Below are 288,358 nucleotides of genomic sequence, written 5' to 3'. Positions count from 1 at the left end.
AAGAAATGCCATCTCCATGGCATTCTGTATGCTGTTCCAGTGTATCAGTCCAAGAGTGAAGAAGACACTTCCAAAGCAACCATCATGGCAAGGATAGAAATCAGAAGCACCATGGGTGGAAGCGCCACAAATATTCACTGATTGCAAAATGCTTTCACAAACTATTATGCACACAGTGCCTTTAAGATATTTATCACAATCCAAAATTATCTCATTTATTTCGTTAGTTTTCTATCAGTCTTTCCCACTGGATTATAGGGACATGAGAGCCTTGTCTGTTTTGCTCACCACCATAGCCTCACTTCTAAGAATGATGCCTAGCACATAATAAGCAGTGCCCAGAAGACATTTGAGCAATGAATGAATGAGTGGGCAAGTGAGCGAGTGCGCATGGTCTCTCCTCAACTATCGTGAGACAGATACATTTCACCCAGCTTAACCGAGGACGAAAGGAAAGCATAGAGATGTCAGATTCACCCAGCCCATCAGTGGTTAGCCTGGGCCTTAAAACCAGAACTCCTGACCCCAATTCTCACACTTCCTGAAATGAAAAACACATAAAAATTGTCTTGATCACTTAATTTTCTCATACCCTTGGGTCATACAGATTGTTAGGACTCACAGGACAATCCCAGGGTTGGTGGCTTTGCTTTAATCAGCTCAGGTCTAAAATCAACAAGACATTTTATCAAACTGTGGGGATCTTTCTTGACACCATTCTCAAAAAGGCATGTCACAGTGAGCACAGGGACTGCCTGAGGAGTGACTCCATTTTGTCCTCAGCAACCATGCAACCCTCCCCCCATCCACAAAGAGGTTGCAGATGCCCATCCACGAGCTGACGCCCAGGGGGAGAGTCCTCTACATTCAGAATAGTGCTGCTCATTGACACTAAAGGAGGTAAATGAGATAATACTGAATTCTAAGAGGCCCAGAGGAGTAAAGTGACTCCTACAAGGTTACAAGCAAGCTGACTTAGATCAACTACCTGAATGTGTCATTACAGGGAAAGCGGAAGGAGGGAAGGAAGGACAGAGAGAGGGAAAGGGAGGAAGATGAGAGGGCAGGGGAGGAAGAAGGAGGAATGGAGGGAGGAAGGATCCCAGAGAGGAAAAAAAAACAAAAAGTACTTTTGGTGATTCAAGCATTTCACATTCATATATGAGAAAAGAAGCATTTAGGGACATTTAGGGACAAGGAGAACTTCCCAGAGCCTCTCCCACTACTGGCACCAGTGATCACTCCCCTGCCTTCCCCCAACCAGCTATGACTACTTGTCAATTGATCCCACTCCATCTCTTTTAAAAGCACCAAGGATTATGCTGATTTATCATCACAAAACTCAAGTCTCAGATATCACAAGGAGGCTGTACAAGAACAAGCTAAAAACAGAACAGAATTCTGTGTCTTCCCTCAAATTTCCTAAAATTGGGCAGACACACACACACACACACACACACACGTGAGATTTGCTCTCCCACCCTCATTCTTGCTATTGCCACCAGCAATTCTCAAAGCCCAGCCTAGAGACTCAACTGCAACCTAGAGACTCCCCAGGCTTACTGGGGATCAAGTCCAACCTGAGGCATCTTTAGCTGAGCCCCATGCTGCCCTGGGGCACCCAAGCAGACAGAGTGGTGAGGAAGGGCATCCCCTGTTCATGCCAGCTGTCCCAGGCCCTGGCCAGTGCTTTACAAACAGTATTTAATCTTCCCAGCAAGCATGCAAAGATCCCTTTTTTAACAGATGGGGAAATTAAGGTTTGGAAAGACAAGGCACTTTATTGAGAACACAGCTAAAATTCCGCCTCTGAAACTCTGCTCTTTTCATTAAACCAAACTCCTAACTCATTGCTAAATTATTTCAAGATGAAAACACACAGCTTTCAATTCTCCAAAACAAAGTTGACCATATTTACTCAAGGCTGGATAATGAAAACTTCAAAAATTTCATCACAGATAACACTAAAATTGCAAATCAAGGTGAAAAAGACTAGGGCAAATACTGACTTTAACCTCACTGGGAAGTGGACCCCCATGGACAGAAAACTGAGCACTTCCACATACTCAGGAAGAGCCAAAACAGTACTCTTCCCCAAATCCTGCAAAAGCCTGGCTCTCAGGCATCAGGTCCTCTGAGGTTTATAACGACAGTCTTCCCACAACAGGCTGTGGTTACAACAGGCAAAGCATAGCAAAAAGGACTTTGAGAGCCTCACAAAGCCTCTCATTACAAACTGGAGAGGAGTCAAGATTTCCTCCGTATGGAAAGCATTCTTAAGCTCCAATGTGCTGTTCTGAGTGGGGGAAGAAAAAGGCACAGAGAAGGGCAAGAGTTCTGCAGTTGGATATAATTCAGGGCACGTAAACAGGGTGGACTCATCCATCGGATGTCTCACTCACCAAAAAAGTTACCAGCCATTCGTCTAAGAGATTCCTAGGGAATAAGGGCAGGACCCAGTGGATTTTTCACTTACTAAATAGTGCCAGAGACTCACTATGGGGTTAGCAGGGCTGAAAGATGGTCTCATTTTACTGAAAAGCACCCAAGCCCGAGGCAGAATGCAAGTATATTAAGTTGTGAAGAGAAACTCAACCCCACATGGGCCCCCATCTCCTGTGTTGGCATGATCTGCACTTTTCACTCTCTGCTCCAGCTACTTGGTAAGCCAAACCCTAACCTGCGGCGACTTTTTTATTTGCCATGAGCCATCCACGTCACAAAGACCAGAAACGCTCAAAATCTCTTTGATCAGCACTTTCATTGTAGGAGACAGGTGTGAAACCAAATTGCAGCAGAAGATGGCCTGGTGAAGAGGGCATCAGAGCAAAGGTGATTGGATGAATCAAAAGTTTAATGGCCTCACCCTGGGAAGAGCCTGGTGCGGGCTGATCACTTAGAGATGTTTTGCCAAGGAGACCGCCAACCCCTCTCCCTCTCATTCCTGCAGCTCTACGGACGCCAGAAACAGTCTAAGGGAGTTTAGTGAAATTCCTTTCCCCTGTGCAAAGCAAGGGCCACATGACTGGCGTTTCTCTTCCACTACGGCTGGCCAATCCTGCTTCAAAGACTACTCTTTCCCCAGATGCTTGGGTCGTTTGTTCACATTACCATCAAGACCTAGAGGCCTGGCACCCTCTTGTCTCTCTGTAGTAGCTTGTTTATTCCACTCTCATTCAGGGTTCATGTTGGCCCCCCAGGTACTGACGAGTATTCTCACAAAGAAGAGAATCTGAAGCAAATTTTGAAAAATGCATTTGGGACTTGATCTGTCCAAATTATCAAAGCAAAGTTTCTATAGTTTACCACTTTGGCTAGGAAGTTTCTTTAATGAAATTCTTCAGTGATTCATTAATTAAGATACAGGTTTGGCTACTTCAGAAAAGACCCCAAACAATCATGGTTTAAACAAGATAGAATATAATTTCTTCTGACCTAACAATCTGAATGTATACAATCTAGGACTGACACCATGGCGCCATCTGGAACAAGTGCTTTTTATTTTGTTGCTCTGCCAGCCATAGTACAGTCTTTATCTGCATGACCTAGGATGTCTCCTGGTAATGTCCATGCTTCTGTCACGGGACAGGACAGTGGGTGGCAGAAGTTAAAAGTAAGCTTCCTCCATTCATTCATTCATTCATTCATTCATTCAAAGATTCATTCACTTATTTGGGGGGGAGGGGCCCAGGGAGAAGGAGAGAGAGAATCTCAAGCAGACACCCCCCGAGAGCGGAGCTCCACCTGGGGCTCCAACCCATGACCCTGAGATCATGACCTGAACTGAAATCAAGAGTTGGACGGGCAACTGACTGAGCCACCCAGGAACCCCAGCTTCCTCCCTTTAAAGGCATGACCTGGGAGTCACACACATCACTTCTGCTCACACTATTGCCAGAACTTAGTCTACATTCTAGCTGCTAGTCCTGTAGTAGTCTTTAGCTGGGGAGCCCGGTGCCCAGCTGCAAACTCTGTATGTCTATGTAAAAATGGGAGAATTATCTCCGCCCAGCTGCTATCATTTCTCCTTTCCACATCTCTACTTGCCTTTGAAAGTCCCACAACTCCTTAGTAAGAACTAGTACAGCCTACTGTATAAAATTAAATTACAAATATGCTACTTATGGAGAGCAAAGATGTCACATGGCTTCAGACATGATTTTAAGAAATCAAAATTCAGGGGCGCCTGGGTGGCTCAGTGAGCTAGGCCTCCGCCTTCGGCTCAGGTCATGACCTCAGGGATGTGGGATCAAGCCCCGCATCGGGCTCTCTGCTCAGCGGGGAGCCTGCTTCCCGCCCCCCCCCCGCCTCTCTGCCTACTTGTGATCTCTGTCAAATAAATAAATAAAATCTTTAAAAAAAAAAAAGAAATCAAAATTCAATGTCTGTACAGTATCATTCTAAAGTTCAAGACTAGGGGTGTTCTTCAATTAATACCTGGGTATGGGGGGCATGTTTGTTTGAGAGACAGCTTCATGTGAGGGAAGAGTAGTAAGCAGAAAAAGGAGTTTGGGGTTCCACTGGGGAGGGTTCTACGTGGGCAGACCAAGGAGACTGTTTCTCTCTTCACGCTGGATTTCAGTTTCGTGTGCATGTTCAGGTTTATAGAGCTTAATTATGTTCTCTATAAGTCACTGAACATATACAGCATTGGGATTTCATAGACAAAATCTTCAGATCATATTTGTTCCTGAATGAGAATCAGCTCTATGCTCGGCTATCATGGACCAAAGTCTCTAACTTGATTGCCGACTATAAGTCAGCTCCATCATCATACTTCCTCCACTCTCCCCTTATTATCAGTAAAATATCCTGTCCTGTTTTTAGCTGAAAAAGCAATCTCTGAGCTCTTGAAAAATAAATGAAATGAAAATGAGATATAATTATGTATGGTTGCAACCATAACCACAGGCTTGGTTGGTATAAATGTTGCAATATTTTATGGGTCAGCTTCTGATCCATCACATGAAACGTTTTGTTTTTTTTTTAATTTAAAACACTTCTCCCTACCTCTATTGACTGTATAATCATTCAAACTATTGTTCCCAATGGACCAGAGGGGGTGTGTGTGTGTGTGTGTGTGCGCGCGCGCGTGCGCGTGCATGCACACGTCTGTGTGCAGCATCCAGATAGAAGGGAGGCATTTAATTAACATATCATTGCCTTCTGTTGAGGAAGAGGGGGCATTTAGACCCAGCCACTTTCCTATTAGTTCCAGCTCATTTTTCTTGCCCAAAACACCTCACTTAATAATTAGCTCATCTCTCTCTGGGGCTTCATATATAAACATGCCACATTTCAAAGTACATGAAACAAGAGTAGTAAAGTGTCTGTGCTGTTTGAGGAAACTGAATTCCCAGATTTTATTCTCTGGGCCCAAATGGGTTCCATTAGCCTCAGGTGTTCTTCCAACAACAACAAAATTATCCCTCCCATTGTAAAAATCTGTCTAATAAAAATGGTTAACCAAAGAACAGAGAAAACAAGCTCTACCAAAAAGAAAAGAGAGAAAGAGAGAGGAAGGGAGGGAGCAAGGGAGGAAGAGATGAGAGATTCCCCACAAACACCAAGCTTGAAGCCTCTCCACATGAATGCAAAGGTCAGCCTCCCTCCCATAGTAGCTTCTGAAAATATCCACCTCTCTTTCAAATACTAATTGTGCAGCCTTTCTTTCAAAAAGTACTCCTCCACAAACAACCCATGTGCTTGGAATTGGTCAACAAAATTGATCATTTCTGGGTTGGTCAGCCCACATTTGAAGAATCTGCAGACTGGAAAGGCCCTGGCGGCCAAAGGGGGGTACTTCTACCCCAAGGAAAGATGGAATCCAAGCCAGATATTCTTGGCCCCTGTTTAATAACACATAGAAACCTCAGAGTGTTGGGAGGGAAAAGAAAACAAACATCAGAAAAATCAGCCTCTTCTTTGCCCCTCTTTAGGCTTTTTTGAGTCACAAAAAAATCTTCCAATGTTTTGCAAGGTCTTTAGATCTCTAAACATACCAATTAATAGTTCTATGAGCAAATCAACTTGCTTGTCCTACAGTAATACAGTCTTCTTTTTTTTAAGATTTTATTTATTTATTTGACAGACAGAGACCACAAGTAGGCAGAGAGGCAGGCGGGGGAGGGGGTAGGAAGCAGGCTCCCCGCTGAGCAGAGAGCCCAATGTGGGGCTCAACCCCAGGACCCCGAGATCATGACCTGAGCTGAAGGCAGAGGCCCAATCCACTGAGCCATCCAGGCGCCCCTAGTAATATAGTCTTAAACAATGACATTTTAACGCTGTAAACTCTAAGTTTATGTTGTACACATTCATATTTCCTTAAACTTTACACATCTGGCATACCTCACATCGTTTCTAGTTATGCAACAGTCATTCGATAAAAATGTATTGAGTTGCTGCTATGGGCCAGGTACCAAACTAGAGTCTGAGGATAGCACAGTGATCTGCCCACAAAGAGCTTACAGACAAACAGAAGAGACAGGCTTTGAGCAATTGCAGGACAAAGAATTCAGTTTCTTCTGCGACTGATCTCAAATCCCAAACCAATTTGAAACTACCTTCATAGAAACATGTCACAGCCGAGGGCTACCTCTCTCACTGAAGTGGCGCCTCTCGCCACCTGCAGGCAGCCAAGGTGTGTACTGAGTGTGTTCCGGCAAGCTGCAATGCCACACCCACTTTCCTTCTCCTTTGATTTCAGGGCAGCTGTCCAACCTCCATCTCTGCCTACAGGCTTTCTCTGCCTGCTGGAGCGTGCTCTACCAGATCATTAACACCCACCACTGCCACCAGCAGCGGCCCTCAATCCATGACGGCCAGAGGTCGTATCCAGATACCCTCAAGTCCTGGGAAGCACATGTAGAGGGTGTGTTTCCTGAATGAGAGCTAGCTCCCCCTACATAGTGGTCCGCATTCCAATAACTTGCTTGTTAAAGCGCCCTTTGTTGGCTGCCTTCCTCTCCTGTCTCACTTCCTCATTCTCCACAGTCATATCCTAGAATCATCTCCTACCTAAATAATGTACTTGCACTCAAATCCGTGCTCCAGGGCCACCACCCCCCTGCCATGCCATTGCAAAGAGCCTGCCTGATGCACACTTCTTTATGAAATCAGTCACCATTCAACAGCAGCTACTGAGCCTTGGCTGTTTCATTTTTCTGATTTAACTTATTAATTTTAAAGAAAGAAAGGTGGGGGGCGCCTGGGTGGCTCAGTGGGTTAAGTCTCTGCCTTTGGCTCAGGTCGTGATCTCGGGGTCCTGGGACTGAGCCCTTCATCAGACTCTCTGCTCAGCAGGGAGCCTGCTTCCCCCTCTCTGCCTGCCTCTCTGCCTACTTGTGATTTCTCTCTCTCTCTCTCTCTGTCAAATAAATAAATAAATCTTAAAAAATTAAATAAATAAATAAGAAAGAAAGAAGGGTGGGAGTGTCTCCTATGCATGGTGAGTTTTTTGAGTCAGGTGCACTGAATTACATGTCCTTGTTGCTCTGAGCCACCACGTTGTGAAGTTTGCCATCATGGCCACACAAAATCTCTTCTCTTTCCACTGACACCTATTTCCTAGTGTTCTGTCCCCTGGTGACAGAGGCCTAGAAGGGGGAAAAGGATGGGAATGGAGTGAAATAGGCCACTGGAGTGCCCTTTCCACAACAGGAAAGGGACAAATAAGTAAAAAAAATATTATTTTAGAATGATACGGGAACAAATGACTTTTCATGAAGGTCATGTGGACTCAGCGTTCTTCACTCCTCTTTGGAACTGGCAATCTCTAACTACATTTCTGTTGTTTGTCTCTACCAAGGGGCATCTACCAAGAACCCACCAAAGCTCTCTGCTGTTTATTTTAGAATGTCTAACTTAGCAAGAGTCAGAAGCAGTTTAATCAATTTAAGTAAGAGAGAGGGGTTTCAGAAGGATGCAGGGGAATCTCACAAAATAGCCAAAGGTGGGGAAGAACACTTGGGTGTCCTCAGACATTCAGCTGGCCGGTACCTACATGGCTTTACTGGCTGCTCACAGACACCTCCCTTCTGATTGGGGGAGTCCGTACCTGGCTGTACCACTTCCTAGGTATCCTGAAAAATCACCCTGATGAGCTCACAAAGTCATTGTGAGTGTGGAGAAACAGGCTTGACACTGAGCTTCCCAGAGAAAGACCTGACCTGATGTAGGAACTGCCACCAACTCCAGAGCCGCTTTGCGTCTCCCATCCATCAGTGCCATTGGAATGGAGCCTGCTCAGTCCACTGCTCCCTGATGTAATTCCCAAAGTCCCACACAGGATTCTCTAGTTGGGGTAATCCAGGCCCCCACTGTACACCTTTTCTGCAGAGGAAGCTGGGAAATTTAATTTGGTTTGTTTGATTGTGGTTTTTGGAACCTACCTTGAGGTGACAAAGATTCATAAAATAGGGTATATCAAAATGTGGAAATACTCACGAGATTTGGGCAGCCACACATGGCAGGTATCTATTATAACCCACAAGGCAGGGGGAAAAAAGGCCACAAATTATATAGCGTATAGCTTCAGTTGCTGAAGAAAGACTAACCTATCTCCATTCTAGTCTAAAAATCCCAAGAAACAGATCTTTGGCCAAAACCACCAACCACCCCCTGAGACAGTTATAGGGCCACAGAAGAACACGGTTCCTTCTGAGGGAACCATGTATATACTGGCAGTAGTGGGGAGACAGATGAGGTTACAGCTGCCTGAAAAATAGAGGTTTGAGGTCATTCAAAATAATAAGTAATCACAAGATTAGTTGAATACTATAGAAGGGATCACAGAAGGATTCATATTCAAAAATATTTCAGTAAACTGGGTGTCAACAGATATGAATCCCCCAGTTAAAGGTGAACACTGGGAAGTAGCAGTACAAATAAAAATAAACACATGCAAAGATGCTAACCATCATTAGTCATCAGGGAGAGTCAAATTAAAGCCACGAGAAGGTCCCACTACACATCCATCAAAATGGCTAAAATTAAAAACCCAAATATTGATGAGGATGTGGAATAACTGAAACTCTCATGCTTTGCTGGTGGGAGCACAGATACTTTAAAAAATAATATAGTGTCCAAACTTTCAGTTATAGAAAAAAAAAGTCACAAGGACGAAAAGTACAGTGTAGGGAATACAGTCAATAATACTGCCATAATTTTGTGTGATGATAGATGGTAGCGACACTTGCTATGGTGAGCATTTCATAATGTGTATAAATGTCAAATCACACTTAAACACCTAAAACTAACATAATACTATATGTCAACTCTACTTCAACTAAAAATATAAATTAAAAAATAAATTTTAAAAATGTAAAACAATAGGGCTATTTCATGTAAACTTAAATATACATCTACCATGTGGCCTCACAATTCCCCCCCAAGAGAAATGAAAGCCTATGTCCATACAAAAGCATACATGTGAATATGCATAGAGGCTAGACTCATAATAATCATAACTGGAGAGAGTCCAATGTCCATCATCTGGTAAGGTGATCAACTGTGGTATGCCCATACATTGGAACATTACCCAGCAATAGAAAGGATTGAACTACGGATACATACCACAACATGAACAAATCTCAAATGCATTGTGCCTCATGAAAGAAGCCAGTTTCAAAAGGCTACAAACTGCATTTCTTTTATATGAGATTCTTTTTAAAAGGCAAAACTATGGTGATAGTGGTGGTCAGGGGACAAGAGGTGAGGGAAGGGGATTAACTACAAATGGGAAAGAAGGAATTTTAGGGGATGATGGACATGTTCTATACCTTGGTTTTGACGGCAATTATGTAGGTGTGTATACATTTGTCAAAACTCATCAAACTGTGCACCTGAGAGGGGTCAATTTTATGTTATGTAAATTACACATCAATAAAGCTGACAAAAACAAAGAAAAACAAACAAAAAACCTCTGCTCACCTTTTCCTGCCCTTTCTGAAGTCCTCCTGTTCTTGCTTGCGTAATATATGCCGTATGAGGTATCCTCTTTGAGTTGTGTTTTTTCCAATTGTTATTCCAATTATGACTCTTTCTTGCTAAAATGCCAATTCTCTGAGGGAAGGGAGTTATTGAAAACTGACCTAAGCCAATTGGGTGACACACAACATTGCTGCTTCTTGGTAGAAACAGCAGCCACAGAAGAAGTTGGAGGATTTGCAGCCTCCTCACACCCTCCCCATCCCATTACATTGATGGAAAACCTCAAACCAAATTCTGCCACATATACACACATTTACTAAAAAACAACTTAACAAGTAAGCAGAAAACCACTTCTAAAGCCTGTTCTATCAGCCCTGAAAAGTCTAAGCTCTCTATCCTTGAAAATGCTTTGACCAACACCTCTTATGAAAAATTTATCTGAGAAAGACCAGACAACATTCCAGAAACAAGATTCTGTTACCTGCACAGGTGGCATTAGGTAACCAGACACTCCCCTAAACCAATGACTGGATAGAAGACCATTTAGGATCAAGTGCCTGTTGCCTGCCCTCAGGGTATAGGTTGTGGACTGTGCTAGACTCTTCTACCTGGTTTATGCAAGTGGCCCTGAAACATTTTAGCCCACCTACACACATCTCAAATATATTCAGTTCATCAAACTGAGGCTCACTTTTATTACGCAGGCTACTAGCTCTTACTTTCACCAGTGAAACCCTTTGTGATATTCACAATGCTAATTAGCGAAGCAGAAAGTACTGGGCAAGGTATGGATCTCATTAGCATTTGTAGCTGCTGCCTGAACTTCCTGATTAGAATGAAGTTGGCCATGCCCTGGACTGGGTGTTCCTGGCAAGAGCTGCTACCCTTGGAATTAGAACTTAAAACAAATAGCATAAACTTAAGATTCTCTGTCTATGCTGAACTTTCTGGAAGCAAATTATAGACATCGTTCCAAAAACATATCCTCTTCTTCTTTTAACTCTTCATAAAATGTTTTACTTCTAATAGATGCTTAGTAACTGGTAATGACTATAAGCCAAGCAAATTAAGAATGAAGGGTTTTTAAGCAGGCAGGCGGGCAGGCAAGAAGAAAGGAAAGAAGAGAAGGAGGAGGGAAGGAGGGAAAGAGAAAAGGAGGGAAGGAAGGAAGCCTCTGACCTCCAGATGTTCCTTCTCTTTGAAGGTGTAGATACTCAGCCGTGGGCTATGCCTCAGCTTCTGGTGTAGCTTTTTTGAGGAGCTTTGGGGGCTGGTGGGTTTTTTTAAATATCCAAAATAAGGAGATGATGTGGTCTGTCAAAAGGCTAAGTCACTCTGTGTAAATAAAACTGGGGAATTTCTGGAGTGAAAAATAATTGCCAGAGGCTAATTAGCAGCCTAAATTTAGTCAGATTAGTCTGCAGAAGCAAGTCTCCTCTAGGTCACTGAGTTTGCCATTTCAAGGAAGCTCTACTCCCCCACCCATCCCCGTCACCCTCCAAGTCCTTTTTTCTATATGACCAGTCCTAGGGGTCATGGAGTCAGAGCCACTGGGGGCCCAACTCAAAGGCAAGAAGTGACGGTGTGACTAAACAGGAAATCAGACCTCCAATCCCAAGTACCACCCTGCCACCCACCTTTCTGATCACTTCTAGCTGAACTTTTTATGGAAGCATGGCACAGGCTTTGGAATTCAAGTTGTGGCTTACCACTCTCTAGGTCTATGGTCTTAGGTGAATAACTTAGCCTCTATTAACCTCAGGTCCTTCATGTGTAAAAAATGAAAACAGGGGCACCTGGTGGCTCACTTGGGTAAGTGGCCAAATCTTGATTCTGGCTCAGGTCATGATCACGGGATCCTGGGATTGAGCTTTGTGTCAGGCTCTGCACTTAGCAAGGAGTCTGCTTAAGGATTCTCTCTCTCCCTCTCCCTCTGCCCCTCCTCCCTGTGTGCTCTCTCTAATAAATGAATAAATCTTTTTAAAAAATGAAAACAAAAAATAAGAAAAGCACCATACCTACTATAGTTGGCCACTCAACGCATGTCCTTGCTTGCTACCCCTCCCCCTGCCAGTAACAGCACCCATTAATCTTTAGTGGAACAGCTCCTTACTCCTCTTGGCCCGCATGGTTCTCATAAAGCCATGGAACCAACTGTCACAAGGCCAAGATCTCACCAATCAGCATATTCTATCCTGGCATCACAGTGAACTGTTCAGTTAAGAGTTCATTACCCACTGGGACTCAGTTCTGAGACTTATATTGGAACTACTGGACGTATATTCTCTCTCCCTTATGAACTTGAAGCTGATAATGATGTGAGTCTAGCAGTGCTCAGGTCACCATGTGGAAACAGACTGCCTGAGAATGAGCCGAGGCAAGAAAGAAGAGCACCAAATCCTGATGCTTAAGCATTTGAGAGCAGCTGGGCCTAAAGCAAGGCCCACCCAAGGACTGGTCAGTTACAGGAGAGAATAAATTCCATGTTTGGCTCAAACCAGTTTGAAGTAGGTTTTCTATCACCTAAAAACCAAAATACCATTAGGGTGCCTCGGTTGCTCAGTTAGTTGAGTGTACAACTCTTGATTTCAGCTTGAGTCGTGATCTTGGGGTCCTGAGATAAACCCCTGCATCTGGCTCCGCACTCAGCATGGAGTCTGCTTGTCCCTCTTCCTCTGTTCCTCTCCTTCCCCGTGTGCTCTCTTTCTTTTCTCTCAACTTAATTAATTTTTAAAAAACCAAAATATCATCGACTCTGAATCCTAATGTCTGAGTTTAAATTGTGGTTCTGTGACTCATTACCTACAGGAACTTGGGAAGTTTGCTTATTATCTCTGTGCCTCAGTTTCCTTACTAATAAATGGGATATCAATAGCATCAACATCAAAGGTTATCGTGAGGATAAAATGAGTGACTACACATAAGCATTCATAACAGTACCTGGCACACTGAGAATATACTATTTTACTATTATAATAATTACCAGCTATTGCTATTATATAGTAATAACTATTACTACTATTATTTTTTTTAATCTCATAGATTTATAGGGTTTGGGGAATATGGCCAATGAATTTGAGAGAAATTAAGAATTGTCCTGGTTGGGGCATCTGGCTACCCCTCCCCCTGTGTGTTGTGTGTCGGAGGAACACACAACTCTTGATCTCTGGGTTGTGAGTTCAAGCTCCATGTTGGGTATAGAGATTACTTTTAAAAGAGAGGAAGGGTGGGACACCTGGGTGGCTCAGTTGGTTAAGCGGCTGCCTTCGGCTCAGGTCATGATCCCAGGGTCCTGGGATCGAGTCCCACATCGGGCTCCTTGCTCAACAGGGAGCCTGCTTCTCCCTCTGCCCCTGCTTGCCTCTCTGTCTGCCTGTGCTCACTCTCTCTGACAAATAAATAAATAAAATCTTAAAAAAAAATAAAAAAATAAAAGAGAGGAAGGGGGAAGGGAGTGGAAGAAAATATTCTCCTGGTTAATGCTCACAGAAGGAAGGAGTCTTAAATTTTATCCAGCCCAATTTAAGGCCCATTTAGCCATATTGTCTTTATTGCTAGACTTAAATCACCAGTTAAGTGAGGTCTGCCATTGATGTATTTAGGATATATCTTAATAAAAGACAAACTTTTGTCAAGACCCTGATGATGTCCATTTGGATAAGATTAAGAGCTCTGGGTCAAGTTAGGCATCATATTTGACTAACCAATTAAACCTAACCTCAGTGAGAAGATTTGAGCAAAATTTGGAGGAATGGAGAGCATTAGTCTTGCAAATACCTACAGGAAGCTTCCTGGGGACAAGAACCAGTCAGTGCAAAGGTCCTGCCAGGCATTTTGAAGGAACCACTGGATTAGAGTGAGTGAGGTGGATGTTTGTGGGAGATGAGGGGGCAGAGAGGCAAAGGGGCCAGGTCATGTGGGAGACATATTTGCTCATTTTTTTACTCTGTGTGAGACAGGGACCCAAAGCAGGGTTTGAGGCAGAGAGGTGACATTTGACATTTGTTTTTAAAGATCACTCCAGTTCCTGCATGCAAAATAGACCTTTAGTGAGCACAGGTAGAAGCAGTGAGGGGAAAAGTTCAAACAGCTCTTCAGTATCCAGGTGAGAGATAATGCCCCTCTCAACATGTTGGCTTTATTCTCTCAGACCAGCTTTCTCCTGATGAAGAATCTATGTCTGCTGGTGGCTTCAAGGCTTACACCCCCACAGCTTATGACCAGAGAGCAAAGGCCTCCTTCCCTTTAATTCTTAATTTCCTTAAAAATGAATAAGTAGAACCAGAGAACAACATGCACCCACTCTACATTCCACTTTCCATCCTACCACAGGCCTAGTGCCTAGCTGGCCCTCACTGAATGCACTTTGGAAAATAAAGAAATAGCACAAAACACACAAACCTGCTACTTGACTGATTTTGTGGGATGGATCGTGATACACCACTTATATCCTTGTGTTGTTTCTACTTTATGACCAATGGTCCTATGTTCAAATTTACCAGATAAATTTAAGAGGGATGCCAATGGGTATAAGAAGCATTAGGTCATACACAGAAAACTGAATTCCTGGCCTTGTTAACATCATCTTCTCATTGAATCATTCTTTCCTACAGAATGAGAAGAACATATAGTTTGAATATATAGTTTGAATTAGGCAATATATTTTAAATCTCAGGCATTGTTTCCATAACAATGAAAATAGGGAGCCACTTTCAAATATTTTATCAACATTTTTATTCAAAAGAATAAGGACAGAATCATCAAGTAAAGCTTAGAAGAGAACAAGAAAGACATGGAGAAATATGGAGCATTTAAATCAGACCCTGGGGATGCCTGGGTGGCTCAGTAGGTTGAGCATCTGCCCTCTGCATGGGTCATGATCCCACAGTCCTGGGATCGAGCCCCGCATTGGGGTCCCCGCTTGGCGGGAGACCTGCCTTTCCCTCTCCCATTCCCCCTGCTTGTGTTCCCTCTCTCTCTCCCTATGTCAAATAAATAAATAAACAAACAAACAAACAAAATCTTTTTTAAATAAATAAATAATAAAAATAAATCAGACCCTGAAAACCAGCTACCCAATAACCTGATATGGATAGATAAATGGATAGATAGATAGGCAGACAGACAGACATGTATTTTATTTGGCCTGCACAGTACTGGCCCATTCACTGATTTTAATTTTTCAAATTAGTGGTTGATATGCAAAAATTGGCATATTTCACATGAAGTCAGATCTTACTCATTATAATATTAAACTATGTGGCAATGTTGAGCCACAGTTCTCTCAAGGTCCTGAACAGCCAGATTTCCTTTAGCAAAATTTCCATCACTCCCAAAATTGGAAGGGATCACACTAATTTGTGAAACCCAGTACTGAACTGAAACAAAACACAATTTTTTTTTCTAAATTGTGAACTCACCCAAAAAGATTTCTATGAAAACCAATAAAATTCAGTTAAACTAATATGAACTATAACCGAACCAAGGTTTTCTAAAACAGTTAAACCAGAACACTAGAATATTATCTGAACCAAACCAGTATTTTGTCTGTTTGTATCTCCTCTGGTAAGTTTCTTTAAAGGCCTTCATACTTTTTTCCTGGTTGCCTGTGCATATCAAAACTACAGGACACACATTTCAATCAGTTATGAACTCTTAATTCCAACAGACACTTCTAGTTGCCAACCAAATACCCATTCCATCCTATGTTTTTAAAAAAACCCAGATTTAGTCAAGAAGACAATCTATCCAACTTCCTTTTCCCAGCCTCTCTTGGAACCAAGGGTGACCCCATGTCTCAGTTTCAAACTATGAGAATTTAGGCAGATGTTGGAAGAAACTCGCAGGATACCTTGTTCCCATGGACCCATTCTACATTCTTCCATCCTGGAATTCAAGCGCAGAGCTAGAACACCAATCAAAAGATAAATTTCAAGATGGAAGCTACGCACAAAGATGACAAAACAGAAATCAGGACATGGAGACATTGTTGATATCCTACAGGTCCATTCCAACTCTAGACTTCTTTCACATGAGAGTTAAACAACAACCACCTGTATTGTGCACGAGCCATTGTTTCAAGGGTTTTCTGTTATACATAGCTAAATCTTACCTTAATTTATAAATTAAGTATGCCAGGGACGCCTGGGTGGCTCAGTTGGTTAAGCAGCTACCTTCGGCTCAGGTCATGATCCCAGCGTCCTGGGATCGAGTCCCGCATCGGGCTCCTTGCTCAGCAGGGAGCCTGCTTCTCCCTCTGCCTCTGCCTGCCACTCTGCCTGCCTGTGCTCGTTCGTTCTCTCTCCCTCTCTCTCTCTCTGACAAATAAATAAATAAAATCTTTAAAAAAAAAAAATAAAAAAAAAAAATAAATTAAGTATGCCAACATTACAGAAAGCAATATGTATACCTTTTTTATTCAACAAATATTCACTGGATACCTTCTATGTTTCAAGGATGCATGAAAGATACTGACATATTTCCTGCTCTCATGGAACACGGAAGAAGGAAAATTTGGCTAGATGATTAAATCTCAGACTCAGCCTCATTGTTAACTAGTAATGTCTTTGAACTTGGAGAAGCCACTTCACTTTTCATAAGCTTCAGTTTCTTCACGTGTAATATGATGAAGTTTGACCACATTTTTCTAGGCCCATTTCCAGCTCTCTGGTTGTATGATTCAGTTGGTTTCCACAGAAAGTCAGTCATTTTCTCACTCTCCATAGAAACCTATCTCACCCTGGGACCCAGAGGCCAGTAAATATGATCCTAATTGACCCGCCTTCAACCATAGTTAATAAGACCAAGGCTGGACAATCAGATTCTCCCTTCTGAAAATCTGAAATTGGAAGATTTTGACACTGAGTTAAGGTCATGTGGAACAGAGGTCAGAGTAGATGGCATGGCAAACCAGGATCATGTGTGAGTCAATATTTGGGGAGCAGAGGCACATGAGGAAGCAGAGAAAGTGGCCTGCATAATGAAGCAGGAAACTGGAAAGAAGAGCAGACATGAAAATCCAAAGGTACCAAACTGACAGTATGACAAGGCAGAACTAGTCTTTAGTTGGATCTTCATTTTCATATTTTTCTCACAACAACATTTTAAATAATTTGGGTTAGTTGTCAAGATTTTCAAAAGAGGTTACATGGAGCACGGGGTGTGGCGCATAAAGAATGAATTTTGGAACACTGAAAAAAAATAAAATTAAATTAAATTTTAGAAAGAGATTTTCAAAAGATGAAGTTCTGCATAAAATTCTGAATTTCCAGCTTCTCTGAATTAGTGGAAGAGCTGACGACACAAGGCCTTCTTATTGCATAGCCACAAAAGCAGAGCAGAGATGTCTAAAGGTCTCTGCTGTTCCATCTCAGCCTAAGTGGAAGTCTCTGTGAGCTGCTTTTAATCTGGTGAGTTATGTCAGCACCTTTCCACCCCCCTGTCTTGCACCAGTGCTGTGCATTTGTCTCCTTCATTTCCCCTCCTTGCGGGGCTCTAGTTGGTATGTGAGTGTGAGCCTCTGTTCCAGGCAATGCAGTCTCATGAGAAAATGACCAGCTCAGCCACAACGGTCCAATTTCAGTATTTCCTGTGTAGCCCCACCTCTGCTTCAATGACTCTCCTTGGATATTTATGAAATTTCAGAACCAGTAGTGAGGAAAGCCAAGAAATGGCACAATGACATCTCAGAATCCTCCCCCGCTCCAAAAGCCTCAGAAATTGTCAGAACCAGGTACTTCTGAAGTAGAAGGTTAAGATAGGACTCAAAGGAATAATGATTGAAAACCAGATTAAAAGCAGCTCACTGAAACTTCTACTTAGGCAGAGATGGAAGAATAGAGACCAGATTCAGCCTCCCACCAGACACAATTCATAAAAGAGACAAAATAGATAAAAACAATTGTTCTCAAGATGCTGGATATTAGGCAACAAAGTGCAGCCATCACTGAGAGAAGAAAATGAAGATATGCCCCGTGACTATCCCAACTTACTGTCTTGAGACTGTTTCTATTTTCACCCAAGATTCGTAGAACACACATTCTCTTTAATGTAAAATGATCATTTACTAGAAGGGTCCATATTCTGGGCCATAAAACAATCTCAATGAATTTAAAAGGACTTAAGTAAAACAAAGTATGTTCTATGACCAAAATGAAATTAAGATAGAAATCTTTAGGAAAACATACCTTAAAAATCCCAAATATTTGAAAACCAAATGGTACAATTCTTAACCTATGTGTCAAGGAAGAAATAAAAAGAGACATTAGGAAATATTTTGAACTGAAGGAAAATGAAAACACAGTATGTCAGAATTTGTGGAATACAACTGAAGCAGAACTTAGAGGGAAATCTATAGCATCAAATGCCTAAATTAGGAAAAATAAACAGAAGAAAGTCTCAAATCAACAACCTCAGTTGCCTTCCAACTTAAGAAACCAAAAAACAAAGAGCAAATGAAACCCAAAGTAAGCAGAAGAAGGGAAGTCATAATATCAAAACTTTAAAGAAATAATACTAATTCTACACACTCTTCCAAAAAGTTAAAGAGAAGGGAAGGAAACATAGGAAGCCAGCACTCTGTGATATCAAGCCAAAGGCGCTGTAAGAAAAGAAAACTACACACCAGTGTTCTGCATGAACATGGATGCAAATTTCTTAAAATTTTAGCAAATTGATTCCAATAATATATAGAAAGAATAATACATTATGACCAAGTAGGCTTTATCCCAGGATTGCAAGGTTGATTTAACATTTGTAGATCAATATATTTAACTCACAATATTAACACACTACAGAAGAAAAACCACGTGACCATCTCAACAGAGGCAAGAAAAGCATTTAACAAAATCTAACTTTCATTTCATTTCAAAGTAGGAATAGATGGGGACTTCTGCAACCTGATTAAAAAAAAAAAAAAACCTATGAAAAACCAACATCCATGGGATGCCTGGGTGGCTCAGTCAGCTAAGTGTCTGCGTTCAGCTCAGGTCATGATCCCAGGATGCTGGGATTGAGTCCCGCATTGGGCTCCTTGCTCAGCAGGGAGCCTGCTTCTCCCTCTCTCTCTGCCTGCCAGTCCCCCTGCTTGTGCTCTCTCTCTCTCTCTGTCAAATGAATAAATAAAGTCTTAAAATTAAAAAACAAAACAAACAAACAAACAAAAACGGGAACCTGGGTGACTCAGTGGGTTGAGCCTCTGCCTTCAGCTCAGGTCATGATCTCAGGGTCCTGGGATCGAGTCCCGCATGGGGCTCTCTGCTCGGCAGGGAATCTGCTTCCTCCGCTCTCTCTCTCTGCCTGCCTCTCTGCCTACTTGTAATCTCTGTCAAATAAATAAGTAAAATCTTTAAAAAAACAAAATAAAACAAAACAAAAAACACCAACAGCCAACATCATACTTAATGGTGAAAGACTGATTACCTTCCCCCTAACATCAGAACAAGGAAAGGATGTCTGCTTTCATCACTTATTCCGAACATTGAACTGGAGGTTCTAGCCAGTATAATAGGCAGGAAAAAGAAAAAAAAGGTTTCCAGATTGGAAAGAAAGAAATAAAACCATCTTTATTTACAGATGGCATGATTGTCTATGTAGAAAATCCTATGTAATCTACAAGAATAGCTACTAGAATTAATAATGAGTTTGGCAAAGTTTCCGTGCATAAGAGCAATGTAAAAAATCCAATTACATTACTACATACCAGCAACAATAGTGAGAAATAGAATTTAAAATATAATACAATACCACCTAAAAATATGAAATTCTTACGGATAAATAAGACAAAAGATGTGCAATGAAAACTACAAAACATCATGGGGATAAATGAAAGGATACTTAAATAGAGATATACTGTTTTCTTGCATTGGAATATTCAATATTGCTAAGATGTACATTTTCCCCCCATGATCTTTGGATCCAACACAATCCCCGTCAAAAAACCAGCAGGCTTTTTACATTATACATTATATTATACATATACATGTACACATTATACCTTTACATTTTATATTGTTAACTTTTATATTAACAATATAAATTTTTTTAGTTGACAAGCTGATTCTATAATTCATTTAGAAATGCAAAAGACAATATAACAGCCAATTTGACTTTGAAATGTGGAGGATTTATACTACCTAATTTCAAAATTTAGTATATGGTTATAAAAATCAAGACTATGTGGTATTAAATTCAAGATAGACAAGCAGAATAACAAAATAGAAGAGAGTATCCAAAAAAAAAACAAAACAATACTTGCAAAAGTACAAAGGCAATTTGATGGGGAAATCAAAGTCGTTTTGACAAATGGCCCTGGAAGAGCTGGATATCAATATACAGAAAACAGAACTTTGACCCACACTTCATACTACATAGAAAAAATTAACTCAAAATGGGTCACAGACCTAAATCTAAATAAAACCTAAAAGTATAAACTTTTAGGAGAAAATCTTTGTGACCCTGGGTTGAACAAAGATTTCTTAGGTGCAACACCAAAACAAAATCAATAAAAGAAAAAAAACTGATAAACTGGACTTCATCGAAATTAAGAACATCTGCTCTTTGAAATACATTGTTAAGAGAATTAAAAAGACAAGCCACAGACTGAGAGTAAATACATGTAAGTCACACATTTGATAAAGGATTTGTATCTAAAATATGTGAAGAAATCTTAAAACTCAATAAGAAAACAAAGTAATCAGATTTTTTAAGTGGGCAAGGGATTTGAACAGACCATTCACCAAAGAAGATACAGATGGCAAATAAGCACATGCAGAGATGCTCACCATCGTTAGCCATCAGAAAATGCAAATTAAACCACAATAAGATACTGTTATACACTTACTAGAGTGTTTAAAATTTAAATGACTGACCAAATCATGTGTTGGCAAAGATGCTGAATAATTAGAATGTTCTCATTCGTTGCCGGTGGGAATGCAAAACAGTGCAACCACTTTGGAAAACAGTATGACAGTTTCACTCAAAATCAAACATACACCAACCATGTGGCCCAGCCATTCCACTCCGAGGTGTTAACTGAAGAAAGATGAAAAACTCTGGGGGTGCCTGGTTGCTGCAATCTGTTTAAGCGCCCGGCTTTTGGTTTCAGATCAGGTCCTGATCTCAGGGTAGTGAGACTGAGCTCTGTGGGGGCTCTGTGTTCTGTAAGGAATGTGCTTGAAATTCTCTTTTCTTCTCCCTCTGCCCCTCCCTCTCCTGCTTTCATTCTCTCTAAAAGAAATAAAGCTTTAAAAAAAAAAATGAGAAACTATGTTGACACAACAACTTGTACATGAACATGCATAGCAGCTCTATTTATAATAACCCCAAATCGGACACAATCCAAATGTTCATCAACAAGTGAATGAATAAACAAATTGTGGCATGTCAACACAATAAGATACCACTTGGCAATAAAAAGAAATGAACTACTGATATGCTCAACAACATGGATGACTCTCAAAATAATTATACTGAGTGAAAAAAGCCAGAACCTCTCTCCACCAAAAAAAAAAAAAGAGAGAGAGAGAGAGAGCACGCGCGCACAAAATGTATGATTCAATTTATACAAAATTTGAATAGAAAATACAAAGTGATCTATAGTAACACACAGCAAATCAGTAGTTTTCTGGGGATGAAGATGAAAGAGTAGGAGTAGTTAATATGTTCATTATCTTGACTGTGATGATGATATCATGGGTATATACATAATTATAAAATTGTACATTACAAATAAGTGCTATATACTTTATGACAATTATATCTTAATAAAACAGTTTGGTCCTTAGGTTCCTAGCAGCTCTATACAAGTAGGCAACTGGTTTTCCATAAACCTGCCATTAGACTTAAGTTTCCTCTCTGAAGAAGTTAACAGAGGGTCTGGGGACTAGAGAACAGCAGGCCCAAAAGACGGGAAGGGAATTATAAAAAGAAACAAACAGCAAAGTCCGCATACTGAAGGTTGAGACTTACAGCCCTCTAGCCCCACTTGGCTCCTGGAATCCTGGCAACCAGGCCTTTCTCTTCCAGCCAAAAGACTGGAAAACTCTTCTCTAGGCAATCTTATTGGCCCAAGAAGAAAAACAAACATTCTGACATTGGGGGTTCCCTAAAAAACAATATAGCCAGATAACTCTACAATGAGTCTCATAACAAACCCGACCTGTGAAATGAGACCTTTTGATTGGCTTTTTAATATCCCACTCTTAAACATGAGCAGACAACTAATTGCTGTGGCAATTAAGAATTGTGTGATTCTTCTAATTATGTGCTTATGTAACTTTTGTAAAAACTGTGGGAAGAGGGGAGTGAAAGAAAATCAGTTAGAGATGAATAAAGCTCTTGAAAAGTTTTTGGCATTTTCTAATGACTTCTCCATAAAGAATAAGATAATTTCTCTATTTTCTTTCTTTTTTTTAAAGATTTTATTTATTTATTTGACAGACAGAGGTCACAAGTAGGCAGAGAAGCAGGCAGAGACAAAGAGAGGGGGAACCAGGCTCCCTGCTGAGCAGAGAGCCCAATGCGGGACTTGATCCCAGGACCCTGGGATCATGATCTGAGCCAAAGGCAGAGGCTTTAACCCACTGAGCCACCCAGATGCCCCATCTTCTGATAATGCTCCCTACCTCCCTGTTCAAGCAACTTTTCTATCCCTTCATGCTCTCAGATCAAATTCTAATTTTAGTTGTCTGCTCATGTTTAAGAGTGGGATATTAAACCCACTGATCAACCTTAACATCACCTTAGCATGAGACATGGTCCTCCTGTGGTCCAATAGGAAATACACAGTACCGCCTATAAAATATCCTTGCCAAAAAATAAAAACAGAAAAGAACTTGAATCTAATCAAGTATCTCACCTGGGTTTCTCAAAATTCACATCTTGGTACACATAGTTCTTTCTCATGTGTATACTTTGTTTAGCAATATCCCTGACCTCTACCCACCAGATGCTAAGAGCATCACCCAGTTGTGACAACCAAAAAAGTCTCCACATATTGCCAAATGTCCTTGAGGTGAACGGGGGTGGGGGATCTCCCCATGTCGAGAACCACTGCTCTACAGATAAATACCAATTCACAAGAAACGGGATGAAGAAATATGCTAAAAGATACCCCAGGACAAGATCAGCCAAATTCAAAATGTGGGAAACTCTAAAGGACAGATGACCCAGCTTTCTCAACAAAATAAAGCATGTGGGGTGTACTGAAAGAGACACTAAGACAGTTTAAAAGCCCCTTTTTAAAAATCAACAAATGCAACGTGTGGACTTGTTTGGCGCCTGATTTAAACCACGAAAAGGTATTTTTTTTTTTAAGATTTTATTTATTTGACAGACAGAGATCACAAGTAGGCAGAGAGGCAGGCAGAGAGAGAGGGGGGAAGCAGGCTCCCTGCTGAGCAGAGAGCCCGATGCGGGGCTCGATCTCAGGACCCTGGGATCATGACCTGAGCTGAAGGCAGAGGCTTTAACCCACTGAGCCACCCAGGCGCCCCCGAAAAGGTATTTTTGATGCAATTAGAGAAATTAAGGATATGTTAGGTATTATGACACCAAGAAATATTGTTAACTTTGTGAGTGTAATAATAGTACTGTGGTTATATTATTTTTTAAAGCTTTCTGTTGGAGATACTATTAATAGATAAAGGGGTATGAAGTCTGTCTGGTTGCAAAGGGAGTATATTGGGAATAGATCAAGCAAGAACATCAGAATGGGGCGCCTGGGTGGCTTAGTGGGTTAAGTATCTATCTTTGGCTCAGGTCATGATGCCAGGGTCCTGGGATGAGCCCCTAGTCCAGTCCAGCTCCCTGCTCTGCTTCTTCCTCTCCCTTTGCCTTTCCCTCCTGCTCACTCTCTACTCTCTCTCTCTCTTAAATAAATAAAATCTTAAAAAAAAAAAAAAAAGTCAGAACAAGGACAATTATAGAAATCCAGTAGTGGGCGCATGGGCATTCATGCATAGCAGTCCCCCCATTAAATAGCGGAAAATGTTTCAAGTCCCCCAGTGGATGCCTAAAACTGCAGATAGTACTGACCCTTAGTCATACACACCTATTATAAGACTTAATTTATAAAATAGGCACAGTAAGAGATTAACAATAAAATCTAATAAAATAGAATAATTACAACAATATATTATAATAAAAGTTATGTGAATGTGGTCTCTTTCTCTCTCAAAATATCTCACTATACCATACTCACCCTTCCGCTTCTGATGATGTGAGATGATAAAGTTACCACGTGATGGGATGGTGGGACCCCACGTGAATGACATCTGATGCTGGACGCGCTGACGTCATGACGTGAGTGGCGTATGTAACGTGAATGACGCATGTGACGTGATGACGTGTCATATATGTGTGGCGCGAACAATGCGTGTGACGTGATAACGTCCGAGACGTGAAATGAAAGACACGCTTGACGTGATGACGCATGAGGTGAATGACCCAGGCGCCTGAGGTAGCATTAAGCTACTACTAGGGACCTTCGGATGACTCGTCAGAAGTCTCCGCTTGCCTCTGTAGTTGACCCCAATAACTGAAATTGCTAAAGCAAAGTCGTGGTTGGTCACGGGACTACTGCACTGCGCTCTCTACTTTGTGTATGTTTGAAATTTTTCCTAACAAAAACTTGATTGGAAGAAATAAAATCCAAGAAATTAATAAAGTATGGCTTAATGGGAAGCACATGGACTGGGAGTCCTGAGTTTGGGGTTATATTCCCCGCAGCTCTGCTAACCAGTCTGGTCTTTTTTTTTTTTTTTCTTTTTTTTTAAGATTTTATTTATTTGAGAGAGAGGAGAAGAGGGGGAAGGGTCAGAGGGAGAAGCAGACTTCTGCAGAGAGCCAGATGCGGGACTCGATCCTCGATGCACGCTGAAGGCAGCCACTTAACCAACTGAGCCACCCAGGCGCCCGCAGTCTGGTTTTTTCTTTTCTTTTCTTTTCTTTTTTTTTTTTTTTTAAGATTTTATTTATTTATTTGACAGAGAGCGATCACAAGTAGGCAGAGAGGCAGGCAGAGAGAGACGGGGAAGGAGGCTCCCTGCTAAGCAGAGAGCCCAACGTGGGGCTCAATCCCAGGACCCTGAGATCATGACCTGAGCCTAAAGCAGAGTCTCAACCCACTGAGCCACCCTGGTGCCCCCAGTCCAGTCATTTTAAGCCGAGAAGTCATTTTTCTGGTCTGTAGAATAAAGTTCATGAGTTAACCAATTTCCATGAACCCTTCCAGGTGAATTGTCAACAATTCTGCGACATGACTTGAAAAAGTGAGCTGAACAACTGCCCTGAGGACTCGGGAGTTTTCAAAAGTCTGAATTTGTGGTGGAGACACTATAGTGGTAAGTTGTGACCCAGGATTCCCAGAGTCCCTCCCAGGCGCGGCAAGATGAACTGTATTGGAATGTTCTGGATTAGAAAGCCCCTGCTGAATGAGGCTTGCATCAAACCCCTCTTTAAGCAGCTGTGGCTGCAGTTTGAGTAACTTGTCAGGGAAGTGTGAATTACAAGTCTGTATTACAAAAGGGTTTATTTTCAGCCTTTCCAAAAAACAGTGAGAAAGAGGAAAGCATGCATAATAAAGCAGCTGGCATCTGAGGCAGAATCTGGCTTTTACTTGTCCTCTCCTTCCCTTTCTAATTCTTGAACTATAGGTGTGTGTCCTGCAAACCTGCGAGAAACTCTCTGTAGCTTTGGAAAGAAAGAGCAAACAGGAAGAGGGCAGGTGGAGAGGGCAGAGGGAACTACCACTGCTCCTGGGGTTGCCGAGCTCAAGTGGCAAAGGAAGAACTGACGTCCTCTTCTCCCTGCGACCCCCACCAGGCCCTGCTGCAGCAAAATGATTAGATTCACGTGGGACTGACTGCCCATTGCCACAAAGGAAACCCTTATTAGAGAGAGCTCCCTGAAATGCCCCTGGAAATAGCATCCCAAAGATCTCTCTGCCCTTGCTTTGAAGAATGCAGAAAGCTTGCCCTGCTGCCATTTGTAGAGCACCATCCATTGTGAAGGGAAGGGGGAACTCACACTAGTTCCCTCCCGTGCACCCCATCCTGGGCCCCAACTAAAACCTCAGCTTCTCTCCCTCAGCCTATCACAAGGGCCTTCCAACAGTCTTTGGGCTCCAGGGTGGCCTTCCACAAATGCAAACCTGAGCCTCCTCTTTAAGATATTTTCACAAACCCCATCGCTGTGGGGATAAAATCCAGGCTACAGGACCTCTATTAGAAGCAAAGAGTACTGGTGATTTAAAGCATCCTCAGGAATCTCAGGAGCAGCATGACTTCCCTGGATAAACCTAGAAGGAGCTTCTTTATAATACTCAGAGGCCATACCTAGGGGCAGAACACGGGAATCCCATCCAGTTAGGCCTAAACCTCTCCGCCTCTCCAACTCTGCATCTCTCCCGTCTTCACAGACCTCTTCTGTTACCCAGGGGCAGCACATCCCTCCCCTGCAGAGAATACTGTGGAAAGGCCAGCCCCAGAGAGTAGATTCCCCAGCCTGAGGCAGGGAGGAGCTAGAGCAACCCCAGGAGGGATGGGGGGGATATATTCTCAAAGTCTTGTCCACCTGAGTCCTCAGTCAAAACTGCTCAGCACGCAGTGCAGAGTCAGAGGCAAACAAGGATCCTGAAGGGTAGAGAGAACCTCAGGTAGCCCGCAGAAGGGGAACCAGGTCAATTCTGGAGATGAATGATAAGTGCCTGAGGTAGCTTTACCAAAAAAGGTTTAATTAACACAAGCAGCACAGGAATAAATTCTCCTGAGAAAATCCTTAAACTGTTTCATATTAAGCTACTGTATTATCTTGGATGTATTTAGTTGTAACAGAATGCTTGGCTAACAATGGTTTAAGTAGTAAAGACATTTTAATGTCTCAGGTAACAAGAAGCTTGAAGTAGAATACCGTCCGCCTTGGAACAGCAAGACGATGTCAGGATGCTGGACTGATGTTGCTATAGTTCTCCTGGCCTTTCTCTCGTGGTCGTAAGATGATTGTCATACTTCCAAGCATCATGTTTTCAAACACTATCACCCAAGGCAAACAGGAAGGGGAGAGACAGAACTCTTTGTCCACTGCACTCTGTTATTAGGGCCAAGAAATACTTCCTGTAAGTCACCAGCAGACTAAGTCCCATACCTACCTGTAGGCAAATTACAGGCAAAGAGGAGTGGTATAACTACACTTGGCTTAGATCATGATTCAATGCGGGACCTTCCTTCCCTGAGCAAATGCTGCCCTTTTATACTGAAACAAAATGTGATTTATTAGCATGGAAGAACTGGGAGGTAGGGTGGTGGGAAATGGCTGCTGTGAGGCAATGAACAGTGTCTACCACTACTGAGGTCCTCTTTGTCCCCCCCAGTTTGAATGTCCTCCCACCTCCCCAGTGTCTATCACTATCATTGTTCCAGACTTTAGGTGCATATACGTATGCATACACACAACACACCATATTAGACGAAAGAGCTGGGGTATTTAATAGACTTATGGTTGTGTGTGTGTGTGTGTGTGAGAGAGAGAGAGAGACACAAACATGACATCCTACTTAGGCATCTTTCTTTTATTTATTTATTTTACTGTTATTTTTTAGGCATCTTTCTGTAATTTGCTTCACCATTCAACAATATGTCTCAGTGATCCATCCATATCAATACTTATTGATCTATGCTATTTTTGCAACTGCTGTATAGTGTTCCCTAGTGTGGATGTGTCGCGGTTAATTCAGTACTTCCCTATTGACAGCCTCTTGGTTGTTTTTAGAGTAGCTTCTAAGTGCGTCTGTGGATAAATGCACTGGATATTCTCCATTTGCCCCTCCAGGTCCATCTTTCTCTGCTCTGTGTTCAGATTGCTGATCACTATAAAGAGCATGAGCTGGCTCTCATGCTCTCTGGCATCTGGTTGGCTGAAGCCTCTGTGAGTGGCAGAAAATCAGAGACTATCAGAGAGAAGTTGGAGAGTTATTCCCCTCATTCCCTTCCTGCCAAGCTGCAGGTTGGCAGAGACTGTTCCTCTAAGGAAGCCTCAGCTCCTGTCCTGGGGATGTCCTGCAGCTAAAGCTCTCAAGGGGTTCCAGTATCTGCTGTTGTCCCTCTGCTGCTTTAGGCCCAAGGCGGGTAGCATTTCTCCTTGCTGCTGACAATCCCTCTCCAGGTGCTGTTTCCCAGATTCTAACTGATTTAGCTAGTTACATTCATTTAAAAGAGCAAGAACCGTGAAGACCCAGACTTTTCCATGCATGGCACCATTTGTCCATAATTTGCCTCACTTTTCCTCCCAGCATCGCCCCTTTCCGGCTTCTACTTTTGTCTCCTCTTTATCATTTTGTCTCTATGTAAGCAGCATCCCAGATGACCCCCACTCTGATCCACTGGCTCCTGGTCTCTACTCTGCATGTTACCTTATTAGCACCCTGGGTCTTCAGACTTACTGAACTGTCCTCATGTGGGGAACCCACAAGATCTCTAATAGGTTGCTACTTAATGGGAGCCGGAAAACATTCTCCATTCTCATAAAGCAGGACCAAGAATATGCATGTGGTCCCCAACTACAGGAATGTTCCCCCAGGGACATGACAAGAGCTCACAGTCCATCTCTCACCTCTCTGAGCTCCTTATACTTCACCTCATGCTTCCTCCTTTTTTTTTTTTTAAGATTTTTTAATTTATATGAGGGGAGGGGAGGGACAGAGGTGAGAATCTTCCAGTAGACTCCCCACTAAGTGCAGAGCCCAACACAGGGCTCCATCTCATGACCCATGAGATCATTACCTGAGCCAAAACCAAGAGTTAGATGCTTAACCAACTGACACACCTAGGCAGCCCTTACCCCATCCTTCCTCCTAAACTCAACATGAAGTTCTTTATTTCAGGCCCTGAGGTGAGTTTAGAAACCAGTCAACAAATTTCCAGAGCTCCTACCAAAGCAGTTAAGAATATGGGCAGTGAAGTCCAATAAATCAAGGTTCAAATTCTGACTCTACCACCCAACAGCTGAGACAACTCATGCAAATTATTTAACTGCTCTTGCCTCCATTTCCTCATTGTAAAGTTGAAATTGTAGTATTACTTACCTCTTAGAATTGTTTTAAAGATATATTAGGTATATCTAATATATATCTCAAAGGTCTTAGCATAAAGCCTAGTCCAGAGAGAGCCCTCCATACACGGTCTAGATGTTATTCACTCAGTACTATATAAGTTGCTGTGGAGGTAAAAGCCATGGTCCTACCCTCAGGGAGCCCACAGTCTACACAGAAATTTGAGAAAGAACATTCTTGCAATAATGAACAACACAGGTGACCCTATATTTTTGAGGAGCAAGTTATATGGTGTAAGTTTCAGTGCAAAAGTATTGGGATGGTTCTTCACATATTTGACCTTTCATGTTGCCTGACAGGTTCTTGAGGGTAAGCACCAGGCATTAATGCCCCTTGCATGCCCAGGGCTTGGCACATAGTAGACATTCAAACAGTCTGTCTAAATAATCAAGGAATGCTTGGATCACATGTTAGAACAAGCACCTCATTCTTTACAAAGCACTTTGAAAGTGAAGCATCGTTTCATTCCTGTAACAACCCTATGAGATAATTAATGTTGTTACCATCTGAATTTTTCAAAATAAGGAAACTATGGCTCAAAAACTTAGCACTTTGTTTAAGTCCCACAGTCAGTTTATAGGAGGGATGGTCTGAGACCCAATGCTTTTGACCATAAATATGGAGCCTCCTCCTACAAGGACCACAGAAATTCATAAGCCAAAAAAAAGTCTATCCTCTGCTGAAAGTCTTTTTCTGCCTCCAATATGCTCTCTTTCTAAACCTTTCTCTGCTCTCTTTAGCTGATGCCGCTGGTTCCAGATTCTTCCTTTAGCCAAAGGGAATCCAATTCATCCGGATTTCTTTTCAGGGAGGCAGAGACTCTCCATTTTATCCAATCCCCTATCAGACATATAAATGCATAATAGAGTCATTAAACTCTGAAATACATGACACAGTAATAACCACACACAAGCTGTTAAAAAACTCATTACCTCCAGTGGGAGATAGTCACCATGCTTGCTTCTTTCTCCTCACAGGGCCAGGACAGAATGTTGGCTCTCTCGTTAGGGAAAATGTTTTATTTTTCCCAGGAATCCTTCTAAAAGCAGTTGTATTGCTGATAAATCCTAGCTTATTTGTATGCTTCTGAACGTATTGGAAGGCAATGTTTAAAAAATTTTTTCATCACAGAAAACACTGCACACCCTTTGGGGAAAAAAGTTAGGCAAAATGAAATGTGTAGAGGTGCCTGGGTGGCTCAGTTGGTTAAGTGTCTGACTCTTGATTCCAGCTTAGGTTGTGATTGCAGGGTCATGAGATAGAGTGCCCCATGTTGGGCTCTAAACTGGCCATGAAGCCTGCTTGAGATTTTCCCTCTCCCTTTCCCTTTGGCTCTCCAGCTGCCCCCTGCCCTTTACCCCAACTCATGCATATGAGTGTGCATACTCTCTCTCTCAAAAATAAATAAATAAATAAATAAATGTGTAAAGTAAAAATGCTAAAATGAAAATGCTCAAGAAAATGAGAAGATAAGCCACAGAGTGGGAGAAAAATTTTGTGAAAGTCATACCTAAAAAAGGACTATTCAAAATACTCAAAGAACTCTTACAACTCAACAATAAGAAAATGAACAACCTGACTTAAAAATGGGAAAAAAGACCTGAACAGACACCTCACTGGAAAATAAGCATATGTCATTAGGGAACTACAAACCAAAACAGTAATGAGATACCACTACACACCTATTAGAATGGTCAGATCCAAAATGCTAACAGCACCAAACACTGGCAGTGATCTGGAGCATTGGAAACTCTCATTTGTTGCTGGTAGGAATGCAAAATGCAAAGACTTTGGAAGACAGTTTGGCAGCTTCCTACAAAACTATACTCTTACCATACAACCCAGCAATTGTGCTCCTTGGTATTTACCCAAATGAGTTGAAAACATGTCCACACAAAAACCTGCAGATGGATGTTTATAGCAGCTTTATTCAAAACTTGGAAGCAAACCAAGATGTCCTTGCCAAAACTTGGAAGCAACCAAGATATCCTTCCAATGTGAGTTCATTGACTGTAACAAATGTAGCTCTCTGGTGGGAAATGTTGATAGTAGAGGAGCCTGGAGGGGAGAGGGATTGGGGATATATAGGAAATCTCTGCACCTTCCCTGCAGTTTTCTTGTTAACCTAAAACTGCTCTAAAATTAAAGTCTACTTTTTTCAAAGTAAAAGTTATTTTCCCTCAGCTTCCCATGCTCAAACCCACTCCCTATATGTATTTGTTGTCAAATGTTTATTGTATTTTCTTCTGGTCTTTTTTCTCACACACACATAATGTATATGAATTTGTAAAACTTTTTTTTTTTTTAAGATTTTATTTATTTGACAGAGAGATCACAAGTAGTCAGAGAGAGAGAGGAGGAAGCAGGCTCCCCACCAAGCAGAGAGCCAATGCGGGACTCGATCCCAGGACCCTGAGATCATGACCTGAGCCAAAGGCAGAGGCCCAACCCACTGAGCCACCCAGGTGCCCCTGTAAAACCTTTTTTAAAGGTCAGCACAAGCTCTGTATATTTGATAACAGTGTCTTATTATAATAGTGGAAATACTTCAAAGTACCTAGTTCAAAATAAGGAATAGTTAAGTAAACTATAACACACTGTTAACTGAGCACTGCATAATGGAAACTACTTTGCACTGTGAGGGCTCTAGAGGAGGAGGAGTGGTAGTGGTAACAGTAGTAGTGGTGGTGGTGGTGGCAGTGGTCGTAACAGAAGTAGTAACAGTAGTCATAGCTGTAGTAGCATCAGTAGTAAGAATAAAGCAGTAGTAATGGTGGTAGTAATAGTAAGAGTAAGTAGCAGTAAAATAGTAGTAGCAGCAGCAGCAGTAGTAACAGTGGTCATAAGGTTGTTGTAAAGTAGTAGTAGTAGTTGGAGTAAAGTAGTAGTAGTAGTAGAAGAATCAAACAGAACTGGATTTAAATTTCTGTCTTGCTATTTAAACAATTACTGAGCACTTGCCAAAGCTTGATTTCATCTGTACCACTTACCCAAAGTCACATTGAAAGGATATATGTAAAGTCTTCAGCAAAGTGTCAAGCACCTAATAGGTCCCCTATCAGCCACAGTCCCTTCTCAAGCATACACCCTTTTCTTGGTGACCAAGCCTGGCACAAAGTCAGCAGTAAAATAAATGCCGGCTGAGTTACACTGGAATAGAACATTATAACTCTTTTAAATCAATATTTAGAGACATGATATGAGGTTTGGGATTTCAAGCTGGACAAGATTTAACAGAGGGAATGTGAGGTTGACACAATGTTGAGTGGTCTTTGGGAGTTAAAGTCAGGGAAGCCTACACTCTCTGGCACACAGTGGAAGGACCGTCACAGGTGATCTCAGCTGATCTCAGAACCAAAGAGGTGATTCCCAAGAGGATGCCAGAAGCTGCGGCAACACTGCCCATCTGCTCTGGTAATGAGTTTTTCTCTATGACTCTGTTGACTCATTGAGAGAGAGAAACCAAACTGTGCAAAAAAAAAAAAAAAAAAAAATGCAGAAAAGTAAGTTCTGATGAAGGAGAAAGAAGGAGGGAGCTCATGGCTCAAGCTATAGAACATTTTTTTAGGGGCACCTGGGTGGCTCAGTTGGTTAAGCATCTGCCTCTGGCCCAGGTCATGATCTCCAGGTCCTGGGATTGAGCCCCACGTCCAGCTTCCTGCTCATTGGGGAGCCTGCTTTTCCCTTTCTGTCTCCATCTACCTCTCCCCCTGCTTACGATCACGTGTGCTCTCTCTCTCTCTCACTCTCTCTCAAATAAATTAAAAAAAAAAAAAAGGAACACTTTTTAAAACCAAAAACAGGGGTGTCTGGGGGGCTCAGTCAGTTAAAAGTCTGCCTTCAGCTCAGATCATGATCCCAGGGTCCTGGGATCAAGCCCTGTGTCAGGCTCCCTGATCAGTGGGGAGGTTTCTTCTCCCTCTGCCCCTCCCCCGCTGATGCTTGTGCTTGCTCTCTCTGAAATAAATAAACTATTTAAATAAATATACAATAAAATGAAAAACAACTTTTGTTTTATAATATAAATACATACCCATTGCTGAGGAGAAAATCATCTACAATCTCACCAGCAAGAGAAAGCTCCTGTTAAAACCTTGGTCTTATTTCCTTGTGAATCTTTTCCTATGCTGCATACCTATGTCATACATTTATCACATGTGTAAAGTATTATCTATGTATATGTGTGTTTTCTAGATATGATATCCTCTTATCATGTCAATAAACAGTCATCCATGACATCAGTTTTAATGGCTGAATAGAATTCCAGTGTCTGGCTAAACCATGCTTTATGTAACCAATCATCCATTGTCAGACACTTGGGTCATTTCCAAAATCTTGCTATTATAAACAGAGCTGCCAGAAACTTCCTTAGAGCCATGCAGTGAACTTCTGATCCTCTTTCACAGAAGGATGAAAGAGAACAATGGGCTATTTGCGAAAGTTGACTTCGACTCCAAACCACCATCCCCTTTTCCCCACCCCTGGTGATACCCAGTCCTCTGGAGTCCAGCTGGAGGAATCCACGGTCAGGACCTTAGATTCCTGAGGATTTGCCCCACTCCCAGAAAGAGTGTCTGAGCCTTTCTGAATGCATACAATTAGATGTGAGGGCTCTGAAACCAGGCCAGCTCTAGGCCAAACTGGGAAGCACATGAAAGAAGTCTTGGCTCACTTTCAACTCCCTTTTCACTGTTTCCTTTCCTAATACTGTCCAGTCCTCCCAAGAGGCGACTGACCAGCACCCCCAAACCCCTGGGTCCTCTCTCCCCATCTGATCGGCTAATTTCTACAGCTGTGACAGCAGTCAGGATGGAAAGGAACCATATTTTCTAGTAATGTATACTGTTCAAGAAGCTCCCTTTAACATCTTGAGCCAACCAACATGATTTGAACTAAATGCTGCAGGGAGGCGCAAATAGGTAAGACATTATCCCTGCCCTCCGGTAGCTTATAGTCTATAGTCTACTTCAGTTTCCTAGGGTTGCCATATCAAGTGACACAAACCAGGTGGCTTAAAACAACAGAAGTATATTGTCTCATAGTTGCGGAGGCTACCAGTCAGAAATCAAGGTGTCAGCAGGGCTTGCAGCCCACCTCTATGATCTCTGCCTCTGTCTACCCGTGGTCCCTGCATATCTGTGTCTCTGTGTCCAAATTCCCTTCTTCTTATAGGACACCAGTCATACTGGATTTAGGGCCTACCCTAATTCCATATGACCTCATCTTAACGAATTACATCTGCAAAGATCCTAATTCCAAATATGGTCACATTCTGAGGTCCTGGCTGGACATGGATTTTGGGGGGGCACCCTACTCACCCCACTTATGCTCTGAAAGAGAAAACGATGAATATAGAAAAATCAAAACTGCTGGCATCAAATTACAATTACAGCTTTTTTTTTTTTTTTTAAGAATTTTACTTATTTATTTATTTATTTGAGAGACAGTGAGCAAGAGAGAGAGAGCAGAGCAGGGGTCGGGACCAGGACAGAGGAAGAGGAAGCAGACTCTCTGCGGGGTGGGGAACCCAAAGTGGGGCTTGATCCCAAGACCCTGGGATCATGACCTGAGCTGAAGGCAGATGCTTAACTGAATGAGCCATCTAGGTTCCCCCACTATTACAGCTTTAAAAGGACCAAGAGGGCTAAAATATGGGAACATGGGATGGCTGGGGTACCTCCAAGTCACCCTGTCTTGTACCTCCTAGTCTAGGCTATGCCTTGAGCCAGCCTTGCTGTGAGCTCCCAAGGGACCCTCTACAACTGCCTGTGGAATAAGGAATACTTCTTGAATTCTCTCCAGCTCTGCTTGCAAGCCTGTTTGTTTGGGTTTTTTTTTTCCTTATTGGTATTTTTTTTTTCCTGACCGTAGTTCTGGAGACAATTGTGGCAGAGGGAAGATAGAACGTAATGAAGAACGTATAAAGCAAAACTGCAACATCTTTTTCCCTGAATTTGCTGTGCTTTTTGTACATCTGTCCTCTTTTCCTGTGCTATGTCAGGTTTAAAAAGTAGGAGGAGGTGTGTGAAGCAGCACTAGCCTCTTTGAATCCAGGAGCTTGCTCTGTCCTGCCCCTTCTGCATACTGCTAACACCGCAGGGCTGCAGACTCCTAGTGAGACAGTTAGCCAGGAGTCTTTCTCGCCAAGCCCTTGGGCAGCAGTCTCTGCATTTCCAGAGCCTTCCTTCAGATGTGCAAGGGCAGGGCACAGGCTGGGATTTGAAAGCCACCCATCACAACACACATCCCTGTATAGGCCACGGGGTTCTCTTCAGAGGCATTTGCTCCACAGCTAAATCCTCGCCTTAGACAAATTTAAGGGTGACTGTGTTTCTCCACCAGCTCATATGGATGATAGGAATCACTCATAGCAAGTGTTTTCATGATCCATACCCCACCGACCCCACACGTTGTCCAATGGAAACTCTGACCCCGTCCCCAGGCTGTCTTCTGTAGGCACATTTCATTCTTGGCCTGAGAATTTTGTGTGAATGTGCAGGAGAAATCAACCTTTGGAAGGAACCCTCAAGCAAAGAGTACCAGGAGATGGTGAAAAATGCTCCAAATTTCTTGCCTGTGGGAGGAAGGGGGATAACTCTGAGTTTTGCTTCCTGCTATCTCCCAGAGGTTCCAGCAGGACTGAGCACCAGTTGCCCATAGTGGTAACCTGCTCACTAAAGTATTGTGGACTATGTCTTCCTTCCCCACTCCCGTCCCTGGGCTTCCTGACATCTCTTCCCAAAAAAACTACTTGGACTCAAATCCATGTCTCAGGTTGGCTCCTGGGCCTCAAGACACACAGTTGCATTAGTCTGCATTTCTCTGTTGGGTAATGAGCTTCCCCACAGACAGGTACCAAATCTTATTCCCCTCAGCATTCACCATTTGGTCCCTGCCAAATGTTTTATATACATTATATCATCTCAATAGAGATCATTAATCTCTATTATTATTATTATTATTAATGATCATTATTATTAATGACCTCTGTTATTAATAATAGAGATCATTATTCCCATTTTAAAAACTAGGAAAATGAAGCTCAGAGAGCTTAAGTCACTTGTCCAGGGTCATGCAGCCTAGAAGAAAGAGCTGGGATTTGAACTAAGGTGGCCTCTCTCCTTAGACTACGCCATTAATGACTGCCATTAGCAGTGGTATTCAACAAATGTTTGCAGAAGAAACAAAGCTGCTAGCAAGCAAGCTGATAAGAATTGGTACAAAGTGCTAACGAATTGGATGCTAGAGATAGGGCTCAAGACCACCTAATTTCTTGAATGTATTTAAGACCCAGTGGAGATAGAGGCCATCAGAGTGTCCTTCCCCAAATCTTTCTGTTGATTTGAGAAGGATTTATTGATTCCTACTGTGTCCAAGATACTGGATAAGGTCCTGTACAGGCTACAGAGAAATGTAAAGTAAATTCAAGGAGCTTTTTTGTCCGACATCTTAGTGAGCTGGCAATGAGAGCAGCTGCTCTCTGAGCTTCACTATGCTGCAGGGACAACAAGAAAAAAGATCCTGGAAAGTCTCCCAAGAAAGACAAAGACCCAGTGAACAAATCTGGGGCCAAGTCCAAAAAGAAGAAGTGGTCCAAAGGCAAAGTTCAGGACAAGCTCAATGACCTGGTCTTGTTGGACAAAGTGACATATGCCAAACTCTGTAAGGAAGTTCCCAACTATAAGCTTATAGTCCCAGCTGTTCTCTCTTAGACACGAAGATTCGGGGTTCCCTGACCAGGGCAGCCTTTCAGGAGCTCCTTAGTAAAGGATTCACTGAACCAGTCTCAAGGCACAGAGCTCAAGTCATTTACACCAGAAACACCAAGGATGGAGAGGCCCCAGCTGCTGGTGCAGATGCATACACCCACCAATGGTACGTTTTGAAAAACAAAACTTTATTAAATAAAAATAAATATAATAAATAAAATAAAATAAAAATAAATAAAGCAAATTCAAGGAGCTTACAATCTACTGGGGGTGAGGGAGACAAAGGTAAGACAGAAGTAGCTGAAAAGATAAATTACAAGACTAGAGCTGCCATCGGGCAGAAGTGATGCATAGCCAAGGGAGCTGAACAAAAATGGGCTAGGTTTTCAAAGATGAGCTCTGGGGGCTGGAGCAGACAGACAGTCGGGAGGAGGTGGGGCTTCAAGGACAGGTACTAAATGGCTGGAAGCCAGGACAAGGAGGGAGAATAACAGGGCAAAGACAAGTGAGCTAAGCCACAAAGCAAGGGGATTCCAGACAATTTGCTTCATCATTCTGCCTTGCCCCCTCCTCCCAGTCAAAGGGAAAAGGTAATGTTTACCAGGAGCAAAACCAAGGTCTAAGAGACAACTGCTGAGGATTACAGATACATGGTCATTTCCAACTGCTTTTCAAGCTAAAAGCTTTTCAAGCATAAAGGAATACAAATCACATACTAAAGGGGTCACCTTTCCTTCAGGTCTGAGGGCTGATTGAGTAACTGTGACCTCCATGGCTCCCGCTCTGAAAACTTGGCACCAGAGGACACTGCATAACTGCCAGCTCTCTGTTGTGCTTGGATCACACCGCCTGGAGGCCAGGAGTCACAGATTTGGGGGATTGAAGATACTTCCCTGAAGGCTTGGCAACTGAGACCTCATTTACAGCTCCTGTTCTAGGAGAGGACTGCTTCTTTGCTCACCTTCAACTTCTCCCCAGTGAGGGAGTGGGCAGGCCAGATTGGCACACAGGAGAAACGGAAAGAGCCCAGCCAAACACTCTGCACAATTTGGTAGAGGTTGGGCATGGAAAGCCTTGAAGACTCTAGGCTACCATGGGCAGAACTGGCTCAAAAGGACCTCACTCTTGGTGAGGGTCCAGAGTCTATGTCCAGAGCTAAGAGCCCCCACTATCCTTCAACCAACCTCAAACTAACTCTGCAAACACAGCTTCAAGACCTACCACCAAGCCCCAACCATCAGCCGTGCCCCTGCCCCAGGCCTCTTCCAAATAGAAATTCTAGAGCCAGAGTTCTTGCCAGCTCACATGGGGCAACTAGAGTTTCACAGCCACGGCTATAGGAAGACAAAGGCTGGATCCAGGTCCTAGGAGTTTCCAGAGAGCCTTGCCGTTTACTCAGCAATAGTCTGACACCCAGCGAACACCAGCAGTTGCTGAAATGACACTGTGTAGCCAATGGACCCATGTGGGGATCATATCCATGGCTTTGTCCACACTCTGCCGCAGACCAGGCCAGTGCAGGGGTATGGGTGCCCATGGGGCTGCCCTCGCCCACTAGGGGCTGAGAGCAGAAGCATAGATGCTTCCTCATTTCCTCTTCCTCCCCTCCCAATGTCCCTGAGATGCATTTCATAAAGCTTCTCAGAAGGTGGCCAGTTCAGTAACACATCCTTTTATTGGCTCTTCCCCCTTGCCTCTTTCACTCTCAAATAAGATGACTCTCACAGAAGCATTCCTGTCAGGCCCTGCTTTCAGGAGAACACAGGCTCAAGCACTCAGAAACCTTAAAAGATACCATACTTGGCTTCTGAAAATGAGCCCAACAGAGCACAGCAGTGAGGGTTTTCTTGATCTTTGAGTATGCTTATGTTGACTTTGGGACCCAGGCAAGCCTTAACTCTGAGAGAGGTTCTCAGGTACATCCAGCCCAGAGAAGGAAAAAATGATCTTTCTTTCCTACATGAGAGAGGCATGGCAGGTGAATTTTTTTCATTAAGTCCTATTTCATTTTGTCAATTCACTAAAACCCATCTTGTGGGAGAGCCAGTGACTCACCATGTAAAAATGGGAAGAACAGTTTCATTGGAAGTGGGAGGTTTCACACACTGCTCACATGCACACCTTAGGACACAAGGTGAGGTAACGTGGCTTAGCTGCCGTCTAAGTACCCTCGACTTGATAGAGAGATTTTAACCAAATATAGCAAGGAGGCATCCATTTGAGAACCTATCTCCCTCTCCCAAAGCAGATGATGTTAGTGGAGGAGAATGGGATCAGAGTTCAAATAAACCTGAGAGAAAAGAGCCAACTTCTAAAGAGGAGGGAAGGAAAAACCTCCCTTGCACCTTCTCCTGTTCGCGTGCCAATCTGACTGTAATTGCTTTCAAAGTGCCACAGGAAACACCTAGTAATGTACACAACGTCAGGGGGAAAGGCTGAGTTTTATTTATTATTATAAGATTACAGGTTGTAAAAAGAGTAGTGTCTAATTTTTAGCACCTGTCACATTTAAAAAAATTATGTTTTAAGCTTAAAACTGTTAGGATTATAATATCATTTTTTTCTATATTAAAAATGTGAAGAGTAGAACAAAAACAATTCTGAGTTTTCTGAAAAGTTGAGACTCGAATATATATAAATGTTTTATATATATATATATACATATATATATATATATATTTTTTTTTTTTCCTTCATGGCCTCACCCCCAAAGGAGGGCCTGTGAGCACCTCTGAACGGCCAGCTGCTGAGCACCTTGGAGCCTGGTTAGGAGCATGAGCTGTATAAGCCCATTCCTCAATATTTACCCAAGAGAAATGAAGACTTTAGTTCACACAAATACCTGTACACAAAGGTTTATGCATACTTATTCATAATTGCCGCAGACTGAGCACTACCCAAATGCCCTTCAGTTAGCGAATGGAAACGAACTGTGGTACATCCATACAATGTAATAGGGCTCATCAGTTAAAAGGAACAAACAACAGATGGATGCAGCAACAGAAGAAGAAATCTCAAATGCATTTTGCTAAGTGAAAGGAGCCAGTCTCAAAAAGCTATATGATTCCATTTATAGGTCATTCAGGGAAAGGCAAATCAGAAAACAGATCCCTGGGTGCCCAGGACTGCTGGTGAATGGAAGGAGGGGATTGACTACAAAGAGGCACAAGGGAATTTTTGAGGATGGAACGGCTATATATGTTGATGTGGTGGTGGTCCTACAACTGTATGCATTTGTCAGTGCTCATAGAATGGTACACCACTAGAAAGGGTGAATTTTACTGTAGGTAAATTACACCTCAATTAAAAAAATAGATAAGAACCATGGAGTCCCCAGCCTGGGAAAGAGCTTCAGCTCTGCAACTTCCTTTTGTGAGAACTTGGAGGAGTTACTTAAGCTTTCTGAGCCTCAGTTACCTCATCTCTACAAGAGGATTTAAGAGTGCCTGTTAAAGTGTTATAAGGATTCAACAAGTAAGGCAGCACCTGACACCCTTCCAGCATTAGATCTTATTATAAAGATCTATATCCAGCCAAGAATCATGGTATCAGGCCCCTCCCCAGGTGGTCTTGATAGCTCTCTGCCCCGCACTCCACCACCCTGGGCCTCTGCCCAGCCTGGATTCCTGGGGAGAAATTGATGCCATTCCTTGAAAACTCTGGGAAGCGATCTCGGCTGGGTTAGAGTTTGGGGTTACTGAAAACTGGTTTTGAGTCCCAACCAATAAACTGGCATCTCTAGGAATTTTTAAATCTCTCTCCTGCAGCCACCAACGGTGCCCTTCAGCCAAGCCAGTAAGCTCATAAATGCCACTCCAGCTGAAAGATGTGTGTTCGCTCTCCCGTGCTCCTGTAGGGCTGTGATGTACCCATTCTTTATTTCCTGGCACATAGTAGACAGCCAATAAATAAATAGGATGTACCATCCCAAGGCAACTAGCTTCTGGGCATTTTATTGGACTGTGCTAAACAGTTTGATTGCAGGTTCTAATTCCTTTCTTTAGGCACATGCACACGCATCTATGTGTGCATATAATTCTCCTAGCTAACACTTTCTCATACATATTAATGAAAACCTACTGTCCAACTGAAGTGTTTTAAAGATCCCAAGCAGGACACCTGGGTGGCTCTGTGGGTTAAGCCTCTGCCTTCAGCTCAGGTCATGATCTCAGGGTCCTGGGATCGAGTCCAACATCGGACTCTCTGCTCTGCGAGGAGCCTGCTTCCTCTCTCTCTGCCTACTTGTGATCTGTCAAATAAATAAATAAATCTTTAAAGATCCCAAGCAGACTTTTCTATAGTTAGGAAGTTTTGTGAAACATTCATTCATTATATTAAGGAACAAGATAAATCCCTAACAGATTTCCATTGATTAGGCAGAAGTATGGGCACGAACCATACATGCACTGTGGGCAGGATTTAATGGCTCATCTGTTCATTAACAGAGGTAATCATGCAACAAGTGTTTACAGCGCCTCTCTCCTATGTTAGGGTCTAAGTTGGGGGTGCCGGGGTTCCTCCTTCCCAGCGTCTATACCTGAGTCTCCACAGTGTCACCACACAGACATCACACCTGTTGGGGCCTTAGTTTTCTCAATGGTAATGGTTAAGGCCATTTCAGACTCATTCCAGAACCAATAATCTATGGCTTTGAAGGTTGTATTGCAATTTCTGGTAGCAGAGACACATTTTGCTGGAACTGATAATGACGCAGCTGACCTGAAAAAGAGGGAGAAGTTAAAGGAATGTTTCAGAGGTCATAGCGAATTTATACATTTTTGTTTCTCTGTTTTAAAACTTCTTATGATGGAATGAAAGATGCACAGGCCCTCAAATGGGGTAGAGAAATGGAGAGCAAGCACACGAGGGCTTCAAATGATATTTGTAAAGTTTTATTCCTTAAAATTAAATAAAATTCAATAGGGCTAAATGTTAATTTGGGGTGTTAGGAGTTCATACCTGTGAATTACAATGTACTCTGCATTCTTTCCTGTGTTTAAATATTTCTCGATAATTTTTTTAGAAAAACACACTTCCTTCCTAAGTAAGGAAAACTGTGGTGCGACGCATTTTTTTAATCACAGAAAGCGTGTTCCTGTTCTTTTTTTTTTTTTTAAGATTTTATTTATTTATTTGACAGACAGAGATCGCAAGTAGGCAGAGAGAGAGGAAGCAGGCTCCCCGCGGAGCAGAGAGCCCGATGGAGGGTGCGATCCCAGGACCCGGGGATCATGACCTGAGCCGAAGGCAGAGGCTTGAACCCACTGAGCCACCCAGGCGCCCAGGGGTGTTCCTATTCTTACCCGAGTAATCAGTCCTTCCTTGGAAATAACGCCCTGCTGCCGACCCCTCTCTCTGTCTGTCTCCCCTCTGGCTGCTCTCCGGGATCCCGCCTATCCGCGCGAATGAACAAAGGGACTGACTCCTTAAATCATGACTGCTAAAAGCCGCGGGACTTCAGTTCCTCTAAACCCTTCCTACCGCGGTCAGGTCACCTGCGCCTCTGCACTCCTGCCCTCGGGCGGTGCGACTCCCTGATGGTGGGGCAGCTCTGAGCTCGCTTTCCACCAAGAGGGCGCGGGGCGGGAGAGAGCCAGGCACCCTAGCTGGCCCGGAGCAATAACGACTCTCCATTTCAAAGGAATGGGCGAGTAGAGGGGTGGATCCGCCTCGCCTCAAAGGCTAAAAATAATCCGGTTTTGTAGACTTCTGAGTAATCCGCAGGAGAAGAGGAGGACAGGTTAGGATCTTTGCATCCGTTCTGCTGAACTTGTGCTGGTCAGGAAAGAGTTAAGCTGGGACCCCTCCATCCTGGGTTCTCTCCCGAGTCAACTTATAACTAGAGCTTACCACTCATCTCTTCCATAATAAAAATGTGATTAGTAGAAGTCAGGTGGGTTCTGTCCCACTGCTAAGAGGCAAGCCCCAGCAAGCAGAGATGCAAGGCAGCCTCCCTGAGCCTGTCTTTTCGGCACACCTGAGCCTGGGCATTTGGCCTCTCTGGGCAGACACCACAATCTCTGGAAAGACTGTGGGGGGTGATTAAAAGCCCACCTCTTCCCCTAGATGGTTGCATAACAAAGGAGGCAATAGTGCCTTTAGCCTCCTTAAGAAAATCCAATTTGACATTCCTAGCTGCTTACATTTAGATGCAAGATACCTACCTCCTTTAGTCAAGACGTGATTGCTCTCTTCCCTGGGTTTCCTTTCCTCCAGAACTGCAAATTCTCTCAGTAAGACAAGGACTCCTTACTGCACAGGATGCTTCTCCTCCCCCACTCAGATCTGGGTGTTTGTAACCCTGTCTGAATTCTTTCAGCAGCAGTGACTTCCCAAAGGTTAGAGGCCCTCAGGAACCCCCCTTCGCTGGCTGGCACTGCGGAGCGTCAGCCCTATAGCCTTGACAGAGACTCTTTGCTGGGCCAAACTTCAGTCAGCCTCCTGAACCTTGTAGACCCGTCTGTCCACTTCTTGTAAAAACCTGTTTTAGTAAAACCGCTGCTAGCGGCGCCTGGGTGGCTCAGTGGGTTAAAGCCTCTGCCTTCAGCTCAGGTCACGATCCCGGAATCCTGGGATCGAGTCCCGCATCGGGCTCTCTGCTCAGCAGGGAGCCTGCTTCCTCCTCTCTCTCTCTCTCTCTCTGCCTGCCTCTCTCCCTACTTGTGATCTCTGTCTGTCAAATGAATAAATAAAATCTTAAAAAAAAAAAAAACCGCTGCTAAGTTGGTTTGACCAGAAATGCACCCCCCGTCCCCTGCAATATCTGTTCACCTCCCTCAGGTTCCTCATCCTCCACTGCCCCCAAGTGATGTCTGTCTCCCTGGCCTGCCTTCAGCAAGAATCTTGGGACCCGGGGTTAGCCAGATATCCCTTTATCCGCTATGTTTCCTCTTGGTAATTTTCCACCCACTGACCCCACCCCCGCCTTGGCTACAAATTCCCACTTGGCCACACTGGCCTCCGAGTTGAGCCCAATTCCCCCTACCGTAAAACCCCACGGCAGTCATCCTGAATAAAGTCTACCTTACCACTTTTAACAAGTGTCACTGAGTGGTTTTGCTTTTTCTTTAACAGGCTCCTCCTGGGTCCCTGGGCTGGGCATCCTTCTTGGGAGGAGTAAGCAAGGAGTGAGGTTCTGCCCCATTGGATCCACGGAGTAAACAAGCCAGTTCCCTACAAACTAGTTGGTCTTCAGTGCAAGGACTTGTGTGTGGAATGTGGCTCCACTAATTCATCCTTCACCCACTCAGTGGGGGCACATAGCTGTCGCAGAGCCAATTTTTCTTTTCTTGGTGAATATGCACCTTCCCCCTTCCCCCCCATTGGATTTAAAGGTACATCAAGGACCCATCTCCTCTCCATCCAGGTGTCATTGCTAAGTATTGACCTCTGGACCCTCATACGCTGCACAGACTTAGCTTTTGCAGAGGGACAGATGTGAAGAAGGGCAGTCCCACGCAGCTTCCGAAGGAGGTAAGAAGGCCAAGAGGTGGACCTGAAAAATTATTCAGGTTCTGCTCCCTAAAATCCTAAAATGCACTTCTTTGAATTACTTGTAAGAAAGAATATAAACAGGGGCGCCTGGGTGGGTCAGTTAGGCATCTGTCTTCAGCTCAGGTCATGATCCTGAGATCCTGGGATGGAGTCCCACATTGTCAGTCTGTTGTCGAGTCCCCTGCTCAGCAGGAAGCCTGCTTCTCCCTCTCCCACTCTTCCTGCTTGTGTTCTCTCTCGCTGTGTCTGTCTCTGTCAGATAAATAGATACAATCTTAAAAGAAAGAAAGAACATAAACAGCTAAGGTCTTTTAAGGCATTACTCTCTGCCAGGCCCTGTGCTCAGCTTTTAAAGAGATCTTCTCGTTTCATCCCTACATTTACAGGGGCAGGGTCTGAAGCTTTAACAGGGTCATGAAATAAACGTTCCGGTGAGAGGTGGAGCTGAGATTCGAACTCTGCTCTGTCTCACTCCATGTGCAGAGCCCCTAACCTTGATCCCTCAAAGGACCCTTGTTGAGATACCAAGTGGTCTAGTGTGGCAAGTGTACAGAGAATAGACATGGGAAGACATGTTCTTGAGCCTCTTGGTCATCTAACTTTTGATGTGATTGTGAGGAATAGTACAACCTCCCTGGGTGTCAGAGTTGCAAAAGGCAAATAATGGTTTGAGGTCGGCCTCCTTCACAGGAGTGGTCAGACGGGTTTGACTGCTAATCTCTTGAGGGAGGTTAGGGAGGTGGAAAGGAGATAAGCAAGCTTACAGGAGGAAGTTAACCAAGATTCCTCAGGCTTGCTGCGCTTCTTAGAAAGTATCCCTGCTCCCCACTGAGTTCCCTTTCTAGCCAGTATCTGGAACACAGACCCTGCCCCAGCCTCCAGGGAGTTCTGGAAAACAACAAACACAATGGGCCGCTTTTGGTGCCCAGGTCTCAAAGGCTTCATTTACATCTCATGTTTACACAGGATGTTTTAGGGTCTGGCAACTTTGACATTTTCATTGAAATAGCCCTCAGAGCAGAAGAGAGGTACATGTCTGAGGCAGATCCTGAAGAGGTCCCATAACAGGCACTAAACTTCTTTGAAATTTGATCTTCAGTCGTCTCCCCTTATCTGTGGTGTCTGTTCCAGTCACTGCTGTCAGCTGTGGTTGGGAAGCAGATGATTCTCCTTCCGACACACAGGCCAGCGCTACACAGCGTGCCCACGCCATCCCTCTCACTTCATCTCACCCGTAGGCAGTTTATCATCTGCCATCACCACAAGAAGAAGGGTGAGGACAGCACAGTAAGCTATGGGGGGTGGGGAGGGGAAGAGACCATATTTACATAACTTTTATTAGAGTATATTATTCCACTTGTCCTATTTTATCACTGTGAACCTCTTACTGTGCCTGATTTATAAATTAAATTTCATCATAACTATATACATACAGGAACAAACATCATGCATATAGGGTTCCAGACTGCCCGGGATTTCAAGTGTCCGCTGGTGGTCTTAAATGAGGAGAGACTACTGTGTATCTTTTTAAATATACGCAAAGTTTTCATTCTAGTCACATCCTGCCCAGTTTTCCCCCCTTTTAAAAATTTATTTAAATTCAACTTAATTAACATATAGTGTATTATTAGTTTCAGAGGTAGGGTTTAGTGATTCATCAGTCTTATGTAACACCCAGGGCTCATTATATCCCGTGCCTTCCTTACTGCCCATCTCCCAATTACCCCATCCTCCCACCAACCTCCCCTCCAATGCCCTTCAGTTTGTTTTCTAGAGTTCACTGTCTCTGTGGTTTGTCTCCCTCTCAATTTTCATCTTACTTTATTTTTCCCTCCCTTCCCCTATGTTCATCTGTTTTGCCTCTTAAATTCCATGTATGAGTAAGATCATATGGTATGTCTTTCTCTGACTGACTTACTTTGCTTAGCATAATACCCTCTAGTTCCATCCAAATGGGCAAATGCGTGCCTATTTATTTTAACCGAAAAGTACTTTTTATTACTTAGTCCCATGACTTATCTTTCCCCCTAAAACCTCACATAATCAGTTATTGTTACTTAGCACAGCACTAGTGTTACAGACCTTACCTCACCAAATACTCACAGTCACCCTAATGAGCAGGTGCTGTGATCCCACCCAGTTTATAGATGGGTAACTATTCCCTACTTCGTTGCTGCCAGCACCGTGGAGACACGTTTCGCCTCCGGCTTCTCCCTGCTTGGGCGTTCTAGATGACTGCCTTCTCTTAGTTAAGGTCATATGAAAGAGTCTTTACCATTGTCATTTTTAAAAACATAAAACTATGTTGTAAATATTATGATAAACATAAATTTCTCTAACTATACCCTTTTCTAAGGCTGAGAAGCCCCTCCCACCCTTCTGAAAACTCCTAAAGCAGAAATTTGCCTTGGGTGTTCCATTATTTCAGATAAAGACTCGTTTAATATGGTGATTAAGCTACTTAGACTCAAAGCATGGGCTCAGGAGTTACAAATCCCCACTAGCCATTTCCCCCTGATGTGATCTTGAACTAATCATTGACTCTCTCAGCTTCAGTTACCCATAAATTGGGGATAATAATAGGACATACCCATAGGGTTGTTAGAAGGATTAAATGAGCTAATACATATACAGCACCAGTCACAAAGTAAGTAATTGACAAATGTCAAATGTTTTTCTTAATAAAGAGATTTGGGGTGGAGATTGCTTTAAGCAACACCTTTTAGTCAATAACACCTAAAACCACATTTCTGAGGTTGGGAAAATGTTGTCATTGCAAATTCATCTTCAGATATCAGAGCAGGTGTACTGACCTTTGGCTGTGAAAATGTGATCCCTGAGCAATGCCCTGGGTTCTGAGCAAGGGAGGGGTGTAAGGTAAGGTCTACTGACTCTTGCAACAGAACTTAATTAATTTCCTTTGGAATCTGAAAGCCACTTGTGAGGGAAGAATGAAACCATAAGGGGACCCGTTAGCTAACATGGAGTTATCCCTCTGAGACCATGTCAGCATTGAGCCTTGGCTGCCGATCTAATGAGATCACAGTCATCCTGCCCTGCTGGGAGGCAGCCCTGATCACCCTCAACCCCAGCTGAGGTGACAGTAGCTGCTCCAACACTGGGCTTCCCCTCCTCCAGCCCCCACATTCTCATCTCTCTGCAAGATGAAGAACTCATGAGAGGGGGCCTGCAGTCTTCATATCTGGACATCCCTCCCTGGCACACAGTACATGCCCTATAAATCTTTCCAGAAGGAATTCATGCAAAGCTGCAAAATCCCCTCCCCTTTTCTCCAGGGCATATCTGTGTAACCAGGGCCAGTCCTATGGCTTATATACACACATGTCAAAACATGTCAAAACATGTGCCTTCCAGCCCTCACAACCTTCCCATGCCAGGCTGGTGGGTAAAGCTGCCCTCATCTAAGCGTCACCTCAAAGAGGTCATTCAGGTGGACGTTTATATTCTTTATATTTTTGCCGCATAAGTACCTAGTAAGTCTCCCTAGTATCATCTTTCCCAAACATTTCTTAAGCTGGACTACTTAGGCCAATGAAAAAGCTAATCTATTTTATGTTGATTCCATTAGCTTCAGTTTCTTGATCTAGTAACTAAACTGGGAGAAAAATGGGGGAAGGGAAATCTTTCTATAGCCTTCCAAACCCTGCATAAAGGGGCACCTGGGTGGCTCAGTTTTTAAGCTGCTGATTTCTGTTCAGGTCATGATCCCAGGGTCCTGGGATGGAGCCCCACATCGGCTCCCTGCTCAGCGAGAAGCCTGCTTCTCCCTCTCCCACTCCCCCTGCTTATATTCCCTCTCTTGCTGTCTCTCTCTCTCTCTCTCTATCAAATAAATAAATAAATAAAATCTTTAAAACAAAACAAAAAAAACCCTGCCTAAAGAGAAGACTTTGTGGCTGTGGCTCCTCTCCCATTCTCTCAATTTCCATGTGTGCTGATCTCCCCACACCAATTCTATATACGAAGATGTCAGAAAAGGAACATACCTGGATAAACTTAATAAGACTTTCTCTCCATGGACCTCATGGAGCCTGGGCCCCCTACCTGTAAATAGATTAGTCTGATGTCCTGGCAAGGATCCTGGATTTATAATCATTGGCCCTGCTTCTTGCTGGCTATGACATTTTGGATAATCACTTAAACTTCTGAGACCTCAATTTTTTATTTATAAAAGCAAGAGCAGCCTAGGATGTTTTTAATGTTCTCTGTGACGCTAAAAGCTAGATAGCACTACACAAACCCGAGGAATAATTAGTGTCCCTGAAACATGACTTCCTTCCCCACAACACGAGCTAGTGGAGGTTCTGAGAATAAATGTCCCTTGGGAAAGAAAAGCAAGCAGATCACATTCAGAAGAAAAGAGAGGCTGCACAACCACAGATGTATCTTATTTATGCAGAATATCTCCCAAAACCTTTGTGGAGACGTGTGACTCTGAAAGTTGCCTTCCCATGGGAATGAATGGGAATTGTCCTATAGACATATCAGTGTAAGCTTTGGCTTGAACTACTAATCTCTTTTTTTTTTTTTTTTTTTTTTTTTAAAGATTTTATTTATTTATTTGTCAGAGAGAGAGAGAGAGTGAGCACAGGCAGACAGAGTGGCAGAGGGAGAAGCAGGCTCCCTGCAGAGCAAGGAGCCCGATGTGGGACTCGATCCCAGGACGCTGGGATCATGACCTGAGCCGAAGGCAGCCGCTTAACCAACTGAGCCACCCAGGCGTCCCTGAACTACTAATCTCTTAACTTACACATTACCTGGCCCTTTTAGAGGACAAATTATGTCAAGAATTGCCCAAAGAACTAACAGTACAACCTGTGCCCTGTTGTCCAGGGCTATTTTGGGTTTTATAAGCCATAAGCAATTAAAAAAAAATCAATGCCCTCAACAACTAAAAGTCAATCAAGTTACTTAAGATTTCCCCCAATATATATAGCCATTGACTAATTGTCCAGGAGTCTGACCGTAGCACTTTGGGTCTTGTGCAGACACCAAACTACTTAGCCAGCAGACAAAAATACAGGGAGCTCCAATCATCCAATCAAGAGACCATTAAAATATGGGCCATAAATCTCTGGTTCTGCTACAGTTCACCAAGGACAACGTCCAGCAACCTTCTGGCCTTGCTAAAAGGTAGCTCTATGGAACTGGGTCCTGTTTTTCTCCTCCTCTTTCTCATAGTTGTATCCTAAGATTGGGGTGCACAAGTATCCTCAGGGACCTTTTGTTTTCTTACCGGAAAGGGAATCTCTTTTCCCTAATGGTACCTGGGGGGATTTTACTGGTTTAGTGCTTCAGCCTCAGCATTAATCCTGAGAATGGTTTCTTTCCAGGCTCTCTCTGCCTTTGGCCATGATCACGCTCATGAAATTGTCCCTGTTGTCCAGCCAGCTCTTGCCCTCCAGAGCTGTGAGTGTCAGAGAACAGAGGAGCAGTGGCTACCCCTGGATCTGAACTCACAGCAGTTCCATCCTGTGGCCAAGGCACTCTAGGGTCAACTGGTGGGGCTCTGTTCTCCTCGAGAGGTAACCAGGGTACTCCAGTCCTGGCACCACTGGTGCTGAGGGGACTGAAAACTCAGTGCACATGATCCATTCCAGCTGGAAAGGTCTGCTGCAGACCCTCTGATTTCTAAAACAGGGTTTCCTCATCTGCAAAATGAGCTTATCATGGAAGTAGAGTGCCCAGTACAGTGCCTGGCACTAGCAGGCACTCTGGTGCTGGTGCTTTTTCCACCTACATCTGAAATCCAACTGCTGAGGCCCATAAGAACCAACTTATTTTCTAACTCTAGAGGGATATGATCCATCAATATCCAAACCTTGCTAGAGAGCTCTGATGAAGAATGCCTTTCAGCCTTTGTTAAGAAAAATTATCCAATACCCTTCTGACCTTGTACAAGAGCATTTGTAACAAGCCCACCTGAGGGATATCTGATGCTCTACAATTGAGGTTCTTAAGTTGTAGCAGCTGGACCAGAAAAGCAAATTCTTGGGGTGCCTGGGTGGTTCAGTGAGTTAAAGCCTCTGCCTTCGACTCGGGTCATGGTCTCAGGGTCCTGGGATTGAGCCCCACATCGAGCTCTCTACTCCCCGGGAGCCTGCCTCCCCCTCTCTCTCTGCCTGCCTCTCTGCATACTTGTGATCTCTCTCTCTGTCAAATAAATAAAATCTTAAAAAAAAAAAAAAAAAGAACATTCTTGGGCCCCAACCCAGACCTACTGAATCAGAAACTCTGGAATTGGGGTGGTGCAATCTTCTTTCCAGTCTGTCTGGACTGACCCACTGGTCCAAAGAAACAACTTTGTGCTCACAGAAGTGCCTGACACAAAGTAAATGTTATAAAATGTTGGCTGTTATCATAAATTAGCCTATATAAACATAAGAATGGGATTATACACACATTGGAGCAGAAATCACAAAGAACTGGAGAACTCGGAGTAGAAGCCTCAGGGTACCAAGAACAGGGGCTGTCATCAAGCAGGCAGGCAAAAACCAGGAGGCAGGGAGCAGCACTGACCATGTGTGGATGATGAGCAGAGGGAAATTATAGGCAGGGTCTTGGCAAGGCGGACCCAGCTGGGATGAGGTCTGACAATCAAACTCAAGAGGGCTTCAAGTGGCCCAGGGACAACTTTAACCTGTTAGTTAAGAAGACCTGGTCTCCACTGGTCACCACTAAAGTCTTAAAGGTTCCAGGCCCACCTGTCTATCTGGCTCTGTCTCTCCCAGATTATTGGTTGAGTCCGGTTTCCAGTGGCTCTCCAAGTGACTCACAATGGTGGCATGGTTATCTCCAGGGGTGTGGGCAGTCAGCCTAGAGCCGGCAAGCTGATCCTGGAGCCCATCCACCATCCTCCTCAGATTCACATTCTTGGCTCCCACAACTTCACAGGGTTGAGGTCACTTCCTTCCAAGTTCTGGAGCCAAAGACCTAAGAACTGAGTTTTCAGTCAGGGCCCTAGGTAAGAGCTGATTGTTTAAATGATGAGCAGAAATACAAACATGAGGCTGGTAATACATCGCTAATGTTTCATGTGGTAATATGCCAGGCCCAAAAAACCTAGCCCATTCACAAGTGGGTTAATCTATTTAAAAATTGGTGCCTAAGCAGCAAAAGCTGTCTCAACAGTGAAATTAATTTCATGAATACTTAAATTCTATTTGTAACCTAAGTTTGAAGAGAAATCACATTAATAAGAGTCACTTTCTTAATGTTATGAAAGTTTTCTGTTCATTATATTTCATATAATTTCCAACTAGTGCAACAATACAGTAGTATTTGACCATTGTTTTGAACCACTGAAAAGCATTTTTAAATTTTTTTAAAGATTTTTATTTATTTGACAGAGAGAGACACAGTGAGAGAGGGAACACAATAGGGGGAGTAGGAGAGGGAGAAGCAGGCTCCCCGCTGAGCAGGGAGCCTGATGTGGGGCTCAATCCCAGGACCCTGGGATCATGACCTGAGTTGAAGGCAGATGCTTAACTTCTGAGACACCCAGGCACCTTGCATTTTTAAATTTTTAATTTTTAATAATTTGTTTAAAACACTGACTGGGGGTGGGGGATGCCTAGGTGGCTCAGTTGGTTAAGTGTCTGCCTTTGGCTCAGGTCCGGTTCCCAGGGTCCTGGAATTGAGTCCTGTGTCAGGCTCCCTGCTCAGCAAGGAGTCTGCTTCCTCTCTCCCTCTGCCTCTGTGCATGGGCTCTCTCGCTGTCTCTCTCTTTCTCTCTTTCAAGTGAATAAATAAAATATTTAAAAAAAAAACAAACACTAACTGGGGATGCCTGGGTGGCTCAGTCATTTAAGTGTCTGACTCTTGATTTCAGCTCAGCTTGTGATCTCAGGGTCTTGAGATCCAGCCCTGCCTCAGGCTCCCCGCCACCTCAGCAGAGAGTCTTTGAGATTCTCTCTCCCCCTCTTCCCCTGCTGATTCCCCCTAAAATAAATAAATAAATCTTTTAAAAAAATGAAATGAAATGAAAACAAAACAAAACCACTGACTAAGCCAAGCTGGTAATGTGGAAATGTGTTCCAGTGGGTGCAAAGGGGAGGAAAGAGAACAGAGGGGAGCAAGTTGAGAATTCAGATACAACAGCTGGCTGCCTCTGCTATGGCCGCTATACAGGATCATATAGGAATAGCTGGCAAAGGTCTGTGGGTTGAGAATATCTGCACAAAGCAAGCATGATATCTACCTATCTATCTATCTAGAGAAAGAAATGGTGGAGATACTATGGTAGAGGTAATCCAACCTCTCTGTGCCTTAGTTTCCTCATCTGTAAAATGGGGATAGTAACAGTACCTACCTAAGAGGACAATTGTAAGGATTAAATGAATTCATAATCTATGTAAGTCACTTTGAAGAAGGATATAGTAAACACTACATGTGTGCCTACTATTATTTTAAGTTTATTTAAATTTAGAGATCAACTTGAGAGGATATGTCATTGATTCCTAGTTAAAGGAGTGACAGTATGATGAGAAAATAGATATGGGGAGTTAGGAAGGAGGTAATTTGCAAGGTCATTTGGTCAATTCATTGCCCTCGAAAAATATATTGACGTCTTAAGGGATCCTAGCCCGTCATTCCTTGATGAGTCAGAAATTGGTCTTGGCGGACACCATCCATAAGCTTTTGTTCTGGCATGGTGCCCACACTTTGCCCCTACACAGTCAACACCCCAGAGAGCAGTGAAACAATGTCCTTATCCAGGCCAACCAAACCAGTTAGGAGCCATGTTAGGAATAATTTAAAAACAAGAGCGATCTGATCGAGGAGAGCTGCAAATAGAACTGTTAACCTTGACAGCCATCCAGAGTGAGTTCTGTGGCTGGAAGCCATCACTCCATCTGTCTGATAAGTCACTGAAAAAAGCTCACCATTTTCAGGTCTTTAAAGACGAATGCCTATCAGCCCAAATGGCCTCAGATGTGTGCAGAAGCCCCAAGTCCCTGACTTCCCCTCTTGGCCAAGATGCCCCTTCTAAAAGTCATCTGAGGAAGTCACTTAACCACTCAGTTTCCTTATCTTGGAAAAGAAGAGAACATTCAGTGCTATAGTTACTACCCGTCTCCCTAGGGAGTCGGCGGTCGCTGGGTAACTAAGAACCCTATTTAAAGTGTCCAGTGTTACAGAGACTAGCAAACTATGCCTGATTCATTCACTTGGGATTCACTGATGTTTTGGAAATTTGAGTAACTGAATAATGCAGAGGGTAGGCATTAGGTCTGGCCCTGTCTTTCATACCTCCAGGAATCTGGAGATTTAAAAAAAGAGAGAAAATCATGAGCATATCCTTCCTAACAGACACTCTTTTCAAGTATTACTGCTATCTTCTCATTCATGGGCCTATTCATGACATATTCTCGCTCTTATACTGAAATATTCCATTTGCTCTACTCGTACACAGTGTATAATTAGTGAGGCTGCCACTGGAATCAGCCCTACTGGGAAAATATTGTAAGCCAAATCTTTCAAATTGTGGAGTCTCCGGGTGTGTTAAGAGGCACCCACCGGTGCACCTGGGTGGCTCAGTTGGTTAAGCGTCTGCCTTCAGCTTAGGTCATGATCTCAGGGTCCTGGGATTGAGCCCCACATCAAGCTCCTTGCTCAGCAGGGAGTCTGCTTCTCCCTCTTCCTCTGCTCCTCCCCACCACTCATGTTATCTATCGCAAATAAATAAATAAAATCTTAAAAAAAAAAAAAAGAAGAAGCACCCACCAATGCCTTCTTTACCACTCCAATTGGATAAGAGTTTAGCCAGAATTAGAGGATTTATTAAATTTTTTTTTTTAATTTATTTGACAGAGAGAGACAGATCACAAGTAGGCAGAGAGGCAGGCAGAGAGAGAGAGGGGAGGAAGCAGGCTCCCTGCTGAGCAGAGAGCCTGATGCGGGGCTCGATCCCAGGACCCTGGGATCATGACCTGAGCCGAAGGCAGAGGCTTTAACCCACTGAGCCACCCACGCGCCCTGAATTAGAGGATTTAAAGCAACCAAAATTAAAGCTAGAGAGGAACAGAACTGGAATCATCTTAGTGTCTGCCTTTTGGCTCTGTTTACTTCCTCTTTGAACAAACAGTGCTCAGGCTGACAGTGATTCTGATTTTGTCATGCATCAGAGTCACCTGGAGATCTTGTTAAAATTTGCATTTCTAGACCCACCCTCATAATTTTGGATTCAGTAGGATAAGGGAGACGCCTGTTTCCTATAGATTCACAGGAGGTGTTGCAGCTGGTGGTGCAGGGATCACACTTAGAGAAACACTGGGCTGAAAGGTACATTCTTGCAGGCGAAAATCTTATGTTCTGTGTCTAGTTAGGGTGAACAGCTGTCCTGGTCTTCTTGGAATTGAAGGGTTCCTTGGATGCAGGACTTTTCAGTGTTAAATTGGCATAGTCCTGAGCAAACCCGGATAGTTATCATTCTAAGAATAGAAGAGACGGTGACATCCCTAATCTTTTTAAAGTTTGGACTAATTCATCAGGCTACCTAGTTAGTTAAGAATTTACTAAGTCCCAGAGGCTACATAAGGGTACATTAGACACATTAAAACAAAATAAATAGCACAGTTGCAGTTCTTGTCCTCAAAGAATTTCCTGTTTGAGTTAGTCCTTCAGTTATGTATTCATTTGTTGATTTAACACATTTTCATCGACTGCCTACCTGTGCTAAGCACCGGGGGTGGGGGTGCATCAGTGAATAAGACAGGCATGGACTGTGCCCTTGTGCTAGCTGGCTGATTGGAAGACCCTGAACCTGTGTGAACAAAGATGAAATGGAAATAATTCTTACCCTGAAGTGGCATATGAGACTCATTTGCGTTAATGTCCAAAGACTTTACAAAAGGAAACCATATGTTATAATGATCATAATCACATCACCAGAATCTTCTAAAAAGTCCCAATTATGATCTCACATTCCCCGTTTTTGCATGTGGAGGGTAGGCCATGAAGGTAGAGGCCAGGAGGACGGAGGCTTAGCTCTGGTTTTCTACTAACTTCTCTTTGACCCTGAAGGACTCATCAGTGTCTTTGTTCCTCATTTTCCTCACACTATCATCATAAGAATCAACTGTGATATTACTATGGAAACATTTTCAATATCAGCAAACTGATTTATACGAAAGACAATTTATATGTAGTGAGACCACACAATTCTAACACCACAGATTTCCTCGTGCAACTAAAGTGTTCAAATCAGAACAATTTCCATGACCTGTAGTTCTTTTATGGAAACATTTTGGAAATGAAGAGTCGAGGTGCGTATAAGCTTTTCATTTTAGAGGACAGAACTTCCATAATTTAGAAATTCCCAAGGACAAATGGAAAATTCTTTGAAATCCGGGGGTTTAAATTGGTGCTGCTCCTTTTGAATTCAAATTTCTAATACAAGAGATTCTAATGAATACCTAAGTAGCATAAGGAAAAAAATACACATCTATTGTCACCTCTATTTTTTCATCTTAAAAAAGGAGTCCTCTTTCTAAAGTTGAAAGATATCTAAAAAAAAATTTTTTAAGTCTTCCCTTTTTTTTCTCAGGATATATGTTTGTGCAGACATCCTAGGAACACAAGGTGTCTATCTGAATCACATCATCCCCTGCTTAACAACAATTTAGTTCTCCCCATAGCCCTTAGATTAAGGATCAAATAACCTGAGCTAATGATTCTCAACCATGGCTGCTTTACCTGGAGAACTTAAATCTATATCTGGTCCCTCCTCCTCCAACTGAATCAGAATTTTTGTGAGTGGGGCCTGGGTACTAAATTTTATAAAAGCCACATGGTCTGGTTGCCTCTACAATCTCATCTACCTGTGCCCTCTCTTCCTTGGTTCTACTCAGCTTCACTGGCTACAGTCCAGGGCATTTGCACATGCTGTTCCCCCTCTTAGCTTCAGCATTCCTCCTCTGACCTCCTGGACCTTACCAAATTGCTCCAACGTATAGTCTCCTAGCACCAGAGCCTGGCCTCCTTCACACATGTCACAGCTGCACTGTACATTCATTTGCAAGATCCTCCGATTAATGTCTACCTCCCCCCGATGACTCTCAGTTCCTTGAGATCAGAGGGCCATTGCTTTCTGTTTACTGTTGTGTCTTTCCCAGCTCTAGTGAAGGGCCTGACAAATAAGAGGTACTCAATACTTATGTTAATGCAGGAAACAAATGACAGGATGGGACATGATCCAATATTTTGTGTCACAGGCTTTAAGAGATCAAAAAAATATATATGTTTTAACAGATGTTGGTGAGGATGCAGAGAAATGTTATGTTGTTGTTGTTATGTTGTCTTATGTTGTTGGTGGGAATGCAAACTGGTGCAGCCACACTGGAAAGCAGTATGGAGGTTCCTCAGAAAGTTAAAAATAGAACTACCCTGCACTATTAGGTATTTACCCAAAGGATACAAACATAGTGATTTGAAGGGGCACCTGTACCCCAATATTTATAGCAGCAATGTCCACAATAGCCAAACTGTGGAAAGAGACCAAATGTCCATCGATAGGTGAATGGATTAAGGAGTTGTGGTGTATATTATATATATATTACTCAGCCATCAAAAAGAATGAAATCTTGCCATTTGCAACAACGTGGATGGAACTAGAGGGTATTATGCTAAGCAAAATAAGTCAGTCAGAGAAAGACAATTATCATATGATTTCACTCATATGCAGAATTTAAGAAACAGAACAGATGCACATAGGGAAAGGGAGAGAAAAATAAAACAAGACGAAATCAGAGAGGGAGGAAAACCATAAGAGACTCTTAATCATAGGAAACAAACTGAGGGTTGCTAGAGGACAGGGGGTTGGGGGGAATGGACATTAAGGAGGATACATAATGTAATGAGCACTGGGTTTTATGTAAAACTGATGAATCACTAAACTCTACCTCTGAAATTAATATTACACTATATGTTAATTAATTGATTTTATTTTTTTTAATTTTCTTTTAAGATTTTATTTATTTTGAGGGGGGAGAAGAACGCTCCCCACTGGGCAGGGAGCCTGATTCAGGATGCAATCCCAGGACCCTGAGATCATGACCTGAGCCAAAGGCAGATGCTTAACTGACTGAGCCACCCAGGTGCCCCTAATTAATTGACTTAAAAAAAATTTTAACAGTGTTTCTTAAATGTCCTGTGTTAATCTAAGGAAGTATTGTCACAAAGCATTGAACCCCACTTAATCTTCACTACAGCTCCCCCAGCCAAGCTTCAAAGACAAGCATCATCTGGAAAATAAAATTACAGAACTACTATAACAAGCCATATCCTGTTGAGAGTTATTTTGGGAGGTACCTGCAAAAGGGGGGTTGTACACTCCCTTTTCTGTGCCTGGAGGGGGTGCAGAGTCTGAGGGCTCCCTTCCAGAGAGGTATGTTCTGAAAGAAGAGTTCGTCCACATGGTAAGCGTGCTGCAAAGCTTGCTTCTGTTCTCATTCCTCTTTTACAGGGCCTGTCAGTCGGTCAGTCAGTTCATCCGTAATATCTATCCTGAAATCCAGAAATTCACATCAGCCTTGACTTGGGTTCACATATATGTAGCGTGAAACATAAGAGAGGCTGAGTATGCCAGAGATACCCCCTTTTTAAGCCTCTGGGGATGGAGGGGAGCCTAAACTGGTCATCTCCAGCAAAGAAGTTTCCAGACTAAACTGGAATGCACAGGAGATAAATTTCATTTACAAAACAAAGAATGGTCTGAGTTGGTTGTGGTAGGGCTGTAGATTCCAGATTCCAGATGTATATAAAGTAGTACAGTCAGGGTATTTGTATTTGGGTGTAGGGGGAAGGATATTTGTATTTGAAAGACTGGAGGCAAATAACAAAAGTCTTGACAAATTTTAGAGTTATCAGTTAACACCAGTTCTCTTTCCTCTGTCCTCAACCACTAAAATGCACCTGCTCGGGTCTATGGTCTGTGGCCCAAAAGTGTGGATTACGGAGCCCATTGCCTTTCCTCATCTTCCAGCCTGGCACAAAGGCCCCTGAGAAGTAGCAAGTAGCAAGGTCCTGGGTGCCCCTGTTGTTATCACAGAGTGAAAAACCAGCTGTGTTTCCTAGGCCCAGAGCTACACAGAGCTATGATCGGCTCTAGCATCCTGCTGCTCCCTTCCAGAAAGACTCTATCTTCCTAGCCAGCCGCAGGGGTCCCAGGGTCTTGTGTAACCACTGGAAATACCCCGGGATTCACCTTGGGCTCCAACCACTGGGAGCTTCATTTCCCTCCAAACATTAAAGGGAGGTGATTCTTACTCTGCAGGGATGTTTGGAAGGTTCTGTAAATATGTCAAATCCCAATCAGTGCCCAATAAATGTTAATTCTTTTTTTTTTTAAAGATTTTATTTATTTATTTGACAGAGATCACAAGTAGGCAGAGAGGCAGGCAGAGAGAGAGGAGAAAGCAGGCTCCCCGCGGAGCAGAGAGCCCGACTTGGGGCTTGATCACAGGACCCTGGGATCATGACCTGAGCCAAAGGCAGCGGCTTTAACCCACTGAGCCACCCAGGCTAACCTGGGTTAATGTTAATTCTTAATAAGTACTCTGTGAGCACTAGTTATTGATGACAGCATTTCAAGCACAGCTGTAGACAAGGTGGGATTCTTGGGCATTGCTTTCTTCCCAAGTGCCCACTCACCAGGTGGCCTCATGCTAACAGGGAGGAAGAACAATCTGCTTTGTTTGGAGTGACAGGTGCATGGCTCCAGATTGAATAAGATGGCCTACTGCCTCTTAACAAGGGGAAAGTATGTGCCAGAAGAAATGCATTTTCTTTTCTTTCCTTTTCTTTTTTCTTTTTCCTTTCCTTTCTTTCTTTCTTTCTTTCTTCTTCTTCTTCTTTTTTTTTTTTTTTTTAAAGATTTTACTTATTTATTTGGCAGAGAAGAGAGTACAAGCAGGGGGAGCAGCAAAGGGAGAAGCAGGCTCCTCACTGAGCAGGGAGCCCAAAGTGAGGCTCAAACCTAGGATCCTGGGATCGTGAACCAAGCGGAAGGCAGACAGCCAACCGACTGAGCCACCCAGGCACCCCAAGAAATGCATTTTCACTTGTATTATTGCCGCCATAGAAAAAAGAGGTGGGGAGATCCTATGACTTACAGGGTCTTTCTCTTTTAGTCAAAGGCAATTTGAAAGGGACCTTGGAAGCCACTTCCTGACCCTCATCACAGCATGGAGACCTAAAATTTTATAGAGAGCAACACTTTATAGAGAGCAGAGTGCTTCTATCTTCTCTCCCCCTTTTTGTTTGCTTTGAGCAGAGAAGCGACACCACATAAAGGAGAGGTTGCTAAAGGGAAATGGGAGGCTGGGTGCTAGCCCTAGCATTCTATCCTCCTCTGGACCTTGAGCTCCTCATCCATAAAGTGGAGGACATGAAGTAAATACTCTCTGAGATTGCTTCTAAGAACAAAAGAAAAAAACTCTAAGACTGGAAAACTTTACAGAGAGAAAAATTAAGGCATTGAGGCACAGAACAATTATATGGTTGGCACCGTGTTTGGTGACCGAGCCATCACAAACTTAGCAGGTCCTGGACTGATCACCTGATCCTGCCCCCACGCAAATCTGCTACAGCTGCAACCTTCCACGTCATGATCAGGTGCAGACCCATCCTTCCAGCTGCTTGGCTTGAAAACCTTGGAGTCATCCCGATGTCTTTACCTTACATTCAATGCACCCACAGAGCCTGCTGACTCTGTGTTTGAACAATGTCTGCATCAGAGCACGGCCGCCCCCTCTGATCTCCTGTCTGTGACACTGAGGAGCTAGGGGAAGTGGGACTGCTCAGGCCACCACCTCTTGGGGCCCTGTTGGCCCCATCTATAAAATGACCATAATTATGACCTTGTTTTCCTGTTGGAGTTGCTGTCTTTTCTTTGTTGATTTTGTAGGAGCTCACTGTACATTTTATTTATTTATTGTTATGGTTTTTCTTGTTGCGGTTTTATTGTATTTTCTCTTAACTGGATTTTTGGGTTTTTTTAAATTTTAAGAAGTTTCCGTGCTGAGCCCAAATTCGCAACCCTGAGGTCAAGACTGGAGTTGAGATCAAGAGTTGGACACTTCACCGACCAAGCCACCCAGGCACCCTGGCATTTTTTAAAAATAGTTGACACACAATGTTACATTAGTTTCAGGGGCACAACATAGTGATTTTGACAAGTCTATGCTTATGTTATGCTATAGTCTCAAGAATAGCTACAGTCACACAATGCTGTTATAATGCCATTGACTATATTCCCTATGCTGTATCTTTCACCTCCATGACTTACTCGTTCCATAACTGGAAGCCTATACCTCCCACCTCCTCTTCACCTACTTGCCCCTCCCCCCCACACCCCTCCCATCTGGCAACCAACAGTTTATTTTCTTTGTTTATGGGTCTATTATTGGTTTTTTCATTCATTGATTTGTTGTGGGTTTTTTTGGATTTCACATATAAGTGAAATCATTTGGTATTTGTCTTTCTTTGTCTGACTTATTTCACTTAGCATAATACTGTCTAGGTCCATAGATATTTTTGCAAATGGCAAGATCTCATTCTTTTTTATGGTTGTGTAATATTCCATCACACACACACACACACCCCCCTCACCACACCACATTGCTTTATCCACTCATCTATCAATGAATACATAAGTTGCTTCCATGTCTTGGCTATTGTAAATAATGCTGCAATGAACGAAAGAATGCCTGTTCCTTTTCAAATTAGTGTTTTTGCTTTCTTTGTGTAAATACCCAGTAGTAGAATTACTGGATCATATGGTATTTCTATTTTTAATTTTTTGAGGGACCTCCATATGGTTTTCCACAGTGTCTGTACCAATTTACACTCCCACCAGTAGTACCCAAGGGTTCCTTTTCCTCCACATTCTTGCCAACACTTCTTATTTCTTGTCTTTTTAATACTAGCCATTCTGACAGGTGTGAGGGCCTAATGCACTGTGGCTTTGATTTGTGTTTCCCTGATGATGAGTGATGTTGAGCATCATTGTACATTTTCGATATCAATCTCTGATTTGTTTTAGACATTGCAAATTCTATCTTCTTCCATTCTGTCAGCTGGCTATAAATTTTGTCCATGGTGCCCTTTATTGAACCGAAGTCCTCTATGTAAAGGTAATATAATTTATTGGATATTTCATCTTAAGGTCTGTGTTTTCTATGATTTAAGAAGGTCCTCCCAGGGCTCCTGGGTGGCTCAGTTGGTTAAGCATCTGCCTTTGACTTGGGTCATGATCCCAGGGTCCTGGGATTGAGTCCCTCATCAGGCTCCCTGCTCAGCGGGAAGCTTACTTCTCCCTCTCCCTCTGCCTGCCTCTCCCCCTGCTTGTGTGCTCACTCTCTCTCTCTTTGTGTCAAATAAATAAAATCTTAAGAAAGAAACAGAGAGAGAAAGAAAGAGAGGGAGGAAGGGAGGGAGGGAGGGAAAGAAAGAGTCTTTCCCTGGAGCACATGGGTGGCTCAGTCAGTGAAGCATTTGGCTCTTGATTTCAGCTCAGGTCACAATCTCAGGGTCCTGGGATCAAGCCCCCATCAGACTCAGTGCTCAGCAGGGGGGCTGCTTGAGATTCTCTCTCTGTTCTCACCTGTCTCTCGCTCAAATAAACAAATCAATCTGTAAAAGAAGAAGTCTTTCCTTAACTCTAGGTCACAAAATCATCTACATATTTCCTACTAACCTAATTTTCTTCTGTAAGGTGAGAACCCAATCTAGTGAATAAGTCATTCATTGCCTTTCGATTTATGAATTATATTATACAACTAAATTCTCATACATACAAGGGATTGTCTCTGAACTCTGCCTGTTTTTGTACCCGAACCACACTGTTTTTGTACCCGAACCACGCTGTTTTTATTAGTATGGGTTTAAAAAAAATTCCTGGGGTGCGTGGGTGGCTCAGTGGGTTAAAGCCTCTGCCTTCAGCTCAGGTCATGATCTCAGGGTCCTGGGATCGAGCCCCGCATCGGGCTCTCTGCTCATCGGGGAGCCTGCTTCCTCCTCTCTCTCTCTCTGCCTGCTTCTCTGCCTACTTGTGATCTCTGTCTGTCAAATAAATAAATAAAATCTTAAAAAAAAAAAATTCCCAACAGCTTTATTGAGGAACAGGTGACCAAAAATATTCCATGTATTTAGCTGTACAACCTGGTAATTTAATATACATATACATTGTGAAATGATTACTACAATCAAACTGATTAATGCATTCATTACCTCATATATTTCACTTTTTTCCCTTGTGATAAGAATGCTTGTGATCTATTCTCAGCAAATTTCAAATATACATACAGTATTACTTATTAACTATAGTTATCATACTCTACATTAGATCCTTAGAACTTACTGTACATTTTGACCAACTTCTCCACATTTCCCCTCATTTCCCCCCATTCCCCTAGCCTCTGGCAACAACCACTCTAGTCTTACTATGGCTTTTTAGTATGGCTTAATATCTGGTAGGGCAAAACCTCATACATTATTTTTAAGAGTGACATATTGCATAATATACAGTATAAAATATGCTGATTTCATATATGAAGTTTATTCAGCTGTTCATGGAAATTTACTTCTCCATTTAGAGTAGGTTTTGGGTTTTTTTTTAACTTCTTCAAAAGATCTCACTGGAATTTTGAATAGGATGGCAAAGGGTTCAAAGATTAATGCGGGGGAGTATTTGTATTTCTTTATTATTAAGGCAATCCATCCAACAGAGCATGGATATATATATAAATCATTTTCTATATCCTGTATTAGGGTTTTTCTTTTCATTTTCAAAATTTTGAAATAATCACAAATGTACAGAAGATGGGGGTGTAAAAAATAAAGAATTGTTTTCTTTCTGAGTCCTTTGAGAGTATGTTTCTGAACTGACACCTTTATCATGCCTTGATGATATGCCCTGCACTGTGCATTGCTTACAAACAAAGACATCCTCCTATATAATCCTCATATACCATCACAGTCAGGAAATTTATACTGACATATCTTCACCTTATAATCCTGGGACTCCAAGTTTCATCCATTGTCCCAGTACCATTTTGCATAGCAAAAGAATCCCGTGCAGAATCAAGCATTGCATTTGGTTGTCATGTCTCTTTGTCTCCTTCCATCTAGAACAGTTCTTCTGTCTTTTCATGATTTTCTTGGCCTCGGTTTACATGACTTTATTTTGTAGGATGTCCCTCAATGGGCTTTGATGTTTTCTTGGGATTCGATACAGGTTATATGTCAGGTCATACACACTCCCACAGAGGTGATGCTGTGTTTTTCTCACTGCGTCCTGTCAGGAGGTTCATGATGTCAACTTGTCCTGTATTTGTTCACTTGTCCACTGGTCCCTTTGATCAGTCGTCTAAGGTGGGGCATGCTGGGCTTCTCTTCTGTGAAGTTACTGTTTTCCCTTTGGAATTAATCAGGATTGGGGGATATTTTGAAACCATATAAATATCTCATTTCTTCTCAAATGTTCAAATTATTAACTTGTTTGTTTATATCTGTATTGAAAAGATTTTCTGTTTTACTCAAAGGGTTCTAATCCATCATCATCATTATAATTTTGAGGTTGAAGCTGTGCACAGTGTGACCAATGGGAGCTCCTTTAGTGAAAGTCCTTTTGATACATCCCTGTCATTCTGTGAACACTTTCTTTAATTTCTGGCACAATGGAATGTGCCAGAACATATCTCTACATAGATACTCCCCTCATACCACCCCACATGGAATCTGAATCCCATGTTGGGTTACCATCTCTCCCTACACACACACACACACACACACACACCTACCTCACCTTGCACCAAATGTGATACCTACACTTTGTCACTGGCTCCTATCCTCCACCCACAGAAGTCTACCATGCTCTGCCCCACCCTAATGGCTAGGGACCAAATGTGCAAGAGAAGAGCAAAAGGAAGAAGAACCTAACTTAGAGTTTTAAAAGTTTTATCAACAGAAATTTTGTATATTCTTACTATATTAGTTTGCTAAGGTTGCCATAACAATGTACCATAGGATGGGGGGCTCAAACAACAGAAATTTATTTTCTTATACTTCTAGACGTTAGAAGTTGAAGATCAAGTTGACCACAGGATTGTTTTTTTTCTGAGATCTCTCTCCTTGGCTTATAGATGGCTGTCTTCTCCCTATGTCTTCACATGGTCTTCCCTCTGTGCATGTCTTTATCCTAATTTCCTCTTCTTACAAGGACACCAGTCATACTGGATTAGGACCTACCCCAATTAGCTCATTTTAACTTAATAGCCTTTTTAAAGACCCTATCTCCAAATGTAGTCCCATTCTGAGGTATTGGGGGCTAAAGGCTTCAATATATGAATTTGGAGGGATACGGTCAGTCCATAGAATGTAGTTAGGCTAATTCCTAGATATTTTATGGCTTTTGATGACTATATTAAATATTCCCTTCTATTTTAATTACATTCTAGATGGTTATTGCTAGTATAGACAGATGTTTGATTTGTAAATGTTGACTAGCAACCCTTCTAAGCTCTGTTATTAAATCCAATTCTTTGTTGATTGTTTCCTTTTCCATCAAACAATGATATATTTATCTCATTATCTGACATCCCCTTTCTCCAAGGCCTTTATTTCCCAAAGGCTGCCATTTCCTGGAGGTGTGCTCTCACCTTCATTGGTTAGATTCCCATAGATAACTGTGTATGGCATGTATCTCTCCATGCATGCTGTGTATCTTTAGAGGAAGAGACAAGGTCAAGAGTGGTATTTTTTTTTTTTTAAGATGGAACAGATTTAAATGGCCAAAGGAAAAAAGTACTTGGTGAGAAAGGAATTAAAGAGATGAGAGGAAGATGATTTGGAATTCCAGAATGGGATTTTAGTAGAGACAGCAGGATTAGCTTTGGAGAGGAAAGGAAGGGGAAGTGAAGGTGGGTGGAGATGTGGAAGAAATGGTAGATTGGAGGGTAGAGATGGACTGCAAAATCTCTTCTCTGATGGTTTTACCTATAAAGTCATCTATTTTAAGACAGGAGTGTTGGGCGGCGTAAGGAAGTTTGAGTTTGGACAGAGAACTGAAGGAGAATTGTATAGGTTTGTTTTAATCACATTTTTTTTTTCTTCATCCCACCATAATCTGCTATACATGTGTGATTTAGAGAATAAACCACTCCCTGCTCTTACCCCTATAAAAACTGAGACCAAGAGCTCTTGGCCAAGAATTTAGTCAAATCCCTTCCAGAAATTTCAGGATATAAAAGAAAAACCATCTAGAGGTACATGGCTCCTTTCTTATTCCTAGTATTTATATTGTCTCTGAAAATTCATGTTCATCTTTAAGTATGTGTGCATATCTGTATCTGGCAGATCCAAAAACCAGCCCCTGAAATTGTCAGGAGAACGACTATTCATCCTATAGCTACACTGATGAGAAAACCTAAAAGTTAACTCAGCTTAGAGAGACCATGCCCACACCAACACTCATACCTTATACCTTGGGCCCTGGAATGAGATACAGGGAACAGATCCCATGCCCCAGGTAGCCACTGGTCAAAGGAGGTGAAAGACACATATAATACAATTGAATCCGACCTGGAGCTTGGAATCCAGAGCCAAAGACCAGCCCAGCTCAGTCAAGCCAACCTGTAGACCTAGGAGCATGAAAATAAAGGATTGATGGTTTAAGTAATGGAGCTTCAGGATAATTTTTTAAACCGCACAGCTGTGGCAGTAGCTGATGGATATATACCACTTTATGTCAGAGGAATCCAACTCTTAAAAAGGGGAAGAAGGGTAAAAGCTGACATTTTTGAGTTATATAAGCAGTGGATGTCTCTATCTTATCTGGTATTGAATTATATATTAAATTATATTGATTCACTCATTTATTCATTCACAATTCATTCAAAAAATCAAATTCAAAATTCATTTATTCATTCATTCAAAAATAATGAGCACCTATTATGTTTTAGACACTGGGGACAAAACAGTGAATAAAGCAGGTGGAACTCCTTGCCCCATGGAATTTATATTCCAGTACGTGAGATGCATTTCCTACAGGCTTTTATGTAGGTAGAGGAAATAGTTGTAGAATACCTTAACCTCAGTGCAGCTAGCTCACATTTGTTTAGCTACTACAACACGGGCTTTTAGCCATTCATGTAACCCAAATAGTTCCCTTCTCTACTTCCCTTTTGAAAGGAGTAACTTGTCCTGAGTTCCTGCTATTTGACAAACACTAAAACTACGTTATTTTTAGCCATTACAAAATCTTTAGAGTATTTAACAGTACTCCCATTATACACATGAGGAAACTAAGGTGAGAAAGATGAAGTAATTTGTCCATAGTCACGCAGCTGAGAAAGACCTGGGATTTGAGTGTAGAGATACAAAGCCCTGTCTTGATGAACCATATTGACTTCCCAGGTAAGCTTAGCATTGCCCTGAAAGATTCTAGATTAAAGGAAAATATTCTTCAATGTCAGCTACCTTTATGTTGCTATGAAAATGGTGGTTTCTGGGAATACCTCTATGACTTCATCTTTTGTTACTAAATAAATGCAAAGTTTTTTTCAGATTCATATGTCATGAGCATATGTGGTTTAAGCCAACTAGAAATTCTTCAGTTGGTTATATATCTCAGAACATATAATCCTGGTTAGTTCTTCAAATTTCAAAATCAAATCCCAAACCCCACTCTAAAAACAAAACACAGCAGAAAACAACTGTTTGCAGAATAACAATCTTAGAAGTCAATATAAATAATCAAAAGTTAAAGATGTTGGCTCTCCTGCCCAAATCTGGAAAAATTTGAGCATTAAAAATAATGATAATAAAGGATTAGGACTGTGATATTATGATTTACAGGAAACCAAATGCAAAAATGCAACACTTGATCCCTGATGATTGAGGGGGTGCATTATATATTTTTGGAACAGGAAAATCTGGATCATATTTTAGATAACATATTTCACTGATGTTAAATTTTGTAGGTGTGATAATGAGATTGTATTAAGCAGGAAAATGTCCTTACTCTTAGGAAATGCGGAATTAAATATCTAGAGTGAAATATCAAATTGTCTGTAACTTAACTTTCCAAAGGTTCATCACGTATGCAGGTGTGTGGATAGATATATTAGAAAATCTTGAAAGTGCAAGAGTAAAAAAGCAAAAGAGAAAGCAAGTGTTAATAATTATTACCCTAGGGGTGCCTGGGTGGCTCAGTGGGTTAAAGCCTCTGCCTTTGTTTCGGGTCATGATCTCAGGGTCCTGGGATCTAGCCCCACATTGGGCTCTCAGCTCAGCTCAGCAGGGGGCCTGCTTCCCCCATCTGTCCCCCCCCACCTCTCTGCCTACTTGTGATCTCTTTCTCTCTGTCAAATAAATAGATGAAATCTTTAAAAAAAAAAAAATTATTATCCTAGGTGAAGAACCCACAGATTTCATTGCTTTTTCTTTCAACTTGATTGTACATTTGAATAAATTCAGGAAAAATAAACGGGGAAGAAAAGCAAAAGATGTCGGAATAGATGGTGTCTCCATTCCTTACCTTGCAGGCATTTGGAAAAGGCCAGGTTCTCAAATACCTTATCCTTGGAAGATGCAGTCCTGTCTGAAGCCTGGTCAGGTCAACTGCTCTCACTGCAAACCCACATTGAGCGTCCAGCCTTCAAGTCTGGCACACTCAAAAGCTGACCAAACAGGGAGCTGGCTTCTCTGCTCCTTCCCCCAATGTCGGACATTATAATGATCATGTGGAACTGGTTTTGATAGACAAGAGGATACGCATGCATTGCTGAGAACAACTGAAGGGTGAGTCAGGAAAAGACTGGGAAGGAGATGAGGCGGCAGAGAGATGGGGTGTTGGCAGCTGGGAAACAACTCAGGGAATGTGTGGGAAATGTGGAGGATGGGAGTTTGGGAGAAGGTAAAGGAGCAGAGGCTTATCTAAAAACCTTTAACACAAAAATAACAGAGGAAGGCTTATTTGTTCTTGTTTGTTTACCTGCCACAAGTTCCTACTGTGAAACAGGCAGGTGGCACCTACCTGCACTTCCTCATCCTGCAAGTGAACACAAACTTCCTTCCTCCTCTTTCATCAGTGCCCTCCTTTCCTTGCAAACAGCTGGTCTTCTTTAAGTGAATGTGCCCAAAGGAAGGAACCACACATTTTAGAGCTGGAATATGTGTGAAGTGAAATTGGAGGAGACAAGGTTAGAAACAGGAAGACCAGTTTGGAAGACTTCATAGTCATCACAGTGTCCATGACTATGGCCCAGACCAGGTGGTAACAGAAGAAATGGTGAGGTGGCAGCTGATTCTGAATGCATTTTGAAGGCAGAAGTCAAGAGTGTTTTGACATTGCTGCCTGGCCTACAAATATCACTGGCCCCCCGATTTTCCTCAGCATTCTCTAGCTCTGCGATTTTTATTATTTGACTGAAGGGCTTGGTTTTTTTTGAGCCACAAGGTAAGTTGGACTCTTGACAAAGGAAGACAAATCCATCCCTGATCCTGGAAATGCTATTTAAAGGGCAAGCCCTCTCAGTAAAGATTGGTCAGCAATATTAAAGGAAGTTGGGTCCAGCTCTATGTTCCACCTTTTCTGGGAAGTCTTACTTCTCACAGTGTGGTGTCTGTCTCCTATGAACTCAAGGGCAATCTTATGTATAGTAATAATGTTGTACTGACATGAGTATAGTATTTTACAATTGTTTTACACTGTTTGGGGAGGTCTTTTGTGACCCCTAGACTAGATTGTGACCCCTGTTCTATGTTCCCATGGTGTCTTATTCTTCTCCTATTGTAATTCTCACTATATTTTATTGTAGATTCTTGTTTAATTATCTGTCTTGTTAGATGGAAAAGTTTTATGAGGAAAAGACAATGTTATACCCCTGGTTCCTAATACAGTGTCTGCTTCATTAAAGATATTTGGTATGTTCCTGCAACTGAATGAATCCAGTGAAAAATAACACTTAATTTTCAAAACAATTCTTACGAAGTGACTGTTATTGTCACTACTTTGTTAATAAGAGGAAGGAGCTGCTGATATTATGGTCACAAAGCTAATTGTGGAAGAAGTAACTGGGAATGGTACCCAGATCTCAGCTCTTTCCACTTTGTTCCACCTGGAACCTAGAAGAAACATCCATTCATTTCAAGTGTCAACAGACACTTACTGATTATTTCCCACATGTCAGGCTCTACTGTGGGAACATGTTCATGGGGGAGGGGCATTCAAAAAAGAGTAAGATTTGCATTCAGACGCTGCAAACCAAAAGCAGGGAAATGGACATGTAAATACATAATCACATTGTAGTGTGGTACGTGCCATGGGACCTCCTAGGAGGGATGTCTAACTGCCTGGATGAAGGAAGGCTCAAATAGGTCCTTCTGATATGGGTTTGAAAAAAGAAAAAAAGAAGTCTTTTTCTAGGAACAGAGCAAGGAAGGTTAATAAAGGATAAGACTGATGGCTGGCACCGCCAAAACTGGGTAGCTTTCCTGTTCTGCTGTTGACTCTCCCATCCCACCCAAGCCACAGCAGCTGGCTTCAGGAAATAAAGGGATCAGTCCCAGGAACCCGGCTTGCTTGACTTAAAAGCAGTCAATGCATTAGAACGTCCATGGTGTGGAGTCAGGTTGTGTTATAACACCCCTGCAGCCCCTCTCTCTGGGCTACCATATACAGACCGAAATACCACCTGTGCAAATGCAGTTCTTGGATTCCGGTAACAAGGCTCAGCTCTCCCTATCACACACAGTGGCCCCAGCATGTCATTTCAATCAACATCTAAGTTCTATTTTTGCTACAAATGAAAGAACACTGGAAGTCATCTGACATGAAATAAAGTGAGAGCAAGGGGAGACCACTGGTTTACCAGAGCCTGGGAGAAGTTGCCTCCTAACAATACAGCCAACTAGCCAGGACAGTCCACAGTCCTCTCACAGAGACATGGCACAGAAGGGCAGCCAAGAGAAGGTTATAGTGATGCCATATTAGGAATTTGGGGAAGAAAAGATATTATCATAAGCAGTTAAAGTGATAGGGAAATTTTTTTAAGTAGGGAAGTATGGTAATCATATTCACATTTTAGACAGATAATGGGCAACGGTACGTATTGGAGGAACAGAGGACAGAGACAGGGAGATTGTTTAGAGGGTTAATAAAAAAATACCAGTGAGAGATGATGAGACATCTATCTGGGTAATGAGAATGAAGAGGAGGAAATGGATTCAGAAACTATTTAGGAGATGGAGTCATCAAGACCTGGATGACTAATTGCATGTAGGGGGTGAGAAAATAAGAAGAGGAGAGGATGACTCCTGAGATTCTGACTTGGGAAAGTGGTTGGATGGTGGTTGGAAGAAGAAAGAGAAAGAGACTATGTGTGTGTGTGTGTGTGTGTGTGTGTGTGTCTGTCTGTCTGTCTGTCTGAAAAGAGAGTTCAGCTTTGTAACTGCTGAAGTGACTGACCATAAGTACAAGTTTCTTTTTTTTAAATTATTTTATTGGCATATAATGTATTATTTGTAGGTACAAGTTTCTAATAGGTAGTTGGATATGTGGTCTGCCATCAGCAGTTCAGAAAATTCCAGGCTGGAGGTAGTAATATGAGAGTCACCAGAGTTTAATGGTAAGTAGGAGTAAATGAGGTAATCTAAGGAGACTATATCGAGGGAGGAGAGGGCTGGGGACACAAAATTAGGGAACATTAAGATTTAAAGGCAGTTGGAGGGTACCTGGGTGGCTCAGTGGGTTAAGCCTCTGCCTTTGGCTCAGGTCATGATCTCAGGGTCCTGGGATCGAGCCCCGCATCGGGCTCTCTGCTCAGCGGGGAGCCTGCTTCCTCCTTGCTCTCTACCTGCCTCTCTGCCTACTTGTGATCTCTCTCTCTGTGTCAAATAAATAAATAAAATCTTAAAAAAAAAAAAAAAAAAAGATTTAAAGGCAGTTGGAAACAGTTGCCCATGAAGAAGACTGAGGAGGAAAGCCACACAAATTCTAAATTCTGAACACCACTGGGAGATGTTCTAGCTCAGTTGGAATTGCATTTGGCTGCATAGAAATCTGCAACAGAAATCTGACTACAGTGGATTAATCAACTTATCCAGAAGCCAATCCAGGTAGGGCTTAATGAAGCCAGCAAGATGCAGGCTCCTTCCAGCTCCTTTTGTCCTATGGTCATAAGATGGCAGTTCCACATCAGCTCTTAAGCCCTCATTCAAGCAGGAAGAAAGGAAAGGACAAGGAGCAAAAGGCATATGCCAAGTCTCCTCTTTTTTTTTTTTAATTTTAATTTTTTTATCAGAAAAGCAATAGTTTTCTGAGAAGCCCCATCTTTTATTTTCATTTTTATTTATTTATTTATTTTAAAGATTTTATTTATTTGACAGACAGAGATCACAAGTAGGCAGAGAAGCAGACGGGGTGGGGGGGAAGCAGGCTCCCTGCTGAGCAGAGAGCCCCATGTGGGGCTCTATCCCAGGACCCTGGGATCATGACCTGAGCCAAAGGCAGAGGCTTTAACCTACTGAGCCACCCAGGTGCCCTGAGAGAAGCCCCATCTTTTAAACTAAAAACTACAACTCATTGGCCAGGAAGGGGAATATGAACATCTCACTGTATGGATACCAAGAGGAGATGCCCGCTCTTTCTTTCTTTCTTTCTCTCTCTCTCTCTTTCTTTCTTTTTTTTTAACTTTTTGTTTGGAAATAATCTTAAACTGACCAAAAACTTGCAAAAATAGTACAAATAATTCCTGTGTGCTTTTCACCTCCAATCCCCAGATATTACCATTTACATTTACTTTATAGTTTTCTCTCTCTCCCATGCACATTTACTCCTACATACATCAGTGTATGTTTCCTACAAATAAGGATCTTCCCTTACTTGACCATAATACAGAAATCAAAATGAGAATATTAACATCGATAAAATGCCATTATTTAATCTACAGCTTTTGCCAGTTTTCTCACTGATGTCCTTTATTGCAAATAAATTCATTTTTTTCTTCTTTTTTAGTCCAGGAACCATTTCAAGATCACACATTGCATTGCATACATTGCACATTGTTCTCATGATTTTTTAATCTACTTTAATCTAGAAAGTTCTTCAAACTGTCTTTATGTCTCATGTCACTGACATTGTTGAAGAGCCCAGGCCAATTACTTGGTAGAACATCCTTTATTTAGAATTATTTGGTGTTTTCTCATGATTCAAATGATGTCTTTTTAGCTAGAATGTTACAGAAATGATATGGTCTCTTTCTCAGGGCATCATATCAGGAGGTACATAATTTGGTTTGTCCTATTACTAATGATAGTAATTTTGATCACTTAGTTAAGGTGGTATGGCATATTGGTCAGATTTCCCTACTAAAAAGTCACCATTTTACCCTTTGAAACTAAATTAATAAGAATCTGTGGGAGATGCTCACAGACTATATAAATATCATGTTTCTCATCAAACTTTCACCTCCCAGTTTTAGTATCCATTGATGATATTGCCTGAAATAATATTATGGTGATTACAAAATGGTGATGTTCTAACTCTGCCATTCATGCTATAATTTATTAGTTTGCCTTTTACGATATGGAACTTTCTTTCCTCCTTTCGTTTTTTTCAGTATGGACTCCTAGATTCCTACTCTATTCATTGGGTTATAATCCACTGCTGTCATTATTTTGATGCTCACATGGTTACAGACTGGCCATTAGGAGCTCCTTTAAGCTGACTGCTGTGTCCTTTCAACTTATCTCCATCATTTCTTGAGCACTTTTCTTGAGATGATTAATTTTAGTAGAGTGTGTGACTTCCTTGATCAAATCAGGCTTCTGTTAGCAAGAAACAAAAGAAGTGAAGATTGTGTGCACAACCAGTTGTGCCTACCACACCTTGTTCCTCACCAGCCAAGAGAAGGTGGCTTGAATCCAGTCTTACAGCCTTGCATTGTTTTAATAAAACAACATTGTGCCCACATTCCAAAAAGAGCCTTGAGGACATGTAATTCCATCAATGTCTTTCCTAACTGTAATCCTTTATCACCATCCAAAGTGAGTGATCCTAGGGTCAGGTCCTCCGTGGTGCACAAGTCCTGGGGGTGCCATTCATATAGTAGCCTATGGATGATGTACTAGAGCAGGGCCTGGCAAATTTTCTTTATAAAGAGGCAGATGGTCAATATTGTCAGCTGTGTGGGCCGTTTGGTCTCTGTGGCCACTACTCAACTCTGCCATTGTAGTGTGAAAGCAGCCACGGATAATACGTAAATGAATCGGCATGGCCGGATTCAATAAAACTTTATTTATGGATACTGACATTGAATTTCACATTATTTTCATGTACCATTAAATATTCTTACTTCCAATTTTAAAAAATCATTTAAAAATGTAAAAGCCTTAGTTCTTAGTTCTTAGTTCATGGGCTTTTCAAAAATAGGCAGCTGGCTAGATATGACCATAGATTTCCACTCCCAGCTTTGCTCAGCCTGAGCTCTCATATAGGGTGGCCCTGCCTCCAGCCCTTCTCTTCCTCCTCCCTCTAATCTCCAGTTGGCCATCTTGCTCCGGGCTTTCTCTCTATCTTTTGCCCTCCTCTTTCTCAGGTCTTTTCTCTGTGCCTCAGAATCCCCATTCAATTGTAAACTTCTTTTCATCTTTAACCTCCTAGCTCCTTCCTTGCCTGACAGCAAAGTAAACATACTCCCTAAGGAGCTTGCCTTGCTGAATTTTGGAAAGGATGCTACTTATTTTCTCATGCTCCATAACCCATGGGCATGGGAAGTGGTGTTAACAAACCTCCATATTCCTTAATCCTATTTCTAAACCTTTACTCCTGCACCCTCTTGCAAAACCCCCTTCTCCTTTAAGGCTCTTATCATGAGGACTCTGAGTAAGCCAACACACATTAAGTGACATCTTTACAACCACTAGGAGATAAGTACCATTCTTATCCCCATTTTGCAAAGGCACAGAGAGGTTAAAGTCACACAGCCAGTAAATGGCAGAGCCAGGATTCTAGTGCAAGCAGTCTATCCTTGTTACCGAGATGGTATATGGCCTTTTCTGTATGATTATGTACCATGTAGGCAATTATTCTCCATCCGAGTTTTACTATCCATTATCAGTTAGGCACATGTACAGAAACATGCACACTCAACCTGAGTCCTTTGAAAAGGATTTAATAGATGAACCATTTATTATTATTTTTTAATTTATTTGACAGAGAGAGATCACAAGTAGGCAGAGAGGCAGGCAGAGAGAGAGGGGGAAGCAGGTTCCCCGCTGAGCAGAGAGCCCGATGCGGGGCTCGATCCCAGGACCCTGAGATCATGACCTGAGCTGAAGGCAGAGGCTTAACCCACTGAGCCACCCAAGTGCCTGAGACGAACCATTTATAAAAGGTATAAGGTAGGGCGCCTGGGTGGCTCAGTGGGTTAAAGCCTCTGCCTTCAGCTCAGGTCATGATCTCAGGGTCCTGGGATCGAGCCCCGCATCGGGCTCTCTGCTCAGCGGGGAACCTGCTTCCCCCTCTCTCTCTGCCTGCCTCTCTGCCTACTTGTGATCTCTGTCTGTCAAATAAATAAATAATAAAAATCTTTAAAAAAAAAGGTATAAGGTAGTCTTTCTCGACTTTTTCTCATTATCGTCTATCCTAAGGAGGATATTCAAATTAATTTACTAATAATTCTACTAATTAAATTAAATTAATTAATAAGACATCCATTTCACCCTGACCCAATTCCTCTTCCTGCTGTTAAGTGGAAGTCTTTCTAACTGCAAACAGTGTGTGGCTCTGGAACAGGGAACTGGATGGCTGGAGGCAGGCAGGAGCATGACCTTTCCAGCCTTTGAATGTTGTACAATATGCTTATACCATCTAATTTTAAAATAAAATGTAACTTTAAAAATTGACCTAAAATGCAAATATGGTCATTCCTTCCCATGCTGAAAACACTTCAGTAGCCCATCTGCCACCAAGTTAAAATCCAAATTTGTTCACATGTCACCCAAGGCCCCTAGCATGTTTTTTAGCCTCATCTACACCACTTCTCACCTCAAAGCCTGTGTCCAGGCGTGTGAATTACTGAAAAGCAAGTGCATTCCTGAGCAAACATTCCTTTGCTGCCAGTTTGCCCATAATGCCATTTTGCATCAGTTCCCTGTTTCTGTGTACCTGCAATTTCTGCATTCTAGAACGGGAAGCCTCTCCCTCTTCTCTTCTTCCTGGTGAATTCTTCATTCTTCAAGATTCAGTTAAAATAACTTCTCCCGGGACGCCTGGGTGGCTCAGTGGGTTAAAGCCTCTGCCTTCGGCTTGGGTCATGATTCCAGGGTCCTGGGATCGAGACTGAGTCAGGCTCTCTGCTCAGCAGGGAGCGTGCTTCCCTTCCTCTCTCTCTGCCTTCCTCTCTACCTACTTATAATCTCTGTCTGTCAAATAAATAAATAAAATCTATTTTAAAATAATAATAAATAAATAAATAAAATAACTTCTCCAGATTCCAGTGAGATTCGCAGCAGACCTTCTCTGTGCCCCAGCGGCACAGTGTAGTGACAAAGAGTACAGGCTGTGATACAAGACTGCGTGCATTTAAATCCTGGATTTGATACATAGCAGTTGGTGACTTTGGGCAAGTTATTTAACCTTTGCGGTTCCATTTCCTTATTTGTAAAATGGAGATCAGAGGAGTTTCTTTCTTACAGGGAGAGTTTCATTTACCAAATATTTACCATCTATTGTGTACCAAAACAGACAAAAATTCTTGCTCTGGGGGCGCCTGGGTGGCTCAGTGGGTTGAAGCCTCTGCCTTTGGCTCAGGTCATGATCCCAGGGTCCTGGGATCGAGCCGCGCATCCGGCTCTCTGCTCCGTGGAGAGCCTGCTTTCTCCTCTCTCTCTGCCTGCCTCTCTGCCTACTTGTGATCTCTGTCTGTCAAATAAATAAATAAAATCTTAAAAAAAAAAAAAATTCTTGCTCTGGCCGAATTTTTTTTTTTAAAGATTTTATGGGAGCCTGATTCAGGGCTAGATCCCAGGACCCTGAGATCATAACCTGAGCCGAAGGCAGAGGCTTAACCCACTAAGCCACCCAGGCATTCCCTCTGGCAGAATTTGTATTAGCTTTGAGAGCAAGGATTGGCAAATGACAGCCTTTGTGACAAATTTAGCCACCTGTTTTGTAAATAAAGTTTTATGGGAACATGGCCACACCCAATTTTTTCTAGATTGTCTACAGTCACATGCTACAGTGTTTGAGTTGAGTGGCTGCAACATAGATCACAGAGCCTGCAGAGCCGGAGATATTTACTCTAAGAAGATACTTACCTTTAAGGAAAAGTTTGCTTGCCCTGCTCTGGTGAGACTGAGCTCACACATGAAAAGTGTTTAAAAAAAAAATTTTTTTTTAAGATTTGTATTTATTTATTTGACAGATCACAAGTAGACAGAGAGGCAAGCAGAGAGAGAGGGGAAGCAGGTTCCCCGCTGAGCAGAGAGCCCAATGCGGGGCTCGATCCCAGGACCTTGAGATCATGACCTGAGCCAAAGGCAGAGGCTTAACCCACTAAGCCACCCAGGCGTCCCAGTGTTTAAGATTTTTAAACATTGCCTGATACTTGGTAAGCACTCGGTAAACGTCAACTTTATGAATATTATTACTGTAACACTTTATACTGGTACTCAGTAAAATTTTTGCTGAATAAACAAATAAGAAGAGGTAAAGAGGAACCAGAAGCTGGGGTTGTGGAAGCCACTTGAGGAAGAGTTTTAAGAAGGTGGAAGTGGTCAGCTATGTTAGGTGACAAATCAATACTGAAGAAAGACTGTCAGATTTAGCAATCAAATGAAGTGACCTAGCCAAGGAACAACTTGTGTCAAATGGTGAGGACAAAAGCTACACTATGGTAGATTTAGGAGAGAATGGAAATGAGGAAGAAAGTAGATTATATATTATATTTATAATGTGACAGCTGTGTGACAGCAAGTATTGAGATAAAAATGAACACATTTGGTCTGCCACTTGAATTTTTAAAAATCTGCTAACCCAAAATGTCAAGTTTATTGAAATATTGGGGTATCTGATTGATTTTCTGCTTATCTTTGGGTTGTTTAGTGTTGGGTAAAATGTCAATGGTTCAAATTTAAGTCCAGAACTAACAGAACTTCAGGCCAAAACTTCAAGCCTAGAACCATTAAAAGATTTGTGATGATGTTGGTGATAAAGCAATGTTTGTTTCTTTTGTGATCTTAATCATTCTGTGATCTTAAATGGTTTGAAATGAGAATTTCATGGCAAACAACAGTATAAATTTGCCTGCAAAACATTTATTATAACTGCAAAAAACCCTAAAGAGGCATATTTCTTGTTCATCACATGAACTTTTGCATGCATTACACATTCTGATAGATATAGATATATACGTGTATAGAAAGAACTTGGTTAATTTGGTCATTGCTTTCCCCATCCCCTCCAGGAATTTATTTTTTTTTTACTTTTTATTTTTTATTTTTATTTAACAGAGAGAGATCACAAGTAAGCAGAGAGGCAGGCAGAGAGAGAGAGAGAGAGAGAGAGAGGAGGAAGCAGGCTCCCTGCCGAGCAGAGAGCCCGATGCAGGACTCAATGCCAGGACCCTGAGATCATGACCTGAGCTGAAGGCAGAAGCTTAACCCACTGAGCTACCCAGGCGCCCTGCCTCCAGGAATTTATGATTTAGTTGGTGAAGAAAGCTAGTTGAGGGGCGCCTGGGTGGCTCAATGGGTTAAGCCTCTGCCTTTGGCTCGGGTCATGATCTTGGGGTCCTGGGATCAGGCCCAACATGGGGCTCTCTGCTCAGCAGGGAGCCTGCTTCCACCCCCCCACCCCCACCCCCTGCCTCTCTGCCTACTTGTGATCTCTCTCTGTCAAATAAATAAATAAAATCTTAAAAAAAAAAAAAAAAGAAAGCTAGATGAGCAAATAGTTTCAATATTTATTATGGATACTAAGGTAGAAGTTTAGATGGGTTATAGCAGAGGTACAGAAGAATAAAATATTTTATATGAAATTATTTTGCCATCTGTTGCTACTGCCCCTCGGAACAATGTGTTACTTAAACTATAGCCCCTGGAGGATTTTACTAGTTACCAAGCACATTTGGATAAGGCCTTAAAAAAAACATACTGGCAGCAGGTCTTTGGGGAGAAGGATGACAATATATGACCGTGAAGCTGGGCAGCTGGGGATGCCTGGCTCACTCAGGGCGGAACGCCGCCCCTTCATCGAAGCCGAAGCCAGGCAGCCGGGAACGCCTGGCCCGCCCAGGGCGGAACGCCGCCTGCTTCAGGGAAGCCAAGCACCCGGAACGCCCGGTCAGCTCAGGGTGGAACGAAATACCGCCTGCTTCCCTTTTCCGTTATCGCTCCTTTCTCTTCCCAGAGGCGCCCGTTGTTAGTTAGATGAGTCCTTTGAATGTGCTTGATTAACTATAAACTTTATCCTCCTCCTTGCGTGTCCACGAGACATGTGTCCACAAGACATGTGACTAATGTTTGACCTTCATTGGTTCTTCTGTTGGCTATTGTTTCTATCTAATAAAAGTGGGACTCTGGAGTTGCTCGGGGCAGCAATCTTTTCGACTGTTGTCCCCTGCTCCCAGTCTCTTGCAGCTGACTTGTTTGTGCCTAATTCTTTTCCCGTTCGCCGACCGGAAGCGGTAATCTGTCACCTATTTGCCAGCTATTTTTGTATCTATGAATGTGTGCATTAAGACTAAAGAGAATGTTATATCATGGCTCCTTCTTGGAAAACATGTATGAAAAAAAAGAAGACATGTATGAGACATTTAGTACTCTGAACACATGCATATCGTTACTAAGAATTTTTTTAGGGGCTTACAAAAGAGTATGTTTAAAATTATCTTATTTTTATTAAAATATACACTGTATGGGGGGGGGTGTCTGGGTAGCTCACTTGGTTAAGTATCCAACTCTTGATTTCAGCTAAGGTCATGATCTCAGGGTTGTGAGATCAAGCCCATTACAGGCCCTGCACTGGGCGTGGAGTCAGCTTAAGATTCTCTCTCTCTCCCTCCCCCTCTGCCCCCTCCCCTCATGCGTGCATGCACTCACTCTCTCCCTCTCTTTCTCTCTCTCACATATACACTATATAATATTACATTAAAATATATACTATATAAAAAATAAAATATACACTATGTATAGAAAAAGTATATAAAGATACACATTTAAAATTTTAACAGGTTCTATCTGGGTGATGGGATTACTAGGATATAATTTTCTTCACTATGCTTTTTTTAGACTTTAAATGTTTATGCAATGAACAGGGCTTACTTTCATAATCATGAATAACAATGGAACAAAACCATTGAGTTTTAACCATCACATGTTATAAACATATAACATTTGTACTTGTAAGCACCCAGAGGCTAGAAGTTCTTACGTTATTGTAGATTGTCCAATGTTTAGTTGTTACATGAATAGTAACAAAAATTTCTCATCTACAAACGTCAGCAGATAACATCCCAAAGAGATGTGTCTAGAAGTCCACTCTATTGGTTAGTTCTCTTCTGCGAGGTGGCAAATCAGCCAGGCACCTGCCATTGAAATACTGGGATTTACTTAAAACAGGGAGTGTATGCAATGAGTGCATACTTCATGAATTATTTAGTTTGGCTTCAAGGAATAAGACATTGGTAAAAAGTGGCTTAAGCAATAAAGATTTACTGCTTCACATAACATGAAGTCCAGAAGTAGTTGGGTTCCAAATTGAGTTAACTCAGTTGTTAAGCAATTTCAGGATTCGGGGTCAGTTCTCCTTTGACCTTGGTGGCTTTCTCCTTCTGGGTAGCACTGAACATCACTGCCTCACACAGAATTTCTGAGAGCTGGCATGGGAGGGCATTCTCCTCTCACCCCATCTCTCTCTCTCTTTTTTTAAATTTTTAATTTTTTTAAACTTTTTTCTCTCTTTTTTTAAAAAAAGATTTTATTTATTTATTTGACAGAGATCATAAGTAGGCAGAGAGGCAGGCAAAGAGAGGGGGAAGCAGGCTCCCTGCTGAGCAGAGAACCCGATGCAGGGCTCAATCACAGAACCCTGGGATTGTGACCTGAGCCGAAGGCAGAGGCTTTAACCCACTGAACCACCCAGGTGCCCCAACTTTTCTCTCTTTTTTAAAAATTAACATATAATGTATTATTTGCCCCAGGGATACAGGTCTGTGAATCATCAGGCTTACACATTTCATGGCACTCACCATAGCACATACCCTCCCTAGTGTCCATAACCCAGCCACCCTATCCCTACCCCTGCACCCCCCAGCAACCCTCAGTTTGTTTCATGAGATTAAGAGTCTCTTATGGTTTGTCTCTCTTCCGATCCCATCTTGTTCCATTTTTTCCCTTCCTACCCCCCACCCTGCCTCTCAAATTCCTCATATCAGACAGATGAGAATTGTCTTTCTCTGATTGACTTATTTTGCTCAGCATAATACCCCCTAGTTCCAACCACATCATTGCAAATGGCAAGATTTTGTTTCTTTTGATGGCTGCATAGTATTCCATTGTATATATGTACCACATCTTTTTTATCCATTCATCTGTTGATGGACATCTAGGTTCTTTCCATAGTTTGGCTATTGTGGACATTGCTGCTATACATGTTCAGGTGCATGTGCCCCTTCGGATCACTACATTTGTATCTTTAGCATAAATACCCAGTAGTACAACTGTTGGGTCATAGGGTAGCTCAATTTTCAACTTTTTGAGGAATCTCCATGCTGTTTTCCAGAGTGGCTGCACCAGCTTGCATTCCCACCAACAGGGTAGGAGGGTTCCCCTTTCTCCACATCCTTGCCAACATCTGTTGTTTTTTGACTTGTTAATTTTAGCCATTCTGACTGGTGTGAGCTGGAATCTCTTTGTGGTTTTGATTTGTATTTCCCTGATGCCGAGTGATGTGGAGCACTTTTTCATGTGTCTGTTGGCCATTTGGATGTCATCTTTGGAGAAATGTCTGTTCATGTCTTCTGCCCATTTCTTGATTGGATTCTTTGTTCTTTGGGTGTTGAGTTTGATAAGTTCTTTATAGATTTTCCATACTAGCCCTTTATCTGATATGTCCTTTGTGAATATCTTCTCCATTCTGTCAGTTGTCTTTTGGTTTTGTTGACTGTTTCCTTTGCTGTGCAAAAGTTTTTGATCCTGATGAAGTCCCAATAGTTCGTTTTTGCCCTTGCTTCCCTTGCCTTTGGTGATATTTCTAGGAAGAAGTTGCTGTGGCTAAGGTTGAAGAGGTTGCTGCCTGTGTTCTCCTCAGGGATTTTGGTGGATTCCTGTCTCACAATGAGGTCTTTCCTCCATTTTGAGTCTATTTTTGTGTGTGGTGTAAGGAAATAGTCCAGTTTCATTCTTCTGCATGTGGCTTTCCAATTTTCCAAACACCATTTGTTGCAGAGACTGTCTTTTTTCCACAGGACATTCTCTCTTGCTTTGTCGAAAATTAGTTGACCATAGAGTTGAGCGTCCATTTCTGGGCTCTCTATTCTGGTCCATTGATCTATGTGTCTGTTTTTGTGCCAGTACCATACTGTCTTGATGATGACAGCTTTGTAATAGAGCTTGAAATCTGGAATTGTGATTCCACCAACTTTGGTTTTCTTTTTCAACATTCCTCCGGGTATTGAGGGATTTTCTGGTTCCATATAAATTTTAGGGTTATTTGTTCCATTTATTTGAAAAAAATTGATGGTATTTTGATAGGGATTGCATTAAACATGTAGATTGCTTTAGGTAGCATAGACATTTTCATAATATTTGTTCTTCCAATCCATGAGCATGAAACGTTTTTCCATTTCTTTGTCTTCCTCAGTTTCTTTCATGAGTACTCTATAGTTTTCTGAGTACAGATTCTTTGCCCCTTTGGTTAGATTTATTCCTAGTTATCTTATGGTTTTGGGTGCAATTGTAAATGGGATTGACTCCTTAATTTCTTTCTTCTGTCTTGCTGTTGGTGTGTAGAAATGCAACTGATTTCTGTGCGTTGACTTTATATCCTGCTACTTTGCTGAATTCCTGTATGAGTTCTAGCAGTTTTGGAGGGGAGTCTTTTGGGCTTTCCACATAAAGTATCATATCATCTGCAAAGAGTGAGAGTTTGACTTCTTTGCCGATTTGGATGCCTTTAATTTCTTTTTCTTGTTTGATTGCTGAGGCTAGCCCATCTCTCTTTTTGCCAGGGATTCAAATGTTTCCCAGAACTGAATTTCCCTAGAAGACATCTTCCTACATTTTATTGGCTATGTTGTGACAGTTCAGTGTAAGGAAAAATAGGGTAAAAAAAACCTATAGTTCAAAGAAAAAAACAGAGCCCAAATGAAGAAAGGAGAGGGGGATTTCCATTACTTCCCTAGACCAACAGTGTCCAGTAGAATTTAATGTGAACCATGATGCAAGATTACATATATATGTATACATATACACACATGTACATAAAGTAAATATATATATTTATATATATACATATATATAAAAATATATATATTTAATATTTATTCCTGAGTAGACTTTGGAAAGCTAAAAACAAGTTTTCATTTCTTTCATGAATGAGCTACAACATCGATAAGCTAAATTGCTTCTCATGAGCATAATTAGAAGTGCCAAGGGTACATATGGTAGGAATTCAACAAGAGCACCTTAGTTACTGAACTTGGACTTTGAGTCTCTGAGTTATGGTTTTAGATGTGATCCTGACTATCTATGTGGTCTTAATGAAGTCACTTGGCTTATCTGGGCTTACCTATCCCAGCTTCCTCATCTTAAAACAGGTGGTTCTTTAAAATGTCCTTTGAACTCTACTACTATAGGATTTTATGCTGCTATTCAATGTGGACTTTCCCAGCCCCTTATCTGACACCAGCAAGTTGGGCCGGTGACACATGGAAAGTTATTCCAAAGGGTAGTTTCTCTGATGCCATGGGACAAATGTACTTTAAGAGGGAAAGAAAGAAGGCAAGCCATAGTGCCTGTCATTCATTTAGTCAGTAATATTACAGGAGACTCACTATGTGCCATAGTGACTCTAGATTGAGTAAGAGAGAATAAAAAGTAGCATCCACTATCAGTGAGCCTACCATCTAGTGGGAAGGTAATGTAGATAAGTAGATACACAATCACATAGTGTGTAAAAAAGCCTAGGACAGAGGAAGGTGAGGCCATACATTGGAGCACCGAGTCCCAGTGAGGGGAGGTGACAGAACCTCCCTGGAGGAAGGGATACCCGGAGGCCAGGAGGAAGAGGACTTGGATAGTCCTCCCGCTATTGTGGGAAATTGCCTGGCCCACAGGGCAGCTCACCCTACAACATATTCTCTTTTCTTCTTTTCTCTGACATAGTGTTCTTCTATTCTTTTCTGCAATGTATTTGCTCAGATGTCTGTATGTCTGGGATCAGGTGAGAGGGCCACAGAGACACTCTGGCAGCAAACTCCCAGCTTCTATTTCTGATCTTTCCATCACCTCCACTGCCATCACCTCAAACACTGCCACCACCACTTCGCCCCTCCTGGTCCCCTCTCACCACCTCCATCATCACCAGCAGCATGACTGCTTCTCAGCACCTTCATTGTCGTCACCATCATCCTCTCCTGCACCACCGAGAGCACCTCCTCTGCCACCATCAAAAAAGTACACAAGACTTGCTTTAACTAATCCCAAACTGTGTATAAAGTCTGATTTAATAGAATGAACAAATTAGGGGACAGTTATTTGCTTTTCCAAATTATTCAATCTGTGGCAAACTTAGTTAAGTTTCCTTGGTATTTTTTAGATGTGTTTTGGTTTATAAACTTGAATTTGAATTTGCCCAGATCTCTTTAGAAATATACCTATTTTAGGAGGCAAGGCATATCAGAGACAGGATTTTCATGCTGAGAAAGAAGGACAAGCATAGTAAGTTCATAAGGTCTCTTTCTTTACTCATTAAATTACGGAGAAGAGTTTTATAGCTTGCACAAATCTACTAAACATTAAGCAACTTTAGTTACCTGGTCATAAATCAGTGACTAGAAGGTGGAAGTTAATTCTATCAAGAGTACTCCTATATATAAATAGTAACCTAGGGGCGCCTGGGTCGTTTAGTCAGTTAAGCATCTGCCTTTGGCTCAAGTCATGATCCCGGGGTCCTGGGACTGAACCCCATGTTGGGCTTCCTGCTCAGCAGGGAGTCTGCTTCCCCCTTTGCCCTTCCCCCCAGTCATGCTCTCTCTCTCTCTCTCAAATAAATAAAATCTTAAAACATTAAAAAAAATAACCCATATATAAATATATGCTGATACTTACATAAAAATGATTCATATATTTATATACTTAAACATGTATATTTTATATGTATCATATATTCATATTACAAATATACAATATTTATAAATGTGATCAATGTATATTATTATAAATATCCTAATATCCTTCCCTAATTGTGAAACTTGGGGTAGAGACCTAAGCAGGTTGTAAAAATTATGACAAGTGCCTCTCATCTTTGTGTGCGCCTCCCTTGCCGTATGATTGTGCTGCTTTTCTTATCAAAAAGGAGAGTCTAGGGGCACCTGGGTGGCTCCATTGGTTAAGTGTCTGACTTTTGGTTTGGGCTCAGGTCATGATCTTAGGGTTGTGAGATGGAGTCCTGCATCAGGCTCTTTGCTGGGCCTGGAATCCACTTAAGATTCTCTCCCTCACCCTCTGACCCTTCTTCTCTCCTTCTTTCTCTCTTAAAAAAAGAAAAAGGAAAAGGAGAGTCTATTTCCGCACTCCCTGACTCTTGACTCAGGGTTGGCCCTATGACTTCTTTGGCTAACGGGATATTAACAAATGTGTGGCAAACAGAGGCTTGAAAAATGCATGCACTTTGGGGTTTGCCCTCTCATGCTGAATTGGGAACCCTGCCACCACCGCCATATGATCTAATCTGGGCTGGCTTGCTGGAAGATAACAGATCATGTGGAGCAGAGCTGGGCCAGTCCAGCTCAGGCCCTAGTAGACCAACCACCCCACCAATCACCAGGTATGTTAGAGACCATCCTAGACCATCCAGCCCCAGCTGAGCTAGCCAAAGCCAAAAGAGCCACTGAGTCAACAGCCCAGAGACTCATGAGAAATAATAAAATGTTTATTGTTTTAAGCCATAGAATTTTGTGGTGGTCTGTTATACGGCAAAAGCTAATTGATACAGGAACCATATATTACTGAGTTTTGTTTTCCTCTTTTCTCTTTATCTCTCTTTATCCAGTCCCCAAAACTTGGCAAAATGGTTTATTAGAGACAGAGTTGCCACAAACATACTGTTTTTCATTTTGTTCTAATTCTAAAGGCACTGATTTTTTAAAAAATTCTTTTTCATTATTAAGCTTCCTTTCTCAGTTAAGGTCTTCACAGAAGGAGGGGGTGGAGAATAAAAGTAGGAAAAAGGAGGCCTGATGAAAAGAGTAAGGAAATGGAAAATGGGAATTATGGTGGTGATGGTGGGATGGTGACATCAAAAAGAGATGTCGCTATAACTCATTCAGTGTTAACTTCCTGGGTGAAGTTCGTTCTATAAAATCAGAATCTCTACAAAATTCTCTGGCATTGACCCCAGATGTCCCTGTGTTAAATTGCAAACACACATTCTAAATTCCCCTTCTGTTCCATGCCTTATTTCCTCTCAATCTTTTTCACAATCCAAAATATGGCTTTCTATTTTGGTAGTTAGAATTTTTTTGGCCGTAATTGACAGAAGCCCAATTTGATCTTAAAAGTCCAGATCATCCTCAAACTTCTGGCAAGACTGAATCCAGTTGTTCAAATGAAGTCCCCATGGAACTGTCTCTAGATTCTGCTCTTCTCTGTGCTGGCCACAGTGTATTCCTCAATCTCAAAGTTGGTGGCAGCTGTCAGTTGTGTCTCTCCATCTTGGGGAACTGAACCCTCCTCCCCTTCCCCACCTGTCACCCTAATCACCATTAAAGTCACTAAGATTCATCTATTTTCCCAATACAGAGTCTTGGGGCAGGATATTGGGAATTGGTATCTTTCCTCCCCAAAAGGACCAGGGCTCCTCATGCAAACTGCTGTACCCAGTGACAAGTTATACCTACCTGGGGTCTCAGAAAGGGGCTTTGATCCAGTCATAAAAGGTTCACATAGAGGTCAAAACCACAAATGCTTATAGGAGCCAGAAGCCTGATAGACAAGGCAGTGGCCCCCCAAAACAATCACTTGTTACCAAGCAGGATTTGGCCTTCACCGTTGCCACATCTTTGGAGTTCTTTCAGGAGCCCAAAATCTTGATTTTTATGTGAAATATTCTGATTTTAAACTGTTAGATTTTACTTATTTATTTATTTTTTTAAAAGATTATATTTATTTATTTGACAGACAGAGATCACAAGTAGGCAGAGAGGCAGGTAGGGAGAGATAGAGAAGCAGGGGAGCCAGATGCGGGACTCGATTCCAGCACCCTGGGATCATGACCTGAGCTGAAGACAGAGGCTTTAACCCACTGAGCCATCCAGGCGCCCTATTTATTTATTTTATGCAGGCAAAACAAAACTTGTCTGGGACCTTTTGTGGCCCAGGGGCTATCAGTTTGTGAACGTGGTTTTACGCCCTAAATCCCAGAACAATGAATGTCCACTTGCCCCACATTTGCATATCTATGGCACCACCGCAGGGAACTGGGACTGACAAAGATCAGCTGTGAACCAGCTACAAAGGTTCCTTGACTTCAGGATAGTCGAAGGTCCTTTAGCGTGTCCTATGTGGCCTCCTTCTAGGGCTTGTCACTCCCACACTCTCCCCCCACTGTTTCCCACCTCATGGCCTTTGTGTTCACTGGGCTATTCCAGAGTCCCCTATTCCCAGTTATCAAATCAACACTCTCACCCTCCCTCAAGATCCAGCTCAAACACTCCTTCCTCCAAAGCCTTTCCTTTCCTGGAGTCCTGCTTTCTAAAACCCAGCTTGCTCCGGGTTTTAGAGCGGTACCCCATTGTCCTAAAGTTTTCTTCACAGGCCTGTTGCCCCACTTGACCTGGGTTCATTCACCTCCGTATTCCTATTGCCTCACAGAGTACCCACACTTTTGAGTGCAGATTGGAGTAATGGACATGTAATCTGAAAAAGAATGAGCCTATTTATTGCCTTTCATAGGCCAGAAACCCATCAGCAAAGAACTGGTAATTTTTACTTTGAGAAAATACGTTCAAACTTGTTTAAGAGAAGGGGGGAAAACCCTGTGCATACTTTCATTTTTAAAATGATCACATACTTGTGAAATATTTGTTGCAAAGAATAAGTTTTTATACTTCCTCTGCTTTGGACATAGCTGAGTCTTCTAAGCGTTCTAGAACTAGAAAATGGCTAAACTGACTCGTTTCACTAGCCTTTCTCCCGAACCTCAAAAGTCCCCAGGGCTCTTATAGTCAGGGATGTCTGCTGCCTCCGAGGGGAGAGGGAACCAGCTCTTCCGAATGAAACAACACTTCTAAAGGGGCGGCGGCCTATGTTGGGAGAGGGAGCAGCCACAATCGAAAGACCCTTTGAACAATCCGCTCTGAAATTGGCTGAGGCTGGTAGAGGTGTAAACTGAAACTCCAGAGGCTAACCCTAAGCGGTTACATTTTCTCGACCAGAAGGTTTCCCAGCCCCGTCACTCATTCCTGCTTGCTTTCTCTCCCTCCCCAGCGCACACACACACGTTTTGGTGGACCGCTGCACTTGACATTGAGCCTGTCTCCTACCTGAAGTGGGGCACCTCGGAAAGCAGCGAGGTTGGCGTTTCATTCATAATATGACCTCAAGGGAGGAGGGAGGCAGGGACAACAGCCTTTCATCTCTGCTACTTAAAATCCCAGCAGCGCAGCAGAAAGGGAAAATGAGCTGGGAGTGAGCTGCATTGGGGCATTTAGTGTGGCACGATAACGGTACCAGCAAGCGCGTCAGCGGCCCGCCCGCCGGCTATTTATACCACGTAGATTATGCAATCTGGCTCCAGCCATTCATGCCACGACTGGGACGCCCCGCGCCGGGGGGAGGGGGGCGGGGGGGCACCATTCCCGGGCGCCGGGTCAGTTTCTAAGTTTGCATCATCCCCTTTATTACGAGAGCTTGGGTTTCCATTCCCGTCGGCCGGTCTTGGGAGAGACAGCTGGGCTACAAACTCACTTGGCACACAGGGCCGCTTACTTAAACATAATAAAGGCACCGGGACGCCGAGGCGCTGCCGAGCGGCACGCAGGGCTGGGCTCTGGGCAGACCGGAAGGAACTGATAAACCAAGCGCTAATGATACCCGCTCCCTCCCCCGTCGGAAGTGTCCTCCGCCGGTCATTGAGAAATACCGAAGGGGCAGAATGGGGGTGAGGTGAGGACAGGCCTGGGCGCAGCTGCGCGCGCCTTGCGGGGCGGGGAGCGAGGGCGCCCCGGCAGTGGGAGATTCTGCCCGCGCCGCACGAACCTTAGTGCACAGCTGAGTCCTCCCCCAAAACACCCCGGCTCGGCGCGCGCGCCCCCGTGGGGGCCGGGGGGAGTGGTTTATCAGATCCCACTCCCAAACCCACCCCAGGGAGATCTACACTCGCGGCCCCTGCCGGACCCAAATGAGGTGGGAGGACGCAGAGAAGGGGCGAAGGACACGAAAGAGAACCGACTGCCGAGAAAGATAAAATGTCCGCTTCTCCCGGCGCCCGTGCGGGGCGGTAGGGAGCGGGGGCTGCGGCCGGCTTCGGAGTGAAACCAGACCTGCGGGTCTACTGAGCATGCCCGTTCCTTGGCTGCCGAGGGTCGCTCCGGTTCCGCACTCCGGGCTTTCCAGGCGGCCGGCGGAAGGACCCGGGGTGGGGGGGAGGGGGGTGCTTCCCCGCCCCCGACTCCGGCTGGAGGGCGGGTAGGCTGGGGTCCTGCTGGGGGCTCCGCTGGGCGTGCGTGAAGTTGTGAGAAGAACGACTCTACTTTTGAAGCTGTAAGGTTTCTCTAAGAGTCGACATTCTTGAATCGATCGTGTTCAGAGCTGCCCCCCCCGTTTTTCTAGTTGTGGGGGAGAAACACGGATGTGGGTATTTAGCTCGTTCGGTAATGTCATTAAATTAAAGCCCTAAATGCGTGATACCCGCTATTCTGGTAACAATTCAGTAGACTTCGATAAAACCCTGATGTTCAGATCAAAAACGTATCTGAGTTATTCGCCCAGTATCGCCATTTATTCTATGGAGCTGCAGGAGTCGCAGTAATTGATGGGGAAGACCAAGAGGTGACCTAAGATCATTTACATTAAAAAGCCCCTTTTGGGTGTTGAACGAGGCTGAAGAGAACTGGAAGGATTTCTTTAAAGGAACATGAAGGAACGTGAGTGAAGGAGGGTGGCATTTAGTAATACAACTGGCTAGAGAGGAGAAAGGGTTGCCATTCATCTATTCGCAGTGTGCTGCTTAACACCATACGATCACTGTAGCCATTTATTTTTCCCAGCAACCGTATGTTGAGGGTATTATCCTGATCCCACAGGTGTTGTATCCAAGGCTCAGAGAACCCAAGGACCTGCTGGAATTTGGCATCTGGACATCCAAGTGGGGAGCTGGTGACACCTGGACTTTAGAATGATTTTCTTTGCTCCTCTGGCTGCCTGGTCTGCCGTCTGGGCCATTCACTGCTATTAGCAGGGAGCTGGATGAATGAGTGGTGATGACATGGATTTACTTGCCTACCTGCAGAAACTTAAAATCATCTCACCTGCCACCTTGCCATTTGGACACTCTGAAACTGGAGGGTGGAGCCAGAGCGATGCCCCTTGGATGGAAAATTTTGACATGGACAAACATCTGTTCCTGGAAGTTCAGGAATGACTAAGTGGGATTTCTTTCAGCACCTCCAGGAGAAAAGCAATGACCAAAGGTGAGGACAGGACAGATGCCTTAGCCTTATGGGGATTTAGAAAACAATGAGATGCTCCTTTGTTGGGTGCTTTCTCATAGCCTCTCAATGGCCTTAAAACCTGAGAAAGACAAGATTATCTTTGTTATCCGTGTTTTATAAAGAAACTGAAGAATTGTTAAAGGTCTCACTCAAGGTCTCAGGTCTGCTAGGAAAAAACAAACAAACCCAGGTGTTTCTCCCTTGCATAGTTCCCTTTTCAGCACTACACACCAGCACTCAGCATCAAAGGTGGGTGAACCCTAATCCATGTCCACAAAGATCATGGTTGTGATAGGCATGAAGCCTAGGGTAAATCACTAGTTTCTCCTTGACTCAAGGTGATACTGTTACTATCTTTGGAACACTTGTGGCTCTCCAAATGCATACATACACCCTTTAAGTGTACTACATTTGAGGCATTTAGTCTCTTAATTTGATCAATGGCTGCTATTTGGTTAAAATCTCTGCATATTCTCTTGGCACATTCAGTAGGGTAGAAAGGGTACTGTGCTTGCAGAGCAGGAAGGGGCAGGGACTACCTCTTGCTTTATAGCAAGACCCCCCCACCCCCAAGGAAATACTGAACAGCTATGTAAAGTAAATGTGTGGAGCTCCTTGTTCCAACACTATAAAGAATCTCAAAACTGCAACAGCAGAACATCGAACCAAGTAAAGATCCCTGTGCAACGGCACAGGTTGCATGCCAAGGAAGCCAGCCTTATCCACTGCCAGACAATGCTGCTTTGGAGAGCGTGGGCCCATTCAGCCCGTGGTCCCAGGGCCAAGACAAGAAAAATCATTTAAAAGACAAAGGGTAGGAGGAGGGGGGATCCAAACTACTCATCTGTGCCAAGGCCCACTGGGCTGGTAACCTCTGGCCCACTAACTATGGCCTTCAAGGGCCTGGGATAAGGGCCATCCTCCAACAAGAGAGAGGTTTACTAAATAATTTTTAAAATGTATTTGAGCTTACCTTTTAACCTGAAGAAGTCTATCATTTCTACTGAAATGCAAACGTTTCTGGGCTGTGTTGGATTTGCCTTTTTTTTTAATGTACAAATAATGATTCCTCAAAAATGCCCACTCCGCTAGCAAGACAAAAAAGATCACAAGATTCATGAGAAATTGAAAAGCTCTGCCATTCAGAACCTTGGCAAAAACACCTGTGCCGTCCCCACCCTCCGTTCCACTGTGGAGGGTAGTTAGGTCCTCTGAGCCCAAGCACCCCTCTGGGCCTCTCCTCAACTCCACGTCTCCACCCCCGCCCCCCACCATTTTTAATCCAGGGGTTTGGATGGAGGGAGGGAACCAAACTGGAGCCAGATGTGTGCGAGTCCCCGGCTCCCGCCTCCTCCCTCCTCTCGGGCTTCTTAAAACCCGGAGCGATGGCGAAAAAGGATCCGGAGCCAGACAGAACGCCGCACAAACAACTCCGCTCCGCGGCTCCTCCGGGAGTGGAAGCCAGGAGGGAGGGGGAAAGGAAGCCGGGCATGCTCAGTAGGCGGGACAAAGTTTTTTTTTCTCCTCCCCCCCTCCCTTTTTTTTTTTTTTTTTTCTATCGGTCGCAAGTAGGAAGCTTTTTGCACTCCACCACCTCTGGCCGCTGGGAAGACGTCATCGCTTCCGCCCTACTTCCTCCTCCTGTTGGCGGCGGTGAGAATCCAATATGGAGTAAATCGGTGGAGTCGAGAGATGGGGCTCGGACGGGGCGCCCTGCACCGCCTCCCAGGCGCACCTCCCCCGGCCGCCGACCGCTCCCCGGAACCCTGATTGGCCCGGCCCCCGGGGGCGACCCCGGACCGAGCCCCCACCCGCGGCTGGCCCTTCTCTCCTCCTCCTCTCAGCAGTCTCAGCCGCTCCACGGCGCGCTTGTTTTTCTCCTCCTCTCCTCCACCGCCGTCCCCTGCCCAAATCTCTCCCCCTGTGCTCGCTGCCGAGCCCCCGGAGCCCCTCCTGCGGAGCCCGGGGCGCTGCTGCGCTCACTCCTCCCGCAGCTTGCCTTTGCACCCCTTCCCCAAACCTCACCCGCGCTCCTTTCGCCCTGCTTCCCCTTCTCCCTTGTGCGGCGCCCCTTCATCTCTCGCCGCTCCCCCTCCCCAACCAAATCAGGCGATCTCCGGAGATGTGAAAAAGGAGGGTGAGCGGACAGGAAGATGAAGGGAGCAAAGCTGCCCGCCGCGGGACAGGCGTCTAGGTGAACAGGAAAATGACCGAAGAAACACACCCGGACGAGTAAGTTTGGCCGCGGGGTGGGACGAGGGTGCCCCGCGGGGGTAGCGAAGGAGCCGGGGCTGAGGACGCAGGCAGGGACGCTGCTTGGGTGAACTTGGCGTGGGGTGCAGCTACTAGCCGGCCTGTGGGCTTTGGGCTGCGAGATTTCCCCCCGCGTTGTTGAAGTGAGGAGGGGGCCAAGACTGCTTAGGGCCGGCGGGGGCGCGCCTTGAGTCGGCGGGCTGGTGGCCGTGGCGGGGGCCAAGGGCGCGCGGGTGACCTCGGGGCGGTCCCCGCTCCCTCTCCGGGGACTCTCAAACACCCCCTCCCCCCCGAAATCTTCCGTGCCCGGAGCGAAAGACCTGACACCCCCGCTACGGCTTCCTGGGGTCGGTGGGTTTTCATGTTGTGACTTTGTGACTCCTGCCCCGCCGCTCGCCCCCCGGTCCCTTAGGGAGCCCACTGGGGCCCAGGCTCCGCCATTTCGTTTTCTTGAATCGCTCTCATTTGCATACCATATTTTCATTCATAAAAAACACGGCGGAGCCAGGGGAGGACTGGGCGCGGGCTGCGCTGGGGTCTGCGTGAGCCGGGATCCCCAGGCAGGTCGCCGTGCGGGAGCCGCCGGAGGGGTCCCGCGGCGCGTGTGAGCGTGTGTGCACGCGCTTTTGGGCTCGGGATAGGCGCCCCGCGGGATCGGGGCCGCTCGGGGGCGGATCCGAGTCGTGTGCTGCGGGGGCGGGCGGGAGCGTGCGGGAGCGTGCGGGGCAATGTGCTGCGGGCCAGTGTGTATGTGAGTGTGTGTGTGTGTGTAAATGTATGTATCTGTGTGCGAGTGTGTGTGTGCGCATGCACAGGCATGCGTGCCCGGCCCGCGGGCCCGAGGGGAACAATGCTCTGGGCGCTCCGCTGGAGGGGCTCCGGGGTGACCCGCCGCCCTCCGGGGCATCCGGGCCATTTCCCAGCCCGGGGCCAATGTGAGGCTCCCTCCAGCCTCGCGGTGGTGGAATCGGGTTTGGCTTTCTCCCACCCCCGCCCGAGGCGTTTCCAATCGGGGGAGCAGCGGAGGCAAGGTTCTTGGGCCCGGCGCCTGAGGTCGTCGGCTTCAGGTCCGAGTGGTCACCGCACGGCGGCCCACGCCGCTGCTCAGTGGCTGTGCCCGCCACCAGCCACTTTTTTTTTTTTTTTTTTTTTTTGTGAATAAGACGCTCTCCTTTATTGTCACATGATATCCCTCCCCTCCTCCCCTGCACATTCATAAATCCGGAGCCTGCCTCGGCTCCTTTCATTCAGAGCTGCCATTAGCTAAGGTAGCAGTGGCTCTGGCTTGGACGCAAAAGAGCCGGTTGGTAGCCACTGGGACACACCCTGGGGAGAGGCCCAGAGAGCGGGTTTGTGGGGTCGTGGGGGCTGCGTGTATCTGCTTGAGAGGCTCGGGGTCTTTTGCCCCTGCGAGCATTGACAGTCAATGCAGAGAAGGGAAGTGACTCAGGGCTGGTTGACAGGGAGGGCTTTTCTTGCAGCAGGTGACAGAATGCTGTGCTCTACTCTTAAGAGTACTACTTCACTTTTTTTTTTTTTTATGCCCGTTTATCCTTTGGCATCTGCTGTTGCCAGGCTGGGCGTGAGAGGGTGTTGGGAGGGGTGGTGTATGGGAAAGGGAATTTCCTTCCTTTGGGGATCTTTGACTGCAGTAACCCCTGGTCTGCCTGACACCCACACCTGGAGAGCATCCTGCGTGGTGTGCCTGTTGCTGCAGTCCCACCACCTGTGCTGGTCTTTTCAAACATTTTGCTTTGCTTTCAGGAAAGGGTAAAATGGGGGGGCAAAAAAAAAAGTTGCTCTTGTGGGGAAGAAATATGCTGGTGGGCCTTGCCCCCATACCAACTTGACTAAGAGACAAGTGTTTTTATAGATCTTCCTCTGTCCTGGCACACACAAATAGTAGTAGCAGGGAGGGACAGTTGCCTTGCTCTGAACTTCGGGATTCTTGTTGGAGATTGGTTCCATTTGCCCTGCCTTGGGTTCCTTGGCTCCATCCCTTGGGAATACTGGCCTGGCCTCTCCCTTTTCACCATAGTATGTCAGCTTTGCACCTACCCCATCTGATAGCCAAAGCAAAGGGATTTGGGGTGGGATCACCAGCAAGAAATGACTATGTCTCATTTCATGCTTTCAGAGCAACTCAGCATGGAACTGGCTGTCTCCACTGCTGTCAGAAGCCCAGTTGAGACAATGGGTATTTGAGGACAGGTTCTGGTTTCAGTTAGAGAATCAGAAAGCCATGGCGCCTTAGCCCAGTGCAGAAATGGCCTTCCTGGGATTACTTTTAATGTAATGACCTTGGCATGAGACTTGAAACGTAAGCCCGTAAGAACACGGGCTGTAGGGGCTGTAAACTGCCATTTGTGGATGCTGTTCATTGTATTGTTCAAGTTCTTATGTAATGACCCATCTGAAAAATTCCTTTTAAATGTTAGTGCCTGAAAGAAGGTTTCTCTCTGGGTTGCAGGACTTGCTGTGATTGCCTTTTTGTTGTTGGGTTTTTTTGCAACCACTGTCTGGAAGCTCAGAGCTAAAATTATTTCTTGATTACAGTAGTCGTAGTTAGTCTAGCTTTTTGCTAGATTTATTTACCCCTCTAGTATGAATTTTGATCTTTCATTTTCTTTTCTAATGGCTTTATGTTTGAGGTCCTACAGATACCTTTGGAAGTAGACAAGGTGTATTACAATAAAGCAATTTGGTGACCTCAAATGGGAGACCTATGGGAGAAATAGTTATGCCTTAGGTAAAATAGATTTTTTTTTAAAGATTTTATTTATTTATTTGACAGACAGAGATCATAAGTAGGCAGAGGCAGGCAGAGAGAGAGAGAGAGGAGGAAGCAGGCTCTCGGCTGAGCAGAGAGCCCCATGCTGGGCTCTATCCCAGAAACCTAAGATCATGACCTGAGCTGAAGGCTGAGGCTTTAACCCACTGAGCCACCCAGGTGCCCCTAAAATAGATTTTCTTGATAGTCCGTATATATTTAAGGTTTTTATTAAATGGTACAGATATATAACAAATATGTTTAGCGTCAGTACAGTAAGTCAGAATCTCGCAACTGTCAAAATTGTGCCTAATTTTAAGAAATAATAAATATTTTGTCTTCTCATGCTCTTTTCTATGTCGATTTAAAACTTCTCGAGGGAGGGGCGCCTGGGTGGCTCAGTGGTTGGGTGTCTGCCTTTGGCTTGGGTCATGATCCCAGAGGTCCTGGAATTGAGCTCCGCATCAGGCTCCCTGCTTGGCGGGAAGCCTGCTTCTCCCTCTCCCACTCCCCCTGCTTGTGTTCCCTCTCTTGCTGTCTCTCTCTGTCAAATATATAAATAAAAAATCTAAAAAAAAAAAACACAACTTCTCGAGGGGCACCTGGGTGGCTCAGTCATTAAGCGTCTGCCTTCAGCTCAGGTCATGATCCCAGGGTCCTGGGATTAAGCCCTACATCGGGCTCCCTGCTCAGCAGGAAACCTGCTTCTCCCTCTCCCCCTGCTTGTGTTCCCTTGCTCACTGTGTCTCTTTCTGTCAAATAAATAAAATCTTTAAAAAAAGAAAAAATACTCTGACCTTCTCCTCTGAACCCATTCCAGCTACAAATGCATGTTAAGATTTGCATTTCTACAGATTTTAAAAAAATAATTTAAAAGTAAAAAGCATTAACAAACTGTTGAAAAGAATCTTTTGTCCAAAAGAGTGGAAGAAAATTTTTTTGATCGTGTGCATTTTGTCTGTATCTTGAAAGCATTTGATTATGGTCTTGAATGATTTGGAAATTTGTTGACAAAATGAAGAAACCCTTCTCAAGTGAGCTTAACGCAGAAGACGTCGGCCTACCATGTAGCTATTCTCTCCCTCTCATAAATGCTTCTCTGCAAGACACATCTTGCTGAGAATGGACTTTTAGTCGTGTTTTTAGTCGTTTTTCCTAATGTTGAAAGGTCTTCCATTAAAAAAAAAAACAACAGATATTTTTGCCAACCATTTCAAAGAAATGAGACGTCAGAATGTCCTATCTCTGCATACTTGAGCTTACTTCCCACAAGATGAGGATACTCTTCCAGGAAACTGCAATACCATCATCACACTTTACAAAATTAAGAATCATTCCCTGTTGTCTTTAACATTCAGCACAGTTGACTGAAAATGTCTTTTACAACTGTCATTTCAGCCAGGTGCCAATTAATGATCCTGAGTTAAAGGCATTTAACTTAATACTTATAGCTCAAGGCTCAGCCATTTGCTCACTTTCTGATCTAAGGCAAGTTACTTACCTTTCACCTTGGTTTTATCTGAATGAATAAAATGGGAGTGAATGTTAGCAATTTCATGGAGTTGCTATGAAAATTAAAGGAGATATCGTATGTAAAGCTTACCATTGAGCACCAGGCGTCAATCAGGTGTCTGGTGTTGGCTCTTAACAGGCCACTGGGGTAGGTTTCTTAGAGGCTGAGCTTGTTAATTTTCAAATAATCCTATGAAGAAGGAGTTACCCCATTATTTTATTATTTTTTAAAGATTTTATGTATTTACTTAGAGAGAGCATGTGCACACAAGAGCGGTGGTGGGGAGGGGCTGAGGCAGACTCCCCGCTGAGCGCAGAGCCCAGGGTGATGTGGGGCTGGATCCCACCACCCTCAAAACAACCCTGAGATCATGACCTGAGTTGAAATCAAGAGTCAGAGGCTTAACCAACTGAGCCACCCAGGTGCCTTGGAGTTACTCCATTTAACTGATGAAGCTTAAATTGCTTTGCCTAAGACAGCAAACATTTTTTTATAGCACTTTAGGCATTTTGTCTTCTCAACAGTCCTATGAGATAGATGGGGTATTATTACCTCCATTTATAGATGGGGAAACTGAGCCCCAAGAAGATGAGTAACTTGTCCAAGAGCGTATCATTAGTAAATGAAGGAGCTAGGATTTGATTCCAGCAGCCTGGCCTAGAAAGGACTTGTTTGGTTTGGTTTGGTTTTTAATATTTTGTTTTATTTATTTGACATAGAGAGACACACGGCGATAGAGGGAACACAAGCAAGGGGAGTGGGAGAGGGAGAAGTGGGCTTCCCGCCGAGCAGGGAGCCTGATGTTGGGCTCCATCCCAGGACTCTGGGATCATGAACTGAGCAGAAGGCAGCTGCTTAATGACTGAGCCACCCAGGCAGCCCAGAAAGGACTGTCTTTAAGCACTGTGAGGTACCTTCTCAGAGGAGGACAGGCAGGCCAGCCTTAGTCATTCTGACTTCTGAGCTCACACTGTTTCTGTCATTCATGCTGTCCTTGATTCTTCTGAATTGGTGACAGTCTATCATTGCTGTAATTTTTTCTACTTCCTTTATCTTCCCTGAAATTGCCATGAGGCACTTACTGAATTAAAGTGAATTTAAATAAACCTGGGCTTGAGAATTCTATGATACACCATAAGATAATAGGAGTGTGAATCCAGAGTTGGTTATTGCTGGATATTAGCTGTATGTTTGTTGAAGTAACAGTTGTAGAAAGTAGACCTGGTACAATAAATATTGATCCGGTTTCTTTGCATTAACCTTAAAAAAAGGTGTTTCTGCTCCACATGAATAGAATCCTTAAATGTTGAAAACATGGAGTTGGCTCTGCAGAATTGGAATCTTGGTCCATTCATCAGAAGATCTTGAAAGCAAGACAAAACAAAACACTTGGAAAGACCTTAACAAAATTGTAAGCCAGGACATTGCAATTGTATAAAGTTAAGGACCTACTGCAACGCCCTTCATCTTTCTAGGTGGTGGACTTGTACTTCTCTCCATCTGCTAGGCTTGTTTCCACGAGGATTTAGTGAGTGCTCCCTCCTTTCTAGCTATGGCTGATCCCTTCTGCTTTCTACTTCCTTTAACCAGATAAAATATATAAAAGTGGGGGCACCTGGGTGGCTCAGTGGGTTAAAGCCTCTGCCTCCGGCTCAGGTCATGATCCCGGGGTCCTGGGATCGAGCCCCACATCGGGCTCTCTGCTCAGCGGGGAGCCTGCTTCCTCCTCTCTCTCTGCCTGCCTCTCTGCCTACTTGCGATCTCTATCTGTCAAATAAATAAATAAAATCTTTAAAAAAAAATATATATATATATATAAAAGTGAATCAGTACAAACACCAAAACTACTCTGTTTCAACAGTCTGCTTACTCATGCTCTGTATTCTGGAGTTTTCTTCCTTCTCTTCTGCAAGTGAATTTCTGCTCATTCCCCCTCCCACCAGTTCTGCAGCCATTACTTTGATGAGGTCCTCCTAATCTTTCTTTCCCTCCCCTCTTCACATCAAAACTGAGGACCCTTTATAGTATTTTTTCCCCATGCTGTATGGCAGTTCTCACCATTTAGAATTGGGCCTATACCCGACTAGATTTTACCAGAATATGAGCTTCTTGGATTCAGGATTACCTCTCTACTGCTTAGTTTTCTAGTTGTTGGCCCAATACTGTTGGGCACATTATGGTCGCTTAATAAATGTCTGTTGAATTAAAAAATGGATTTAATTATTTTAGGATGCTTTGTCTCTACCAACGAATGCAGTAATTGCAATTGTATTTGGTTAACTCACAGTGTGGATAAACTCCCTCTGAGAAACTCCCCGCCTTCACAAGAAGCCCTTGGCATGTTTTGTGGAACTTGGGTGCCGAACGATCTGGTAGTGGTGATCTGTGATTGACAGCTCAAAACCATTTTGGTCGGTGTTGTAGGAGTTGGGTAGTGGAAGATCTTGAGTGCCGTATAAGCCAGGGGCTATGTTTCTGCCTCTGCAGGAGAATCTCTGCAGAAATCACAATATTAACAACTTGTAGTAGCCGTAGGGTTCTCGTGGAGTCTCGGCACTCAAAGTCGGAGACAGCCGTGCTCATGAACACCAATATTGGCACAGTTCCTGTATTCCCCGGGCTGAACGCAAATACACAATCTGACAGCAAAACCCTCAGAAACTGAACATGATGATAGTAGAGGCAGAGCCCCAAGTTTTGGGGTGTGGTTTTTTTTGGCTCGTTTTCTTGTGTAAATTGGGCTGGTTTTGTTTGTTTGTTTGTTTGTTTGTTTGTTTTGAGACCCAGTCATATTGATGAACTCTTGTAAATGCTTCCCTTTAAGCAGTATGTAAGGCCAGAACATTGATGATTTTTTAAGGCATGTTCAGGGGCATGTAATCACTGGAGTAGAAGGGCTGTTTTGCACCGGTGCACACAGTGCGCTGTGGAGCAAAAAGCATTTTCTGTGCACTGGCCCTGGGTGTGCGTGACGCGTTGCTCCTGCAGCTTGGTATGTGTCTCATGTCATAGAAATGAAGTCAGGCCAGGATTTTAATAAAATACTTGCTAGGAACTGGCAATTGAAGGGATTAGAATAAAGGCGGCTTCTGAAATGTATGGCTTTGGCTCCTCTGTGTACTGATAGAATGATTTTTCAGATCTGGTTGTTTTCATTCTTAGATATATTCCCTGTTGGCCATTCATAAGTGCTTAAACTTAATTATCAGGTTAAGTTTTTAATTGTCTTTCCTAGTTCATCTGGTAATGATATCTTTGTCTCTTCATTTTTATTACTTATTCCTCTTCTTTTCCTCCTTGGGTTGCATTCGCCCTGGCTTCCAGTACTGATTTTTCAGATACTGCTTAGTTTTGCATCCCACCCTGAGAATGCACAGAGAAGGTTAGCCCTATCTGCCCTGCTGGTGTTGGGAATAATCACTTATGAAGCCTTATACCCATAGTCTTGCAGCATGCTGAGCGCATAGTAGGCTTTCTGGAAACGTTTATTGATTGATTAAAGCAAATATTTGTTAATTGAAAAGTAATTATACCTTGTATCAAAAGATAAACTATTATTCTTAGTGTACCTACATCCCAAAAGATTTTGAGGTTACCTTTTCAAAATGTCCAGGACCGGCAGGCTGCCGTGATGATAGCGGAGGAAATGGGGATTTTGGAGTCATACTGTGTTCTGTCTTCTGCTGATTAAGGGCCCCTGGCAGGTGTTTTAAGCCAGGAGCCCTGGGTTAATATAAATGAAGCTCACTCTATCTAATTCATAGGCTGTTAAAAAGTGGAAATGAGGGGCGCCTGAGTGGCTCAGTGGGTTAAAGCCTCTGCCTTCGGCTCAGGTCATGATCTCGGGGTCCTGGGATCGAGCCCCACATCGGGCTCTCTGCTCGGCGGGGAGCCTGCTTCCCCCCTCTCTCTGCCTGTCTCTCTGACTACTTGTGGTCTCTGTCTCTCTCTGCACCAAATAAATAAATAAAATTAAAAAAAAAAAGAAAAATCATGCATTTAAAAAAAAAAAAAGTGGAAATGAAATCTTGAAGGTAAAGCGTTTCAGCACAGTGCCTGATAAATTGGGAATTCAGTGGGACTCACCCACCTCCAGTGTCTCATATCATGTAGCACGGTATGATTTATTTTCAGAATCTACAAGGTAGAGGATATCCATTTGCAATATTCTACCTTCAGAGCACCTTTTTTTTTTAAGGTTTTATTTATTTATTCGGCACAGAGAAAGAGAGATTGCAAGTAGGCAGAGAGGCAGGCAGAGGGGGGGGGCGGAAACAGGCTCCCCGCTGTGCAGAGATGATGTGGGGCTCGATCCCAGGACCCTGAGATCGTGACCCGAGCCTAAGGCAGAGGCTTTAACCCACTGAGCCACCGAGGTGCCCAGAGCACCTTTTGAGTCAAGGAACAAGATTGTTTCTTTATGCCTGTGAGAGTTGAAGTGACCTGCTCCAGGGGGCTGCTAGGAGAATTAGAGCCTCGAAGTCACATTCTGCTTTCTGTTCAGCTTTCTGGTGTATGCTGGTAGGACCTAGAGAAGCTCATTAGTTTTGGTGCTGTCATATCAGTAATGCCCCGCTGACTGCTGGCACTTTTACTCAGTGATCCTGGTTGGCTCTCATTTTGACATTTCCTGTCTTACAGAAGCTGGCCTCCTCTGTTACTGTCAGTGTACTTACCTGTACATCCTTGGCCTTGTACTACAAGGATGTAGTAACATCCTTGGCCTTCTTGCCATTCCTGCCAGAGGTCCAGAAATCCTATCACCAATGCCCTTCAGATTGTTTCTCAAAGTCAGTAGGCTTGGTCTGGGTGCGGTTGGTGTGGGGGAGGGTTGGCTGAAGATTCCCTTAGGAGTGAGTTGGCTTATGACTTGTTTTTTCTATTTGCATGCCCTGTTGGTGTTTATGTTTTATATTTTCAGCCAAGAAATAAAGTGAAAGTTAGATTAGAGGTTTAATGTAATCACCAGCGTCCCAGTAATTTTATTTGTTTTTATAGGTCTTTTAAAGCTGCAAAGTGTGAATATAGTCTTAATATAGTCATTACATCTTTTTCCTTCACTTAGTAGGTTAGATCAAATCTATGATTTTTCTCAGACTCAATATTCCAAAACAGGTCTGCTCTGCCAGGGGAGCATGCACTGGCTCAGTGTTACTTCTGGGCCTGACGGCCAAATTGTTGCTTTTTCATTAATCTGTGTATAAACAGGTTTCATATCCAGAGTCTACTGTTTTTATTTTTATTTTTATTTTTATTTTTTTTAAAGATCTTTTATTTATTTTTTTGACAGACAGAGATCACAAGTAGGCAGAGAGGCAGGCAAAGAGAGAGGAGGAAGCCGGCTCCCTGCTGAGCAGAGAGCCCAATGCGGGGCTCCATCCCAGGACCCTGGGATCATGACCTGAGCTGAAGGCAGAGGCTTTTAACCCACTGAACCACCCAGTCACCCGTCTTTAGAAGATACTTGGACCCTAGGGGCACCTGGGTGGCTCAGTTGGTTAAGCATCTGCCTTCAGCTCATGATCTCAGGGCCCTGAGATGGAGGTCTGTGTCAGTCTCCCCGCTTAGAAGTCTGCTTGTCCCTCTCCCTCTGCCCCTCCCCGCTACTCATGCTCGCTCTCTTTTCTCTCAAATAAATAAATAAAATCTTAAAAAAAAAAAAAAAGATACTTGGACCCTAATTGCAAAGCCATGTGTTAATTATTTTATTGAGTAAGTAAATAACCAGGGTGGTGAGGCTTGAGCCAAGGGAGTGACTAGCTGGTGAGTGCCATTCACTTACTGTACCTAGTGCACCAGACACCAAGATGGGACCAGAGCTGTGACTCAGAAGGAGGCTCTGGCCTTAGGGAGCTTGCGTTCTAGGGTGCTAGGCACTTTCATATGCCTTAGGGGTATGAAGACAGCATCATCTTGATGACTGACTCTCAGAGTTTTTCTTCCCTTGCTTCTGCAGGGCTCCCCCTTCAGCTGCAGGCATCGGGATTCCCAAATTGGGGGTGGGGGGCAGTCTTCATCCAGAGCATTGAAGGTACTATATGCCCTTCCCAACAAGCTCTTCAAGTGATTTTTGGGGTGTGTGTGTGTGTGTGTTGTGTGTACATGCACTTGTGCCCTCACAATGTGGATGGAGTATGTCTGACAGCCAGGAGAAGATGCAGAGAGGTTAAGTATCTTGTCTTGAGGTCACAGAGCAGAATTTGTTATTTTTAATCCAGGTCCTTTAACTTCAGGCCCCATGATTATAGAATATTACATGTCATAACTTCATAGAGCTTAAGTTTTCTTATATAAAAAACTGTGTTGTGTGTACAGCTTGATTTATATTACTGTAGAGCAGATGAAGTTAGAACTCACTTTGAATACTGAAACTACCTCAGAGCTGTGAGGTGACATTTCTTTCTTGCATTTGTTTTCAGCACTGGAAAGCAGTGCCCCCAGAGGTGACCTTTTCTGTACTGATACAAAGAGCAACTTTAGGGGTGCCTGGATGGCCCCATTGTTTGGGCGTCTGTCTGCCTTTGGCTTAGGTGGTGATCCTGGGGTTCTGGGATAAAGCCCTGTGTCAGGCTCCCTGTTCAGTGGGGAGTCTGCTTCTCCTTCCCCCTCCCCCTGCTCACTCACTCGCTCTCTCACTCACTCTTTTTTCTCTCAAATAAGTAAAACCTTTCAAAGAAAAAAAGAGCGACTTTACAGATACCTCTTTGGGAAAAAGAACTAGCCACCTTATCCTTGAAAGTCCAGATGAGAATGGATAACAATGCACACTATTCTGGACCTGTGTTTTAGCCTAGCTATTTTGGGAGGAGGATCAAACTTAAACTTGTATTGCAAGTCTTGCAAAGTGAGGATTCTGGTTTAGAAAGGCCTCAGATTTTGCATTTTCTTTTAAAGATTTTATTTATTTATTTGACAGAGATCACAAGTAGGCAGAGAGGCAGGCAGTGGGGTGGGGGGAAGCAGGCTCCCTGCTGAACAGAGAGCCCGATGTGGGGCACGATCCCAGGACCCTAAGATCATGACCTGAGTCGAAGGCAGAGGCTTAACCCACTGACCCATCCAGGCATCCCATAGATTTTGCATTTTTAAAGAGGATTTATTTATTTATTTGAGAGGGAGAGAGAGACAGATGGACAACACAAGCGGGAGGGGCAGAGGGAGAGGGAGAAAAAATCTCAGGTGGACTCTGTAGTGAGCATGGAGCCCAACTCGGGGCTCAATCCGAGGGCCCCGAGATCATGACCTGAGCTGAAACCAAGTGTCTGAAGCTTAACCCACTGCACCTCCCAAGTGCCCTTCAGATTCTCCATTTTTTAATAAATTTCCAGGTGCTGCTGGTCCGTGGATGACAATTCATGAGTTGCCAGGGCATATCTCGTAGTGATGGTAGTAAGCTCACAGTGGCCAGGTTTGTGTCTTCAAAGTTGACTTCACATACTTGGTGTTTGGAATCTGTTGAAGAAGGTGGTGCTTCCACATGGAGACGTACTTTTTTTTTTTTGAGACGTACTTTTTTTTTTTTTTTTTTTTTTTTTTTGGAGACGTACTTTTATCAAGCGGCCACTTCTCCATCCCTGGCAGGGTTTCCAGCTTTGAAATGGAGCTTGGCTTTAGATGGGAATGTGCTGGAAGAATTTTTTCTTACAGCTTAATAAACGTTCTTGGTGAATGCCAGGAGGCCCAAGGAATCCATCATTTATAAAGAAATATGAAGTCCCAGCACTTTGTATGTAAGGTCTATGGTCAGCTGGCATTCTGCACCTTCCAGACAAATCTGTCTTGTATGGAAAGCCTCTGCCGCCTGGGGAAACAGGCACGCACAGCCCTAGAAGAAATCACAGGAAGTAATTAAACAGAGAAGGTCAGAGAAAGAGGAAGTGGTTGTGTTGTTTCTGATGCGAATAGCATTGTTGTTCCTCAGGATCCGATGATGGTGTTTAAGTCTTCTGGAATGCACTGCTTGGGGATTTGATTGTATTTAAATTGCAGCCCTTTCAGTTTATTCTTTTGGACAGCAATCTAGTTAGGAAATGAATTGCTTTTAGGTCTTATCAGGAATACCCACGTGCCTGAGCACAAGTTTTAAGCAAGGAGTTGCTTATAGCTTGGCAAATTGCACCTAAATTAAATGAATGTCAAGACTATTAGAGGTTAATTTTAGGTGTCTGGAGTTCTCCTTAATTCTCCTGATTAAACACTCTAACATAATAGTTTCCTTAATTGGAATAATGATGGAATATTAGCATGCATATTAAACCATTTACCCAAATTTGAATAGGGTTAAAATGCAAATTATCAATCACTTGTCAGTTGCTTACTCTTTAGAGATGATTCCTGGTGAGAGATGGGGAAAAGACTGGAATGTGAATTGGGATGAGGCTTTCCACTTGAGGCAGCATGGCTAGGAAAGCCAAGAATAGACCAGAGGACTGAAGTAAATGAGAGACCCTTTGTTCCCCCAAAACAGTGGTACTAAAAATACCCCAATGCTTATGATAGTAAAACTGCAACGTGGAGGCAGATGTGGTGGGAAATCTGAAATGAGCTGATGACCCTCTGGTTGTGTCTTCATTAGCCTGTCATACTCACCTTTGACAGGAAGGTGATGAGAGACTAAAGACCCTCCCACCACCACCCCTAGATATCCCATCTAAAGTTTTGGTCTGATGCCACCACCTAGCACTTCCCAACCGAGTGTCTGAGAACCCATAAACACTCCAAGTGTCTGTAAACCAAATACATAATGTCACCCATTTGTAGCTATTACTCTGTTTCAGTGTACATAGCTGCATTTACAGAATAATAAACCATGACCTCATTAAAATACTACACAATTCACAGTGGATGTTTGTCGTATATTTTTCTTAACTCACAGTTAATAACAAATACAACTGTAATCCCTGGGGAGGGGAGCTGGTATCCGAATTTTCTCCCTTTGAGTCTTTATACTTAGAAAATTGGAAATCCCTGTGGCCCTCATTCTGGGTGTAAGAACGTGAGTGTGGTCCTTCTGTAGGGGACGCAGGCGCAAGAAGATGTGTTCCTACTCCTGGGCGGATTGGTTGGAAGATCTGGGAAAGTAGGGGCCAAGTGTAGAGGAGGAGGAGATGAAAGTGAGTCAGGACCTCTCCTCTAGAGACTTGACATGATGTTGGGTCTTCTGACTAAAGCTGGGAGTGTTGGGGGCTTGAGTCTTCTCTGTTTTCAGTTCTTGCCCTTTTTAGCTCCCGTGGTCAGCACTGTCCAGTACCTGTGCTGTGCACTCTTGAGTGGATACCAAGCAGCAAAGAAGATGGCCACCCTGTTAACATGTGTACAGAGCTCTGGGAGTCAGGAAATTTAGGTTCCCGTTCCTTCTTCGCCACTATCCTGCTGTGCGGCCTAAGATGTCGAGCTTCTCTGGACTCTGCTTTCTCAACTCTAAAATTAAGTGGTTGAATACACATAACAATACTGAAGGACTCTTCTAGTTCCAGATATTGCAGGGAGAGTTAATGTTAAAAAATTATGTTTTATTTATAAGCATGATATTCTTCTCTTTTCTTTTTTTTTTTTTTGAAGCATAGTTGACACACAATGTCTCATTAGTTTCAGGTGTACAACATAGTAGTGATTCAGCAACTCCTTACCTTATCTTGTCCTCACCGCAAGTGTAGCTACCATCTGTCACCACACAACACCATTACAATACCATTGTCTGTATTCCCTGCGTTGTGCCTTTCATCTCTGTGACTTACTCATTCTGTGACTGGAAGCCTGTATCGCCCACTCCCCTTCACCCTTATGCCCATTCCCCCACACCACCTCCCTCTGGCAACCACCATTTTGTTCTCTGTGTTTACAGGTCTATTTCTGCTTTGTTTTTTTAGGTTTCACATATACGTGAAGTCATTTGCTAGTTGTCTTTCTCTGTCTGTCTTACTTCACTTAGCATAATCCTCTCTAGGTCTGTCCAAGTTGTTGCAAATGGCAAAGTCTTCCTTCTTTTTATGGCTAATATTTCATGGTGTGTATTTGTGTGTGTGCCACACATTCTTTATCCATTCATCTCTCCACGAACACTTGAATTGCTTCTATATCTTGGCTGTTGTAAATAATACTACAGTGAATATAGGAGTATATGTATCTTTTTGAATTAGAGTTTTGTTTTCTTTGGATAAATACCCAGTAGTGGAATTACTAGATTGTATGGCATTTCTATTTTTAATTTTTGTGAGGAACCTCTATGCTGTTTTCTATGTTGGTCCATCAATTTACATTCCCATCAACAGTGCATGAGTGTTCCCTTTTTTCCACATCCTTGCCAGTACTTGTTGTTTCTTAGTTTTTTGTTTTTTTCTTGTGTTGTTGTTGTTGTTTTTGATACTAGGCATTTCTGGCAGGTGTGTTATCTTGATGTGGTTTTAACTTGCCTGATGATTAGTGATATTGAGCATCTTTTCATGTGTTGGTTGGCATAATATTCTTTTTTTAAAACAGAGAAAAATACAAAGTAGAAATTAAAATACTTCTTGCTGCCCCAGTCAGGGAAGAGTTCACTTTCAGCAGGGTGGGTCTTGAATCTTAGAGGACTTAGATAAGGGTGATTGGTGGTATTTTGCGGGAGGCACAGATCAAGCCATATAGGGGGGAGGCATCTCTTGTCTAAAGGTCTCTTCCACAGGCAGGAAACTTCTTGTCTAGGTTTATGCTGGGGGAGCTCAGAGAACAAGCCAGTGGAGTTGGCTGAGGCAAGCTTTGGGAGGCTGTTGAGTGCCAGGCTAACAAAGCAGGTACTTGGACATTTGTTCTTTAGGTAGGACAGAGCTGTTTAGGGTTTTGAAGAAGAGATGATGTGATATGTTGTTAAATTCAAATTAGTTGAACTAGTTAGAGGGTGCGGGCTAGGCTGGAGTCAAGGAGGCTGCTAATAATTGTTGCTCTGCCATACCTGGGCAGGACTTTTCTCTCTGATCTGAATTAAAAGCAGTAGTCATTGCTGTAAAAAGTTTTGTTCCCCCCACCAAAAAAAGTTTTGTTCCAGGGAGGGTGTCGTTATGCTTATTGGAAGATGGTCAAGTATGCTGTGAAATTCAGAACATTACTTTGTAGATCAAACTTACAATTTGGGAATAGCCCAAGTAAGTGGTGGGGGTTTTTTGATATGTTTTTAGTATTGTTATTTCTGCAGAAATACAGCACTGGTCTGTTGAAATTGCTTGTGAAGTATGCAGGATACATTGCCCTTCCTCAGTAGAGTAAAATGGTTGCAATTAGATCATGAAATTATAGAACTGGGGAGGATCTTAGGAAAATACCATCTCAGCTCCCTTCTTTATGTGTAAATTGCAGTCTGGAGAGGTCAGATGCGTATACTGGGGTCACCAAGCTAGTCAGTGATTTGGGATATGTCAGTGAGCAGATGTCATCTGGCCTTGGTTCCAGTCTTGTTTTGGGTACTATGTTAAACATTCATGACAATTGCCATCCTCAAGTTGTGGAACCCCCAGGAGACAAGATAAGGATGGTGGAAACAGTCAATTTGGGTTCATGTGGCCCGTGTAGACGGTGAACCATTAACACTGAACAGATTGAAAGCGTTGGTCAGCTCCTATGCAATAGGTTACAGTAGTTGAGCTTGCCAAACGCCGTCCCTGTGTGGCTCACCTGCAGATGGCAGGTAGGGGTTCTAAGGGACCACGTGTTGTGTTTCAGGGACAAAAGGGTTGGGAGTAGAGACAGAAGAGGGCCTCTTTCAGCTTGCCATTCTGGGAGAGAGGAGATGAGCCCTCGGGTGAAAAATTGAAATACATGTGATGTTCCAAGGTTTTTGCACCCGGGCACCAGCAAAAAAGTTTTGAAACATTACCTCTCCTTGTTCTTCCTCTCCAGCTCCAGTGCCTTCTGTTCTCCCCATGTGTTTGCTTTTGATGTTAACTGCCAAGGCAATGTGGTCATAGACAGCAGGAAGTAATATTTGATATGCAGGTCTCGTGGGGTTGGGGTAGGTGGATGCCAGGATGGGAAGGGTGGCGGTTTTGGCACATTAGTGTGAGAACACTGCATGCTTCTAAGCCAGCAGGTGCTGTGGCCCCTAAGGAGGGAAGGGAAGAGTTGACCACCTGGTCATATAAGAGCATGTTTTTATGGTAGCTTTCTACTTCAAGTTTTTCTAGGGTCACTGCCCTATAGGCTGAAACCAGATAAAGGTGGGATTATCCTCTGTACCAAACACGGGTAGTGTTGTAGCCAAGGGCTTGTGGAAACTTAGGCTTGAGAAAGAATGAAAATAAGCTCCAAACCAAGCCACTATGCCCACAAACCAAAGGCCCACAAACAGGCTGGGCAGATATACCCTACTTTGCTACAGTGAGATTTGATCCATTTCCCATTCCTGCTTTCAAACTACAGTCTTTAGTCAGGACTCCCCGTGCGATAGCAAGATTCCTACTGCTTCTGTAGGATAGGAAACTTGTATTTTTAAAACTTTCTTTCTCTTGGGCTTTTATCCATCCCTCCCTTTTGTTTCTTCTTGGTGATCTCCTTCAGCTGGGCATTCTTTCACTCATAAAGTGAAAGGGTCCCTTGTGAGCCTGAAGATCCTAGTTCAGTGCTTCTGAATTGTCCAAATGATTCGGATCATTTGGTTGTAAATGATGGATCCCCCTTCCATGTTCCTGTTATTCCACAATGAGCGCACAGCAGTGACCTAGAGAATTAGGTAGGTGCGGTCCACCCACCACCCCTGGTGTACAACCTGAAACAGACCCCGCCCCCTGCCCCCCAAGCTGTCCTAACAAGGACAGTTTATCAGTAGAACAGAGGCCCAGGGTTGGTTTGGGATGCTGTTTAGGATGCAGTGCCCTTCCTGCTTTATAGTCTTAACCTTTCTCATCCCTGGACAAATGGAATTAGAATTTCATCTCCACCGTGTGTGTCCTTACTAAAGCAAATCCAGGAGATTCTAATGTGCCTCAGACTAATCAGGATTTGGAAGAGGGGAAGGAAGTAGGGGATAGGCTGGGAAGTAGTCAAACCTAGAGGGTTGTAACCAACCGAGATGGTATTGACTAGGGAAAATTTACTCTGTTTAAAGATCCTGGGGACGCCTGGGTGGCTCAGTTGGTTAGGCAGCTGCCTTCGGCTCAGGTCATGATCCCAGTGTCCTGGGATCGAGTCCCACATCAGGCTCCTTGCTCCTCAGGGAGCCTGCTTCTCCCTCTGCCACTCTGCCTGCCTGTGCTCACTCTCTCTCTCTCTCTCTCTGACAAATAAATAAAGAAAATCTTAAAAAAAAAAAAAAAAGATCCTGGGTGACAGATGTTAACTAGATTTATTGTGTGATAATCATTTCATAGTGTCTACAAATACCAAATTGTGTCAAACACCTGAAACTAACATAATGTTATATGTCAATTATATCTAAAAAATAATAATAAAGCCCCCCCCCAACCTCCCTAATTTGTCACTACCTTTAATTTATCCTACTCTGCCACTTTGGAGGGTATTCAGAAGGAAACACACCTCCATGTCTGTGAATGGGAATGTTCTGAGAAGTGTTTCTGCTCCTTTTCCTGCCCTTCCTTCTTGGTTCCACCTCATTTATGTTGGATAACAAATAATTACCAAGGGAGGAAGATACCAGATTGATGTTACATGTGAAGTAAGATCATAAGGAACAAAAAATAAATTCTAATTGTTGATCCAAGAGGTCTTTAATTAAAAAAAAATTCTAAAGCATATGAAAAATCACCTACAGCTGCCGTAAATTATGACTTTTTAGAAATTATTTTTAAAAAAGGTTTAGCTAAAACTTTGATAGCCCTATTAACTTGGTGATGTAACACAGTTGCTTTTAGGATACATATTTAGCTATTTTAATAGTTAAAGTAGTAAATACAGGTTTGGTTTTGTTTTCTTTAGTGGAGTGGAACCAGTTATTCTGAGGGAAACAAGAATAATTCTTGCATTTGATTTTTGACAAAACTTTGTTAATGTGAGACCTGTATTTGCTCAAATTTAAAGGAAAACAGAGTTATAGAATCATATGCTTTTACCTAGAAATGAAAATACATTGACTTAGAACAGATGTGTCTAACAAAAGCTGATGCCAGGTTTTAAGACTATAGCTTGCCACCCAGAACCAGAAGAAAATGGGACACAATCTTGCACAACAATGTAAATGTACTCAGTGCCACTGAACCACACACTTAAAAATGGTTAGAATGATAAAATTTTATGTTATATATTTTTTCCACAATTAAAAAAAAATCAAACCAAAAAAATGGAACTGAAGTCAACTAATGACTTAATAAGAACTCCAAAAAATGGCAGCTTAAGCATGACTGTCTGGGCCTGTGCACCTCAGACTCTCAATCTCCTAATTAGAATCCTCCTTTGTAGATTTCTCATTTCCTGTCAATCCCTGGTCCCCTCCGTCTCCTCTTCTGCTCCTCCCCTCAAAAAAGCTTCCTTCACAGAATTTGAGGCAAGTGAATCTGAGATCACTTCAGTGGTGCTCAGTCGTGCGGCTTCTAAAGGTTCTTGCAGTTGACTTTGAGTTTGTGCATTTCTTTTTAGACTAGTGTCTTGACAAGGGGTTGGAATCTCTGACAAAGGGCTTAAGGTCCAAACAGCTTTGTAGGAGTGCTACCACCACAGCTGGTTTTGATTTTGGATGGTGGGGCGATGAGCCCCTCCCAGCCGGGGAGACCAGGGTTGAGGGTCCGCCCATTCACTAGTGACTGACCAATATGGCCTTGGGCAAGCACTTCTTATTCCGAGAGCCTCGGTGGGTGCTTCTTGGGTAGAACAAGAATGCTGGTTCTTATCCTGCGTGGGATAATAATGCAAGAGTGTACTAACTAACACATGTGTGAAAACCAAACAAGCCAGTTCGCTCTTCCTCCTTTCTCCTGTTTGGAGACCAGCAGATTGCTAAACCGGCAGGTGAAATTAAGAATCAAATTCAGATGTGTGAGAATGAACGTGTGCTGTAGCGCAGGGCTACGAGAAAACAACCTGCTCCTTGACAATGTCAGGCCCTTTTTGGTGTTTTTAAGAGTTGACGTTTCTCTCTTTAAGTGGTTTTACTAGTAGCATGTTGATGTAAATCGGATTGTTAGCATTTCTGAGGTGGCGTGCCCCTAGAGCAGGAATATTGGCAACTTTTTATATAGATTTTGGGAAATTTTCAGTAAACCGCACGGTAACTCTTAGCAACAAGTACTCATTCTTGATTGTAGAAAATTTATACTCATTCATAAACTGTTTATAGATTTGACACTTGCTGGCCTTGGGAATACTTAAGTCACCACATCACCACATTTGATACTTAATTTGGTAATCTCTGTGTCCACTAGAAAAAACAAATGTTATGATGAGCTGCTATGATAAGCTCTTGGGGATAGGGTTATTCATGGTCGAGGGCACAGTTGTCCATATGAAAGTACACCCCCTTCCTCCCCCTCCCAGGACCGAAACACCGGATCCAAAGATCTTACCACTTCAGGGAGCTGAGAAGTAGGCCCTGTTCCACCACGCTGAGTGGCCCTTCAGTTTCTGCTTGGACACTTCCGTGATAAGGAACCCACGTGCCCAGTGACTTGGGCACGCAGCTCTGCTTGTCGGCAGAGCCTTCTATGGAACCACTGTCCACAGCAGCAACAACCGGTTCTCTTGTTCTGACCGCCCTGCTGATGCACAAAGGCTGTGCCTGCTCCCTTCTGCTGGCCAGGCATCATCCCTGTCTCCTTATCCGTGTTCAGGTTCAACCATCTCCAAGAAATTGGGGGACCAGAATTGGAGGCGCTTTTCTGGATGCAGCCAACTCTTAGACATGTGCTGTTTGCCTCTCTTCGTGCAGTCTAGGGTGGTGGGGTTGACGGCGGTGGGGGGTGTGCATGGTCCATACGTAGAAAGGCTCCAGGCTGTTTGCATTGAAAATGCATGCCACTCGTGCTGAGCCTGCACCCTCGATTTTTTCTTTTCTATTTTAAAAGATTTTTATTTATTTGAGAGAGAGGGAGCATGAGAGGAGAGAGGGTCAGAGAGAGAAGCAGACTCTGCCGAGCAGGGAGCCTGATGTGGGACTCAATCCTGGGACTCCATCATGACCTGAGCTGAAGGCAGGCGCTTAACCAACTGAGCCACCCAGTGCCCTCGATTTTTCTTTTAATAGATGTATTGTTCACCCTCAGCTGCTGTGGGGTTTGGAGGAGTAGATGTCTCTCCCTGACAGGGCCTCCTTTTTGCCAGCCTGAGCACTTAGGTATCATATCCTCTTGGCTTTTAGTGTGGTGGGCACGGATGAGGATGGGCATTCCCGCCTTTCCCAAACAAACTCTCCACTTCTAGGTGAGGTACTCTAGTCTTTTGTATTCCCCGGCTGGTACTCTTCGGCACAGGTGCGGAAGGAAAGGCAAGAAGGGGGATGAGCTGCTAACAGTATCGAAGTCGGTGTGTCTCAGAGCTGGTCCTGGGCCACCTAGTCAGTCAGCCGTCTGCAGGGCTTGTTAAAAATGTACGTGTCTGCAGCACCACCCCGCCCCCCCAGACGTCCTGGCTCAGTCAGGAGATCCACTTCCTAAATTGTAATTACATCCTTGATGTTCGTTTTCGTAATTGTCCACCTACTGAGTACTCAGGAATCTTCAAGGCCACCTTTGAGCCTTACTCCAGCCACCCAGTGCTTTTAATAGTTCCTGAGTATGTGTTTACACAATCTGCATTTTATGAAGTCCATAAAGACATATTTACCCAACAAGTCACCGGCGCTCCAAAGGTCAGTTTTCCTCGTCTTCTATGAAAGGTTCTTAACTCAAAGTCAATTAACACCAAGATAGACGCCAATTAAGGCAAGGAAATGAGCTGTTCAGGCCAACATTCCATCGGTACCTTTTGTCCCCTGTTGCAGCTTAGTTTTGCAAGTCCCTTCACGCCATTTACTTCACATAACCTGTACATGTGTGGCCAGTTACAGCATACAGGTAAACATGCCATTTGTCTTGTCATGTCATCGTGTGGGAGTGCTGTTTAAGAGCATGTAATTTCAGTAACTATGAAATAATGCCATGTTAGCACTTTTGCAGCTGACCGAATCGCCCTCCCCATGGAAAATGGAGGGGTTATCACAGGAAGGCCAGGGAAGGAGGGCAGGCCCACTCGGGCTCCTTCTGTAGTGTTGCTTTTTCAGAGCCTGTGGTTCAGTGAGTCTTGCCGGGGTCCGGAGTTGGGTCCAGAGCTGGGATTTCCTCGTTTACAGAGAGGAATTCCTTAAAAGAATTGCAGGAAGATTAGTTGAGATAATGTGGATCACATGCTTTGCACAGTGCCTGGCACATGGAAAGCAGTCACTTTAAAAACGGGTTATGTCCTGCAGCTGATGATGGTGATTAAAACAAACCGACAACGCTGAGAGGGAACGAACCCTTTAAGTTCGCCATTGCAGTAGGGTCAAGAGCGTCCGCTGGCAGGTTTTCCCCAGCAAAGGCACAGGGAAGACTCAAGTCCTGTGGTGGCCGCGACCCCATCCCGATGCCAGCTTGGCACCCCACACTGACAGCCATTCCTCCGGAGAACGGTATGGAAGTGCGGCAGGCTCCTTCTGCTGTCACCAGAGATTCTTTGCGTGACATCTTTCAACCTAACTTGTTACCTGTAAAAGACTCATCCTTAGGAGAAAAAAGCTAGGTCTTCTTTTGATTTGATTTGGGAACCATTTTTAGTTAGGTTAAGAATTGGAATAGGGAGTACAAACCGTGATATGAAAAGAGCCTCTGCCTGGGAAGGTATACCGGGTGCCCCGACATGCTGACGAGCCCAGAGTGGGCAGGGAGGAGTGGCCGCCCGTGTAGACTGCTTGCAGATTCTCTGGTACCAGCACGAGTTAGAAACTCCTCCTGCCCCCGTATTTAAAATTATTATTAGTCTTCATTAGGAAACATAATTCCCATTACTAGAGGTGAGGCTGTTTATTCTTTTTTTTAAATGACATCCAAGGTGTGAATTGCTCAGAGCTATGTTACAGGAAGGCAGTAGGGCCTTCTTGGTAAAAACCAGAGGATTTAGACCAGTGCTGTCCAGTAGAAATAAAACATGAGTCCCAGAAGTCGTTTTAGATGTTCTGGTGGCAGTATTTAAAGAAAAAATTGAATACAAACAGGTGATTTTAATTTAAACACCTCTAAATTATCTCAACACGTAATCAGTATTAAAAATTATTAGTGAGGGGCACCTGGGTGGCTCAGTGGGTTAAAGCCTCTGCCTTCAGCTCAGGTCATGATCCCACGGTCCTGGGATCGAGCCTCGCATCGGGCTCTCTGCTCAGTGGGGAGCCTGCTTCCCCCTCTCTCTGCCTGCCTCTCTGCCTACTTGTGATCTCTGTCAAATAAATAAAATCTTTAAAAAAAATTATTAGTGAAATATTCTGCATTTTTTTCTACCACGTCTTTGAAATGCCACGTTTTCCACGTGCACCACATCTCATGGGGACGAGCTGTTTGCAGTGCTCATGGCCATGTGTGGCTAGTGCCTGCTGTGAGATAGTGTGCTTCTAGCCTAAAGCAGACCCAGGTGTGAACTCCACTCTGCGGAGTTATTATGGTTATTAGCCATGAGACCAGGGGTAAATTACCTGAACCTTTCAAAGCCTCACGTGTAAAAAAAGGGACCACAGTATCTACTTTTCTGGGCTGTTTTATGTATTAATACATACACCATTCAGATGGTGTATGTACATAAATTGATGGGTCCACGAAGAGGCGCTGTGTCAGTAGCACCTAGGAATTTTGAGGGAACCACTGTCTGTTGTGTAGAGTGTAGTTGAAAAAGAGAAGGCTAATGATGAAAGCCAGTAGTAGGGCGATATTTGTGGGCCGAAGAAGAATTTCAAAAAATCTGACCAGTTCCTGGGCCTCTGGCTCTGGATGATGCAATTGGCTTAGAGCTCTGTGACCAGTTCAGAGACCAAGGCGACAGGGAATCTCTGTGGCATCATGAAAACCGCCTCCGCTTCAGAGGCAAGGGAGCCAGTTTCAAATTCTGACTGCCCCTTATACTGCATTTTTCATCTTTCCAAACTTTGGCATTTTCGTTTCTTACATGGTGCTAATCATAGGAGGCTTGTGAGGATTCAGTCAGACATGGCACATGACAGTCTGCCATGGCGTCGGCCACATCTGAGGTCCCTAGTACGTGACTGCGACTGGCATCCAGAAAGCAGTTTCATCTTGCCCAGGGGCCTGATCCTGCTCCTCTGAAAAGCCGCTCCAAAGAGGAAACCAGCAAGAGAGGAGAGGGGCCCCTATGATGGTTTTGGTGAGAAACTATCCACCTAACTCTAGAGCTGGAAACACTGATTAATCCTGTCTCGGCCTAGTGGATGGGCGTGGAGGATCTAGAACTCCTCATCCATTTGGTTCATTAAATACTGAGATTCTCCTAGGCTGTGCCAAGATGTGTGACTATGCAAGGTTCTGGAGGGGACTCTGGCAAAGAAACCGGAAAGAGGAGAAAAGGGGGCACGGCCTGGGTAGGTGGCTTATTGGGGAGTTACCCTCCCTACATGAGCTAGGTCATAAACATTTGGTAACTTTTTTTTTTTCCTGTCCCTTTTTAGTCCTCTGGCTTCCTTGTCTGGCTTTCAGTAATTTTTTTTATTTGTTCTGGAGGAAAATGACTGTCAAAGTGTTGCACTTCTCCAATGGGAGAAATATCTTCAAAATGGAGTTTTGGGGTTACCTGCCCCCAAGGGGAAGCATGAGGAGATATGGTGTCTTCAGAGGTACAAGGACAAGTGAGTCAGCCAACTGGAGAGAATAAATGCACATTGATCTTTTGATTTAAGCAAACCAGACACCAAAATCTAGATTTGCAAAGCACATGAATGCGGGTGTGCGTGACAGTCACTGTACACAAAGACTCAGCATAAAATTGCTTTAAATAGGCAGCACCCCGGCCCCAAGCCTTGAGCTGAGGGAAGCTTTGCATGCTATGTATGTATCCACCTCTGATTCATGGCAGCTCTCTTGCGTCTGTGGCAATTTAGATGAGAGCCCCCCTCCCCCTGCACATGGCATCGTTGCTTGACGAGGATCATTTAAATGGCCCTAAGATTATCATTTGATGGGTTTTCACTGCATACGGCGTTTTCCTTGAGTTCAGGCGGAGGTATTAATCCTATTCTCCCCGCTCGCACCACCCCACACACGTACAGATGTGAGGTTTCTGTTAAATTGTGATTTGTGAGTGTTCTCATCGTTAGCTCACATTAGCTATGAGGTCAGAGACCTTCCGTGGTGGGTCTTTGAACGATGAATAAAGGAGCTGAGTGCCCCTTTTGAGAAAGACGAAATTTTCCACTGCCCCAAGTCGTGTCCCATGACTTGGATCAGAAGCCGGTGAGAGCTGCCTGGGCAGGTGGCTTGGTAGAGAGAGCCCTGCCTCACTTGTGGGTCTGAGCTCTCAGGAAAGGTGGATCTTATCTCGAAGGAAGTGGTGGCTCCCTTTATCAGGCCATTCTGGCGGAACAGGTTTGCTCCCAACAAAGGAGAATTTGATGTTAACTGTTTCTGGCCTCTCACCTGCAGCCAGGAGGGCTGAGTCGCCTAGCCCAGAAAAGGTGAAATGACACATTCTCAAGTGTGTGGTGCTACCTGCCCCCAACCTCCCATCGCCCCTCTGCAAGATCCCCCCTCCACAAGTCCCCCCCCCCATCCCCAGAGGGACTACCTTCATTTCCACAACCACTTAGGCCCCTGTCACTTCCTCTGAAAGCTTCTTGCAGTCTTCGAGACAGGTGGGTGCACAGACAGGAGCAGATAGAACATTGGGTCCCACCAAACAAAACTAGGCTCTTGGATCTGAGGGAAGGAGGAAGGGGGCATATGGCTCCTCTTGCTGTTTTTAGCATTTCAACTTATTATTTATTCTTGACCACCATCAAGAGTGAATAAGAAGAAGGCTTTAGGAGGATTAGAAAGTTTGTAGGTTTGGGTGGAGAGGACTGGGAAATCCTGTTTTCCCACCTTTTCTCTGTGGTACACGTTCGGGGTTTTCTGGCCCTGGAGTGGTGTTTGTGGCTCTGGCATTTTGCCCAGGGCTGAGGTGCTTACTTTTCTGACCTAAGGGCAGTTAGCAGCCCCAGGGAGTGCCCATCAACCTCTTGGCCTGAGAACCATCCCCAGGCTTGGGAGTTAGACCCAGGTCACAACTGCGTAGTGAGAGAGAGTGGTTGGCCTGGCTGTTTTCTCTTACCACAGGGATCATCCACATGAGTGCCTGGGAGGAAGGGTTGTGGGCCAGCGGTCCATCACAGGGGTCAGCTGGGGGGAGTCGGTAGGAATTTAGAAGAGTTCCCGAAGGAAAGGGCAACAGTCACTCAGCAGAGGCCCTGGGTCTCCTCAAACAGGAGTGCCCTTGGTGGGGGGGAGGGGGGAGGCGGGTGGATGAGCCTGAGGACTTGTGGAGGAGCTCAGATGTAGCTGCTTAAATTAGTTCAAAGTGAGAAATGTAATTACTATACTTGCTCCAACCAAATGTCTGCACATTGTTATAAAATGAGGTGTAATCATAGAAGAGAAGATTGCAGTGCGGCATTACTCCCACGAAATAGCCTTTTGTGTTCTCGGGAGCCCTGTGGTGCTGATTAATCTTTTGGGGGTGTGTTGAAGTCCCATAAAGTTCAGGTGTATGTATTGGATGTAACTGGGGGAGGTGGGAGTTTTCGTCCTGCTCCTTTGGACAGTCATTCACAGTTTGCGTTTGTGACAAGATCGTGATGAAGGAAAAAGGAATCACCATTAAACATTTCAGTGGCATATTTGAGGCCAGAATAAACTAAGATCTAAGCAAGAGGAAAAACTGAGGAGGGCGTGTGGCACCTGGTCCTCGTTAACTGCTATTTGAGTAATGAAAGCTGAAACCAGTATTTGGGTGACTCCTTGGACCGTCTTTGTCCACTGAGCTGAAGGTGCTGTAAGGAGGCAAGTGGAGCCCCGATTCTGCCGTTTGTTAGCTATGTGACCTGGAGAAGCTGAGAGACTCCAAGCCTTCTTAGTTTTCTCTTCTGGAAGATGGGCTGGTGTGTGCACAGTGACATGAGCTAACACCTGGCACAGAGGAAAGCACAAGGGGTAAATATTAGCAAGCTGCCATTATTGTCAGTATTCTAATTGTGTCATAACATCCTGTTTCTTTTTTTTTTTTTTAATATTTTATTTATTTCAGAAAGTGAGAGAGAGTGCACACGATGGGGGAGGGTCAGAGAGAGAAGCAGGCTCCCTGCTCAGCAGGTGCTCCATCCTAGGACCCTGGGATCATGACCCGAGCTGAAGGCAGACGATTAACTGACTGAGCCTTTCAGATGCCCTAACATCATGTTTCTGCCCCATGTGTAACCAACGAAAGTGGGGAGCTCACGGTCTGTCAGGGAACACGTGCCTGGAGCTAAGTGAGGTTGGTCCAGCGGAGGTTCCTCCAGAGGTCTCCTGGGCCAGTTGCTGGGGGGTGGGGGGATTTGTTTGGCAGAAGGAAAGGGTGATGTCCAAGCTGGGGAGGTGGTGCCTGGGGTGCCTGAACTGTGTGCATTTATAAGAAATGGACATGTGGGGGCACCTAGGTGGCTCAGTGGGTTAAAGCCTCTGCCTTCAGCTCAGGTCATGGTCCCAGGGTCCTGGGATTGAGCCCCACATCGGGCTCTCTGTTCAGCGGGGAGCCTGCTTCCTCTTCTCTCTCTGCCTGCCTCTCTGCCTACTTGTGATCTTTCTGTCAAATAAATAAATAAAATCTTTTTTTTAAAAAAAATAGTCTTCATACCTTTAAAAAAAAAAAAAAGAAAGAAAAAGAAATGGACATGTGGTTTCTGTAGACTAAAAACCTGTATTCTGTGATACAGGTGGCTACTCCGTGACCTTGTGTTGTCAGGCTTGGGTGTATTGACTCTATGGCTCCCAAAGACCCTAGGACCCATTCTGTGCGCAGTAGGGTTTATTTTGTTCTGGAAGGTCAGGGCATTTGCCTGGTTGGTTATTGCGTGCAGTACCTGGCAGGGTAGGAGCCCGGCAGCAGCTGCTGATTGAATGGTATGAATGGCTGCATTAAATCATATGTGCTCCTTGAGGACAGTCTCTGAGAAAATTGCCATTGCTGAGCCTGCGAAGCCATCCAATAGAGAGAGCAGAAAGACTTTTTAAAAACATTTGGTTTGGTCATAGACAAGTTGTAGAAACTTTTTATCCCTATTCACTTTTTATCCCTATTCACTGTGCAGTTTATTAATATACTTAATATGTGTGATTAATTTTGTGAGTGTATTTGATTACAGATTTTCACTTCATGTGACAGGGTTGCCTGCCTACACACAATCTTTAAAACAATGAAGGGGAGCACGAGTAGCGTGAACATCCCTTTTCAGAAACTGATCATGAGGCTGCTGCTTTGGAAGTTGTGTTGACACTCACCCAGTGATTGCAGTGTCCAACCAGTGCCCAACTGGGACATCCAGGCCTCCTAGACCCGGGGCTTTGCTGTGCCTGTGCGTCACCCAGAGGTTTGGCTAAGCTTCGGGGTCCCAGTCCGCAGGTCTGGGGTGGAGGGGCTCAGGGTCTGTGTTTCCAGTACCAGAGGCTTCACTTTGTAGTATTGTGAAGGTTTTTTTGGTGTTCTAAAGATGTCTAGCATATTTTCTTCTGAATGTTGATACTTAATCTCTTCTGGAAATAGCTGTTTCCTTAGGAGGGCCTAAGGTTCGCCCGTGGTTACCACGGCCCAAGTGTAGCTGCTCCGAGAAGCTAGCACGTGGCAGGATTCCCTGTAAGCCTTCAGTGAAGTCTGATGCTTTTTATGTGGCTTTGAGGGATATAAAAATACATGGGGGATGTATTTGGGGGCTTTTGGGTATAAAACAAATGTTACTTGTTGTAGTGTTGGCAAAAGGCATGGATTGTGCTGATAAAATTTTTGGGCAGAAGTTATGTAGAAAGTACCGAACATGATAGATTCCGTTTCTGTTTCTCAGTTTTTGACCAAATGTACTCATCATTGTCTAACCTTTTTTAGTCGATAAAAACTTTAGTTACAGTTCTTTGCGTGGCTTATACCATGCCTATTGATTTTAATAATTCGAATTTTTAGAGAATTTCTTCGGATGCAACTACTTTGTAGGATTCCATTACTCTAATTTGGGCAGTAATATAAGTGTGAGTTTAACTTCCAGTGTGTCTTAAGATGCTGTGATTGTATAGTGAACTATGATAGGAATTACTGTTTGTTCACTAATAAGGCTACACCCACTTCGGTGCTGGGGGCTCAAAGCTACCGCCTTCTTTTCTCTCTCTACAGACTTTACTGAGTGGAATCTAGTCCCATGGCTTTGCATACTGTCTGTGTGCAGATGACTCACAGATTAGTTTCTCCAGAATGGCCATTCCCAGAACTCCAGATGTGTCTGGTGTCGCCACATGGGTGTCTAGCATGCATCTAAACTTAAATGTCTGAAACAAGTTCTAATCCCGGAAAAGTGGGCAGTCCACTCACCCAACCTTCCCTGTCTTGACAAATGACACCACCATTCCCTCAGGGGTCCAGGTCCCAGATCTCATGGTATCTTTGATCCCACTTTCCTATACTGCGTGTTTGCATCTGATTCATCAACAGAGTGGTTGTTCTTCACGACAGAATGAAATTGTCCTTCTTTCCCTTTGCAGTTACCTCCCTTGGTCCAGGCGGCATGATCCCTCCCCTGAAGCATTGTGGAGCCCTCTGGCACTCTGCCTCTCTCTTGCCCCCTGTATAATAGTTTTCTGCAGAGCAGTCAAACAATCTTTACAGAAACCACACTGTTTCATGTCTCTTGTTCCCTGGGAACTTCACACCTGCTTTGCCAATCCCTGGACTCCTGTGTCAGCCTGGATCGATCATTCTCATCATCTGGTACCACTCTCTTGGAAGCAGGCCAGCTCTTTCCTTGTCTCAGGGTCTTTGTGTTGGCCATTCCCTCTGACAAAGTGCTGTTCCTTCTGTCCTTCCTATCACCGGCTCCTTCCTCATAATTGTATCTGAGTTTAAATGTCAGCTTCTCTGGGATGCCTTCCCTGACTCTGGTCACCCTGTTACATCACCCAGGTTGAAATCTGCAGGATTTAATCGCTGTTGAGTTACATGTTCATGGTCTGTCTCCCTATCCATGAGCAGGAACATCCTTTTTCTTTTCTCTGGTGTATAATAGTGCTTAGAAAGTACCTGAATTCAGTAGAATCTTAAGTATTAGTGACTTTATCTTGAATGCAAAGAACTTTAGAGTTCCGCCAGCATTGGTGTTTATTTACGGCTGTTGGGGCAAAAAGTAAAATAATAAAATAAGCATAATCATTTCTAAAGAATTTTCTTTGCTTTGTTTTGTTGTAGTATAAAGAAATTTCCAGAGTATATTAGAAGGTGAGTTCCTGCAGCTGCAGGGCTGCATAAAGCCACTGACTCTCCTAGTGATGTCTGAGTTCCTAGGAAACCAATGTACCTTCAGAATTACCTTGGAAAAAAAATTAACACGTTTGTTTTAATTCTCTGAGTTGCAGTTAGCAATCTGTGGTTGAGGGGCACCTGCGTGGCTCAGTCCGTTAAGTATCTGCCTTTGGCTTAGGTCATGATCCTAGGGTCCTGGGATCAAGCCCCTGGTTGGGCTCCCAGCTCTGCGGGGTGCCTGTTTCTCCCTCTCCCTCTGCCTACTGCTCTCCCTACTTGTGCGCTCTCTCTGTCAAATAAATAAATAAGATCTAAAAAGTAATAATCTGTGGGTGGTCTAAATGTTTGCATTTAGTTAATTAAAATATTGACCCACCGTTTTTGGCAAATACTTCTTGAGCTCTTGCTACTTGCAAGTCTTTGTATTTGATGCTAGAAGGGGGAAAAAATGGTAGGAGACATGATGACCGACCTTGTAATTCTGCTTGTAAACATTAGTTGTTGACTTCTGGTTGAATGTAGTAAATTGAACAAGTGTATATATCTCTGCTTCCTCCCAAAGCTCTAATAAAATGACATAAGGAATAAAAACAGTATAAATCCAGAAACCTCCCAGAGAGATCTCAGCCAAATTTTACAAGATGGAATGCCACGGCGTGAATGCTGATTTAGCAGAGTGGAGAAAGCTGAAACCGAACTGCGTGCCTGGGTGGGTGGTGCAAAGTTGGGGGTGGGATAGATGGAAGTTTTTGGTACAGAATCTGAAAGGCAGGGTTTCTAGATGCAGTCTGAATCAAAAACAGGGAGTAGAAGAACATTGCATCAGAGCAAGGGAGAAAGGAAAAGAGAACACCATGAAATCGAGGGAACAGGGTCCAACACAGAAAAGAAACGAAGGAAAGAAACCCCAGCAATGCAGCTACACATTTAGGCCCTAAGAGCAACCTGTCTAGATGGTGGGGATGCAGGGCAGGTGGTCCTGGAGGGGACGATGGCAGGAAGAGCAGAAATGATTTTGATCCTATCAGAATGTTCTCCAGCTCTGGCCCAGTTTGCAGATGCAGTAGTCCTTGATACGTGGAAAACTAAGCACAAGTGGCCATTTTTCATGTAGGAATAAAAAGTTACAAGGAATAAGACTATCGAATTTTACCACGTCAGCTCTAAATATTTATACCAGCATATCACCCAATCTTGATTTACTTAAAATGTCCTATAACTATTCAGGAGGGCATGAGGAGGAGAACTGTGGAGGATCCACAGTGACAGAAGAGTGCTAAACCTGAGAAAGCCAGTAGATAAGGGCTAATATTGATGTCACGAGGGTTGTACATCAGTGGCTCTATTGGAAAAGTATTCATACCTGTACCTTTTACTGTGTTGGGCATGGGCCTGTCAGGGGCTGTTCGTTTGGAGGAAGTGACATGTCTAAAGAAATTAGCTAAGACTCCTGCCTGCAAGAAGTTGGCAATCTAGTTAGAGAGGCCAAAAGGACAGAGTGCCTGGGTGGCTACATTGGTTGAGTGTCCGACTCTTGGTTTCTGCTCCGGTTATGAGTTCAGGCTCTGTGCCCAGTGCAGAGTCTGCTTGAGACTCTCTCAACCCCTGCTCACGTGCGTGCGCATGTGCGCACTCTCTCTCTCAAATAATAAAATAAGTTTAAAAAAAAAAAAGGGCCGGAGTCTGTGAAGTAAATATAATCATATATTACCTTATATTGGGAGCAAAGGGCCAAAAAGGGTGGCAGAAACATTATAGGAATTTGATGGAGGGAAAGGGGAGATTATCTTGGGTGTGGCAGTTCTGAGAAGCTTCAAGAAGAGAAAGGAATTGAGCTTTGCCTTGATGGACTGGTAGGGTTTGGATAGAAGAAGAGAGGTAGATCCAAGCCCTCTCTGGTTTCCAGTGAGAAAAGTTAACCTTGTCATTTGTTCAGTATGATGGTCCTGTGGGCTGGGTTTATTATTTGGCACTGTCATTGGCTGATTTCTGGCAGGACTGGATCGTCTTCAGGATTCTCATCAGTGTTGGGCTTCCCTCCAGGTCATATAAGATCATCTAAGCTGGTGAATGGGGGTGCCAAGATGCAGTGTGTCTCTATTTCTCTATCAGAATTTTTCTACTTCAGTGTTTCATTCAAAACCGAGGAAAGTCAAGTCCTTTTCCTTTTTTCTTTTCTGATGGCCGTGACTGAATTGTTCTTGCATGAACGGTTCTTGTGTTCTTATTTAAAAGAAGAATTTGGCATATGGCAGACCTCTTTAAGCTATCTTTAGTTGGTTGTGGGGTGTAAGTGATTAAGAATGCAGCTGTACTTGCTACCAACACATGCTTTTAAGGAGCGAATGCTAAGCAGACAGGCCTGGTTAGAAGTTTAGAATAGCCTCTTGGGATCAAAGATCTAATTTTTCAAGTGCATGATAGTCAAGAGTCCCTCCCCTCAGGACTGAAGCATTGAGGGCTGTTTGTGCCCAGAGGCAGCGTGACTTATTTGTTTAAAATGGCGGCTACTCTTGGCTCTGAAGAGGTAGCCATGCTTCACTTGGAGTAGACACGAGGAGGCTGACTTCACTTTACTTTGTATAGTTTGGCTTCAGTGCTCCTTAGGAATAAAACATTCTTTACTTCTCTAGTGTGTCCCAGGACAAATACATCTCTGTCCTGTTGCTCAGTAACACAGCGGTGCTGGGTCCTTAGTCTTCAAAGCTTGGAACTCCCTCTTGCCTTTCCTCCAAAAATGTGTTCTTTCACTCAGCAAATATTTACCAACTTTCTGCCATATGCAAGACTGTGTGGAGAGCACAAAGATGAATCAGACATGGGGCCTCTCCATAAACGTTGTCAGTCAAAGAGAAGATGTCTTGCAGTAGGGCGACCACGTGGGATCATTTTCCGTGAAATGCCCAAGAATAGTGCCATGAACTGTAGGTATTTGGAAGGGAAAGGAGATTAGTTAGATGGGTGGGTTTCAAGTAAACCCTCATGGGGAGGGTAACATTTGAGTTGAGCCTTGAAGGACAGGCTTAGCTCTGTAGAGGAGGAGGTGTTTTAGGCAGACATAGGTCACGTGAGCTACAAAGCAAGAGGATGATGGAGAATTGGAAAGAAAAGTAATCGGTGCTTTTTAAGCTCTCACTGTACCACAGGAGGCACTTGGCTGAGTTGTCACCCTGGTTATCCCATTTAATTGTCATAACCGCTTTTTTCCTGCTACAAAAACGAAGGCCTGGAGCATTTAAATAACTTGCCCAGGGAGACTCATAAAGTAGGAAACGAGTGAGGATTTGAACCCAAGACAGTCTGATTCCAAATCTCAAACTGTCGGCTTCTAGGATGGAGCAGGCATCAGCTTAAGCAAAAGATCATTTGAGGGGGAAAAGGAGTAGTTGGAAAGGTAAAGTTTAGAAAAAAGTGACTTGAGGCAGATGGAAGAAAGAACCTTGAAAGCTGAGCTAATTACTCTGTAAGCAGCGGGGAGCCATTGAAGGCATGTAATGGGGTGTGGCGTGGCCCCAGCAGGGCTTCCAACTCTAAGGCGAAAAGATCTGAGTTCATCAGTCTGTGCCAGCCACTATGCCAGGTGCCTGATACCCCTAATGCTCTTTAATGGTCCTGACAGCCCTAGGAGATGGGTGCTGTGGGCGCCCCCTCCTACTCAACCGGAAATAGGGAGATTGAGAGTGGGTAAGTGACTTGCTGGAAGTGGAATAGAGTATGGTGTGTGAGGTAGACTTGAGGTCAGAGGCAGAGAGACTATGGGGCCACCAAAGGAGCCCAAGAGAGACAGAGGTGAGGTGGGGAGGGGCGGGAGCTGTGGAGACGACAGGATGGGGTGGGCGGTGGGAGAGTTGGTGTGGCAGGTTTCTGATTTCCATCTTATGGGGTGCAGATCCTGGAGAGTACCCTAGGGCTGTGTGAGCAAAAGAGGGAGCAAGTTGCTTTCCTTATGCAACCCTACAAACGATGTGAAGGGTCAGGTTGGGACAGTCTGCTCGTGAGTGGGGTAGAGGCCTCTGAGGCCTGACTTACTGATGCTTGAGATCTACGGGGATTGAAGGTGGGAAGCAAAGAGTGTGGAGGGTGCGGAGCTGGGGCTGTGGACTTGCTGTGCTGGACACTTGGATCTGAGGCTGGAGTAGAACCTGGGATGGAATGAGGGAGGTCAAGGCGGGCACGTGGTGGTATCTCCGGAGGGGCCGGTGATGGAAAGAGACTGCAAACTGTGGCCAAGTCCTAATCATAGACATCTCTGTTTTACACTTGCTGCTAGAGTCAACCCCAATCCAAGGCAGTCTCTCATCTTGTTCAGAAAAGGAATCAAAGTCCTATGATTGGTATAAGCTTGCCTAAGAAAAAGACACAGAAGTAGCATAATGTGAAAATGTAGTGCTTCAGAAATTTTGTTTTGATTCCTACAAAGGGAAGAAACTGTGCTGGCCAGCACCTGAATATTGTGTCCTTTGGATTCCACCTTCCCTGAGTCTCCCTGTGATCGGAAGGGGTTTGGTGTGCCAGAAAATTGAAATAATAAGCAAGATGCCTCACGGCTCCTAGCCATCCTAGTATCAGACAGAAATGCACAGGGATGTGGGACTGAGGTGCCCGCATGAAGGAAAGAGTCCCGACCCCTTGAGTGTCTAGGACCCGCCACGAGAGGGGCAGAGGAGTGTGCCTCTCTCTTCCAGTGAGTCAGGTGAATAATCGTTTGTCTGTGAAATAGTGATAAGAAATCAGTCTTCAGATAGTATGTGTTCCTCACATTTGGCCCAGAGGCAGTTCTTGGTTTGGGGGCTTATTAAGGCTTCTTTGCAGTAGAAGGTCTGATAAGCCCTTGTTCATGTCCATTCACAATGGCCTCCAGGATTCCATCAGACGAGGGGCCTGTGCAGGTGCCAACAGCTGCCCCCTGTGTATGACTGTCCTGTAAAAGCAGCACTCTCTGCCAGAAGCCTGTGCATTTTAAAACCAGGGATTTGTCTGCGGAGTCATCTTTCCAAACGTAATGATGTATAATTTCCTAGTTGTTGAATGGTGGTCGATCTCTTTCTAGGAGGAAATGAAAATTTAAATGTTTGCTGGACTTCAAAATATTTTACATATACCCCACTTCCCTTCTGGTCCCTGTGGCATAGGGAAAGCGTTGTTCCCAAGCAGCAGTCACTATCGATTGACACTCTACAATTTTCTTCCCTGGGTACTTTTCACACAAAATAAGTAGTCCTCGCAACAATTTTTTCCTTGTGTGGTTTTAAATCCATTTTAGAGATGAGAGCCCAGATGCAGAAGGTAAGTCAGTAGCTTGCTCAGGATTCCCCAGCTGGTAAATGCCAGAGCTGGAATTTGAACCGGCAGTTCTCGGACTGCACCCTGGCTTTCTGCTTTCATTATCAGGAGTAGTCTGACAATTGGCAATGATTAGTTGTTGAGCGAATAAATGAATGAATGTATTCTCCAAGAAGGAATAGCCTAAATGCCCCGTAGTACAAGAGAATGAATATTTGAGATAGTTGTTTAGAGAAGTGGGCCACAGACCAGGAGACACCAAAAAATCATCCTTCTATCTGATAGCTCTCTTTATTATGTTTATGATTGCAAAGGGAAAGGGGAAAAAAAACAAAACAACTATGATTATTCAACCAACAGGGATGGGTAAAATTGCCCTCTTCAGCTCTGGATTTGGGAAAGCAAGTAGGAGTGGGGGATGGAGCCGGAGGAGCAGGTTGGGGAGCGATGCCCCATTTCCCACATATTCCCACTGCATCTTTGTGCATTTGTCCGAAAGGTGGTGGAGGGCTTTGTTCAACATTTTTTTAAAAGACTTTATTCATTTACTTGAGAGAGAGACAGAGTAAGAGAGAGCATGAGAGGGGAGAAGGTCAGAGAGAGAAACAAACTCCCCATGGAGCTGGGAGCCCGATGTGGGACTTGATCCCAGGACTCTGGGATCATGACTCCAGCTGAAGGCAGACGCTTAACCAACTGAGCCACCCAGGCACCTTTCGTTCGACATGCTTTTGGATAACATGCTGCCTTGTTTTTATCTCTGTAGCAATAACTTTGTGTAAGAAAAATAGCTAGTTCCAGGATCTTTTGCTTTTTGAAAAGGAGGCGGGGAAAGCTGTTTTAAACTCTTGACAGGCCCCTTGCTCTTCCTTATTGCCTGTTATTTAGTGGCAGAAGTAGAATCTCTTGGCCATTGAGGTCTGGGGCCAGAAGTGCCTGAAGGACCCCAGCCCCATTCTGACTCTGCTTCCATCCCACTTCCTTTCTGCTCAGCTCCCAACAGCCCACCAAAACAACACTTAGAAAGACTAGGTAGGGCCTGGGGTGGGAAGAGGATTGAGTGTCCCTGGCCTGTTCTGATGAATCCAATTTATTGTCAAGTACGGCTTTTTAATGAGCTGATTCATTACTGAGAGTGGGTCTCCTGCAAATCCCCCGTTTGTATCCTGCGGATTTAATTTCTTAACAATTTCCTCATTTCAACATAAGGCTATTGTACCATGGGTTTTATGATTTCCTTCGCATGTAGAGCCTCACCTCACGTTTTATTTCAAAACTATGAGGTAAATATAAAAGAAAAGAAAAAGCTTAACAAAATAAACCAGACACTTGAGTGGATATTTAACTTCTCTCTAAACGAAGGATTGCCCATACATCAAAGTATTGGAAGGAATTACAGAAGAATCACTGATGAGTTTCCAAGCTTCTGTTTGTGTGATACCATAGACAAATTTAACAGACAGATATACATACACAAAAGTTTGCCTCAGTTGTGACTTTTGGAGTTAATACAAAACTGAGAAGTTTAGAAAATTACCAAAAAGATGCTTAAGACAACCACTAGAAAAACAGACAGTACCTTAAAAATGCCAAGCTAACTGGTTAAAAGAAAAAGAGTTGGCTAAACATGAAATTTTTAAAAACCCACAAATTATTAAAGGAATGCAGTGAAACAATAGCATTTTTCAGTTGCTATTAATTATCAAATAGAAACATTTTTAAATGCTGATATGGCTTTGGTGAGGGTACATTTTTCATATACTGCTACTGGGAGTAGAATTTAATGCACTTTTTCTGGAAAGCCATTTGATAATACATATCTTCTTTTAAGTTTATCATCTTTATTCAGAATTTCTTCTAGAAATTCGAAGGTCATAATCCTATGAAAAACCATTTATGGGGAAGGGGTGCTTAAAGTTATGGAAGTTGAAAATGTTGGTAAGAGAGCATAGGGGAGTGGTTAAGCCTCTTGGATCATCCACACGACCAGAGGGTATGCAGCCCCAGTATGTTCAGGAATTAAACGAATAATATAGCACTGGCTGAAAACAGGATACAGAACTCTTATCTACAGATCACCTTCTGAATTTGGCCTAGAACATATGTGTAACAAAAGGACCAGAGGGAACTCTTAATCACACTGTTAGCATGGTTATGGTCATTTCTGAGCTGTGGTGTTACATGCATGTCTCTCGTGTTCTTCTCTATTCTTTTATGTGTATATTAAGGTGACCAGCTGTTCCAGTTTGCCCTGGTTTTAGCACCAAGAGTCCTACTCTGGACAGTTGGTCACTCTAGTGTGCATGTATGCATATGGAGATGAATTTGTGCCATTTGGCAGGAAGGGCCAAAGATAAAGTGACAAGTGACAAGCTGATGGGGCCTGTGTAGGAGTCAAGCAATAGATTTTCTGGTGATAAAATTCAAATGGTGTATTTTAGAAAACGCAGGAGAAAGTAAATATGCAAAAGCCAAAACGGTGCTTACGTGTGGCCAATATCATTCCATATGCTTTTGGTGGTTAACATTCTTTAATCAGTGCAGCCTGTAAAGTAAGTACTGTTATCACATCCCCATTTACGGAAGCACAGAGGAATCGGGTAATTCACTCATGGTCCCACAACTCTCTGCAGCCATTACCCCCCACCCCCACCCCCGCTGCTGCCCAGGTCCAGCCACTTCCATTGCTACCTCTCTTGACATTTCTGTCGATCTCACCCATATCAGACCACCGAGTTGGCCACACTCTTACTGCTGTTCTTCATTCCAGCCCCACTTCATGCTGGGACTGCCAGTGACTTCAAACAGAGGAAACACCTTCCCTGTCCGGAGCCTGGGGTGGGGATTTCCATAGCAGAGGCCCTGGCCTCTGGTGATAGTTCTTTCAGTTTTGCCACATGATCTTGTGGCATAGGGCTGGGTCCAGGTGTAGCTTTAGTTATTTCTGGAAACACTTCTCCTTTTCCTTGACTTCGCTGAGTCTAGCTGCCCGGTCCTTCTCTCCTCTGAAGGTGATTTCGGCTCCTCTGCCCAGACCATCAGGCATTTCTGTAGGGGCCAGAATCTCCCATGATGGTTCTGGACTCTGTGCACATTTCCAGATGAGTCTGAACATGGGGATCGGGTGAAGTATAATAGGATATCCATCGCCCTCTTTTGCTCTCAGCAAGACCCCAGTCACTGCCTCTTGCTTTGTTAGCTGTGGTGCTCTCTGGGTGGTAGATCACAGGTCATAGATTTTCTTTTTGCTTATCTGTTTTAAACATTTCTTTGACAAATTTGCTTTACTGTCCAGGTTTTTAAAATGTATTTCAGTTTTCTCTTATGATGCAGTTTTACTCCTGCAGAATTTCCAGCTCCTTCAAAATCTGTGCACGGCAAAGAGCGTCCTAACCCTCATTCAAGTTAGAGCAACTCCATTTCTTTACCAAAAAGAAATACCTTCAGCTATTGTCTGAACTTGTACCTTGTTGAGAACTCCGCCAGAGTTTCTGCTTAATTGTTTGTTTTGTCACATTAATAGAACAATGAGAGGGTACTGGCATTCTTCACCCATGATGTGGAAGCACAAAATCACATTTCTTTTTAGGTGTGGGGGTGGGCAGGGCAGGGAATGTTTTTTGCCTTTACGTCTTAGAAGTGTTACTCGACAAATAATCAAGTTTTAGGTACTTCTTCATGGGGACTATGGTGTTCAAGCTAAAACAAAGTTTAAATTTGGATGTTGTGTGTTATATTTTCAAAGAACCTGTGTGTTTCTTTATACTCTTCCTTCCAGAAAGTTCAGAAGTATGAGTCACTCTCTCTCCCCTTAACACACTTTTTTTGGGAGGGAAGAGGGAAGTTATGTAGCAAAATTATTTTTCTAAATTGTAGAAGTAGAGTATCTTCAGAATTTTTAGTGTTTAAAGGAAAGACCATGCTTCCTAAGGCAAGGTACTCCTAAAAAAAAAAAAAAAAAAGACTAATATATCTTTTTACTGCTGTCTCTAAAAGAGTGATGAGACATCTGCTGGGGTGAGAACAGGGGAGAATTGCCAGGGGGATTCCTGACACTGAGGTAGAGCCTTAAAGCAAAGGGCCTTTCATCCTCAAAGGGAAAAGGGGTGGAGGCCTAAGAAGCTAGAGGGAAAGGGACAGGCTGGGCCAGTCAAGATTTCCAGAGCCCCTGTGCCCACACAGCTCTCTTCCACACAGCTCCCACCACAGGGCCAGCATCTCTGGGGAGCTCTAAGAAGTACAGAATCTGGGGGCACCTGGGTGGCTTAGTAGGTTAAAGCCTTTGCCTTTGGCTCAGGTCACGATCCCAGGCTCCTGGGATCAAGCCCCACATCTGGGCTCTCTGCTCAGCAGGGAGCCTGCTTCCCCCGACCCCTGCCTGCCTCTCTGCCTACTTGTGATCTCTGTCAAATAAATAAATAAAATCTTAAAAAAAAAAAAAAAAGGTACAGAATCTCCCTCTTCCCCCATGAATCAGAATCAGCTCCTCCAGATGATTAACCAGCAGTGCCTGTGGGTACTGGCTGAATTTTGATGGCTTGTGTGGTTACCCAGTTGAGCAGTTTACCTGGAAACCAAGGACAATGGCAGGAAGGTGGGCTAGGAACTAGACTGAGAGAGATCATTTAATTATAATATATTCTAAATATATTATAATTTATGACACTGGACTACATGCTCAGGGTTTGGGTTTTGTTTTGGGTACCAGGAAACGACCAAGAACACAATAAGAGTGTGTGTGTGTGTGTTTGGGGGATGAGTTGTCTCCCTTTCTCCTGCCCCCTTCCCCTTGTCTTACTGGTAGTCTTTGGATGGGACCAAGGGACTAACTGCCCCATTGGTAACAGACCCTAAGCACATGGTAAGCACCCCAGTAGGAGATTAGTCACTCTCATCAAGGAAATGGTACAGTTTTTCATGAAGGTCCTCATTCTTCGGGCTCCAGAAATCACTGGAAAGGGAGTTGCAAGCCTATGGGCCTTGGCTGGTTTGAGCATGGCCCAGGATAGAGTAGGAACAGAGACCTTAGGTAGGAGGCAGGCATGGGCTGGGCTGGGCAGTCTGCTCACATGGGGCCCTGGGTTGGCGTCCCCTTACACTACCCTTGTTTGTCAAGTACTGATAAGTCTCTGTCCCTGCCCCTGATGGGGGACCTGTGATCCTTACTTTGAGGGCTCGGATTCAGAGTTGCATAAGCTCTGGATTCACTCGGGTTAAACTTCTCACCCTAAACAAGTATGAAAATAAGGGACTGAACACAGCTCATGGATGAGTCTCTGGCCTGGTTCTTTTTGGCTCTGTCATGCACCAAACCTGGCATTGTCCTTAAGACACGAACCTCAGTGCTAACTCATGGTGATTTTTAGCTATTTACTCTCCCTAGTTTTTCCGTGTTTAGAAGTTCCCTTTTTACGGAAATGTGTATATTTAGGTTAAAGTTCACATTTTTAGTTAACAGTCTAAACTATTAAATCTGAACTGGAAAATACGCATTCGATGTTGCATAGGGTTAATTATTTTAATATTTCTGATTTTGTTTAACCAAATGCTGTAGTATGTCTGCTCTGGAATTCATATATACTCAATTACCTAATTTTGCAACATGGGTTCTGTTTACTTCAAAAATAATTTTGAAGCATTTACCTGGTATGCTTTGAAATTTTTGTGTTTTTCACTTACTGGTATTGAATATATTTAGCTGTTGTTCTCTGTTCAGTAAGCTGAGACTTGGGTGTGCTTACCATGATTTTGTGTGAAAACTGATGAGACTTACAAATTATTCGATAGGAAAACTAGAAGCCTTTGAAGGGAGGGAGTTCATATTCCCTTTTCTGCCATCCCAGCTGTATTCCTGAAGGAGAAAGCACGATCAGGAGCTGTGGGTACAGCTTACAGAGGAGATTGTTTGGGTAGCCATTTGGAATTTCTGTCTCCAGTGTTGTGTGACAACAAGTGAGGGAACCAGCATCAATTGAGTACCTACCACTTAAGCCATTCTGCATGATGTTTTTAGCATGCTGGCCACAAAATCATCCTGTCACAGAGGAAGAGTCCCCACAGCCGCCCCCTGCTAACCTTGGGGTTTTAGGTCTGCAGGTATTTGCTGAGTACCTCACAATCCAACTGTTTTTCTGTAACATTAAACCAGCTTCAACTTAAAAAAAGAAAAAAAAGTAGCTCTTAAAGAAGTTTATGCGGGCAGTATTTGTTATGTGAAATGTGGCCGGGCAGACAGGACTCTATGGTGAAGGTTGTAAAGGACAGGCTCATGCCCAGGACTCCTGAAACAAAGTGTTTGTAGACACACAGAATGACCGCCGAAGGTCCAAAACCTGAAATGTCCTCCCTGAGACACCCTGAGTGTGTTGCTTGGTCTCTCTTCTTCTGTTGACTGGGAACCATACAGGAAGGATGGAGATCATCTACTTCTGACAAATCCGTGATTACATTCAGACCGTACCAGGTTGGCAGCACCTTTCTGGGTCTTGGGTAATCAGAGGTGACCTTACATCTTGTAAGGGGGAGCTGTGCCCTACGTGGAGAATGCAGCAAACGAGAAAAGTGCAGATCCGGCCCCTCCCCACAGAGATGGGGTGGAGAACAAATGATCTAGCCAACCCAGCTCAGTAAAGCCTGGCTATTGCTGTTGCTCTCATTGGTTCTGAATGGCCTGTGGGGGGAGGAATGTGCCTTGACTAAATTTGGGGGAGATCCTCTAATAGTAGAGGGCACACAAAGTTAATGCCCGCGCTTTTTCTTTTAGATTTTATTTATTTATTCCACAGAGAGAGATCACAAGGAGGCAGAGAGGCAGGCAGGTATGGGGGGGGGGAAGCAGGCTCCCTGCTGAGCAGAGAGCCCGATGCGATGCGGGGCTCGATCCCAGGACCCTGGGGTCATGACCTGAGCCGAAGACAGAGGTTTAACCCACTGAGCCACCCAGGCACCCCGTCTGTGCTTTTTCTGATACTATATCATCCCCCACTTGGCCTCACTGTCTCCTATAGGAGGATCAGTTGCCAATTGCTGGAAAAATCAACTTTGCCTGAATGTTTAGGGAGCTATTTGGGATTTCCAGTGTTTTTCTTCCTCTTTAAGAATAATAAAGCAGGCTCACATTTCAGGGTTGGTGGTGGTCATGGTCCATCTCTTCTGCTCCCTACCTCATTCTGCTGCTTTGCTCCAAAAGAACTTCTGGGCTCACAGGCCTTTTCCCTGAAGAGGTCGTCATTTCAAGGAAACTGAGATTTAAAGTTTCTAGGTAAGAAAATCCAAGGCTCTTGTCTTTCTTTGGCTTTCCAGTGGTAGTTGTTAGGGAATGATCCACCCTCTCAGCTCTATCCACCCTGATGGAATAAGACGAATGTCCGATGGAATAAGATGAAAAGAAGGCAGTGCTGGCTCTCCTGTTTACCCTCCTTCTTTCATGCCCCCCCCCCCCCACCGGTGCTGACAGCGGCCAAGGAGGTGGTGAGATTTCTGCCACGGCGCTAGCTGGGCCACCTGTGAAGCCACTGCCAAAGTCAACATGTGCAGCCTTTGTGTCTGGCCAGTAGGTTTCATAATGGTGGTTAATGGAAGTTCCTGTTCAGACGCCCTCAAGCTCGTTGTGTAATTCTGTCTCTAGAGCGCCCAGGCATCTTCTCTTATGTAAAAGCACGATCTTCGGGGAGTTTTAAAAATTTCTCTTAACTGGTCACTTGGCAAGGTCCTTGGAGGCTCCTGTGAGTGGCCATTAAAGGAGAGAGCAGTAGTCCTAGTGGCCATTCAGTAGAAATTTGTTGTAGTCCTCGTGTGGACCAGCTTTTGTTCTGGAAAGGTGGGAAGGGAGGGCACACAAGTGACTAAGCCGTGAATTCAGAGCCCTGGGACTGTTGGTCTAAGTCAGAGGTGGAGGAGAGACAGATAAATAAATAACCAAACTATAAATCACAACCAGAGAGCTCTGTGGAAGGGGCGTGTGAGCGGGTCACTTTGGATGGAAGCCGAGGAGGGGATTAGGGAGGGCACGTGCTGTGATGAGCGCCGGCTGACGTATGGAAGTGTTGAATCACTACATTGTACACCTGAAATGAATATTACATTGCATGTTAACTTACTGGAATTTGAATAAAAACAAATGAAAAAAGAGGTTGGAAGCCTGTTTCTGAGTCTTCTTTGAGAGGACAGACGAATTTCTGTGAGGGTGAAGAGAGGTGAGAAGGGTTCTTTGCAGGAACGGTAGTGTCCTCTGCCTTCAGGGCTGCATCTCAAGACCTACAGATGGGCCTGCCGAGTTGTGCAGCCTGAGGGCCTCGCACTTTCCCTTAACCCAAGGGCCCCACCTTGCTTGGTTTAACGCTCAGCGATTGCTCTCCCAAATTCTTAATGTTTGTCTTTTTGCTTTGGCAGTGGGCCCTGTGAATCATGTAGTCAGCCCTGCGTGTGGAGGTGGGGCGGTAAAGGTGGCTTGAGCCTAGAAGCAGTAGGAGCTGAGCAAGGTGTGGTGACAGGGTTGTAGAGGAGAATTGGCGGTTCATGGAGGGAGGGCTGACCACACGGAGCTGGGACAGACGTGGCAGATACCAGCAGCCCCAGTTCACACATCTGGTGGAGATGGGCCGCCTTCAGGCCCTGGGACCAATAGCCGAGAGGGTTGTAGGAGATGGCGGAGGCTTTTAGCTGGGCTGCAGAGTCTGCTCGCCAGCAGGAACGCAGAGAAAGGATTCCCCAGGCCAGTGGCAGCGAGGCAGATGTTTTGCAGGAGTGGGGGTGAGGCCCTTTCCAGAAAGACCCGGAAATCTCTGGTGGGACAGCTTGTGGAAACACGCACCGCAGCTGCTGAGCTGAGCAAATGACCTACAGATCAGGGTTTGTGTCAGTATCAAGAGCTTCACTAGAACAAATATTCATCCAAAAATAAACTTCCCGTTCTTCCTGTTTTTATAACTTGCCTATTTCCTCCGAGTTTGAGGCCGGTCTCCAGCTCCGTGGGTTATTAATCTTCAGAGGATCAAGACCTCTATAGAAGTATTTCCTGTACATGTTTATCTACCCAGCCCTAAATTATTTTCTCCAAATGATAAGAGAACTTTTCCATACTGGTGTGTCAGACTTTTCCTTGGAGAGATTTCAGTGAGGCAGCACGGCAAGTAAGGCCAGTCCCGAAGGGTCGAGCCCAGCACACGGGAACACCAGCAGGGGTGCGCAGGGACCGGCTGTGGGTGTCTGTAGGTGCCCTCAATCAGCTCACCGCCTCCGGATGACCGATAGCTCTTTTCTGGCCAGAGCCCTAGGAGATGAAATGATTGACACAGAGGGCCCGATTGGAGGGGGTTTTAAGCACCCTGCTGAATATCCACAGGGGGATAATAGTTCCAGGAACGCTTCTAACCCCTTTGAAGAATTTAAAACACCTCTCAGTGGGCTCTAATTTGTTCTTAAAACATCTTCCAGCTTTGCCCTTTGAAAGACAAGGGGACGAGAGTATATTTGGTGCTCATGACTGTGCACAAAGAAGAAGAGAAAAGCCATGTTGACACCGGGCCAAGTTTAGACCCGGTAGACAAACAGGCTTGGGTATGTAGGCGTTATTGCTTGCCCGCTCAGGAAGTCCACCTGCCTCTGGGAGACGATCTTTGGTCATCTACCTTTCTGTGCTTACAAATGCCAGGCCAGCACACGGGTGAGTATTTTTTTTTTAATGTAAGCCTTCTTGTGTGACTTGCAGAGAGGCCGAGGGGACCGGGCTGCGTGGGTGGTGGCTTGCGCCGCAGCAGAACTTGGAGGGAAGCCAGCTGCCTTTTCCTGAGGCCTTCCGAGGTGGGGCAGGGATGTCCTATTTTGCACTGAGCTCCGCCCATCCCTCTTGGCGATCCAGGTGACTGAACTGGGAATTTCTGTGCTGTGCCAGACCACAGCCTGCTGCTCTCAACCCACGCTGTCCTAACACCATAGCCCCTGGCCACCTGGGCTGTGGTGCCCTCCAAACCAGGCTGGTGTGAATGGAGTGGAAAGTGACGCACTGGGTTTTGAAGACTTACACTACTACTGCTACGAAGAATACAAAATAATTTCTCATTAGTAAATCATTTTGATTACTTGTGGAAACAAGAATATTTTAGATATATTGGATTATGTCAACTATATTCTAATTAGTTTTGCCTGCTTATTTTTTAATGTGACTACTAGAAAAATCATAATTGCATAGGGAGCTCTCATTACATTTCTATAGGATGGTGCTGCTGCTGGTCTGTGTGGTGAGATCAGCTGCCAGTTGTGGCTTTGAAGGCAGGACGTTCCCAGAGGCTGGGAGGGGAGGGGAGGCCCCTCTCCCTGGTGGCCTGGCTGAGGGGAGACCCAGGCCTCACCCGAGACTTTCTAGGGCAGTGGGTGGGACAGCCTTTGGCTAAGCAAAGAGTTAATCACTTCATAAGCAGCAGCAGCAGGGATTTTTTAAAATCCTTTCAAAAGCACCCCTCCTGGCTTCAGTTTTTTTTTTTTCTTGGCCTGCTTTGCAGACCAGTCTCCTTCATGGAAGCTTTCTCTCCCTGTTGCCCTCTCCCCCTCCAATTCAGAACTCCCCTTGCCAGCATGGGACCTACAGGGATGGTGTTGTCCATTGGATCTTACTGTTTTGTTTTATGCTCTTGTTTAGGTACTTCATCTGTCCCCAGGTCAGGCTCCAGTAGCTGTCACCCCAGGAATGACCCAGTTAGGCTGGAGAAGCTACTATTTCAGACCGGTCCACCTTTGGAGTGGTGGGCATGAAGCTTAGGAAAGTCCTGCTCTGACAGGGACCGTGGTACAGAACCACAGCCAACCTCCTAATGTCGGGGTGGCATTTCAGGATAAGGAGGGGTGGGAATCCCACTGGTATTTGAAAGCCCAGAATAATTCCCTGTTGCAGGGAGGAGTTTCATGTTGACTTCAGAAGACCAAGAAGCTGTTGGATTGTACAGTTACCATTTGCCAAAGACTCTTACATGATGAAATGTCTCTGCTTGGATGGGGTTTCTGTCCTCAACCATCCCAGCAGCCCTGCACCAAGGGGCTCCACAGTCTTGACGAATTTTGTCCACACTTCTGTTACAGAATACCAAGCTTTTGCTGGAATAATCAACACGAGAACCAGCATTTCTTAAGTGCCCATTCTGTGCAATGTGCTTTAGTACACGTGCAGTTAATTGGCGTCACAGACTCTAGTATACCCTGAAGTAGGAGCCATTGTGTCCCTTTTTGCAGATGGAGAATCTGAGTTTAGAAAACTGAGAGAAGTTCCCTGAGATCTTCTAGCTAGAAATCGATGAGGCAGGGAGTACAGCTTGGTTTGTGGGACTCCAGAGCTGAGGGCATTACCATAGGACATCACTCTGCACTGCTCAGACCAGCCCATGAGTGTGTTGTTCCATTCTGCGCATGCATTTGTTTATCGACATGTCTGCTGATGGAGGCTGGGACACGACACCAGGGAGGGTTTGATTCTGGGTTGTTGCAAAAACTAAGCTTAAAGTCGAGGAGTACTGTCGAGTATCTCAGAGCTTTGCTAGGAGGACACCCTCTCACATGGCTTTTAAAATGCTATGTGCTGGGGTGCCTGGGTGGCCTAGTCGGTTGGGCGTCTGCCTTCAGCTTGGGTCATGGACCCAGGGTCCTGGGATCGAGCCCCACATCTGACTCCCTTTTCAGTGGGGAGTCAGCTGCTGCTTCTGCCCCTCCCCCCACTCATGCTCGCTCTCTGTCTCTCAAATAAATAAAGTAAAATAAAATAAAATAAAATAAAATAAATAAAATAAAAAAATGCTGTGTCCTGCAGAACCTTTTCCCCACATGGCTCTTGCCTCCAGTGGAGGGTCGCAGGCTGCCTCGAAACATGTTCCGTTGGCCTCTCCAAGGTGCCTTGTAGCTTTACATTAGTGCAGAAGGGGCAGCCCCACAGCTGGCTGGCTAGTTTGGTGAGGTTTGGAAATAAGCGGAGGGGTTAAGAGCTGTATGCTCTGGAATCAGGCTGTTCTCTTCTTCCTATCTCTCCATGGCTTTGTGGGTTGGGCTCTTTGCTCTCTGGGTGACAGTCTCCTCAATTGTAAAATGGGGATACTCAGTACCCATCTCAGATAACCACTGTGCGAATTAAAGAGCGCACACAAAGGCATAGTTACTTGGCACATCGGGTAAATGTCAGTTAACATTTCATGACGATACGTTCATTAATGCCATTTAATGCTGCATGATGGATTAGAGTGCTATACAAAATGTACCAGAAGATATGATCATGTGGCCCGAGTTTTTTGTTGTTCTAAGGCAAACACATTAGAATTTATACCTTTGTGTCTGAATATGTACCTTTGTACTTGAGTGTTGTGTCTTTCAAAGCTGTGACCTCACCTCAGGAAGCAACGTGCATATCTTGATCTCCCAACCATTTGCTTGAAACATATTCAGAAGCTTTTCCTCTTTGGAAGTCTCAGATGAAAAAAGATGACTTATTAAGTATTTAAATTGTGAAAGTAGGGGCACCTGTGTGGCTCAGTTGGTTAAGCCTCTGCCTTTGGCTCAGGTCATGATCCCAGGGTCCTGAGATGGGGCCCCGCATCAGGCTCCCAGCTCAGCAGGGAGTCTCCTTCTCCCTCTGCCCCCCCCTTGCTTATGCACGCACACACACTTTCTCTCTCTCTTTCCAGTAAATAAAATCTCTTCAAAAAATTAAACTATGAAAGTAAATTTTAAGTGTGGAAATGGCCTTAAGTTCATTAGAGTTCAGTTTGGTTAAGAACTCGCAAATAAGCTTTGGTGATAGATCTGCTATAGGTTAAAAAATGGTGTTTTACCTAAAAAATAAGAATTGGGTTTGTTTTGTTTTACATGGTAGTGGTTGGCTCATTTATTAGAAGACTAGCCTTAAGGGCAGCCCCCAGAAGAAGGGTTCCAAGGAGCTCTTGACTTGAGATGGCAACTTTGGAACACTAGTAGAGGCTGCAGAGCAGAAGTCTTAAAGGCAGGGGTTTGGGGTGAGTAAATTCATCTTTACACCTAGTGTAATAAGTAACCCCTGCTGCTGAGTTGGCATTTGGGGTTTGTGTAGCTGGTAATGGGGCCAGAAGCAGAAGGTTCCCTGCATCCAAGGAGTTGAAGCCAAAACCTGGCCTTGGATGTTGACTTGCCTTCCACGTCTGTTTACCCTTTGTGATACGCAGAAGTCAAATCTGAGAGTGTCAGCCTGTGTCAAGGGAAGGCCTTGAGGTGGCGTGGGAGACCTTCCTCTTTCTTGTATTGCCGTGGACGGTTGAGTGGCTAGAAAGCACCGCTGAACTGGCACTCACTGGGGGTGGAGGAAAATGCATGTCCCCATGGAAAATGATGGAAGAAAGTTCAAGAGTTTCATCTCTTGAGGCTCATGATGACTAATATGTTCATCCAGAAGGGCTGGGCCCCCAAGCAGCCTTTGGATTATTTTCTACAGGTGGAAATTAGAGGTGCCATGTTCAGTATATCCGAAAGTTTATCCTCACTGTGGAAAGAGCATAGGGCTTTAGAATTTGGCTGGTCGGACTCCAGTGCTGCTCTCGATGGCTGGGTTGCCTCTGGTGTCATAACTAGAATTGCCTAGACTTCATTCCCCTCATTTTCCAGATGAGGGAAAATCAGAACCCCGTTCCACTTCAGGATTGTTGGGAGAAAGGGTCCTAAGAGTTGCACATATGAAGGGCCTAAACAGATGCAGACCTCCCACCTCCCCTCGGCCTTGGAGAGTGACACTAGAATTAACCCCATTGCCATGCAGAAGCCCCTGGTCACACATCAGATATGCCACCTGCTGCGGGGAAATGTCCCCAGTCCTCTGTGAGGTGAGGCTTGTACTCCTGAGAGGAGAATTGCTGGTTCCTCTCCGTTCCTCTCAGCTTTGAATGAGGCCAGCTGTTTAGCAGTCAGCAGCTCTGACAGACAAAGCTGCCTAAGACCCTTCTGCCTCTTAAAACAAAAGCTTTTCTGGAGCTAACCAGAGGCTAGCCTCAGCAAGAGGCACACTGGCACTTAGTGCTCAGGTGAGTAAAAAGAAACACCCAACGGAATGCTCTTTATGAACTTGATACTGATTACAGGTCATTTCCTGTTTGGATTTAAATAAGGCCCACCTTCAGGGGCGCCTGGGTGGCTCAGTGGGTTGGAGCCTCTGCTTTTGGCTCGGGTCCTGATCCCAGGGTCCTGGGATCGGGCCCCGAGTCGGGCTCTCTGCTCAGCGGGGAGCCTGCTTCCTCCTCTCTCTCTCTCTGCTTCTCTGCCTACTTGTAATCTCTCTCTGTGTCAAATAAATAAATAAATAAAATTTAAAAAAAAAAATAAGGCCCACCTTCAGGTTTTAATCTGTTTGCCAAGTCCCTAGTTTTTACTATAGTCCTAGTGTCATCCTTGAACACATAGATCATTCAGGAAAGCTTGGCCTGGATCCCTGACTTGGGAGTCCCAGTGAGACTGAGCTCTAGGCCAGCGGGGTCACAGGCAGGCTTCAGCAGAGTGTGCGGTGGCCGCTGACCTCTCACATTTAACCCCTGACTTTCCTTGAACCATCCCATTAGGTTCCCAGAGCTCTGATTCTCAGTTCCCATTAGAATTACCTGAGGAACTCTGAAAAAAAATCCGGAAATACGGGCTGTGTCCCAAACGATCAAATTAGGGACCAATGTTTTTTAAGAAACGAAACAAACTCCCAGGTGATTCTAGTGTGCAGCCAAGTCTGAGAAGTAGTGCTTTAGGTGATGGGATGAAAAGCCTTCTGCTACAGTTCCCTCCTGAGTTGACTTACTTTGGCAGGGTCATGAACTCTCTCCTTTACGGATCACCTGGGGCCAGGGTGTCCCCTCTAGGGGCTGAACTGCCTGTTGCGGTCAGTAGTGAGGGAGGTCTCCGTGGCATATAGCTATTCTAACAACCTATTTTCTTATGAAACGTCTTCCATGAATATAAAAGAGAGTAGTGGAGGCGATCCCATGCCCTCATCACCCAGCAGTCATTCCTGTTTCGTTTGCCTCTCCACACACGCTTTGTGGGGAGTTGAGGGGTAGGCTGGAGGATTTTAAAGCAAATTCCAGACATCATTTCATCCATAAATACCTTAGTGTGCATCTCTAAGAGATTAAGGACTTTAAAAAAAACAGCCACAGTACCATTATCACACCTAAGAAAATGAACAGTAATTCTTTAATCTCATGTAATAGCAAATCCGTGTTCAGTTTTCTCCCAGTTTGTCACAAAAGTGCAGTTATACATTTGGTTTCTTCCAATTAGGGTCCAAACGAGCATAATTTCATTTTTAACAGTTTGACTTGCACCCTGGGGTAATTAAACCGTCATTGTGTGCGAGCACAGGTAATGATGCATCCGCAGGTCTGAGAAAAGGTGTAAATGGTATTTGGCTCACCAGGTGTTTATAGGGTGGTCTGTCTTTGCCCCTTATCTTCCTTAGCCCTTCTGGTGACACCTTGACCTGTCATGGAGGAAGTACTCATTGAGGCCCCAGTCACAACCACTTTTGTGCGGCTCTGCTTCTGCCTGAAGGCATAGCCCATTTGGTAAGCTTAGAATAGAACCTCAGGCTGCTTGTAGAGTATGAGTCAACTCTGTGGATGGTTTTGAATTTCCTGCTCCTTTGCTGAAGACAGTGACTGGGAAGGGCTGAAACTGCCTCTTGGGGGGTCCTCTCTGGGCTCTGCTGAGGGGTCCTGCTGTTCTGGTTCTCTGGGACTTCACCTGGGACTTGTGCCCTGATGCAGGGACCGGCCAACAGCTCAGCCCTGCTTCCTTACGGTGCAGATGGGTTCTGCGAGTCTTCCCCTCCAGCTGGACCTCTGGGTTCAGGTCCAGAGGGGAGGAGAGGGTTACTTTCTGGCCTCTGAGGACAGAAAGAAAGCTACCTCACCCGCTGGCGCTGCGTTGGTACAGTGTGTCCCTTCTAAGAGCTAGAGTGCTGTTAGGATTTCTTAGAGGGGTAGATGACTGGATGGCCCCTGGGATGAATGGGTAGCAAGTCTTTAGGGGGAGTGAGCAGGAGAAGATAAGGATAGAGAATGGGCAGTCTAAGTAAGTGAACCCTGGCCCCTGGCTCCCTGCGCAAATCTCTGTGTGCCTACCCCATATGCGTCATATCAAATCAGAATCTCCTATTTCTGGAACCATATTTTTTGCTTTAGAAAGGCTTTGTCTTGACTTCAGATGGATTTGCAGTTGGAAGGTTTTTATTCCTTCTTTCTCTGTACCATGGTCCAGTTAGCCACAGAGCAGTAAACAAGCATCTTAATGTATAAAGGCAACTCTGATCTCTGAAGTTGTTTGTCACAGGATTGTTTTCAATAGCAAAAGGTTCAGAAAAACCTCAGTGTCCATTAATAAGGGACTAGTTAAATCACAGTATATCTTTTTTTTCTACTATTCCTTTCACTTTATTTATTTAAATTCTAAAAATTATTTTTATCAACATATATTGTTTGACCCAGGGATACAGGTCTGTGAATCGTCAGGCTTACACATTTCACAGCACTCACCATTGCACATACCCTCCCCAGTGTCCATAACCCAGCCACCCTATCCCTACTTCCCAACCCCCAGCAACCCTCAGTTTGTTTTGCGAGATTAAGAATCTCCTATGGTTTGTCTCCCTCCCGATCCCATCTTGTTTCATTTTTTCTCTCCCTACCTCCCACAACTCCCTGCCCTGCCTCTCAAATTCCTCATATCAGACAGATCATATGAGAATTGTCTTTCTCTGATTGACTTATTTTGCTCAGCATAATACACTCTAGTTCCATCCACATCATTGCAAATGGCAAGATTTCGTTTCTTTTGATGGCTTTATAGTATTCCATTGTATATATATTTTACATCTTCTTTATCCATTCATCTGTTGATGGACATCTAGGTTCTTTCCATAGTTTGGCTATTGAGGACATTGCTGATATAAACATTTGGGTACACGTGCCCCTTCGGATCACTACATTTGTATCTTTAGGGTAAATACCCAGTAGTAGTGCAATTGCTAGGTCGTAGGGTAGCTCTATTTTGAACTTTCTGAGGAACCTCCAAGCTGCTTTCCAGAGTGGCTGCACCAGCTTGCATTACCACCAACGCTGTAGGAGGGTTCGCCTTTCTCTGCATCCTCGCCAGCATCTGTCATTTCCTGACTTGTTAATTTTAGCCATTCTGACTGGTGTGAGGTGGTATCTCATTGTGGTTTTGATTTGTATTTCCCTGATCCCGAGTGATGTTGAGCACTTTTTCATGTGTCTGTTGGACATCTGGATGTCTTCTTTCCAGAAATGTCTATTCATGTCTTCTACCCATTTCTTTAAATCACTATATATGTGTATATATATATACACACCTATATATACATTCATATATAAATACACATAATACACATATATACACACATATAAATACACATAATATATACATATATTAAAGATTTTATTTATTTATTTGACAGATAGAAATCACAAGTAGGCAGAGAGGCAGGCAGAGAGAGATGAGGAAGCAGGCTCCCTGCTGAGCAGAGAGCCCAACTTGGGGCTTGATCCCAGGACCCTGGGATCATGACCTGAGCCGAAGGCAGGGGCTTTAACCCACTGAGCCACCCAGGCACCCCAAATCACAGTATATTTTTATGGTGGAATATTGTACAGATGTAAAAAAGGAATGAATTAGTTCTATGTTTCCATATGGAAAGATTCTGAGGAGATAAAAGGCAAGCTCCAGAGTATGTGAATAATATATTTGTATAAACCCTAGAAGGATACACAAAAGACTTTTAAAAGATGGTTACTGTTGGTTTATTGGGTGGGAGAAGGACCAGGGCACGTGGGATGTGGTGGGATTATACTTTTTTTTTTTTTAAATATTTTATTTATTTGAGAGGGAGAAAGAAAGAATGAGAACAAGCATGGGGGAGGGGCAGAGAAGAGGGAGAAGCAGCCCCTCCCCTTCTGCTAAGCAGGGAGCCCGACACAGGGCTCCAACCCAGGACCCAGGATCATGACCTACACCAAAGGCAGGTGCTTAACCAACTGAGCCACCCAGGTGCCCCAAGGGAGTATACCTTTTTATATTTTGATTTATGATCATGAATATGTTACCTAGGCAGAACAATTAAATTTATATCCTGCAGATAAATTGATGGCTTATCATGCCCCAGATAATCTTAGAGGAGCTTCTGACCACTCCTTAGGTGGTGTGTTCCGAAGTGGATCAGTGAGCCTATGACCAGCCTGTGGAATGTGTGCCATATCTTTCCCATGATGCCCTGCTCAACAGCAGATGATAAATATTTGCTTCTTTTCTGAAGTCCATGGGCTTACCCCCTTCTTCACTCTGAACTAGAAACTGAGCAGACAACTGAAGTTTAACCAGAAAGGATAGGGAAGGTCGGCTGCCATGTCCTCCAGTGCAGTTGGTTGCCCTCTTACCGGGAGGAGAAGGTGTTGTAAAAGAGAAGCTGTGGGCCCAGGTTAGAGGGATTGGGATGGCTTCCATTCCCATTTCTTTCCTGTCCATGCAGTCTTTTGTTTCTCCCTTGGCATCCCGTGTGCCATATTGATTGTGTGTTTGTATTTATTTCCAGCTTCTACGGAGTGGTAGCAAAATCCCTTCCAGCTGAACTAGTCCCACCCTGGTAGCTAGGAATGTTCTGAGGTTATTTGCTCTGCACTTTTGGCATATTCTTAGTATTAGGGACATTTCCTCTAGAGCTTGCAGGAAACAAACAAATGGAATGCATGGAACAGTTTTCTCCCTCTTGGGTGGAGAAAGAGGGGCAGAGAGAATCTTTGGGGGAGACTTGAAGCAAAGAACGTGGTTGGAGTGAACTTTGTTTAAAAGTATTCTGAAGGGACCCCTGGGTGGCTCAGTTGGTTAAGCGTCTGCCTTCGGCTCAGGTCCTGATCCCAGGGTCCTGGGATCGAGTTCCGCATGGGGCTCCTTGCTCCGCAGGGAGCCTGCTTCTCTCTCTCTCCCTCTGCCTGCCACTCTGCATGATTGTGTTCTCTCTCTCTCTCTCTCTCTCTCTCTGTGTCAAATAAGTAAATAAAATCTTTAAAAAAAAAAAAGTATTCTGAAAAATGAAATTCAAGGACACTGAGGACCTATTCTTGGCTCTGCCACAAATGTATCTTCTATGTTTTATTACAGTTTGTGCATCCGGTGCTTGCGCTTTGGTTTTGCGTCCATAAACTAAGTGGGACCTCCATCCATTGTCCATTCTTCTCCCTATTCTGTTTTAGCTATCTGGTAACTAATTTTAATAAAACTTGAAGTCTGTCCTGTTAAATGGCAACTAAGTGAAGAGAGTGAGTAAGCTCTCCTTGGTCCCTTTTCTTCCTTGAGTGAATACTACAGTGAGTACTGTTCTAGGAGTGAGTACTCAGAAGGTTGAGGTTTGATCAGGGATTTATTATGTCACGCACAGGTCTTGTCTTCTTTCGAGTAGGGCTGTACACATGATGAAAACCGCAGGTGGTCATAATCACCCTTGGCAGCTCTGCAGGAAGCCAGCATACGGCCTTCCCCTCTTCCTCCAGTCTTCAGAAGGATCACTGTATTTGTGAGAGAACACCAAATGAAGTAGTTGACTAGTATTCCTGGTCTGTGTTGAAAGATGAGTGGGTACTTCATCTTTTTTTTTTTTTTAAGATTTTTATTTATTTATTTGACAGAGAGAGATCACAAGTAGGGAGAGAGGCAGGCAGAGAGAGAGGAGGAAGCAGGCTCCCCACCGAGCAGAGAGCCCGACTCGGGACCCGATCTCAGGACCCTGAGATCATGACCTGAGTCGAAGGCAGAGGCTTAACCCACTGAGCCACCCAGGTGCCCCGGTACTTCATCTTTAAATACCAAGGTCCTATCAAGGGTAGCGACAGACCAGGAGAGACACATGGACAGTCGGTCCCCAAATCTTGACCAATTCTAGGGTGCATGTGTTCATCGAGAAGAGCCTCTTCTCTCCTTGAATGTACGAAGGCTCTGGGTTCGGTTCTCTTGTTCAGTTGGAAGGTTAACTATGCATATATGAGCTTCCCCTATAAGGCACTCGCCTTAACTACCACAGAGGGCCAGGTTCTTCCCTTGGTGAGGCACTTTGGATTCTCCCCTTTCCTCTCTCAGGAAGTTTTATTATGACTGCTGTTAGGGATTCCTGAGAAGGGAAGATGCTTTGAAAGGTGGGCCAAAGTCAATGATCTGTAAGACTATCTGGTCACTTTGCACTCTGATGACCAGCAAGCCCTAACTCAGATTCATTGGCCCATTTTTTTAATGGGCTAAGAACTAAAATGCTTACGGCAAAGTCAGAAGCAATTTCCAGAGTAATCAGGAGCTTTGGCTGCCCTTCTGGTGATGTATAGCCTGGCACCTGAGAATTGTAGTACAAGTAAATATTCTGGACACCGTCATCTACTTTTCTTGTTCTGGAATCATTTCTGACTGCCTTTCAGAAACCAGAAGTTAACAATGTGACAGAATTGAGGCATGATTTTAGTTTTTTGCTAGGTAGGTAATGTAGACACAGAGTCAAAAGTCACAAGCCCAGTTCTGGCTCCTAGAGCTAAATTTGAACAAAAAATTTGGCCGCTGGCCTTAATTTCCTCATAGGTCAAGTGTGATTGGTCTAGAACTAGAGCTCTCTAAGGTTTGCTTTAGCATTCTAGGCTGCTCTTCTAGTTCTTCAGTTAATATCTGATCCATAAGATGTGAAACCCATAAATTATTTATTTGTCCCCTCCCCTGGGGTGCGGAATCAAAGAACTAAAAAAAATCTTATTAAGCCTTATACACAATATCTTTTGTTTTTATCATAAATGAATAAATGGAAAAATAGGGAAATGTTTCCCGGTCGTTTTTGTAATGGGGTTCAGACAGTGACAAATACATTAAATTAGTAAACATGCCTCACATCTCTGTAGATGCCTTTAATGCTCTTACTTTCTACCACCTGGATGTCATTTCAGGTGAATGTTTTCCTTTGCATTTTCTAAGTGTTCTAGGATGAACTTAGCACGTTTTGTAATGAAGAAGAAAACACATTACAAACCTTTGCTAGTACCTTTCTGTCACTTCCTCCTTCCCTCTAACTTTTATCTCCACCCCCTATTTAAGCCAATAAAGGTTAATCTGTTTCTTGAATGAAGTGAAGGAAACTCTGGTCTGCCAAGGGCTTACCATTTGTTAGACATTGAGATGCAGAAATGAAAATAACCATCTTTTTTTGAGAGTCTCAAGTTCAATGGCAAAGGGGACATGCAGGTCACAACAAAATGCTGTCATCATCGCACTGATTGCCATGAAGACAGAAAAGAATGTACTAGCCTCCATTTCCTACCTCCGGTCTCTGAGATAAAAGTTCTGTGAAATTGCGAGGTCAATGCTTGCATATGATATGGCCACAGTCACTGTTGACATTAGCTGCTATTGTTGACCAGTGTTGTTTGTTAGGAAAAGATAGTTCTAGCTTTGGGGCGAGAGCCACATCCTTTTAAACTGGTGTGTTCATTTAGGCTGGCCTCTTGGATCCAGGGTCAGAACTTATCTTGTCGCCCCCCCCCGCCCCGCCCCCCGTCTGTTGATCTTGATCCACCAGCATTGCCAGCTTTCTTTCCACTCGTATCTCTTCTCTGCCCACTTGTATTAGTAGGCGGTTTTCTCATGTAGCTCTTACCAATCCATGCCTTGTAGAATTCTTGGAGTTTCAGGGATGCCTGAGTGGCTCAGTCAGTTAGGCGTCTGCCTTATGCTCAGGTCATGATCCCAGAGTTCTGGGATCCAGCCCCACATTGGACTCCCTGCTTAGTGGGGAGTCTGCTTCTCCCTCTGCCCCTGCCCTTCCCCTTGCTTATGCACGCACATGCTTGCTTGCGTGTTCTCTCTCTGTCAGAGTCAATAAAATCTTAAAAAAAAAAAAAAAAGAATTCTAGAGGTTCAAAGATTGGACTAGTTTAAGCCTTACATGTTCCAGACAAGGGAATTGATCACCAAGAAGAGTGACCCAAAAGCATGTAACAGTGGTAAAGTCCAGCTCAACCTGACGCTTCCCAACAGAATGAATTTGTAGGATTTCTGACTCCAGCATTGTGTGCTGTTCACAAAGGTGAACAATTGAAGAGCATTGTTGAGAGTTCTCAGAAGAGATTTCTATTTCCACAACTGAATATCTGTATAGCCATCTGACAAAAGTGGCTTCCACGAGAAAGGTTTGCTTAGCTAGGAAGCTACCATTATCTTGGATAAGTTCATTGTTACCAGCTTTATGGTAAGTGGTAGATTTAAGACTTCCTAGAATTATATAGCCTTTAAGCATCTTCAGGTCTCATTCTGTCCTGAAGTTAAGGAAACAACCATTGGGCTGGCTAAGCTGATGGCAGATTTGGGTCCGACACACTCCATCTGTGTCATGATCCTTACAGTGCGACTGTGTCTTGAAGAATGAGCTAGCCAGCCGTAAGCGTCTTTCAAACACAGACTTCACTGTTCCGCATGGCAGGTTTAAATACACTCACTGGTCACCCATTGGGCACTCCCCACATTCCCTTTCCAGGTCTTGAGGTACTCTCATCCATTGAACTTAAAATACCACACCCAGATGTAGGCTTGGTTTCTCTCTGCAGTCCATGTCTCTGAGGCCAGGCCCTCTTGCCCTGTTTGCTCTCCAGGCTTGAGGGTTAACATGGTCTTTGAATGGATGCCTGGCCTCTGGCGTGGCCATATCCACAGAACCCTGAATGCTTTTACCTCTCCTTGCTGAGCAAGCCCTTGCCTCCTTTCCTGATTTCCCAGAGTGACTTTCCCATGTTTCTGATATAGTTTGGATTCCTTCTTCCACTTGTATCCGTCCTGCCCTGTTTGTGTAACATCTTACATTGGAGAAAATCAGGCTCTCTGGACTAAACTGATGTAGTAGTTCAGCCCCTTGTTTTTACTTGATACAGACCAGGCACAAAATTTGTGGGTGTGTTGGTTTAACCGTAGGGAATGCCCCACACCAAGTGGGCACTGGGTGAATGTCCATTCCCTTAACCTTTCCTTAAAGAAATCTTGCCAAATCCACAAGCCTAGGCCTGAAAGGTCCTCACATCATAGCGTTTATGATTTTTTATTTAAAAAAAAAAAATCTGGGGTGCCTGGGTAGCTCAGTTAGTTTAGCATCCAACTCTTGATTTTGGCTCAGGTGGTGATCTCAGAGTTAGCAGCAGGCTCCGTGCTCAGCGGGGAGTCTGCTTAAGATTTTCTCTCTCTCCCTCTGTCCCCACCCCTGGCCCCAACTCTTGAACGCACATGTGTGCACGCTCTCTTTCTCTCTCTCAAAAAAGAAAATAATCAGCCAAGTGTAATAGCTCATGTGCATGTAATCAGTGCAGGTCTTTCTGGCTCTGACCAAGCTGAACATCTCCAAAATAACTGTGAGCTTTGGAAAATGCCTTATTTTACCCCTGTGCCAGCCAGTTACACTTTACAGAACATGGCTGAAAACTGGCTTGGTCTCAAGTGCGACTTGTCATTTTGTGTATGTCTCTGAAATCTTGCTCCCAGTAGGTAACTGTAGAAATCATCTGCCTCCCCCTTCTGTTTCTTGAACAGCCCTAGCCCTTAGCATCCGTGTTGGCATTTAACACATGCAATTTTCTATTGGATAGACCTTGCAAAAATGTTGATATTTGCCAGTAAGGCAGCAAGTGGCCACCAGAAAGGCTGTGTATCTAAGTCCACCTTAAGATTTAATCTCTATCCAAACAGCTGGCTAGGACTTTTTTTTTTTTTTTTTTTTTTTTTTTTAAATAAGAGAGCTAACTGAAGGCAGTTAGAATGGTTCCTTTTGTTCAAATTTCCTCTCCCAGAGACCAGTCCCAGGACTCCCTTCACCTGCATTATCCATTAATGCATTGGGTTCATTTTCCCCAAATAAACAAGTTTTCCTGCCAAAGAAAACAGGCAGTGCGATTGGATGCAGGGATGTGCCTTGGGACCTGCATCTGAGGCATGTTCTTCTTTTTTCTGCGGTGCCCTCAGTCTCTACTGGACTCTTGTCCGCAGTGATGATGTTATGGCAGCCCTTGTTTCCAAAGGCCCCTCAAGTTGTAGTAATCCCGCCCATGGCTGTCCAGCCCTCTTGAAAGCATCCTTCATTTCTGTTTGCTCAGTTTCCTGAATGCCTCTTCCAGATCATCTTTCACCTCTTGCTTCAAGCTCTGGGGACACATGTGGTTTCGACATAATGCACAGATGTGACGGGGGTGGGGGAGGCATGGCTGTGGGCTCACGCACATCACACACACATCTGAAATAGGGAGGTCTTCCTCTATGAGTGGGCTGGTCAGGAAGGAGTGGAGGTGGAGAGGCCGGCCATGAGACAGAGCACTGTGGTGTGTGTTGGGTGGTGTATGGAAAGCGTGAGCTCCAGCGCTCGCGGGCCAAGTCACCTTTATGAACACCCATGTGTTTGGTTTCTAAATTGAGACATGAAATAGAATAAAGGACCAACAACCGAAACTTCTTGAGGGGAAAGACCCGATTCTTCAGCCACTAAATGGTTGATCACCAGGGGTTGGCAAACTTTTTCTTTTAAGGTCTAGTTAGTAAATATTTTCGGCTCTGGGGACCATGGGGTTTCTGTCACAACTGCTCAGCTTTGCCTTTGTGGCCGTAAAGCAGCCCCGGATGATACATAAACAGACCAGTGTATTGTGGAGGGCCAGAATTTGCCCACCCCTGCCAACCTGAATTTGTAAGACTTAGAAAGATCCTCACCATTGTCATTGGCGTAAATTAATGAGCGCTCTGTATGTGGCCAGGCCCCACACTACTAAGCACGTGTTATGAGTGATCACATTTATCCCATTCAGAACAATTCTGTGAAGTCATTAATATTATACCCATTTTACTGATAAAGGAGCAGAGGCTTAGAGAAGAAGGGCCAGGCTGGATTTTGAACCAAGACCGCTTGACTTCCAGTTTCATGCTCTTTTACCGCTGCACAGTACAGCCTGTAGATTACGTCATCAATGTCCACATTTGCTTTTAGAGCTCGACATTAGCCAGTGTTTGGACTTTAGCCTCTCCCCATGCCCCTTCAAAAGCCCAAAACATGCAAACAAATTATTGTTAAAAACTCTTGCACAGATTAATACGTGGCAAAAATTTGAAATGAGTCCATAAACAAGTTGTAATAAATGAAAGCAATATTCTGCTGTGTTTCCCAGCTAGTTTTGCTTCTTAAATACCCAAGGAGTGTGGGAGCTGAGTATATAAAGGCCTGGGGCTCTCAGGCCAGAGGCATCTAGGCCGGCTTCCTGGTTCCAAGAGCTAATGCTCTGAAAATGTGGAGGTAGAGCTGGGCCTGGAGCAAGCTACTGTTCTTGGGATGGCTTTACCCAGGGCCGTTCGATTCAAAACCGACTCTGGCATGAGCTATTAACCACCCCCCACACACTATGCAGGCTACTCAGTTGCCCCCGATGGTGTGCTGGTCTGAAGTGGTCAGGGGAGACTGGATAGCACGTGCCTCAAGTTGCTTGCTGAGCAGTGGTGGTCATTTCTATTCTACCAAGTAGAAATGTTCATTAAAGGTGGCAGAAGTCAGGTTTGGATGCCTTTTGTTGTTACAGTAAGTAAGGTGTGTTCTGAAGGAAGCTAAAGAGTAAAGATCAGGGGGAAAATTCATATCCCACCTACAGCAGTGTTTCCCAAAATGCTTTCTTCTGCTTGTAGGGATGGTAATGGGGGAGGGGGTTCCTGTGGTCAGAAAAACTTATGAAATGCAAGACTAAACAAACAGTATTCTTGAGGATACAGTTTCCCGAAATGTTTATTTGGTTGTTTTGTTTTGGGATCGTCTTATAAAATTGTTTATAAAGAGCATCCTTAATCTTAACCCAGAGTCCTTACCTGATGTTGGCATTTTGGTAAATTTCCTTTATGGTCCAAGATTTTTTTTTTTTTTTTTTAAACCACAACAACTATGGTGGTCACTAACTCTGAAGCAGATCTTTTAAAAAGAGGGGGGGGTATGTATTTTCTTTGTTTTGTGTGTTTATTTTGAAGTATTTCATCATCACTGGTAAGTTGTAAGAATAACGTGAAGGACTCTTTTTTAATTTGTTACCTCTACTAGATGGGAAAGTTTTTTGTTTTGTTTAAGATTTTATTTATTTATTTATGAGAGAGAGAGAGAGAGAGAGGATGCACAAGTGCATGCATGGGGAGGGGCAGAGGGAGAGGGAGAGAATCTTGAGCAGACCGTGCTGAGCGTGGAGCCCCACACAGGGCTTGATCTCACAACCCTGAGATCATGACCTGAGTCAAAACCAGGAGTCTGACTGAGCCACCCAGGTGCCTCTGAAGGATTCTTCTATATCCAGTTCGCCATTTGTTAACATTTTACCATAATTTCCGTATTCTTATTCTCTGTGTGTGTATTACTGCCATTACTTTTATATGTTTCTTAAAATTTTATTTATTTACTTGTCAGAGAAAGAGAGCACAAGCAGGGGGAGCTGCAGGGAGAGGGAGAGGGAGAGGGAGAAGAAGGCTCCCTGCTGAGGAAGGAGCCCGATGCAGAACTCCATCCCAGGACCCTGGGATCTTGACCTGAGCTGAAAGCAGATGCTTAACGGACTGAGCCACCCAGGCGCCTCTACTTTATATATATATATATATATATATATATATACACACACACACACATACACACACACATTTTTTTTTAAGATTTTATTTATTTATTTGACAGACAGAGATCACAAGTAGGCTGAGAGGCAGGCAGAGAGAGAGAGAGGGAGGAAGCAGGCTCACTGCTGAGCAGAGAGCCTGATGCGGGGCTCAATCCCAGGACCCTGGGATCATGACCTGAGCCGAAGGCAGAGGCTTTAACCCACTGAGCCACCCAGGCACCCCTACTTTTATATTTTTAATTAAATTTGAGTTATGCATTCTTTAATGAACTTTTTACTTATTTCTTGAAGATACTTGCAGAAACTCAGGTAAGACTAGAAATGTATGATTCCCCCCATTTCTGCCTGTTGCATTAAGGCAAATCATTGCTTTGCAGGTGTGTGAAAGGTTTTCCTTAAGTTGCAAGGGGACATTTTGATAAGCCTATAGTTCGCAGTCTTTATGAGGAAAGAACTTGTCAGAACCACAGAAGGCTTCAGCTCAGGCCCACACACAGTCCTGACCAGTTTGGATTCATGAGGCTCTGTCTTGACATTGTGTGGGAACTGTAACAACCATTTGTTACGTGCTTTCAGTCTGCCTGGGCAGTGTTCTTTGAGGATTGGCCTTGACTGCTAGCTGAAGTGGGAGCCTTGACCTGACACACCCTCCTGTCCTTTAGTTTCAGAAAGAAAGGGAGCAGTCCAGAGGTCTCGGGTTTTCATAGAATGTCTGTACTTTAAGTGTCCTGCGGTGACTTGTCACACTTTCAGAACATATCAACAAGGACGATTTTTTTCAACAACATCTAGTTTCAGTAGTGGTTTTGTTTAACATACATTGGAGCTTCCATGTCCGGTTTTTTCCCAGGTATGAAATCAAAGCTCTCTTCTTCCCTCAGATGGTTAAGTGAGTCAAACAAACACTGCCACCTTACAAAGAGATGTATTGGTGTAAGGGGACTATGGATGTGACTTACGTAACCTCTCATGGAGTGTTTCCAAAACCATATAAGGAAGCTGGAAATAGTAACCTCTCCCTTATAATGTCAACATTGAGCTCACAAATGAGGCTGGGGCCTGTGTCCGCAAAGGAAACACGAGGAACAACACCAGATAGTCTTGGGAGGAGAGAGCGTGAGGCGTTTGTTCACTGGGTGGATGCAGCCTTCACGGTGGCCTTTGGACACGTGTGTCATACCTTCAAGCTGGAAGCTCCCACACCCATGGTGACTGGGTTGCACTGTGTGCACGTACGATAAGCCCATACCTAACTAGAAAAGTGCCTTGTTCGGGTACAAACTAGACTGTAGGGACTGGGAAAAAAAATTTTTTTAATTTTTTAAAAACATTTTATCATTAAAATCTTTAGATACTCAAAGGAAGAGAGACTAATACAGCCAATCCCCATATTACTTACCACACAGATGCAGCAATGATCAAGATTTTACCACATTTCCTTACCCTCCCCCCACCTTTGGTAAAATATTCATAACAGATCCCAGCTAGCAGCACATCATTTCATCCCTAACATACTTTCTCTGAGTAGACATTTTCTGAGTACAGTGCCATTCTCCCACTTAACAGAATTAACCAGGACCCAAATTTTGATGTGTAGTTTTTACAAAGCTCCTGCAGCTAGGTTCCCTTAAAACATAAGAATTGACAGCATCCGTGCCTATACTGATTCACTGATTTCTTAAAAGAGTTTGTGGCCGGGAGTAGGGGGTGGTCCTTGCTTTCAGCTCTGAACCAGGTTATTGGGATTGGAGATGCGGGCGGGTAAGCAATTTGCACTTGCGGTTCCTGGCTTGGAATCTCAGGTATCGAGCTATGCCATTTGCTTCCTGGGCATTTCGTAGTATCATCAATGATTGATAATCAGAACTTACAGGAATTTTTTTTTTAAACAATATTTTAATTGGAAAAGGCATCTGTCAGCTGTCAGGCTTCCAACTTCCACTTTTGAGAAGCAGGATGTTGAATGTGAGTAATGACACAACAGGCCTATAAAATGCGGACTAACCCTCCGATGACTCATCCAATACGATGCAGTATATTTGTCAAGGAGACTGAATCATATATGGGGGGAACCACTCTTCAAGCAGCCAGCTGGTTCTCAGGTCCTCAAGACACCATCCATTTTTATCGGAAGCTTTATAGTAGCAATAATGCTAATACCCAGCACTTGGGCTCCACAATGTAGAGGAAATGGCATCACCCGGCAGGTATGTGCTTACTGTTTACGTGAACTTTATTTTCTCCTTGTTCTCTTCTGCCTAACCTTTCTGATAATGTGACAGTTTTTTAAGGGAGGAAACAAAAGTTTTCTAATTGGAAGGCACTGAACACTGAAGTGTGTATGCCTGTGCTCACATGCAAGGACAGATAGGTTACCACTGTTCCTTGGAAGGACAGACGTCTTGTCCACTCCTCTCCCTCTCTGCAAACAGATTCCTCCTTAGGTATTCAGGTAAATGCATCCCTTTTATTAAGCCCTGAGTTTAAAAGGCTGCCTAGGAAACAGCTTTTGCAGAGGTGGTGTTTCTTTTGGATGGGTAGCTCAAAACTTTAATAAATGAATGAATGAAAGAAAGAAAGAGCAAGCAGAGGTGAGCTAACAGATACAGTCTAATAGTAACAATTGTATTTATTATGTTGGATTTATTTTCAATATTGTGATTTTTCTTATCCCCCAAGATACACAGCTTAATACAAGAAAGCTTTATTCCTGTACTGAGTGACTGTGTCTAATTTTTGCAAATCATAATTTGCTCATACTAAATTCATGCATTAACTTTTCTAGGTGGGAGAAAGGGTAGTGGGGGTTTAGTAACAACATTTAATTATAGCTTTCACATGATCTGAAGGATTGTTCTGCATAATTGGGAAGCTGTGTCGCCTGTCTGACCTCTCTTTCTTCACTCACTAAATTTAAACAATGCCTGACTCGTGAAGGCACAGATCTTGTTTATTTGAGCATATTAAACATTCCTCTTTGTGTTGACAGTCCATTCAGTGTCTCCTCATATTTTTAAAAAATACTTCTTGTGTCCTACTTGTTAGGGACAGATGCTATAGTTAGTTTATAGTAGTACTATTTATGCTTTTCTAGTCTGTCTGTCCAGAATGGGTCGAGACCTATAACACAACTACCTACAAATTTGCCTAAGACTGAACATTTGTGGAACAGTCCATCGATGCGGGTAAATTCTGTTATCACTCAAAGCATTAAACAGATCTAGGCTTACCGAGCTGGAAATGTAGGCATTCTTTGTTTCTCTTCCCCTTTCTTGTAAAGCCCATAATAATGACTTGTTTTCTTTGAGGGACATGTATTCTAAACTGTCCATAAGTGTATCAAATTTACCTATTTAAATACATTCAGAGATTCAGATAATAGGGAAAGCCAGCATGAAGAGAGTTTGTTTTGTTTCTCTTCTGTAGATTAAGAGGTACACTTTTTTTTAGAATGGCCAGTTTGTTTTTGAAGACAGGACCATCTCCAAATTTCATTAATTTTGCATTCTATAAATGAAAGCCACCTGTTATGCTGTAACATGCTAATTATGGTAGAGGACAATAATGAAGAAGAACAGTATTTGAAATATGTGGGGGTTTTGCTAAGAATTTTCCTGCCCACATCTGTAGTGCTTATTTTTATATGTGTATGTGTATACATGCTTATATAGTGCATATTTAATAATAGCATTTGGTGGTATTAAAAAATACTTCAGATTCAAAGTAAGCCTTTTTATTCCTTCTCATTAGTTTTTTTTTTTTTTAAGTTGTAGAAGAAAGGCTACTTTAAAAATGTTGGCTTGAACTAAAACCTGAATTTGTGATTCTCTAGTAGATGAGGTTCTCTTGCTGGTTTGATGGGCACCATTGGTTCAAGTTTCACTTGGTCAAAAGTTACCAGAAAAATCATGGGACCTAAAGATGTGAACTAAAGACAGAATAGCTCATTTGCTCTGATTTCACTGGAATCTTAGGTTCCACTTTATCATTTTTTCCCCTTAATACCTCCAGAAAGTGGTTACAGGCAGGTGTATAAAAACATTCAGTCTAAAATTCTCGATGTATTGGCATCCTCAGTGAAAATGTCTTGCTTTCCCTGTGCTCTGCATGGTTGAGACTCAAGTCCTGTCCAGATCATTTTAGGGCAGTGTAGATTTCGTTCAGCTTTGGTTTCGTTACCCACTCAGAGCTCCTTGATGACTGTGATTTGGCAACGACAGTCACCCCTAGGCTTGTGGCTGCCGCTCTCGGAGGCTCTCAGAGGCCCCTGTGCTGTTGAGCACCATGCGCTGTTGGTCCAGAGTGACCACATGGTTTTCAGATTCCTTCTTTCCCTTTTGAGGGAAAAGGAATACAGAGCCACGGCCAGTACCAAGGATATCATATCATTCAACTTGGAAGTGATTAGTAGGTATTGAGTGAGATGCAGCCTGTGTTCAGAGCTATGTGCTGGATGGTGGTAAATTAAAAAATGCTTGTTATGTGGGCCCAGCCCTGTCCTTGCTCTCATTCCCTCTTCAGTGGGGATTCATCATTATGGGCGGTAGATTCCTCCCGGGTTTTCTTTTATTCATAGATTTACTGGAGTCTATAATCTGGAGCCACTAATTGCTCTGTGTAGAAGCACCTTTTAGCTATTCCCTCTTGGTTCTTCAGAATCTAACACTTCTTGGATGCCTATCGAGAAAGAACTGCCCTACTGAAAAAATACATTTGATAGTTTTGGAGGCCATGTTTTTGGAGCCAAGTGGACTGACAACCTCAGACGAAGGATTCATGCAGTATTTATTTATTTATTTATTTATTTTCTTCCTTCCTTGAGGAGAGTGGGTCAGGGAGAGCATTTGAATCCTCAAAACTTAGAGCATTGAGGAGATTTTATTGGAGCGGATTAGTATACATCGAGGACATTTTTTCCTTATCTTTGAGAGTTGAAGACCCCTGCCCACTTTAGCATCTATTAAAATTATAGATTTTAATGACTTTAATGACTCAAAGCTATACTGAATTCAGGAACCAGTTAATAAAAACATTGTTTGTTTATTTAAAATCAACATAGATTGGGCCACTTGGCTGGCTCAGTCAGAAAAGCGTGGGACCCTTAATATCAGTGACATGAGTTTGAGCCCCATGTTGGGTGTAGAGATTACTAAAAATACATAAATACGTAAATAAAATCTCTATAGATAATCCGCATTTTAAAAACACGTACTTGTATCTAGAGAGATCTGTTTCGTGAGTTTATAATGTTTTTGTGCTGTACGGGTGGATGATCTGTGGATGACTGGTGATAACTGTAGCCCCCAAGGGGAGCGCTGGGCCTGTCCATTTCCTCTTGTCTACTTCCCACTGTTCTGCAGTTAAACTGTCCTCCCTATGCCTGAGGTTGTAGGAAGGACATCCTGCCTACACAGTGGGTGGGATTAATAGCACTTGTAGGTAGATCTTACGTCATTATCTGGAAATAACAGCTTTCTTGTTGTAGCTCAGAAATGCCAGAGACAAGCACAGAGCAGCCTTCTTAGGACATAAATCCCACTCTTAAGGACGCATAAATGGGGTGAATGACCACTTTCTTATCAAACCAGCATGAACTTTTCTTAGTCCTGAGCATTCTTCCAGGTATAAATTTGCTGATGGCTTGTTTGCAGTGACATCTATGCTCAGATTGTCTTTAGGGTATATGTGGGACAATTATGGAAGCCATGCCCCTTCCCAGTCAGATTCCCAATTGCCGACATTTCTTTGTAATTAATGATCACCATAGAGAAAGCGAATGCTTGAGAACAGGCTGGCACTTCAGCCCTTCCTGAAAGAGCGTTTGGCTTACATGACAACTCTACCTTCCTTGCCTCACACTCTAGGAGCAGCACGGGGAGTTAGCTACGTCGTCTTCATAGCGCTCAGTACGCAGGAAACTGCAACAAGATACTATCTCTTTGCAGATTTCAACCCAAGAGATGACTTTCAGTTTTCAATGTTAATTCGTGCTGTTGCAAAGATTTTTCACATTGGAGCTGTCCAGCCTGGTTTTGGGTTTTTTTGTGGTTTTCTTTTAAACACATGTGCCTTGTACCCATCAGTGAAAGAGAGGGGTTGCCTGCCCTTGCTCTAGCCCCATGAGGCCTGCTGTTTGACTGGGCCTCTTGAATTCCATGAAATGGAGCGCAGACAGCATGTGTCATAAAGGCTGCTTGGGGAAGGGTGAAGAGCAAAATTAGTGCCTGTGGGTGGGCATGTGTTCTCATCACATCGCCAAAGAACTGCAGTGTGCAAAATCTGGCAGTAACTTGTTCCAAAGAAAAATAAAACAGCCCCCTTTTTCCTGCTTTGAGAAATGTTAAAAAACGTTGCTAACCCTCATGCTGAAGAAATGGAACTGTTAGAAAATCTTTGTGATTGTGTGCGTGTGTTTTAATAATCTTAGAAACAGAAGGTTAGTAAAAAGGGACTAATCATAAATACTTTTTAGGGATTCTGTAACTTATATTGTAAACATCATAAGCTTTCTATTCGAATATAATCGGTTAAGGATGAGGGAGGGGAATTTGTTAGAGCTAACAATTAGGGGAAAGTCCATTATATTTAACTTTCTTCTGTCCTTTGATGTGATTTTGTAAGAAGAGCTGTTTTTATCTCAGTAAAACCAATTACAAAGGAAATGTTTGTGTTTTTCATATATGTGATTTGCCTTGTATCCAAAAGAATAAAGCATAGGCCACATTTACATTTATATTTGAGGCATAAGATCTTCCTTTTATAGTTACTTTGTGAAGGTCTTGCAAATTTGTTCCTAGTTCCTCATAGTGTAGAAGAATATTTCATAGCTTAAAGGCTGCTCATGATGTATATTTTGCACAATGAACATATGTTGACTTGATAATTGGAGGGGGAGACTTTGTTGATTTTGTTTTGTTTTAAAGATTTTATTTTTCAATAATCCCTACACCCAACATAGGGCACGAACTTACAACCCTGATATCAAGAGTCTCGTTTTGGGGCGCCTGGGTGGCTCAGTGGGTTGAGGCCTCTGCCTTTGGCTCGGGTCATGATCCCAGGGTCCTGGGATCAAGCCCCGCATCGGGCTCCCTGCTCAGTGGGGAGCCTGCTTCCTCCTCTCTCTCTGCCTACTTGTGATCTCTGTCAAATAAACAAACAAAAACATCTTTAAAAAAAAAAAAAGAGTCTCGTTTTGTACTGACTGAGCCAGCCAGGTGCCCCTGGTGGTTTTTTTTAAGATTTTTTTTTTTTTGTTATTTATTTATTTGACAGAGATCACAAGTAGGCAGAGAGAGAGAGGGAAGCAGGCTCCCCGCCGAGCAGAGAACCTGATGCGGGGCTCAATCCCAGGACCCTGAGATCACGACCCTAGCTGAAAGCAGAGGCCTTAACCCACTGAGCCACCTAGGCGCCCCTGGGGTCCTTCTTGAGTCTATTTATTTCAAGTGTCCTCTTCTGTTTCTCAAATTCGTTGTCTTTTTTTTTTTTTTTTTTAATGATGGCCAAATAAATAGGAAAAATAGACCATCTTGGCCATTTTTGAGTATGTGGTACATTTGTGTTCATTATACATTGTTGTACAACTGATCTTCAGAACTTCTTCATCTTGCAAAACTGAAACTATAAGCCATTAAACAACTCCCCATTTCTACCTCATTTTAGACCTTCACCATCGCCGTTCTACTTTCTGTTTCTATGAAATGGACTACTTTAGAAAGTGGAATCACACAGTATTTGAAATTTGTGACTGGCTTATTTCACTTAGTATAATGTCCTCACAGTTCAACCATATCATAGCAAATGACAGGATTTCTCTCTTTTTTTTTTAATCTGAAAAATACTGTCGGTATATACTATATTTTCTTTATCCACTCATCCCTCGATAGACATTTAGGTTGCTTTTGCCTCTTGGCTGTTGTGAGTAATGCTGCAGTGAACATAGATGTGAAATTAATTGCCTTTTGAGACAGGAATTTATTTTCAAGAATTGTTAATCTTCTATATGCAAACACATCAGAAAAAGTGTCATTGTGTCATGTCACTTTATGTTTACCCAGCCTTTTCAGTCCACACACAAGTTTCCGTATGCCAGGTTACTCACTGTGGGAAATTACTGGGTAGGTGGCAATTTTCGGTCTGGGATAGTGTAGCCACAGTGCCTGCAGGGATTGTGACTTTCCTAGAGGTGACTTTAGTCCTGGGAAGTGGCACAAGCACACTGGCGAATGAAATGAGCCATGGGGAGTTCCTCTTCAATGACATTAAGACAGGGGGGCCCTTTTCTTCTTCCTTCCAATATTAAATGGCAGCCAACAGTGACAGCATGACTTCATGTAGTGTAATTACATCTGCTTGGCCTCCAGACTGCCACCGTGTCAGTGAAGCTTTCTGGGTGGTTGGCTGTGGCCACTCGGTTGCCCTGCCTCAAGCAGTGGTCATTAGCTGCCACTGAATGCGTGACCTACCACCTGCTTGGGCTCCATGGGGCAAGCACATCTGTGATGGTCAGCAAAGCCTCCAGGGGTCTCAATTACCTGTGAAGGTCATGAGGCTCCAAATGAAACCACTTCCAGTCCTTCCACAAGCTGGGAGACTTTGTCATGTGGGGATGGCCCTGGAAGGCCATCTGGAAGTCCCCTGGAAGTTCGTTTTGAAATGAAACCAGAATGAATACTCTTCCATAAATGAAATAATATTCTAAGAATATTCTGTAAAACTGTGAGCCAGCGTAGTGGCAAGGTGGCCTGCACATTCTCCTTACTGTTGTGTTCTCTTCCAGCAGGAGAGTAACTTCCTAGAAGCACATATACTGAGTGGATGGCTGTTTTGTCATAACTCGGAAGGAAATTGCCCTTGTAGGTCAAATACTGTCTCTGTTGTGGTGAAGGACTAGTCAAGAATCTGCTGCCGGGGGATTATCCTGTGAGCCCGAAGCTTGTTTTGTCCTTCTTGATTGTTCACCAACAGTCACGGCCACCGGCCACCACAGAGGGAAGGAACAGTTTCCTCAGTGACACTTAATTTGGAATTCCTACTAAACTATAGCACTGAAGCTGATGGCGATGTTACATTTGTGTTTTCCTCAGTCCTTGTGAGTTTGGTTCCCTAAGTAGGCCTTCCTTTCGGTTTGTGTGTTTGCTGTTTAAGTGAAAAGATTTCTCAGCCTAACTAGCAGGTGACCATCCAGTTGGCCCTTTTTAGGTCAAGGTCCAGGGGTCCCAGATGAAACCTAGATCAGAAGTTTAGGGATTCCTCCTTGTTTACCCCTTCACCCCCACCCCACATCAGAGCGGAACACTCTTAACCAGAGCTGAATTAGTAGGACTGGGTGTTGCCACTGCAGGTGGGCCTCAAGGCTCCTGTTAAGGGGACTCAGTGAGCAGTCAAAACCATTTGGGAATATAACTGTGATTCAGGTACTTTAGGGCTTGATTAGGCTTTCGTGAAGTGGAATCCTTATGCTCAGCATTTCTTTTTTTTTTATTCCCCGCTGTGGGAAAAATACATTCCAGGTTCAAAAAACTGGTCTACAAGAAAACTTGTAGACCAGGACTCATTGGTGACATTGAAGGAGCCTGAACCTGTTTAGAGTTGCTGTAATCAAAGGTCTATAGTGTATGTCTCTCCCCATTTTTAAGTGAGGTGGTTGCTTCCTTACCTTTCCTAACTTTTTTTTTCCCTTTCTCTCTGAAGGTAATGAAGAGTTGGTATTGGAGTGTTGGTCTTGAGTCATTTGATTAAAGCACATAGGATGAACTATTCTCCTCTTTGCCTGCATTTGGTCTATAGATGTGTCTTGGAGATTTGCTTCCACGTGGCTAAAGAGAATCTTACATTTGTGGCCGGGTAAACCCAGCTAGATGGCTACATTGTGACTGTTTGATTCAAAGATCTTAAGAAACTTACTAAAACTCAATTTTCATCATTTTTTTGTTTTTTAGAAATATTTTGATAGACTTGTTTTGCTCCTCAGAACCTTAAAATTACATAATGGTACTTGTACCAAGAGAACAGACCTGTTAGTTTGTTGTGGTTTCAGGTCTTTGTAGTTTCGAGGGTTTTATTTTCTCCCCCAAGTCATAATAGTTTTCAGTTGCCTTTTACTGCTGCAAGTTTTCTCATCTGCTTTTGTAGAGTATTTGGGTGGCTTAAGTTTGCTAAGCCCTCTGGCACAGCTGAAGGACTTTAAACCCACCCCTTTTTTTCTTTTCTTTTTTTTTTTTAAAGATTTTATTTATTTATTCGACAGACAGAGATCACAAGTAGGCAGAGAAGCAGGCAGAGGGGAAGCAGGCTCCCCACTGAGCAAAGAGCCTGACTAGGGGCTCGATCCCGACCCTGGGATCATGACCTGAGCCGAAGGCAGAGGCTTAACCCACTGAGCCACCCAGGTGCCCCCTTTTTTTCTTTTTTACACGAAATTAAAAGAGGGGCCAAAGTTGAAAAGGGACCTCAAAGGTCACTGGACCCTACCCCTTGTTTTACATATGAAGAAGCTGAGTCTGGGTTGTCTCAGCCAAGAGGAAGGAGGAGATGTGTGGTAGAGGTCATGTCTGCTGACTTAGGAAATTAGCTGTACTGCCTGATCTGCGAGTGAAGATTGCCTCTGCTGCTGGAAGGGTTGGGTAGGGCTTCCCGACCCCTCTCCCAGCTCTGCCATTTTGTTCACGTGGCTCTTGGTGCTACCTCCTCATTTCTCCTTACGAGTCCTTTGACAATCAGTTGCCTATGCATTAAACTTGAAGAGACCAATGAGAATCTAGATCACCTAGTTAGATATGGGAAACATTTGCCACAACATAGGAACCTTTTAAAAAAAAATGGGGTAGGGGTGTGGTCTGTTTACCAATCTTAGTCTTTTATCTGTCCCTAATGCCAGTGACCTTGAACAATTCCCTTCTCCTGTCTGGACTACAGATTTTCCAAGCAAGGGGGCTAAGAGTAGATGGTTTCACAATTTTTTTTTTCTGACATAGAAATGTATATCTAAGGGCGCATGGGTGGCTCAGTGGGTTAAAGCCTCTGCCTTTGGCTCAGGTCATGATCCCAGGGTCCTGGAATGGAGCCCCACATCAGGCTCTCTGGTCAGCGGGAAGCCTGCTTTCTCCACTCTCTCTCTCTCTGCCTGCCTCTCAGCCTACTTGTGATCTCTGTCTGTCAAATAAATAAATAAATAAGAAATGTATATCTAACTTGTTTGTGTGGCCCTTCATTAGTCCTGATTGGAGACCTAAACTCCACCTGCAGGCCCCACCAGTATCCCGGTCTCTACCTGAGAAAGGAAGAGGTCCAGAATTCTTCAGCGAGAACAGATGCCTTGCAAGTGCTTTGTTTTGTTTCTTTGTGTGTTAAGCTTTTCATCTCAGTTGAAGGAGATGGCGGAAGCCTAGAGGAAAGGGAACAAATGAATTGGTAATTCCTGCCATCTGAAAGGCTTCCGTGTTCACTAGATCGGTCGGGAACAAAAGCCCAGAGGCTCTTAAAATCTAGTCAACCTGTTGCAGGCTCAACATACGGACTTACTTTCTTCTTTGTGGGTCTTTGTGTGAGAGTAAGTTTTATTAAGGACTGGTTCGTAAAGGATTTTGTAGATTTAGAATTTGGTATTGACATAGTTTGGTAAAGTAAATTCCTGACCTTTTCACCATGGTTTGCTTTACAGTGGACAGTGGGGGAGTGGCAGGTAAAAAATGGGAAATGTGACCTGGACTGCTTGAGAAGCTGACTTTTTAGTACCATTATCAGCATCTTCTAGGCTTAGTGTTGATCTCCATTTAGAATTGTGTGGCTCTATAAATTTTCTCTCTCATCTTCTTTATGAAAGTCTTCAGTTGTTGAGAAAAGTTGAAAGAAGTATACAGTCAACACTCACTAGTTCCTGTCTCCAACTACCATTTTACTGTTTCTGCTTTATCACCTGGGTATCTGTGTGTCCATCCCACTCTCCATCCAGGACACCAGGTTATGTTTATGTATATTTCAAAGTCGGTGCAGATATTAGTGCCTTCTTCTTTTTTTTTTTTTTTAAGATTTTATTTATTTAACAGAGGGAGAGAGAGAGATCACAAGTAGGCAGGGAGGCAGGCAGAGAGAAGGGGGAAGCAGGCTCCCCGCTGAGCAGAGAGCATGATGAGGGGCTCAATCCCAGGACCCTGAGATCATGACCCGAGCCGAAGGCAGAGGCTTAACCCACTGAGCCACCCAAGTGCCCCTATATTAGTGTTTTTCTCCCTAAAAACATCTCAGCATGTGGGCTCATTAGGTACTCTCTCCCTTTGTTTTCTCCAATTCAGTGAGAAAGAAAGCAAAGATCTTCTGAGAAAGTCAGACTGGGAAGTTCAAGGGCTGCAATTTAAAGACCTGAATTGGAGATTATTAACTTTAAACAGCTCCCTTTGCCATTTGTGTTTTGAAGTACCAGTTTTTCTATTACATGTATACTTTAATGTGGTGAGAGTTAATTTTCTTTAGTAATCTAACATTTCCATTAGCTGGTCTTTGGGGGTTTAAATGTGGATCGTAAATACCATTTTTGGAAGGGTGTGTAAAACAGAGGGAAAGTCAAAGAAAATTATTGCTTTCAGAGTAAAAAGTAGGAGAAGAAGAAAGGGTTCTTCAGGGGTGGGTTATTTTGTTTGTTTTAAGTTGGTAATCCTTTGATCTTGATTAATTATGAACTCCACTGAACTCCAGGCTCAGCAAAGCAGCCGACAATAAAAGCAAAATCATAAACCTGGATTCAGACTTCGGCCTCTCTCCTCCCAGGCCTCCCTCACCCCCACTTCCCACTGTGTGATCACCCTGCAGCTCAGCCCTTCAGGACAGAACCATTCCAGTCTGTGAGAAGTAGACTCATTCTCTTTCAGTTGGAATAAATTTTTTTTTTTAAAAAAAGCAGTTTAGCCATGTCCAAGTTGTCCTGCTCTGGTGATTTTTGACAAAAGCTCAGAAATCTTCAATAGATGCCTTGAATGTTAATAAACTATTGTGATAAAAATCTTACCCTCATTTATTAAAATGGTTTGCCCATGCCTAAAATTCCCATGTTAACGTCAAGAGAATCTGTGCAGAATACAGGGGATATAATTAACATTAAAATGAAACACATGTATACATGTATATGTTTATCTTGTTTCTTCAGTAACTAGCTATGGCAGATATGATTCCTTTCCTAGGCGTACACATGAAAGGCACAAGGAGCGGAGGCAGACTGCTGATGTGTCCGGTTGGGTTTGGAAGCCTTGTTTGGTATAGATTTGCCTTGAAAGCAAGAGTCTGAATGTGAGTTACCCCCTTGTGCTAGTGTAATCCTCACATGTGACAGGGCAGAGAATCACTCAATGCTGGGTTTTACAAAAGCTTTTCCAAAAAATTTTTATAACTTTGTTGAATGCAGTGGAATTATAATCTTTTAAAAATTTAAAAATTATATTATACTTTACTTTTTTGTTGTTGGAGTTTAATTTCCTGGAAACCAGTGTTTAAGACTCAGATGATTTAAAATGTATTTCACAGCCTGCTATTAAGGTAATTAATTATCCACCGTATAGACACTTGGCGGATAAGGATACAGAGGTCCCAAGTGGTTGACCAGGAATCCCAGTTAGGATTTAATGGCTCATGCCCAGGGATCTCCAGTTCCCTAATTTCCCCCAGGGTGGAAATTAGGATTTCTGTTATTAGTAGGGATTAGAGCAAATAGTTTTCAAATTTCAAGAAAAATGATTATTTTCTTCACTGATTATGTATCCCCCTGCTTCCCCCAATAAACTTCCAGACCTGTCCTGCCCCATTGCTTCAGGCTTGACCTTACCAGGGCCTTTCTTTTAGCTGTATGCATTACTCACCTCAAGAGGGACTTGCTCAGAAAAGTTATGTTGACATAGGGAGAGTTGCCAAAGAGCCATTTAAAAAAGTCTGTCTTGGATACAACTTCTAAAATTGCCTTTTCGGGTGCTGAAGTTAAGATTTAATTCAAACACTTCATTGTCCCGGCTTAAAACAGCCCAGTATTATGATTTTAGGTTGCCTATTAGCAGAACAGCCCTCATGCCTTATCTTTTTTTTTTTTAAGAGATTTTATTTATTTATTTGACAGAGAGATCACAAGTAGGCAGAGCAGCAGGCAGAGAGAGTGGGGGAAGCAGGCTCCCTGCTTAGCAGGGAGCCTGATGCGGGGCTCGATCCCAGGACCCTGAGATCATGACCTGAGCCGAAAGCAGAGGCTTAACCCACTGAGCCACCCAGGTACCCCCCTCATGCCTTATCTTAATCATGCCCCCGTTGTCAGCAACTCCTCATCACAGATAGTAGATATTTAATATTCTTGTGGCTGCTGAAGTTAAATGTTGGTAGGAAATGTCTTGTTGTTTAATAAAAAAAAAAAAAATAACAGCTCTGTGTCCAAGACATGTGATATATTACATAAATAAAATCAAAAGATCTCTACAGAAGGAAAAAAAAACCTGAGAGCAGTAGAAGTAGAATCCAGCTGAAATACTCTTTTCTCTTGTGGAGGATTCATGCGTGTTCGAGCTACAGGTGATAAAAGTCAGAGGTGAAATGAAAAATTTCATTTTGAGCACAGTACAGTGGAGTGAGTTTAATATAACTCTGTAATCCTTGCTGAGAAGGAAACTCCAGTAATTGCTAGCACGCCCACACGCCGCTGTGGGCGTCCCCACCTTGTGTTCACGGACCCCAAAGGTTTGCTCCTAGAATCAGAGCTCTCGCTGAGGTGCGGGGAGCAGAGGCTCAGACAGCCTTGGCCGGCTGTCATGTCACTGGCCCGGCAAAACTGTCCGCAGTGTTCCCAGGCTACGAGGATGTCAGAGGACCCCCGAGGGCTTCTGGTATTTCCTCAACTATTTCCTCAAAGGCCTCGTTAAACCACTTTAAAGCTTGTGAGTCTAATGTCCAGTCTTGATCTTTGTTCCTTTTTGTCTTTGCTTCATTTCCTTTTCTTGGCCAGTATGGGTCACAGGACACAGCAGCCAAGAAAGAGGGAGCAGAGCGGTGAGTGGCACAATGTCTGGTACCCTCCATTTGGCCAGCCCTGCAGAACGTCCATGCCTAAGGACATGCCCAGGGCAGGTGCCTTGGCCCCACGCGAGAGAGAATGTGCCAGAATGTTCAGTGCACGTGCTGCTGTGGCTCTTAGGTCCGGAAGGTGTAAATTAGCACTTGAGATTAGAAAGCGTGTCTGTTTCCAGTACATTGTAACTTGAAGATATTATAGAGGCATGTAGCAAGCCAAATTGGCCCTGTGTCTTAAATAAGGTATGGGTCTTTATTTTGAATCATAGAATCACTAGCTTATAAACTACGAGTTGGTGGTAGTTTTTCTAGAGGAATATTTTTGTATTAAGATTTCAATAGGAAAATAAAAACAGTAGTGGCCATATCTAATTGACTTGTGAGGTTTGGTTTTTAAATTACTAAATGTAATAATCATTCCTATTTCAAAAACCCAGTCTTGTTGGCAGTATCCTTCATAATAAATGGAGAAAGCAACCCTTTCTATTATGTGCCATAGAAAATGGTGTGTGGGTGAGTGGGTCTATTTATATTCCTCATTGTAGCTAGGTAGCATAACAACAAAGATGCTGGGTTTTTATGTGGCATTTGAGGATGAGAATGGACATCCCCTGGGTGAGGGGAGGACTCGGACATGGAGGGCTCTAGTGACCTTGCAGTACAGCAAAACACACTGGCTTATGGTGCAAGGCAGAACTGGGGATTCCTAAGACATTTTCTCATACCCTCACTCAGGGATTCTGAGCCCACCACACAATAAAAGGAGAACCTATTCACACCCCTCTGGGACTCCCACAGGACCCCAGGCTTTGAGCTGTATTGGTTCCTGGGTGAAGTCATTGTAAGACAAGTACCCCCTAACTACCACAATCACCTTTTGGGTACCATGTGTATGTATTGGGGTTCCATTCCTGGAAACTCATTACATACCATTTTTAAAGTACCTAAATTGACCTTGAAGATAGAGCCTAGAACAGCTCTGTTGTAACCCTCTGGGGGGAATTACTCTGCAAAGGCGAAGTGAGCTGGGGTGTCTCAGAAAAGCAGCAACATAACGAAGATTTCCTCTCTCAGTACATCCAGGCACGTACAGACGGCTTCAACACCATGAGTTCAAAGTCATGGTATTACTACCTGTTCAAGTACATGGATTCTTCTACTAGTGGATACTGGGGTAGGGCAGTCCCAGTATGACTCTCCATCAAGTGTACTGCATGGCTGATTTCACAGGTGTTCAGTAACTGTAGGGAAGGCTCTTTCTTAAGTGATCTTAGCCTACTTTTCAGCTTCCCCAACTCCAGTATCCTGCAAACCAGTTCTCTTTATGAAGCAAACAGTTAAGATTCAGAAAATTTCCTTCTATGCTTCATAGTGCCTGCTTATCAGCATTTGAGAGGAAAGCTGGTACCTTTTGCCAGACTTGCTTGGCTGCTGCCAGATCCAGCATCTTCAGTGGGCTTTTCTTTTTTTTTTTAGATTTTATTTACTTATTTGACAGAGATCACAAGTAGAGAGGCAGGCAGAGAGAGAGAGGAGGGGAAGCAGGCTCCCTGCTGAGCAGAGAGCCCGATGTGAGGCTTGATCCCAGGACCCTAGGATCATGACCTGAGCTAAAGGCAGAGGTTTTAACCCACTGAGCCACCCAGGTGCCCTTCAGTGGGCTTTTCTTGCCACTGTTTTCTATTCTATGATGGCCTAACTGTACACACTACACATTTTGGTGACATTAAGTGGGCAGAGCCTGTGTCCTACCGTTAGTGGCTGGTACAGAGCTGAAAATCATGGTATCACCATGCATAGAACCATATCATGTAGAAAACTCCTTTGCTTATAATTTTGGAGTAGAGACATTTTTAAGACCAGAGCAGTCCACTTTAAAAAAATTAAGTAGTTGATACTTAACAAAATAACCACTTATGGAACGACCACCTGGTTAAATAGAATCCGAACATTGTCTGGCTTCAGCGCACATGCCATACTTTGTATACATGTATCATCAATGGAATCAAAGAGACCTTGTAAGTCTATAGGCACAAGGATGACTGGGGTGGGTTGTGGGATATGACAACAGTAAAGGTGTGCCCGTGTTATATTTGGGCTCAGCTGGTGGCTGTGCCCAGTGAAAGAGGGAACCTAAGAGGCCAGGATCTTGGCTAATCCCTCTCAAGTTCTGGTGAAGCACAGAAGGGTGGAAAAGAGAGCAGGAAGGAAGGAAGCAGTGATGTTTCGCAGAATGGAGAGATACAGGAGCCTTGTGATAGATGAGGGGGCTGGGAAGTTTGGGGGGGGGGGAGTAAAAGTTCCAGTCTCCATCCCCAGAGCCAAGGGGGGAAAGGCAGAAGCACAGGTCCAGTTCACAGATGGCAGATGGAATTATTTTCCTCTACAGGTGTGTCTGAAACGGAGGCTCAAACCAGGTCTTTATAAATCCGACTTGCGTTGGTAATTGCTGCAGGTCCATTTGGGATTTTCTTCTGTTGGCGAGGCCCTAATAGCCTCCCTGCTACTCTGGTCTCTGCAAACTGGAAAAGCCCCAAAGGCCTGGAAACACACTCCTTAGTGGCCAGGGGAGCTAGTCTTTAAAGGACCTGTTTTGTCATCAGAATCAGACGTTCAGCAAAAATAATGATGGCTGCAGCTTACCAAACTTCTCCCTATCAAGCACTTGACTTCTGGTGCAGCTTTTAACCTTCAGGACATTCCAGCAGGGTCGATCCTCTGTCTGTGTCTAGATCCTCAGTCTGTGTCTTGTGTAGACGAGGACATCTGAAGCTCCACAAGAGGATTCTTCAGCTACTGGGGTCAGGGCGCTGCCGAGCCTGTCCGGCTCTGAATGACACTTCCAGACGGTGCTGCCTCATCACCATTTCCTACAGTCCCTTAGTTTACCTTGTTTACTTCTGTAACATGGTCCAGACAGGGCCTGCTTTGAATCTGGAAGAGAGCTTAGAACGTAAAAGCCAAAGATCCAAACCCTGCTGTGCTCCTTTGGAATCAGTACCCCCCAAATAAGAATCTCGTTTTGAAATTGTTCTTACCCTGCCTCCCCATCCTGCCCTAGGATGTCCCCTCCCTCTTTTGCACTTTCAGTGATCACAGTACAAGTCTTACTTTTACAGATAAGCCCCCATGTTTGGAATGCAAAGCTTTTTCCTTAAAGAAACCACGTTTCAGTGGCAGAGCTCCAGTTAGATTCACAGAAGCCTCTTTTGCTCATAATGCACTGAAAGGATAGGATATGATTTGGGGGGTGGTAGTCAGATCCCAGATATAATGACACTGAGTCTTTGGGGGCAGTTTAGCTCCAGCTCAGACACTAGAGCTCCATCCATTTGGTGTTTGGATCTACACGTGGAATTTCACCGGGTCCCTGACAAGTTACACCAGGTTAGCACTTGCTGCTTCCAGAAGCATTTTTTAAAGTTTTGTTATTTTTGACAATAATAGCATTTTTTGAATTTCTTCTGAAGCATACCAGCACCATTTTCCTTGCGCAGATGAAAAAACTAATCTGCCCTTGCCCTTCCTGTCCCATCCTCCCCCAAACGAACCCAACATCTGGCTTAAACATGTTGTTTAATTCTTTCCAGAAAGAGACAGGGAAGGTGGGAAGGGAGTTTTCCTCCAATATACCTTTTTGGTCGTGGAGTTCACTGTCGTTTCTGTTCTGGGTGGGGTGACGTGCCTGAGTAACATAAATACACCACAGATAGGAAGCAGTTGGCCTCTGGCCATGCAGCTGGATTATCCAGACAGCCTTCACAGTTTTCAGTGCAACACTGTATCCCCCTGCCTGGTGTCAAATAGCCAGATGCCTCAGTAAATGCTGGCTTGTTGGGGTTGTGGCCAGACGAGATAGGGCGGGGGGGTTCTGTTCCCCTGGCCCCCAACACATACACCTCATCACAGAGGAGTCAGCGCTCTTGGGAAGGGACATAGGAGGAATTAGGGCAAGAAAGAGGATGTGGCAGACTGCAAGCGAAGACCAAAATTAGCAGCCCCTGTAGTCTAGAAGCCAAGGGGTGGGGTATTTTTTTAAAAAATGCCAATGTCTAAATACCTTTTGGAAGTAAGTTTATGGCACCAACATAAGTCATGCAAACTTCCCTTTTTCATGTCTGCTTACTCCCCTCAAACGAGGGAGAACAGCAGACAGCTGCAGCACATAAAAAGTAAAAAGCACGTTCTAACAAGAGTTGTATAGTTTCAGTTACTCACCTTGGCCATTTCCTATGGGGATGAACCCTTTGTACACTCACAGAAGATATGAGAAAGCTGAGTGTTTCATACTGGAGAGTTACAAATCCTGGGGACCCTTAGATTTTCTATAATGAATGGGACATGGTGATGGTTGGGGGGAAGTATATTCTCAACTTGTTTGTATGTAACTAATGTAAACAAATGTTACCAAATGTTCCTAATCTCTGTGATCTAAAGGAATATGGGTTTGAACCATGAGATGAATGGATTAATGATAGAAAACATGTGATTATTACATTTAGTTTTCTTATTAATGAAATCTTTATCCTATGTCAACTACGCTCTTGTGGCTCATAAGCAAATGCGTATTGAATGCTTTATTTTTTCTCTGATTTTGTTAGCTACAAATAACTTTTTAAAAACCTTTCTATAAATTTCATGCATGCAACCCATTCATTCCACAGCCTACCATATATAAAACAGTGCTGTAGGTTCTAGGGGTGTAACAGTGAACAAAAAGGGCAAAGGCCCTGGTTCTGTGGAGTTTACAATCTAGTTGGGAAAAGTGGGCAAACAAATAGAGCAAATGTCGTTTTAGTAACATGTAGAAAGATAAAGAAGGATGAGAAGATTTAAGAGGATTGGCAGGTACTACTTTATGTAAAGTGGACAGAGAGTTTTCTCTGATGAAATAACCTTGGGCAGAGACCTGAAGAAAATAAAGAAATGAGCTGTTAGTGTGGAGGAAGGAGGAGGGGATAGCAAGTACAAAGGCCCTGAGGGCATAGTGTGCTTGATGTGGAGGATAGGGGCAATGGGACTGAAGTAGAATGAGCAAGGAGGAGAATGATAAGTGCTTGAGTTTCATTTTTATTCAGAGTAACATAGGAAGCTCATTGGGTGGCTTGTTTGAGTAGAATCATAATCTGACTCACGTTTCTATTTTCTTAGAAAGTTGGGCGGGTGTGGAAGTAGGAAGTCCAGTTAGGAGGCGGTTGCAGTAGTCTGAGAGGTGATGGCAGCTAGGATCAGAGCAGTGACAACGGAGGTGGTAAAAAGTGGATTCTGGCTATATTTTGAAGGGAGAACCGGTTGGATAAAAAAGGTATTGAGAATTAAGAGTTCATTCTGAAACATGTTAATTGAGATGCCTACCAGAAACCTAAGGAGAGAAATCACATAGGCAGTTGATTTTACGGATCTGAACCTTAGGGAAAGGGTCTGGGTAGACATGTGAATTTGGGCACTGTTAGCACCTAGAAGAATTTTAAGTGGAGTTGTTGACCCTGGCTTGGGTTATGGATGGTTTAGCCATAGTTAAGGGAGGAGAGGCAGAGAGAACTGGTACAGAATCATAGGCATGCTAATGGGCACGGGTGCAAGGTCCCTTCTGACTTTCCTATCTTTCCAGGGAAATTAAAGCAAACTCATCCATCATTTGAGAGGGACAGGGTAGGTGGACCCATGAAATAATCCTCTTGGGAACAGATCAGGGAAATGGAGCAGCCTGCGCCCACTTGAGATTAGTGACTTTAAAACTAGACCTATGAACAAAGTCCTACTCAACAGCCTGAGCAGGGCATGAAGTTAAGGAGGTGGTAGAATTCCACCAGGGTTGGGGTTTCACCAGGCATTACAGTGGAGAAAGAGAGGGCAGCATTTTACGTTTTTGTACAAAAGCGTGTTGCAGTAGACTATGGAACTTAAGTCGAGTAGTGAATTGAGTGAGAACATGAAGGGGAGAGGGCAGGGGGTCAGAGTGATAGATGGTTGGTCCCCATGGGGTGAAGACTTGGAGGAATGTGGAGGGAGTGAGCTGCAAAGAGGGGAAGTGGCAGCTGGAGAGCAGGCTGCCTAAAATTGAGGTTAAGGAGGTGGTGCAGATATCAGTAATGACAAGGCCATGGGTATGACCTAGGCCGGGATACCTAAGGTTGGATGTAAGACAAGGGCATTGGGGAAGAGTTCCAGAAACTGAGAGGCCAAGGAATTGTACGGATCATCTGTGTGAATCAGGAGATGATCAAGAATCACAGCAGGGATCATTGTAAGAGATGGGACAGTGGGCCCATTTGCCACTGTCTTCCAGGAATGAGGGAAGTGCTGCATCCCAGAATTCTGTAGTAGATTGAAGAGGAGAGTGGTGGCGGCATGTTCAGACTTGGGAAACCGGAGAAACCAGAGGGCTGCAGGAGAGAGACAGTGGCCCGGTGTCAGTGGGCCCTGGAAGCCCAGCCCCAGAGCACATTTCCATGTGGGCTCAGAAAGTGAAAGGAACTTCTGGGAGGGCCCTGGAGCAGTCAAAATCATTGAGACAGAAAGTAGAAGGGTGATTGCAGGGGCTGGGCAGAGGGGAGAACGGTGAGGGGGTTTAGTGTTTCACGGTATGGAGTTGTGGCCTAGGAATATGAAAAAAAAGTCCTGGAGATGGATGGTGGGGAGAGTTGTAGAGCCTTGTCCGTGTACCTCATGGCAAAGAATTGTACAGTTAAAATCGTATGTGTTACTATGTATTTTACCGTTTTCAAAATGAAAGGAATGATCTGAAGAAGGGATGTGGAAATAAGAGGGAGCGGGGTGGGGGGGAGGGTAAGTAGATATTGAGCCACAGGGAGTCATGGGAAATCTGGGTAAGTGTGGTGAGCAGGGGTGGAGGGCAGAGGGACGGTGTCTAAATGATCTCTGGTGGACTAGAGACGGCAGTGGCCAGGCTCTGGCTGGCGTTGGGGGTAGGGGGGTGGTGTCTTCCCTGAGTCCCAAGGAAAGGGGGAGGGTCTGTGTTACTCTACATCTTTGTTTCTCTAGAATCTGACACAGTGCCTGGCATGTAGAAGATGTGAATATATGTTTGAATGAGTAAAAAATGAATTCTATCCAAAGAAAGAAAACAGCAAATGAGAATTTAAATGGCCTGCTGAAAAACCCAAATACGTTTCCCCAAAAGCGATGAAGAATGAAAAGAACTAGAGTTGGTCTCTGGAGAAGAAAGAGGATTTTTGGCAAATGTGCAAAAGAACTTATTGCGAAATTGAAGTTTAGACTGGAAAAAATAAAATCATAAACAGAAGGCTACACATGTGTAAAGGGTATTGGAACTGAAATCTTTTCCCACCTAGATACACGATTGCATGGTGAATTTGCAATTTGGAAAGGGATTATCCTGTTCTTGTGCTAAGTCAGAAAATGATTAGCTTTATAAAATGTTAAGCCTAAGTCATTCATTGTAAACTAAGTTTTTAAGGGTTGAAACTATAATATCCTCTTAAGTTCATAGGTTTGTCTTTCTTACTTGGTGATAATAAATTGCAGCAATTAGCTCATTCATTTTGTTATTAAAACTTACATCCAGAAACTAGAGTGTTAATGCCTATATACATCTCCAGAGACTCACAAATATTTTTAAATTACTGGGTGTCTTTTTAAAAATGTACTTTTGCAGTATATTTAGTATAAGCATTTTTTGTCAACCCCTACCCCACCCCCCCAAATTTGAGAAAGGCTACATTTTAAGGCTGCCACCAGGCATCAATTTTTCTTTTGATGAGTCCAGAACAGTGCCGGCTGGTATTCATCTTGTATTGGGAAACGTGTCCTGCAGCTACCAGACCATTGTCATGCCCCGTTCTTCTTGTTGTTGTCGTTTTAGTGACAGCTATATTGTGCGTGTCAAGGCTGTGGTTATGACCAGAGATGACTCCAGCGGGGGATGGTTCCCACAGGAAGGAGGCGGGATCAGTCGCGTGGGGGTCTGTAAGGTCATGCACCCCGAAGGCAATGGACGAAGCGGCTTTCTCATCCATGGTGAACGCCAGAAGGACAAACTGGTAATAGCAGACACGCAACACACGGTTAAATCAGCGACGACCGATTTCTTTATTGTTTCATCGCAAGCCCTCTTCTCATAGGTTTGGTGGTGGTGGTGGTGGTTGTTGTTGTTTTTCCCTCCCCTTATTTCTCTGACTTCAAACTGTTGTGAAAGCTTCAGAAGTTAGACCTCTGGAGCTGATGCCACATGCAGAACGTCACCCTGGCTTTCCAGCGAAGGCACTTCTACCACACACCAGACAGCACAGGTGCTTAGAAGTCGTGTGTTTGGCTGTCTTGTTGGCGTCTTTGCTTAACTGAGCTGTCTTTCTGTCACTGTAACAAGATCTTCAAAACAAAAGTGTGTTCCTTGTTATGAATCACATAGTAGTGAGCTGTGAGGTCGGGCTTTTTTTTTTTAATAATGTAGGGTTTGTTCATGAAGCATGCCATCAAGGTTTAGATGGTAAAAAGTCAAATGCAAAGGCAGAATGTCAACTGACATGTGGTTACGTGTAACTACTCTTCATCTAAAAGGTAGTGTAGCTTTTGTTTCAGGCACTAATGAAAAGAAAACCTATTTGGAAAAAGTAGTGGTATCACACATCTATAATAATTGTGCATGCTTATTAAATATGTATTTTGGAGAGTGGAGCATTTGTAGTTCATAAGATACAGTTCCATGAAGGACCTTGGATGTCCAGTTCTGAGTGAGGAAGGAATCTATGATACGGAGGAAAATTGAATGTTCCAACCCGTTTTTAATTAGTGGCCTTGAACCCGGAAAAACATTGCTCCTATCAGTCCTATTTGATCATGGAGTGTATACTCAAAAGCCATCTGTTGCTTCAGCATGTGCAGGATTGTATGGGATCTCAACAGAGAACATACAGAGACACCATAGGGAATGTCAGTGTTACATTTGAGATCCTAACAGTGAGTGTGTCTGTTGAGTTTTATGAGTTAAATGTACAAATTTTATCTTCTTTTGCAACCACTTCTTACTGTTTAAAAAAAGTTACCAAATAGATAAGACAGAACAATTTGTAAATGTTATATATAGATTAACAGAAATGCTATTTTCACACTTGATTCATTTCGAAAAATGCAGTGAATGAAAGTTTAAAGGGAGAACACAGCTCATTTTAAGAAGGGTGTCCTTTCAGGAAATTCCCTACATATTAGTCCAATAATTAAAACATTCTTATTTACAAGATAATCACAATACAGGCAGTGTAACCACACTACCAGTAAAAAGTAAAATAACTACCATTCAGCTGATGTCTGCCATGTGCTAAATAGAGTGCTAACCCTTAGAGTAGCCTGTGTAATTATAACTGAAAAAAATGAAGATTCAGAAAGACTCCTTGTTTTCAGTGACTCATCTTGAGGGCCTGGAACTAGTATTTGATACCCTGTCACTCTGACCCTAAAACTGAGCCAGAGTCACATGTGTGCAACTGCCCTTAGTCCTTTGGTGTAGTTTTTTCCCATAGGTGTGTATTTTTATTTTTCCATAGCGCCCAATTGGAGCTTGTCAACAATGTTGCATCTCATTTGCTTTGCCTTAACATTCTCAAATAAGAAATTTTTTCAATTGCTGGTATCAGGTTGATGTAACATTGTTTATTTGATCTCCTTAGGGTTAATTATAAATATTAAGGTACTTTCCCACCCTCGCCCACCACCTCATATGACCTACTTACATTTTCCACACTTATTATTTTCTTGGAATAATTTAGGGGGTCAAATTTTTATGACTTCGGATTCTTATACAAAGAAATGCTACCAGTGTGTATGAGAATTTCCTTTAACACATGGTGGGGGTGGGGGTCATATATTTAAGTCTCTACCAATTTGACAGAGTAACAGTAGTATCATGTTATTGAGTACTTAATGGTATCTTGTTTTTCTGTTTGTTAAGCAGCTGTAATTGTGAATTATCTGTCAATGTCCTTTGCTTATTTATCTGTTGGGGGCCTTATTTTTCTCCTTGGCTATGTGTGCCCTCTTATATAAGAAAGATACTAATCTTCATCTGCCTTATTTACTGCAAATACCCTTATAATTTGTTGCTTACCTTTTTATTTTATTCTTTTTCTAGCAAAAATTTTGATAGAATTTTTTTCACTTGTTCCCTTTTTATTTTTATTACTACCTTTGTGTTAGCAGATTATCTTGCCTGAGCAGTTAAATCTTTTTAGATCTCTTTTTTTCTTCGTATTTTCATAGTCTGTCGTAGACTATGTCAACCTAACATTGCCTTTAGATTCTCTCATCCAGCCCCTTCATTTTAGAAATACATTTATAAACTTGTATCTTACCATGGACTTGTACATAATAATTGTAAACTTTTACCATTTTGGTCAGGGCCCTTTATGTAAAGAACCTCAGCTAAATTCCTGTAACATTCTGAAGGAGGAAGATACTTTTATCTCCACTTCACAGTGGGAAACTCAGTGCTCCAAGAAGTGGTCCATTTCCTCCATCTAGGCACGTGGTCATAGCAGAGCCAGCATTGGAAACCATTTCACTGTGAGGCCAAAACCTGGTCCCCCTACACTAACTCTGCCAGGTAATAGGGCAGTCCTGGTTGTGGATGAGCTTCTGTTATTTGTTGCTATTGCACAAGGATTGTGTGCCTCATCCTCTCTTCACCACCCCCCTATACCCCATCATATTTCTCAGTCACCCCGTTTCTCTTCCTGTCCCCTCTATATTCTGTGACTCTACACTTCTAGACTTTTGTATGCCCTCGAACTGAAATCACACACCCGTATACCCATTTGTGCTTCCCCATCTCTCCACCCCTCACACTCTGAGAAATTCTAGACTCTCCTCCTCGGTGGTACTTAACCCCAACCCCCCCTGCCCTGTCCCACAATACGCGCGCGCACACACACACACACACACACACACACACCCCGTTTGGAGATGCGGTGACTCCTCCTTGGGCCTCCAAGCTTTCATAACATAGCACTCCTGCCCCCCCTGGAGGGTATGGACCCACATAGGGAGCCTGCAGATGGGGTAGGTTGTTGAAGTACCCCCTCTCGCAAGTGGTGGAATGGTGAGAAGAGGGTGGAGGTCATTTTTGGATGGATGGTATCAGAGTTCCTAGTATTCCAATTAGGACAAGAAATGCTTTTTCTGATAAAAAACTAGTATTATCACTAGTTTTTCCAGTATAGTACAGTTCCAGAATTTAGCACATTGGTTCTTGTTATTATTTGAATTATATGTTGAAGCCTTTGAATAGAGTTACCATTGTTTCCATGGGAAAAGTCTGTTCCAGACATTCAATCAGAAATTGTTATTAATTTTTTTTTAAGTTGGGGACGATGAAGTTTTCCTGAGAAATTATATGTAAATGTAAAATGTCTGAGTTGAATCATTTTAGATAAACTAGAGACGTTTACTCCTTAAATCCCATGAGAAACCACCCTACGAAGATGAACCCCATGCTCTAAAAGGTTGGTCATTCCTTGCGTTGTACATGGGCAAGTCTGTGAGGTCTGTGAGCGTACGTGCCCGCTTATGGGAGTTCCAACGGCTAACGCTCTTTGAACGGCAGTTTGCAGGGCATTCATTTTAAGTGTACATACTTTTTTTTTTTTTTTTTAAAGATTTTATTTTATTTATTTATTTGACAGATCACAAGTAGAGAGGCAGGTAGAGAGAGAGGAGGAAGCAGGCTCCCTGCTGAGCAGAGAGCCCGATGCGGGGCTCGATCCCAGGACCCTGGGATCATGACCTGAGCTGAAGGCAGAGGCTTTAACCCACTGAGCCACCCAGGCGCCCCCATGTACATACTTTTTAACCAGTCAGTTTCATATTTAAACCCCATCCTATAGTGATAGACTTGCACACAAAGATTTAAGGAAAACAGTGGTTCTCAAACATTTTTGGTCTCAGGATTCCTTTACACTCTAAGAATGTATTGAGAATTGCAAAAGGCTTTTCATTTGTGAGTTATAGCTACTTATTTTTACCATATTGGAAATTAAAACTGAAATTTAAAAAATTATTTATGACAAGTCACCATATGATATTTTCCCGAACAAAAATAATTGGAGAAAATAGAACCATTGCTTTATATTTTTGTGAATCTCTTTAATATCTGGCTTAATAGAAAAATAACTGGATTCTAATATCTCCTCCTGCTTTCAAGCTGTTGCAGTTTGTTGTTTTGGTTGAAGTATATGGGGAGAATCCAGCTTCACACAGATAAGTAGTTCAGAAGGGGAGAAAAATATTAATAGACTTCTCAGGTAATTGTAGATGTACTTGTAACCCCACCAAAACTCAGCTTGTAGTAGTTTCTGAAATGTGCGATCCAAATCCACATGAATGAACTTTTCATACCCTGTTACATTAAAGTCTGCTGGTTTATCTTTCACCTTGAGTGGACCTTTTACTCATTCCTAATTTTTTTTTAACATCATGTCATTTGAAAAAGAATGGTTTACTGAGTTCAGCGGATCTTGCAAACATTGATACATTTAATTCTGCAGTGTCAAAAAAATCATATTTCTTAACCTCACCACTCATATCATTAGAAAAGTTAAGTATTGGGAAGCTGTCCAAAATTTTGATTTCACTGGAAAGTTCAGATTTTATTATTGGCAGCAAATACCTCCAGTTGTTTTCCTTGAAGTGACAGGCTCACTGTGTTCATTTTCAAGAAAGTATCTGCCAAATCCTGGGTCCGAATAACCATAGTTCATCTGCTGGTGGTTCTTTCAAGTGAGGCTGGTGATCCGTGGAAAAGGCAGTCCATTCAAGTCACAACTGAAACAGTTGCACGAGTACTTATCCTTGAGACAGTCATCGTTCTTCCATATGCAGCAGAAGTGGACAGGCTGTGAGAAGTGCTCCTCCCTCTCCATCTGTGCATTTGTGCATTTGACATTTGACATTTGACATTTGACATTTGACATGCACTATGACATTTCTTCATATACTTAAGCCAGTGCAACGTAGGACAGTAGATTGAAGGCAGAAGCAGATAGGAGAGTCCCGTTATATCCACATCCCACTGCAGCACACGGGATCAGAGCTGTGTGTTCAAGGGGCAAGACTTAATACTTGTTAACTGCTTCATCGAGGACAATCTGACATAAAACTGGCCTTTTCCACGTGGCCTGTGTGGCAGTGACGAAGCCAGTGATTTGTGTAGACGTTGGTGCCGCTGCGCTTCCTCTATGCGTGAACGGCACACAGCACCAAGGTTTTCCTCGCTGTGCCTTTTGCACCCTCACCAGAAATGGCAACACAAGGAAAAGGCAAAAACTGCTTATGTGAACATAGTTTGTTTTTGCTTTTTTTTTTTTTAAGATTTTATTTGTTCATTTGAGAGAGAGCAAGAGTGAATGAGAGAGCATGAGAGAGGAGAGGCAGAGGCAGAGGGAGAAGCAGACTTGACTCCCCACGGAACAGGGAGCCAGACCCAGGGCTCAATCCCAGGATCCCGAGATCATGACCTGAGCCAAAGGCAGCCACCTAACCAACAGGTGCCCCTATGTGAAAATTGTTTTGCCACCCTAGATCCCCTGAAGTGAGGAGGGGGTAAGTGGGAGGACTCCCAAGAGCTCGCAGAACAAAATTTGAGAACACGTATAAAGATGTTCATTGCAGCACTATCTCTAAAAGCGACTGATCAGAAATCACGTGAACGCCCATCAGTGCAGAAAATGACTGAGTAATTCTAACGTATCCATACTGAGCCATGAAATGGAACTTCTTCCTTTCCTGTATCTGTCTCTAAGATGTGTTCTCAAGGAAAATAAAAGGCAAGTTGCAGAGCCAGTTATAGGTGTGGCCACATTTAAAAACACTCACACAGAAGCTTAGGTGCGTATGTAAGGAAGCCGCAGGAAGGGACCTGGCTCTGTGCCCCCCATCCTGACAGCAGCTGACTCTGGAAGTGGAGAAGCATTGAGAGTGGGGAAGGACAGATGAGCCAAAGTGAATCCTTCATGTATTTGTGTAGATTTACTTAAATCTTTGAAAATATGCATTTCTGGTATAGATTCTTCTAAAGTTTCCAATGAGAACATTTAATGACCTTTATTTCTCCCCATGCATTTCATTTAAAAAGATAATCTGTTTAAAGCCTTTCTCAAGGTTTAAGTTAAGCCAGACTTCAGTACAGGGTTTATACCTGTGAAGATGAAAACACCTGAACTTTCTCATTGTTGTCATTAAACCTAGATATGTAGTGATGTTATTTTGTTTAACAGGACATAAAGAGATGGTACTGAGCCCTTTTCCCTCACTTATTTTAGGTGGCTGAACTTTTCTAAGAATTTTATAACTTCTCTAAGAAAACTTGCCACTGGGAGAATCTTAAACGTGGAAAACATCAACCAAAGACTAATTTTTTTCATCCTAAAAACGTGGAGAGGGGCACCTGATGGTTCAGTCTGTAGAGCATGAGACTCTTGATCTCGGGGTCATGAGTTCAAGCCCCTACGTTGGAGTAAAGTTGACTTTCAAAAAATATGGAGAAACTGAAAGTCTTTGTTTTTATAAATAGTTTATTTTGAGGCTTTGAATCGAGACTATTAAATTCTAAAATAGATAACATTTGTTAGTTAAAGCCTTGGTTATTTGGATTTCCCCAATTTGGAATGGGGCTGGGCTGACATTTAATCATTGCACTATTCTTAGAGAAAAATGGCCATAATAAGCAATTTAATCATAAATAGAACTGTGCGAGGGGACCGTTGTCTTCTTTCAATACAATGGGATAAAGTGAACTGCTGGGGACCTCCATTTGATATACCAATGTGACTAGTACACTCCTCTGTTTATTAAGTCAGAGACCATTTATTAGGCAGCACTTAATTTCTGTTTGCTTAGATGCACTCTTGAAACTTCTATGCATTTAAAGTTGTTCTCTGATTTGAACTTACACTAATTTAGGCAGGGCTTTACTCTTGCCCTTCGCTTAGTCTAAAATTAACGAGATCTTATTTTGTTAAATGTGGAGCTTTGCCAGAACAAGGTGAAAGCTATTAAAACTTAGCAGAATGATCTTGGTATAGCTAATGAAGCCATAGGAATGAATATGGTCGCTATTTTGGAGTTTTTTATGAATAAAGAATGACGTCTACATTCACATGACGGCAGTGCTGCTTTGATTGTATAATCTTAAATCCTGGTATCTTTGTCACCAACAGCACTGTGCTGGCATACCGTTATTTTGTAATGCATCTTGGTCTTCTGCAGCCTGGTTAGGGGCACAGGGCTAACGCACATGAAACTGTTAGAAAATACTGTGAAATCAGGTACCAAATTGTGAAGGTCACAGCAAGAACGGGAGTGAAAGTAGAATGTGATGGTGGGAATATCCTGGGAAATTAGTATGACCTTGTTAAGTTTCTCATTCAGTGTTTTCCAAGCATGTTGGTGTCTGTGTTATTTCCATTTTAAAGATGAAAAGATCAAGGGTCTGAAACAATCAGCTCCAAGTCACAGCTTAGTAAAAGGCACTTCTGGGACTAGATCACTAAAAACTTGGAGATTATTTGCATAATCCAGATAAAAGTTTAATAGACTAGGGTGGGAGCAACTGAAATGAGGTGGATCTAGAAGATGTTGAAGTAAACATGGACCTGGTGGTCGATAATACAGGATAGAGGGAAAGCACCAGAGACAGAGACAGCCACAGAGATTTTGAGCTGGGAGCATGAACAGAGAAGGGTTGGCATTGCTAGATGTGGGAAATTGGCAGAAATTTCAGAACAGGTTATTTAATTTTTTCAACATGTAGCATGTGAGGTCTCTGGGAAATAGCCATCAGGACAGAGGAGGGAAGGTTGAGAGCCTTTAGAACAAAGGCCCTGACGTAGTAGCAGTAAAGCTGAAACAGAGCAAAGCCCCGAGACCTGGGCCATCAGCATAGAAACCACCCTCACCCTACCCTCACAGGAACGGCCCCCTCCCCGTCAGGGGCGGGAGGAATTAAAATGACTGAGAACCAGGATGGTTAAGAAGTACAGTGAGGATCACCAAAGGCCAGCAGGGCAGGGTCAACAAAGAGCAATGGTCCATGAGGCAAGCAAAGGCTTCCTTTAAGATGGAGAGACTCATAGATACAAGAAAGCAGGGACGGAGGGTTTTCATCAGTTGCCATTAATGATGGATGTTTCCTGGTTGTGATTTTGGTAACCAGACACCATCCAAACTCCTTCACAAGTAACCAGCCTCTGTGTTTCAATCCTTCAGGTGGTATTAGAATGCTATGTAAGAAAGGACTTGGTCTACACCAAAGCCAACCCAACCTTTCATCATTGGAAGGTCGACAATAGGAAGTTTGGACTTACTTTCCAAAGCCCAGCTGATGCTCGAGCCTTTGACAGGGGAGTGAGGAAAGCAATCGAGGACCTTATAGAAGGTATCACATCTTGTCACTGTGTTCTTAGGGGGACAGTGGGAATGTTCCAAGGCCTTTTTTATTCCAATTGTCTGCCATCCTGTATTTGTGGTTTACCAAGTGACAATGCAGGGGGAAAGGAGATAGGTTTCAGAGCACGGGGTGATCCCAGTTGGTTTTTAGACTCTGCTCCAAAAAGGTAAGTTCTGGACTTCCATGTCAGTGACTTTTTGGCAGAGTTCATCTTTCCCTGACTGTTGAAATGGCTTTGGTGTGATCCATTTTGACTTAGAAATGGAGAGTGACTCTAATAGGCCCTGAAGGTGCCAGGTCTTCCCAGTGCCTTCCTGTAACGAAAGCCCAGGGTGTTTGCACGGAAAGGGAAGGGGATCTCCTGGAGCCCTGGTTGGGGTTAGGCCTTAAGTCTGTGGGTGAGTGGGTAGGAGACATTGGGTTGCATTTGACCATGACCTGGAAGACTCTTGCGCATTCCATTCTCATAGGCTTTTCTAGAGTCCACACATGCAAACGCCCAACTTCCTGACTCATTTAGTTATCCATTCGGAGAGTTAAAGGTGCCACAGCCCAGGCCCTGTTAGAAAAGAAAGAATCAAGCAAGGCATGTGTAAGCCAAATTCAGAATTTAGAAAGATTGATTAATAAGAATGGGTTGCTGCATTTGTTTAAGAATTAAAGTGTTCTGAAATCCTTTTCTTCTTTGTGGATTTGGGGGAGAGCAGAAAGCAAATCTTATTAAGAAAACTTGCTCAGTGTCAGTAGTAAGACAATTCAAGCTAGAACATGAGTCTGTTCACTACAATCATGTGATATCCAAAAAGACAGTAAACACCAGTGTTCACATTATGGGTCTGACCTAAGGTGGCAAATGTTTAAAATGTTATCATACATAGCTTTTAAATAATTACAAAGAAAGTAGCTCCGATATTATTGATAGAATTGTGCCGTATGTCCAGATAGTCACTGAAGCTGAACACAAGTGTGACTTACAATTTTTTTTCTGTATATTATCTACCTAGCTGTTTTCTGTCAAATTTTCCTCAAACATCAGTTGACTAGAAATACTGAACTAGCTGAGGAAACTCCTGAAAGATCGGTAGTCATTGAGCAGAGGACTTATTTTTTTCTCCTCCAATCCCTCATAGAAATTTAAACAGTTCTCATTCCTTTCTGTGCAGTTCTCTTAATTTCAGTTTTATGGAATAGCAAAATATTTTCTAAATGCACATTTTTAAAGATCTAACCAAGAAAAGGAGATGGAGAAGGAATTTCCCTGTTGGTATACCTAGATCACTTATGCAGATTTAAATATGTTTTTCCTTTTGACCATTAACAGCATCTGTTAAGTTGGGCCACCCAGTATTGGGTACTGTTAGGGGAAAAGGAAGAAGTTACATGGATATGCATACCAGAAGGAAGAAAGAGATGAACACATAAATAAATCAAACCCTACGTGCCCAAATCATTCCATGATGGAATAAGCTGGGTTTTCGGGCATGAGCCCAAATTTTGGCCTGCAGAAATGGAAACCTCACTGGTGCCCCAACATTGCGAGAGAAAACCTCTTTGCATGGGTGTCAGCTTAGAAGGCAGCTCCCCCAATCTGGGTTTTTTGAGTCTAGTATCTGCATTTCAGAACAAGAAGTGACCGTGCAAGCCATTTCGTCAAACCCTCTTGTTGGCAGATGAAAAGATGGGGAAAGTAAGTCCAGTTTACACGGAGATTGTGGTGGGTTCCCCCTGGGGTGCCACTGGCAGAGGCTGCCCGAGGTGCACGTGCTTGCGAGCTGTGGGCAGCACCCCCCAACCCCCTCTGAGGTGCCACTCTGGGTGCTGCTCCTCTAGTTGCCTGGGAAGAAGTTTGAAGGATTGAGAACAACAGTAGACAGATTTAATTTAGGGAACAGCATCCTAGCTTGAGTCAGTTGAAGAGGAATAAATTAAAAACATTTAATTCCCAGGTTATGTATTTCTGTTGATGACTCACATTCGAAAGAAATGGAATGTGGTTTTGTTAAAATATATTTTTTAAATGATTGACTTTGACTTATCATCTTTGGAAATGCGTCTTACTATTTTTTTTTTTTAATCATTTTAGGCTCAACCACATCATCTTCCACCATCCATAATGAAGCAGAGCTTGGCGATGATGACGTCTTCACAGTAAGCTCCCTTTGCCCTTTGCTTTCCAGATTAGTTGGTGAATAATTGGAGAGAGGCTCTGTTTAAGGGTGTAGGAGACACTTCGCAGTCTGGCATTTGCTGTCGCCATTGGGATGCCATGAGGAAGAGCTGTCCCCGATCATGGTTCTCATGCAGTCTTCCCTCAGATCCAGGGTCACCGACCAGCTCTCTGGCTTGCCTGGGACTGTCCTAGTTTTAACACTAAGAGCCCCCCCTAGTCTGCAAGACACCTCAAGCCCGGGCAAACCGGGACACCTGGTCACCGTACTCAGAGTCTTGTGTTAACCGCTCCTTGGCATCCCAGGGAAAGTCAGAATAGCCTTTCTGAGGAGTAATTAAACATCTGATAAGAAAGGCCTAAAGGCTGAGTGGAGGTGAGGCCCACATATGCAAAGGCAGGAAAAGGGCTTGGATAGTCTGACACAGCTTGAGTTAATGGGATATAACTGGAGACCTAATGATTTCTCAGCTTGCTTCTGCACTGAAGTCCTGTGCTTCTAGACATTAATTAACAAATAGTCCATTGCAGGCCTGCGGTATGCTTAGTGCAGGGAGAAAGCTGTAGAGCAGCATTTTCAAACTCTTGGTCTTCACCCACAGTAAGAAATACATTTACATTGTAACCTACGACACACACGCACATCTGTAGACACCTGAAACCAGATCATACTTCATGTTCTGAATTCTGGTTTTTTTTTTTTTCTCTTCCGTTTCATTTCCTTCCACTTTTTATTACAAGACTTTTAAAGCACCACAGGAAAATTAGAAGAACACAGTGAAAACTTAGATTCAGCAGTTGAAACATTCTTCCCCATTTGCTTTATCTGTACACATGTGTATGCACGCACACATGTGGTTTCAGTTTTGGTTTTGGCCAATCCAGTTGAAAGTAACATCTCAGGGCTTTAATTCTATTAATACTTCAGCATGCATCTTCTAGAAATAAGGCATCCTCTTACAAAGCACAACATCATTACTATACCTAGAAAAATTAATAGGAATGTTGTAATAATCATCTGATAGTTTCCTACTAGTTCCTGACTTATCCCGAGAGTATCTTTCATTAGCTCTTTCTATTTCATATTTTTAAATATTGGCTGCAGCCCTTTAAACATGTTTCCCAGTGCACTCATCATGAGAATACAGAGGTGTGTAAAGTGTGCCTCAAGCCCTCATGGAGATAACAGGATGGTTTGGATTGACCCATGGAAGGGCCCTGACTGTGGAAAGTATTCTTGTCCAGGGTACTCTATAGGCAGGGGCCTGGGGGTCAGAGAAGAGGAGGGGAGGAGGGGAGGCTGACCTGTTTCTCAGTGGCCTCTGAACCCCGCTCAGGAAGGGGCTTCAAAGCTGGGCAGCACGCGCGAAGGCAGAAGCAGGGGTGTGTGTGGCGAATCGCCTGAGGGCTGTGGACCCAGCCTGACGGGACCAGAGCATGCGTAGGTAGGGGTGTCAGGAAATGAATTCAGTTGTCTTTCCATTGAGCGCCTGGTGTGCTGGGACTCTGAACAAGCTTCCTATAGTGCTCCAAGCAGACCCTCTCAACAGTTGGCATGTTGCTTACATCTGTTCCTTGGTCACGTTTTTTCAAGAGACAAACAACAGCAGGCGGGTGAAAAGGTGGCTTCCTGTGCTCCAGAGCGAAACTGTCATTCGCAGCTGCTTCCCAGCTACCTGCCAGAAGTGATTTATAGAATCGTGAGAGGGCAAGAGGGAAAGGGGTGATGGAAGCCAGCATCCCTCCTGGTTTCATCCTCTAATCCACAGGGGCTCGACTTGCTGCGCTGGGGTGGTGCCGGATGCCCAGGAGGAGGTGTGGAAACAGCAGGACTGTTTCCAGACACTCAGCGGAGAAGGAGCTCCACGTAACTGCATTCCAGGCAGGCCCTGGTGTCTGTCTGCCTTCATTCCGTTTGTTTACAAACAAGGGCCTATTAATAACAGCAGCTCCCTTCCCCAGGGCAGGCCTCATCTTCAGGCCTCTGACTGTTAGGAACTCATCCCCCGCCCCCGGAAGGCTGGGGAGGGTCGTCAGTGGCTTCCTCCCTGGGTAAGTGAGGCGCCCAAAAGCCGAAGCCCAGGACAGGAGCGGCGTGTTGACTCCTTATAGAGTCCAAAGCTTCCCAAAGCTTGTTACATTCTCAAACTTTCACTGATAGGACAGATATTTAGAACTTGGAACTCATGTATTACAGATAGAGTATACATGGCAAGAAGACCTTCTAAACAACTTAGGGATGGACCAGAACCATGAGGGCTTTCTGGGAAAAGAGCGTGTGTATGGGTCTAACCTGAGGAACCAGGAGGTCATCTTTGTCGCTAGAGCCAGGGGCTCCCTCTGCTGCAGGGGATTTCTTGGCATAGAAGGAGCACAGGCCATTGTGGGCAGTATACTGACGTGTGTTCTGTGTTGGGAAATAAAGTCGGGGAAGAGAGACCCCGACTCCCCCTGGAGCCGTTGGGAGCTCACCAAGCGTGGGCTGTCCCTGCTCACACTTCCCCGGCTCTCCTGCTTATCCCCCAAACCAGCTTGTCCTCCTGACTCCTCAGGATTGTGAAACCGTGCTGTAATTCCTCAGAGGAAAATTAATGTCCTGCTTGGCATGTGCATGAGTGCACACGTGTGTGCATACACACACGCACACATACCCTGCCCGTGCATCTGTGGCCACTTGCCAGCGCCGTTACCCTCTCAGGGTCCCCCTGCCTCTCCGTTCCCTTCCGCTGCCACCAGCATAGACTCCCGATGAGTGACTGCTCTGATTTTCTGAGTTTGGGCTGTTGATTCATTCGTGTATCCTATGTCTCCCTCCCATCAGTTCCAGCTGTTTTGTCTCCTTTAAAATTCCAAAGCACTCTGTTGATGATTTCTGTCTTGCCACTTGAAAGCTTGCCCTTTTCTGTTTTTAAATTTTTTATTTGCCGAACGAATGAACCTTCATCTAATTAAAAGCAGGACATTTCACTGGTATAGTATCAGCAACCCTGTAAAGCTTTGCTCTAAAAGGTGCTCAATAAAACGGGTGATCTGAACCCCAGATACAGGGGCTAACAATCATAGGTTTCCATATTTTATTCATTTGCCGTATTGTTATCCGGGGGGAGCGATGCAGAGTTGGGTGATTTTGAGGGATGCTTGGTTGTTTTTCTAGCTGTGTTTTCTGCTGAGTCTACAGATGGGAGCTGAGCTCCTAGCATTGTTGCTCACTGGAAGCTTTTGACTGCTTCTGTGGCTTCTTGCCCTCCACCTTGCAACACAGTCTCATCCTGGCCCACTCTGCTCATGGGGACCTCAGTTATAGTGACTGGCGCAGGTAAACACAAATCCCTACGTGGGATAGCCATGCCCTGCATTAAATATGCAGGTGTGAGACCTGAGACATTTGGTAAAATTTGGAAGGTGAGTAATGCAAAAAATACGAAGCAACGACAACAAAAAAGGTTAGCATTCTATTTAACAGGATTTTTTTTGGCATTGCTAAGAGCTGGCACACTCTTGTTAATGCCCCTGACTGACAGCTTTTAGTTTCTTTCATTTCTGGGAGACTTTCATTTTTGGGGAGACTTAAAAAGGACAGAATGGAAAGACCCTCGAGTCTGTTCCTTCTGTTGTGCTTTTGTCTTGCAGAGAAGACACGTGCTTTGGCATATCTTCGAGGGGAGGCCCATTGTCAGCCTGAGATAGGAACAGTTTAGCTCCCCAACTTCAGACTCACTTTCTCTGAGCGCCCTACAGTTGAGGACTCTGTGGCCAAAGGGTTCAGAGCCTAGAAGAGGAGAAGTAGGAAAAATGGACCATATAGAACTAGAAGGGCTCTGGGTTTTATGGCCATTTAATGAAGAATTTTCCCTAGTCCATAAGGTTGGGTCCATTAAAACCTAGTGGTTTATTTACTGCTGCCAAAGTCTATGATCACTTTTTAATTGTTATTAGAATCTTCATAGATAGACAAGGATAATTTTAATGTGGTCTTGGGAGAACGCGGCTGTACGTATACATACTTCTAGAGCAGGCTAATCTAGAATCTGCGGTCAAGTGTTGTCGCTGCTTCAGCTGTCATTGTGCTGAGTGGCTGGATTCTGGCTCTAAAGCTTGGGGATTAGAGGAAATATTTGCTTTATAGACAGATACTTGGGGGTGTATGAAATAGCTTAAGTCTTCTTCTTCCATAATAAGTCCTGAAATAATATCTAAATCTGCAAATCGGGAAACGGTTGTATATAACCACATGGCACTGGAAACAATGGAGAGAAGCACCAGAAGAAGGAACCACAAGAACTGGAAGAGTATTTTTTCTCTGGTGCTCGAGCATCGATGGGGAGGGGCAAAACTGCTGTTGGAGACAGGAAATGATACATGTGTGTTGATTTTTTAAAAAGAAAGACTGCCGGGTTTTTCTCAGAGCAGGGCGAGGGGTTCAAGGGAGAAGGAGGAATGGAGAGACACCCTAGTCCCGGCGATCCTGTTCCCCCCACGTTGGGGGTTTAAAGACGTAAAGAGACACAACACACGTTGAGGTCTGCGGCTGGAGGTGTGCGTCTTCCCACTGTTTTCTCTGCCTGGTGCTAGGAAGCAGTGTGTGCACCGTGTAGGTAATTAGCTGGAAATGTTTGGCTTGCGGGGAGGCAAGGTTAGCTGTAGACATGCCAGCTCCTTAGACTTACAGGTCTTAGAATTGGAAGGGATTTTGAGTTCCTGTCACATGAGCCAGCCTGCTTCCTCTGGCAAATGAAATAGGTTTCGCCTCATTTTACAGCCGCAGTTGTGGAAGTGGCTGAGAGTCGACTGGGTGACTTACGGAGGATCCCAGGGCCAGTTCATAGTGGAGGGGCCGTGAACACCCTCCTCCAGCCCCTCTGGTCCACCACGGCTATTTTTCTCTTCCTCTGTTGAATAATTATATTTATGATATTTCAGCTGTTCTATTTTTTCAACAACAACCAAATAGAGGCATTCTATTTTGGGGTTCTCTGGGACCCAAATTGGACAGGGGAGCAAAAGAGGATAAATACACGAGCCATGCCCTGCATGGCCCATTCATGGGACAGACTGGGAGCCTCCTGAGTGTTGCCGCCCAGAGGTCCCCAGAATAACAAGTCAAAGCTTAAGCAGAGGAAAGCCTCCCCTATTTAAGGTCTTGATTTTTTTCCCCCTGCCTTCTAGGTTTTTACTCCCACCACGTAGGTATTGTTTCTGGATTCAGGCAGTCCTCCTCAGCAGCCCTTAGTGCCTGAAGGCATCCATCCTGTGTAATGAGATCACTCCTCCCCTGTGCACCCAGAATGGGATTAACGTGTGTACCCTCAGCTTGGCCGAATTGAGAGGAGCAATCCATGTCATTTTGCGTGGGTCTGAATTCTCGCCTAGAAGCCAGCAGAAGAAGGCTGGTATTTGGATTACGTTTGGCATTTCATCATACTTCAGGCAGGTAGCCCTCCTGCACAGAGGAAAAATGTCCTGTCTTTTAGAACACCATCCGCTTCCAGCCATGTTTTGCCTAGACTGGAAAACTTGGTCCTTCCTCGTGCCCTATGCTTGAACCCTTGACATCCTGTTTACTACAAGCTGCATTTTATTACTTTCTGGCTATTCAGAGCAGTTGTCCCTAATGACATCCCAGGCCCCGCCCAGCCACCCCAGGTGTTTTGTAAACCGTGGCTACAGCAAGTGTTTGAAACCAAAGTACTGAGAAGCAATTTGTTTTGTCCTAGATGGGCTTTTGAGGATTTGCACGTTGTGCTTGTTTTCATTCCTGAGTTAAGGAGGAAAATGATGAATTTATTGCATTTTGTAGTTACCAAGGCTTCATGGGGGGTGGGGGGAGAAATACAGGACGCCACATTTCCCTTTTCTTTTATTTATTTATTTATTTATTTGACAGAAATCACAAGCAGGCAGGCAGGCAGGCAGAGAGAGGGGGGGGAGGCAGGCTCCCTGCCGAGCAGAGAGCCCGATGCAGGGCTTGATCCCAGGACCCTGGGATCATGACCTGAGCTGAAGGCAGAGGCTTTAACCCACTGAGCCACCCAGGCGCCCCACATTTCCCTTTTCTTGAAGTTTTTTCCACCTACTCCATCCCAACAGATGTTAAGACTGAAGGCAAATCTAATTCTGTAATGAGTGGGGTTCGTTTACTGATCTTCTAAGAAGTGGTGGGTGACCTCCGAGTGTGTGGAGTTTGGAAGCTAGGGAGAAGAGAGACCTGCATTCCAGACTTGGTTCTGCTAGTAGTAAACTCTGATCTCAGAATCTCGTGAAGGTGAATGTATTTCCTCCAAGCCTCTGTTTGTCACCCCTGTGGATGGGAAGGAGAGGCGCCGTGGTGTGGGGCTGCCCCTGGCACGGGCCCTGTGTTTTCACGTATGTGACCGCATGCAGGCCTCACAGCCACCCTGTGAGCCACATAGTGACACTTCTCTGTCTGCAGATAAAATCAGCGAGGCTCTCTACCCTGCCCACCCAGAATGCAAACTTCAGATCTGCCTGCCGCCTTTCAGAGAGTTTTAAGAAAAGGAAATGTTTATACTGTAAGTTTCTACCTATTAGATAAGCCAGATTCCCTTCATTGCAAAGTAGCTTCCTAACCAACGGACTCTCCGAGGAGTGCCTGGGCTCCAGACTACTTCAGTGAGGCCTGAAGTTTCCCGCGTCCCTGCTGGGAAGCCCCCGTTTCTCTTAGCTGATCGGTGACTCAAACGTTTTCCGTTGTCTCTACCTTTCCAGTCAAGGGATTGGGCAGAGTGGAATGGAGAGAGGCTTTGGAAAAGAGAAAATAGGTTCAAAATGTAAGCTACTTCTACAGAGCTTAGCCAGTGAAGCTGATGAGTATGGTGGCTGATTAAGAAAAGCAGAAATGTGGTGGAGGGGCATCTGTGTGCTTTGTGGTCGACCCCAGGAAGCGGCGTCCCAAACTGCTGGCCAAGGCCCAGCCCTGGACGGGGTGGCTGGAAGGTCTCAGAAGATGGGTGGGAGCTGCTTTGTCTTCTGAATGAGAGTAAGTATCAAGTTCACACTGCATAGTAAGGGAAGGATCTTTTTATTCCACACGAACTACCTACAGTGGCTAAATTAAAGCAATTAATACGTCTAAGTCTCAAACAAAAGCTTTGAAATACTCTCGGTTTCAGGAAGCCCAAAGGCATTTTGCTAGCCCTCCCACTTGTGTCTGTCTTCATTTGCATGCGTCTCCTCTCATCTTTTTAAGCTGTGGCTGGCAGGATACTAGTCTTTCCATTTTCTTCCTTCCCATAGAGCACATTATTCAGGGTTACCTGAAACCCCGCCTTCCTGCTCCCAGCCCCTCTGCCCTTCCCGGGAAGCCAAGCTGGGGGTATGTCAGAGTCCTCTTCTTTTGTAGCAAAATTTCACCTAACTTGAGAATTTATAAACCTAAGACTTTTTTTTTCAATGAGTGGGAATTTGGTTTTTGTTGTTTTCCTCACAATGAAAGAATGCCCACTTTATCCTCTGGGTCCCAGAGAGCAGAATGTCCTAGAGTCTAGGGACAAAGTCGGCTCTTTCCCCTGTTCCTGCAGCTGCCTCGTAGACCCACACTGCCTGCTGGCTGGGGTCATGTAAGAGCCCGTGTGTGTACATACTTTAAAAAAAAAAAAAGTGAGAAGCCCTTGCAATGGAAAGAAGGTCGAATATTGCGTTGGTTGCATCAGCTGTTGAGAGCTATTTTGGTGGTGGATTGCAGTAAAAATAATACAAATTGTGGTCATAACTACTAGGTAGCGTCCTTTAAAAATGTAAAGTAGCAGCAGCATCTGCAGACAAGGCAGGAATTCTACTTAATCAATCTGAAGGAATCCTGTGCCCCTCCCCCTGCAATCAGCAGGGCAGCAGTCTTGGTCAAACCACTTGGACGTCTAATGTTCTTAAGAGTGGGGAGGGTTACACATTGCCCCCCCCCCCCACGGCTCCCTCAGACCTTGGAGATCACTCAGTGCTTCTCCCTTGTTTTACACACAAGGAAACTGAGGCCCTGGGAAGTTAAACAGCTTGTGCAAGACACCTGGCCTAACCTGGCGTCACTTCTCTTTATATGGTGCCGTTGGTGTTGAATGGTGCTATGTGATTTCTGGGTGAGACAGCCTGGCTCCTTAAGCATTTCTTACCTTTCATTTTTCTAGTCCTCACTTAAAACACGTCAGCCTCTTAACCTCCTGGCGTTGTTGCTCCTTGCGCTTGGCTCCTTACAGTGTGTGTTTCCTTCTATCAGCTCATGTGTGTCTTGGGACACAGGGATGATGAAGTGAATATCCTTGTTTGCCTTCCTTTTTTTAAATTTTTTTAAAGATTTTACGTATTTCACAGAGAGAGAGAGTGGGGGAGCGGCAGAGGAAGAGGGAGAAGCAGGCTCCCCATTGAGGAGGGAGCCCGAAGAGGGGCTCGATCCCAGAACCCTGAGATCATGACCTGAGCCGAAGGCAGACGCTTAATGACTGAGCCACCCAGGTGCCCTTGTCTGCCTTCCTGAAGGTGGGGTTCATCCCATTTGTTTCTCTCCCCAAGACGGAGAAGGAAATTGCCAGTTGCCAGCTTTCTCTCAGGTGCAGATATGGAGCAGAATGCTCCAGGTGCCTCTTCAGTAGTTCCAAGTGTCCTTGAAAGAACAGCCCCGGGCACATCGTCCTCTCTGTCCTCTCCCATAAGCAGTGTTTGCTGCTGCTGCCGCCTCCGCCTTTGTCCGTCCTTTTGGAAGAACAAAGATCTAGCAGGAAAACTCAAGGGGAGCTGAAGGGATACACAGAGCCTTGAAAACACTTGTTTCACTTTGAAATGCGGAGTCTGACCCACCCCGAATGCCCCAGAAAGCCATTGGTCAACAGCCAGGATTCCATCCCAGGATGGGTCATTGAAGCAGACTGCCTCCTCAGCTGCTCTGGCTTCTTGGTGCTTTCCCTCCTCCCTTCCTTGAGCTTCCCTTGGTCAAAGAGGTCAGCCTTCCAAATGAAGAAGGCTCTTTCCAGACCCAGGGCATGCGAACAGATGCGTGTGCTTCAGGAACTTCCAGATAAACCCAAGGAAAGGGAGAATGGCTGAGGTTCCCAGAGTAAGAAACGCTGTCTTATAAAATATGCCCGTGCAGGAGAGAGCCAGCCACAGGTTTAACGTGAGACTTGGCTCTTCTCTCCTTTCCCCATTCATTCTGGTTTCCACCCAAACCAGGCAGCCTCAGCGAAGTATGTTTTGTACTTCGGATTGTGATTATTGTCAGATAGCGTGACATTAAAGTCACTTAGAAGAAAAGTCTGTATCAAGTTTTGAAGCTCTGGTATGTTTCTCTCATTCGTTGTTAAATTCTAGGGAATTACAAGAAATATCTGAACTCTCAAAATAAGTACAGTTTATGTCTGCAGAGTCTGGCCCTTGGAAGCTTGCTCTTTCTGAAGAATTTTATTAGATGTTCACTGGTAACCTTGCACATCCTTTTCTCTGCATCTGAGGCTTGGTCCGGGTTTTCCACCCATCTGGGATGGAAACCACGTGGCCTTGCCCCCGCCACATCACCTTGAATGTCTGAGCCCACATCCCACCAAGCACCCAGCCCAAACCTGGGGAAGGAATGAGTGCCGTAATCCAAGTACATTCGATCAGGCCACTCGTGTCTCTATTTTCTTGATTCTCAGGTTGGCAGTGGCCACTTTTTCTAAACCTATTCTTTTTTTTTTTTTTTAATATTTTATGTATTTGACAGAAATCACAAGTAGGCAGAGAGGCAGGCAGAGAGAGAGGAGGAAGCAGGCTCCCCGTGGAGCAGAGAGCCCGATGCGGGGCTCGATCCCAGGACCCTGAGATCATGACCCGAGCTGAAGGCAGAGGCTTTAACCCACTGAGCCACCCAGGCGCCCCAACAGTGGCCACTTTTTCATCTTCGTACCCTCTGACCCTTGCCCCCACCCTCCCCTCATTCCTTCTCTCACCTTCCTGTTCCGTCTAGGCTCTTCCTTACCAAAGTCTTGTCTCAGCGTTCTCCCGTTAGAGGGTTTCAGCACCAGGCGACACAGAGCTTGTTACCTTCAACAGAATCACACAACTTTTAATTAGAGGATGATTTCCTGAGCTGAGACCTTGTCATTTCGCATTAGAACACTGTCAAGTTTCTGTCGTTCGATGCCTCCTGTCAGGTTGCAAACTTCTCCATTAGACAGCTTTTGAATAATGGGCATGGACATTGAGTCAGAGTCCAGCCCAAAGCCAGAGGCAAGATTTTTCAGAAGGAAATCTGCAGGTGGTGGGGTTCTGCTTGCTGAGTCCCATCACACAGGAGCTCTCGCCAGTCAGCAGCCAAGCTGGCCCTCGCCGTCCACAGGGGTGCAGTGCTGAGGGCTCCCTGTCCCTGGATGTGGGGAGGCCTGTCGCTGAAGCCTCTGCCTCTGTTCTGCTTGAGCTCAAACCCACAACAGAGACAACCCCTGGAGAGCACAGGGAGTTTAAAACACAGCCAGAGTCTTTTCAAGGTGAAGGTGACACTGTCAGATTGGTTGGTCGGTCAGTGTCATTCACTTGTGCACGCAAATAACAGATGTTCGGAATCTGGTGTGTGTGTGTGTATGTGTGTGTAGCTTCGGTGGGCTGCTTTTCTCCAGCATGTGTGGAAACCACAAGCAGAGTTGTGGGAGAGTCGGTTCTGCAGGACCTGTGGAGGGGGTGCCTGGCTGGCTCAGTCTGTAGAGCCTATGACTCTTGATCTCAGGATCATGAGTTTGAGCCCCGCGTTGGGCAGCAAGATTACTTAATTTAAATTTAAAAAAAAAAAGGTACATGTGGATAAAAGGTTTTTCCCCCCTTGTTTCTTGGAGGTGCCCTAATAGTACATTGCTTTTGTTTATAGGTCACACTCACTGCCTGCAAGAGCTGATACTCTAGATCTGGAATAAGCTGCAGCTGTAGTGCAGACTCTCTCATGCTCTCCTTGCCGGAGTCCAGACAGACCCCCTGCAGTCCAGGCACGGACTTCAGTTCTGCCTGCAGGAGGCCGTGAACTGTGGACATGCTTCAAAGCTTTCTGGCCCTCTTGCTCCCTGTACAAATCTGTCATTAGATGAGGAGATACTCATCTAATGAGCTCTACTGAGCTCTGCTCAGTCTCACGTTCTCTGATAGTGTCCAGGGAGCTTTGCACTGACTGGACTGTGCAGCGGGCAGAGTCTGCTCAGGGTTCCGGAGGTAGGATGGCTGCATCAGAGGTGGCACTGCTGGTTGGCTGATGAGCACCAGGAAAACACGGGTGTGCCTCATGGCTCAGAATGACTTTCTCCACATTGTTAACCTGGACATAGGTCACAGGAAATAGGGTGGAGGAGGGCGAATAGATGATTAACACGGAGCTGGCCGCAATGCAGAGTGCATATCACAGTGTTCCTTACACGGGTAGCTTCTGTCCGGAGAGAGGACTGTCATGTGTGGTGCTGCTTAAGAGTTTAACCCTTGAGATTTGACTCACGCTGAAGGGCCCCCACCTACTCATTCAGGAAGTATTTACTGAGATCTTTAGAAACCTCTGTATCATGACACGTCATCCCCTTATCTCCTAGGTTTGCCTAAAGCAGGGTGCACCTTTTTACTTGGAGGGATTGTGCTCAAGTTAATCTCAGCAAAACCCCTCTGAGAGCGGGCATCGGAAAGGGCTGGTAGGGGCTAGAAGCAGCTGTGCTGTGTATGGACTCCCCGCACCCACCCCCCTCCCCGGGCATGATCAGGGCTACATTTCCATCCAGCTCTGCAGCGGCTGCCTGCCCTGGTTGGGTCGGCAGGACCCTGCCTGGCTTGGAGTCTGTCGTCCTGTGTGTGAATCGGAGCCAGCGCTCTGCCTGCGTCTGCGTACCAGCCCCCTATCCCCCCAACCCCCACCCCCGAACAAGCCGGGGCCTGGCAGATAGCCAGAGACAAGGACGAGCTCTTGGCTTAACTCTGTCTGATCTACAACCACCCGTGTGTGAAAAGAGGGAGGTAGTCAGTACCTCTGAGGATGGGAAGAAAGAGCGGGTGAGAGTGGGAAAACAGGACAGAGTTTGGGAGAAAGTAAGCATTCCTGTGTATCCGTTTGGTTGCTTTCAGTTATTGGGATTTGAGGAGTAAATAGCAATTCTTCCCTAAGTCCTGACATACTGAGGGAGAGAAAAGAAAGGAAATGCATGAAGAGTGATGATACCTGTCTTGGCCCACGTCTGCAGGAAGCAAACAGCTCAGGTGGGGAGACACCACGATTGGACAGACCCGACCCGCCAAAGTGCAGGGGCGCTGATCTCCACAGCCTCCCACAGTGGGGTGGGCTCTTGGCCTCCAAGAGGACTGCACCATCCCCAGAGTGGATGCCAGCATGTGCTGTTTGCCAGTTGGGTAGCTCCCGAGAGGCCAAGAAGTAGCAGACTCTCTGTGCCCAGTTCCACTGCACTGCTGTGGAGAGGAATGAGGAGAGGCAGAGTATGCTGTGGGCAGGACTGCCAAGGCGGGGGAGAACAGAAGTGAGGGGAAAGTGTGCCCCAGTGATGAAACCAATGCATTCTGGCTGAAGTTCCCAGGGCAATATGCTCACACCGTGGGGACAGCCTAAGGTAGATCAGGATTTAGGCTTGACGAGATCCAGAAGCTCAAATGGCATCTGTGGGGGTGGCTGCCCTGGTTTGGCTTCACTTCCTCCTCAGGAGGTTCTTTCTTGTGCCCTCACCAGGATTCCAGGCTTCTAGGACCCTTAGATCTTAACTGACCTCTCCATGAAAAATCTTCGTATTATGTCAGAAAGGACCGTGAATCCGTGTCTGAATTAGTCACTCTGGATTGAAGGATCAGAAACAGCATCAGCTCTGCATCACTTGGACCAAACAGGATTAGAGGGGAAAAATCTGAAGGGTTGGGTCTCCAAAGAGGTGCTGCACATGTCCACCAAGTTTTAAAAATTAACAGTCGTTAAGTTGCATAATGGGAATATGGGTATCTTTGTCCTAAATACTGGTCCCACTTTTCTGGGCAGGTATTACTATGTAAGTTGGGAGTGAGGGTATAAAAATAATTTTCATAAGTCTGTTTTAACCTTGCCCTCAAAAAGATATACAATGCTAATAAAAAAACATGTAAGATAAAGAGATAAATAAGCAAATGAGGCAAGGGAATTAAGACATTGAGAAGCAAGAGCCAAGGAGGAGTTCTTGATTTTTCCCAAAATAGGACACCTAGATACAAGAAATAACTTTCCATTGATTTGGGAGAGAAAAGGATCTCTGACTCTGAGGAGCCAGGGGAGGAGGGGATTCTGAGGATTCCTGGCTTTCAAGGTGGTGGCCACAGTCCATCCCAATATGGGATCACCTTCCAAAGACACTCACAGAGCTTCCAGTCTGAACCCATCACCTCTACTGGGGGAGCAGCTCTCACCACTGACAGACAGGGGCCTTCATTCTCTGTGCAATCCCCTCTCTCTCTCTCCCTCCCCCCCACCGGCTTACAGTGACCACCACCCCCCAAGGCTTGCCTTCAACCCCAAATTACAAAATTTCTTCCAGGAAAGCCAATGCCCGCGATACCCTTGAGGTATCCTTATTGCTGAGACTTTCCCAGGCTGGGATTAGCTCCGCACAGAAACATTTGGATTTGATTTTTTGCCTGTTTGCATCTCCCCTGTGCACCAGAGTCCCATGCAACCAGGGCTTCAAGTGAGGTGACCATTTTTTATCAAACTGGGACACACTCACAGGAGGCCTGATGAAGCGAGCCCTTTCCCTGAAGCCTGGTGACTGCTCCCACATTTGAGAAAACAAACCCAGCTTTCCAGGGTTGGATGGCTGGCTTTCTCTGCCCTTTGAGCCAGCCACATCGTGTTTAGACAATCTGGCCCTTTAGGGGTCCTTCTGCCTCCCACAGCCAAGATAAACTCCAGATTTCGGGAAGTCCAGCAAGACACCACAAGTGGGGGTAGACAGCATGTTCGGTTTGGGTATGTGGGTTTGGTTTTTGTTTTTGTTTTAATTAACTCTGGGTTACCTCCCTCTAAACAGACAGCTACAGACAGTTCTTCTAATTCCTCCCAGAAGAGGGAACAACCTACTCGGACAATCTCTTCTCCCACATCCTGTGAGCACAGGAGGATTTATACCCTGGGCCACCTCCACGACTCATACCCCACGGACCACTGTCACCTTGAACAGGTGAGCAACCCTCTGGTTCCTCTGAGAGCACGGGGTGGGCAGCTGCTGATTCTGGGACAGCCCCTTTCCCCTTCCATGTGGCCCAAAGCTCACGGCCAGGCATCCTCTGTTCTCCATATTGATGATGGTGGTGGCAGCTTATGCCTACTTAGCTTTCTGTGTGCGAGACCCCATGCTAAACCTTTCCTGTGCTTAAGCTTGTTGAATCCTCACAAATGACCCCCACGAGGCATGTCCTCTCTCTTAGAGAGAGTCCTTGATAGAACAAGTTACAGATGCAAGCGTGTGCTTACCCAGCATGCTACGCTGCCTCCCGAGTTCCTCTGTGCAGAGGGCTTCCTGGCTTGGTGTGAAAGCCCAGAGCCAGGATCAGGACTAAAGAATGCTGTCCGCTTGGCTCGGGCACCCTGGCATCGCAGGCTGCAGGCCCAGGCTTGCTTGGGGAGATGTAGCTGAAGTCTGGAATTCAGTAACTCAACAAATATTTACCAGGCGGCTGTTCTGTGGAGCAGGTTCCCAAACTTTGGGACATGGACTGGTGCCTGTGGAGGGTGATGTGGCCACCAGTCTGCTCTGAAAAGGAAAAAAGGAACACAGGGCAGTGAAGGGTTTTGGTTTGGTTTGGTTTTCAACATAAAGCTAGATTGATAGAAACCTAAAAAAAAAAAATCTTACTGTGTGCTTCCTAATATTTTGGCATTAAAATACTCTTTTTAAAAATCACTTTATGATACCTATAGTTGGGAATTGACCTTTTGACTCCTTACTTCGCAAAATAATTAGCGAAGCCTGTTCTGCTCCCAGGATTTGTTTTGATCTATATAAGATTATGGTTTACCGAAGTCTGTGAATCTAATAGGAATTTGGCAATATGCAAGACATGGTCCCTGCCCTCAAGGAGCGCACAGTCTGGTGAGAGTGATGGACAGATTTAGTTAGCAGGTGATAAATCCTGTGACAGTATTAGATTGAAGATGACAAAGACAGGTGTGAGCCACACCTGTGTGATAGAGAATCCGAGGCTTAGATACGTGCTAGTAAATTCCAAAGTCCGAATTTTACTCTAGTGGGTTCCCTCAGAGCCGTGTTCCTCACCCCTTAAGAAGCCTTCATCCCCAGAGGACGTGAAGTGGATTAATAACTACACATTCAGTGCCTGCCCCCATGGACAGGGCCTCCCTGACGCCAGAGCAGGACTTGCTGCGGAGAGGACTTTGTGGCTCATGGGAGAATTGAGGCCAGGAGGGGTGAGGCTCTGGGTCTGGCTGCCCCAGTTCACATTCCAGCCTGCCCCTCACCACCTGTGAGACCCTGGCAGCATGCAGACTCCAGGCAGTCAGCCTCCGGATCTGCACTCCTGTAGCTTCCCAACCAGATGACAAGAGACCCCCGTATCCTAGCTCCTCGTATCCGTTTTTGCTTTTATGAACATGACCCACAGTACAAAATGCATTTCATGTTGTGACGCAGTAGGCAGCTCTCACAGACACAGAGATACCCACAGAGGCCACCCTTGTAACAGGCAGTGTGCTCTTGTCCTTCTCTGCTCCCCCAGGAGAAAAGCTGGTCTTGCAAAAGAGAACGCACTGTACAGACACAGGTGAAATTAATCTAAGCTGTTAGAAATCAGGAGGGCTGTCACCGTCACCTTAGGGAGAGGGGCTCAGGGAGGCCTCTCACATTCTGCTTCTCCCTCTTGGTGTGTTCAGCTTCCAAAAATTCAAAGTCCCTTTTTACGAGTCCCCTCGTGTATGGTAGTACCTTGACAAAAGGAAAAAAATTTCCGACCCAGGAGTGGATGGAGTCACAACTTGCAGGACCTTCGACCTAGGAGATGTTCACTCATTCCAGGGTGGGTCCGATCTTTGTGTCAAGGCCAGAGGTACACAGTGGAGGATTTGGGGGGTTGTTTTTGCCGCTGCTGTAAAACAGTGTCTCCTTTCTCCCGGGGCAGCCGATGCCAAGGCCCTACCGCCAGGTGAGCTTCCCCGACGACGACGAGGAGATCGTGCGCATCAACCCGAGGGAGAAGATCTGGCTGACGGGCTACGAGGACTACCGGCATGCGCCCGTGAGGGGCAAGTCCCCGGACACATCGGAGGACGCCGACTCGTACGTGCGCTTTGCCAAGGGCGAGGTCCCCAAGCATGACTACAATTACCCATACGTGGACTCCTCGGACTTCGGGCTCGGCGAGGACCCCAAAGGGCGCGGGGGCGGTGTGATCAAGACCCAGCCGTCGCGGGGCAAGTCCCGGCGGCGGAAGGAGGATGGCGAGCGCTCCCGGTGCGAGTACTGCAGGGACATGTTCAACCACGAGGAGAACCGGAGGGGCCATTGTCAGGATGCGCCCGACTCCGTGAGAACTTGCATCCGCCGCGTGAGCTGTATGTGGTGTGCGGACAGCATGCTCTATCACTGTATGTCGGACCCCGAGGGAGACTATACAGACCCGTGCTCGTGCGATACTAGCGACGAGAAGTTTTGCCTCCGGTGGATGGCTCTTATTGCCTTGTCTTTCCTGGCCCCCTGTATGTGCTGTTACCTGCCCCTTCGGGCCTGCTACCACTGCGGAGTGATGTGCAGGTGCTGCGGGGGGAAGCACAAAGCGGCCGTGTGACTCAGTTTCCCTCCTTCCCCTACTCCTCCTCCTCCTCCTCCTCTTCCTCCTCCTCCCACAGCCACAAGGGAACTTGTGTCCGACATACTCTCACCTTCTTCCCTGCTCCCTGGTACCTTGAGGCGCTATTCCAGCCTGGGGAGCCCGCCTAGTGGACTCTGCACTTCCCCCCGCCCCCCCACCCCCACTCTGCATCAGACACACACGCACACACGCAGTGTTGGAAGGAAAGGAACCTCCGCACAGACACTCGTGTATTATTAACGATCTGTAATCAATCTGTCTTATACATGCGTTGATTTCATGTCTTTCCTCCCACCTCTTCCAGTGCAAAGGCGCCTGTGGTCGGACTGCTGGTTTGGGGTGGGGTTTGTAGTTGGTTTTTCCAGCTGCTCCTTTCTCTTGGTTCAGCTCGCGGGTTGCTAAGGAGCATTGGGTTCCTGCAGATAGGTAACGTCAGAGCGATGAAACCCCACCAGAAGTATTTTAACCTGCAGTTGGATTATGTATAGGAGGTGAGCTAATTAACAAACTCTCCCACAAAAACAAGATCGCTTTAACTTTTTGGAAAGCCAAATTTCCCAAAGGAAGCTGTAGTTTCTATCTGGAGCGCATCCTCATTCTCTGCCCTCCCCAAGAAATCTGTCAATCATTTACTGATGCAAAACATTCATCCATGAAATGACTGAGAATTGAGCCTTAACTTGAGATTAACTTGTGTGAATCAGGAAAATTCCTTAAACCACATTGCATCCGCATGGACCACGCCTAGAAAGGGGGGATTTCAGGTCTCTGAGAGCCTCCCCAGTAACCCCTTAAATAGAATTTTTTAAAAATTGTGTCCCCGCCACTTCTAAAAATTTAGCAATATTAGAAGACAACACTAAGAAATTGTGCTCATTGTTTTGCAAATGAAATAGTTGAGTCATACACATACACACACCCGTGTTCTCCAAAGAGTTCCAGTTGAGAAACACCAAGGTTGTGGTAAATAAAATTAAAGGAGCTTCCTCCCATATCCCCTATTTTGGGGGAGGGGTGCATTTTAAATGTCCTAAATCTGAAGAGTGGTGGGTTGCATTATGTTCATGGGTTTCTGTTTTTGTTTTTGTTCTAAACTGAAATTCACATCACCAAATTCTTCGTTTATACTTGGGGGGATTAAAAAAACCAAGGCCATATGTAAAAACCCTTCAATGCCTAAGTGTCTTTCTCCTGCATCTCCAATCCCAGACTTGCCAGTTCGGGTGCACAGATGGTTAGGCCAGCAGTCTGGGTCTACCTGTCGCCTTGCCATGTAGGAGGCTTCTAATTAGCTGGAAAAAAGTATTTTTCTAATATATTGCAAGGAGTAGCCAAATCTCATTTCAGAAAGAAGAAAAGCGAAGAGTGGTACCTAGCATAGTACAATCAGAACGTCATGGAGACCATAGGGGACAGGCTTGTCAAGGCTGGCTCTTCTTCCCGCCATGTTCTTCCTGTGCTAATTGCCAGCTGAGGGCATGGCCTGCTCTCTGTATCTCCACTCCCCCCCATCCCTTCTCTTTTGCACACAGGACAGCTAGTCTTCAAGGAAAGGGACTTTTTTCCAGTCTGCCAATCGTATTGGGAAAGTGCTAGCCATGCTTACCTTCTTGGAATGTTTTCAGCTCATCCGAGCGCCCATTACATTTCTTTAGTCAGATCATCAGTGTAAATACTCCGTGTGCTTATGAGTTAGTTGGTAGATGTTTTCATTTGTTGGGAGTGACTGGTTTGGGCCTTCTGGCTTGGAAAGGAGCAAAGAGCTGTCAGTCTGGTGATGGAAGAAAAGAGAACTGTTTCCCAGCCTGGAGAACATGTAGAAAACCTCCAGCCAGCCTCCAGACCCTGTCAAGAGACCAGCCCCCCCCCTCCCCCAGCCCCCCCCCTCCCCCAGCCCCCCCCTCCTGAGGCATTTCCTCAGGGCCTTTCTCAAGGTCTCTCCTCTCTACAAAGCACAACACTAATGTAGGTTTGTTAGACCTCAGTTCAAGTGCCCCTATTTATTTCACTAGGAACACACACATCCTGGCACATTTTGTTTGTAGTCCCTGTTTAGTTGTTACTGATCCCTTGTCCTTTTCCACCTTTTGAAGAGTTATGCTGGTGAATCTTACTCCGCCTATACGTTTTGGTCTGTGAAGGCAGCGAGTGGTTAAGGGCACAAGGACAGCCATGGGGACATTGATGTAAATACGTCTCTCTAATTGCCACACTGCAGCTGAACAGTGTGTAGTATTTTCCCAGTCAGCTTTGCCATACTGACGTCAATCATTTGAGAGAAATTATTCAGATTTTATTTTTGTATCTGTGGTAACAAAACATTAACCAAAAGATTTGTTTGGAAGCTTCCTCTGACCACCCCCCACCCCCAAGCTATTTGCTCACATTAACAAATTAAAGTGCCTGAAGCATAATTCATTCTTTACCTGTATACTAAAAACCCTGTTGTATTGATTTTTTTATAATAAGCCTTTTTACCTCTGTGTAAAAAATATATATACAAGTGTATGATGTACATTTTAGTTCTTAACTTTTTTTTATGGTTTCTAATATGTATGACCAATGTAGTCATTGCTTTAAAATGTACCATGTAAATATAAACACATCCTAAAGATCATTGACTTTGGGGTATTTGTCTGACAGGAGATTGGGGGTGCGGTTGAGCCTCAGCACATGCAAGAGTTCTCGCAGAGGATGGGAAGGGGCTTCCTTTGGAGCAGGACGCGTGGACACTGGTCTGTTTTTGTGAGGCCCTTCCCGGCTGTGGTTATGTCATATTCCCGAGGGGAGACTGCAGCTCCTTGGGCTTGGATGCTTCAAGCGAAAGGAATGCTGTATGTCACAGCCCCGGGAACACCCCCTCGTCCTAGGCCTGGCTTCCCCCACGCGTGCTCCTCAGAGGGAACAGCTGTACTTCCTCCAAGTTGTTTCCACCAATTCCTGTTGAACTTCGGGTGGGTGGGTTTGTGTGGAGTTTGGGAGACAGTTTCTCACAGAAAACAATTGTTAACACTGCAAGACCCTTGGTCTCCTCAGAGTGGTTCTCTTTCAGTGACATTTGGCCCACTTTCCCTTCCAAATGGGCTCTTTGGATGCTCAAAAGTTAACAGTGGCAATCCCCAGGAGGAAGGTGTGGGGTCTTTTAAGGGTCACAGAGGAAAGTGTCAGCTCCTCTCCAGAGAACGGAGCAGGGGCCTTAAAAAGACATGGAGAGGGGCCGTCTTAGTTTTAACTCTTACAAGCCACTGGCAAAGGTGAAAAACAACAGAAGATGCTGGAAGTTGGAAAGCCCGAGAAGAGAAGCCATAAAGATTAGTAACTAAGAGATGACCAGAGAACATGAAAGCTGTTCAGAGTAGGGGGGCCATAACGATTATAGTGGGGTGGAGAGCCAACATGGGAGAAGTGAAGACATCCAATGGAAAACATGTTTTCAAGAAATTTGATGAGCCCTGGTCCTTTCCCAGCCTTGCTCCGTCTTCCCTGCTCTCTTGGGCCCATCAGGCTGCCTCAGGATTAGCTGGTCATCTGGTGCCCTGTGTGTTCAGCCAGGAGCAGGGCGTGCTGCGCACAAAATCTCCTTTAAACCTCCACTGAGAAGAGGGTTCATTTCCACTCAGGTGAGAAAGCAGGAAAATAAAGTCCATTAATTCACAATTCCATGTCTCTGCCATTACTAGCCTATTAACCCTTGGGCAAGTGACTTCAGCTCTTGGAGCTTTTTTTTTTTTTCCAGGTAGAGGAAATACCCCCTGTTCTCGGCACATCGGGAAGGTCAAAGGCTCTGCTGTAGTTACAGTGCAGAACACAGGAGGTGCTTCGAAATGCTAGCCCTGTCCTCAGTTCCTCCTCTATTCTGGAAACAAGAGGAACTGGAGAGGACAACCGCTTGAAGCACAGGAAGCTGAAGTGCTTGTGGCTATTTTGTGAGTATTCAGACCTACTACGTTGAGATTTCTTTTTCTTAACCTCTCTGCAGTTCTACATTCACTTTTGATTCCTTGCTGGCCCAAGGGCTAGCTGCAGAAGTGTCCTAGGCTGGCCGGATTCCTCTGGGGCCAACCCGTGCAGCTTGCCAGAAGGTTCGGGGCCTCTGAGTGGTTCTGCCAAGAAGGCTAGATCTGGCTCAGCGTATTTGACCAGGATGGGAACACGTGGTCTTGCAGAGTCCTACTACCTTAAACCTTCCAGCTCTTTGGTGGCCTTGACCCCTGCAAGTCAGTGTGCTCCTCCTCTCCAGGGCCACAGCTTCTCAGATGTAGACCTACCCCTATATCTCCAACAGTGGGCACCGCCCTACCCCCTGGAAAAGCAGGACATCTTCTCAGGGGAAAAATTGTTGAAAGAATTCTGTTTTACAGGGACTTCTCAGGTGGTCTGTTCTTCTAATGTGGCTTTTGAGCAGGCAGCCCCTCCATGTGAATGAGGGGCCAGAGCTAGTAGAAGCATGCCAGCTGCATGCAGGCATTTTTACTATAGGTGCCTCGGGCTTTCTGATTTGTGGAGTGAGATGGTTAGACGTGCCCCACGTTGTCTAGGCCTAAACCAGATGTGTGCAATGAAGGGAGATGGCCCTGGTGACATATGGCGTGACCAGACCCTAGTTGTCACCTAGCAAATCAGGGCCCACCAATCTTCTCAGCTAGTGGTCTCCTCAGGGCAAGCTGGCCACCTAAAGGGCAGTGTTGGGTGGGTGGGGGTAGGGCAGGGACAGAGCGAGTAGCAGGAAGTACACTCTCTATTTTATAAGGATATCAGCTATACTGGATTGAAGGCGTACCCTAATGACCTAATTTTCCAATTTAATGACCTGTAAATTATCTGTAAAGACTGTTCTCCAAATAAGATCAAATTCTGAGGTACCACAGGCTAGAACTCCGTTATTCATTGGGGGGTGGGGGGACCCATAACACTCTCCTGTCCCACCAAACACACAGTGCTTACTGTGTGTTTTTCTGGACTTTTCTATGCATTTATACATAGATGTGTGTGAGTATACATTGTTTTTACTTAAAAATATGTCCTCAGACACTCTTTCAATTGGAAATCTTTGTCCATTTATGTATTGATAATATGTGCTCATTGCCATTTTGTTTCTTCCTTTGTGTGCTTTCCTGCTTTCTTCCTTTGTGATTTGTTGATTTTCTGTAGTGGTATACTTCTATTCCTTTCTCTTTTTTGTATCTACTGTATTTTGCTTTGTAGTTACCAGGAAGCTTACATACAACAATTTAACAGCCAATTTTAAGTTGGTAACAAGTTTGAATTCACCCTGAAACTCTACGTTTTTATTCCCCCCCCACTATACTTTGTTTTTAATACCACATTTTACATCTTTTTATCCTGTGTAGCCTTTAATTATTATAGTTATTTTTAATACTTTTGCTTTATCCTTTGTACTAGCTTTATAAAGTGATTAATCCACCAGCTTTACAACAGTATTCTAAATTTTACTATACATTTACCTTTACCAATGAGAGTCATACTTTCATGTTTTCCTATCACTAATTAGCACCCTTTCCTTTCAGCTTAAAGACATCCCTTTAGGGACACCTGGCTCAGTTGGAAGAACATGTGACTCATGGATTTGAGCCCCACACTGAGTGTAGAGATTACTAAAAAACATTTAAAAAAAAAAGGCATCCCTTTAACATTTCTGGTAAGGCCTGTTGAGTGGTGATGAACTCCTTTAGCTTTTGCTTATCTGGAAATTTCTTTATTTCTCCTTTGGTTCTGAATAACAACCTTGCTGGGTAGAGAATTCTTGGTTGGAAGTTTTTTTCTTCTAGTACTTTGAATGTATCATGCCAGTCCCTTCTGGCTAGCAAATTTCTGTTGAAAAATCTGCTCATATTTTTATGAGGGTTCCCTTGTATGTAACAAGTTGTTTTTCTCTTGCTGCTTTAACGATTCCTTATCTTTAATTTTTGACATTTTAATTATAATGTTTCTCTACAGACCCATCTATATGCTGCCTGTAAGAGAATCACTTCAGATGTAAGGACACAAAGATGGAAAGTGAAAGGTTGGAAAAATATATTCTATGCTAAGGAAACCAAAGGAGGACTGTATAACTATACTTATGTCAGACAAAACAGACTTGAAATAGACTACAATAAGAGACAAAGAAGGGCATTACATAATGGTAAAGGGATGAGTCCAACAGAGGATATTTGTAAATTTGTCATTTGTAAATATTTATGCACCTGACATAGAAGCACTTAAATATATAAAGCAAATATTAAAACACCTTAAGGAAGAAATAAGCAGCAACAGAATAATAGTGTGGGCCTTTTTAAAAAATATATTTTATTTTTTTATTTGACAAAGAGAGAGAGAGAGCACAAGTAGGCAGAGAGACAGGCAGAGAGAGAGGGGGAAGCAGGTTCCCTGCTGAGCAGAGAGCCCGATGCAGGGCTCCATCCCAGGACCCTGAGATCATGACCTGAGCCGAAAGCAGAGGCTTAACCCACTGAGCCACACAGGCGCCCCTAGTGTGGGGCTTTAATAGCCCACTTTCACCAGTGGATAATTCACCCAGGCGGAAAATCAATATAGAAACAGTAGCCTTAAATGACACATTATGCCAAATGCACCTAACAGATATATATAGAACATTCCATCCAAAACAACAGAATACACATTATTCTCAAGTGCACAGAACATTCTCTAGGATAATCATGTTAGGATAATCATTAAGCCCAGAACAGGGCTTAATAAATTTCAGAACAGTGAAATCTTACCACAATCATATTTTCTAATCAGTGGCATGAAACTGGAAATCAATGACAAGAAGAAAACTGGAAAATTCACAAAGATGTGGAGATTTAAAAACATGCTATGGAACAACCAGAGTCAAAGAAAAAAAAAATTAAAAAATACCTTGAGAGAAATGAAAATGGAAACACAACATGCCAAAGCTACTAAGACTGAATCAGGAAGAAACAGAAAACATGAATAGATTGATTACTAGCAAAGAGACTGAATCAGTAATCACAAACCTACCAACAAACAAAAGTCCAGGACCAGAGACAGCCTCACTGGTGACTTCTACCAAAATTTAAAGAATACATACCAGTCCTTCTCAAACTCTTCCAAAGAACGGAAGAGGAGGGAACACCTCCAAACTCATTTTATGAGCTTGATACAAAAACCCAACAAGGACAGCACAAGAAAAGAAAATTATAGGACAGTATCCTTGGTGAATACAGATGCAAAAATTTTCAATAAAATATAACAAACTAAATTCAGCAAAACATTAGCTCATTAACCATGAAAAAGTGGAATTTATTCCAGGTATGTAAGGGTGGTTCAGTATCCAGAAATCAATCGACAGGACATACCACATTAGCAACATGAAGGATAAAAATCATATGATCATCTCAATAGATGCAGAAATAGCATTTGACAAAATTCAACATCCATTTACAAAATGAAAAGCAATCTACTGAATGGGAGAAAATATTTATGAATCATATCTGATAAAGGGTCCTTTTAGTTCCTTCTTTAGCAAGTTCCATTGAGGCCATATCCTTTTCTTTAAAAGAGGGAGAAAGAAATTGGGGCAGGGGAAGGAGGTAGAGAGAGGGACTCTTAAGCAGGTTCCATGCCCAACATGGAACCTGACTCAGGGCTAAGTCCCATGACCCCAAGATCCTGACCTGAGCTGAAATCAAGAGTTGGACGCTAAACTGAGCCAGCCAGGCGCCCCAAGGCCATATCTTCTTGCATCTTCCCAAAGACACAGGGTAGCAGTTGTCTAAGATTAGCATCTGTTTCTTATAGAACATAATGTTCAGAGAGAGGTGCTGCCCCGAGTCTGGAGGGTGGGTCTCCTCTCCTTTAGGTTCTCCTCTTTTCATTGCCTTGTTGGTATTCACATGGAGAGCCCTCTCTCCGGGCTCAGCCCTGGCCATTAGACACGGTAAATGCAGCATCCTTAGCCTTCCCCCTTGGGTGCTGGCAGCTTCCTCTGTGAATCACAGTCTGCTTAGCTCAGGTGTCCGTGCCTGCTGAGCATTCCCTGGGATATTTCTGAACCAGCCCACGTTGTTTCTTCTGCTCTGCTCTTGGGCTCTCTGATGAGGCTGGGGAATCCAGGGTAGCTTGCAGACCTTTGAGCAGCCCCTCCCAGCCCCTTTCCCTTCTCTCCCCACCGAGGACACTTCCTCTAGCAAGTCAGCGTCGGAAGATGAAGATGCATGCCTTTAGCCATTCTTCTTTCACCATGTCGCATGCTGGAATTTATAGTCATTGTTGCTTTGGAGAAAGGCAGAGGCGGGGGAGGAAACTAGGCTGTGTCTTCCTGCCTGCCCAGGTGGAAGATCATCACTGACAAAGGGACTGAGTGAAACAAAAGTATTTCTTCCCCTTCCAGGGCCTGGCTGCCCCATTCTTTCTTCCCCTTCCAGGGCCTGGCTGCCCCATTCTGGTTCAGAGTGGCCAACACAAACGGTGTGAAATCCAAGACTGTTCTTCTGAACGCATCCCAGTGGACAATGCGGTTAGTGAGAATTCTGCCTGGATTTTGGCTCACGGCCAGTGTGGTCAGAAGGCTGTTGCCCGTTTTCACGTTTGTGTGGCATTTCTGGGAGTCATGGGGGATGCTGCAAGGGGGTATCAGGTGTGTCTAGTCTGCTTCTGCACTCACCTGGGGGCCTTTGGCATTCACATCTGTGGCCTGATGCAAAAACCATCCCACGTTTCTCCTTTTTTTGTCAAGTCTGGGTAATAACTACCTCTGTTTCATGCTTGCCATGCTCCGTTAGTAACTATGGTTGCCTTTTGAGTGTCTTCCAAAAAAGCCTTCCCCAGCCAAGGGAGAGAAAATGGATCATGTCTGCCCAGCTCTGAAAGCTGACATTGTAGGCCATCACAAAACCATCCTGTGCCGTGTGCAGCGAAGGAGAAAGGGCAAGAAAAAGAAACACACGGGACCCCAGGCTGCGGTCCCATTCTGAGTCTACCTTCTGGGGCCAGGAAGTTGTGGTAGGGCTCCTGCGTGCTGCTTTTGAATGAATGTCTTTGCCTCCTTGCTGGCTCGATGTGACAAGCAGAAGTCACTTTGAAGATACCTCGCCCCGACAGAGCCCAGATATTTACATAGTGGCCTTTCATTCTGTGAACAGAGTGTGTGCCTCTGCAAATATTTTCGGCCTCCCTGCATGCCTGTGGGCCCCTAAGTGCCATTCACCAGCTTTTCAGTTTGTCTTGCAGGCAGCAAGCCTGGGAGGGAGGCCTGACTCAGAGCGCCAGGGGCCCGGCTGTCGGCCGCCGCCACCTCCTACTGCTGCAGACCCGGACGGGAAGGAAGCAGTGGGTTTTACAGCTGGTGTTTTGGGTTTAGAGAAAAAGAGAGAGAGAGAGAGAGAATTTTTTAAAACTACCTCGCACATGTAAAAGGACACTAAACGTCGGTATATATGCGGTATTTGGGGATGAGAGAAATTGCAGGTTTTATATGATTCATCGTTCCTCTTGCTGACAGTGAAGGAGGTTTGTGCTCGGCCTCTGGTGTTCAGGGAGCTTGTTCCAAATGCTCTGATAAGAGCAGGAAGGCTCAGGTACCTTGCCCCTTCCTCAGAAGGATGGTCGTGTCTGGGTTATGTGAAGGCAGCGTGGCATTTGCTTCCGTCTCCTCTCCTAGGACTTTGCACAGAGATTCTCATTTTCCCATCAAAAACTGGGTCGGTGGCTTCAGGGGTGCAGGGGACCAGGGCGTGGAGAGAGGAGGAAGCCATACTTCCTTGAGTCTGACTTGAGCCTAGAAATATGCAGTGACCGATCAAGATGGGAGGGTCCCACTCAGGGCTGTGCCCCAGCAGGTGCATCGGGCTCCCTGGAGGTGGGGTGAGCCAGCAGCCCAGAACACGCAGTCTTTCTAGGATTAGGCTTTTACAAGTTCCCAAAACATGGAGTGCTGCTTCTAGGCTGACACATACCTTGGCAGGGGTAATGGGGCTTCTGCCCGGAGCTGGGAGTCCCCGGGGTCAGGCTGACCTCCAGGCTGCAGCTGGGCCTGGAGCAGAGGCCGCGTGGTAGGTGGGGCTGCCTCTCATGCCAGATGCATTCCCCGGGCAGCACCGGGGCCACAAGAAGCAGGCTGACCCAAGGACCAAGTGCACAGTTAGGGCAGACAGGGAGAGTCTGGTGGCCATCACCCAGACTGCTGGCTGGCCTGCCCCAGGCTCCCCACGCCCCATCCACACGTTCCCTGTAGGGCGGGCATATTGCAAGTTCCACAGTCTCCGCATGAAAGAGCAGCACTGGACCTCTGAAACACGAAGCTTCATTTTTCCAAAGCTGCATCAGACTCAAGTTTGGCAACACAGAGCGTGGAGTCCAAAATTATAACAATTCTATTAAGTTCTGTTTCGTGACTTGGGGGGGGAGGTTCAAGAGTATTTTTCTTATAATAAATTTACTAAGGTTAAGCTCTACATTTGTTGTGTGGCGTTTTCTGCACCTGTGTTTGATTTTTCTTAATCATCTGATTGTCAAGTGAAAGTCCTCTGCAGATAAATGAGAAATTGAGTGACACCTAAAAGCTAATATCGGTCCCCAAATCTGCTGTTCTTAACAATAGCCCCCATAGGCCTATGGTCATTGCCCTGTTTAATGCAGCCCATGTTTCCCTGACCCCAGCAGCCCCAGGACTGTCCGTGTGACCTCCCCTCTGCCACCACTCACACTCCCCTTGCAATTAGGTCTAGGCTCATGCCTCGTTCCGGCCAGTGGGCAAGGAGTACAAGTGACGGACAGGGGCATTCAAGAGTCAGCATGTTCTTCCCCTGTGTTCTACTTCCCCTCCTCTCCCCAGCACCGTACCCCACCCCCTGGGCTGTCATGGAGGCCACCCACTGTGGTGGTAAGCCACAAGGCGAAAGCACACTGGGACACTGAGTCACTCCAGGGAGAACAGCTGACACCGGGAGTGGCCCAAGTCAGGGAGTAAATGAGTAAGGACAAAATAAATCTTGGTATTAAGCCAGTATAATCTGAGGTTTGTTTGTTACCACCAAAGGCGTCCTGACTGATACTAAGATAGCAGCAGCTTATATACAAAACATCAACCTCATGAGACAAAAAGTCAGCTTCACTCTAGTAAAGGGAAGGCAAAAAGGTGACAAAAGGGCAGCCAGCACCCTCTCCCCCAGGCCCAGAAGTGGCTTCAGGAGCTCCTCAAGCCTTCACTGGAACTAGAGAAGAGGCAGAGCTCTGTTAATCAGAGCATGTTAAGCCACGAGGGAGCGACAGAGGGAGTGGTGCAGACGACACAGAAGAGCGCAGCCCCCTTCCGCCATATTTACCGTGTTTCCTCGAGCAAGCCACTCCAGCTCGGGATTTCAGCCCATGACTCCTTAAGTGAGCCAGGCCCGAAGGGGCTCCACCTGCCTGGGGCGGCAGGCCAAACCCATGAGCCTTACATTTCTTGGCTGCCCCAAGTGGGGTGTGATGAGATGGTGGCTGGAGAGAGGAACCTCTGCTCTCCACAGTCTTATTTTCATTCAGAAACCTCCCTGGGGCCCCGGGGCACTGCTGATGTCTGTCACTAACAAACCTAAAGTTTATGTATGGGATGTCCCAAAGTCCAGAGCCTGATGGCTTCCTGGTTGCCATCCCCAGTAACCTGGAGATGACAGAAGTGTTGTCTCTGAGTCAGTGACCTGTTGAGTGACCCCAACTTCCCTGTCATCTTGCTCTTGTGATCAAAAGCACAATGTTGGGGGGCTTGGATGGCTTAGTGGGTTAAAGCCTCTGCCTTCGGCTCAGGTCATGATCCCAGGGTTCTGGGATCGAGCCCCGCATCGGGCTCTCTGCTCTGCAGGGAACCTGCTTCCTCCTCTCTCTGCCTGCCTCTCTGCCTACTTGTGATCTCAAATAAATAAATAAAATCTTCAAAAAAAAAAAAAAAAAAAGCACAACGTTGCTCACACACATTTGCAGAGCCATTTGCCTGAAGATGCTTGTTGTAACATTGTTACTAATGGCAAAAATTCAAGAAAGGCCAAAAAAACCCAAAAAACAAAAAACGACCAAAAAACTCTAGAAAGTCCTAAATGTCCCTAAGAAGTGGACTGGTTAAGTTCCTATATATCTATACTGTGAACTACTATGCAGCAATTTAAAAGCCAGGCAGTCCTTTATGTACCGACGCTAAAGCCAAGACACATTAAATGAAGAAAACAAGGTGCAGATAGTGTGGATAGCTCACAACCCTTTGTATATACATGTGTAGACACACAAACAGGTACACATCTGTGTGTATTGTATGTAGCTGGAAGGCAGTACAAGAAGCCAGTAATGATGACTATACCTGAGGTGGGGTCTGGTGGGACAGAATTAAATCACCATAAACTCTCCACTACCACCTGTTATCGTATTTTCCTTTGAGTTTTTTAATCGAAGAAGGAAAAAAAAACACTGCTGTTGGAACGCCAATCCTAGATTTCAAGCCAAATTTTGCTATATCACTGCTGTGTGATTTGGGGCAAGCCTCAGTTTCTTTATTGACAAAATGGGATAGCACTGGGGCCTCCCTCCTTGGACTATTAAGAGGATTAAATGAGATAATGCATAAGAGTTTAGCACAGGGCCTGGCACCCATTAAGCATTCTTGGCATCCATTCATGGCACCCATTAAACTATTTTTGATAAAGCCCAAAGCTCACTGTCCATTTGACTACAGAGCCCAGATATCTGACACAATCATTAAGACCATTCCTTGAAGAGCAAGTGTCGGTATCAGTTTTAATATTTTATCACCTGGCAGCATCTTGTGGAACACACTCCAGAGCCTCTTCCTGTGCCCTGCCCAGCCTGCTATTAACAGTCCCCAAAGCCTTCTTAAAAAGTGTGCCTCTCCATATGGTTTCCCAAAACTCCTACTCCGTAGACAGCCCTGATATATAGCTGGTGAACATTCTTTTCTCCTTGAGCTTTTATGGAGGATGTGAGGGCAAAGGCTCCTCTTACCAAATGAGAGAGAAAAGACTCTCGAAGCCATTATGTGTCTGACACCAATTCAATTATCCGATCTGTGCCCTTTGCAGCTAAGCACTTCCTAAACTTCATTAGTGCCGCAGGACGGCTGCCGGCTGACGTCCAAGCATTTACTGAGAGTGTCATACAGAGGAGAGGACAAACGCCATTGTGGCAGCTAGCTGCAGCACCCCTGCTTCCTGAACAAGGGAGACCTGGGGCCTCAGGGGCTGAGTGGAGGGTGCAGGTGAGGTTGTGCGGCCCAGTGCAGACCTACCCCAGCCTGACTCTCATCACCCAGAGTTTCAAGTGATCTTTAAAACAAAACCTGGAGGGGCGCCTGGCTGGCTCAGTCAGGGGAGCATGAGACTCTGGATCCCAGGGTTGGGACTCTGAGCCCCATGTTGGGTGTAGACATTACTTAAAAAACCAAAACCAAGAGGCGCCTGGGTGGCTCAGTGGGTTAAAGCCTCTGCCTTCGGCTCAGGTCATGATCCCAGGGTTCTGGGATCGAGCCCCGCATTGGGCTCTCTGCTCAGCGGGGAGCCTGCTTCCCCCCACCTCTCTCTGCCTGCCTTTCTGCCTACTTGTGATCTCTGTCTGTCAAATAAATAAATAAAATCTTTAAAAAATATAATATCCCTTGTAATAAGCTGGTAAATGAATAGAAAAGGAGGATGAAAGAAAAAAGGAGGGGCAAAGAGTAAAGAAGGATGCAAACTGAAGGGAGCTGGAAGAGAAACTTTGTTTCCATCCCTAGTTTCCATCCCTTTGACTTCCATCTTAGTCAAAGAAAGTCAGGAGGTGCAAAAACAGACAAATGACATTCTGTTCAACCAGTTATTGCTTCTAGAAAAGACCAGCTATGACAGAGGATACATATGCTCTGAAGTATAAAACAGACAAGGAGACTAATACTAAGACCAAGAGAGGTCAAGGAGACAATGTTAAGGACAAAAGGTTAAAGACAAAATCAGTTTTCATTTTTTAAATTCATTTTTTAGTGTTTTTTTTAAAGTATAATTTACCCCCAACATGGGGCTTGAACCAATGAGGCCATGATAGAGAGTCACATGTTCCACCAAGTGAGTCACCACGTACCCCCAAAACCACTTTTTTCATCTCAGCTAAGTGATCCTTAACAGTCCTTCTAGCTCCCAGAAAAAATATATATACCTGTTTCTATCCTAAGTCATAATAAATTCAGCATCTTTCACAATGAACAGAAGGAGTCTGCTGCACACCTTTTCTAATTGCACAAAACTGAAAATGAATGAATATTTTTTGTGTTAATCATATAACACACACATGACAATAAAGATTTTTTTGATTATTTGTCAAAGAGAGCACATGAACACAAGCAGGGGGAGCAGCAGGCAGAGGGAGAAGCAGGCTCCTCTCTGAGCAAGGAGCTCGATGCCGAACTCCATCCCAGGACCTCTGGGAACACAACCTGAGCCCAAGGCAGACCCTCAACCCACCAAGCCACCCAGGTGTCCCCCCCCCCCCAACTATAGAACATGGGTTGTGTAGTCTACACTGGCTCACTCCTTCTAAGGCAAATAACTCTAGAGTCTATCCCACTGTACCAACCCAGCTCAGCCTTATAAAAGGCTTAAGCAAAGGTTACACCATGCCTTATGCGTCCATGAGGCAGCAATCAGTGACTTGTTCACCGAGAGTAGTAAGGAGACCGCAGAAAGATTGAATTCCTAAAAGTTTTGATCCTGGAACAAGGGAAGGATCTTGGAAGCACTGGTTGGTACAAAAGGATGGAGCTTTTTGCCTTTGAGAAAACCACTGGGCTTCTGTCAAGAGCATCTTGGCATTATCCCTGACAGAAAGGAGACCAACGGCCCTTCCCCTCTCTGGCACCTATCAATTACTAGGTACATCTAGAACCATAAAGGAAAGGGAGGTCTTCCACCTCTTGAAATATGACTGAGATGGAATTCCATGCCACCATGGGGAATAAGAGCTTGAAATTCTATTTAATTAGGAGGACAAAGTAATTGTGATTTTTTTTTTTTTTTTGGTATCACAAGTTGGGAACTAAAAGTCTATCAACTCCATGGGGCACCTGGTTGACTCAGTTAGTATAGCATGCAACTCTTGATCTGGGGTTTTAAGTTTAAGCCCCATGTTGGGTGTAGGGATTACCTAAACATAATATATATATACATATATAAATAGTCTCACCAACTACATTTGTATCTCTGGTACCAAGCACAGAGCTTAGCATATAATAGATGCTCAATAAATATAGAATGGATGACTGATCAATCCGGAGGCCTTGTAAGATCTTCCTTCAGTTATCAAATGAAAACTCAATTTTCGTTAAGTTCTATTATTTTCAAAGGCAGAGAGTGGGCTCTTACCATTTAGAAAATTGTTCATGCCCATTAGAAAGCAGAAGTTCTCCCTTATACCACGTGTCACTCCCCTGCTCAATTCCTCTAGTGGCTTTCTAGCTCACTCTAAATAAAATCCAAAGTTCTTCCTCTGACCATCACATAGTCCTACAATAACTAGCCCGCACTATCTCTGTGACCTCATCTTCTCCTGCCCTCCCCCTCTTTTACTCCCTTTAAGACACACTGGCTTCCTTGTTGTTCCTCAAACATGTTCCTGTCTCAGGACTTTCATACTTGCTGTTCTCTTCACCTGAAATAGTCTGCCCTGAGATCTCTTCAGGGTTTCATCTTTGATTACCTCAGTTCTCTGTTCAAATGTCATCTCTTTAGAAAAGCCTTCTTAGTTTACCTTATTTAAAATTTCATCCCTTCTTATTTACAATAACCAAATTATAGAAACCACCCAAGGGTTCACTGATAGATGAATGGATAAAGAAGCTATGGTATATGTATACACAATGGAATATTACACAGCCCTAAAAAGAATGAGATCTTGCCAGTTGCAACAACATGGATGGATCTAGAATGTATAATGCTAAATGAACTAAGTCAGAGAAAGACAAATACCATATAATATCACTCACACACGGAATTTAAGAAAGAAAACAAATGAACAAAGGGAAAAAAGAGACAAACCAAAAAACAGACTCTTAACTCTAGAGAACAAACTTACCAGAGGGGAGGTGGGAGGGGGAGGGGTGAGATAGGTGAGGGGGATTAAGAGGACACTTATCGTGATGAGCACTGAGTAATATATGGAGCTGTTGAATCACTATATTGTACACTGGAAACTAATACAACACTGTATGCTAATTATACTGGAATTAAGAAAAAAACAAACCAGAATACCACCAGACTGGATCATAAAGAGTTAAGTAGTACTCAAATGAAATTTGTTAGCCCATGTTTCTATTAATCAACAAGAAACCCTGTTAAGGGAAAATTACAAAAATAATAATAAATAAAATAGTGTCTCTCTGGGTGGCTCGGTCGTTGAGCATATGCCTTCAGCTCAGGTCACGATTCCAGGGTCCTAAGATCGAGCCCCACGTCGGCTCCCTGCTCAGGGGGAGTCTGCTTCTCCCTCTGCCTCTGCCCCTCTCCCTTGCTCCTGCTCTGTCTCTCTCTCAAATAATAACTAAATAAAAATCTTTAAAAAAAAATAGCATCTCCTCTCAGTCTGCCCATCCCACACTCTGTGCTTACACTACTTTACTTCTCCTCATAGCCCTTACGTGACATATAGGACAATTCGTCCTTTATGTCCTATACTTGTTCATAGTCTGTTGCCCCATTGAACCAATAAGAAAAGATCATATTAATTCCTCAATTACCAATCAGTCCCCAATGCCTTGAACATTACCTGACACACAGTAGGAACTCAAGAACTATTTGTTGACTGGGAGACTCTAACCAACAGATTTCACTGCCTAGGACACCATACCCGCTAGGCATTCTCTGGAAGATGTGATTGGCATGAATGTCACAGACAGAACTGCTGGAGCTGGCGGAATCCTTGAGAGCATGGACTTCAGGCTGGGTGTGGGCTCCTGACACTGCATGGCCTGGGACTTTCCACTGCCATAAGGAAGCTGCCCTAAGGAGGGAGACCCCCAGCCCGGGGCTCTGGTGTCTTCTTCAACATCACTGGGCCCAGGGCAAGAGGGAAATTCCATAGACAGTAAGCTATTCTGAGAAAATACATTTGGGAAACCCTGGATTGAGATCTCCTTTCTTCTCGGGGCCACAGGTAAGCTTCTGTGCACCGTGATTCTCCAAGGTAGGGTGATCATAGATCACATTTCTCAAACTTTTTTCCAACCCCTTTTCCAGAGAACACTTTTGTGGGCTATGTGTTTCCAGGGTTCATCTTAGAAAACACTAGCTTCGTGCTTTCTTCCCGGCTCAAGTGCCTTCTGCAGAGGTGTGTGGGAAGCTGCCAGAAAGCTGGTTGCTTTGGTTACCTAAAGAACCCAGAGAAGGGCCTTTCTTCTCCATGAAGCCACACGCTCACCAGCTCCTTCCATCTCCTACAGGAGGGCGGAAGCACAGCCCTGTCTACATCCTTCCACCTGAACCCACTACCTTCAGCATCTCCCTCCAGATTCACTTGGATCCTCTCTTCACCCACCTACCTCCTCACACCCTGTGGGGAAGGCTTCCTCCCTCCCAGAGCCCCAGGTCACTTGCAGGAGTTGGGGGGGTGGGGAGGTCGGGGAGGAATAACCCTTCTCAGGGCCCTGGGGCAGCTACCTGCAGAGAGTCATTTAAATGGCCAGTGCCTATTGTAAAGGAGGTGGGGGGGGATTGAACAGCAATAAAATAATGGCACATGCTGTGGACATGTTCACATACATCTGCAGAGAGAAAGAGAAAGCTGTGGAGTGATGGTGGTTTTCTCTGGACAGTGGGATTGGGGGTGTTGTGGGGTGTTTTTTGTTTTTTGTTTTCTTTCTTGCTTAGCTGAATTTCTTTTCTTCTTCTTCTTCTTCTTCTTCTTCTTCTTCTTCTTCTTCTTCTTCTTCTTCTTCTTCTTCTCCTTCTTTCTCCTTCTCCTTCTTCTTTCTTCTTTTTTTTCTTTTTTAAAGTAGGCTCCGTGTCCAGCGTGGAGCCCAATGCCAGGCTTGAACTCAAGACCCTGTGATCAAGACCTGAGCTGAAATCAAGAGTCCCACACCTAACCAAGTGAGCCACCCGGGTGCCCCTGCTTAGCTGTATTAATAAATTTTCCTCTTCTACAGGCTTTTAAAAAGAAGAGCTCATGTAGGTGTCACAGAATCTGCAGCTGTCATTCGGTTCCTCGCTAGCTGTGTGACCTCAGAGCACTTGACCTCTCGGGTTCCTCATCTCGCAGTTGCCCCACCTCGTTCCTCCTCCCAGATTCTCCGGGAACCACTCGGGTTCCACAATTAGATTGCAAGCAGCTGGAGAGCAAGCGCGGGTCTCCCAGCGGCCGCACCTCCTCCGCATCTTCCCGGCAGCCCACGCGGGGCCTTGCATCCGGCAGCGGCAGCGTTAGCTCGTATTACCGCAGGTGCTAGATGAATTGTCTCAGGGACTGAGCCTGGAGCCAAACACATTCATCCTTGTCCTCGCTCCAATGCTGTGCGGCTGGGATGGAGCCCAAGGCGCAGGAGACGCAGTAAATCCGCTCTTTGGGCCCCACCCATTTCTCCACCAAGCAGATGTGGGAGTGGGGAGCCAAGACAGGCTGGAGGGGGATGGGGTGGAGGGTGGATCCCCCACTCCCGTATCCACCCCCCGCCCCCGACCTCGCGCTGGTCTGTCTGCAGGAGTGAGCGCAGCGCCCCACGAGCTGAGTCCTGGAGAAGGGCTGGCTGACTTCCCAAAGCCTCCTGGCCCAAGAGGTGTGTGAGTGGGCTTTAGGCAGTGATTTCTGCAGAAGGAAGGGATGAGGCCCTGACCAGGGGCAAAGACAGCAGGTAAGAGCCGCGGCCGGGCTCCTCCTGAGCTGGCCCCGTGGCCTCCCCACCCTGGGCCTGGATAAATCACTTCGCTTCTCTGAGCCTCATTTTCCTCGTCCGCTAACAAGAACAATAGCACCTATATTTTGGATGATCATGACAATCATTTGAGATTAAGCATGTATGATCTAACAATATAGCAAGCACACCTGTGGACCTCGGGGTACCTTTAGATAGTTCGAAGGTCTAATTAAGTAGCCCCCAAGCGGCTCAAAGTACAGAGCTGGCTTAATGCCTGAGCCCTTTCCCCAACGCTAACATCGCTAACATCGCGGATGTAACTCACTTAGAGCTCACTCCGGTGCTGAGGTGGGTGGGCGCCATCTTTCCCTCCTACTGTGCAGCCTTGAGTGGATTTATTAAGCCAAAGCAGCTCATGGTGCATCTTTTGTGTGCCAGGCGTCTGCTAGGTGCTTCCTATCCCTTTTACAGAGAGGACCTCTGCTCTGGGGGAGCCCAAGAAACTCCTCCAAAGTCTGCTCCCGCCCCCGTTTTGTTTCGCAAACTCTGGAATTTTCCATTTCATTCCTTTTGATGCCATTTGTAGCGAAGGCTTCCTAATGCATCTTGGGAAGGAATGTGCTAAATGGTACTATATACAAACCCGCTTCTCCCACATATTAGCCACACTAAGTGCCACGCCTTTACATAATTCTGAGACATTCTTCTCAAGATATTTGTGGCCCAGGGAGGAAGTCCCTGCGGCCTTCTTGCAGCTGTGCTCCTCTAGGTTGGAAACTGACAGACTCGCTCAGAGCTGGGTGCTAACTGAGAGGGAAGTGTTTCTACCCGACCTTGCCGAGGACTTAGACCCTCCCAAGGGTTCAAAAAATGCAGCATCAAAATGGGAGGGGAGAGGACTGGATTCATCAGGTGCGGAACAAATGTTTTCAGAAATGAGATTGTTTGGTGACAGACGTTCAAGAAATACAGCTGGATGATTGGAAACTCAGCAGTTGGGATGCCCTGGAGTTTCAAATTTGACCTTTGGCTTCCACATGAGATTAAAGGACAGAAAACTTTTTCAAAGTCATTTTCTATTTGGGGCACCTGGGTGGCTCAGTCTGTGAAGCGTCTACCTTCTGCTCAGGTCATGATCCCAGGGTCCAGGGATCAAGCCCCACATATCTCTCTCTCTCTCAAATAAATAAATAATCTTATTTTAAAAAAGTCATTTTCTACTTATGTATCTTGGTCAAGTTCTTTGGTAGAAGTCTACCGACTATGTCCTCTTATTTTGATTTATGCCAGTGGTTTAGAACATTTTTGTATGACAAATATTTTATAAACTCTCAACAGGATTCAAAATTCAAGGATGACTTAAACTATCTACACACAAGGTAATTCAAGGATGACATAAACTATCTACACACAAGGTAATGTAATTAACATAATACCCTAACTCTAACACAGGGTTTTTTTTTAACCTACTGGCACTGTCCTATATGCTACAGGGCAGGTCACCTCTGCCCACTCATGCCAGCAATACCTTACCCCCAGTCACGATAGCCAAAAATGTCTCCAGATATTGCCAAATGTCCTCTGGGGAACAAAACTGTCCCCCATTGAGAACCACTCTTAGCAAAAAGGAACAAAAGAAAGGTAATAATTTATAATAAAGTAACATGTATTTCAAAACATCAAGGCTCAAGCATGTCCTCCAGCTGCTGGCACCTACTGATAAGGAAGACATTTCGGATTTCAGATATCAGAGCTGCTAATGTTACACTAACAACAGAACACTTACCTCTAACCAAGAGAAAGAACAAAACCACCATGATTAAAATAGAGATAGTAGACTAAAACAAGCTACAGACTCAAAGTCATAAATGAACTGGGACTTATTTGTAAGGACAGCCTCAAGATGGTTCCCTATTTTAAGACTGGGGTTATTGCTCTAGTGACAGAGTCTCTACTACTTAAAAAGAACTGGGACTGTATCCTGTGTGGATGGCTGAAGAGAGGCCAAGTGGTGCAGATGACCTCCAGAAAAGGAATCAGAATAATGCTCAAAAAAGAACAGACAACTAGAAAATAAATTTTAGAGTATAATTCTTACAACCTAGATTTCTTATCATTGTGCTATTTAAAAAATAGAATATGTGTATAGATGGCAATATTATAACAATATTTTTAAATTTTGTAAAACAATGAAATTCAATGAGACCCCTGTATTTCATGAGTCTGTTATTTCAATCTGGCTCAAGTCTGTTGGAAGAAATCTCAAATCCTTGTTGCAGATTTTCAGTTAGTTTCATTGCACAGTAACTGGCCAACAACATTGAAACCCTTTTTAGGAGAATCTGTAGTTAGAAATGCTTAATGCCTTGAGCTGGCTCACACCTGCAGAGTGTGAGTAAATAACACAGTAATTTCCAGAGACGATCTTTCTTCCTTTTAAGCTTGATTCTCTCTATGGAATGGTCTTCTAAATTACTGGTCTCTTCAAGTAACTTCTTAGACCTTTTTTTTTTTTTTTTTTCAGGATTATGATGTTCTAAGTATGGCTTACATTTACATTTGTAATAAGTTTCGTCTGGAAGAACATTCAACAGCCATGTGGGACTGGAGATATGTTTTCGTTGTATGGGACTAATCCAAATTTTGCAGGGCACCTAGCTTCTATTCCCTTCCCAATGTCAATGGGGGGTGTCAACCAAAAAGTACACCAACTAATTTCCAACATGTCCCTTCTGGGGTTCCACAGCTCCTGTTGATTACCCCAAGCTTCCATGACCGCATCCCAGATGTGGGTCACTCCCACCCAAGACTACACTGACAAGAACCCACTTTGGATGCACAGACTCATATGTTCCTGCCACCAGCTGGTGTTTGGGGCACAAGATAGGGTTACTTCTCTTATCTCTACCACCTCTAACACTTCCATGCAATGTTCACTAATCCTAACTCAATGAAACCCTCAAATGGTATTAACAAGGTAACAACTGTTGAGAGTTCATTGTGTGTCAGACCCTGGGTTTTAGGCCTACTGTTTCACTCAAACTTCACGATAACCCTATGAGGCAGATACTATTAGTAGTCACATTTTACAGAGGAGAGTTTGGGTAACTTGGCCAAAGTGACCAACGTGTGAATGGCAGGATCAGAATATGAACTCTAGCTCTTACTCTATTTGCTGTACTATTTCTCTAGAACTTGCTTCTCTGAATTCAATTTAAATAAAAGAAGTAAATGGAAGAAACCATGCTTTTATAAAAAGTTGTATACGTTTATACCCAAAGTTTTTCCAGAGTCAGTATACATTCAGCATAGCCCCCTACACCACTTGTTTTACAGTCTTGTGCCTTTGGAGTTGGAGTAGAGGAAGGGCTGTTTGGAATCTTGCCTTTGACCCTGAAAGATATCCCATCAGGAAAGAAAGACTGAGCTAAATTTCCCATAGTCAGAATGGCAAATAGGTTTCATCTCAAGTGTCAGTTGATTGGTCATGGCTGCCTAGGGTTGAGAAGGATTTTTAAGGTAAGTTGGCGAGGTTATCGTCAATTAATAATATCTGTCCAGGCTAGGGAGACAGCGTGTGGTAGCCTCCATATTATGAGCATATTATTCTTATTTCCCTAGGTAAGAACCTGTATACTTCAGAACAGTGTTCAAAAGTGGGAATAAAACTGAAAAGGAAGTTTTGGTGGAATTCTAAATAACCAGAAAACCCCAGTTCCTCAGAATGCCTTTTCATGTAGCCATAGAAACTAGGAAGTAGGAAGGAACTTCAAGGTTATTTGGACTTGTCCATCAATAGATGAATGAATAAAGAAGAGGTGGTGTATATATACAGTGGAATATTCCTCAGTCGTAAAAAAGAAATGAAATCTTGCCATTTGCAACAATGTAGATAGAGCTAGAGAGTATAATGCTAAGTGAAATAAGTCAGTCAGAGAAAGACAATATCATATGATTTCATTTATATGTGGAATTTAAGAAACAAAACAGATGAACAAAGGGGGGAAAAAAGACAAACCAAGAAACAGACTCTTCACTATGAAAAACTGGTGGTGACCAGAGGGGAGATGGGTGGGGAATGGGTGAAACAGATCATGGGGAATTCAAGTTCACTTATACAGAGTAATGTCTGAAAGTGTTGAATCACTATATTATACACCTAAAACCAAAACTAATGTAACACTATGCTAACTACACTAGGCTTTTTAAAATTAAAACATTTAGGGGCGCCTGGATGGCTCAGTGGGTTAAGCCTCTGCCTTCTGCTCGGGTCATGGTCTCAGGGCCCTGGGATCGGGGTCTTGCATTGGGCTCTCTGCTCAAAGGCGAGCTTGCTTCCCCCTCTCTCTGCCTGCCTCTCTGCCTGCTTGTGATCTCTCTTTGTTAAATAAATAAACAAAATCTTTTTAAAAAAATTTAAAAAGAGATTATCTGGACTTATTTGCTTCAGAAACGTTTATCAAAAATAGGAATAGAAACAAGAAGGAATTTCTGGTGGTGAATTCTAAGTTCACCAGAAAACTCAGTTCCTCAGAATATTCCATTCATGGACTTGTAGAAACTTAAGGCGAGGAAGGACATTTAAGATAATTTAGGCCTGTGGTTCTCAAATTTGGCTTACAGTAGAAACACCCGGGGAACTTTTGAAAAATTTTGGTCTGGGTTCTGATTTAATTGGTCTGGGGATAGGCTCAGGAATTGACATTTTCTTAAAATTCCCCTTCTTGTTCTAATGCTCAGCCTGGACTGAAAACTACAGATTTGGTCAAAACCCCTCATTTTACAGATGAGGAAATGGAGGCTTCGAGAAGCCTCATGGTTTTCCTGGGGACACACAGCTGGGAGAGAGCAGATTCTGCTCTGCGGCCTCGGCCTCTGGCCTGGGCGTGGGGTGGAACCCCTGAGTCCTTGATGCTGCAGAGCCCATGTCAGTCTCACAATCTGTGTCCTGTTGGCCATTTTCCCTACAGCCGACGCTCAAGCAGAGCATGACCACACACCTTAAGACAGCCACAGTGTTGCGGCCTCTAACCCCTGCTCCTGGCATTCCCAAAACAAACTCCAGGCTCCTCCTACGGGGGGGCTCTACTGCATATCTGAGTTGTTGTTGTTTTAGGATTTTATCTATTTATCGGAAAGAGAGAGAACAAATGGGGAGCGGGAAGAGCTAGGCTCTCCTCCAAGAAGGGAGCCTGACCTAGGGCTTGATCCCAGGACCCTGAGATCATGACCTGAGCCAAAGGCAGACGCTTAACCGACTGAGCCGCCCCGGTGTTCCACACAGCTGGTTTTTCATGCCACTCGCTCTGTGCCACATTGTATTACTTGCTTGCCTGTGGTGTCCCTTCATGGCACTAAAAGCAATACTAAGAAAGCAACAAATCACTATCCCCAAAGTAACTTTCAAAATGTGAAGTGGGTTAAATTTATGGAATGTCTCCTATGTGCAGAGTACCTTACTTATTTATTTATCCTCTCAACAACGGGAAGGGAAATGTTATTACCCCATTTTACAGATCGGGAATGGAGGATCTGAGAGGTTAGGTCACTTGCCCAAGGTCCCACAGCTCATGGATGGGAGTCAGGATTCAAGCTAGTTCCCGCTACTGCCCTCTGTAGCCTCCTCCATGAGCATGGTGTGTCCTTGTCCCTTCGAAGGGTATACGGCCCCACAGATGGCTTATTAGTTGCCAGGAGAAAATGGTAAGGATGCAGTGGAGAAACCTGACCACGCAGTGACCGGCTGATCAAGATGAACATTAGCAGATGGGCATCAGCCGACATCGCTTCTATTGCCTTCTCTCAGGGGCTGCATCACCTGAACCTACTTTCGAGGAACCCCAATTGACCAACAGTCTATAAAATAATTAGCCTCTGTTCTTCAAACATTTCAGTGTCCTAACAGGGAGAGGATGGCCGAGGAATGGTTCCAGAGTAAAGAAAACAAAAGGGACACGACCTCTTAAAGCTGCCTGTGGTGCTGGATTTGATTCTTCCCCAGAGTGGGGGAAATGCTCAGAGGACCTACCCGGCCAACTGACAAATTTGGAATGTAGGGTGTACAACAGAAAGAAATATTGTAACAGTATCAAATTTCTTGAATCCCATCAGTATTGTGGCTGTGTAAGAGAATATCCTGTTCATCGGATATACAGGTATTAAGAGATAAAGGGGCATGTTGTCTTGGCTACTCTCACATGGCTCAGAAAAAAAATATTGCTGTGGTATTCCTTCCAGCAGCCGGCAGAGCACTAAGCCCGTGGCAGATAGTGAATTAAAAATCTTTGTTTTTATGTGATTAAGTGATCCCACAGTTTCCTGACATCAAGGAAAATACTTTTCAAAGAGGCTTTCTTGGTTTCTAACACTTCTGCTTGATTTCAGAGACAGCACAGACAAAATTGTGATCCTTCCCCCCCACTCCCCACTGGGCCCTCAGCAACTCTAAGGGGAAAAGCCTACTGCGATTCTGTCTTGCTAGGTTCTCCTTTGTATATACCTCTATATTTCCAGAAAATGTATTTAGGATATTCTTACTTTTAACCATATTCAAGGGGTGAAAAAGACGAACTCAGGAGCATATGGCTGAGTACACTCTGCTCTTCTGACTGGCCACCATGGTGAGAATCCTCAGTCAGACTCCTGCTCTACAAGATGGCGAGGACTGAGTGTTTCTCTTGAAGAAGAAACTTGTCTTTCGTTTGGCAAGTACTAAGCTGGCCTCTGGTAGGTGTGGTATACAGAGTACTTATCCAGGACATTTGAGGGAATAAACACAGTATGGGCTCCTGAACAAAATGTGTGGGAACTCCGTCCAGGGTCCTGCGAGGCACTAGTTTCATGAAGACGGAATGGCATCCCAGCCATTCGGCAGGATGTGCCTGTATTAGTCAGGGTCTCCGCGGCAAACAGCACAACCTGGCCTGGATGGTTTAAGTGGAAAAGAAGACTAATGACCAAGAGATCCTCGGGAGCTCACAGAAGCCCTAGGAAGGCCGGAGTCTGGTTACAGACCGTCCAGGAAGGAGCGGGGCCTTCAGCGGGGCCTCTGCCACCTCCCCTTCTGGCAGAGCCCCTGTTGTCCACATCGGACAACGGGCACTAGATTCCTGCCTGCCGGCGCCCCAAAGGCCCAGGCCTGTGCTGCCCCCTGGCCAGAGAGGACTCCTCCAGAGCTCCTGCTCTCCAAGCCAGAGTGAGCGTCGATGGGCAGATCTGTGCTGGAAGAAAAGCTGGGATGGCGACAGCGACGTCTATCTTGAGGAGGCAGCACTGACAATGTAGGAAAGTCCCTAAATGTGGGAAGAGTTCAAAAGATGCTTGGTGGCCTCGGGCATCACAGCCAGTGTCCACCAGTATAGCGCCAGCGTGGAGCAGCAAACCCTGGGGAAACTCCCAGTTGCTAGATTCTGTCTGCTGTCCTTGTGCTTTCTGTCACCATCTTTCTCATCCTCTTCTCTGCTGCTGCTCTGGCATTCTAAGGCTTATTCAGATATGAAAAAAAAAAAAAAAAAAGGTAAAAGCCTCAAATCTTAGTTCTAAAGTGAACCTGAAGGAAGAGATTGGAATCATAACTATTTCAGGCCCCTTGAAACCTGCTGGTCTCAGATGAGGAGAAGGGACCACAGCTACCATGTCTATGCTATTGGCGGGGTCCAGGATCCTCTGGGATGTGCTCTGCATGGTGTGAATGTGGAGTGGCTAGAGAGAAAAGGAGGGGAGGATGGAGAGAGAGACTTTGCATTGGATAAAGCTCACTCTGACCTTCCCGCAGGACTTCTCCAAGACTTTCATATGCTGCAAGGAAGATTTCTTTCCCTCACTCATTGGACTACAGAGAACACGTGGGTTGCAAGGCATCTTGCTGGGACTTGGGTTTCACAGAATACCCTTGGGAAAATGCTCCATTACCCGACGTTGCCTAGAACCTCACAGAACATTTCTTCAGATTCAAAACTCTTGGAGCTTTCCATTCAAATACAAGTGATCTTAAATGTCATTGGTTTCAGACCAATTTTTTTTTTTTAAACACTACTGAATCTTGTAAATGCAGCAATGTGTAGAAAGAGCCATATGATTTTTTTTTTTTTTAAGATTTTATTTGTTTGGGGCGCCTGAGTGGCTCAGTGGGTTAATGCCTCTGCCTTTGGCTCAGGTCATGATCTCAGGGTCGTGGGATCGAGCCCCGCATCGCATCGGGCTCTCTGCTCAGCAGGGAGCCTGCTTCCTCCTCTCTCTCTCTCTGCCTGCCTCTCTGCCTACTTGTGATCTCTCTCTCTGTCAAATAAATAAATAAAATCTTAAAAAAAAAAAAGATTTTATTTGTTTATCTGACAGACAGAGATCACAAGTAGGCAGAGAGGCAGGCAGAGAGAGAGGAGGAAGCAGGCTCCCCGCAGAGCAGAGAGCCTGATGTGGGGCTCGATCCCAGGACCCTGGGACCATGACCTGACCTAAGCTGAATGCAGAGGCTTTAACCCATTGAGCCACCCAGGCGCCCCCAGACCAATTTTGAGGGCTACTTTAAAAAGGGAAGGGGAGGTTGCTCCTGGGTAGCTCAGTGCATTAAGTGTCTGCCTTTGGCTCAGGTCATGATCCTGGGGTCCTGTGTGGTGGTCTCTGCTAGCTGGGAGTCTGCTTCTCCTTCTTCTTCTGCCCCACCCCCTGTTTGTGCTCTCACACTCACTCTCTCAAATAAATAAATAAAATCTTTACCAAAAGTTGGCGGCGGGGGGTGGGGGGTAGGGGAGCAGCACTCTACAGAGTTGAATCTCTTTCAAATTTTCTGCCACCATTGCATTTAGGAAACACAGCTTGTGATCTTTAAACAAGGGGACCCCTGACCCTACACTCAAGCTGATGGTTAAATAACTATAATTCACACAGAGTATAATAATGTTATCCAGTGCGGGGGGGTGGGGTGGGGGGGAGGTATTTCCTGCAAAATCAATGTAATTTCAAATGTGCTTATTTAGCACCAGCTGAAACTAACATTGTCATGAGTTGATTTTTGTTATTTTTTGTTTCGTTTTCTGGTTCACTGTCAAGTTCAACTTCAAGTTAATTTCATACATGTACACGTGCAGAATTTGCAAAAACTTTGGTTCCCAAGTAGGGTGGCCCGCAAGCCCTTCTCTAGAGCAGCTGCACAAGGCTGACAACTTTCCACCGCATTCGGCTTAGAAATCCTCGGCGTACTTTACAAGGAGAGGATGTAACAGCCTCTAAAAATGCCCACCGATCCTACTTTTTAAAGTCATTAAGATATTGAAAAACCCCATCTATGAGGTGTGACACACAGTACTGGTCCCAAGGAATCTAGTCCTTGATACCCTAAAGGCACTGAATTGTGAAGGTTGCCAGGTACCAGCCCCTTTATCCTAAAATAGTATCTGATGGAGATGCCTTCATTTGAAATGGGTTGTTGTTGTTTTTTTTTTTAAAGAGTTTATTTATTTGACAGACAGAGATCACAAGTAGGCAGAGAGGTTGGCAGAGAGAGGGGGGGAAGCAGGCTCTGGCTGAGCAGAGAGGCTGACTCTGGGGCTTGATCCCAGGACCCTGAGATCATGAACTGAGCTGAAGGCAGAGGATTAACCCACTGAGCCACCCAGGCGCCCCGGAATGGGTTTTGATTAACATTCAAGAGATCATTTCACACTGTTATCAGTATATTCACCTCTTTTAAACCAGTTTTTTTTTTTTTGAAGTGATGAATTATTTTCAACAAGTTCATAAAACCTATTTAATCCTATTATGAAAACCTATAGCAAATGGACAATGTGAACAGCCTTAGGGTAAACTTGCTAGAGACAGTTACAAAGAATTTATAGGCCTTGATAGTTCTAAACATCCGGAAACATAAGAGGAATCTTTCCAGGGCCTCTTCAGCCCCAGCCAGGCACTCCCTACTCTTGGTGTTCTGGTTCGTATGAAAGCATTTAATCCAGGTCCTAACCCTCAGCCATCCCCTGAGTATGTGAATTACAGATTCTTGCACATCTGAAGTACTTTCTTGCGGCTTTTTTTGGTCTTGCTTTGTTTTGTTTATCCTACACAACTTCCTTCCTTCCTTCCTGCCCTTTGCTCCCCGGGGGGTTTGAGAGAGAGGCTAACCACTAATCCTGTCCTCCCGCAGCCCAGCCGACAGGAGACCCAGATCCAGGCCCCTCCCTCTGCTCCTAGCCAAAGGGGGACAGAAGCAAACAATGGCCATTTCCAGCAACACTGCTCTTCTCAGTATAGAAGGAGATCTGGGGAACATCCTTGAATTCACTGCTGCTAAGTGGCCCCCAGCCTCTCGGCTTGGGTGCTGAGCTACTGTCCCTGGCGCATTCTAGCCTCTCTAGCCGGCCTTCCCCGGGGCCAGGCCCCTTGACAACGTGCAGACTGAGCCATTCAAAGGTTTCCGCTCCCCAAGTGTTCTTTTCAAGGGCCATTTGGAATCCAGGGGCCACTGCTAACCTTAATAACTGACATTCTTTCCATTTCTCCCCTTCCTGTCGTGAGTAGAGGGTTTGAGACCTCTCCTGATGAATTTGTCAAGTTCTGATCTAAATTCAGAGCCCTGGACCAGGATGTACACCCTCTAGGCAAAATTTCTGCCTACTGGAAAAAAAATTTTTTTTAAAACCCCAAACTTGATAAATCCTCCGAGGGTGACAAGCTCCTCTGGACATCAGTGCCTGTGCCCAGCGGACCGCTCACTAGTTCACTCCCACGGTTACCACTTGATTCCCTTCCTGGGGTTGGTTTGCTAGAAACAGAAGAGCAAAGCTCTTACAGCGTTGTACTTCATATCAAAGCACTTCTCTAATGGCCCTTGGGATGTCAACTGCTCCAGGCTGAGGGCACTCTACTCATCTGCCTGAGTTAAATTAAGGCACACAAAAGACAAGTGCTTTTCCCAAGGCCTTTGAGTGAGGGGGTGGGGAGGGGGGCGAGAAGAGTCACGATGAGGTCAGAAGCTGATCAGGGCTTCGAAAGGGAAGGCAGACAGACAGATGGCCACGCAGAGCTGTGGTGGGCTGCTGAAGCCAGAGATGCTCAAGTTAGACTCTGCCTCTACGACTTCCTAGCTCCACGTCCTTGTCCTGGTTAGTTTTCTTTCGCGGTCTGTTTTCTCATCTAGGAAGTGCGGATAACAACTCCTACCTGAATGATATGAGCATCAGCACCCGGTGCCCAGCACAGCCTTCTGTTATGTCCCCACTGGTACTGTTTCTAGGGGTCTCTTGCCATGAATGGGGGACCTGAGGATTCCTGTTGGCTTGGCTCATGGAAAGTCAAGGAAAGGTGAGAGTTGGATACACACTGGTTCAAGATGCATCCTTGTTCTCTGAAAGGCATTAAACCAAGGCCGGAAAATGCTCTCCTTTTCCAAAAGGGGTTTGCAACAAAAGCCCTTTCAAACGGATGAGACTGGCAACACTTTGGAGAGTAATAAAGGAAGCCAGCTGATTTTCTCCAGGCACATAGGAAGGAGAGAGAGAGGGAAAGGAAGAGAGAAAAACAGAGGGAGAAACCAGGAGTCCAAGGGCCCCTAGTAGTTGAGTTCTAGGCAGAAAGCATTGGGCTTCATTCTCTCAGAAAATGATTAAGAGGAACCTTTGGGAAAACATGCGCAGATTTCTATCATTTAGGCTGCAGCTTACTTCTGTACAAAACACTCTGGTTTCTGATTTACGTTTTTCCAAATGCAAAGGAGCTCTTCTTAGCGTGTCACCTCAGTGTCCGAAAGTGGGGCCAGGTATCTTTATCTCCCCCGCCCCCCCTCCCATTGAGAGCCGCTGGCCTGAGCGCTGCCAAAAACACGAGGAGGGTCCAAGGCGGCGGGGCGGGGGGACGGTAAAGCACCTCGGAGACTCGGAATTCTCTTGGTTGAAATGAAAATAGTTTACACCGATATTGTCACAAATCCAAGATATCTGGGGCAAATGGTTTCCTCATTTCTCCTCAATAAATCAGTGTGGAGATTCTTGGCAAGCTCTGCTCCTCACAGGGTGGGCAGCTGTGAGTCCAGCCAGGGCCTTAGCTCCTTCTCGTCCTCCTCTCCAAACCTCGTCCTGCCTTTTGCAGATGGAGTTCTCCCCCTCCCCCCATCTGCCTCACAGCTGATTATTTTAGCAGACAAGCTCGGAGCCTGAAGAAAACAGGACCTCTTCTTTCAAGTAGTAACTGTACTGAAACTTAGTGGGAAAAGTCCCTCCTTGGGCCCCAGCCTCTGAATGCCATCAGCTAGTGGAGCGAGCAGACATTTGGTTTCATTTGCTCAAAAGTTTTCCGGTCTCAGTGTTTCGACGGCGGGGCTGGGGGCTCCATAAATCAAAACCTCTTTAGACTCTTAAACACGGGCATTTCATCCTACAAATCCTTTCCCTCACATATTTGTTCAAAGGACCCACAAATGCAACAAAACAAACTTCCATTTAGAACGCTCAAGGAAGTCTTTTTTGTTATTTTGAAAACACCTGGAGAGAGGGGGTTTTTTTGCTGCTACCACAAATCTTGGCTCCTTTTGAATGGTAGAAGCAGAAAAAGGGGTTTAAAGTATAAAAGCACGCTACATATTTGGGATGGGAAAGAGAAACATAATTTTCAGCCAACTCTTTTCTGAGATTGGTAGAATTAACCAAAACCAAACATGACATTGTCACACGATTTTTATTTTATTTTTTTATTTTTTAAAGATTTTATTTATTTATTTATCAGAGAGAGTGAGCACAGGCAGAGTGGCAGGCAGAGGCAGAGGGAGAAGCAGGCTCCCCGCTGAGCAAGGAGCCTGACTCGGGACTTGATCCCAGGACACCGGGATCGTGACCTGCGCTGAAGGCAGCCGCTCAACCAACTGAGCCACCCAGGCGTCCCTATCACACGATTTTTAAAAGAAAAGTCGCTTAAAGTCAGAAACAGTGTTCCTAATATCACTTCCACCTGATTGAGAAAAGGCAAATGGTAAACACTGACACCTCCCCCGCTTCCAAATCCACATTATGAAACAGCATTCTGCTTTAGGGGACCTTGTGATTTTTAGTCAGTTTTTGTGTGGTTAAGAAATGTATTTAAGGGGCGCCTGGGTGGCTCAGTGGGTTAAGCCTCTGCCTTCGGCTCGGGTCATGATCCCAGGGTCCTGGGATCGAGCCCCGCATCGGGCTCTCTGCTCGGCGGGGAGCCTGCTTCCCCCTCTTTCTCTGCCTGCCTCTCTGCCTACTTGTGATCTCTCTCTCTGTGTCAAATAAATAAATAAAATCTTAAAAAAAAAATTTAAAAAAAAAAAAAGAAATGTATTTAAAGCAGTCATTAAAATGACGATTGGTTATTATGAACAGTTAAACACCTCCACTTTGGGCAAATTTCAGGTCAACATTTGGAACAAATGAGGCTCCCAAACATTCGATATGCATCTTAGCTAACTGTGCTGTCACGGGTGGCGCTTGAAAAGGCTGGAGGATATTTGTTGTGTGCTCTGGAGTGAAACGGACAATTTAAGAGAAGCCTTTGTGGCGAACACGGTAGGAATAAGATACAGGCAAACAGCAAGAAAACGCACCCAGCATTAGCTACAGCCTCTCCAGCTAGAGCACTCTAGAGCTTACTGGTATGGGCTGTCGAAGATGTAGGTTCAGAAGAGAAAAGTAACTTCCTACTCACCCAGAGGCTCCACCCAACTCCTTAGAGAGGGTTCCTGCTCTGAAAACCAGCCACCTCCTTACCTGCAGTGGGTTATTGTCCGCCCCCCCCCCCGCAACCGCCTGCGTGCACTCACCTGCAGCACTTTCATATAAATGCCCCCCCCCTCCTCACTCCAGTCTCTGGCTAAAATCAACCTTGCCTGAAAAAGCAAATGTAGGGGTAAGCTTCTGCGTCTCTCCAGCAGCTAGAAGCTACAATAATCAAATGCCACAAACTTCCAAATTTTGGAACTGGGTTTATACTTTCAAAAAATCAAAACTTAACCATATATCCGTGGGCTCCAAACTGCATCAGGAAGTTTGCTTGTAAGTTAGTTGCATGGAACTTGAAACAGATTATTTCCTCTCCAGAAGTAAAGCTATATCTGGTAGCTGGGTTGCTTGGCCAGACTACAGACCATTTTACAATCCGTCCAAAGGCTGAATTGTAGCACTAGCTGTCCTAACTTGAGTTCAGGGAGCTGGGAAGCATGCAAGTCAGAGTGAGGAGAAAATATCTCTCAGAACAATTCTGAAATAAGCAGTTTGCTCTGGTTATTTCGCTGTTTCCAAGCACCCAGTTCCCATGTACAGGGCCTCTAAAAAGTAATACACTAATAACTCCACATTTCCTTGGAGTCTGTTTTCTTCAAGGCAAGTTAGGCCAAACTTACAGACCTTCCCTTGCCTTAAATCACAAAGAGCTGGTAAGCTTCACTGGGTGTCAGTTTGAGTCCCCGGGCTTCCTTTTAATTCACACATATGTGTAAATGGCTAATGCGGCTGTAACCTTCCCACAAGAATTTGCATTTTGAGTAAAGGCTCTTATGGGCCACCAGGATTGGGGATGGAGGACAGAGGATCTGTTTGGGGGAGGGGATGGAGGCCAGCACAACCGGCCACCCAGCTCTGCTCAGAGGTGGTTTTCAGGGCCTCTTCCCATCTCACTTAGGAACCTATTCGCTAAAAGCTCCGCGAGGCGTCAGGAGAGTGGGGCAAGGGCAGGCCGGTGTGTGCCCAGGGCAGTGGCTCATTCCTTGGGCTGCTTATTCTTTTAAGATCCTACAGCAGCAGAGTGAGAGCTTTGAGGGGAATGCAGGACCACTGGCGCAGCTGGAAAACAGGACGATTCTCAGCCCCAAACCTGGTGGGCCCAGAGGGCAGGAACCTGCATTTGTTTTAAACACTCCCTGTGATTCTGACTTCCTACCAAAAGAGACATGAAGGGGCAAGTAATTTGACTATTTTTGAAATTTAGGTTATTTTACTCCATCTACATAATTTCTTGTAGGATACTTTATATATTAAATTCCACCTAAAGCTCTAAAAAACAAGCAAAATGGCCTTTTAAATTGATCATCAAGGTCTTTTGAATTATACCCAGTCATCATATTGTTAGCTTCCAAACCTACATTTCTTTCAACAGTTTTTTTTTTTTTAAAGATTTTATTTATTTATTTGACAGACAGAGATCACAAGTAGGCAGAGAGGCAGGCAAAGAGGAAGGGAAGCAGGCTCCCCGCTAAGCAGAGAGCCCGATGCTCAATCTCAGGATCCCGGGATCATGACTTGAGCAGAAGGCAGAGGCTTTAACCCACTGAGCCACCCAGGTGCCCCTCTTTCAACAGTTCTTAAAATTTAATGCCAGAAGCTTTAGATCTAAGAAAGAAAACACATATGTGGAGATAGACTGAAGATTTCGAATCAAGGGGTCAAATGTATGTTATCAACTTATTTTTGACATTTGAACCTCACTTAAATTCCAAATTTTTACTTTTCAAATATCAAGTTGGTATGAGATATGAAAATGTGTAAGAGCCGTTGACAGAAGTAATCCTCACTCAGGAAATCCTTAGATTTGGTTACCCAAGATAAGACAGGCCTTGCAATTTTCTTGTGCGTATTTTAGGATATGCCTAGAGAAAAAATCCCAACCCCTGCACACAACATCAAGGCTTAACAAAAAGATCAACTTAATATTGCGGCAGGTCTTAACTTTGGTTTCCTGAACTAATTGGCTTAAAATGTCAACCTTTATTTGATATTAATATCTTTGCATTCAAATATTTACAATTACTTTTTTAGTCCCTAGGAACTCTTAATTCCTGAGAGTTGGGGCCCTCTTTTCCAAACCCATATTCAAGGAAGAGCAAAGCAGCTCGGTAAAGTCTCCTTTTTACTGACCTTTAAGAAAAAGCATTCATCAGGCAAAAGCTCAACCTGATGCTAATGGCCAAAGGCAGTGTTCTAGGGAGTCTACCTTGGGCTTAAAAACCATAGTTTATTATTCTTGTAACTGCTTTCTGCACTTCTCAAACCCAAACCTTTCAATTGGTGCACGCAAGCATAGTTAAAATACTAAGTCTTCTCTTTCAAGGAAAAATATTTGCAGAGTTCTTTCCAGTCTTTTTCCTCTTCTGGGTGGGGAGGAACTGAGGGTAGAGAGGAAGCAGAACAGGAACTGTTCTGCCAAAGAGAGTAATCATTTCAATTCCCCCTGCCCAGTTAGGTATCTTACATCTGCACACAACACAAAATGAGACACTTAGAACAGGTACAAAGCATTGTTTGTTTTTGTCACTGCCATAGTGCAGATGATTTAAACAAAAGTAACTATAGTGTAATAGCTTCCTTCTCCCTAACTTCAGATGTTCAACAATGCAGGGAAAGATGCTTTAGGAGGGTTTTAAAGTATTAAGTCTAATGCAAAAAATCAATGTGAATTTATGCAACAGCTGCCTTTTTTTTTTTTTTAAAGATTTTATTTACTTATTTGTCAGAGAGAGTGAGCACAGGCAGACAGAGTGGCAGGCACAGGCAGAGGGGAGAAGCAGGCTTCCTGCTGAGCAAGGAGCCTGATGTGGGACTTGATCCCAGGACGCTGGGATCATGACCTGAGCCAAAGGCTGCGGCTTAAACAACTGAGCCACCCAGGCATCCCTATACAACAGCTGCCTTATTGCCAATCCCAACACAAGTTTTTCTGTTCTATAGCTAAAGTTACTTGCAATAGAGTGGTTAAAGTCAGGAATTTGGTCTTTACAAAGTATTCAAGCTTTTAATAGGTCAAGGAATTTGAGCAGGTGGAAAAAAGGGACCCTACAAATATCCCAGGTACTATGGATACTGGTCAATTAGTCCAAGATTAGATTACGTGTTAAATATTGAGCCAAAATGAATCCTTGAGCTTCTGGTTCACTTTCGTTCGGTACTCTCTTGGATGGTTCTAAAATTAGCACAGTTCCACACTCAACTGTACAGTGGTCAAAGTTTATGGATGAAGAAAACCAATGGAGACCACTGAAACATTCATCCCATCAACAAGGAGCAGTGCCCAGTACCTTCCACCTTGTAATACATGGAGACAGTTGTCCCATTATACTGGCAACTAAGAAGAGGTTGGAGAAGACACCAGAGGCAAAACTCAAGACATCCTGGGGTAACATGGCCATGAAGGGAGCAATGAGATTCAAGCATGCAAGTTCATGAAGAAGGATACACAAGAATCCTATCTACTCCTCAGCCCCATCCTCAAAGGCTAGTATGAAAACAAGGAAAAGTCAGTTTAATACACAGGCCCCTTACATATAGATCTGTCTAGCATTCCTAATCCTGCAAAAGCCACCGTAAGTCTTCCAGGAAACAAAACAATCCACTTGAGGGGAAAGAATCCTCTAATACAGCCATGTAATTTGGTTTCTAGTTTTTGTTTTACTTATGTATTTAAAATCATACCAGAAAAAAGAGGTTTTTGGGTCAAAGAATAGAACAGAACAGAATAGAATAGAGATGAACACTGAGATGAAGCTCGCCTAACATTTTGTGTTGTGTGCAGATGAAGTTGTCAATCCCTCTTGCATTAGCAAAAGTGAAAATACGAACAAAAATAAGAAAATGAAACTAGAGAGAAAAACAATAGGTAAAACCAAGACAAAATTCAAATTTACTTTCAAAAATCTGATTTTATTTTCCAAATCAAAAAGAAGTGTATTCACGTTAGATGTAGAATGTTTAACTTTCCATTGATCTCTCTCAAAACACCTTCCTGATATTGTTAACAGTGCTTAGAACTGTAAAAAGTCAATATCCAATACCATGCTTTAAAGAAAAAAGTTTAAATGTAGGATTTATTTCTAAGGAACCCTTCTCAAAGGTCAAGGCATTGGCAATTCTAATTTAAAAGGAATTTTAATCATTATTGGAAATTTAAGTGACAATTGTTTTCAAGAGCTAAAACTCAGATCGCTTTTAAAACAGAAAAAATTTTAATATCTGAGGGACTCCTACCAGGCAACTCCAATTAAACATTATTTTCTACTACCCCCCCAAATAACTAAATGCATTATTTTACCTTGGAATAGGAAAATTAGAAAATGGAATTTTAAAATTATATATATATATATGAACAGTCGTGTCTGCTAGCAGAATCATGAAATTAAAACCAAATTCTATATTCAAGGGACAAAAGATAAATGCTCTTTCATTGTTCTAAGAGTCTATCCTATTCCTTGTTGTTTTCTATCCCCATAGATTAAAATCATGACCAAAGGCCAAGAGTTAATCCATTTACTGGAAATGAACAGCTGGTAGGTACTGGCCCTACATTTGTGTCCTTTAGTTCAGGACTCAAAGGCTAGCGGGATTTATATGAACATGATTTAGGAACACTTGAGAATTCCAAAATCACTGACATCCATGTCCCTCAAATCTAGTACATGTTATTCATAGGCTATTCAAGTGTACTGAAGCATGTCCAGCATGCAGGCAAACTTCTTTTACTTGTTTCAAATTGAGGTAAAACAGACAAAAAATACTTAATATTAACAGAAGCTGCATAATTAAAACTAACCTTCTTTTGTTGCTTATTTCATAAAAATTGATTTTTAAGTTTTCTCACAGAAAAGAGACTCTTTCTAAAGCCAATAATATCTCCAATTTCAGTCACCTAAAAATTAAGCTTCTTCGTTCAAAGCCATTATTACTAAAGAATATTTTGAAATGAAGGAAAACATTTCCCCCCAGAATCTGCATTTTGTACTTAGCGTGATACAATTTATTATTTTTCAAATTTAGAAAGAATTCAAGTCTGAGTACTAGTTGATATTTTTCAGACACAAAGCAATACCGACGGGATTCATAAATATGATTTTCTGACAGATGGGAACGTTTGCTAACATTTACAAAATATCAACAACTCTTCTTTCAAGCATAAGATGACTGAGACTTATTGTTATGATTACTTTTTCAGTACAAATATGAATTTAAATCTTGATTTTTTTTTTTTAGCCAACATTTTAAGTAGCCAAATTTTATTCTACTTCCAGGTTTCAAATCTAAATAATAATAAAAAAGCAATGAAAATTACCCAACTGGCAACAAGTCCCATATTTCAATGTTATTTTTAACCCAACAATTACAACCTACTGCCAGTAATTATTCATATGTACCTACCTATTCTTACTAAAGAAGCACTGGTCAGACATATCAAAGCGTAACTGCAAGAATGGTACTTGGCACTGGATTACCTTAATGCTTCTGGTATAAAAAGAAGCACTCTTAAGCACTTTTTTCATCTTTAATCTGAATTTCCAAAAGCATTTTTAAACTGTTAATTTTGCACTGATAGATTCTAGGGAGTCTACTCCCAGCTAACACGGTTGATTTAAAAACAAAACAAAACAAATAAATCCCTAAGCCACATGGTAATGGAGTATTACACTTGCTTTTTATATCATGGAAACAGTTCTAGGCAGACCAAAAGTAGACGATAACCTGCCAAATCAAAGTACTGTAAATAAATTTCATCTTACACACCTCAGAGCAGAAAAGCTCAAAAAATCAAAATTGTAAAATCAAAAGACCACTCCCTGCCCCCACGCAAAAACCCACCAAAAACACTTAAATTCTGAGTCTAACGTTCCCCTAAAATGTTAATTCCAGAAGCTTTAAGGTACTTCAACTGTGCAGTGACTGTTGAAAGCACCACACCAGGGAGGAAATGCTGTAAAAGGGGTCAGCAGCCGCTCACCCGCCCCTCACCACCCCCACCCCAATAATATGTAAAAGCCCCTGTAAAGTTTTTTCTTATGCTAATAAAGGCATACCACCTAGCGTGCTAAAGACTAAAACTAGCAGCATTAGAGCAGTAAAGTGAAAATAGGAAGCCGACAGGAATGATCTAAATGCCTACTTAGAAGAAACAAAGCAGCAGACAGGACCCTTTGCCCTCTCATCGTGTTTGTAGGGAAGTGGTTGAATTAAACAGATTTACCCACATTAACAAAAAATTAACAAAGCTTCCCCAAGACACCAGAATAAAACCTGACCTTTCCAGTCAAAGGGCACAGAGAGGACTCTTCCATGTCCTGGAGTTGAATGAGTTCAAAGACTGGCAATAAAGGCAAAAAGAAAGCATTAGGGGTGTGATGTGAACAAGCTCTGGAGTTAGTTTATCGAACAGTCACACCAAGTTTCTCCAGCACACGAACACCCTTTTCTTGGTATTCTTGTCGGGTCATCCAGAAGTTGTCTTTGTCCTTCATGATATCTGCTAGAACAGCACCACCCAGGAACACCATATGCTTTCTGCGCGGTGGGTCTTCGATGCGGATCTTAAATTTCTAAAGGAGAAAGACAAGACCGTAAAATGTCACAAGTGCATCATGCTTTCTGCTTCATGAAGATGACTGTCTCATACATTCTGCTGCTGAATTCCCACAAGTCCTGTGACGTAAGTAGGATGGCTTGACTTTTTATCTGAAGTAGACATTTTTGGTAATTTGCCCAAAGCTCAGACCGAGGAGATCACACAACCATCCCAGTGTGCTGATTTACACCTATTCCCCCATCGCTATTAACAATACCCCTTGTCACTCTCAAAATTGTCTTGATATGAACAATAAATTGCACAATCAGCCTACTGAGAGCCCAAGTACAAGAGTCCTGATTGTGGCAGGTTTCTTCACCTCCTGGGGATGACCACATGAGAAAATCACTTAGAGGCCAAGTCAAGAGCTTGGGTAAGAGGACTTCTATGGTTTCTACAAGATCTAATGCCTCTATGATTGCTGTCCCATGTAAGAGTAAGATTGGAATTCTTTTCTTATAAGCAAAGTTCACTTTCTATTGTCTCAAATTCAAATGAAATGTTCTCAAAATAAACAAGGCCAAATATGGTCAAATAAACTGTGGAGATGCTGGGAAAAAAAATGAACACAGTAACCAAAATTAGACAAGTAGAATAAGTTTTACACTCTGCAGCCACTATTGATTGTCTAATAGAAGACACACCTCAATCTGTGTGATCATTCCACGCCTGAAAGAAAAACCTTAAAATGTCACAGTTCAATTTACTGTGTCACAAATCCTGCAAAAGGACTCAAAGTCACTATGTCATTTTAGATTGTCTTCACGTCACGTAACTGAATTGTAGGATCAGGTATAAACACCAGTTTACTTACTTAAAAAAATAGGCCTGGCTTTGTTGCAATAAAACCTTATTTATACAAACAGGCAGTATGATTCAGGCCTGAAGGTCAGCCGCCCTGGCTCTAAGGGAAAGCTGGTTAGTCCCTGAAGGCGCTTGCTGTCCCTGCAGCTCTGAGTGGGCTGCTGTTTCTCTCACACCACCTGGTCTGGTCACACCAATTCTTGTTCTCCATTGCTGCTTCTCTCTCCCTCCTCCCTGCAACTCCAAAACTCATTCTTTTTTTTTTTTTTTTTAAGATTTTTATTTATTTATTTGTCAGACACAGAGAGAGAGAGAGCGCCAGCACAGAAGCAGGGGGAGCAGCAGCCAGGAGGAGAAGCGGTCCTCCCACGGAGCGTGGAGCTGGATGCTGGACTTGATCCCATGACCCTGGGATCATGACCTGAGTCAAAGGCAGTTGCTTAGCCAACTGAGCCAAGTCCCTTGAAACTCATTCTGTCAGACCATTCCAGCCACCACTCCTCTTTGCCAAGTCACCTACAGGAGCCCCGATTTATTTCCTCTCATGCCCGCTCTTCCTGTGCGTGTGTGTGCTCTCCCCACCACTTCCTGGTCTCCTTTGTGACTTCATCCTTCTCTCCCTCTCACTTCATGTGGCACAACATGGACTCAGGGGACCACTTCTCTACTCTGTAGGTGCTCTCAAGCAACTGAACATGACAGGTGAGAAACTGCACGTCTTGGCTGAACTGAATCACTTCCTTCACTTGAGCCCCTTAGTGCAGCCTGGCAAGCCCACGGCTCATGTCTTCTCTCTTCTACTCTTCAAGACCACAATTTCATACCTCCTCCAACTCATGAACTTCCACCACCACCTCCCTCCCCCTCAGCCCACCACCTCATCCTTCTACAGCCTTCTTTCTTCCTCCCTCCCCCATACCAGACTTAGTGATCCCTTAAAAACAAGTCAGATCCTATCACTTCTCTGCTCAAAACCCTCCCAAGGCTTTCTGTTTCACTAGGAGTAAAGCTAAACCCTTCACCATGGCTGACGAAATCTGCATCCGACCACCTTTCTGACCTTACCAACCAGGCCTCCCCTTTACTCACTCTGCCCCAGCCACACCTGCACATTCCCAACAACCCAGGGCTTTTATTTTGGGGGGTGTGTGTAAAATTTTATTTATTTTTTTGACAGGGAGAGAGAAAACAAACAAGCACATAAGCAGAGGGAGAAGCAGGCAGAAGGAGAGGGAAAAGCAGACTCCCCACTGAGTGAGGAACCTAAAACAGGCCTCAATCCCAGGACCCCGGGATCATGACCTAAACCGAAAGCAGACGTTTAACTGACAGAGCCACCCAGATGCCCCAACCCAGGGCTTTTGTACTTGCCATTCCTGCCTGGAAGATTCTTCCCACAGATGGTTACATGGCTCACCGGCTCACTGTATTCAGGTCTCTGCTCAGAACTGATCTCCTCAGAGTCTTTCCGTGACCACACTACCTGAAGGAGCATGCCACCTCCCCAGTCACTACCACTTTCTAGCCCCTCACCTTACTCTCCTTTTCTTCACAGTGCTTATTACTACTGACACATTCACAGAATAAAAGTGGGGACCTGGTTTTTATTTACTACTGTAAATAATCACCTGAGATTAATTTTAAATTACATATATGACCAAAAAAATCAGACAAATAAGCAAAGTACTTAGACAACTTGGTTCCTTTTGAGTCTTTTAATTTATTTAATATATGTGAGTCCACACTCCATTTTCACAATTTAGTGACAGATGAAAATGTGACATTAGTATCTCTGATATATATAGTCCTCTGTAATATGTAATCTCATTATCTACAACAGCTGATCAAAGTTATTGGGACAGAGCTCAGAGATTAACTTGAAATTAAATGACCCTGGCTGAGTGCACAGTATATATAGTATACTTCACACACTCCAGTGTTGGCAGAAAAAAAAAAACAATGCCGAATTACCATCAACTATTACCTTCTAGTTTGTAAATTACTTTCTATTCTATACATTGACAACTACCAATTAAAGTCTGTTTCAAGAGCAAGGACAGCTGATGGGGATGCAAAATATTTGCTACATTATGTTTTACAATCTTTAGGGAAGTAAGACGTATACAAGAAATAGCCAGAAAAATAACCCAGAATCAGAAATTTGAGACAGTCCAAGAGTAGCAATGAAGGCTGGTTACATATCCAAAAAGTTAGCTAAAAAGAACCCCAAAACCCCAAGAGGCATTTCTCTCTCCATAACACAGCAGTCGCCCCTTATCTGTGGTTTCAGTTACCCATGGTCTGGCAGTGGATGATGGCCCGGACAACACAGCATTACATCACGAGGCCTGCGTGACTCCTGTCACCTTATCTCGTCACAGAGGCATTTTATCCTCACATCACCACAAGAGTGAGTATAGTACAATAGGATATTTTAACAGAGACCACATTTGTATAACTTTTTTCCAGTATATTGTTGTAACTGTCCTATTTTATTGTTGTTGTTAATCTCTTCCGGGGCCTAATCTATGAATTAAACTTCATCATAAGTGTTCTTGTATGGGGGGAATCAGTATTATCTGCGGTTTAGGCATCCACTGGGAGCCTTTGAACATATCCCCACAGAAAAGGGTTGGGGGAAGGAATACTATATGGCAGGTTCTTCCTGTGCCTTTAGAAGCACCTCAACTCCAGGTTGTCTGTTACAGAGGAAGCAGAACATGTGGCCTGGGACCTCACTGCCTCTAGCCACTGAATACAGAGGTGACCAGGCAGTACAACCATTCTGAAACAGAGCTTACCTCGAACCATTTACTTCTATCTCTTCAAGGTTGCGTGCGACTTCATTAAAAATTTGTTTAGGAAGACTTCTTGCTCCCTCTGGTGGTTGTCAAGATACACAAACTACTTTACAGGGTTTTGTTTTGTTTTGTTTTTTAAAGATTTTACTTATTTATTTGACAGACAGAGATCACAAGTAGGCAGAGAGACAGGGGGAAGCAGGCCCCCCACCGAGCAGAGAGCCCGATGTGGGGCTCGATCCCAGGACCCTGGGATCATGACCTGAGCCGAAGGCAGAGGTTTTAACCCAATGAGCCACCCAGGCGCCCCTACAGGGTTTTAAAAAGTATGTTAACAGCTGGATTATTGACTGATACTTACAGAAAGTTTTTCCACATCTCCCTTTAAAACTCGTTCTAAGTAAAGCTGTTTAAGTTCTCGTTCCAACCGTGATGGCAGCCCAGGGTACATAGTAGACCCTCCAGAGAGCACGATGTGCTTATAGAATTCAGATCTAGAAAGACACAAAAGGTATTCATTTGGGGTTTCAGATGAGGAAAAACAGTCTTTTAGCATTCCTTTTATATCTGTCAGCTTCAAGGGATTGCTGGGAGAATTAAATAAAATTCAACATGGAAATTGCAGGGCTGAACGTTTGTTATTAATGCTGTTATTAGATAACAAACCCTCTCTACATGTAAAATACTTACTATAATTTTAATGAGAATGCTTCTAAAGCACATGACACACTGTTCTCCAAATATAATTGAGACTTTTTTAAAAAAAAGATTTTTATTTTTCTATTGAGAGAGAGAGAGCAAGCTGGGCGTGGGGGAAGAAGGTGAGGGACAAGCAGACTCTGCAGTGACCTCAGGGCCTGATGTGGGGCTCGATCTCATGACCCTGAAATCATAACCTGAGCTAAAATCAGAAGAGTCAGACGTCCAACTGACTGAACCACTCAGGCACCCCTGATGTTGGGCATTTAACAATGACCAGAGTTTACATCACAAACTTCCACTATTTGGACTATGTACGTCATCACAGTGCTTCCTGGAGTTTACCATAACTAACCATTTTCTACTATGATTTCAGTTGCTTTTCCAATTTTTCCATTTGCCTTTGTACATTTTCCCTTTTGTTCCTTTGCCTTGGAACTAGCTGCTGTTATGTTAGGTAAGACTGACGTGTTTCCTCGTTACAGCAGTCTTCTCTTTCTTCTTTAAATATGCTACCGGTTATGATACCAGATAGTCAAATCTAAAATAACTGCATCCGTAGTAAGAGTAATATAACTAAGTGAGGGTCTGAGGAACTCTTCTAGTGAAGTTCAGGAGCTGAGCCAAAGCTATTTTGGCCTCATCCATCCTGGCTTCCAACGGCTCAGCCTATCATGACCCCAGCTTACAGAAGTGTGTGGCTTTTACACCCACTTGCAGAGCTCCGCACACTTGAGTGTAGCACATGCAGTTGAGCTATGGCTCCACATGGTCCATTCCCACGAGCATTTACAGGTACACCTTCAACATGCAGAACACACAGAGCTGAGCTGTGCTACTTCCCAATGCTAGCTCTGTTGTAAGGTCCTGAACTGGACTCCAGTGCTTTGGGAATGCCAACACTTCAATCACCACCAATAGGTATATACTTTTGAGTCCAATTTTACTATTAATGATCATTAAGTTGAGGGACAAAAGCATCTACCTAATCCCTACTAAGAGAGGTTTAGATTTTTGATCATCTAACATTAAGTTTATAGCTTGTTATAAGCCAACTGCTATTTTTATTACTTTTCATTATTACCCTGCTCCTTGGCAATCCCACAAAAATTAGTTTGATGGTTATTTAACTCAGGGTTAAACAGACAAGTAAGCAAACACTTGCTTTTTACAAAATGCTTCTGAGTGAATTCCTCCATAACTTGGGTGTACAGGAGGGCTGTTCAACTATGACTCAAACTCTAGATGCAATAAAAGGTTTAAACTTATTTAATAACTAAGTAAATAAAAATTTTTGTATAGCCAAGGAACATAAGAGACAAATGGAAAATCAGAAAAAGTACCTGCAATAAATATCACAGAGCTATAATATAAAAAGAGCTTTTAAAAAATTGAGGGGGAAAATTACAAAAATTCTACAGAAGCAAAAGCCATGAACAGATAATTCACCAGAAAAAGACAGAAACTGCCCTAAACATAGAAAAATATGTTTAACTTCTCTCTTAAGTAAAATACAAATTGAAACTACACTGAAATATCATTTCACTCATCAGACTGGCATAAAAGTTAAAAAGTTGCCCAACCATGATCAAGCTGTGGGGACACACAGGTGCCCTCATCTATTACTGGTGGGAAGGAGAAGGGTCCTAACATCCAGGGAGGGGAACTGAGCAGTAACAAAACTATATGCATTTACTTACCCTCAGACCCAACAATTCCCTTTAGAAATGTTTTCAAATTATACATGCCCAACAGTACAAAAATATACTGTGCACAAGGTTATTAACTGCAGCATTATTTGTCTGCAAAAATACCAGCATCTACCTACGTAACCCAGATTCACTGAATGTTATGTACACACTGGGAAAAGAAGGGACAATCTCTAGGAATGGTACAGGATTGTTTAGGATATATTAAGTGAAGGAAGTAAAGTGCAAAAAAGCATTTATACTAGGCTACCTTTTGTATAAGAACAAATAAACACAGAAAGGATAAACCCAAGCTAATGAGATCATTTACCTATAAGAGGTAGGAAGACTAGGGTAGAGGTCGAGGGGCTGGGAGAATAATACTTCAAAGTATGCTTTTTATATAGTTCTGACTAGATGGTAATGTCTTACCTACAAAATTAAAGCTAAGGCAGGACTATCCTGTGCCACAAAACAGAATGTGCTCAAAGAGATAAGAGCATGTCAAAAGATACACAGGTGTGTTTGAAGGGGCTCTCCCTGGCCAAATCAGGAACAATTTGAGCATCAAAATAAATAAAGACAGTAATAGATTATAATCACTGGACAAAACCATGAGTTCACACTGATAACAAGCAAAACAAGGCAATGTACTTCCTAATGCTGGAATGCCAATTAATAAATATAGAAAGAATGACAGAATTAGAAAATTACCTTTTTGAGAGCACAATAAAAATGGATTTAGGCAAGAATCATCAACAAAAGGGGTGGGGGGGCAGAATTTAATGAGGAATAGGAGATCAATACAGCCCCAAGGTACTTTCCCACAAATTACTTACAAACTAAGAAAGGAAAAATACAAAAACTAAACAGGAAACTTCATCAAGGGCTTAATCCTAACATCACCAACAAGGAACAAACAGATCTCATCTCTGGATGGGACACCCTGAGAAGGACACATCACTTCAGTAGTATTCCAGTCTCAAATGTATAACCTGGATCTAATCATGAAAAAACACTCAAACTCAAGTTGAGAAAAAGTCTCTAAAATAACTGGCTTGTACTCTAAAAAGATGCTGCTGTCATGAAAGCCTGAAGAATTGTAACAGATAAAAGCTAAGACACGACAACTACATACACTGTGCGAGCTTAGACTTGATAATCTCCCGGGGAAAGGAAAAACTGTATAAAGGACATCACTGGGACAGCAGGCGAAACTGAAAAATGGGTGGCAGATAACAGCAGATCAGTAATCACTTTCCTGAGCTCAGAAATGGCACTGCGGCTAGTTAAGAGAATACCTCTGTTCTCAGGAAATACAAAGCAAATATCAAGGAGTAAAGAGGACATACGTGTTCAACATACTCTCAAAAGGCTCAAGAAAAAAGGGAGAATGATAGAATAAACTTGCCGAATGTTAAAATTAGTAAAATGAGAAACTGAGTAAAGAGTATACATGACTTCTCTGTATTATTCTTGGAAATTTTCCATAAGTTTTGAATTATTTAAAAAAAAGTTTAAGGTGGTTTCTGAGACACAGTGATATATATCCAACATCAAATGTCACCCTCAAAAAATTCTTTTGCCTTATCTGTTCAAAACCATGAGTGAAGTAATAGACAACTAAGTCACTTTAACTATACATACTCTATCTATTGATAAATAACTTTGAAACCAGCACTTATGATGTACCTGGTATCAATGTCAGCTGCCTGGATTGTGTTAAAAAGCAATTCGGCAACACCTACTCCCTCAACATTGATCAGGTGAGGCTGAAATAAAGCTTCTGGGGCTTCAAATCTCTCTCCCCCAACTTTGATAATGCGGCCATCTGGGAGCTAGAAACCAAGAATAACCAGGTATTAGTCAGCAAAACATATTTAAAAATTTCCCAGTGTTCTTTAGAACACTAGTACTTTAAACATATCTGTTCAATAACTAAAATCATTATCAGCAACATCTTTCTCCTAAAATAAATTTTTGAAAAAGAAAAAAAAAGGCGAAATAAAATACATTTAATAGTTGTTATTATCATGCTGTTTTGTTTTTTAAATGCAGAACATGCCATCATGCCATGCTCCAACACATCAGGAATTTCTTGAAAAAAGTCACGAATGCATGAGTGTGTCATGTTCCACTGCTGTGTGCAGCTAAGCATAAAAAAAAAAGCATTAAGGGGCGCCTGGGTGGCTCAGTCATTAAGTGTCTGCCTTCTGCTCAAGTCATGATCTCAGGGTCCTGGGACAGAGCCCTGCACTGGGCTCCCTGCTCAGCGGGGAGCCTGCTTCTCCCTCTCTCACTGCCCCTGCTTGTGTTCCCTCTCCTGCTGTCTCTTTCTGTCAAATAAATATACAAAATCTTAAAAAAAAAAAAAAAAGGAAGCATTAATAAACCACTGCATTTGGATTACTGGCTGGTGTCAGTGCTGCTTCTGTTTTAACACATTTGTGGTTTATTTTATGGATATTTTTACTATGTAGCATAGACACATTCAGTTAAAATTTTTAAATAATTTCTTTTACCAAATAATTGCACCGTGAAACTTTACTGTTTTGCCATCAAAACAGTCTATATCATGTGTAAAACTTCTGTCAAATCATTTAATCCAAAAAATGTTTTATGATCAGAAAAGCTTAAGAAACACTGATAGATTACTGTAATATATATTTTTTAAGGTTGGTTTTATTTATTTGACACAGAGAAAGACACCAAGAGCAGGAACACAAGCAGGGGGCCCAATGTGGGGCTTGATCCGAGGAGATGATGACCGGAACCGAAGGGAGATACTTAATGAATGAGCTACCCAGGTGCCTCAAGATTACTTTTTATTAAGCAGTTCTACTGTATCCTACTTACTAGACCCTATTTAAAAATTTTTTTAAAGATTTTAAGTAATCTCTACACCCAAAGTGGGGCTTGAATTCACAACCCCTCACAAGACCAAGTCACATGCTCTACCAACTGAGCCAGCTAGGCTCCCCTCTAGATCCTATTAAATTTTAAATAATGGATAAATATAATTTCAACTTAAGCAAATAAGATTTTTTTCTTAAAAGATTTTATTTATTTATTCCACAGAGAGAGACACAGTGAGAGAGGGAACACAAGTAGGGAGAATGGGAGAGGGAGAAGCAAGCTTCCTGCTGAGCAGAGAGCCCAATGTGGGGCTTGATCCGAGGACCCTGGGATCACGACCTGAGCCGAAGGCAGATGCTTAATGACTGAGCCACCCAGGCGCCCCAGGATTTTTTTTAAGAGAGAGAGCCCATGCACATAGGGGCAGGGGGAGTGGAACGGGGAAAGGGAGAGAATCTTGACCAGGGTCTATGCCCAGCATGCAGCCCAAAACAGGGCTTGGTCTGCCGCTCAATCTCACGGCCATGAGAGCATGACCTGAGCTGAAATCAAGATTTGGATGCTTAAACTACTGAGCCAGTCAGGCGCCCACAGAGCAAATTAAGATTTAAACAACAGGTCAGGTATCATTACAACATGACCCTGTGCATGCAGAAAGTCACACGTCATGTTTATATTTAATTAAATGAGAAGTGATAAGTAAAAACTCCCATTAATTAATTTTTATTAATTTATTTTTTAATGTTTAATTTTTGAAGTAGGCTGTAGCCCAATGTGGGGTCTGAACTCATGACCCCGAGATTAAGAGTTGGATGCTCGACTGACTAAGCCAAGCAGGCAAACTCCAAAAAACTCCCCCCTCCTTTTTTTTTTTAAGAGAGAGAGAAAGAGAGTGTGTGCACATGAGCTGGGGGAGGGGCAGGGGTAGAGGGAGAAACAGACTCCCCTCTGAGCTGGGAGCTGGACTAGGGATTGATCTAGGACCTGAGATCACGACCTGAGCTGAAGGCAGATGTTTAGCTGACTGAGCCACCCAGGTGCCCCTCCCTCACAACTCATCGGATTGACCTAAATTATAAGCATGCTGGTGTATGATGGTATTCGACCCACTTCCATAGGAGACACCAGAATTAGTCTTACACTGACATGTCTCACAGCATATTTATAATAATATGACTACTGTAATTATATTTGGATTCTAAAAATGACTTTCCAGTATGACAAAGTACCACAAAGCCAAGTTTTTTTTTCCTTAAAACATTTACTCCATGTTTACAGATACATGCAAAAGCAATCACATTTTTCAAAACCTCCACAAACTGTCTTTTAATAAATTGTATCAAATTTTAAAAAAACACTCAAAAAACAAACAAATAACCCCCAAGGATACTGATTCAAACAAATACCCTTAAAAAACCAAAAACCCATCAGGTGAGTTTAGAAACCACATGAAATCACCCAAAATTATCTGGAAAAATTTTATACACAGTACAAGGTTATTGGCAAAACCTCTGTAGCTCATACTTCAGCCTCTCCGAGGGTGTGGTATCTTTCCATACTCTAGCTGCTGGTTAGCATGGGGCCACCTGGCCTAGGAGCTACTAACCTCTAGACCCTACCCTACCTATTATGACTGTAGGATTCTCATTTTTTTGCACCAAATCTTATCCTATCCTTTACTTGTCTCTACTTATCCCTCTTCACTTGCTCATCAGTTTCATTATTCTGTTTTTTATTTATTGTGCAGCTGACCCTGTAACAATATGGGTTTAAACTGCACAGGTCCAAGGACATGATTTTTTCCGACAAATACAGTACAGTACTGTAAATGTATCTTCTCGTCCTTACGATTTTCTTAGTAACATTTTCTTTTCTTCCTATCTTACTTTATTGTAAGAACATGGTATATAATACATTTAACATACAAAATATGTGTTAGTCGACTGTTTGTTATTGGCAAGGCAATGACAGTAGGCTATTAGTAGTTAAGTTTTGAGGTATTCAAAAATTATACACTGCATAGGGAGTCAGCGCCCCAAAAGTCACCTGTGTATATTTTTGAACCCACCTCAAATTCTTTAAGAAAGGAGGGGAGAAATTAAATAAAACATGTTTTACATTTCTAGTTCCCTCATCTTTTTGTCTCACGCCATTTTCTTACAAGTAAGTCAGGTATATGAAAAATTATAAATCTAAAGGAACTATCAAAAAAGCTTCAGAAAAGAATCTCCAGGGCAGATCTGGAGATTAATAAGTTGCTTATAAATTATTTGGATCAGTATTGCTTAAAAAATAAAACAATATAATTTATAAAAGTTAACTATTTTTAAAATGACTATTTCATACATATTTGTGATATGCAGAGCTTACATGAATCAAATGGTTTAAGAATACTTGCTTTTATTGCCCATTACTTGATTTCATTTTAGTAATAACTAGATCAAAGATGAGATATGGAAGTATTTTCTACCAAGATGAATATAATAGACTTAAGATAACAATACATTAAAAATTCAGGTAAAATCAACTCTCCTGGTGTAATCTATAACTGGGTTCTCAGTCTTACTAGTTATACTTTCAAGTTAACGTTTGTTTTCAATAGCTCATTAAGAAATACAAAGTCAGGAAAAGACTGCCCCTTACTGAATTATTAGAGCAAAACTATAGGATGAGCACTTCCCAAAGTACGCTTCCTAGAACAGGAGTCTTATGAAACGCTAGAATCCTGTAGTCTAATAAGGTTGAGAAACAGGCAGTTTACCACATTCTCGCAGACATACACATACTAAGCACATCAAAGGTTCTGAGAAGTTCTTCAGTAAAGTGAAACTGAATCCCAAACTTACTGGACAATGTAAACTCCACTTTAATTTTTGTGAAATTACTTAATAACATAAAGTGCTATTTTAGATCTCAGAATCTCAAAATAACATCTCTTATCTAATTATATCCTAAGGTAAAAAAGCAATTTATGATTTGCTTTATTTCACATTATATGGTGCCCTAAAATAATCAAATCAAAGAATCTTATTGTAGAAAGACATTAAAAGTCACACACATACATACTCTAACACTCTAACAAGTCAAAACAAAAATATTGATTCTAAGAAAACCTACTTAAGCACATTATCAACAATCGTGGTGCTCTATTTTAAAACCACATATGTATTAAATACTAAAAATACTTACTGTGTAGGATTCAACTAGTACTGTGGTTTCTAAGGCCAGCTTCTGCTCTTGCTCAATATTATACCCCACATAACACAATTTTTCTTTAATCATGCGAACTGTTTCAAAGTCAGCAGAATGGTTGAAGGCATATCCTCGCAAAAGCAGCAGCTGGTACCAAAAAACAGCAGCAAATTCACAATTAATCTGAATGAGTTAAACCCTGGCAAGCTTTCATTGCTCACTAAACAGTTCAAGTCAGTAACAAATGCGATGGACAGTGGATCCTTAGGTCTTACTGAATATTTCAGAAATGGGTATAGTATTTTCCATAAAGGACTTATATTTCACTTTCACAGAGAGTGAAAGAATTAACAGTTTATGAATAATAAATGGGTAAAGTAAGCTTAAAAAACCAAGCTAGTTTTAAAAAATGACTGCTTTGAGTGCTAAGTTTAGAGATAGTTTTAATAAATAATCAAAATAAATATTTCGATGAATATTATTTTAGTACTGGACTCCTATAATCTGCCATTTGTTCAATCAATGCCATATTCATGAAATATCCCTAGGTTTTAAAAAGTTTTATGCCTTGGGGCACCTGGGTGGCTCAGTGGGTTGGGCCTCTGCCTTCAGCTCAGCTCATGATCTCCAGGTCCTGCGATCGAGCCCCGCGTCGGGCTCTCCACTCAGTGGGGAGCCTGCTTCCTCCTCTCTCTCTCTCTGCCTGCCTCTCTGCCTACTTGTGATCTCTGTCTGTCAAATACATAAATAAAATCTTTAAAAAAAAAAAAAAAAGTTTTATCCCTGACTTCTAGCATTATGTCTGACACATAGTAGACGGGCAACAGTATTTGTCAATCAAATAAATGATTAGAAATCAAATTAAGAGAAAAAATTTCAAAAAAAGATAATTCAAGTTAACAGGAAAAAAAAAGTTGGACTTTTCATACAAAAACTTTAAAACCCTCAGATATTCCTAAGACAGAATTTTGGCCTGGAACAGGAGTATTATAGTTCTCATTAGCTTAATCTCATTATTACTCTAAATGAGACAAAAGGAACCCCATGTCAAGATAAAGACTTATACAGCTATTTTACTGCACAGACATGACCCTAGAATAGTTTCTCAACAGTAGCACCAATGATATTGTGGACCTTAATAATTCTTTGTTGTGGGGACTGCTCCCACTAAACATCTGTAGGATGTTTAGTAGCATTCCTGCACAGCTGGAACAACGAAAAATGTCTCCAGATGTTGCAAAATGTCCCCGGGGTGGGGTGGGGGCAGCATTACCCCTGGTTGAGAGCCACTGACCTGGACAGAATAAACTAACTAGTCTAAACTTTTTTTTTCAATATTAAAAATATACACATACCTCTAAATAACAGCCTTATATACTTTCTCCAGCAATGTTTTTTTTTTTTTAAATATTTTATTTATTTATTTGACAGAGAGAGATCACAAGTAGGCAGAGAGGCAGGCAGGGAGAGAGAGGGAAGCAGGCTCCCCGCTGAGCAGAGAACCTGATGCGGGACTCGATCCCAGGACCCTGAGATCATGACCTGAGCCGAAGGCAGCGGCTTAACCTACTGAGCCACCCAGGCGCCCCTCTCCAGCAATGTTTTAATGAAAATTATAACTAGAAGTAAACATTAGAAGTAAACATTAATATATAGTTACATTAATATTAATATATAGTAACATAAACATTAATATATAGTAAACACTAAGAACTGGATATATTCCATGAAAACTACTAAATATTGAAGTCTGGTACAACTGGGCCTGTTAAGTTTTTTTATTTATTTGAAAGAGAGAGAGAGCACGAGTAGGGGGTTGGAGGGCAGGGAAAGGGAGAAGTGGATTTCCTGCTGAGGGGACTTGATCCCAGGATCCTCAGGTCATGACCTGAGCCCAAGGCAGACACATAATTGACTAAGCTACCCAGGCTCCCTTCAAAGAAAGGTTTCATGGCAGAAAAGGCTGCCTCTATTGTTCAAGAAGTTTTATGGTCTCTTCTATTTCACTACCAAGTCTTCAGGAATAGCAAACATAATTATGTAACGATGTATTCTATTCTCATTACCACACCAGACAGCATGTGTGTAAATTTTATGTGGATTTTTACATGAATAATGGGGTAAATGGGTCATTCCCCTAGTGGTGCAGAAGATATGCTATGATCCTGAGAGGATTATTTCAAATATGTTAAGTTAGTAAATATAAACTACAAAAGCTAATTTCTATATCTGCTTTTGCTTACCTTGATAAGGTATCTGGTAATATCCCTTCCAGCAATATCCAGTCTCCTGGTAAGGTGAGGGAGAGAAAAGCCTTCATACACTGGACAAATGTGAGTTACACCATCTCCAGAGTCCACCACTACTCCAGTCAATAAACCTGTGTGAGAACCATGAGGTTTTAAATAAAAAGCCAAATCAGAAAAATCAGAACCAGCAAATTTCAAAAATTAGTAAAGAAGCCAAACTAGAAACTTCACCAACCAGAATGGTCTAGAAGACAGCATTTCTTTATTATTTGTTATTTTGCAGTTTACTTCTAACATCTAGACACTAAAGTGAGTTTTCTCACACATGTCTCTTGTGAGACCTTTAATCTGTGTGCTATTCCAAGAGACAGGAAGAAACAGACTCTGAGACCCAGCACTGAAAAACACAACATGTTCTTAAAGCTCAGTACAATTCTTTATTTTTCTTTCCAATTTAATCTTGATCCCTGAATTTCCCTGAAGTGGAATTTTTCTAAAGCATCATCGTAACTTTTAGGAAAACCATTTTGAGAGATAAATACTATACAAGTTGATAGTGAACCTGTGGAAATAATGTACTTATTATTTTTGTCATATAATATATTCAAAACTGTGTCTTGGAAAAATTCCAATTGATACTAGATAGCTGGAAATTTGAGAACAATTAACCTTGGCTAGCCAAAGGACCATTTTAATTATTCACCAGAAACCAGAAAGACAACGTCAGTTAAACCTTTTAATAAAAGAACAGCAAAGAAGTTGTCTTGTTTCCCATACATACTATTTAAACTACAAATGAATGCAAAAGTTATCTTCTGCACTAGGGTTAATTTAGGGGGGAAAAAAAAGACAAAACTTTTTCTAACTCAAATTTTCTAATAGTTACTAGTCTAACAATGTTTTAACCAAAAAAAAGTTTTTCACCTTATAGAATATGCAATGTCTGTAACTTTCTTAAGCATTATCATTTTCACATCCCTGAATAGCCCTCTCTTAATATAAACTTGAATGCACCATAATATTTAATCATAATGATTTATCTTTGATACATTTACTCAATCTACCTCCTTTTGAAGCTCATATACTCTTTCCTTGATTGATGGTGTATATAAATCTTCATAAAAAGCTTCACAAAAATCATCTACTGCCTTTTAATGCTGCACTCCTTTCAACAAGAAAAACATTTCATTGCAAAAAAAGAGGAATCCACACCATTAATTCAAAAACACTCCCAGTAATATCAACTAAAGCAGGATTTACATTTTATTTTCCAAAGAGACCTTCCCATCTAACTGCAGCTTATTTTCTCCCACTCCCACCAGGTTACAGACTAGCTTTTCGCAGTACACATCTGACCCATTGTCAGTGCCACACCATTTTGTCACTTGAGTATACACTCTTCCACTTCGATTCCTATGGATTCTTTGAGGTTCAACTGAGTTCATACCTCTTCATTTACACCTTTCCTGACAACTCTTACCTCCAGATTTCCTAATTCCGGTTATTCCCTTCAATCCTGTCTTTAGCATGCAGTCAAACATAGCTTCCTAAATCACCATATCACTTCTCTTACTCACAACCCTTCCACGGCTCCAAACGCTTCTTCCTACCTTGGTATAACTGGTAGCACTAGCCACCTTGTGTAGAAGGAGAATTTTACTGTGGGTCAGAGTTCTTTTGATCATTACTGGACTATCATTTCTCACAATTAAGGATTCAACAGTTATACAAAAAATGACTAAATACCAGGAATTAAAAGACAGTATCTTCTCATTGGATGGAAATAAATGCATGAATATTGCTAGAAAAATCTGTTATGGTCAGTTTTATTAAATTGTTTAAATACAATTTAACAATTTAATTTATTATTAAATTGTTTAAATACAATTTAAACAAAAATTCACTTTATTAGCACTGTCCATCCTCACCACCTAAATGAAACTATTATCACCAGTTTCAAAGCTTAGATTCCCCAAATTTTTAGTATCTTTTTTTTCCAAAGTATTTTCTAAAATAATTTCTAGAATTCATTTTTCTAAAAATGAAATAAAATTACCTCAGTGCAGGTAAACACTCCTTATAAAGTAACAAGTGATTTTAAATTCCTTCTTCAAAGGAAAATTATTCATAGCTGGAATATAATCACGTTTAAGGTCAAGAAGATCTTACTCACTGCCATGTCCTTTGCACTAAACACAGCACAAGGTACATTCCACTTGATGAATGAACAAAACTTCTTGAAAATTTAATTCCCCCAAGTATTTTCTAAGTATCTATATGTAGTACTGAAGACAGTTTAATGAGTCAATGAGTATTTCAACAAGGCGATCTTTACTAATCCATGTTTAGAATTAGATGGGTCACCACAGTGAGTCTTCTAAGTACTATGTCATACACACAGCTAATGACTAAGGCTGAAGACTTAGCTCACCTCCTTTAGAAACCTCTGTCATGCTGAGTCAAAATTATCTGTTTCTGTATCTTTTTCTCTATTGGACTCTAAATTCTTTGAGGGTATCTTCACATTTCAAGTCCCTAACAGGCTGTGTGGCACCTATTTGACAGCCCCATAAATTCTCTTAATAAGACTATCAGAATATAAAGAGCTCTCCCTACATGGCCAATTTTTACTCTCAACAGAAAGGGATGCAGTTACTAATGGCAGCACCAAGGAAACATAAAAGTTAGGAAGGCACTTCCAAATGTCTACCTTCTCCTCTACTATGTATATAACAAGTGTGATTTTATACTAACCTTTTTTGGATCTCTATATATTTTTTTTAACTCTGCCAATTTTTTTTTTTTAAGGTTTTATTTATTTGAGAGAGAGAGAGTGAGCAGGAGAGACAGCACAAGTAGGGGGAGTGGCAGAGGGAGAGGGAGAACCAGGCTTCCTACTGAGCAGGGAGCTCAATGCGGGACTCAATCCCACGACCCTGGGATCACAACCTTAGCCAAAGACAGATGCTTAACCGACAGAGCCACCCAGGCACCCCAACTCTGACAATTCTAAGGACGAATTCCAGCTCATTCTTCACTGCATAAAAAATTTTTACTTTGGGCACCTGGGTGGCTCAGTGGGTTAAAGCCTCTGCCTTCAGCTCAGGTCATGATCCCAGGGTCCTGGGATCAAGCCCCGTATCGGGCTCTCTGCTCAGCAGGGAGCCTGCTTCCTCCCATCTCTTTAAAAAAAAAATTTTTTTTTTTTTTACTTTAAAAAAGTTTAGGGACCCTGGGTGGCTCAGTCAGTTAAGCGTCTGCTTTTGGCTCAGGTCATGATCTCAGGGTCCTGAGATTGAGTCCCATATCGGGCTCCTTGCTCAGTGGGGAGCCTGCTTCTCCCTCTGCCTGCTGCTCCCCCTGCTCATTCTCCCTCTCTCTCTCTCTCTCTCTGACAGATAAATAAATGACATCTTAAAAAAAAAGAATTAAAAAAAAAAATTGAGTTCTCAGACAATTATCATATGATCTCCCTGATATGAGGAAGTTGAGAGGCAATGTAGCGGGTTAGGAAAGAAATAAATGAGACAAGATGGGATCAAGAGGGAGACAAACCATTAGAGACTCTTAATCTCACAAAACAAACTGAGGGTTGCAGAGGTGGGGGGGCAGTAGGGAGAGGGTGGTTGGGTTACGGACACTGGGGAAGGTATGTGCTATGGTGAGTGCTGTGAAGTGTGTAAACCTGGCGATTCACAGACCTGAACCCCTGGGGCTAATAATACACTATATGTTAATAAAAAAAATTAAAAATTAAAAAAAATTTGGGTTCTCCTTACCTTAAGTCCTTCATTGCTTAATGAAGGAAATAAAAATATATGTGGTATTTTATTTGACTAATTTTAGAAATTATGAAAATATTTGAGTAAATATTTGAAAAAATTTAAATAAATATATAAATATTGTGCTTTTCTGCGATTTACAACTTACTGAAAAACCAAATTCCTCTGATATAAAATGCACTTAATGTCTGCTGAATTGATTATTCTAAAAGTTAAGTTTCACCTACCTTGAGCATACAAAGTCAGAACTGCCTGGATAGCTACATACACACCAGAAAACTGGTAAGTTTCAAACATTACCTGAAAATGCAAAAGGAGAAAAAGAAATGCTGGTATTTATAAGTTATATAATACATATATATTTTATGCTTTCTTGATGGTCACAGAGTAGATTAGTTGCCAAAACAGAATCAAAAGGGACCTAAAAGAGTCCTCCATTCTCCTCAGCTGTCACAGAGCTCCAATGTGGGGAACAGATTTTGGATATACACGGAGTCCTCAAGTATTTCCTAAGTGCTACAAAGCCAAGATTTTTGAATGTTTTGGTTAATAGCTAATTAGAGTGGAAGAAAGATTTTTGCATCTGAACAAGCCTTTCTTAATGATGTCCCTTAATGAAAATATCTTTTAATTCAAGGACAAACTACAGAAACTGCTCAACTGTTGACCTTCCCATCCCTCTGTCCTAACCTGGGCCAAGACTAGAGTTCTACCCCCAACTGGTTAAAAAAAAAAAAAGAAAAAGAAAAAAAAAAGTAGTAAAATGGCAGGGCAGGAAGCCAAAAATATATGCACTAATTCCTGAATGCTGGCAGATACAGAAACTGCCTAGCTGTTCCACCCACCCTCCTGGCTTGAGCCCTGCCTGTGGCGCTGCTCTCAGCTGAGCTACACTAAAGGGAGGAGTCTCCTTGTGCCCTTTCTGGTCACAACCATGCTCATTCTCTGTAATCCAGGTGGGCTGGAACATCCTGTAGGACTTTTTCTGTCATCTACAGGGAGCACTGCTTGCCTGGCAGGGCTGACTACCACCCTGTAAATCTAGTGACCTAGAAATTTTATAAATGATCACAATGAGAATTACATAGGATTTAAACGTTATTACTCTGAAATACATATTCATCAATTAAGCAACTAGATATTCTAACCAGCTATTCTAATCTAGCCAGTACTCAATTAAGAAACTAGATATTCCGGGGCACCTGGGTGGCTCAGTGGGTTAAAGCCTCTGCCTTTGGCTCGGGTCATGATCCCAGGGTCCTGGGATCGAGCCCCACATCGGGCTCTCTGCTCACCAGGGAGCCTGCTTCTCCCTCTCTCTCTGCCTGCCTCTCTGCCTACTTGTGATCTCTGTCAAATAAATAAATAGAATCTTTAAAAAAAAAAAAAAAAAAAAAAAAAAAAAAAAAAAAAAGAAACTAGATATTCCAACCCGTATTTTATTCCATATCCCCTCTCCACCCAGGAGAAAATGGAAGCGTTAAGCTGTATTTGTGTTTGTCATCTTCAAAGTCCATTAGAACTTGTTTTTATTTGTAAGATAATTAGAAAGTATTTGTAGTACTAAATGAACTTACTGGATAAGATTAAAGTAGGGCATTACCAGTCACAGCCAAATTTGCACCCACAAGTAAAAAAGAATATTAAAAGAACATGAGACTTCATAGCACAGTGAGACCAATTCTTGTCAGTCTAGCAGATAAAAAAACAAACAAAACAAAACAAAAAACACAAACATGTCCTAGTCAAATAGCTAGCTAGTGGAAAACGCATCCAGGTATAATGACATCTTTCTAACTTTTCATCCGAAAGGAAACTTGGTTTTCATTCTGATGTTGTGTTGCTTTCCTAAGGTGGTTAACATGTGTAGGAGGAACCTTTTGGTTTAATGCAAAAGTACCTCTAACCTGATTTTACAATGCGCTACTAAAAATAAATACCAATTACAAATGACTACTTATCCATCACAAAAAGTATTAGTAGTTATAAATCATTTAGAAATAAGTTGCAACTAAAATATGAACTAATATAATAACGGCCATCTTTCACAGTTCTAGGGGTGGTCAGGAGGGGAAAAAAAATAGTAAGATATATGCCATAAGGAATGACATGGATTTTGTAACTAAAACCAGGATCTTAAATTTTTAAAACATTTAATATAAAACTTAAGCTTTAATCCAGAATTTAAAAATACTGTCTAGCAATAATCTCTTGTATAATCCTTCCAAAATTTCCACCAACAGCTAAATAGATGTAGAGTAGTATCTGCAAAGCTACTAAGACAGAAACAATTATTATAAGCTTTTACCTCAAATATAACAAGACAAAGTCATACAGTTCCTATCTCATATAAAACAAAATATAATGAAAGACAACCTTGAAAAGTTACTTATCTAAACTCTGAAGAATTCAGACCTCTCGCTCTCTGTACCTGCTTCCCCCAGGGCCCTTCATTCTCCTCTTGCTAACTCCCACCTCCCTGGTCCTTAGCCTTCCCACCACTTTCTGTTCCCACTTCCCTGGTGAACTGATTATCCATATCCTGATGATTCCCAAGTTTCTTTCTCTAGCCTCAGACTTTTCTTCTGAACTTGATCTTTTATAGGTTTCCCCGCTACCTGAAGGTAGAATATTCCTATGAAACCTTAAGTAAAGCTGAAATGTTGTAAATCAAAGAAGCAATTACCATTAGTTTATACAGAAAATTGAGTGTTCCCAAACCCCAAAAATAACCTCTCTTGGGCTTTTCTGATAACCTAGGACACATCTTGCTAATGGATGCACAAAATGAAACAAGATAAAGCACAGGTGCTCACACAGTTCAAAGCTATGGCGCCTTGATGCCACGATGCTGAGTGTCATTCCAGGGCCAGAGTTTGGCGTGGCCACTCTCTCTGCTCTGGGTGTGCGCTGCCTCTAACAGCCTGCTGTAGAAAAACTGCTGAATGCAATTTTTGCTTTTCTCCTTTCTCATTAAGTGAAAATCCTCTTCGGAGTTCTTCCAGTTAGTGAAAATAGGTACTAACGTAGGTCTCTGGTCAAAGTGAAGTGGCATAACATGAACTTTCAAAAAGTGGGGGATACCTCTCTCTGACATTTTTGACTGGATGTCTAATGAGGGCCTACCATGTCCAAAACTTAACTCCTGATCCATTGCCCTCAAATCCTGTTCTACTTATCTGAGTCTTTTCTCATCTCAGTTGATGGTAATGTTATCCTCTGGGTGCCCGTGCCAAAACCTTTTGAGACATCCCTGACTCTCCCCTCCTCTATTACCCATACTTAATGCATCAGAAAATGCTTTGGCACTTCCAAAATAGATTCACAGTCTGGCCACTTCTCTTTATGTTTGCTGCTATTACCCCGAATCCTAACCATCATTATCTTCTGCCTAGGTAACTGCAAGTCTTCAAACTTGTCTTGCTTCCACCCTTGCCTCCTTATGGTCTACTCACAACACAGCAGCCGCAGACACCTAAACTGGAGCATGTCCCTTCTGTGTGACAGCACCTCACTTCACTCAGAGTAAAAGAATAATTCTCTTTAAGGGCCTGTGAAGCCCTAGATGATCTGGCCCTATTATTTCCCTAACCTCATCCCCTACTGCTCCCCCATACTAGCCTCTTTGTTGACTCTCTAATATACCAGGCTTGTTCCCATTTTAAGATCTTCACACTGGCTAGCTACTTCCCTTGTCTGGAATGTTCTCCCCCAATATATCCTGGCTGATTCCCTTACTTTCTGTTTAAACATCACCTTCTCTCGATGCCTACTCTCACACCCTATGAAAAATGTCACCCCCTCCCCACTCCCCTTAACCTGCTCTTTCCCCCTCTTTAGCATTTATTATCTTCTAACAAACCATTCAGTTAATTCACTTTGTGGGCAGTGGAGGGGGGGGGTGTCACCTGCCAGAACAAGTTCCAAGGCAACAGGACTTGATTTTGTTTACTGATATATCCTACTTAGAAATAATGACTAGTTAGGTTCTCAATAAATAGGATCTGGGGGGGAAACAATTATTTTCATTCCCTTTATTCTTAATAACAATGGTAAAAGAACATCTGCTGTAACGTTACATCACAGAAACACATATATACACATCCCACTTAAAAACTTACCTCTACAATCTTCTCTCTGTTTTTGGTGGGGTTCATGGGAGGTTCTGTGAGTAAGATTTTACAATTTCTGGTATCTATGTTAAGTTTCTCTGGTCCAAATGTATAATCCCACAGGTGTTTCATATCATCCCAATTTCGTACTATGCCATTTTCCATAGGGTAGTTAACTTCTAACATTGAGCGTAATTCACTTGCCTCATCACCGACCATAAGATCCTAGAAAATTACAATATCAAGGCTTTAGGCCAAATTTTTGCGTAAAATATTTTCAGAAAATTACATTCCCATGATATTTTGGAAAACTTGGGAATAATTTAATTTTAATTTTTCTGGCACTTTCAGATAAAGTTCGTCATTCCACAAGTTTAAAAAATCTTTTCTTTCAAGAACAATGCCTTGGAGAGTTTAATCATGAATAATAAATTTTTATGTACAACGTGGTTTAAATCAATAAATGGACCTTACCTTCAATACATATGTTTCCAAAAGAAGAGCATTAGCACAAATAAACCCCACATTTTCATATTTTGGAGGGTTTTGTATGAGGTTTCATCTGTTTCTTTTGCTCAAATGTTCAAAAAATAAGGCCTGTGATATGTGAAATAGCACATCAGGGAAAAAAAAACTTGTAGAAAAATGCTCAATGCATGCAGCACAGTTCTTTGTACTAAATATTGAAATGGTAAGTGTAAATGATACGTTTTAATGTACAACAAAGCATAACAAAAAAAGTTAAAAATTAAATGACTTTATTATATTGTAATAATGCAGATATGCACCACATTACTTGCAAATTTCACAAACTTCCACCTGCACATGCCTCAGTTAGAACTGAAATTAAATTTCTATATATGTCTCACCAAGATCAATGGAAATTTGTAGACATACCAAAAATTAAGACATAGGGAAACAATGTTTAAAAATTAGCTCATGAGCAACATTTCCAACCTTAAAGTATAATACTGGAAAACTATGCTAGCACACAAGAAGCAGAGTACTCACAAGTCTTGTCTCCAAGGAGAGCATACTTAAGATGACCCACATTTGAAAAGTCAAATTTTGTATGTATAATAAGGCTAATGATGTCATAGAATTTAAACGTATTTTAAAAATCAGCTATTCAAGCTATTAAATAATCCTGATTTCTACATATACTGATTAATTCAACTTAAAAAAGCTATCAGAAATAGCTACTGTTTGCTACAACACTGTAAGTTTAAAACATGGGGAAATGAAAAGAAATGTTAAAATTCACATAAAATGTCTCAAAATAAGGTTTAAATGTATGTGAGTTTAAAACTTTTAAAAGTAACAATTTAAAAAAAGATCACAGGTAAACCAGGGTGAGGGCTCAAAAAAAGAATTCTGGAAAAATCCACTGAAAGCAACAACAAAAAGGAAAAACAAAGTTAAAGCAGATGCTAGAAATGTTACAAAAACTTCTCTGTCGCAACTAATTTCTTATAAAGTTAATTTACCATAACATAAATACTTGAATTTCTTAAATATTAACTGTTTAAAATAATCTGATAGGAAAATGTAAAATTAAAAATCTGCACCTGTGAATTCTAATCAATGACATGCATATTTTGAATTACTTTAAGAGAAGTACGTTGATACTTTGAAATACATCAAAAAACGAGAGAGACTAATGGAGGGATGAATAAATAAATATGTGGTATGTCAGGGGAGTAAATATTAGTTTTAGAATCTAGGTGATGGGTATATGGGTTTCACTGTAGAATTCATTCAACTTTGCTATACATTCTAAACATTTAATCAAATGTTGGGGGGAATCTACACCTACAAGAACATATATTACTCTTAACCATTAACAAATGGTTACATACATTACTTTTTAACTTTTTAACGATTAACAAATATAATACACAATTTTGTTACTGACTTTCCTCTAGAATGTATCATTCTATGTGTTGTACAAAGTTAATAAATTAAATAATTAGATGCCTTATATAATCAACATACATTCATAACTATACTTCATCAAATTTAGAATAAGTCTGATCTGATTTCATCAGAATATTTACTTCTATTTCCATGCAAGAATAGGGTTTTACATATGTCTGACCTAGTACCAATTCAAAATAAAAGTCTCATCTATCTACTTCTAGAGCATACATATATAAAGGATTAACTGAAAGAAACATCTAGCATTGAATATTTTATAAGCCCTCTGAACAAAGAGGAAGAACAGTTAAAATGGAAAACAGGTATTAACCTATGAAATTAGTACAAATATTCTCAAGTAGCTCAGCACCTAATCCAAAAATTTATCTGTTATGTAAAATATTAATTAAAAGAATCATAGAATATTCTTCCCTAGAATGTTTCAACTTTCAAAAACTACAAATGCCAAGAGCTTTATGTGACTTGCCTTATACCTCAGAACCTTAGGTTATTACCACCCATCCCACCCCTGGATTTAAAGCCTCAACTACTTGAAAGAATGAGAAATCACAGTAACTATATGAGACGCTCTTTCAAAGGCATTTATCTTTTATGAAAAGCAGGCAGTGTAGCTTTATTTGCCAAGAATTATTCTGAACAATGTCACCTCAAATTGGAAAACTGAGTGAACACTTTTTAAAACCACAATTAAATCCCCAAAAAGGAAATTCCATTAAAAAGTTTGTTAATAAAGCCTACACTGTTCTCTACAAGTATACACTTAATTCCCTTGAGATTTTAAGACTAATACACGATTTTTATTTAGTATAAATATAGGAATTTCCACATTTAAATGTTTTCATTTATCCAAAAGAACACTCTGCAAAGATACTGTTACTAGTATCAATACAAACACAAATCACTAAAAAATGCTTGATCTTTGTCAAAACTGCTTACAAATAATATCAAAAACACACAAACCTGAAAACACCTACTATTGAAGCACTTAAGGACTGTCACAGAAAAATATAAAGAGAGTGAATGTCTGGGATGCGCCCAGCTTCTAGTTCAAAAGAAAAAGGGTTCACACAATGGTATTTATTTAGGGGGAAGGTGTGTTGTTTATGGAAGTCTTGTAAGACTTTCACATTTTTCTTATTTATCCTCAGATAATGTTGTAAAAACCTGCTCATCAATAAAAATGGTATAAGAAACAAGTCAATCTCTTTTCCTCCCTTTTTACTATCTATAGTCATTGGCATATCAAAGTTTTACTCAGCTTATTACATATTTACTACCCAATTGGATGCAAATACATACAGACTATGATAGGCAATGTTTAATTTAACACTGACCAATAAAATAGATTTATCCAAATGTAACAACTTCACCATAATTCTCTGGATCACACGTATTCTAAATAAAGCTACTTGGTTTCTAATATTATGCACACCACATTCCATTTTAATTGTAACATTTGTCTACAAGAAACACAAGGAAAATAATTCAAAACTATGTTAGTAATTAGTTCTGGTTTGGTCCATTGTATGCAATCAGGAAAGTATAGGACTTAATTAGTTGCTACCAAATTGAAGCAATGAAAAAGGTTAAAAATCAAAGTACTTAAAATTAAAATATGGAATTACCCCCCTCCCCAATACTACAGGGACACAAAACAACAACTACTGTCCCATCAAGCAAAAGTGGAAAACAAACAGAGAGCATGTGTGTAACCTCACTTACCATCTTTTTGTTATTCTACTTCAACAGGTCAAGAAAGGTGAAGAGAGAGAAGGTAGAAGTAAGAGTCAGAAAAGGCCTAAATAAAATCCTCACTGAAATTTTTAAACATACAAGCAATAGAGACAAATTAGGTAGAGGTCAGATGCAGTACTATATTTTACGGAGTTAATAATTAGGGCCAAATTAACATGGACAGTTATTACACCTGAAAGAAAATTAACTCATTAAACAATTTAAATTTCCAGTTTTTAGTCTATCACCACATTTCAGCTAACAAAACACAAAACTGTAAGTCAATCCACTAGGCACAAGAATTCCAAAAAGTCAAATTTCTTTACTTCATTACTGAATTTAAGAACCTTAATTAAGGAAAATAAACAACAGAAAAGGTCTAGTTGAGTAGGTAGAGGGTGAGTTTAGAGTGGTTTTTTCCCAAGCTCTAGTAGTCAAGTTAAATTTGACACAGATTTTTTTACTATTTTCTACTGGAAGAACAAATTAACTTGAGAGACTTAAAAGACTGAGCAGATTGAACAGAACTGAGCCAACAGAACACAGAATGACAAACCATACAAGCAAATGCTACTGGGGAATTCCTTAGCAAAAATGTCTTAGAATATAGGCTAGTGTCATTTCTATCACTTGGCCTTAAAAAGCAAGAAAGTGGGAGTGAAAAGATATGTAATCATTTGTGCCATGTTAGAGACTAAAATGGTTAATATGTGATGTATCTGTACACCTCAAAAATGTTATTCTCCATAAAGTAGATAAAAAAGACAATCTTTAAAAGCCTAATACTGAATAAAAACTGTGATTTCCAACTTCATTTAAAACGTTTGTCCTTATCACTGGTATTGGCTAAATTTTAGGTCATTCATTTAAGATTAAATTCAATCAGAATGAAAAGCATTCACAAAAACAGAAGGTATCCCCCCCCAATTTCCCAAAAGAAAAGACCCTGAAAAAAAAAAATCATTTTGAATGTCCCATTTGATTGTAAACAGAGGCCAGAATCATTCACTACTTTAAATCTTTAAAAATTTAACCCGGAACCTCAGTTTTGGTTGGCATCTATACTCATTATGTAACTCAATTCTCTAGTACCAAGAGCAGAGAGCTACCAAGTAGCAAGTCTCTCTCTCTAGCTATTACTACCTTCCTAGATATCTCAAACAAATGTCTCAAAGAGGTAGTACACTTAACTCGTATTTCAAATGATTCATAATCTAACTGAAGTTCTATGAAAGACTGTCCAGATAGGATCAACAATGCTAGCTTGTTCACAAATAATTCAGTAAAACGGCCCTTAAATTTGACTGCATTTTTAATAATCTCATCCCTAGACCACCTAAAGAATTTAAGTCAATTGGTGACCACTGTCCTTTTGATTGTTCTGGTTTTTTTTCTTTTAAAATATTGTAATTCCCACTTCATTTCCAGGCCCTTTAATACGGAGAAAAATCTCTCATCCTTAATGTCCAATCTCTCACGTTAAATACATGACAACCTTCCTCCGCTCTCCTTACAGTAAGAGAAATAATGCAATAATGCAAGGCCAACTCAAGATGTGCACACCTTCTTCCTGTACTTTATGGAAATCAGTTACTCTATTAGTGAAAAAAAGAACCAATAAAATGTATACCCTGTGTTTTCCTGACTAGCTATATTAAAAAGTAGGAGAATCAGACCATGAGAAGGAAGAAAAAGTCTTAGGTCCCAACGAGACACTAACATATAATGAAAAATATATAGAACTGAAAGACATAAAAATATCAGGCTGATTTCTTTTAAACATTATATGTAATAAGGGCTTTAAGTCCCTAATACAATGTTCACATCAACATAAAAATCTTACTAAGTTTTATTCCATTCAGAGAGTAATGGCCTATCAGTTTTTGTGTCTTTCTTCAAGTGTTGTTATAAATTAAAAATACAAGAAATTCTGCCTCTTTGCTTATCATGGTATCGTTATCTTAAAACTACTTAATTCAAAGAACACCCCACAAGTTTTAATCCTCATTTATCAATAAATAAAATATTACCTTGATTTCAATGTTTCCCACTTTGGTGGTTGATCTGATAATAGGTCTTCCAACCAAAGCTGGGAAGATGTGTTCTGGAAAGTTAGAGCCTGCATATCCGCACTTCACAAACTGAAAGAGAACAGTAAAAATGGGTTAGTGTCAAGGTATTTACCATGTCCATTTAAAGAGAGCATCTGGAAAATACCACCTCACATTTATACAATATTTTAAACTTCTGGTGCTTTCAAATTATCCGAAGTAGTCACCCAATCTATTCTATCTTCCTTTTATTTCCTTTACGGCATTGACTACTTCAGAGTTCATGTTTATTTACCAGTTAACTGCTTATTTAGTGCGCAAGTCTCCCTACTACAGGGAAAGTCTCAGAAAATCAGGGAGCTTAAGCTGGGCAGTTCATGGTGGAGCCCAACGCCTCAAAGAGATCTCAGCACACAGTGGTCACACAAGTGAGAGACAGATTCACTCAACAAATGCTAAGAATTTTTAAAAAGAGAAATGTTAGAAACTGAACAGAACTAATGCTTCAATTATCTTTGGCAATTCACTTAAGCAACATTTACCAAAATGGGGGAGAAAATGGCATCTGGACTAGCATCATATTAAAAAAAAATAATTTGGGCATTTTTGACTGTTTACACTTTTATATTTAGATAAATGTATTTAGTGATGCCAGGTAACCAAAATTTTATATTCAGATAATGTAATTCTCCAGTGAGGGCATAACACTGACCCTGATAATACTTGTAGGAAACTGATACACTTCAGGGAAATACACATCAAAACCACAATAAGATACCACCTCACACCAGTCAGAATGGCTAAAATTAACAAGTCAGGAAATGACGGATGCTAGTGAGGATGTGGAGAAAGGGGAACCCTCCTATACTGTTGGTGGGAATGCAAACTGGTGCAACCACTCTGGAAAACAGCTTGGAGGTTTCTCAAAAAGTTGAAAATAGAGTTACCCTACGACCCAGCAATTGCACTACTGGGTATTTACCCTAAAGATACAAACGTAGTGATCCGAAGGGGCACGTGCACCCGAATGTTTATAGCAGCAATGTCCACAATAGCCAAACTATGGAAAGAACCTAGATGTCCATCAACAGATGAATGGATAAAGAAGAAGTGGTATATATACACAATGGAATACTATGCAGCCTTCAAAAGAAATGAAATCTTGGCATTTGTGATGACGTGGATGGAACTAGAGAGTACTATGCTTAGCGAAATAAGTCAATCAGAGAAAGTCAACTATCATATGACCTCCCTGATATGAGTAAGTGGAGATGCAACGAGGGGGGTTTGGGGGGTTGGAAAAGAATAAATGAAACAAGATGGGATTGGGAGGGAGACAAACCATAAGAGACTCTTAATCTCACAAAATAAACTGAGGGTTGCCAGGGGGAGGTGGGTAGGGAGAGGGTGGTGGGGTTATAGACACTGGGGAGGGTATGTGCTATGATGAGTCCTGTGAAGTGTGTAAACCTGGCGATTCACAGACCTGTACCCCTGGGGCTAATAATACATTATATATTTATAAAAAAATTTAAAAATTATTTAAAAAGAGAAACTGATACACTAAGAGACTTAACAACTACAGTAAAACTGAAAATAGAACCAAGGATTTTTAATTCTTGTACCAATAATACAGCCTGTTCAGTCTTATTTTTAAGAGCAGACATTGCAAGGAAAATGCAATTAAAAACTTAAGGGCAGGAGGAGGAAGCTACAGACCAGGAAATGTAATCATAGTCTCTACCTTCTTCCTTAACAAGTCTTTATTCATGTAAGTTATATTGTACAAGGATTTTTGTGTCTACTGATAAATCCCAAGTGCCTAGAACAGTGTCTGGCACATAGGAAGTGCATCTATATAACTGACCAATAAAAATTAAAAATTTTGCTGTTGATTTGGAAGTATGATACCATGATTATTTTATTTTTTAGTTTAATTTTTTATTCTTTTAAGATTTTATTTATTTATTTGACAGAGAGAGATCACCAGTAGGCAGCGAGGCAGGCAGAGAGAGAGAGAGAGGAGGAGGCAGGCTCCCTGCTGAGCAGAGAGCCCAATGCAGGACTCGATCCTAGACCCTGAGATCATGACTGAGCTGAAGGCAGAGGCTTAACCCATTGAGCTAGCTACCCAGGCGCCCACCATGATTATTTTAATACAGAGAATTTGTTTCATCTTAAGAAAAAGTACATTGTTTCATGGCTCCAGGTCCCATACATTCTATGAAAAGAATTAAGGAGAAAAACAGTATCTGAGTGTGACACATGACAATAATAAGAATGTTGACAGAAACTATTAACCTACCCCTTGACAGAAAACTACTGTGTACAAAGAACTGTTTTATTTGATGGTGGTAAAACTTAGGAATGATCTTAAACTTACTGACTTCTGACTAACCCCACCAAAATATCGAATTTTCATATTTCTAAGATCTTTATACCAACCTTGTTGGAAATGCTGATGAACCACATTTAACTATAAATAGCCTAGAACATTCTGCCACCCAGAATTTGAAGTGAATTTCAAGTCTTTTATAAATAGAATTTTAAAAAATATATTAAAGTCATGACTTATGCTGATTAAAGCTCTGAAAAATCTGTCTGAAATACCACCTGACTTCCTATCCTTCCAGTTCACATTTACATTCTAGAATCTCCATAAAACATACTGTCCATATACATGTTCTTCCAAACCCACAAAACCTAGTCCTGGTCAGTTAACCACTAAGTCATAAAGGCTAGGGTATTTTTCAGTTACAGCTACCTGTTTCTAAAACTATGATATAATTCTTATTGGATTATCTTCCAAGGCAATAGTAGGATATGATGGCATAAGGAATAATTTTTTTTAAGGTTTTATTTACTTATTTGGCAGAGAGAAAGAATACAAGCAGGGGAAGCTGCAGGCAGAGGGAGAGGGAGAAGCAGGGAGAAGGATGTGGGGATGGATCCCAGGATCCCTGGGATAATGACCTGAGCCACCCAGGCGCCCCCAACCATACCCAAATTTCTATATGAATAACATTTGTCATGATCATCAGCCTAATATCAACATAATTTACCTTATATTCCAAATACAGAAAGCAAATACAATGCAGATATTAAATTCTTATGTTTACCTCAAAGTAATGAACAGGTAAGGACACTGGATGGGTCAAAAGTGTCCATTCCAGGCTGAAAATGCTCCCTTATATAGTTATAAATGTTTTTAAAGAAAATTATAGAATGACTGAAAAAAGAATCGACAAGTTTCCAAGGACCATCTTCAGCATATTAAATATAAACAAATGATTTAAGAGAGAAATACAATCTAAAATTGAAGGTGGGAGGACGAGCCTGGCATGGGAAATAAATCAAATCCTGGTGCACGGAGGAGGCTATGAAGGTTGACATGTTTCCCCTCTCATTCTGAGCTACACAGACTCAGAAACACACAACATGGCAAATGCATAAATAATCACATTTGTCAATGTTTACTGATTATAAATGCTCATATGGGTGGTTTATAGCTTAAAATTCTCGTTTGAGCATATTTTTGTTTGTTTGTTTGTTTGAGCATATTTTAAGGGATGAAATATTTGCCATGTGACTAAGGTAAAAAGATATCCCTGAAATAGGAGACTCCCTGAAACTATAAAAACAATAATAAACTCATTTATTCCTTTGCTTTACAAAATAAGGAAAGTTGGCATTTAATTCAAATTAAACATACCAATCACTTATTAATGAAATTACTTATGCAGTTTAAGCAGTAGCTTACTGCAAGCAGATGCTGCTTTAATAATCCAGTGCCAGAGGGACCTGGGTGGCTCAGTGGGTTAAGCCTCTGCCTTCAGCTCAGGTCATGATCTCAGGGTCCTGGGATCTAGCTCTGCATCGGGCTCTCTGCTCAGCAGGGAGCCTGCTTCCCCCCTTCTCCCTGCCTGCTGCTCTGCCTACTTGTGCTCTCTCTCTCTGTCAAATAAATAGATGAAATCTTAAAAAAAATATAATACTCCAGTGCCAGCACTCCTACATGGTATTAGATACTCGGTCAAAATGACAATAGCTGCACTATTTCATATTATTTCCAATGTGAGGGCATTAATAGCTATAATAACAAGAGTTTAATTATAATAATCTATTTTTAATAACAGAAAAAGAAGACAATTTGACACTTCCTTTCTTGCAAACAGTACCTTTAAAAAAAAATCTAATTCATGTGATAAAATGCAAAGAAAACAGTCTTTTCCAAGCTACTCATTTGTTATCATTTTAATCCTTGCAATACCTCCCCCAGTCTAATCATTTTAAGACTTGGACTTAGTTCTCTCATTGTGTGCAAGAAGGTTGTGTTTAAGAAATAGATTTTACCATATATAGTTTCCTCTTCATAGCACTGTGGTTTGAACTGACTCCCTTACTTGCCACTGAGTCATCAATGTTCTTTCAAGCAAAAATGAAGAAAAAAATCCAACTACATTTGCTTTAAAAGTATCTTTCTCCCCTCAAAAAATAAACTGGGATTTATACAGCCCCATTTGAGCTTGTTTAATTTGTATTTTTCCTTTATTAATTTAATCTGATGGTATGGATATATTCATTAATTTAATTGCCTAGTGATTATTCTCATCTTAAGCCACAAAAATATTTTTTCTATTTCAAAGCATTTTGCAGAGTGAAGCCAAATTTGTTTTTGGTTTGTTCCTACTTCAAGCACTCCTAAATTCAAAATATAAACTAGCACAAATCTGATAAAGCACAACATAACAACACATGTGAAAATTATAAATGAAAGCATAATTATCCTACCACAAGAAGCTACTTTGTATCACTAGACCCTAAAAATTGTACCAGTCATACAGTAAGCACAGGAGTCTTTCCTGTTGGTGAACTAGCTTAATGCTGATGAAATCACCCAAGTTTGGTAACAATGCACTCCAGGGACCTGGGCCCAACTCTTGAAAAACACCTAAACCTAAGCAGATCTCCAGATTTTCACCTGTGTGGCCATTTTCAGTGGTTCTATTTAGATGGAAGCTCTCTTTTAGGTTTGAATGGTTATGAAGATGAAATGCATAAATTATTGGAATAAGTTTCCCTCCTCTAGGCCACCCTAATGAGAGAGACGCCGTCTAGTTGAGAGCTAGTGAGGAAGAGAAGCAGGACCAACATTTGACATGTGATCGTAAGACTCACCCACTCTTAGAGCATTCCAATTAGGGCCTGCCAGCGGGGATAAAAAAAAATCATCAATTTCTCAAATGTCTATAAGCCTAAAACCTAAAATGTGTTAAGAGACCAGTTGCTTTACGGTAACAACTATTTATACAAGTTTTTAGAAACTAAAATTGAACATCTTCTGTAATATTTAGTTGTAGATAACTCAGTATAGGTTCAGGTAACGAAACAAAATCAAGAGGACTATGAAATATAAGCAGTAAGAAATATAGAATTTCTGTGTTTGGAATCCTCTAAATTTTCAGATATCACAGCATTCCTAGCTACATATTACATCAGAACTGTCTCTTCATTTGAAGCCAATCATGTCTATAGAAAATCTGGATAAAATTTTTCATTTGAAGACAATCATGTCTATAGAAAATCTGGATAAAATTTTAAAGTAACTAGAAATCTAACACTAAATACATAAATTTTGTTCAAATTAACTACCTTTTTCCTTTACTGATCTCTTAAGGTACAAGATTCTTAAACTAAGGATTAGCCATAAGCCTAATCAATAACATACAATCAGCTTTCTAACTCAGGTAAACTAATGAAATAGTAACAAAAATGAACTCATGGCTAACATTCCTATTCTAACTGAATATCAACAAACTCACACACTACAAATACAGAGCTCGTTACCCTTCGAAGAGGAGGAATCACTGAAATATAACTGGCTCTGATTTCTAAAGATTATCAGACATATTTAAAAAAATATTTTAAATTCAATTTTTAAAGCTTTAAATTTTTTAGAGGTCAATTTCAGACTACAGGGGGAATCAGGCTACTTTTTTTTTTTTTTAAAGCATCTTTAACTGGGTTTTAGCTGTAAAAGCAATAAATGTTTATAGTTAATTTGGTTTAAAGATAGTCTCACATGTTTTGTTAAAAAAACAAAACAGAGCACTTCCCAATAATTCAGAAGAGTCATGAAGTCTTTCCTATCTTCCCTCATTCTTATCCCCCAGGCTCGCAGGTAACCACTACAAACATATCTCTCCCTCTAAAACTTCATGTACAAGTTCGTGCACAGATAGACATATTTAATAAAATAAAGAACATTCACATAAAGGAGATCATTCTAAAACTTCTTTTTTAACTTAACAATAAACCTTAGATATTTCCACAGTGGTGAATCTGCCTTTTTTTTAAGTATACCATTCTGTATGGATGTTTCCACGGTGGTGAATCTGCCTTTTTTAAAAGTATACCATTCTGGATGGATGGCCCATTATATGATAACCCTTATTACTCTCATGTTTTTAATTTAGTTCATATAAAACTAGTGTGATCATTTCTTGTAAAAGTCTGTAGCACAATAAGGGCAGTATTATGCCAGTAAATATCAGCTCCTTTTTTCCCCTCAACAATCCACTTTCCAAAATGTTTTAATGTTCAAGTAAAATCTGGATGCCTGGGTGGCTCAGTGGGTTAAGCCTCTGCCTTGGCTCACTCGGGTCATGATCCCAGGGTCTTGGGATCCACCCCATATCAGGTGCAGGGAGCCTGCTCCCCCCTCACCCCCCCCCCCACCCCCGTCTCTCTGCCAGACACTCTGCCTACTTGTGATCTCTGTCTGTCAAATGAATAAATAAAATCTTTAAAGAAAAAAAAGTTCAAGTAAAATCTTTTTTTTTTCAGATGTACAACATAGTGACATATAGGACATATATGACAACTATATGTTATGCTATGCTCACCGTGGGTGCAGCTACCATATAATGCTATTCAGTACCTCTGACTATATTCCCTAAGTTGTACCTGTCATCCCCGTGATTTACTCACTCCACAACTGGAAGCCTATTTTAATTCATATGTCACATTTATGGAAAAAGAGGAGAAAAGTCACAAAATATTGCAACCCCAAAATGGTTAGAAATCATTGTAATGCAGGGGGGAATGATCACTATAGAACTCATCCCAATTAAGTAACATTTCTGTCTTCCAATGTTCTACTCTAAGTTTTTTTTTAAATGGGGGCGGGGAGTTGAAAGCAACAACTTTCCATTGATTTCTAAATCACTGTTTTAGTCAGATTTTTACAATCATTTGCCTTTTTGAATCTTAAAGACTAACATGATCTGTGTTCTGCATCTAAGGAAAAAAATGGGGGGAGGGAGGTAACAAAATTGGTTAACTCCCCCCAAGGTCCACAATTTAACACCTGGGCCTTAAAGTGGTCTTCGATCTCCCAAGATCAATAGAACATACTGTCTCTGCGGGGCTGCACCGAGGCCAAATTCCCAGCATGCAGAACAAAAAGTAAATGATGCTTTGCTCAACTGCACCCCCCCAAAGCTGCGAAAGGGCTGCGGCTCGTTGCATGACAGCACTTCCCTTTTTCTTTAAACCCATTTCCTGCCTCCCGTTCGGTATCGTCAATTATACAGGAAGAGGAAGGCCTCTGGGTCTTTCTCCTTTCTACAGAACCGGTGACCCTGGGGAATGGAACACTTATCGAACAAACCTACCCAGTCTTTTACCCCTCCAGCCCTTTAGCCAAAGTGTCCCCATTCGGGCGCGGCGCCTCCCGCCGCCGGGCAGCAAGCTGGATCCCCCCGCCAGTGTCGGCTTTTCCCACCGCCTCACCCCGAGTCGTGGAGGTGGCAGGCTCGGGAAGACCAGAATGGGATCCGTCCGCTCGCTCCCCAAGCCCGCGAAGGCCGGAAGCGCTGCCCCGCGCCCCTTGGTCCCGGCGGCCCGAGGGCCCAGGGGTGCAACCCCGAGCACCGAGGGCCCACGCGCCACTAGCACATCCCCGCCCCGGCTTGTGGCCACGACTTCCCCGCCGGCGCTTACCCCGGTGCCGTTGTCGCACACCACCACCTTCCTGCCCTGGCTGTCCATCGTCCGTTCGGAAGAGAGCCGCCGCCGCCGAACGACCTAAGCCCCTACTACCGGGCCCTTTCCTCTTCCTCCTTCTTCGCGGCCCCTCCTTCGGCCCAACTTTCTTCCCCCAACCGGAAGTCAACGCCCGGCCCCACCCGCCATTTAAGATACAGCCTGCACGGAAGGGGTGGGGATGGGAGGGAGGAGGCCGAGACTGGCAGTAGTGAGACCAAATAAGAGACGTTTAAGTTCGAAGCCCCGCCCACAACTCCTGTTTCAGCTTCGGCTCCCTCTCAGCGGTCGCGGTCACCGCCCACCCGGCTTCTTCCTTATGGCTTCTAGTTCCTGGAGCTTCGCGGGGCTTTAATGGCGGCTGATCTAGGGGACGTTGAGGCCCAAGGTGCTGCAGGAGGTGAGGGCCTCCCTTATCCGTCTGCCAAAAAGAGGCAGGCAGGTGAAGGACACTGGATCTGTGCGAGATAGCAGCGGAATGTAGAGAGGAGACAGCCTGGAGGGTGGAAGGCAGGTGAAACAAACCTGGACATCTCTGTTGAACCCACCGTTGAGCATGGTTTGGTGTGTCATGGCTTCTAGGGCTCTTCAGGGAACAGAGCTGGGATGGATACACGCATATGAAGTCATGTGTTTATACTGATACCTCCAATTCCAGCCCAACCCTTTTTTTGCCCAATTTGTCCTTAGTCAAGTGAGCAGGAGTAGACACCTATCTTTTCAGGCCCCTTGCTCACCAGTTCTCTTCCAGCAGCACCATGTTCCTTCACACCTCTTCACTGTATGGACCTGTTTGAATCCAGAGTCTGGACTTTGAAATCAGACAGCCTCCGCTTCAAATATGGCTCTGCCACTCAAGGATTCTGTGATTTGGATTTATCTTTGCCTATGCATACGAATACTAATCTCTACTTCCACGGGTGGTTGTGAGGGTAAAATTCTATGTATGGAGTATCTATTCAGTGGTAGTTATTGATTATTATTTACATACTTCTAAATGTATAGTTCTTTCTACCTATAATGCCTCTCCTTTTTTTTTTAATCAATCAGGAGACTTCTCATGCACTAAGATCCAGTTGTCACATCTATGAAGACTTTGCTGATAACCGTCAAGAGGCTCCTTACTCTTTCTTCACTAATTAGTTTACCATGGACATATGAATAATATTCTTGTGCTTTTGACATTCAACAAATATTGGATGAGTGATATTAAAATTTATCTTGAAGAAATGCCAGCATTTTTGAGAGGTGAGAACTAGAATTGTGCCTTTCACATGGCTGTACATGTGCACTGACTAGATTAAAGCTTGGATCATAAACCCCTCAGTCCAGTATTCTAATACTAGGCTGCCTCTCAGTTTTCACTTTGTTCTTTTATTAGACCAGTCGTTTTCAAACCTTTATAAGGGCTTAGGCAGCTTTATTCGAATTTAATCTTTCTAAAAAAAAAAAAAAGATTTACTTATTTATTTATTTTAGAGAGGATCATGGGGGGTGCAGAGGAAGAGAGAGAGAGAGAAGAGAAGAGAGAGACTCCTCAAGCAGACTCCCCGCTGAGTGTGGAGCCTGATGCAGGCAGAGCTCAATCCTAGGACCCTAAGATCATGACCTCAGTCGAAATCAAGAGTCCACCACTTAACTGACAGAGCTGCCTAGGTGTGCCCCCTCAAATTTAATCTTCCATGGAACCTCAACATATAAAATAAATTAAAGCTACCATAGTTGTGGAAAGTTTGAGAAATTAGATTGGATAGAAGGCTTCAGGGAAATACGTCTTCTCTGCACCTGTTTCAGTAGTTGTTGAGGTTACTTAGCCTGCTGAACAGTGCATTAGTTCACAAATTACACGTCTTCCTTTTGTGGCCCCAGTGCCTGGCACTGTAAAATTTTCCTGGAAGTATATTTATTTGGTCTCAGCAAATTGAACTCAAGCATTGCTGTGTCGTTTTATTTTTCCTCTCTGTGCTTTTTTTTTTTTTTTTTTTTTTTACTGTATAAGAGATTATATTTTTGGGTTTTTTTCTGATTATAAAAATAGTACATGCAGATGACAGAAAATATCAACAAATATCCATTTGCTATACTAATGGAAATGCAGCAAACCCTTGATCATGCAAATTCAGATGCAGCACTATTGGTGACTGGTTCCTACCTTCTATACCAGGCGAAACCTGGTCATTTCACTTTCCTCAAAATAATGTGATTACATATTTTAGGTGATTGTTTTGGGGGAGAGGAGAGGGAGTCTTCATATCTATCCTCTGTCATGGTTTTATGTATATTATTCCACACAAAAAATCTTGCTAGACAGATATCCCCATTGTACACATGAAAAATGAGGGCTTGGGATGCCTGGGTGGCTCAGTGGGTTAAGTCTCTGCCTTCAACTCAGGTCATGATCTCAGGGTCCTGGGATCGAGCCTTGCATTGGGCTCTCTGCTCAGCGGGAAGCCAGCTTCCCCCTCTCTCTCTGCCTGCCTCTCTGCCTACTTGTGATATCTCTCTCTCTGTCAAATAAACAAATCTTAAAAAAAAAAAAAAGAAAAAAGAAATGAGGGCTTTAAAATATTAAGTCCTGTAAGGTCATAGGATATGAAGTATATATAACAGATACCAGTATGTTGTTATTTGCCATCAGTGAATATTCTGAAGTTGAAAGAACATTAGAAAAATCCAAATAAATTTAATATAAGACTGATACACTGAAAACTACAAAACATTGTTTAGAAAAATTAAAGAAGATCTAGATAAGTAAACATACCATGTTCATGGATTGAACACTCATTGGTTTGGTTTGGTTTTTAAAGATTTTATTTATTTATTTAACAGAGAAATAGAGAGCACAAGTAGGCACAGCAGCAGGCAGAGGGAGAGGAAGAAGCAGGCTCTCCACTGAGCAGGGAGCCCAATGCAGGGCTTGATCCCAGGACCCCAGGATCATGACCTGAGCTGAAGGCAGCTGCTTAACTGACTGAGGCCTGCAGGTGCCCTGAACACTCATTAGGATGACAGTTCTCTTCAAATTGATCTGTAAATTCAAATGTAATCTCTATCAAAACCCCAGCAGCCTTTTTTCTTTTTAGAAACCGACAAGTTTGATCCTGAAAGTTATATGGAAATGCAGAAGAGCCAGAATAGCCAAAACAATTTTGAAAAGGAAAAGCAAAAGTGGCAGACTTCCACTGATTTCAAAACTTATTATAAGGTACAGTAATGAAGACAGTATGATATTGTCACAAGGATGGACATATAAATCAATGATACAGAATAGACAGCCCAGAAATAAACTTACATTTATGGCCAATTGATTTTCAACAAATCTGCTGAAACAATTTAGTGGGGAAAGGGCAATTTTTTTTTTAAACAAATAGTACTTGGGCAACTAGATATTCTTATATGTGGAGAAAAAAAAGAACTTTGATCCTTACTTCACACTATACACAAAAATTAATTCAAATGGATTATAGATTTAAATTTAGAAGAGCAGGTGAGCCTGGCTGGCTCAGTTGGAGGAGCATACAACTCTTGGTCTTGAGGTTGTGAGTTTGAACCCCACATGGAGTGTAGAGATTATTTTAAAAAATCTTTTAAAAATTAAAGATAAAAATAAATAAATTTAGGAGAGCTAAAACTAAGTTCTGGAAAAAAAATGAGAAAAATCTTTTGTTGTTAAGCATAGATTGCTTAGACATAACACCAAAATCATGATTCATAAAAGAAAAAAATGATAAATTGGACTTAACAGAAATTTAAAAGTTTAACTCATGTATTAAGAAAACCAAAAGACAAGCCACAGACTAAAAGATTTTTGCAAATTATATATTCAACAAAGAACTTGTATCCAGAATAAATTAAGAACACGTAACAATAATAAGAAGATAAATTATCTAATATTAAAAGTGGGTGAAAGATTTGAGTAGACATTTCACCCAAGAAGTTTTATGAATGACTAATAAGCACATGGAAAGATACTCAACATCATTAATCATTAGGGAAATATAAATTAAAACCATAATGAAAGTGGTGGCCTGCAGGCAGTAAGGCCACAGGTGGACTGGGTCTTGTGCTCTTCCAGCAGGCTGGTAATGCAGGGCCCCACCAGGCACTCCAGCTGGGACCACTGGGCAGGCTGCCCTCAAGGCCGGTGAGAGCTGCCAGACAAGAGCCTTGCACTCCTGCACAGTTTTGGCATTTTCTTGCAGGGGCTGCTCTGTGCAGTAGCCTTCAGCATGTTGATGCTCAAACCTAAGAACCAAAGCATGAAAGAAGTCCCTAGAGGATATGGTTTTTAGACACTTCCAAACAAGTCATAGGAATGTTATTCATCCACTTTGCAAATGTGTACCTAGCAGATCTCATCGAATAGGACCCTTGTTCACTTCAGCTTTCTCTTGAGACACAACTGTTAGCAAATTGCTCATCTCTGTGGACATGCAAGCCATGAGCGTCTTAGTTGAGTGGCAGCAGTGGGAGCCCCTGCATTTGGACAAATGTGGAGACCTGCTGCAGTATGTAGCCCAGCTCCAGCAGTATGCTTTTACATCTTGATCATGATTTTTGAGAAGTCTGTCACCTTCATCGTCCTCATACTTCAGTGGAAAAAGGTGGCCCATTGAGTCCCACTGAAAACCCAGATCTGAAATTGGCCATTATCGTGCTGATTGCCCTTTTCTTTGTTAATGCTTTAATGTTTTGGGTAGTGGACTACACTCTTAAATTCTTCAGCATGTCCTCTTGAAGAAAGAATACAATATTTTACCAAACCATAGTATCATTGTATCTAGGAAAAATTAGCAATAACTCCATATCATCTAACATTCAGTCCATATTTGTATTTCCCCAGTTGTCCCTACCATGTTTATAGCTGTTTTTCTTCCTAAACCAAGATCCAATCAGGGTTTAGATATTATGTTTGTTGTTATGTCTCTTTTTTAAAAAAAAAAAGATTTATTTATTTAGTTGAGAGAGAAAGAGAGCACGAGTGGGAGGGGCAAAGGGAAAGAGAGAGAGGATCTCCAGCAGACTTTACCCTGAGCATAGATGGAGCCCTAGGCAGGCTCCCATGAGATCATGACCTAAGCAGAAACTAAGAGTTGATGCTCAACTGACTGAACCACACTGGAACCTCTTTAATCTCTTAATCTAGAATAGTCATCCTACTTTTTTTTAAATGGCATTAACTTTTTAAAGAGTTCAGATCATTTGGCTATAGAAATGTTCCATGATCTGGATTTGTATGAATGCTTTCTTGTGGTTGGTTAAATTTTTAAGTGATGTTTATGCATAATGTTGTTATGGCATTTGATGATACTATAGACAGGATGTGTTACATGGATATTCTTTGCTTTTGGCAATATAAAATTAACATTGTATTGATATCAGAACCAAGCAAAATCTTGCAATACTATCAATAATGCTATTGTCTTGATTTAGATCTAGACTAGAAAGAGTACAATTTTTATACACACATATGCACACACAGAAAAGCAGGAATCTGTGATTTGTGATTCCATAACTCTGTTGGAGAAGGGAATAAATACTATGAAAGTTAATAAACTAAATGTTTTACTATCCAAGTTCCTGATTTTATTTATTTATTCACTCACTCATTCACTTATTTATTTAAATTAGACTCCTGCCCAATGTGGGGCTTGAATTCATGACCCTGAGATCAAGAGTTGCATGTTCTACAGACTGAGCCAGCCAAGTGCTCTTTTTCTCAATGTCATTTAGCCTCTTACTTGTTTTTGGATTCTCTGTATAACGTAAGTACATCTCAGGGTTAGAGGAAAATAATTCTGAGGAGTTTATGCATTTTATGATATAATAGCTTTAAGGTTTTTTTAAAAAAAGTTTTTATTTATTTGTTTTAGAGAGAGCATGCAGGGGAGGGGGTGGAGAGGGGTAGTGGGAGATGGAAAGAGAGAATCTTAAGCCAACTCTGTTTTGGGTGTGGAGCCCAACACAGGGTTAGATCTCATAACCCTGAGATCACAACCTGAGCTGAAATTAAGAGTTGGATGCTCAGCTGACTGAGCCACCCAGGCGCCCCTAAGTTATCTTTTAATAATTGACCTGATTACTATTTTTGGCTTTTATTGTGGAGAATTTCAAACACATATAAAAGTATAATAAAATAAATCCTATGAGCCCATCAGCTAACTTCTGCAGTGATGGGCTTTCTGCTGTTCTTGTTTCATCAATTTTTCTTCACACACAGTTTTGTTGTTCTTGTTTGGTGGGAGTATTTTAAAGCAAATATCAGGGATCATACCTTACCTCTTTTAAATACTTCAGTATGTGTTTCTAACACATAACGACTTTAAAAATATAATCACAATAACATTATTATGCCCAACAAAATTAACAAATTCTTATTATCTCTTAATACTCAGTCCATATTTATCTTTCCCTAGTTGTCCCCAAAATGTCCTCTTTCTCTTTTTCATTTGATTTTTTTCTTTTTCTTTTTTTTAAAGATTTTATTTATTTGACAGAGAGAGAGACAGCGAAAGAAGGAACACAAGCAAGCAAGGGGGAGTGGGAGAGGGAGAAGCAGGCCTCCTGCCAAGCAGGGAGCCCGATGTGGGGCTCAATCTCAGGGCCCTGGAATCACGACCTGAGCTGAAGGCAGATGCTTAACAACTGAGCCATCCAGGTGCCCTTCATTTTTTTTTCAATCAATATCTAAATAAGGCCTGCACATTGCATTCAGTTGATATGTCTCTGAAGGCTATTTTAGTCTATGACACTTCCCTCTCTCTTTCCTTACACCATATTTTGGGTGAAGAAACAGAATCTTTTGTCCTCTGGAATTTCCTGATTCTGGATTTGGCTGATTGTATCCATGCAATGTTGTTTGTCTTCTTCCTCTAGCCTCCATATTTTCTAGAAATTGGTGGTTAGCTCTAGAAGTTTGATTAGATGTAGGTTCAACTATTTTGGTAAAAGTGTTTCATAGGCAGTGATGTACTTTTATTGTAGTGAAGTACAGAGATGTACTTTTATTGCATCACATTTGAAGAAACACAATGTGTGGATGTCCCACAGTTAGTGATGTTAAGATTATTTAGTGGATTTTGGTTTTATTGAATGATATATTAGAGAGTTCCCCATGAGTTTGCCACTTAATAGTTAAAGCAGTCATCAATGATTGTTGCCTGATTGGATCAGGAAGAAATCAAGTAGTTTGCCTGACCCATAATTTCTCATTTCCAAAGCTAATAGGTTTTGACCTAATTAGCCACTGCAGTTGCTTTCCAATAAAATTATAGCTTTAAAACTAGGTTAATTAAATTATTTTTAAAAATCAAAAAACAAATCTCACAGGCACTTAGTGTGTATAAGCTATAGCTTTAGTTGGCATTTTAGTTGTGATAGTCCTCATTCAAAAGGTTCATATTTCTCCCCTCATGTCACCATATGCAAAAATTAACTCGGAACAGATTAAATATTAAATTTAAGAGGTAAAACTATGAAACTCTTTTAAAAACTTAAGGGGTAAGGATGCCTGGTTGGTTGGTTAACTGTCCAACTCTTGGTTTTGGCTTAGGTTGTAATCCCATGGTCGTGAGATCAAGCCCACATTGGCTCATGCTCAGTGCGAGCACTGAGATCTTGAGATCTCCCCCTCTGCCCCTCCTACTCCTGTTCTCTCTCTCTCTCTCTCTCAAATAAATAAATAACTCTTTAAAAAACAAAACAAAACTGGGGGTGCCTGGGTGGCTCAGTTGGTTAAGCCACTGCCTTTGGCTCAGGTCATGATTCCGGAGTCCTGGGATTGAGTCCCGCATCGGGCTCCCAGCTCCGCAGGGAGTCTGCTTCTCCCTCTCACCTTCCCCTCTCTCATGCTCTCTCTCTCTCTCTCAAATAAATAAATAAAATCTTTAAAAATTTTTTAAAAATAAAAAAACCACAGGGGGTAAATCTTTATAACCTTGAATTGGGCAATGGTTTCTTAGATATGACACAAAAGCACAAGCAATAAAAGAAGAAATAGATAAATTGGACTTAATCAAAATTAAAAACATTTGTGCTACAAAAGATACCATCAAATGAGTGAAAAGGCAACTCACAAGATGGGAGAAAATACTGGCAAATTGTAAACCTGATAAGAGACTTGTATCTAGCGTATATAAAGAAATTTTAAAATTCAATAATAAAAAAGAACTAAACCAATTTGAAAATAGGAAAAGGATTTGTATAGACATTTTCCCAAAGAAGATATACAAAATGGCCAATAAAGTCATGAAAGTCAATAAAGTCAGAATGATTAATATCACAGAAACATTCCAGGGTCCTAGGATTAAGTCCCACATTGGGCTCCTGTTCCTCAGGAAGTGTGCTCCTCCCTCTGCCCCTCCTCTCACTCAATCTCTCTTGCTCTTGTCCTCTCTCTCTCTCCCCCAGATAAATAAATAAAATCTTTAAGATATAATAAACTGAAAAAGATCAAGAAATAGCTGAAGAAGCATGTTCAAATATAAGGACTTAAGTATCAGAAGAAACAACTAAGAGTTGAAGGTAGTTGTCCTGGGGAAGCAGAAGTTCAGAGTAGAAAAGGTAAGGTGAGCACTGGCTGTTCAACATTATAAGCTTTGTTAAACCGTTTGACATTTTTTTTTTTGTGATTTATTTATTTATTTATTCCAGAGAGAGCATGCACGTGAGCCAGGGGAGGGGCAGAGAAAGAGGGAAAGAA

General features: G+C 43.2%; 2 protein-coding genes and 1 pseudogene across 3 annotated transcripts; 2 read left to right on the top strand and 1 right to left on the bottom strand.

The window, feature by feature from the left end:
• The first annotated feature begins 30,988 nt into the window (after nt 1-30,988).
• LOC308349108 (small ribosomal subunit protein eS25-like) lies at nt 30,989-43,221 on the top strand (annotated as a pseudogene). The gene is made up of 4 exons: nt 30,989-31,032; nt 36,537-36,910; nt 41,121-41,191; nt 43,064-43,221. The product of its transcript is annotated as a small ribosomal subunit protein eS25-like (transcript).
• Nucleotides 43,222-91,852: 48,631 nt separating this feature from the next.
• SPRED2 (sprouty related EVH1 domain containing 2) lies at nt 91,853-207,159 on the top strand. The gene is made up of 6 exons (XM_080813030.1): nt 91,853-92,429; nt 177,014-177,191; nt 185,404-185,572; nt 187,668-187,732; nt 201,755-201,904; nt 203,859-207,159. Exons 1-6 carry the CDS (start codon nt 92,404-92,406, stop codon nt 204,522-204,524), a joined length of 1,254 nt encoding a protein of 417 aa, XP_080669156.1. The 5' UTR covers nt 91,853-92,403; the 3' UTR covers nt 204,525-207,159.
• A 33,845-nt stretch (nt 207,160-241,004) lies between these two features.
• On the bottom strand, nt 241,005-279,782 carry ACTR2 (actin related protein 2). Its single transcript, XM_080812918.1, has 9 exons — nt 279,616-279,782; nt 271,591-271,701; nt 265,898-266,113; nt 262,004-262,076; nt 257,989-258,125; nt 255,743-255,892; nt 251,390-251,535; nt 247,672-247,804; nt 241,005-243,679 (listed from the first exon to the last, which is right to left on the bottom strand). Exons 1-9 carry the CDS (start codon nt 279,661-279,663, stop codon nt 243,509-243,511), a joined length of 1,185 nt encoding a protein of 394 aa, XP_080669044.1. The 5' UTR covers nt 279,664-279,782; the 3' UTR covers nt 241,005-243,508.
• Between the last annotated feature and the right edge of the window lie 8,576 nt (nt 279,783-288,358).

This window comes from Martes martes, assembly GCF_963455335.1.
Source record: "Martes martes genome assembly, chromosome: 9".
NCBI lineage: Eukaryota > Metazoa > Chordata > Mammalia > Carnivora > Mustelidae > Martes > Martes martes.
Note: the sequence above shows the minus strand (reverse complement) of the source record. Positions and strands in the feature narration are given on the sequence as shown.

What these genes read in the sequence shown, in the direction of transcription:
- SPRED2 (XM_080813030.1), top strand. Translation starts at nt 92,404, where the DNA reads ATGACCGAAGAAACACACCCGGACGA. An exon ending in AACGCCAGAAGGACAAACTG is followed by an intron (nt 177,192 to 185,403) that starts GTAATAGCAGAC and finishes TCAATCCTTCAG; the next exon opens with GTGGTATTAGAATGCTATGT. An exon ending in AATCGAGGACCTTATAGAAG is followed by an intron (nt 185,573 to 187,667) that starts GTATCACATCTT and finishes TAATCATTTTAG; the next exon opens with GCTCAACCACATCATCTTCC.
- ACTR2 (XM_080812918.1), bottom strand. Translation starts at nt 279,663, where the DNA reads ATGGACAGCCAGGGCAGGAAGGTGGTGGTGTGCGACAACGGCACCGGG. An exon ending in TGTGCGACAACGGCACCGGG is followed by an intron (nt 271,702 to 279,615) that starts GTAAGCGCCGGC and finishes GTTCTCTTTCAG; the next exon opens with TTTGTGAAGTGCGGATATGC. An exon ending in TCTGACTTTGTATGCTCAAG is followed by an intron (nt 258,126 to 262,003) that starts GTAGGTGAAACT and finishes GTTCTCACACAG; the next exon opens with GTTTATTGACTGGAGTAGTG.